This window comes from Corvus hawaiiensis, chromosome 6 (genome assembly GCF_020740725.1).
Source record: "Corvus hawaiiensis isolate bCorHaw1 chromosome 6, bCorHaw1.pri.cur, whole genome shotgun sequence".
NCBI classification, from domain to species: Eukaryota; Metazoa; Chordata; class Aves; order Passeriformes; family Corvidae; genus Corvus; species Corvus hawaiiensis.
Window position 1 is genome coordinate 5,616,699 of NC_063218.1, and position 285,773 is coordinate 5,902,471.

Below are 285,773 nucleotides of genomic sequence, written 5' to 3' on the forward strand. Positions count from 1 at the left end.
TTGACTGTTTTCCATATGGGTGTCTTCTGGATGTAAAATTTACAAACAGATACAAATACTGCCACACACGAGAAGGATCCAATGTTGATTAAAATGTGTTATTCACAGAGTTTATGGGCACACTGGGACACTCCACGGATAATGCATTTTAATCTTAGATGTTTAAGGCTGCAGGTGAAAGGTTTAACTAGCTGGAGAAGACCCCAATAGCACTGAAAGAAATAGAGAGGATTTCAAAGGAAAGGAGATATTCCCCTAATTGATCTTCAGTCTCTACCCTCACTCTCCTGAAAGACTCCCGTTTCTGTGTCTTATCTCAGAAGGGCATTTCCACATTGAATTGCCAGCAAAGTGAGCATGGGACTGCAGGTGTCCCAGTCCATGCTGAGTGCAGAGCACAGCAGAGCCTGAGGGTGGCCTTGGCGGCACAGAGGAACAGACATGATGGTGAGCAAGGTGTGGAGGAGCCTTTGCCTGGCATCTGTACCCTGACAGACCCTGTAGCACAGTCAGATGTGTTTGCACCCCTCTTTTCATCCACAGTCCTCTGGGAGCCCCTCTGAGTGTGTCCAGGGGAAGAGGCTGGCACAGCCCCCCACACTTGTGCAGCAGATATCAGATCCCAAAGACAAGTGTACCATTTCCCCACTGACATGAGCAGGTCCCCTGGTGCTACTGCTGGGGCAAAAATGGGTAAATTCAGGCTGAGGAGAGGAGATTCTGCTGGAACACACAAAAACCAGCCCCTGAGGACCATACTTTTGCCTTTTGGGAAGGGGCAGCAGCCTGGATTAGGGCTAAACGGATTTGTGCTTGCAGGACCCTGGGTCTCTAATTGGGTTTTTTTTTAATTCCTGTAATCCTGGATGATTTGGAGCAGATGCTTCGAGATTACTTCCAGGGCCCAAAGGTGACTGCAGGAAAAAACACTCAGAGCCTGGCTGAGCAGTGCAGTGGGCTGGGGGTGCTGCTGTCCTCTGGGGGCTTCTCTCCTGCTTAGAGGGGCTGCAGCACCAGCAGGTGTTGGCCTGAGCTGGGTTTTGGCCTTGCAGCAGGATTTGGGGTTACTGGAAGTTGCTTTTGCTCTCCCAGCAGCCTGCAGGTGGGGGAGGATGGAGCCCATTTCCCAGGAGATGGCTGATGGGAAAGACAAAACCATACGGACTTGCCAGAGAGAGTTCATTTTTCCTGCCTGCTCCTGGGCATGTGTGAAAATCCCCTGGGTGTTGGCAGCAGCCCTCACACCTGAAACCCCAACATGAAGCTGTGAAGGTGCCCTACCAGCCTGCCATGGCTTCAGCTGATCCCATGAGCCAGATCTTCCTGTACAACCCATCAAAGGATGGGCATTCAGCTGCTGTTGAGTTTAACACATCAAATACTGACAGACTTTTAAAAAGGCAATAGGACAAGGGGTAATGGTTTTAAACTAATGGGGGATAGATTCAGTCTGGATATGAGGAAGACATTTTTTATGATGAGGATGGTGAGGTGCTGGCACAGGATGCTCAGAGTTGGTGGATATCCCATCCCTGGAAACATTCAAGGCCAGGTTGGAGAGGTCTCTGAGCAACCTGGTCTAGTGAAAAGTACACCTGCTCACTGCAGGAGTTGGCTAGATGGTCTTTAAATGTCACTTCCAACCCAAACTATTCTGTGATTCTATGAAAGCCTGCTAAACACAGACTTGGTCTTGGCTTGGCACCATCCTGCAGCTCTTCTCCAGGCTGCTAATGGAGCTGAGCAGCCCCTGTGTGGCTTTCTCTGGAGACACCAAGGGACTGCATTGACCAGAGACACATCAAGAGGCAGGGGACAGGAGGGCAAGGAGTTTGGTCCAGGGGATAAGTCAAGGGGTTGTTCAGCCTGGAGAAAAGGAGGCTCAGGGGGGACCTTTTCACTCTCCACAACTCCCTGACAGGAGGGTGCAGCCAGCTGGGGGTCAGGCTCTTCTCCTGGGTAACAAGTGACAGGACAAGAGGGAATGGCCTCAAGTTGCACCAGGGTAGGTTTAGATTTAATATTAGGAAAAATTTCTTCACTGAGAGGGTGGTCAGGCATTGGAACAGGTGGAGTCACCATCCCTGGAGTGTTCAAAATGTGTTGTGGATGTGGCACTTTGGGACATGGTTTAGTGATGAACATGCCAGTGCTGGGTTATCAGTTGGACTTCATGGTCTTAAGGGTCTTTTCCACACTTAAACCATTCTATGGCTCTATGAAAATGAACTTTCCTCTACACCAGCTCAGGGAATTCTGAGGATATTTCAAAAAACTCCAGTCTATAAACACCTCCTGCACAATGTAAAAATTCATTCAGAATGATGCCCAAGAACACTTGGGTTTTCTTGGCCCAACAGGATTCCTCTGTCCATTCATTATCTTTTCCTTCCTTTCTCTCTTCACAGCTCTAGGTAGGATGAGCTGTAACTGTACTTGATCTTTGGGAAACAGCTGCCTAACCTATACAAAATGTTAAGAGACTGGATCCAAAAGCAAACCTGTGTTTGTGGGTTCCAGCAATAATTTTGCAAGTCTCTAATGCTGCAACTTCAAGCAGCCATTTCAGCTGAAGTCCCTTCCCCGATCTTAATTATTTAACAAATACCATACAAAGACATGTAATATCTGCAATATTCATAGCCTTGGCAGCAGACTGAAAACACTTGGATTTGCACAGGGTTATTCAAGGTTTTCCTTTGAAGACCAGTAGATTTCCATTGCTCCTCTGTCACTGAGCATTGCCATACAACATTAATAGCACAGAACTGATTATTCATAGGCCATTTGTGAGGAAATGATGGCTCAGAGGTGGTTGCAGTAAACAAAAGCGCATCTTAAAAAGCTTAAACAAGCTGTGTGTGCAGGCTGACTTGTATGAGGCAGAGATTAACTACGATTATTAGTAAATACAAGCCCCAAGCCAGGGAAGCACTTAAGCACAATCTTCTACCCCATTGGCTTGCCAGAGCAGCCTCTCAAAAAATGCCTGGGATACTTCAGGGTGTTCCCAGGCTCAGTGCTGGCCTATGGTGCGCAGGATCTGGGACTGTGATGCCAGGGCTGTAGTGACCCTTTCACATGAAAGCTGCTGTGCAGGAGGATGGCAGCGGTGTCTTCCTTGTGGGACAGGTATTGTCTTCCTCCATTGCTTAGAAAGGAAGAGTTTATCTGGTAATGTTTATGTTAAATGTTTGGATAGAAAAGCTTATAGCCAGGCAGTTTTTTCGCTGCTTGGCAGAGCCAGCTGCTTAGAGAGGCTTTGGGTCAGGCTATTTAAAGGCACCATTGATCCCCAGCCTACTCCCTGCAGCTTAGAAGCTGTGGCTGGAGAGGAGTGAGACCTCAGACCTGCTGAGGGTGGCAGAGAGAAAAGGGGTCCAGAACACTCCTGCTCCAGGAAAACATGCAGGATGAGAACGGAATATGTGTGTAACAAAGGATGAGCAGAGCTGTGTCTGTGTCCCACACACCATGTCAGGCTCTGGAACTGTCTCGGTGTCAAGGCAGGGCTCACCTGGCTGGCACCAATCATCACTGCATGGATCAGCCACACAAACACTCCCCGTACCCCATCCTGAGCTCAAGGGCTGGGCCAGCTGAGGTGGCAGCAGGGACAGCCAGCAGGAGCAGGGGGTCCCTGTGCTCAGGGAGGGGAGCCCATGGCCATGGGGAGGGCTGGAGGAGCAGCTGGAACTGTTGGGATTTCTATAATTTTCTTTTTCCCTAGATAGTAATAACTTATTTTTTCCTAGCTGGTAATAGAATTATCAGGGAATGGTAGTCACTTGGGTTGGAAGGGACATTAAAGACCACTTTGTTCCAATTCCCCTGCCACGGACACCTTCCACTAGACCATGTTGCTCCAAGTCCTGTCCAACCTGGCCTTGAACATTTCCAGGGATGGGGCATCCAGAGCTTCTGTGAAAAACCTGTGCCAGTGCATCACCACCCTCACAGGGAAGAATTTCTTCCTAATATCGGATCTAAATATCTTTTAGTTATAATTCTCTTTTAATTTAAAACAGCTCCCCCTTGTCCTGTCACTACCTGCTTGTGTAGAAAATCATTCTCCCACTTTATTATAAGCCCACTTTCTGTATTAGGAGGCTGCAACAAGGTGTCTCCTTCCCTTCTCCAGGCCGAACATCCCCAGGTCTCTCAGACTGTCCCCACATGAGAGCTGCTCCAGCTCTCTGAGCATCTTCAGGTCCTCTCTGGACTCACTCCAACAGGTCCGAGTATACCTGAGGCAAAGTTCTGGGTAAGGATCTGACCCCCAGTTCCTACTTTAACCCCCCTCTACCTGATTAAAGCCGCTCCCGCTGACTCAGCCCCTGGCTCCAAAAAAACCCTTAAATTTGAGTGGGGGGTTGGGTACACCCGTGCTCGCTGCCGTGCCCCACAGCCAAATTCCGAGTCTTTGAGAGAAAAGTAAACTCCTGGCTGTCCGGGTGGGCTCGGGGCGGGGCTCGGGGCGGTGCCAGCGGAGCCCCCGCGGCCCCTGCGCTGCCGCGGAGCAACAGCTCCACCGTGTGAGAGCCGGGAGCGGCCGGGAGCCGTGGGCACCGTCCGGTCAGCTCCCACGGCCTCAGCTATGCCTTTATTCACTGATTCATTTTTATTTTATTTTATTTTATTTTATTTTATTTTATTTTATTTTATTTTATTTTATTTTATTTTATGTCTACAAGTATTTTTAAAATCAAACCAAGACAGCCCCGGCACCACCACCCCTCCCACTGATCCACAGCGCAGCTTCTTCCAGGCTCTCACAGAAGGACAAACTGATTATGGCAGGAGTGGACAACATATTGTTCAGTACTGCCCGAAGTGCAGCCTGCTGCACTGCATCTCCTCAGAGCCCGCAGTAATTCTGCGTGGGCTCCGCTGTTTGCTTTAGCCCGTGTCTGGCTGATTGCCGTGGGACGCGGCCTCCCGCTGATTCCCCTTTCCTGCTTCTGCCGAAAGGACGAGGTCACAGATTTGTCATTTTTTTGGTTTGACTTGTAATCTCAGTGAGGGCTGCAATGGTTTAATAGTCCCGCTGGAGTTTGCCTCTTGCCAAAACAGTCAGAACAAAACAAACCACAGAGCCGTGTTTTGTGCTTACTCAAATGCGCTTACTCAGGGTCCGATCCCATCCTGATGCGCTTCTCTTCTCAGGCCAAGCCCAGCCAGGGTTCACCCACGGCCACCCCAGAGTGGTGAAGAACTCGGTGTCACCTCCAAAAAGCTTAGCAGGAGCTCGGGCACACCCCAGAGATTATATTTGTGGGATAAGGGCTGGCAAACCTCATCTTCCAGCCTCGCAAATAAAACCATGGGGTTGTGCTAGAGCTGTGTGAAAAGAAGGACCTCTGGGGCCACATAAGTTGTATTTGGTGCTTCTCCCTGGGGTTTCTCTCTGACTTTGCTGCCCTGTAAAAAAAAAACCTGCCTCTTCTGGATACACCAATACTGGTTCAAGCTGGGAGGTTATTCTTTCCTAGGGTTTTTGGTACCTGCTGCCATTCCCCATTGCTCACTACCCCTTTTTCCTCGCCACCAATCCCCTTGCTGCAGATTTTTTGCAGGGAGGGGAGCACATTGATTTCTTTAGTGATCCCCCCAGGTGTTTGCTGTCCATGCCTGCCCTTCCCTGATGAGATTTGGTGGACAAACACCCCTGCAGCCCCCAGGAAGGCGGCGGTGTGTGTCAGAGTCGGCTGACCCTTCGGGGACAAATCCCACAGCTTGCCCTCTTCCCTCTCCCGAGAGAGGGCTCTGGCCGCAGTGGATGCCGAGCCATCCATCCCACGGCAGCCCTAAATCCTGTGGGATCTGAGCTTTGGGAGAGGAAGCCCAGGTCTTTTGATGCCACCTTGTGGAAATCTCGCTATCCTGCCGGCACCAGTGCCAGCGTCACCTGAGGGACGGCATTGTGGGCTGCGGGCTGGAGTGCAGGAGACTGGGAAGTATTTCGGGCTGAGGTTGGGTGCAGCTGATCTCATTGAGGCTCAGGCACGCCCAGAAAAGCCTCTCTGGAGGGAAGAGGATCCTCCCATGTGAGGGCAGCCCAGGCAGTCCCCTGGCAGTCGGTGTCACTTGTGTTGTCACCACAGTGGTGGCAAGAGGTGACGCGAGGATCATGAGCCTTGTGTCATATCAAATGATACACTCAGGGGAAAACAGATCAGCTGTTGGGCATGTGAGTGCCTGCCCTGGCTTGTGCTCCTCGTGCTCCTCCATCCTCCTGTGGCAAGAGGCGCAGCTGCTCTCAAAGGGATGGTGAGAGCTGGAGCGAGCCTCGGACAGCTTTGGGTATAAACCCAAAACTGCAGGGCAAACTCATGTCAGCTCAGCAGCCAGCCAGCCAGCCAGCAAGGTCCAAATTCCTGCCCACACTGCCTGGGACAGAAAATCCTCCATGCTTGCACTGCTGGCCAAGCCTGCACTGGCCGAGTCCTCTATCGTGGAGAAGGGTAACCGGGTAATTCTCGTGTCTCCAGGTATGCCCTTGGCATTTTAATACATGAACAGGATCAAGGTCCTTATTAAATGGACTTACAGGCATTTTGTGTTCATAAAAAACACCCCAAAAAGGGGATCTGTGCATGTCCCATCCACTGCAGCTGTAAGAACTCCAAATGCACCCATCCCAGGAGAGCACCCTTGCCAGCAGGCTACAAGCTGCAGGATTATGAATTTACTGGAGGATGCCAGAGGGAACTCCTTCCTCATGTTGAATCTGGACAACAGCAAAGTCAAGAATTTTCCTCTACTCTTTGTTTACCAGGCTCGTGCCTCACTGTCTTCAGCATGAGAAGCTTTTGGCTAATCTGGCAGAAAAATTAATGCCTGAGTGGTACTTCTCTGAAAGACAGGCACAGCCCTTCCCAGACATCACACAGAATCAGACATCCCACAGATTACAGAATTTGCACAATCTGTGCCTTAAATCATTATGAACATCTTGCTTTAAGTGTATATACCCTGATTTCAGCCCCTATCGTTATCTTCTGATACCAAATCCAAGCACCTTTATGTTGTTTTAATTTGGAAAGTGTGGGCAATGACCAAGTACCTATAAAATCTGAAAATAAATAGGAAGATGATGTATCTTGGTGTGTTACTCTGTATTTAAATTTGTCTTCCTCTTGTGTTGGCATGGTCTATCTTATAGTTTAGAAATCCCAATAACTTCTAGAACAGCAAAAGCTGAAAATTAAATGACCCTAAATCAGGTACCCACACGGAATACATTCAGTGGGACCTGGCTGATTCACATCCAAGATGTATTTCAGGATATTGGCACTTTCAAGGTACTCTTGCAAACTTGTATTACCACCTGGGGTACTTTGGAGGAGTAAAACCCACAGAGGAGGTCAGCAGCAAAATAATGGTTATTTTCCAGATGCAGAACTGGAAAGCCCACAGGCCCATCACTGTTTTGGGAGGGGAGTCCCAGGGATGCTGCTCTGCCATTTGCATGGTTGAGAAAGGGATTTATTGAGAGAATGAGGAAATATTCACTAAATTGTGTCCTGTACCATGAAACTTCTGTTTGGATACCAACAAGTGTGAAATCCCAGGGAAGGAGTCATAACCAACGCCAAGCCAAAAGCTGTGAAAATGTGACCCTCTGAAAAGTCAGGTTAGGAATTCTTTCCTAGCAGCGGTTTTCAGCTTGATATAGATGTTATCACTTGAACATTCCTTGGTTTGTACCACTGGGATTGTCCTTGAAAAGGCACGGCATGATCTCATGTTTTCCTTTCCTTTAAAAACCTTTAGGATTGAACCACAAGAGGTATTTTCCCATTAAACCCAGCTCCTCTGCCCAAGAGGCCGCAGAGATGGGCAGCAATACAACATTCCTTCCCAGGTCTGATGGAAATGCATCTGCATTCATAAATTTAAACATCTGGCTCCACTGCAAAGTAGGTCAGAGCTCATCTGTCAGAGAAGGATTTGTCAGAGATACAGGGAATAGTATTTTGTCCTGTGTCATTTATACAGCAGCAAAAGCGGAGCAGCCGTTCCCTCCATAGGTGCTGGAACGTGATGGCTGGGCTCCCAGGATGTGAATGTTCCCCTGCAGGGGAATTAAATGGGGTTTTTTTCTGGGTTTTCGATTCTACAGGCAGAGCTGATGTTTTGTAGCTCACTTGCTGCTTGGGGTGAAAGCAAGTGTTGGAAAACCACGGGAAACATTTCATTCATGTTTGAACGTGGGGAAATTTGGGTCATTTATACAGCAGCAAAAGCGGAGCAGCCGTTCCCTCCATAGGTGCTGGAACGTGATGGCTGGGCTCCCAGGATGTGAATGTTCCCCTGCAGGGGAATTAAAGTGTGACTGATCCCTTTCCTGTGTCCTGTACAGGGGAGATGTGGCAGATTGTGATGCCACACCAGTGTGCACCAGTCTGTCCCTGAACCTTGGCAGGCCGATGGGAACAAGAAAATGTGGGAGAAAATCTGTATTTCAGCCAGTGCTGTGGTTGTTGCTGGGTGTTTGCAAATGTGCTACAGGCAAAGCTGTCGCCCCAAGGTTTAGGCAGCATCAGGCATGACCATGGCCAGCTCTGTGCTGACCATCTCCAGGACTCCTCTCTCTTTAACCTGACCACCATTCCAGCCTGGGAAAAAAGGCTTTCCAAAAATGTGTATATCTACAGAAAGGGACAAGAACAGTTTCTTGAAACAGCATCTGCTGGAAAGTCTCTCTGACAGGCTGCTCTGAGGGCAAAACCCTCTGGTCTGGGTGTCACCTCCACATCTCCTCGGTGTGGTCCCTGGAACCTGATCAGCACCGTGGCACCAGCCTGGCCACATCCAGCCCCACCAGCACCTGCCCTTCCCCTGCTGTCAGCAGATCCCACCCTCCCCGAGGCACAGCCCTTGGGTTCTCCTGCCCAGAAAGCCGCAGAGGGAATGTTTCAGGCCGTGATATGGGATGGGTCAGCCTCACTGCAGTGCCCAGCCCAGGCAGCTTCCAGCTGCCTGTCCTGCCCTGCTCCTTTGTACCCGTGCCCTGTGCTGAGAACAGCTCCCAGCAGCGCTCCGGACACGTCCCAGCCTAAGGAAATGCCCGAAGCACATGCTCCAGCCCGGAGGTAGCACAGCGGGTCCACTGCTGCCTCCCGGGCTTGCCAAAACCTCCGGTAATTAAAATCCTTTCCCCGCAGTCAGCAAAGGACGCTGCGGTTCCCAGTGCTGGCAGGGGGAGCTGCCTCAGGGGGAGGTGAGAGCGCTGGGATGTGCTTTTAGGGCCTGAACCCCACAGTGGTGGGTTGGAAATCAGAAGAGGATAAGATTAGAATAAAAAACATAAGAAGACTTCTGAGAGATGCTCCTGTGCAGGTGTGGCCATATCTTGGCTGCCCTCAGCTGCTCTGAGTGACGGCAGTAGAGGCTTTCCCACCAGGGGATGAGGGAAAATTCAGGTCCCTGGGATGCACATCTGCATGTGCACGTGTGCCCTTATGCCATGGAGTCAAAAGGAATGGCAGAGAAACCAGGAATCAGACAAATGAGACTTTTTTATCCTGAGGAACAGGAGGAAAGGGTGTCGGTGAGCATGTTGCAGGAGATGTCCTGCACTGCATGAGATTTCCTGGAGGAGGCTTTTTCTGAATGCAAAAAGCCCAAATTTCCCCACGTTCAAACATGAATGAAATGTTTCCCGTGGTTTTCCAACACTTGCTTTCACCCCAAGCAGCAAGTGAGCTACAAAACATCAGCTCTGCCTGTAGAATCGAAAACCCAGAAAAAAACCCCATGCGTGCAGAAAGCTCAGATTTATTGCCAAGTTTTGACGCAGGAGGGACAGGACTCAGTGCCTGTAGTGTAGTGAAACATTTACATTTCTTCTGCTGAATCAAATTCAGACTGCATGTGACCCTCAGGACCCCCAGCCCTTGGGGACAGACCCACTGGGAAGGACCCTGCCCCTGCCAGCTCTCGGATGGGGCTCCCAGCCCTGTGCATCATCCAAGGGCAGCTGCTCAGAGTGCACAGAGATGGACCTGGAGTTGGCTCCAGCTCAGGCCAGGAGCTGATGTCCACAGCACCCAGACTCCACCTCTCATGAAGCCCTGTAGGCTTTGGCCTCCAGCTGTTCAAAAATTGCCATGTTTTGGTTCATTTCAGCCAACTGAGAGCTGTTCATTTTGATTTCTCCCCCTCAACTCCTGCCCAAAAGCTGAAAGATCCTGACAGCTTGGGCCATTGTGTCAGCTGACTTTTCCTTCCAAAAATAATACTGTTTTTGATGCAAAATCCTCAGCCTGCTCTGTTTTAACTCTCTCCAGAGCCCTGTAACTCTGTGTGTGCAGGGATGCCTGTGTGTCCTCTGGCACGCTTTTCACATGGAAAGAAAGAACTTTCCCTACCTGAACGCTCGTTCCCGTTATTGAACCTCTTTGAAGTCGAGCAATAAAAAGTCCCCGTGCCCACGTGCAGAACTCCAGACCAGCCTTTTAATGTCTCAGATGCAAATCTCACTATAACAGTACCAAAAATGTGGGAGGCTGCTCCAGATTATTGCACTGATCTCATGACTGAGTTGTTCTTCAAATAAATACCTACAGATTAGACAATGCCCTCATTCCATCCACGAGGTGTGAGCATCTCCCTGCTGGGAGCTTCCTTGCCCCATGGCTGTGTGGCTCTGGGCACCTCACTATCAGAAAGGCTGTAAGATGGGAAGAGGAACTTGGGTGATCACCAAAAGAATGAAATACATAAAAATCTGTGCCCTTGCACTGGAATAAATAATTTAACAAGGGAAGCCAGGACATTTCTGGCAGCAAATGCAGCATGTACTGTGTTTATCTGCAATCCAGCAGCCATGGTGGTAGATGTGAGATGTTTTGGGGTCCAATAAAACACTCAGAGCCACCATGGCTCTTTGATCTGAGATATTGCAGTGCCTTTTTCGCACTGCATCGCTTTTCCTCCCAGTTAGACAGAAAATAAAGCAAAAGCCAGAGGTGGAGGGATTATTGTAACCGTGCTGGCAGTAGTGAGGGCAAAGCCTCATTTCCCATAAGGAATGTGCAGTTAGCACCCACCTGTCTGCCCAAAAGCACCCTCCAGTCCATGCTCCCAAATGGGGGCCAATGATAGACCTCAGTAACTGATGTGTTCTTAGCCTGTAGGCCCATGAAGAAACCTCCTTCCACCTGCCCCATGGGGATGTGTCTCAGCTGGAGTCCAATAAAAGCTTGAAAATCACTCCTGGATGAGCAGAGAGAAGGTGCACAGAAACATCCATGTATGGGAGAGTGCTGAGCATGGAAGAAACAGAGACAGATTTGGGTGCATTTATCCTCAAAAGGAAAACTTTTTGAGTTTTAGCAGGCAGAGGCACTGGCTGGCCCAGCCTGGTTTTCAAGACACCTGAAGGCACAACCACGCTAGCAACCAGGTGATGTGGAGACGTGGGTAAGGCAGCTCCTGGGTGACCTTGGGTACATCACTACTGTCCCCTGGAGTCCCTCAGACATGGTCTAACTCCTTTTTCCCCCACTTCCATCACCCTGCTGCCAGCTCTTCTGTTACAGGAATTCCACATTGCTATACCAGCCACATTCCTGCTTGGAGCAAGCACAGTGCCCAAGGCTTCTCCCCTCCTGGACCAGGCTGGTGTCTCCAGATGATGGTCTGGTCCCAACCCAGCTACATGAGAGCCCTTGCCCAGTCCAAACACAGACCTCTGCCCAGCTACAACCAGGAGGCACCTCGGGAAAGTAGAAAAACAAGCAGTGAGAATAAACATCCGGATGAGGGCTGAGGAGGGAAACCAAAACACTGAGGGAAGCCAGGAATAATAAGAACCAAAAACAAATAGAAAAGAGCTAACAGGAGCAACTGATCTAAAAATAAAATGAAAGAACAGCAGCAGGGTGGAGGGGCTAGGATATTTTGGGGTCTGGCAAAGCATGTAGGGTTTGTGGGGCTCAGTTTTGCTGTGGTGGAGCTCAGCCCTGGGGCAGAGCCAGGTTCTCCTCTCACTGCCTTCTCTCACTGAAGTGGGGGAGGATGGAGGGTGTAAGCTGGGACTCCCAGGAGCTGTTTGGATGGCAGTGATGACAGCAGGCTGCTCTTCAACCCCGCCACATCTCCCCTGGGGGCAAATGTGTTTGCTGCAGATGCTGTCCCAGGAGCAGATGTCCCATCCAAAACCCTTCTCAGCCCCCAGCAGAGGTTGCTCATCCCTCCAACCTGCCCCCGTGCTGGCCCATGGCTCTCTGTGAGGCAGGGGCCATGTCTGCTCAAGGACTGGGGGGAGAAGATGTGTCTCCTGGACACCCCAAATCAGGGATGTCCTTCCACAAAGTGAACCCTGGTTATCCCAGGAGTTGCCCAGATATGGCTCTGCAAATCCTGTCAACACAGAGCCATTCACTTGCTCCAAAATTTATATCCAGAGGTGAAACCACTGAAAATCAAACCACTAAAAACCCGTTTGTTGGTTCCCTGAAGCCCCTCAGGCCCAGATCATACAAAATCAGTAGGGGAAAAAAATATTCTTTTTTCATTTTTCCCCAAAGAATTAGCTTGCAGCGAGAAGGCTGTGCAGGACAGACTCTGCACCTGGCTGTCCCAGGTGGACAGGGAGCATGGAGTGCACAAACCCTCAGCAGCTTGGAGACAGGCATGGGGCTATTAGGGTCTAAATCTCCCCCTGGGAAGACACAGCTGGGCAAGGACTGACCTCCACTTTCTCCAAGCTGACCACAGGGCTCCTCTGCATAAGCACCTTCTTTTACCTTTCAGACATTCATTTTTCCTTTGTGGTTGCCCCCATTATTCCTGTTTTTAGGGCTGGGAACTTGCCCCCATCTTCCTTCTCTGCCACCAACACTCCCCTCACCCTGGCACCAGTGCTGGCTCCGTGAGGTGGCATTTCTGTGGTGGGACCCAGGAGCTGCAGGCAGTCTGGCAGCATGCTGGAATAAGAGAAAACGCCCTGGCCACCTCTTGGCCCCTGACTCAGAGCAGTTCCCCTCTCTCAAAAGCAAGATAAGCTGGGTTGAGGCACTGCTGCCACTGGACCCACCACGTCAGACCTCCCCTTTCCTGTTCTTGGAAGCCCGAGGGCTGCAAGTCCACAGCCACCTAATCAAAACCAATGGTGAATTTTAAGGATGGGGGAAAATAAAACCATAAAATTCAAAGAAATCAGTCTGGATGGAAAGCCAAGGAGGCCACGTGCCAGGAAAGTGAGCTGCCTGCCAGTTTGGCACGAAGTGAATGCTTGGCCTGTTGAGACGGAATGCCGGAGCTGGGCACGCTGAAGAGGCACTTACCATCTTCATGGGGAAAGGAGAGGCGGGGAAGAGGACAGCCATGAGGACCAGACAGAGCCTGAATGACAGATGAGTCCCAAACACACACTTGAGTGTGAGGATGGGTGTGGGGGAGGATCAAGACATGTCACCACCAGGGACTTGTCTGGTGTTTGTCAGCACAGCCTCATAAATGACAATGGTGCAGCTGCTGTGGACAGGCTCCCACTGAAGCCAGAGCTGGAGATGCACAGAGCAAGGGACATTCCCCAGCAGGAGTGATGAGGGCACTGGGCTGTGGAGCAGCAGGAAAGGGCTCCCAGCAACTCAGGGAGCAGAGCAACTGGACAAGGAAGAGAAGGATGCGGCCAAGAGCAGCATGTAATGCACCAGCCCCAAGAGTCAGATGTTCAACAGGCATTGAAGGCCCCAGATATCTTTCCCTGTGCAGGAACAAGACACCCAAATCATCACTGAGTGCTGAAATGGGGGTGCAGGTCATACCCCAGCAGGGCGGCAATGCCCAGGCTCCTCCCAGGCCACCCCTCACCAGCGGCAGAGGAGGTGGGGAGCCAATGCATGACTTTCCCTGCTTCCCACCTCTGGCAGCATGTGCTGGCACAGGGCACGGGCTGCTTTCCAGGATCCGGTCTCTCCCTGGCTGCTTTCCCCGGCTCCCCAGGACACGGCACAGCAGACAGCAAACCAGCCCCTCTCTGTGGGCTTCTTAAGACCCAGCGCAAGGAGCCTGTGAAAGGAGTAGCCGCAGCCAAGTTTCCCCTTGTTTTTACTTTCCCCGTTTCATTTTGTCTGGGTCCAAGTGGTGGGTTTCGAGTGCAGCCTCTCCCTCTCGCGGCTCTCCCCCGCTGGTCCCAGCAGCGCAGCAAGAAAACGTCGAGTCCCCGGCAGTCGGCACCTCCCTGGCTCTGAAAGCTGCACCCGGCAGATTCCCGGCTGGATCCTGGGATGGGATTGCAGGGACTGGTGGGAATGAGCTGCTGCTTTGTGTCTTTGCTGAGAAAAAAAAGAAACTGGATCTTTTGAGTGTGAGTCTAATCTTCCAAAAATGAGGGGTTTGCTCTCAAAAGTCTCATGTTTTTGTTCACATGTTTCTGGACACCGAGGCTGGACCTGCTGAGCTTTTCCAGCAGGTTTCTCCTAAAATCCCCAGCAGGCTCCTCCACTGGCCCCTGCACATCCCAACCCCTGGCCATACCCTGCTGCAGCTGCTCCCTGCTCAGGACCAGGCCCTTGCAGCCCTGCTTCCCAAAACCGGGTTGCCTGTGAGAAATTAATGCATTTCATGCACTAACCCACACAGGTAGAAGATTAAAAGGCAAACATGGGCTCAGTGCTCTCTCCCAGATCTGCTGGGTCCTCTGGGAATTGCCTGCCCAGCTGCACAGCATCCCTGCTCAGGAGCTGACAGGACAAGTGACGGGTAAACAGAGCTTTTCCATGGAAACATTTGTTCAACAAAGAATTGCAAATTTTCATGGTGAGTATCTGGTTTCCTCCAAACTTAATTGTTGTTGTTTCTGAAAGCTGCCTGGCCGGTCTGGATCTGGCTTTCGTGAGCCTTTTTTTTCCTCTAATGCTTAATTTTCAGCAATTAGGATATCCCTACTTTTTTTTTTTCTTTTTTCTTTAGGTTTCTATCCTTTTTTACAACATAAATGGAGGCAATGGCAGCTCTTTTGGGCTTTTCTGCAGGGCACGAACTCTCTTTCTCACTGACAGGTTAATGGTAATGATCATAGAATCACAGAAGGGTTTGGGTTGGGAGGGACCTTAAAGAATATCCAGCTCAAACCCCCCTACCATGGGCAGGGACACCTTCCACTATCCCAGGTTGCTCCAAGCTCCTTCCAACCTGGCCTGGAACGTTTCCAGGAGTGGGACATGGACAGCTTCTTTGGGCAACCTGTGCCAGGCCCTCACCACCCTCCCAGTAAAGAATTTCTTTCTAATATCCAATCTAAATCTCCCCCTTTTTGGTGATGGGGGACTTAGATTTTTAGGCTAATTGGAGAGAATTGGAGAGGTGGAACTGAGCAGCTGCTCTGAGCCACCTCAGCACACAGATGCCAGGGAAAATCCAGGCTATTCACAGAGCCAAAGAGAAGTGGGGATAATTCGAGGTAAAGCTCCTGAAGGACACACATGAGCACAGAAGGAAGCAAAAGATCACGTCCAACTATCCAGAAGGAGATAAGAGATGATCCCTGCAGGGTGCTTTGGTCCCCCTGGGGTGCTGGGACATCGGGATGTCCCTGTGTCCACGGAGCCCCGCGGGCTCATCTCTCCCCACCCCTGTGACCCAGCGCTGCCTTTTTCCCCCTGGCGTTTTCTTGCTTAACTTCATTTTCTCAAGGAGTGGGGAGGCAGAGGCACGGCGTGCTCCCGGCGGGTCGCTGCCAGGGATGCGCCCGCGGAGCCGGCGGGGTCCCGGCGCAGGGCGGTGACAGCAGGTGGCACTGCAGCCCCAGGAACCAGCCCCGCACGGCCCCTCCGCTCCCGCTCCCGCTCCTGCGCTGCCAGTCCCGCTCCCATTCCGACATCCACACACACGACGCACACTCCCACTTCCATACTCTCACACTCACACGCCTATATCCCCACTTCCACGCTCCCACTCCGACTCCCACACTCCCAGATCAGCACTCGGGCGCAGAAGCCTCCCTGCGCTCCACAGAGCATCCCCCTCCTGGGACACCACCAACCCTCATGATTTCAGCCACCATCAAGCAGGAGAGTTTGGGGTATTATTCCTAACCCACGCCAGAGCAGAGTGTCCAGGGAAATCCTGTGCACAGTGAGGGTGTGGTGCAAGGATAAGACCTGGAGCAGAGAAGCCTCATCCTCACTCCAGCAGCAATGGGACTTGCCACTGCCTTTTTGGGATGCAGGAGGCTGAACGTGCCTGTTGCTTGTGCACAGCAAAAGCAGCTGGAGGAGGGAAGCAGTCCATGAAATCAAGGTAGCCTGGACAAAGTGCAATCACCAGCCACTGCAAACCTGGGGGATTTAGGGAGGAACGCAAGTTGCCGTAAAACGGTGAATGTGAACACAGCATTTAAAGAAAATCCAACATCCTTCCATGAACTGTACTGATTTATGCCAGTAAATTTACACCCATCTCTCCAGTTGTGCCTGCTAAGAATAAAATCAGGGATGCACCATAGCCTCTGTTCCCATCCTGTAACTCCTCTGTGAGCTCAGGCTTTATTTTTAGCCCAGCTTCCTCGGGGCTCTGTCTGATCTAATTTCTCCAGAGAGATTTTTTCTGCTAGATGCCACCCTCCTGCTGGAAACCCCCATTTCTCCCCAGCACTGCTGAAGGGCTTGACTTTTTCAAGCAAATTGGAAAGATAATTCAGTCAAATTTGGGGGGAAAAAAAGGCAGCCAAATAGAGCAAGACCTAAAAGAGCGTCTTGGGGTGAGATAGACAAGTGGGATGCAGACATTGGAGTAGCTGGTCAGTGGCTTTAGGAAAGGCAGGGTTACTGGAGGAGGAAGGAAAAGGGGATATTTTCCTACTTTCTTGCTTTGATTTGGCTGGTGTATCATTGCCAAGCTCTTGGTGATAGACTCTCAGGCAGTTTTCTGCGAGGGCTCAGTGCTGGTTCCTGGTGTTTGGTCCTGTGATGTTGTTTCTGGCCGGCAGCGGGTTGAGCTCATGTCTTGTAATTAGTGGGTGGGCTTGAGGAGACCACTGCGGCTTCCGATCTCTCGGGGAAAGAGAGAAAATAAGCAGGATTAAGGAATTTCAGAAAATTATAGGCATTTTCATTCCACATAACTTTGCCAGGAACACCAAACCCTGGAGAAGGACAGCCACGGCAGGACACGTTACCCATGGGCAGGACTAAAGGACTTTGTTTCTCATCAGTCACCCAAAAAACTCTGAGTGTGTATTTTTGTGTGTGTGTGCGCACATGCAGCCTTCCCTGGGCTGGCAGCGGCCCTGGGAACACGGCACCTCTGCAAGATTAAAGGGATATATTCCATCTGCAAGCACAGATTTCTCTTTTATAGCCAGATTGCTGTAGGTGGAGGGACCTGAGGGATGAGGAGGGATGTCAGAGCAAGGGGAGAATTGGCTCTTGTTCATTTTTAGCCAAGTCTATCTGTTGAGGTGATAATGCCACATGTGCAGCCCAGCCCACCCTGGCTGTTGGACCCCACTTGAGCTAATCCCCTCCTAGCTCACATGGTTTTCCTGCAGCAGGGAGAGACAGAAATCCAGCCACAAATTCCCCAGGAAAATGTCAATTGTGAAGCTGCAGCAACTGAGCAGGAGTTGTAGGAGTACACGTAGCACTTGGAACTGCTTTCACTAGGATCTTCGTCCTTGGTGTAGGAACCTGGCAAGGGGTTGGGAGCCCAACTCCCCAGCCTGGCTCATCCAGCACCTCAGTGGACATTTCTGCTATGCATATTCACTCAGCAGCATTTAAAACTCATGAACAGTCAGGTTTTTGGTGCTAAATGCATAAAATAAACACAAATGCTGTTTCAGGTGGTCATGTATCGTCCTGCTTCTGCTTCAAGGTACAGAATCCAAGCATCCCACTCCCATCTGAGTGAAAGGAGGTTCCATCTCCAGCATCCCTTGCTGCCATTTTTCCCAAATAACAACTTTTGTCTTGAGAAAAGGACTGACATTCAGAGCAAGTGGGATCTGATCAGCCAGATGATGAGGCACATGCCCAAAACATGGCTTTTAGAATTACAATAGAGACAAAAAACTCCACTATCTCTTTTATAACTGCAAACGAGATCTAATCCTGCACCTCCTGGGAATGGCTTATCAGGTGAGTTGTTCTACAGGGTGACTCTATCAGGTGCATTTATCTCTCCATGTACATGTACATGTACAGGAGATGTTTATGTATTCGGTCTCCCACTCAGTGTAGACATTAATCATGTGCTGCTCCACCCAAAAAAACATAAAAGTTGCAATGGCTGCTTCCACTGTCACTCATGTGACTCTTATTTGAGGGTTTATTGCACCAGAGCTGCCAATTGCAAGTCTGTAGACCCTAAAAAAAACCAAAGCTCTTCTCACTAAAAAGCAGCGAGGTTTGGAAAAGAGCCCACTGCTTTTTCTGCAATTGCTTCAGGCAACAATTGCCATGCCATGGGGACATCTCATCCCTGGGATGGTGGCCTTTGCTGGCATCCCTGCCATGCTGCACACATCCAGCACCCACCTCCAAACCAGCCAAGAACCTTTCTCTCCCCCCTCTCCTTATTTCAGCTAAATAACCGTGCGATTATTTTTCCACATGAAAGTGCCCCGGTGTTCAGGTGGACAATCTGACTCCGGCTGAGCCGCCTGGAATCCCTGCGGTTTTGATTTTCAACAGGGAACAATCTTATCAGCCCAGATTGTACACAGAGATAGGGAGCCCTCGGGTAGGGTTGCATAAGCACAGATTGCCTCAGCCGGGATGGGGAAGGCTCTGCTCGCTGTATTTATTTATTTTCCCCACCGCGGGTTTCAGGTTCTCCTGGTGACCATCATTTCAGCTTTCCTTCCCCGCTCATTGTTTGAGCACCCGAGTCTTCCTCATGCATCACTGGGCAGGAGGTTCAATGTAAATCTGGCCTCAGCCCCTTGCATGTTGCTTTGAGGGATTTCTTGCAAATAGGGCTTTTTTTATCTCACCATGGTCCTTCTCTGTTCGAGGATGGGATGGGCCCCAGTTTGGGATGGATGTGATTCCTCCCTCCCTCGGCACACCCATTTTGGCCTCTTCCCCTCCTGCCAGCTCCTCTTTCAAATCTGGCAGCTGCGTGGGCACCTGGTCTCCGATTGCACAGGCAGGATATACCGTTTCCGTGGAGGCCACCAGCAAATAGCTGTGGCTACGTAACCCTGGCAGAGGAGAGGGATGAGGAGAGGGAGGCATCCTGAGCAAAGCAAAAGCCCCCAAAACGTCATCCAGAGGAGCACAGGAGGGTGCAGACCCAGATACCCGGGCATCCGAGGACAGCACATCCTGCAGTCCCATCCCATGCCATACAATGCTCTGCTGCCAGGGCAGTCCCCTCTTGTGCTGCCCAAGGGCACGGAGTGGCAGGGCCTGAATGCACCCATGAGACATCCATGCTGGGTTTCTGGGAGGTCGCTGGGACATGGCACGAAAAATCACCATGCAAGTCAGAGTTTGTCGTTTAGAAAATGTTCTAGGTTTGAAGTTAACCCTGCAGCTGTTGGGGAGCCATCGTGGTGTGCACCTTGAATTCTCCTTTGCTGGGAGAAAATGTTATGTCTCGGTCTTATTCACAGCTTTGGCTCCTTTTGCCTCTTTTCCTTTTGGTTTAGAGGATTTTAATAGATCCCCCTTGCACCGGTGCCTTCGGATCATGCAACATCACCTCCTTTTCTTATCTAGCATAGATTACCAAATTTGACACATCCGTGAACTAGAAGGGACCACTGGGATGAGCTGGTTGAACATTTGGTGTGTCACGAGCCTGGACCAAGCCTGCTAAACACCTCCCTGAAAGTCATCACCATGGTAGGGGATTCATTCTCCTCCCTGCTAAAATTTCCCTGCTAGTGTTGAATTCAGCCCTGAGTGGGACCAGACTGGAGTGGTGTGGTGGGGGTGACCGGCTGCTGACTGTCCTCACCATGACCATCACAGGCTTTGGCCACGCCGCTGTCCCCCACCACCCCAGTACCAAGTTCCCATGGGGTGGTGCAGGTCACAGAGTCTGCAGCAGAGCCCCAAAGCCCCTCACCTGAAGGTCTCCTGCATCCCAGCCCTGCCTGTTGGGGAACTGAGGCAGAGCAGAGGTGGGGGTCTCTGAGCAAGCTGCCTGCAACTCCCCATGCCCAAGCCCTGCTTTGCCTTTGCCCTCTGAGGGCTTTTTGAACCCAGTCCAAGTCACCTCTGGGACCTGGAGGGCTCAGAAGCAGATTCTGCAATAGATGGGGCTGGTACAGCCGCAGGTGGCATCAGCCTCTTGGCTGACTTGTTGCACTGGGTACGTCTGTCTGCTTCAGTAGGCACCGTGTCCCCTGGGAACAGCACAGCTCCTGTGTCCCTACATCCATCTGCCTGTGCTGTTCCCTCCAAGAAATAATCCCACCTCCCTGTCAAGCACCTCCTCAGCCTTTGAGGATGTTGCCTTGAGGGGCACTTCTGAAAACAGAAATTCATAGAAGTTCATAGAATTACAGAATCATAGAATGGTTTGGTTTGGAAGGGACGTTAAAGTTTGGTTTGGAAGGGACCCCATCCCACGAGCAGGGACACCTTCCACTAGACCAGGTTGCTCAGAGCTTCATCCAGCCTGACCCTGAACACTTCCAGGGATGGGGGATTCCTACAGGCTCAAGATTCAGCCTCTCCCCCTTCCCAGGGCAGCAGTGACACGTGTCCCAGCCTGAGATGTCCCCTCACTGTCACACCGTGTGCTTCCTCCACTGTTCACCCAACAGACGCCAAACACCTGAGGGAGGTTGGAATAGGCCAGAGCATCCCCGTCCCAGATCCAGGGAGAAGGGCACATGGTGTAAAGCACCAGGGGTCCTGTTTGCCCACAGGGCTGGAAGCCACCACGACAGGGGACAGAAGTGTCCCCTGCCACGAGCATTGCTGAGCCTTCACAGCACTCCCAGCTCCTGCTCACTTTGGTCCTGCTCCTGCAGCAAAGTCCTGCTGGGTGGGCAGAGGGCAGCCGCTGGCTCTGGAAGAGCTGAGCAGCTCCTGGCAGGATTCTGAGCCAAGTTCTGCGGTTCCTTTGTGCCAGTGCCTCTGCCCAGCCCCTGGGAGCCCCTGAGGGCTCCCAGGAAGGGAACAGCAGTTTATAAACTGGAGTTCCTTCCCTCTTGAACTCTTTCTCTTCGCGTTACCCTGCCAGCTCCAGAACACTGGGCGTACAAAGATCTTAATTCCCTAAATACATCTCTGATTTGCTCTAGGGTGATGCTGCCCTTGTGTTGAATGAAGCACACGCCAAGGCTATGCCTGCCAGCAGCCCTGGGACTGCCACAAAATCCCTCCTGTGCCCTCATGGACAGAGCTGCAGGTCCCTGTGACACCCACCACCTCATACAGGGTAGTGGGAGCAGGGGTGGGGGGACACAGGCTCCCGTTGGGGCTCAGGAGAAGCGCCCTGATAGTTTGCAGATGTGATTTCATTTTTCAATTGTTTCTAATTTGCTTGAGGTTTTTTTATTTTTTTTTTCAGTTCTAGAAAAGAGACAATTTCTTCAGGGAGTGTTAGCCACAAGCTTCATTTGGCATTGTTTTTTAGTCAATTGGTTTTTCTCATACTATTAGGAATATTGTGTTACATAATGATAAGCTGCAGTGACTTACAGGGACTATAAAGGGAGGCAGTGTGGGAGTGCAGAGCACCAGCCGCCCTCCCCACCCCATCACCTGCCCTTGCTCTGACCTTCAGCAGGTCTATCATCTCCCCAGGTCTCGGTTTCCCCTCCTGTTAAACAGGGTTGATCCATGCTCCAGCTATTATCTTAAAAGCTTTTCCATCCTTAAGTCAGGGAAAAAAAAAAAAATTTTCCCTTTTCTTCCATCCTGAGATGAAGGCATGAGGATTTTCCATACCTTTTCTACCACAGCTGAAATTCATCTGAATCTGAGCAGGTATGACATCATGCCAAAGCATCTCTCTCCCTGCAGAGCTAAGCTGTGGATGAGAAGCTAAAACAGGGATGAGAAGGAGTCGCTCTGCCCACAGAGGCATTTTCCAAAAGCACTGGACAAGTGAAAACAGGAAACCGTAATTGAACTAAATCTGCCTCTTTAACCTCATTATTAGGATTGGGATTATATGCTTCAGAGAAAGTTCAACCTCTGTTTAAAATCTGAGGAGATGTGGATGAATACTGTAAACCACAGGGAGAGAGGGAATGTTCCTGCACTTTGTGAAAAGTCCAACTGGAAGGAAAGACAGGGTGGCATGGAATGGCAGTTCAGCCTGGTGCCCTCCTTCCAGACAGCATGAGGCTGTTGTTGGAGTGAGCACTAAAAATCTCTGGGGAGCCTGGTAATTTGCTCTCTCTGCCTGAAAATTAAAGCAAATTTTCCTTCATTTACATATTTAAAACTGTGTCCACATCCAGTTGGGAAAGATGACGGCGTCTCAGGTTACTTCGTACACTGCAGCCAAGCTCCTGCAGATCCGGCCTCTGCCACCTCTGCTCCCCCCACACAGCACCTGGTGCCCTCAGAAAACCTGACGGCTTCAGCTGCAACAGGAACAGCAAAATCCATCCTTGGGCATGGATTGCCCCGGCCAGGATGTGCAAGCACTGTGTCCTGCTGCTGTTCGTGACATGGGGCAGCTTGCAGCACCTGCCCTGAAGGTGGAGTTTGTACAGAGACCAATCTCCAGCAGCGTCACCCTGCAGTGAGCTCTTCCTCAGGTGCAAAATTGCTGACAGCAAAGCACACTGGGTCGGCAGACAGAGAGATTTTCCACCTGTGCAGTGTTCATGAGCTGAACTCTGGAGAAAAGCAGGAGCAAGGCAGAAGCTCAGAGGTGAAGAGTTATCTCAGGGGCATGTGCTGTTTCTTTTACAGACTCTGCTGATCCTGAAGCACTTCAAGAATAGTTAAACAATTGTTAAATAGTACTTTATCTTCAGGCTGGATAACAGCACAAGCAGCCACTGGCTGCCTAGTGACAGGCAGCTCCATAAAAACACCCACTCAGGAGAGAGGGAGTTGGGATGCCTTGGCCTAATCCTGACGGTACCGCACACCTGGACTCATTCCAGCTGCTGACATTCCCAAACCTGTGAGCTTAAAATGAAACTCTGACTTTCTGGCTGTTCAGGCCTAGTTTGCAAAGACACAGAGCACAAATGTGCCACATCTTGGCTCTGGGCTCCTGGAATTGCAGCTTGGGATGTCAGGGACCCAGGCCTGGAAATGTTGGACTTAAATCTGTGGGCTGAGCAAGCATCCACTCCTCACCAGCAGTTTCTCTGGAGGATCTGCCAGCATGTGGCCCAGGACTGTGGGGGCTGAGAGTGGGACTCTACCAGAGTCCCTGAGACTCTACTGAGAGTGGGACTGCCCTTCGGGGGAGCTGGTGGGGAAGAGGAGTGGGGAGGAGCTGGCAGCAGGACAGGGGCAGAGCAGGAGCGTGGCTTGTGCACAGGACGCCGCTGGCTCAGCGTGACCCAGGAAATTAAATGAGGAGAGAGAAGGGGGCTGGCTTTCTCCTTGGGTGTTTGTTTTTATACACTGAATTTCCTGCTTGGGGAATCTAAGGGCACCCCACAGCCCTCCCCAGGCTGTCCCAAAGGTGGAGGTGGGCTGTGGAGCAGTGGGCTGCCCGTCTGACTCCGATGGAGGAAGAAGCGTTTACGGTAGAGGTGACCTTTCTAAATCCCTGCTTTGGACAGACATTTCCAATAAGTGCTGAAGAAAAGCCTGCCAGTTCCAGCTTTCTCAGCCTGCTCTCCATTTTCCTTCCATCCTCTCCAGGCTGAATTTAATCCGAGAAGGTTCCTTTGAGCTTTAGTGTGTTGCTGGGGGAGATGTGGGCGCACAAGGGATCGCGTTACAACTTTCATTTCCTGAAATGTTTGAGGGAACATCCAGGGTTTTATCCACACATCAGGCAAAGTTGAGGGCTCGGATTTCAGGTCTTGTCACTCAGCTGTCACCAAACAAATGAGCCTCTCAGAGCTGGAGACGGAGAGAGCTACCTGCTATTCATGACCCCGAAAGCAGGTGATCACTCATGGGAAAAGCAGGTAGAATTAATCATTCTGCTGTTCTCCATTTCCTCCCCCTTTTTTGGCTGACCTGGACACAGTGTGAAATCTGTCCTGGGGGGTGAACGGAAGTGGGGGGGAGGGGGGGGGGAATTAACTCCTTCCTGCCGGTAGAAATACAAAGCAGAGCGAGGTGAGAAAGAGCTCCAGGCTGCCTCCCCCGGCTGGCTCTGCTGTGAAAAGCTTGCTGCGAGGTCAAGCCTAATCGAGGAGAGCTCAGCAACCTGTGCCTGGCTCAGCTCCAGGGCCTCCCTGCTCCTACCTGACTACTGGCCAGGGAGTTATTTCCAGGGGGATGCCCTCAGCACCCTCCATCCCTCCTTTCCACCATCCGCCTGTTGCCAACCTCATCCGTCTCCCTTTTGGGGAAATACAGAGCCGGGGGGTGGGTAGGGGTCTGAAGCCGGAGGCCTGAAACTACCCCCAGTCTAGGCAGGTGTGTGCTGGAAAGGGGGATTTGGGCAAGGGGAGCATCCCATGGCATCTTCCCCAACCCTTTGACAGCCAACCCCTTCCCTGCCTGCAAGCGGGAAGCGCCTCTGCGCTGTTTGCTGTGAAAGTAACTCCTGGTTTGCGAGTCCTTGCTTGGCTTTCCCGCCGTGCAGGGCTGGAGCCCCGGGCAATATTTATCCTTCCTCTTCACCGAGCCCGTGGTTTGGGAAAAAAACGGAGCTGGAGCTTATCCATCCTCGAGGCGTAGAGCCCGCAGCTGCTCTCCCTAGAAACCTCCTTCATTTCCCCGGGGGTTCCCCCTTTTCTGCCCGAGGGGATGGGAGCGGCTGCGCTGCTTTGTGACGGATCACGGTGGAGCTGGGTGAGAGCCCCGGGAAGGGGGAAGAGGGCGAGCCTGGACCGGAGGGCACGGACCGACCCGTCCCATCCCCTAAGGTCCCGGCGGGTGGCACAGCGGGACCGGTCCCCTTCCCCAGCCGGACAGCCGAGGTCGGGGTCGCCGCACACCGAGAGAGGGGGGTCCATGCTCCCCCCGCAGCGCTGGCTCTTTCCCCGGCTCCTTCCGCGGCCGCAGATGAACTCAAGCAGCTGCGCGGCCCCCGCGCGGTTTGCGCGTCCATGAGCGGGATTTGCGCCTTCCGCCCTTGCCCCCACGAGCCAGGCGCTGTCCCGGCCGGCCGGGAGGTCCCCCCCTGCCCCGGCCATACCCCCCCAAAAGGGTCGTGGGAGCAGGAAGCCTGGCGGGATCTGCGCCGGGTCCCCCGAGGGGGCGGCCGGGGCCCGTCCGGAGGGAGGAGAGAAACTATCCCAGAATCCCGGGCCCCGGCTCCCGGCTCCCCCGCAGCCGGAGCCGAGGAGGGCGAGGGGTGGGCACGGATCCGCTGCCCCGTCCGGCCACGGGTGGGGGGTTCCGCGAGGGGCTCTGGAGCGGGGCCGGGGGCCGGGGCCCGCTGAGGATCGAGCGGGAGGGACGCGCAGCGCTCTGGCCGGGCAAGACCCTCCTGCAGAGGGTGACATTTCTCCACGGCCCAAGACCCCGAGCACAAACAAAGCAGAGACATAAATAAACACGCACTTAATGATGCAAAACGCTAACAGGGAGGACCGGCAGCAACGAGGCCCCGACGGGGCGAGCGGCGAGGCCAGGCGCTCCCTCCCGGCCGGGCACCGGGCTATCTCGGGGCGACCGCACGCAAAACGGGTCCTCCGGCCGCGTCCTTGCTCCCTTACGAAGCCACCGCCTTCCCCGCAGCCCCGAACCTCCGCTGAAGCCCGTGGGGAGGGGGTGAGGGTGGGCAGAGGGGCACGGGCTCGCCCCTGCAAAGAAAAGCGCAGCCTGGGTGTTCTGCCATCAGCATTGTTTAATTTAGACTGTTTAGGTACAATAGAAAATAAACCCGAAAGCACATGCGATTTTTGGTAACAAATACTCGAGACAGGCAGCGTCATCCGCGGGCTCTCTGCAAGCCGGAGGAGGAAGGCGGCGAGCGGGCACAGACGGGAGAAGGCAACGGGGAACTGGCGGGGCAGTTTAGGAGAAAATGGCTGTCGACTTTTATTATTACTATTATTATCCTAATTTTTAGCCACATTGATGCATTTCACCACCGAAGAGGAGAAAGGTGGGGGACGTGGGTCCACGGGAGCCCACTCAGTATCTGCCTCGCACGGCCGCGGTCAGACACAGGCACTTCGTAAAACTCTAATACTGCAGCTTTTGATTTTTTTTTTCCCACTCTTTCTTCTTTCTTTCTTTCTTTTTTTTTTTTTTTTAATTTAAACTATATCGAAATCTCTTTGGTAAGGCTAAATATGAAAAATGTAAACGTAACTTCCCCTCCCGCCTCCCACTCTGACACAGGGCTCAGTACAGCGGTTCTCTCCCTCTGTCCCCGTCCCAGCTCCTCGAGGACCGGGCCAGGAAAGAGCAGGGATGCGCCGGCAGACCCTGCCCCACCGCGCCCGCGGTGCTGGGATTTATTTGGGTGGAATCGGATCCAGCTGGGGTTGGGGTTTTTATTTTCTTTCCCACCCCCCCTTTTTTTTTTTTCTTTTCCTTTTTTTTTTTTTTTTTTGTAATTCCCGTTGGGACTTCATTTGAACTCGAAGGGCTGGTGAGGGTTATTGCTGCTCTCTGCGTTTGGCTACGTGGAAAAAAAAATAATTAAAAAATCGTGGTGATGGTGGGAAGCGCTGGGGGGGAACTGGAGCAAGAGCCGATGTGGGGTTGTGTGAAAAGAGCCGATAGTCCCGTTAAGAATCAGCGGGTGAGCTGTAAAACCGGGTGCTGTCCTCTATGTACAACCCAGAGCCTCTGTCCCCGAGCAGAACCTCCTCTCCGGATACTCCGGCCGCCCGCCGAGGCCCTTTAGGATCCCAGATCCACCAGGCTGGACGTGAGGGGTCCCAGCAGCGAGTCCTGGAGCTGGTGGCCTTGGAGGCTGTGAGGGGTCTGGGATGCGGCTAAGCCGCTCAGGGAATAGCCGGAGCTCCTGGCGTGGTTGAGGTTCCCCTGCAAGAGCAGGACCGAGTTCTGATCCGGGCTTTGGGGAGGAGAAAACTCTTCCTCGGAGCTCGACATGAGGGGTTTGCTCCCATCCAGAGGCGAGAGTTGGTTCGGTTTGTTGGTGGCCGCGTTGTTGTTTTCCGTGTTCTCTCTGCGGAAAGGCAAAAAAAATATATATATATATAATCCCACAACGGGGATGTTAGGGCTGGCATGAGGCGGCGGGGATGGGCATTGTGCTAATGTCCCCCGTAAACCCTTCGCGTTTAGTTCCAGTGTGGGAGCAGATGCTTCTCAAGGGGGGAAAATAAGCCTTATAATTTCATAACGGATGGTCCCTATTTCTTTTACACCTCCTACAAATAGGTACACTGAACAGACCGGTAATTTAGGTGAGGAGGGAAAATTGGAGGAAGGGATTTTTTTGAGGGGCGGCTTTTCTTTCTTTTTAATTGAAAATGAAAGTGCGGCCCGGGACGAGCAGGGTGGGGGATTTTGTCTAGGAGGCTCAGTGTGGAGGTTGCTGAAGGAGATGCCCTCCGTGGCTCTCTGCCTCGCCGGGCCGAGCGGCCACCTCGCACCGAGGCCACCGCGTCGCCTGCCGGGGTGGCCTCGGCCCGGGGCGGCGGCCCGGCCCGGCCAGCGCGTCCTCATCCCGGTCTCCCTCTGGTTCCCCCCACCTCTCCGTCCCGGAGCTGCATCTCTCTCCTCCGGGCTTCAGAGCTACCCTGCCCGACCCCCGACAACACACGACCCGGCATTCCGACCGCTTCCCGGAGGCTCCGGGTCCGCATCGCTCCCGGTTTCCTCGGGGAGGCAGGCAGCAAACAAAGGCGGCGGAGCGGCCTGGAAGAGGACGGTGAGCGGCTCGTTGTTCCCCCAGGGCAGGTGAGGTGGAGTGGATCTCGGGTGAAAAACCCATTTGGGTTTCCACGGAAGGGGAAAACACAACGCGGTTTACGAAAAAAAAAAAAAAAAAAAAAAAAAAAAGGGGGGGATTTGGAGGGAACCGTGTGTTTTCGTCGCTCCCATCCGGCTCCGGGAACTCGCCGCGCTCTCGGAGCAGCTCCCGGGGTTCCCAAACGCCCTCCGCACGGCGAAGCAAGGAAAAAATCGGGGGACGGAGGGGTGGCACGTACCTTTCCTTCGCCTCCGCCGCTCGGTCCCGTTGCCTCCTGTTCTTGAACCAGTTGCTGACCTGGGTAGTGGTGAGACCGGTGGCTTCCGCCAACTCCCGCTTCTCCCGGGGGGACGGGTAGGGGTTGTGGGCGTACCATTCCCGCAGCACGCCCCGGGATTTCTCCTTGAAGCAGTAGCTGGTTTCCTCGCCATCCCAGATGGTGCGGGGCAAAGGGAATTTTCGGCGGACGCGGTATTTGCCGACGGCGCCCAAGGGTCTGCCCCGCAGCTTCTCGGCTTCCACGTAGTGCGCCTTCAGCCAGAGCTGCTGCAGCTTGGGGTGGTTGTGGGGGGAGAACTGGTGGCTCTCCAGGATCTTGTAGAGCTCGCGGAAGTTGCCGCGGTGGAAGGCCACCACCGCCTTGGCCTTGAGGACGCTCTCGTTCTTGTGCAGGTGGTCGCAGGCCGGCAGCGACCAGAGGAACCGGCCCAGCCTCTCCAGGTTCCCCCCTTGCTGCAGCACCTCGCAGACGCAGGCGACCTGCTCCTGCGTGAAGCCAAACGACGGCAGCATCGACATGGCCGAGCGCGGCGGCGGCCGCAGGAGGACGAGGAGAAGGAGGAGGACGAGGACGAGGAGGAGGCGACGGGCACCCCGCGGGAGCGCAGCGGCGGAGGGGCGCGGAGTAGGCGCCCGCCGGGCCCGGTCCCGGTGCTGATCCCGATCCCGGTGCCGGCCCCAGAGCGGGGAGGCGCTGCGGCAGCCGGGGGCGGTGTGTCGGGCGAGCGGGGATGCTCGTCGCGGTGCCGGGGGGACTTTGTCCCCGCTCCGCCGCCGCCGCGCTTAAAGCGCCCGAGCCCCCGCGCCGCGCTGATTGGGCACCCCCGGCCCGGCCCGGCCCAGCCCGGCTAGCCCAGCCCAGCCCAGCCCAGCCCGGCCCGGCGGGCAGAGCCTCGGCACGGGCGGGCGGGGCCTGGCGGCGGGGACACGGCCCCGGCCGCGGCTGCGCGTCCCGCCGCCGCCTCTGCGCGGGTGCGGCCCCGGCGGCTGCGGGGGGAGCCCCGCCGCCCGCGCCCCCGGGCGCATCTCCGGGGAAGCCGCTGCCGGCGGGCTCTTGTCTTTCTTTCTTCCATCTTTTTTCCGCCCCAAAACTCCTGCCCCCCGCCCGCTCGCCGTCCCCTGCCAAGGCAGCCCGTGTTTAATTACCTTAGAGCTGGGGATGAATAAATACTGCTTTAGTGAAGAGCTGAATAACGCGCGGGGCCCGTGCGCCCCTTCCTGCCCCTCGCTCTGCCCCGTTCGCCGCGGGGGGGGCCCGGCGGGTCGGGGCAACCCCGTGCAGACCGCGGGCAGCAGCGCTGCACCCACCGGCGGCGCTTTAATTAGCCTAATCCTCATTTGCACACCCCCGCTCAAAAGCAATTATTTAAAAAATTAGAAAACAATTAGGCTCCCTAAGCAAAGATAATCTATTGTCAGCAGGGAGGTGAGGACAATGCGGTGAGATAAGGGCAGGGCGCGGGGGGCCGGGGGTGTCTTTATGGCTGTATTTATCTTTGATTAGATAAGTCGAAGCCCGTACTTTAAGCACACTCCAGAACGCTTTGGATTCAGGAATGAGTTCGTTCTGCGGGTGCTAAGAGCCATCGCGGGGCTCTTTAAAACCTGTTTGTCCTCACTAAGACAGTCGGATTTATTTGACCTACCAAGTCGGATTTATTTGAGTTTACTGCTGCAAGGGAAGAGGAGCCCGTTCTCGGCTGAGGAGGAGCCGCAGGGCTCGGAGCCGGGGCCGGCGGCGCTCCCGCTGCCCGCTCCCTGCCCGCAGCCTCTGCCCGCGCTACGACGTGGGAAAGGCCGATATTTTCCTAAATCCGGATTGTTGTTTTTCCCACGTACTTCGCGTCTCGGGTCTGTTTAAATTAAGCCCCTGCCACCCAGTCTGTACAGCGACTGTACTATGTCCGCTGGAGTCAGGGCGCTTCCATATCCCATGACCATGTGTCTGGTAATTTTCCCTTGCCATTTTATTTTAGTACTTATGATGTTGCAGATGAAGTCTTAAAGAGCTGCAATGTCCTCCCAGAAGGAATGTCTACTTGGAACAGATCCTTATTGACAAGGCAGCTGTGTGGGGACCGGAACGAAGCCTTAAACCCGGCTCTAAAATCAACTAATACCCTAAAGTCTGGAGCAAGTGCGCAGATTTATAAGGCATGGACTCTCCCGCGGCCGCGTCCTGGAGGAGCAGCGCCCTGCCCAGCCTGGGGGTGGGTTCCTCCATCCCTCATTTCTATTGTTATTAATTTAAAATTTTATTTTCTTCTTTCTAATGAGGGGCTCAGCTCGGGAAGAGCACGGACCTGAGGGTTTGTGACTTCTGGATGAGGAGGAGAGAAACGCAACGCGGGACTGGGGGAAGACCCTGGGCACTATAACGAGAGCGGGCTTCTCTTGCCCTCACATTTCTCCTTTTTTTGTTGTTCTCTTTTTCTTTTTTTTTTTTTTTTCCCTGCTGTAAAAGGCCGACCAAAACAAACACCGCTCTTGCTGGGAATAAGCAAATTATCCCGATGCGGCCGGCGGAAGAGCTGACAGACACGGGCGAGGGCTGAGCCGAGGCTTCCTCGCGATTCTTGAGCGGGACTTTATTCTTCCGTCTCATCAAAATTCCAATAAGGAGGGGACAGACCCGCCGGGGTCTACCTGGGAGTTGCTACAGGCAAGGACCACTGAGCATCAATGTTTGTTAAGGCTCCGGGGTTGGTTTTCCTAAAAATTTGGAACCTTTCATTTTAAACCACAGAAAGAGGCAAATGTATTTCCAGAACACCCCATCCCATTTAGCCCTTGAAAAATCACAAAAGCAACAACAAAAAAGAGAGTTTCGAGCCGCTCAAAAAATAAAATATAAACTAGGGCAGACGCAAATAAGCAAAAAAAGCTACCGCACAACACAACGGCGTTGGGGCTGCCGCCGGCCCCTCTCGGTCCTTCCTTTGCCGGCGGAGCAGGAGCAGCCCGGCAGCATCGCCCCGCTGGACCTCCCCGGGGCTGCCCCCCGCAGCCGGGGCCTGGCCCCTCCGCGCCCGCGGAGAGGCGGCGGCAGAACGAGGGGGCCTCCGCTCCTCGCCCCCATTGCCCGGGCACCCATGGGCTCTGCTTGTGCGGGAAATTCATTCATTCCCTTATTTATTCGATGTATTTATACAACGCAGGGCGGGGATGAAGATGGAGCCCACGCAATGCGCTGCGGGTTTTTCCTCGATTTCGCCAGAAAATCAAAACAAAGCAGAAAAAAAATAAACCGAATACATCCCCCATCTCCTCCCGAGCTTAGAAATAAAGCTCTTCCCCAAGCAAAAGTAAAATTTATTTTTTTTTCTTTAAGTGTGAGGGTCTGAAGGAAACAAATAGAGCAACAAAATAAAACCAGCGGCGGTTTTTTGGGAGCCGCTTCTCGTCGGGATGAGAGCCGGGACTGGAGGCTGGGAGCCGGCGGGGCAGAAACACAACGCTGCCGTTCGCCGAACCTTTCGAAGGCGAAATCCAAAACCGACCCATTAAGTCAATGAGGTTTGTGTTGTAGAGGCTCCTTTCCCATCCACTTGCTGTTCTGAAAAATAGATCGCATTTCGTTATCTCGAGTGAGGATCTGCAACGTGATACCGGATCCGCGCCGCCTTCCCTGCCGAATGCGAGGCGCAGGGAGACAGCCAGCTTCCCGGCTTATTCCCCAACAATAAAGGATTTGTATTTTCTTTCCCCCCCCTCTCTCCCCCCTCCTTTATTATTCTATTTTTTAATGAGGAAGAACAAACCCCTCTCCATATGCACCGCTCTTGTCTTGCAGGAGCCTCTGGCCCGGCTCGCCTGCAAACCGGTGCGACCTTTAATTACTTGTTAGTAAATTGCCCTCCCGACACCTGTAAAAACAAAGCCGGTGTCCGCGGGGCGGGGGCCGTGTCCCTGCCCGGGCCCCCGCGCCCCGGGGGTGCCCGGCGAGGGGGTCCCCCCGCACCCAGCGGGGTCAGGCCGGGCCGGGGCTGTCGGAGGAGGGCCGGGCCGGGATGGTGGGGCAGGATAAGGATGAGGATGAGGATAAGGCCTTCCCGATGTGGCCGATCCCCAGGGCACAAAGGGCTCTTTCTTCGCGCACTTACCGGGACATTTTTCAAAGCATTAGAGGTGATCACGCGTTGTTTTTTTCTCTCCGAGGGCCGATACGTCTTTCTGTCCCTGTCCCCCCCCATTCATCCTTATTTCCTCCTGCTTTTGCCATGGGACCCCCAGATCCCCCCTACCCTACCCTACCCTACCCTACCCCCCCCTACCCCCCCCCCCCCCCCTTTGCTCTTTGCTAATGTACCTTCTGAATGCTGATTCTTTTAAGCTACGAAGAATTTCCTTTTGGGAGGTGAAACCCTCCAGCTCCTCCTGTTCAGAGGAAAGTGCTATTGATGGTAATACGGGGTGACACTAAATAAACAGTTAAAGCAGGGCTGGAAAGATGGAGTTAATTATCCAGTGAGCTACATTTAAACTGAGACCAGGAGGGGCTGATTTGTTTTGGCGCAGGGAACTGAGAAGGAGACGAGCCACCGAGGTCTCCTTGCTCCTCTTTGGTGGCTCTTTAACTTGTCCTTGCTGTCGCCAGCCCGGGGACTGCCGTCCTTTGGCCCGGGTGGGGGAGCGCCTGGCTGGGACCCCCTAACTACGGCCCGCCCGGCCCCGGAGTCGCAGCGCTGGGAGTCTCTGTGCGAGCCGTGCATGGGAGCGGGCGTTTTCAGGGGGTCCAGAGGTGATTTTTTTCCATGTTTGTTTGCTTTTGTTTCCCAGAAGTTAGATCAATTCTCGTCCATGCGGCTTGCCGGTGCCTGTGCTCTCAGGTAAGTCTGCATCCGAGCAGCAGCCCCGCGATGTGCTTTTGTTTTTTAAATTTTCCCTCCTGCTCCTTCCCTCTTTTCCTCTGTTTTTTCCTCCCTCTGTTTTTTTCTTTTCTTTTTTTTTTTTTTTTTCTTTGAGAAGTCTGATATTAATAATCCCCGTATGCTCCGCTTTCCGGGTCATTACGGTACTGCTGGTCTCTAATCAATCCTAATGCGATGGCAATTGGAGTCTCTGATGAATGCATCTCAGGTTTCTTGTAATGGCTCTACCACATTTTCCTGGACCTCCTTCTTTAACCTGAGATGCCAGGGGGACGTCTCCGTTCTCAGCTGCTGATTACTTCAAGATGTTTGGGCTGGTGTGGGGAGAGAGGGAGCGAGCGAGGCAGCCTGCCCCTGAATAATCTGGAACTGAATTGGATGAGCCATTTCCTAAATCAAAGGACAACGGCGGGCTTTAACTCCTTTTCTGCACGGAAGCCTGCCGGCTCTCCTTCCAGCCGGCTCTGGCTCTGCTGCCTCTCCCCCGCGTGTTCGTGTTCGTGGCACGGCCCTCGAGTACGCGACGTGCGCAGCTCCCCCCACCAGTTGCAGTCCCCCCAGGCCAAGGGGGAGACCCCCACCCCCTCCATCCCCAGCTGCTCACGCCGCCCCAAAGCCCCTCGGTGACGCCGGGCGGGCTTGCAGCCCCACCACGGGGGTGGGATCCCCACGCCGAGGGCAGAAGAGGTGGTGAGATGCCCCCGCGGGCGCGCAGGGACGCGCGCAGCGGCCGCGCGGTATTAGCGCGGCGATTCGCGTTTTCGCGACGTTGTTTTTCTCCCTTTTCTCAGCAAAATAGCATTTGCCGTAACACGAGGCAATGTTAACTGCAACTTCTGCCTCTTTCTTAATTTATTTTATTTTTTTTTTAAAAATAAGATACTGCAGCAGGAATGAGGCTGCGGCCAAACCAGGCACGGAGCTGCCGCGGGTTCGAGTGCTGCTTCCCTGCAGCCGGCAGGATGTTCCCTCTGAACGCGAGTCCTCCGTGGGAGAAAAACACGCCCCAGCTGCCCCTCTGCAGCCACTGCTCGGTCGGCTGCGGCATATGTCCCAGCGCCACCCAACACGCGTGGGCAGCTTCGTCTGCGCCCCTATAAGATGAGGGTGTGTTGAGGGCGAGGGGCGGAATAATATTTGAAACGAATAATTGAGTCTCTCTGCGCCGGATGCGATGTAAAAATGAATCCCCGGCAGAGGAGCAGCGAGGGGCAAATCCAGCCCCTTCCCCGCCGGGTCTGGCCCTGCGTGGGGAGGCAGCAGCACGGTCGCGGGTGGGGTATTTGTACTGAGGGCGTGGGTGGGTCCGCGCTGCACCTCAGCGGTGCCACATCTGCCAGGAATGAGTCACTCGCAGAACCGAAACAAACCACGGGCGCCTTCTCCGCGCCGTGCGCTCGATGAGGCGGCTCCGGCCCGGCCGATCCCCCCGGGGTGCCGGGGCTGAACAGGGGCTGGGGGGCACCGCAGCCCCCGCCCGCACCCAGGCCGTGCCCGCGCTGTGACACCCACCCGTGTGTCACCCCACACACCCTGCATGTGCGCTCCCACCGACAGGCACACACCCCCCACCTGTGCCCCTCCGTGTGCCCACACCCCAAAATCCACTCGTGGGCACTCCCCACCCGTGTGTGGGACACTCCCCCTCCCGAATGCACACCCCCGTGCAGCTCCCCACGTGTCACAGGCACCCGTGCCCGCGCTCCCCTGGGCACACACCCACTCACCTGTGGGATGACCCCCGTGTGCTCACACCGAGCCATGTGAACGCTCCCGTAGCCCTGTGTGCACGTACCCACTCACGTGTCCGCCCCCACCCACGCGTGCACCCCCACCCGCATCTGTGACACCCACCCACACTCACACGGACTGTCCCCACACGTGTCTGGGGCAAGGAGTTCAGGAGTGGCGTGCGGGCAGGTCCCATCCGTCCCTGCCATAGGTGATGACGGGGACAGGGGGGCGCTGGACACCGGGAAAACTGCAAAATGACCCCAAGCTCCCTTATTTTAAAAAAGGAACAACAACAGCAAAAAATAAAACGCAGCGAGGGTGACGGTTGAATTTTTTTTCTGCAATACATCATTGTAATGATTTTAGTGCAAAATGCTTGGAAAAAAATATAAACTACATTTGGGGTCCTCCCCGGGTCGAGGCAGGGACTTCAGGAGTTCTCCTCCCTCTGTGCCATCCCCCAGCACAAATCCTGCTCCCCACCTGCCAATGCATGATCCACGCTGGGAGCAAGGTGCTGCCTGGGGGCTGCAAGGGTGGCAGCTGGACCGGGGACAGGATTTACATCCCAATCTCTGTTTGCCTATGTGCTTTGCATTTGGGTACTGAACAAATATTTCCATTGATGGGGGATTGTGCCAGTTTCGGCTGGGCCAAGGGAGGAGGCACCATACCCTTTTAGATGGGTGTGCATCCCTGTGGCGGGTCAGGGGGCACCCACATGTGGGAATATGGGCTTGGGGGGCAGTGATCGCCTTCAGCGATCCAGTGTTGAGGGGCCCATCCCACACCCGCTGTGCCGGTGCGTTTCCAAGCTGGCTGCAAGGAGAGGACCTTTCACCTCTCATTAGTGATGCCATCAGTGGCTTGGCAGAGCAGAGCTGAGGTCATGTTACATATGGCACACAGTCTGTTCAGCGCCGGCAACGCCAGCTTTGAAATTTTAGAGAGGGGAAAGGTCACCTTGCGTAAGCCGAGGTCTGGGGGTCCTCTACTCTGTCTGCACCCTGGGTGGGTCTCCATATGCCTCTGTCGTCGCCAGCCTTGCTCTGTCTGGCCCTGAGAGATGCTCAGCCCCTCTTCTCTTCCACCTCTTGAATTTGCAGGGAATGCTTTCACACTGCTTTTCCTTCTCCCTTAAACAAAGTCTCTGCCAGCGCTGTTTTTTTTCTCCTTTCTCTTCCCAGCATAAACCTGTCTCTAACAATTGATTATTTTTTCAAACAACATATAATGCAGCTTTCCAGGAGAAAATGAGTTTTCTCTGTTTATCAGCAGATCTGCCCAGACGGATAAGTTTACCTTTCTCAGACCTGGGTGTATAATTTCATAGACCTTCAAAAGTGTCATGCTTCCATGGTGATTAAAACTAGCTCCTGAATCTTGCTGGGGCATTTCAGGTTTCATGCCGCTGGATCTTAGAAAAGCACATCTGTACAGCCGTATTTCTTTCATTTGAAGAGCTGAAAAAAAAAAGCAAACCGAATATATTTTGTGTTTGGAAAAATATGACACACTGCAATAAATTAATTCCTGGTGTAATTCACTATGTTGAATTTCAGCAGGATCCTGTTGGAGCTTTATCTGGAATGATTCTGGAGGTGGTGACTGCAGGGAAGAAGTTACCAGTTTCCCACGTATCATGACTGGCAGGTAAGTTCATGCTCCTTCTCAGCTCCACTGCAGAATCTTATTTTACACTTTATTTTTTTAAATACGTGGGGCCTGATCCTTAAGCTCTTCAAGTAACTTGGCCGGGAGTCTCTGGCATGCAGCTGTTGCAGGGAGATCTTCAAAAGGACATTTGCTTCTTCACAGGTCATAACTAAAAAGGCTCTAAATGAAATAGATGCTTATCTTGAGAATCAGGGAGAAGCTGGAGCTGAACCAACACGCAGAGGATTCAGGATATACCTTCCTGTCTGCTTCAGTGAGACATCCAAACAGCCAAATTAAAGGGAGCTTGGTCTCATTTCCTACAAATAGGGTTACTTGCGTGGATTTTAATTTTTAAGTAGGAATATTCCGCCTGCCAGAGAGAGAATTTGGGAGCAGAGGTACAAGGTTTATTTTCAGAAATGAAGATGCCGCAATGTGTTTATGGTTTTTTTCATAAACGATGTTTTCCTAGTATGGGGCTAAACTGTGCCCTTGGTTATTGAATGCAAATCTGCTGATTTAATGGACTTCATTGCAAGTGGGAACAGGATTTAGCCATCATTTTCCTCTGCTGTCTAATCACTGTAGGCTGAAGAAAAGCAACATATGTATAATGGTAGCTGAGATGCAGGAGGGGTGGAAGCTTTCTACCAATGAGAACCACATTAAATAATTAATTCCCAATTGCCTTTCTACATTAGTGCTTTCAGCTATAAAAGCTGGTCAGCTTTGTAAGGCCCCAGGCAATGAAACATTTGGTGCATTGTCAGTCCAAAAGTGGAGGTAATTGATATCCAGCGTGGCTGGAAAAGTGCTACTCTCCATCCTGCCATTTACATATTCCAGCTGCACAGCCTCATTCCTCATCCCCTCCTTTGCCTTAGTGAAGTTTGACAGGACAGCATCTCTTCCAACGTGGCTGCTGAAGAAGCCAAAAGTGTATTTGTTTTATCAAAAAAGAGAGGATCTTAATATTTGAGTCTAAAAATGGAATGTACAAAATTGGTCTCATTGGCAGAAAAACCTGATGGGTTAAAAAGGAAAAGACTGAACATCCCCCTCCTTTCCCATTTGCCCCCTTTGCCCCATCTGCTGGTGCCCCAAGCCCAGCCTGTCACCTCAGGTCACGATGGGATCTTTTGGGCTTGTACGTCATTTGCAAGAAAGGTCTTGCCATGAGAAATGACTTCACAAAGCCTTTTGATGTGCGAGTCATCAGAGGCTGCTCCGCTCACCCTCTGAGATAAAGATACCTGTGCTTGTGTGTGTGAAGCCAAAGAAGAAAAGGAAGTGTTGGAATAAATTGCCTGGGGAGGTGGGAGATTCTCTGTTTAAAAACAGGTCTAGACAAACATCTGTCAGAAAATACCGACGTCTATTTGATCTTGTCTTGGAGCTGGGGGAAAGTCTGAATGGTGCTGTCAAGCCCTTTTCAGCCCTAAGAGAACACAGTTATACACATATTTTTATATATGTTCAGGTGTGTGTGTGTATAAATGTATCTATTTCCACGTTTTCAGGAACAAACTCTTGGTCCCTGTGATAACTTGTGTCCATGAATCTTGTAGGTTAATTACACCCAGGTTTGTTCTCTCTTGGCTTCATCAAATTTGAGTTTCAGCTCCATTTAATGTCCTTTGTGCCCCGAGTGGATCAGATCAGTGCCTAATCTACTGACTGTGTTTTTCTCCCCTCCCCTTTTTCTCATGTTCAAGTGAAGTTCCTTCAGTTCTGGGAGACTTTCAACAGTTCCACTCACTCCCAAAGCACATCTGTGAATGCACTTGGGGTTGCACTTCTTGAGGTAAGGTCGTGGTAGTAGAAATTTACCTTTATTATCAATTGTAACAGATGGGCACTTGGAGTTGTTAGGCTGAGCATGAGGATGGCATGAAAAATTTGGGGTTTTTTACAATTATTTTTGTACACAGTCACTTTCCAAAGCATTCCTCTGCTTTAAATACAACGTGGTCATGGCCGTTGCTGGCACCCCTATAATTTCTTCCCAAGCATGCAGATCTCAGTGGGACCTCTGAGCAGCAGGATGCAGCTTTGAGGAGCGTGTTGGCAGCTCATTTGTGTCTGTGCATGGAGGACTGGGAGACACCAAGGGCCAGGATTTGTGATCCTTTACACAGCAGCCAAAATTAATTATAAATAGTTCTATTAAAATTCATTTGAAAGGGAGTTTTATCACCATGAGGCTTCCCTAAAGATGGGGTCCTGTGCAACTCAGCTTTGGAGATAGAGGAGAGTGATAGAAAACTTACATTCCAGGTAGGCAAAAAAGGGTTTTGCAGGGTTGATGTGGAGGAAGCTGTATAGAAATTGTTCTGTCACTGCCTCCAGAGCACAATCACACCAGGCAATGCCAGTATTCCCTTAACATCCTAGTGTGTGGAAGCAGGAGATGCTACAGCAATTTGCAGGAATAAAACACTACAATTTTGTAGCAGAAATTGAACTCTGAATTTCTGAAGACAAAAGCTGGGATGAGCCAGGCTGCAAAGGCTGATTTGGATTTTAGCTTTCATGAGGTTTCAGAGGTGACTTCTTTTGCTTATCCACCTTATCCTTCCAAAAGATCTTTGTCCCCCCATAGCAAAACCCTTTGTAACCACATTTGCAACCTGATGTCCTGGCTGAAGTCACCTGCTCCTGCAGAGTGCACTGGTGCAGCAATGACCATGGAGGGGACACATGGCTACTTCTGCCAAGACCACAGAGAGGCAGAAACCTCTGTCCTGGGGACAGGCAGGGGCAGAGAGCCCAGATAGTGCCTGAGAACGAGCAACCAGCACTCGTGAGTCTGTCCTTGGGCAGGATTTAAGAGCAGCTGTGAGTTAAGTTCACATTTTGGATGTACCTTCCTGGCAAAGCTGAGCTCTCCTGCGTGTTCATTCAAGGATTGTGAGCAGCAGGGAGGAGAAGGTGAATGATGAGCTCCTTGGGTGCAGAAAACCAGAGGCGCTCTTGCAGGGTGTACTGTGTGCCAGCTGATGATGGGTGTGACACAGGTTTTGACATCAGGACGAGGAACCTTTTGCAGGCCAACCTCTGGGAGAGCTTGGTCAGGCTGTGCAGTAAAGGCAGGGTGAGAGAGGGACTGTGACTGTCCCCTGTAGCCACATCCAAGAGGAAAGAGCTCTTTCAGGGGGACAAGTGAGCGCAGGCTGACTGTGAGCACACACGAGCTGGACGTTGGGACAAGGTCTCCAGCCATGGGCTCGTGATGCTCTGCAGCAAGGGTGGTAGAAATCACACTCATTTTACAAAGGAGCCCGGTGGATGTACAAAGGGCTGAGATGGGCTGTTCCCCTGCTCTTATCTCACCCTTTAGCGTTTTAAACACCACTTTCCCTAAGGTCTGCCTGCACAAGGTGGGACGGGCAGGACACCGAAGGCAAAATTCCTGTTTGCCCTTCCCAAGTGGCACATTTGCATGCACCGGAGGCATCAGCCATGTCAGATGGTCTTCTGGGGGTAAGGCAGAGGAGGAAGGGGGGGATCTTCCCCCCATTTTGTTTTGTGTATTCCTTTTGATGGTGAACCCTTACCACCGTAGCTGGGGCGATTTGTCTGATGCCTCTTGGGTTTGTTCTGAAGCCAGCACTTCTGATTCTGTCTGGCCACATATTGTGTTTGGCTGGTTGTCTCTCTCACTCTAAAAATTCCTCTATTTTTTTTTTTTTGGTTTAATTTTTTTTTCTCTGTGGCATTTTAATATCTCACAACTGTCTGGTAAAGGTCTGTAAACAAACAGCTGTTTTACAGGCAAGCTTTAACACAGGTAACAAGTAAGAACTCCTTGTAAAAGAGAACTTGGGGAAAATTTCTTGAGTGTGGGTAATGCTTTTAAAATATTTCTTCCACAAAACTAAGGTATTAAAAACAATTCCTGAGCTAACACTCAAGTAAACCACCAGGAATTATTCAGGTAATTAAAACTTTAAAACCATTTTAGGGGAAACTAGGAGAGAGTGAAGCTGTATTGACCTTGAAAAGTTTCTACAGTGATGAGAGAAAATCCATATGGTTTTGGATAGGGAGTGGAGGCAGTTCAGCTGCAGGGAATGAAAGAGAAGAGCCACAAATCTTTTATGCTGATAACTTGTTTCACATTCTGGTAGAAAAACCATTGGAAATGTATCCAGGGTTGTGCTGGAACTGCCTTGGCACTGTAGGTCTGGCCTTTTTATTGAGGTCAGTGAAAGCACTTCAGAGCTGTGCTTGGCCCTGGGAAATGGGGAGAGCTGGATGGTGGGGATCGTGCAGCCAACAGACTCATGCAAGGAGCAGGGATCCCTTGGCAAGGAGACCAGGAGTGGGTTTGTCCTACTGTGAACTTGTGTAAATGCAGTTTTAAACCAAACCCCTTCCTTTCAATGATCTAGAGTAGATCTTTTTCCTTTCATCACCTGAGAGTTTCCGCGTTCTGTTCTCCATCAAAACTTTCCATCTGGTAAGTCTGGGGAGCTTCTTGCCTGGCAGGGCGTCTTCTTGTCCTGCATCCACCCCCTTCTGCCTGGCACACGACGTGGAATGCATTAGCAGGTGCTGGGAAGCTGCAAGGTCAGGAGTGACAGCAGCTCAGAGCCCTTCCCAAGGGCTGGTTTTGACAAATTCCGGCTGGCCCAAGGGCAAGGACCCCTCAGCCCATGGGAACAGCGTGGCCCTGGCTCTACATGGAACTGGTGTGCTGTGGGACATGCTGAGGCTGTGGAAGGTGCTCGGCTACAAGGACTTCAGGACAGTGGTGAAATGAAGCGCAAGGGACAGCAGCGTGGAGGTGGATTAGCTAATTAATGCACAGCTTGATTAGGAAGTTGGAGCCAGGTGTGAAAGCCCTGCTCTCCTCCTCTCCTGGTTCTGATCCCTCTCACTGTGACTGTGACATAGGGAGCCACTGGAGTCCACTATAAGAAAAGTAAATACTGTTGTTTCAAACAGAGCATGGTTTATTCTGTAGCAGAGCAGAGGGTGCTTTTTCTTTGAGAGTCCACACTGAGCTCGTGGGATTGTAGCCCACCCAGGAGGCTGCTCCTTCTGGCAGTCACAAGCCCAGGTGCCAGGTGTGCCACCCTAAACCCACAGGTGACAAGGGAATGTGTGTGGGGCTGCCGTGAACACAGGCAGTGGCTCCAGAGCTGGGCCATCACCTCTCCCCTGCAGGCAGGTTCTTTGCTGGTGTTTGGCCAGGGCAGGATGGAGTCACTGAGGTGCCAATGGAGCTGTGAGGGGCAGGATGCAGTGGGAGCAGGCGCAGAAGCCAGAGATGCTGGGAGAGAGGAGGGTACAAGCTCTGCCCTTCCACACTGGAGCTGTGTGATCCTTTGTATAATCCCTTTAGCTTCGATGGCACCATGGTGATTTACAGCACTAATGCTTTGATCCAGAACATGATGGACCATGGGACATGAATTAAAAGATGAGAGATGACTGCAAAGCACAAGTTTCCATATGTGGCCAGCTATTTTGTGAAGACGTGACCACAACCAGGTGTGAAGATCTTGCAGGAGATGAGGGGAAACCAAGCCAGTCCAAACAGATTTGTTAGAATGTGAATGGGAGCACAGCAGCGTAAGTGCTATTAATAGGATTTACACAGATTAGTAAACTAATCTGTGCATTTCAGATTGGATTTCATATTATGGAAAAGAAAATTAAGCCACATACCATGCAGACTTTCCAGGCAGTGATTTGCGAGTGTGATCTATTTGCTGGTAGAAGTGGCTGCTCAGAAAAGTTGTGGCAGCTCTGTGGGGTGGGTCAGTGACACCCATGGGAGCCCAGGAAGGGTGACAGTGTTGTAGGATGCAGAGCTGTGCTGGTAGATTTGGGAGACAGACAATGAAAGGAGCAGTTTGTTTTAGGAATGGCTCTTAAAATGCATTGCCAGGAGGTAAAGCAGTGTCCAGCCTTTGCTGCATCACCACTGGTGAAGAGTTGTCCTCCTGACTCAACTAAAATGGGAAGCAGTGGCTGCCCCACTCCTGGAAGGGTTCAAGGCCAGGCTGGATGGGGCTTGGAGCAGCCTGGTCTAGCAGAAGGTGTCCCTGCCCATGGGATGAGTTTTAAGGTCCCTTCCAACCCAAACCATTCTATGTTTCTCTGAAAAATTTCCCTTCTCTGTACGTGGATTGAAGAGGAGAAGAATTGGCCAAGTGTTACTCAAGTGGGGAGGTAAAGGCCTCCTCAAACAGAAGGGCAGAGTTCTACTGTCATGCCCCACTCGCTCTCCTGGTGCCAGTGTGCAGGAAGTGGGCAGGAATAGGGAGATGAGAGGCACTGGCACAGTTTAGGGAGAGATGGAGCACCCAGGACAATTCTGAGCAGTTGTGTACAGGGAAAGTTTCATAGCATCCAACAATCCATTATATACATTATGTATATATAATATAAAATACATAAAATAATATATGTTACATATGAAAACATAATATTTAATATATGTAAATATATATTATAAATTTAAATACATATTTTATATAAGTAAATATGTTTGATCATTAGGGTCTAGCCTCAGTATTTTGACTGTGCCATTCCAGATGAGTGAATCCCAGCCCAGCTGTACCTCTTGCCACAAAGAAGGAAATTACTGTTGTTGTCCTGATGGGGAGATGGAAATCCAGATGTTTAGGGACTGGAGTTTTGGTTTCAAGTGGTTAACATCAGCTAATCTTGGGATAGTTACAGTTCAAGCTGCCTCTGAGTAGGGCTTGAAATATAAAGTATAACCCATCTTTCTCTTTGTGCTTCCTCTTATTTTGCAAAAAATACAAGTATTTGGAACATTTTAACACCCATTATAGTCAGGACTGAAGGAAGACCACCATTAACCTTTCAAGTTTCTGTTTCAGGCCAAAGCTTTAAGAGGCAGAATGAGCTGAGCAGCCCAGTGATTTTTCTTCTTGCAACACCTTGTTAGGTTACAATAAATAAAAATCCCAAAATTTATTTGGTTTGTCTGGGAGAACAAACACTTTGGATTTTTCCTGGGCCAGGGCTGAGGGTGGCATCTAGTACAAGGCACATCAGGAAGGTTTCCCTCCCTTTTCTGTCTCCTTTTCCACAGCCCCTCTGGTCCTTGCTATGGGTGATAACTCAGCTGAAAACCATTTGTTACAACTGGGAGCCATTTGCTTGTGATAATTATGGGTACACCAAAATGCAATTTGTATGCAGACATGTACTGAAGTGTGGTGTGGAGTTGAGGTCTCAAGTAACCTGGCATGGAATGGTCTGTGCTGTCAGTCTTGAGAGCTGCCAGGAGCAGGATGCTCTGGAAATCCTGCCTGTGTTACACAGGGATGTAGAATAAATTTACTTGAATTCCTTAAAAACAGAACTACTTTTACAACTGCTGATTTTTAAGAAATGCATTTGTATGATTTTTTTGAGGGGTTGTTTTTAGGTCAGTGAAATGTTTCTCTAACTTGGGTTATACTGAGTTTTTTCTTTAAAAATCAGCTTTACTGATAATACTGCAGTAGTCTAGAAAATTAATGCAGAAGCCTAATTTTAAGTTTATGAAAATTTGGGTCCAGAGGCATATTCTCTTGACTTTGTAGACCATTTATTAATTTTATTTCTAAAATGGCACCTATTTTATACCCTTGTTTATTTTCCTGAAGTGTCTTGTTGCACACGGTGCTATCAGACCCAAAGGTTTGGAGAGCGTGAGGCAAGACCAGATTTGAGATAAAATGCTGATTGATAGATAGATAGATAGATAGACGTGATATACCCAAATTTATATATATTCTCGCTTGGAGACCTTCAGTATTTCCAATTTTTTTTCTCTATTTTAAAACTGGGAACTTAAGAATGAAGTTGAACAGGAAGCTGTGGCCGTAATCCTCATGCCTACTTCCCCTCTCTCACCATCTACTTAATATTGCAAAGCACATAAATTGCTAAAGTTGACAAATCAGAGCATTGCTTAAGTATAAGACTGAGACTTGGGGCCAGGAGATTTCCATCCTGTATTATCTGGAATATATCATTACTGACAGACTTGTTGGGATTCGATTTCTACCGGCTATAAAGTGGGATTCTCAAATTATGTCATGCCAGCCTCGTTGCCTTTGATGACATGATCCGCTGCTTGGAAAGGGAAGAGCCTTCAGATGTGACACAGCTTGGCATCTGCCAGCCTTTGGTGCTGTTCCATGCCCCAATGAACTGGGGAAATGTGATCTGGGCACAGTCTCCCTTGGATGGGTGGGAAATTGTTCTGAAACAGGGGTTGTCTTGTGGTTCCAGGTCAAAATACTACAATCTCTTGATCAAGTGTTTCAACTCAGCATGGCGTTGGCAGTGTTTGCAGGGACATCTTGGATGTTGGAAGAGGGTGTGCTTATTAAATACAGATAAACTGATGATTCTGCACAAATTTCACAGGGTGGAGACCTGGATCCTGAAACACAGGATCCTGTGGTGCCTGGAATGGGAGTAGAGCTTGCAGGGCAGGAGGCACTTCTTCTGCTGGGCTTGGCTCTGGTAAAACCTAAGCAGGAGTGTTGTCTAGTTTTGGGCTTAGGTATAGCTCTCCTACTGCCTTCCAGTACTATGAGTATGTTAAAAACAGCTGCTTATTTCACATTAATTTATTATGGCTTCTAAAAAGACCCTAATAACTGAGAATAGTTAAGAGATGAACAGAAATAGGTTCTACCCTGTGCTTTATTCTGAGGGTCTGGTCCTCCAGGCCACCAGCAAATGACTATTCCTTCTTTGTCATGAGCATCATTCACCTGAAACAAGTCTTGCTTTTGTAACCCAAACTGATTCAAAATGTTAGTGAAAAAGATTCAGTCTTGGTGAAGAAATCTGAAAGGAACAGGAGCACTTCTCACTAGGTACAGGTGAGCAATGCTTGCTGCCATTACTGGATAACAAAAACAAACCATGAGCAACTGGTCAAGTGGTTTCATTTGCTGGGACTGACTTTTCCAAAGGAATGGGATGAAGCTGTCCTGGCTTGAGGTTCAGGTTAACTCTGCCTTTGGTTTGCACAAGGGAAAAACCCACAACAGCTACAAGAAACTGAGGCCAGAAGGGGTTTACTGAGACCTGCTGAGTGTAGCAGGAGGTGCCAAATGTCCTCCTGGCACCCCTGTATGGGGCCAGTGAATTGTCCTGGAGCTGTGGGGGGGGCTGGCTGGTGCTGTGTGATCTCTGTCCTGGAACCAGGCATCCTGAAGCACTGCTGGTCAGTGCAAGGCCACTGTGCCTGGAATGTGCAGCATGCCCTGTGCTCCTGGGAGCGCTTCCAGGCCCTCCCTGATAAAGCCAGACCTCGAAATAGGCTGCTATCAACAGCCTGCTGCCAGGTACCACTGTTTTTGGAAGTCCTGGGTCCCACCTCATATCAAGAGGTCTTCAGGGCTGTGGGGAAGATGGCAAATGAGAGCAGTTCCTAAATTCCCCCCTTGGAATTTATCTGGGGGGTCCTGGGGAGGTCACAAGCAAAAAAAAACCATGGGAAAGATGCCATAGGGGCTCAGCTGAAGCCCCTCAGTGCTCACTGACCTGGAGGCTGGGCCTGCTGTGGTCTTGCACCCAGTCCTTGTCCTTGTGGGTGATGTGTAGAAGTGAGTCTTACTTTTCTGGCCTGGAGTTCATTGCATTCTTGGCAAACCTGGGGGACACCAAACCCTGAGGGTGGTGTAAGAAGTAAAAACACCTCGATGTTTTGAAGCTCTGGGGAGAACACCACTACACTAGTAGGAAAGAGGAGGAGAAGGGCTATAGCAGCCTGCAGAAGCTGATGTCACTCCCCACATAGGGGTGTGAGGTGCCTAAATCCCTCCAAATGCAGATGGTACCACCTTCCCAGGGTTTGCAGCTCTCTCTTACTGATACTGCTCAAGCCTGCCTCTCCTCCAAGGACAGGACTAACAGGGCAGTCAGCTCCTGCTGCCGCTGCTGCTCTTCTGCCACAGGCTCTGAGGAAATCTGAACCTGTCTGTGGTGGAGTTTTGGGACCAGGTTCTAATATATGTTGCCTGCAAGAGGGAGAAGAGGCTGCACCTCTTGCACAGCTTCATAGTGAACCTCAAAATGAAGATTATTTTTTTAGTCTTAAGCCGTCAGTGCTCACATCCACCTGCATGCATACAACACAACAGATAATGTTTTTTAATACAGACAACTTGTATATTTGTATGTGCATTGTAATTGTGCTTCGGATGGTATTGAGGGTGGCCTTTTAGAACTGCCTTCTGATCTCCTGGCCTGCCTTGGTTTGATTAAGCAGCAGTAAAGAGCAAAATCACTAGCAACTCACAAGGATGTGAATAACATCTAAATTGTCATTTGTTCTCAATGTATTCTTTTCAGAAACCACTGACTTAGGACATGGAAGAGCTTGCACAGCTCAGGCTCTGGACTAACCCTTCCTCATTACCCCGAGCATTTCTCCCTTCTTCCTCAGCTCCTTGGACTTGGTGGGAGATGAGTCAAACCTTTCTCAGACTGCCTTGATCTGGAAGCAGGTGGCTTTGGAGTCCTCCAGGGCCTGCATGTGCATCACCTTGACGCGGTGATGCGGGTGGGAGCAGTTTTTTGGAGGCTGAGTGCTTGGAGGTTCCGGGATGCTGGTCCAGGGCCAGTCTAGTTATCAACAGGGCTATTGGTCGGCATGAGGAGGTGGCTGTAAGCACAGTAAATAAATGAAAGAAGCAAGCTCAGCTCTGGTGTCAGCAGCAAGTCCTCCCGCTGCTGTCAGGGGACGTCGCATCCAAGCGGGATTGGGCTCCCGAGGAGGTGGCGTGAGCCAGTGGGCAAAGCAACAGGGGGAGTCAGAGACCTGGCTTTGCAACCTGCCTGTGCCACCCACTGCCTGCATCGCCCCGGGCACATCACCTCGCCTCCCTCCCCTCCCCTCTTCCCCTCTCCTCTCTCCTCCCAGCCTGCTTTTATTTCTGTGCATTGTAAGGGCCTCAGGGGAGGGGCTGCGTTTTCAGCTGCAGGCAGTGTAAGGGATACCACGAACACCGAAATCGCTGGCTGTCAGTGCGCAGACTAGGGAAGAAAATGATGTGGTGTAACGTTCTGGGAGCCCTTTCATAACACCAGGTCTATCACAAAGCACTTTGGCTGCCACAACAAAGCTTATTGATCAGCCTCAAGTATTCCAAATTGTGTCTTTCTGCCCGAGAAGTAGCAGGATGAAGAACTAAAGCACTTACACAGGAGAATATAGTACACGAGTTATTGAGTAACCATCAGCACTGCTTCAGGGCTGCTCTGTTCCTCTGGACTGTGCGCAACTTCTGAACATTTTATCTCTTTCCTTCAGCTTTTGCAGGCGTGTGCCAGCTTCTGTAGCATATAAACTAGGTGCTATTTTTATTGAATCTGGCTTTAATGCTGTAGATTTTTCACACGTGTGTTGGTTTTTATTGTTGGTCTCATTCCTGAACTTTCTGGCACCTCTAAGTGTGAAGTCAGTTACGTGCACGTTGCTTGGCAGATGAATTCCTATTTCTGGGAATCATTTTCCTTCTAAAATGTATTTTTGTATTAAAAATGTGATCTGTATCCATATACTGGCCTAAGATTCCAGCCCGGAGCTTTCTGCAGCCAGAGATCTCCACAACAGGGGATGCAGCCTGGAAGGAGACCTCTGCTTTCCAAGCTGTGAGTATTCATATTAAAATCTTGTTTTACTGACCCAACCTCTGCCTCTTGGAGCAGCAAAATCCCCTTCTGATCTGGCACCAGGGAAGAATCAAGACAAATATAGGGGATAATTAGTGCTGTCTTCCAACACTGTCTCCCTTCCCAGCTTGTCTCCCTGCTAGATCAAGAGAAACCACCCATCTCCCCGAGCCTTCCTACTACCAGCTCTACCCCAGCTACTGCCTTGGCAGCTCCCCATCCTCCCTCCAGCACCCCCAGGCCCTGTGTGAAAGGCGGGGGCTTGGGGAGCCAGCTGCCCATCCTTCCAAAGGTGCTGTCCCCCTTTTCTCCGTCTGTGCACAGGCTGCCAGGGAAGAAGGAACAGTGGCTGTGTGTGGTTTTCTCGCCCAGGGTGACCTGGAACACATCTGCGAAGCCCTCCGAAGTAGCAGGAATGCGCTCCGTTAGGACATGATTCATCCTGCATACCGCATGGGTGGCTGCTCAGGGAGAATTTGGACATTTGCATACGCTGCCGAGACTTTCCGCTTCTCACTTGCTCTCAAACCTCTGCACTTCATCCAGAGCGTGGGGGGCTGCACAGCCAGAATTCCCTTCCCGAGGGATTGGCTGGAGCCAGCCCAGCAGTGGTGGTCCTGGTGCTCCTTCCCCTGGCTGCATCGTGAGGGAGAAATGAGAGAAGCTACTCCCAGCCGTGTTGAAGGATGGTTTCAGATCCTCTGCTCCTGCTGCAAGCAAAGCTGGGGCAGAGCTGCTGCCTGGGGATCAATTTGGGATTTGGTATCTGCAGGACAGGAAAATATCATCACAGACCTACTGCTCAGGCAGAACCAAAGCACGGCAAAGGGAAGCGCCGCGAACAGGACTGAGTGAGCGCGCTGCTTCTGGGAAGGAAACAGGAATTGGGCAACGAGGCGGTTGGCTGTACCTTAGGGCTAATCCCGGGTAACTGGATTTACTTTGGCAGCTGCAGAGTCGGATCAGCCTCAAGCAGAGAGGGGAGATGCTCCCCTGGCTGGGAGGTGACTCCCTGTGCTTTGCCAGCTGAGCTGCATGGAGCGAGTGAGACGCGGCTGCAATGAATGGGAAAGGTGGAGGAATGGCGAAAACCACCACTAAGGTGATGTCTTAGTGAATAAGAACATCATGGATTTCATGTTTTTTAACTGTATCTATTAAAAAAACCCAAACCTCTCAGACCTCACCTTGCTTCCCATGGCCTAAACACAATTTAAGGGGTAGAAGGGTGTTTTCCTGCTGGCATGTGCAGGCTGTTAATTATCTCTAAGGTATATATAGCATCAGTGAGGGAAACTATTTCACCTGCGCTGATTAGTCTATTTGGATTTACTGTTGTTCATTTTGGCATCAAAATCGTAACCAGGCAATCCTGGTACTTGGAACACAGATCTGAAGTAATATGGTAATGTGTTTAAATCCTTTAATATCAGGGGAACATAACATTTCAAGCTGTTCTCAAAAGGCTGCCAAAACCAAGTCTGACACTATGTGAAACATCTTAAAGAAAAATTTCAACAAACAGGAATTCAGCAAATAGGAATATATCTACCCAATAAAAGCCCCTGACATGGCTTTCTAGCATGCCAATGTCATGGGAGCCACAAATAAATACTGACTAGTCCTAACTAGCAGGTGGAAATAGATTTTAATAGTATCTAACTAATTATGGTATAAATTTGGTTTGAGATACAAATAGGTTCAATACGAGGTATAAGATTTATTGGTTTTAATTTAGTATTTTAGAATTCCAACAAAACTCCCTCAAGTCAGCAGAAAGTCTCATTCTTGCTTAAATAGGGTTTAGATCAAATCCCTGGCAAGCACAGGCATTCCCAGTTGCCATCACCTTTCATGATGAATCATTAGAAGCCAAGTTTCTACTTCAGATTGCTTTTCTAACTCAAAATTCAAAGCCCTTACATGACATGCAAACAGAAATATTTACACAAGATGTGTATAAATATAAAGTTTATTCAGTATAGTGTTTAGAAAAATAAGTTCACATCATCTCAGAATACAAATAAAACACTTAATTGTCCAGGCACAAACCCCTATTACAGTACAACAAACATACATACTTTAGATCTCTTTGGTTGGGTAACTAAGCACAGATATGTTTGATGACACACTGGGGCAGCATCACCTAACAGTGCAGTAAAGTCTTCTTGATTATTCCCTCCTCTAATGCGTACATTCCACTTAAATTTCGTATTTGTTGTAAGGCACAATAAAACCCATATTGGAGAAATAACTGGTTAGTTCTGGACAAACAGTACATGCAGCAAAAGAACAAACATCCTCTGAATGTGAATCCTGAAAGCCAGAAGATTCACCCCCTCCTTGAGTTCAGAAATTTAAGAAGCAAGTTTTAAATTATATGAAACATACAACTAAGGTATAAAATATCCTTCAAGATAATAACTGCTAGGAGATAAAGGAAGACTTCAGGTATCCTTGCTTTTAAAAAGAACATTATTTTTGTTTTCAGAATGATAAAATTACTATTCTTTTTGATGATTTGACATTCTTCTCGACCACAAGCACTGGGCAGTTCATGCCCCCAGAGCCCTGCACACGTATTTCACATGATACTGGAGGGACGCACCCTCTTGTTCATCTGCCCTTGCTACAAAGTGCACAGACACTGGAAATCTATGTAGGTGAAAAGCTCCCGTGCACACAGGGCCAAATTCCACCCTGATTTATTTAACTGAAAATCGTGACTGAGGTGATGTTACAGGATTTGAAGTCGAACCTGTCCATTATTGACATCAATCTCAGGCAGAGTAATAACAACAGTTCCCAGCCTCACTTCTGGGTAAAGTCACTTTCTGAATGAGTCCTCCTGTATCCACAGGTAGGGGAAAGCAGTAAATGGGAAGAGGTATATCCTTTGATAGACTGTGACTGTTTGGTTCTACCCAAGTGTCAGCCTTGTGCTCTGGTTTGTGCTGCCACCGTGTACGGGGCCAAATCCATCCCTGACCTAATACCAGTGAAATGAATGGACCATATTCCCAGCTGGCATGAAAGGACACGAAAGTCCATGGAAACGTGCTAGTTTAGCCCAGCTGAGGACCTGGCCAATAGGTGTGTGTGATTTATGTTGCTGAAATGTCCTTGCAGGTAAGACCACAGGGCAAATGCTGCAAATTGTCCACACAGAGCATTCAATCTAATCTATTTCTGGTTTCCTACAAAACTCTGGGTGAAACAGAGGCAGCTTTAATCAAAAGTAGTAAAGAAGAGAGGGGTTTTCAACATCATGCTTTGTAAGAATTTGCTTGAACTTCAGGCATATTTTTCAAAGCTGAGTCTGGGACCAGAAAAGCAGTAGAATTTGGCAATAATTTCTGTAAGATTTTCAGTGGACTTAGAAGTTACAAACATATGTGAAGTTGAAATGATCCTTTATTCTCATCCATAACAGAGAGGGAGGGAAGAGAAGGAATGTCAGAAGAATGCCAGGTAGACATACCTTCCATTTAAACAACAGAATGTGATAATAAGGGCTGTCTGTGGGGCTTGGACACTCACTGCCTTCCCATGCATGGGAGACCAGCATCCAAATCCCCTAAACACCATGTAAAAATCCTTGGTTTGGGAATCAGTGGAACAATGCCTTATTTACAGCAGCCAAAGATCTGGCCCTGGACACTTTTCAGGGCTTTGAGTACTGTCTATTGAGAGCAGTTAGCCTGCCTGCCTGAGGGCCACAAAATAAAAACTTACCCTTGAAGGAGTAAAACGACTTATTTAAATTTCTATTTTAAACACACTGTACCGTGCAATGAGTCTTTATATTGTGCATATGTACCTGCAGAAAACATGAGATTATAACTACATTATCTGGAGGGAATGACACTTATTTTCAATGGGAGAAAGAAAGAAAGAGTAAAAGATAATAAGAAGTTACTCGATATCTGGAAGACTAGAATAGATTAATCTTACTTTGTCCCAAAACACTGCTTTTATGTACATCCTCCACTCCCACTGAAGAGTGGGAGGTCTCCTATTAGAAGTACCAGACAACTCCAAGAAACGTGACACTGTAACAACATACACAGTTTTCACATCAACTGTGCTGCAAAGCCATGGAATTCAGAGCCTCAGCAACACAACCAATGCAAAGAAGGAAAAATTAAAAGTAACAGGTACTGTTGTAACACCACAGTCTTTTCAGTTATGAGACATGACCACACCAACAACTGCTCTGAAATATTCCCTAGCTTGCCTCCAAATATAGTCTGAGCTTCACAGACCAAATGTTAATCCACCATCAACTCCTTCAGAGCCAAGTACACATTCTCCATTAAAATGACAGCGATACAGGGTATTTCTAATTTTCCAAATGGCTGAATGATTTCATGCAAAGCATATACAGCTACTGCTACTGTCATCACCATCTTAGTCACATGGGTGAAGAAGAGGTGGGAAACAGATTGCTTATGCTGGGGCCCAGCAAACAGATAAACAAGCAGAGCGGATAGGAGAACTCTGGACTATCCGATTCCCTGCACACGCGGAGCTCCCGGGAACATCAGGGAAAGTTGTGCCAGGGGAACATAGAGCTCCATGTCCTGCTTGTGATAATCTCTGCTTTAAAGCACTTGCCTCAAACACCCTGTTTGCCTGGGAGCATGTGGGGACAGCCAACTGCTGACGGGCTGCTCCTGCCTGCAGAGCATTAGCAACTCCGTACAGCTGCTAGTGCTCCCCTTGCACACTCGTTCTTCCCTTTCCCTGCACTTTTCCCTGCAGCCCTGGAGACTCTGGCTCACAGCGTGGACTCCAGTGCTCACTGACAGAGCTCAGCTTCAAGGTTCCATAGAAAGCCTTGCAAAATACGCAATATAGTGCAAAACTACGAGAATGCCAATGCCGCGCTCACGGCACACGGAAAAACCTTCATTCCCCAAAAGCTTTCCATGGAACCAGCTAAAGCCAAGACAAACACACTGGGATATGCCACCTCAATTATCTTTCCTTTCCTTTTTTTTTTTGTCCTTTACAACTGATCTTGTTTTGTCCTGAGCCTGATTCAGAGCCCACAGAAGCTTACGAGAACATTTCCTGTTGCCTTCCAAAGGCTTCGGACCAGGCCCCTGATGAGGATGAACACATGAGGATAAACACATGCTTTAGTTACTGTATATATTCACATTAGGATAAAATACAACAAAACCAAACCCACAAAGATTAACAGCAAGTCATTTTTGTACGTCTGAATTATTATTATTATTATTTTAAAGCTTAAAGGATGTGCTTTTCCATGCTACAAAAACTCCTCTGGAGGAAAGGTTAAGATCTGTTCCACCTGCCCAGTGCCCACCTGCTTCTGCTGTCCCCAGGGAGAAAGGTGTGGAGACCCATCCCCAGCCAGGAAGGGACCACAGCCGCTCCCAGAGCCCTTTGGGCAGCTGCAGTTCCCACCATCAGCCCCCAGGCTGCTTGTCCTGGGAGGATATATATAAATACACACTCAACTGCCCTCCTGAATGGGGACCTTGCTCTACCAGCAGCTGAAGCCCTCCCACACGGGCTGTTTGGCCAATAGGCCAGTGTAAACATGGGGTTCCCTTCCCTGGCCTGCCCATCCAACCTTTCCTGCTCATCTGCCTGAGGCCAGAGCCAAGTGCTTTCCCTCGGCACAAGGGCACTGCCCGCGGTCCCTCTGCAGAGTCCTCGTGTCCTGCTGACGTGGTGCAGGAGGACCCATCCCTGGCTCTCTGCACTGCCAGGAAATGTCACCCACGATGTCCAAAAGACTCTTAAAACTCTTCTTACTCGTGCAAGCAGGGGCACCCAAGTCAGCGGGTCTACCTGCAGAAGTAAGGCATCAGGATTTGGCCCTGAGGACGGATATTTGCAAATCAGTGTTTTTATTCCTCCTGCCACTGTGCTTTAGTAACAAAGATAAGGCCACTAGGAAGAAAGGCACATGGAATTCTGTAAAAAATACACAAAAGGGTTCAACTAATTCGCAAATTACTAACAAAACAAACAAAAAAACCCCTGAACACAAAGACAAAGGGGGTAGAAACAGTGACCTCCTGGGTTTGTGAGACTGGGAATTAATTTTCTAGTTTCAGTGTGATTAACATTTTACTTTTACAGTCTATTGCTTGAAAAAAACTACAAAAAAGTAAAACCTTGTCAGAAATAACTACGCTTACTTCCTGCTCAAACAATAAAATAAATTAAACAACCAAAAAACGTTTTCCTTTTCAATGCATTGTGTCTAAAGTGAAAGGGAATATAAACCATAAATAAAATCCATTGTACTAATTAAAAAAAAAGTCTCCTTTATAGGAACTGAAACAATATTTACATTCATACTGGATAGAAAGCTTCTGAATTGCATAATTAGAGTTTCAAATGATGCTTTTTCTGGTGCACTGACAAAATGCTAGCTGTAGCATTTAGAAACCTGTACATGATTGATGTGAGATTTTTGGTTTGAATGCAAGTCTGTTGGAAAAAAAGCAAACATACCAGTAACAATATTATGGTTTCATTTTGTTTCTTAACCTCAAACAACATAAAAGTAGCCGGAGAGGTATCGTCTAGAGTTCCTTAGAAATCTTTCAATGCCCGTGGACTGGAAGTAAACAGAAAAAAAATGACTGCATTGTTTTTATGATTTTGGAGTGAGATTTTTGTTTTCTGTCTGAAGTTAAGAGTGTATACTTACTGTTAAGAGTATGTTGTACTATGGAGAGTCTAGTTACATTTTCAGGGTAGTATCTGGTAGCCAAACCTGTACCCATTCCTCAGTACTTGCCCTGGCCATTTCCTTTCTCCTTTAATCTGCTTAAAAGAGAATACTGCATGCAAACCAAGTGTAGCAACCTAATTCCATTGCCGGAGATTCCTCTGTACATCGATTCAGACCATTTAAATGTTCTTCTGGTTTCTTTAAATGAAAAAAAAAACAAACCACCAAACAAAAAAAAAAACCCTACAAACACCTCACTCAGTGTTTGTTAGGGCCTCAATAGGAGACTTATCTATTAAAAACAGAAAGCAAGAAAAAAAAGAAGTTACAAGTCTTGCATAACTTCATCCATCTGAACTGTCTGCAGTTTGGCAAGTTCTTTTTTGTCCGTTTCCAGTTCTTCACATACCGAGTCAACCATGTTACTCATAACATACTTAGATTTGGAATCCAGCATCAGTAAATTGCCAGTTGATTTACTCTCAGAATTAGGTAAGAAATTCTCTTTGACATCGGGTACGGCTTGCAGAACTAACCTGTGCTCTCTGCCAAAATCCTGGTGCACTTGTGCAGGGGGGTGGCTGACACGGTCTCCACTTGTCGAAACTATTTCTCCAAGCACGGGCTGTGCTGTGGAAATGGACAACAGATCCTGACTGGTGATGAGGGGACAGTTCTGCAGGGTTGCATAGTTAGTGTTGCTGATAGATATCACTGTAGAGGTACTGGTCACGGACGATGACATGGACTGGCTCTCCGAGATACCAGAGCTCAGTTCTGCAGCATTTAAAAGAGTTGGTGGTGTGAGGGAAAAATTATGTGAGGGCGTTACATTCACTAATGAGGAGGCCAGGGACTGGAGTCCTGCGCTGGATATATTTTCAGAAGACATGTTGACGTTCAGTTGCATGTTCTGACTGACTGGCATCAACTGAGAAAACACCAGGCTTCTTTCCAGTCCTTCTTGCTTGACAGATCCTACTGCCTGGCCTGAATTGGGAACTGTATAAACCACTGCACTCGGAGCGAGGGGGCTGAAGAAAACCTTTCCTTGCTGCACTGTTGAAGATTCAGTTGTAAAAGTTCCTCCATCAGATGTGCTGGGATTTTCTGAAACATTACCTAGGCAAAGGGAAGCAAGAGAAAGGAAAACAGAGATTACAGTTGGTAGAGTGTTATGCAGTCCTGGTCTTTTTACCTTTGCAGTATACACACACACACTAATATTCCATGCAACACTGAACATTTTTGTAGCAGGTGAGAGAAAACTTGGTGTAAAGAAATCAATGCTGGTAATAGAAATTACTTTTAGAAAGTTTAAAAAAAAAAGTTTCTGGTCTATTAGAGTACCTATCTTTCAGACTCTCATTAAGGGGCAAACAGTCCCCAGCCATGTGACTAAAATGAATGTGCTTTGGCCTTCACTAGTTGCCACCACTCAATTTCTATCTAAGAATAGAAGCATGAGAAGCTATTAAAGATAGTTCAGTGACAGACTACAGCTTGTGTGTGGGAACTGGAGACACGTCACATGAAATCCACTACTGCTGGGCAGAACCTGCCCGAGCCGACCTGCACAGAAAACACGAAAAACCGGTAATTTCTATTGGTTTAACTAGGTAATCCTCAAGCACTCAGCTCTATTCCCTTTCACCTGCTTTATCATGTTTTTCTCAAATCCTAACCCTACTGCATCTACCATGCTGTGAAAAGTCACCAGCACTGCCTGCCCTTGCTGAAAGCCATGGCACTGCTCGTGTGATGTTGTAGTGAGCCAAAGAAAGACGAGGTGGCCAGAGATGACCTGAAGTTGTTTCCACTGGACATGCTATGTCAGTTGTCATTATGGTAATTCCTAAAATAAGAAATACTGTCTCTTGGGACTGAGTCCCACTTGGAACACCTCTCTTTCTCAAAAGCAGTTATTAATTATAAGACACTACAGTTGGACACAGCTGAATTTTTTAGAACAGCACTGAAGATTAATTTCTCACATGAGGAATATTTTAGCTCCCTATTAATTTCAGGTAATCAATGATGATTTTTTTGGGAAGATGTTATGCATAAGGGTAAACTAGAATAATAAAGCCAGGCAACTTGAAGTTACCTGTCAGTATTATTTACTGGGGCTTACTCAAAATAGCCTGCAGCATGCTTCACTTGGAATAGGCAGCCAGCTATCCATCCAAGAAAACCAGAACTTCTCTCTGCACCAGAGATATGGTGGATCGCTCTCCAGTGGGCAACCAGTATTTTTAACAATGGGGAAAATGGTCAGAGAAGAGCTTATTACAAATCTTAGGACTTTTAAATACAATAGTCCTACAATACTTAAAAGACAGAACTCTCTTTCTCACCTTTGCTGGCTGTTTATGCCTTGGAGCATGTGGATTAAGTGGCTTTAGTAATTACAGGTGGCATTTAGACTAAATGTCTTCTCTCTTTAATCTTGGTTAAACCATGTACCAACAGTGCCTGTGAGTGCCACATTTTAGGACCTTATAATTGTGCACCCATTTGAAATGTGGTTGCACAGCTTCAGTGTTCCTCCCCGTGCTTCAGCAAGAATAATTCACACCCTATACACATTAAATTCAAAGAAGCACACGAGCACAATTTGAATTTCATCATAGTATTCACAGCTCCTGAAACTAGAGAGAATCATTCCAATTTAATCATTTTCATAATCAAAGATACAGTGGCCAATGAGTAACAAAGATGTTCAATTGTGCTTTTTAACTGACCTGCTTCAAAAAAGCGATCCAGAACTAGGTTTGTGCTCCCTGGGATTCTTCCTGACCAGCTGCAAGATTCAGACTATGGTATGTTAAGACCAACTCTAAAGCAAACTTGGGGAGGAGCCTGCACACTTGGCACATGAACCTGTGATGACATATTTCCTTTGGACTGAGGGCAGTTTTATCCAAATAGCCTCACATTTTATATCTACGAGCTAGTGCTTACTTCTATTGTTTCCCTCAAGTTTAATCTTTCTTAATTATGGAACAGAAAATGTACAAGCAACTGCTTGGTCTTGTTGTGTCTACAGTAATTCAAAATGTATTTTTGAGAAATGCCTTCATTAAGAAAACAAAAAACCAAAACAACCACCACAAGAACAACAACGGTAACAATTTCCAGCTGCCATAATTTTCATTTTTATGAACCTTCTCATTAAAAGAATTTAGTGGCAAATGGGGAATATTTTGAATTACTGAAACATGTAAAATTTACAGATATTTGTGAAGACTCATATCACAGACTTCTGTGAACAGCATGAGATGAAAGGGGTGTAAATTACCAGACATCCTTCCATGCTCTTAACAGAGCAGCTCAGCCTCATCTAACAGTCTGCCTGTGAGCATAACCCACTATAAAGGGAGGAAAACGGTATTATTTGATGTTCTGTGTGTGGCCATGGCTGAGATACAATGTTGATACCTGGGAAGAAAAGGACCACAGCTTCTAAAATGCTAAGTGTGCCTGATTCCAACTTTTTCTCATACCTCTTACTGCAAGAGGCAAAGTTTTTACCTTGTGAAGCTGCCACAGAAACAGGAGGCAGCTGCAGAGAAGAAAAACCAATGCTTCCGTTCAGCAGCTGGCCATTTGTTCCTGAATTGGGGATCTGGACAATGCCATACTGGTTTATTTGGACAGGAGCAGTAAAAGTAACTACAGAGCCTCCATCCTGGGAAGCAGCAGTTTCTACGCCTTCCCTTTTCACCTCCGAGCTCGGTATCAATCCTGGGAAAGTGACTGGGATGTTGCTAGGGCTGAAGGCTGCTGTGGCATTGGGGACTGAAGCCTGAAGGAGTTTGAAGTCTTTAACATCTTCTGACGATGATGACGACAGTATGTCAGTGATGGACACCCCATTGCTCACGACACTCGATGCAGTTTTGGGAGAATTTAAGGTAACAGTTTGTGAAGTGCCCACGCTGAGTCCATTGAGTATGACGCCATTGGGTCCCTGAAGAAACGAGCTACCATTGAGGAAGACAGGAGAGGTACTGGCAGGCATGAGGTTCCCATTCAACAAGACACCAGATGAGCTCAAGGCTATTTTAGTGTTTCCAAGCTGCTGCATGTAGACAGGCTCCATGTGGCTGGGAAGGCTGAGGCTGGTAACGCCGTCGGATGAGCTGGAGAGTGGATGGGGAGATAAATCCTCTCGCCCCTTACTGGATTCGTCTTCTGTGCTAGGGTTGCCATCTGACTCGCTATGGGAAAAGACGGAGAGATGACATTGCATTACCACAGCATGCCAGGATCTCTGAACCAAGGGGGACTTCTTGCTTTGACACAAGTACGTGAGAGTTTCCACAAATAATTTTTTTCTGTGTTTTTTCTTTACAAGGCACTTTAAACGAATATTCAAGCCAAGGGAGGAGGTTTCTTAGAATAGAACACATCAAACCAAACACTCGCCGAGGAGAAACTTTACAGACTGGGTTACGGAGTTGTAAATAAATTCCTCCACCCCGGCGACCGAAGGGGACTGCCTGGGCCCCCCTCCGCCGGCCCGGGGTGTCCACACGTGTGAGACCGGCCGCGGCCATTTGGCAAAGCGCTGGGAGGTGAGGCAAGGCCGGGAAGCGCCGCCGGACTCTCCGGGCTCTGCCTGCCGCCCCCGGCCCGGGGGAAGGGGAAGACCCCGGCCCGCGCTGCCCCGGTGCCGGCGGAGGCACCTCCGGCAGTGCCCGGCGGCCGGGGGGAGGGACGGAGGGATGGGGGGCGGCCTTTGTGCCTCCGCCCGGGGCTGCGCCGGGTTTTTTTCGCTGACTGGTCCGCCCTCGGCTGCATTTTTCGGTCGCTCTCCCCTCCCTCCCCCCTCGCCCTTTGATGTATCCCGCGGAGAGGGGCCGCGGCGGCACAATCGCGCCCTTGGTTGAGAAATGCCTTGGGGCCCCCTCCGCCGGCCGCTTTCCCTCCTTCTCTCCCCGCTCCCTTCCTCCCCCTCCTCCCCGCGCTTTCTCCCCCCTTCCCGTCCCTTCCCGGAGGAAGGCGGGGGGCGGGAGCAGGGAGGTCACCTCCACCTGCCCGCGCCCCCACCGCCAGGCGGGGGGAGCCGAGCCCGAGCCGCGGGCGGAGCGGGGCCGGGGCCGCTCTCCCGCCCCGCAGCGCGGCCGGGAGCCCCGGGAACCGGCCCCGCTCCCCCGCTGAAACCCGAGCCCGGCCCGCTCCCGAGTCAGGTTTCAAAACAGAGGGAGCGCCGGGACCCCGCGCGTCCTCCGGCCGTCAATGATTAACTCTGTCAGGCGCGACAATTGAATAAAAACAAGGAGCGGGGGGAACAAACACCCCCGTCCCGTCCCTTCCCGGGAGTCCGCCCAGCGGCTCCCCCGTGCCCGGAGCTCCCCCGGGAGCGCGGGGCGGCGGGTCCGGGAAGTTTCCCTGCGCCGCCTCGCCCGCCCGGGCCGGGTGGGTGTGTTGGGAGCGAGGGAGCGGGGAGGAGGAAGGAGGGGAGGACGAGGCGCACCGAAGGTAAGCGCCATGTTTGCAGGGGAAGAAAGAGCCGGGAGAGGGAAAGGCAGGCGGGAGAGGGGGCGGGGAGGAAAAGTTTTCCCTCACCTTTTGGACTGGGTCTCGGAAGGGTTGCGGTCCCGCTGCCTGCGGTTCTTGAACCAGTTGCTGACCTGGGTGAGGGACAGCCCGGTGATCTTGGCCAGGTTGCGCTTCTCGGCGGGCGAGGGGTATCGGTTCTGCTTGTAGAGCTCCTTCAGCGCGTTGCGGGACTTCTCCTTGAAGCAGTAGACCGTCTCCTCGCCGTCCCAGATGGTCCTGGGCAGGGGGTATTTCCTTCGCAACCTGTACTTGTCCACCGCCCCCAAGGGTCTGCCCCGGGCTCGCTCCGCCTCGGTGTAGCGAGCCTTGTACCAGAGCTCCTGCAGCAGCGGGTGGTTGGAGGAGTCGAAGTTGTGGCTCTCCAGGATGCTATAGAGCTCGGCGTAGATGCCCTGGTGGAAAGCCACCAGCGCCCGGGCTTTCATCAGGCTCTCGTTGCCACGTAGCAGATCGCTCGGGGGCAAAGACCACAGGAACCTGGCCAGGCGGTCCAGGTTCCCACCTTGCTGCAGCGCCTCGCACACGCAGGCGACGTGATCCGGGGAGAAAGCCAGGGGGGTCTGCGAGGAGGAGGAGGAGGAGGAAGAAGATGATGAAGAGGAGGGAGAGGAGGCAGCGTGGTGATTCCTGGCCAGGAGTTCCGTATGGAGCAGTACCTGTTCCGCGGCTCCCTCCTCGCCAGCGGCGGCGGAGCCTGCGTGCTCCATGGGGAACGGGGCAGCGGCGGGAGGGGGCGGCGGCGCGGGCCCGTCGGGGGCTTCGGAGAGCATTTCCATCACATTTTCCTCCTTGATCTCTACGGCGATCACGATGTCGTCCGCGGCGGGGGAGGCAGAAGACATGTTTCGGTTTGTTTTTCTTTTTTTTTTTTTCTTTTTTTTCTCGTGTTTTTTTTTTTTTTTTCTTCCTTCCCCCCCACCCCCCCGCGTTCCCTTCTCCTCCTCTCCCCCCTTCCTATCTCTCTCCTCCTCCTGCTCTAGCCGATCAGGTTTCCCCCGGCCCCGCAGTGACCATCCGGGATCGCTGCTGTATCCCGGCCGCGCTCCGCCGCTCCCCCCGCCGCGACTCCCGCACCCGCCGCAAGACTATGTAGCCCCGCCCACCGCTGCCCCGGCCGCGCCCGCCCATTGGCTGCGCCGCGCCGGGAGGGCGGGGCTACAGCGTCTCCAAGGCAACCGTCAATCAAGCGGCCGCGCTCCTCTCTCCGCTCCCCCCCCCCCCCCTCCACCTGGAGCCCCCGGGAGGCGGCGGCTCCCGTCACCTGCGGCTTTTCCTGGAAGGGGAAGGGTTAAAACGCTCCCGGTGCTGTCGTTACTGGGGGTGGGGGAGTTTTGTTGTGTTCGCTTCTGGGCCCCTCACTTCAAGAAAGTCCTTGAAGTGCTGGAGCGAATCCAGAGAAGGGTAGCGGAGCTGGGAAAGGATCTGGAGTAGAAGTCCTATGGGGAGCGGTTGAGAGAGCTGGGGGTGTTTCGCCTGGAGAGGAGACTCAGGGGTGACTTTATCACTGTCTGCAATTCCCTGAAAGGAGTCTGTAGTCAGGTGGGGGTCGGGCTCTGCTCCTGGGCTACCAGCGACAGGATGAGAGGGCATAACCTTAAGCTGCGCCAGTGGAGGTCTAGGTTGGACATTAGGAGGAATGTCTTCACAGAAAGGGTGATTAAACATTGGAGTGGCCTCTCCAGGGAGGCGGTGGAGTTACCATCCCTGGAGGTGTTTAAGGAAAGACTGGACGTGGCACTTAGTGCCATGGTCTTGTGGTCAAGGTGGTCTTTCCCAAAGTGATTGATTCTGTGATTCCTGTTGGTTAGCCATGGGTGAGTGTCTCCCCTCTCCCCCTGTTACAGCCTGAGCTCTGCGGCCGGCTCACCCCCCAGCTCCGCCGCCGGGCAGGCGCTGCCGCCCCGGCTCGTTCCCGCTCGGGCCGGCGGTGCCGGGCGGTGTCGGGGCCGGGTCGCGTGCGGAACGCGCGGGGTGGCGCTGGGCGGCGGCGGGGCCTTTTGGCGGCGGCACAGGAAGGCGGAAGGCGCGGCGGGAGGAGGAGGAGGGAGAGCGGGAGGCGGCCATGGACGACCTGGGCTGCCCGCGGTGTAAGACCACCAAGTACCGCAACCCGTCCCTGAAGCTGATGGTGAACGTCTGCGGGCACACGCTGTGAGTGGCGCCGGGCCCCGGGGGGGAGCGGGCGCGGTGCGGAGTCCCGGCTGCCCTGCGGGGCGCCGGGTGGCGGGGCCTGGGGGAGGGGGTCGCTGCCGCGGCCGGCCCGGGGGTGGGGGCGACAGCGGCTCCGCCAAACCCGAGCAGCGTTTGCGAGGCGGCTCCGGGCTGCTCGTGCCGCCGTTTCCTCCCCCGGAGGGTCCGTGTCAGCCCGGGCTGGGTCCGGTGTGGGTTTGACGCGCTGCCCTCGCTGCCTTTTCTGCAGTGAAATTCCCGGGAGGGGAAGCGGAGAGGAACCCACGGGACACGGCGTGAGTTCGGGGCAGGCTCCTGTCCCACAGGGCCGCGAGGCTTCGTGGTGCCAAGCGGGTTACGCAGGGGAAAAATATATTTCCCGTGGAGTTACACATTTCTTATTTGTATTTAAAACTGTACTCGGGTAGTAAAGAAAAAAAAAAGAAGTTTTTTGTTGTATCCTTTTAATGTGTTCATTCTGCTGAATGAAGAATGCTTTGCTGAAGTTTTGATGCTGGTTTAAATGCTGGGAAATCCTCTTGGGAACCTGTGCTGATGGTAGTCTTAAGTCATTCGTGGTTTTTTTCTTTTTTTTTTCCCCCCAAGTAAAGTCATGACTTTTTTTTTTTCCTTTTTTCTCCCAAAATGCAACACTTAGGTAGTACCCAGCACTGGCTCTTGCTGATTTAAGTCACAAATAGTCTGAACTCATTCCCTGTCAGATGTGGAGATCTTCCACACTAACCATCCTTAGTGGAAGTTTAAAGAGCTGTACTTTAAATTCTTTCTGGATGTATGCCATAAAAGTCCAATACTGCAATATTTTTTAACTTTTATTTTTTGTATTTTATTGTATTTTTATTTTAAATTTTTGTTTGTTGTGGCATTTTGTGTCTTTTCGTCTTTCCTGTGATATGTGTATTTTTTAAGCTACATGTGGATTGCATTCAAAAGATGCAGCCTAAGAGCTTTTGCTTGCCTTGCTACATTGCTGTAAGGGAACAGGATGAAGGAAGTGAATTACAAGAAAGGATTTATCTTATTGTCTTAGGAAAAAAGTGTTACTTTTCATTCTGCTCCCTGCTTCTGTTCTCTGGTCATGCAAGCACTTCTGTTGCCATGAAGATGTGGTGGTGTGGGAGAGGTGGCCTCAGGAGTGTCCCTGTGGTGGACAGCAGTGCTGTCTGTACAAGGGCAGCGTTAGCTGGAGTTCAAAAGGCAACAGCCCCGTTTAGGCAAAGCTGTGCGGGTTTAAAATGATGCCTCGATCTTGTATTCACCAAAGATCAAAGGACTTGATCAAAGTGGTCCCGATGCGCTTTCAGGCTCCTCCAGAGCCACTTCCAGCAGAGGACAGCATGTCTCAGTTTGCTCTCCTGCTTTGGTTCTCAGTTGTTTTGGTGTGGTTTTTTTGTTTTTTGTTTTTTTTTTTGTAAGTGAGCTTTGCTTGAGAAAATTGTGTTTTCTGCTTTACTGGGTGCAGTTGCTGACACCGTGTCTGGGGTTGATGTTCTTGTCTTGCTTCTTGCATCTGCACAAGGGCTGCCTCTGCTTCCCCCAGCTCTTACTGTTTGCATCTCTGTTGCAGAGTAGAATCTCTGGGTTTCTTTGGTTTTGTTGTAATTAAGGACTCCCCATCTCGATGTGGTTTAAGTGTGCCACTTTTCCTCTGTATTTTCCTTCCAAGCGCTCCTTCAGGGTTGTATATTTATTATTGTTTCCACACATTGTTACAAAACCTTCATGCTGGAAGTTGTTTCTTAGTAATGGTTAATAAATTGCCATAATGACTCATCTGGAAGGTGGAAGCTCAGATGACCCACCTGTGAATGAGGGGAAGTAATTGACACTTGTTCTCTCATAAATTCACCATATTTCAGTCACAAGGAAGGAATGTTTAATTAGCTCCCAAAGCAAATGAGCTAACATAAGTTTCTGATGGAGATCTATCCTTAGGCAATCTGTTCTGATATTTTGCAGTTCTTACCATTGAAAATACTACTCCTAATTTCCAATCTAAATTTCTTTGCTATAATTGAAGCATTTAAGAATTCTACCATGAATTGTATACACTTGTGAGCTCTTTGTTACTTCTCTTCTGTAAGAAATGTGTCGAATATTTTGAGGGCTTTTTCTTTGGTGTATTTCACTCTGAAGAAATCCCATTGCTTCAGTCTCCTCTCTTCAGTGATTTTTAAAAATTTATTTATTACATTTGGGGGCTATTCTCATTGGGGTTTTTTTAGGCCTTTTCCACTTGGTTTGCATTTTATTGGAGCTGGATGTGGTGTTCCATCTGAGTCCTTAGTACAACAGCCAGAGTAAAATGATTTCATGTTCTTTTCATACCTGCATTTCATCCAGGCAGCATGATGAGTCTTAATGTATTTATTTTTTTGCAGTGATACGTTTGATTTGAGCATAAGCCCCAGATATTTAGCACTTTACCACTCAGCATATCTGTGGGCAGAACAGAGTTTAAGCTTGCTTTCCATGTCGTGTTGTGCAGATGATTGTTATTATCTCTTTGCTCTGTTAAACAACTTGTTACTTCGGGTGACTTTTGCACTTGCTTCAAGTGACTTTGGATTCTGAGACCCTCCATCCAAGTGTTTGAAACTGTCTGAGAATATTCTCTGTTAACATCCTGATATTTTCCATTGTGTAGTTTGTGGACAAAATGTTGTCTGGGAGATGCTGGAAATTGTTGCTTGTGACACTTAGAAATCCAACTGAGGCAGAGCAAAATGTGAAGTTGCCTGCAGTAAGTTCATTGCTAAATAACCCTCTTCCCCTGGTTACTTTCTGTAACAGTGGAGAATGCGAAAAGATTAGAGCCATGTGAATGGGCTTGCTACCAATTTTCTCTGTGACTGAAATGAAATCTTATCTCTGGGTGTGGTTTTCTAATCATCTCTGACTACTTCAGTATGTTCTGCTTTTGTTTAGATTATATGACTGTCAGTTTAAGAGTGTCAAAAGTCCAGTTAAACCAAAACTGTATTGCCTGTAGTTGCTGTTTTACTACCTATATTGTCAATGTGTCATTGAAGGGAATTATATTTCTTTGATACAATTTCTTTCTAAGAAATTGTGTGTTGAATCTCGTCTGTTCTGTTATCTGGAATATGCCGGAGGTGGGCTTTTTTCTCAGATTATTTTGGCATCTTCCCAGGATCTGATGGTAAGCCTAAGTCTGGTCTGCCTTTCCCTGTGTATTTGTTTCCTGCTCTTAAGAGGCAGATGCTTTAGTCCTTCTTTAGGTTGCTGGAACTTAATGCAGACAGCAGAGATGATGCAAAATTGCTTTTGTCAGTTTTCAAAGGGTAAATATTACATCTACCAGATTTGAAAACCTTGAAGTACTCCTAATGCTGTAACCCCTGGATATAGTCCACGAGTTTATGGACTACACGTCCATTGTTTTATGGAAGCTCATCAAGCTGTCTGCAGAAGCACATTGCCTTTATGGTGCTTTTCGTTTGAAGTGTGCCGATAAATCTGCATGGAAAATTCAGAGCTGTGGCTTTGCTGGCTCGGGAGGTTTGGAGCAGTTGCTATAATGCGTTTCCCAGTTCTAGCTTGGGCTCCTGCTCCTTCTGCTGTGCTATGAGTTACATTAGCCAGCTAATCCATCTTACTGAGTGGAGATTGATGCAGAAAATGCCCCAAGTGCTTTGGCATCATCTGTTAGAGATTTTCCTTCTCATTGAATAGTAGGTTAATGTGCTCCTGCTTCAGCTGTGCTTTCCTCCATTGCAGCCATTCTGAAGCAATATTTTCATTTTACCTTCAGTGTTGCCTCCTGCTAGTTTCTTTCCTAAAGCCCTGACCTTTCCTATTCTGTCAGGTGTGCTGTTCTCTTAATGAAGTGACCTCAGTGATGTAATTTGCACTTGTGCAAAATACCTTGAATTTTAAAATATTGAAGAGCCTGTACTTAGCTGAGATGATTTGTCAGTAAGCTTCAGATCTTTGTTTCATCTGGGTTTCAGAAAGCTTGTGGTTTTACCATGGGTTCATTTCATTCATTTTGTGACTCTGTTTTCCCTTCTGAAAGAACTGTGAGAGTTATCTTATGCCTTCTGTCAGCCAGACTGTTTCCACTTTCATGTTCTTAGGCAGTTCTTCCCTTCTCATTAGAAGGAAATTAGAAGAGCCGTTCCTTTTATCATGGTTTATTCCTCCCCCCCCCCCTCTTTTTTTTTCTTCTTCTCACCTCTTATATAAAAAAACCACCTCAGATCTGAGAACTTGTTGGGCAAAAGATGTCCTGTTTTTTCTTTCTTTTTCGACAGATGGCTGCAGTGACGGTTCCTCTTGCTATGAAATCCTGTGCTTTGGAGGTTTGGCTGTTCATTCTTCTCTTCCTCACTTCATTAATTTATATCCCATCTGAGGTGGATGCTACATGTGAGAGTCCCTATGTTGGCCTCCCATCTCTTTCTTACTGTGACCTTGACCGTGCCATCAGATTGGTTCTGGATTTTGGCAGTAGCATTTCTCCTTCCTCATCCTTTGCATCTCTTCCTGTGTCAGTGGCTTTGACCCTATGTTAGAAAACTCACAGTGCTTTTCTCCTAATGCTGCATGTTTGGCACAGTCAGTTCTCCCATGGTCAGTGGGGCTCTGGAATGTGCTGGTGGCAGAGTGGGATCAGAGTGCTGATAAGCACAACGGTACTGCAGTGGAGATAAGGGATAGGCAGGTGGCTACAAGAGGATGTAATTGGACATTTGGTCTTTTGTAAACAACCTTCAAGTTGGAATTCCACTGCAGTTTATTCCAATAGAACCATGCCAAGCCTTACAATTGTGGAAATAGGTTTTTCTTGGGGTTGTTTCTTAGTAGTTTGTTTTTCTTGGTTATTGCTTCTTGACCAGTATCGCCAAAAGTGTAATACCATGTGTTTTTGGCATCAGAGTAATGTTAAATAAGTCTTTTCCACTATAAATCTTCTCTGTCACTGGGAGGGAGGATGATAAATTAGCAGTTAAAAGTTGTTCTAGGATGGGACTTAGTAAGGAAATGCTTAGTTCAAGAATAATGAATGTCTTTTAAAGTTTATTTTCTTAAGTATAACAGTGGTTCAAGGCATCAGATACTTGGCTGTAAAGAAACTTTTGTGCAGGGAAAAGTGTGTCTAATTATGGAGCAATGCTTGATTAAAGTCCTTTAATGCATTAGTTTCTAAGGTGCACTGATGGCTTTGCTTTCTTTTAGAAGTTCACTCAAGAATTATATTCAAAATCCGTTGTGCATGCCTGACAATTTTTGGTTATTCAGACAATTCCTAGAGTCTTTTCTAAGCATACAGATGCTGGGTGCGTGCTTGCCAATGGAGTTGTAATCCACCTGGCTTCACTTGAGACCATGAATTATCTTTTACTCTGCCTGCTTGGACTTCATGGCCTGTGTTGAGTTTTAGGAGGCAGGTTAAGCATATCCCACTGATTTACTTATATAGAGAGGAAAGGAAATGCATCCACCTGAACCTGCATTAAAAGAGCGTTAAGGTTGTTACTGCAAACAGGAGTGGGTAAAGAGATTTAGTCTTGGCTGTAAACTTGGGCCATATGCTCTCCAACAAGGAGACACAAAAATGTTAGGTAAAAAAGGTAGTTAATTGGGACTGCTGGTTCACCTTTGTTATCCCAGTGCCTTTTACAGGGAGGAGGAAGGAAACTGGTATCTAAAGCTCTTCCTTAGGAGTCAGTCCTGGTGCTTGTAGAGAGAGGAAATGGGTGTTTGCAGACCAGCAAAAGCAAAGAAACTCCTTTTTTCCTCCAGTGTCATGCCAGCTGTTGTGCTGTCTTGACAAAGTGTCTTTTCCAAGCTTGACATCTCTGGGAAACAAGGGCTGAGGGACCAGAGCAAGCTCCACAGAAAAGTGGGAAGCTTGATTTCAGCTGCTGCCAGTGTGGTGGTTTTGGGTTTGTTCATGTACTGCCACAGTCTTAGATGGTAGATAATGGTTTTAAGCTTTTCTGGTTTCTTTCCTGTCTGCAAGAGACTTATGGAAAGGTGTCTGGGCTCTTTATTAAAATGCCTTTTTTTTTCTCCCGTTCCCAGAGAGAGATGTATTTATTTCTCATTTAATTTGTTAATAAGGCTTCAAAATGAAGACAGTGTAAAAAAGCTTACTGTCTCTAGGCCCAGCTTTGTGTTGCTCATGGGAGACATCAATTCACCAAGTTGAGTTGTGGGGATTCTCTAATCTGCCCTGCACCCTGTTAGGGTGTTTCCGGGGATTCATTAGGGGGGAAGTGCATCCTTGGAGAGCTCTAATTGCAGTGTTAACAGCTGCGAAGATAAAGAAACAGAGGTTTCATTATTTGTGTATTTATTTTAATGTCAGACGCTTCTGGAGTTTTGTGGCTGTCAAATTCCCTGGGAGGTAGAAGTAGGAACATCCCTGGTGGATTCAGGGGAATGGGGTCTCATGCCAGTGCGTGGGGCTGGAGTTGTTGGAAAAAGGTTTGGAATCTTCTTGTTTAAACCCCTTCCAAGTGAAAGGATGGCTTGGCTTCCTGCTGCATTCTTCTCTGCTGTGTGGTTCAAGAAAATGCCTTTCTTCTAGGATGGGGGGGAAGCCCTGGAGACTGTGGAAAATAACATAGAACTGTATTTCAGCCAAGTGAGTTTGAGTGCAGAAGTCTAAACTAGAGGTAGGCAGTGAAGATCTGTCAGACCTGTAACTTTTAACTTGACCATGTGGGAATTAGGGGGGCTTAAATATCCATTTGAATTTTGTTTGGCAAGCTTTTTTTCTGAAGAAAATACCTTGAGTGCAAGATATACAAGGACAGTGATTCAGGGCTGTCATTTGTGAACATGAAGGTTGGCTGTGATATATATGATTTTTAGGCCAAAAAAAGTGGTGTATGGGCTTTGGAGTGCAAACAGTATGAGTGTGCTGGTTCAGCCGTGGAAGTGTGGATTCAGGATTTGTGAACAGGCAGCAGGCACAAGGAAAAGAGCCACCAGACTCTGGTACTTCCTGAACCCTTGCAGGAGCTGATCTAGTTTGCTAACCTGGCAGAAAATGAGCTGTTTTTGGTCAGCTAATGCTGTTTGTACAGAACTAGCCAGTTGAAGTGGCTGGTGAATGGCTGGTCAGACATCAGAGGTGGTGCAAGGTCATCTGTAGGAATCTGCATCTACAAGTAAAGTAGGAATAGAGTGGAAGGAAGGACCTTCCTATGGCACAATGTTAATTTAGCTTTTTTTACCATTTTGTGAAGCTGCATGCATTAAAAGTTGGCTTGTGTGGGAGGGCAAGTGCTCTGTTTAGTCTCTTAGGCTTGGTTTTTTTGCTGTTATTACCGTATCACACCTCAAATGAGATTCCTGGATGGTAAATACTTGCTTGTATGAAAAGCATGAATAGTCTTGGTGGATAAAGCAGATTGGGACTACATGCAGGTGAAAATCTCAACCGGAACAGGAGCTTGGTGTGGTCCTGAAAATGCCTACTTTGCTTTGGGGAGATAAGTAATGAAAGCTATGTAATGTATTTCATTCCCAACAGTTTCCACCTCTGAGAGAATTAGTTTCTTCTGTGTGACTTGGGAGACACATAAGGCAGGTTTTTAGTAATTTTGCCAGATCTACTATGAGATGTTAACTGATGCTTGATTGAAGTAATTGCACAATTAAAGCCTGTCTTCTTCCTCTGAGGAAGAAGCAAAAAAAATTTTTTTTGTTAAGTGGGATGTATTCCCTCAGAAAGAAAGCTTTCTCCTGACTTCTTAGGGAATAAAAATCTAGCTCATCTTTCTTCTTTGTCTTTTTGGAGTTATTCCTGGTTTTATTAATTGGGATTAGATGCTCTTTGGATCCTGTTCCATCCCATTAGTCTTCCAAAGTCTCTGCAAGTTAGTCATGGGAGGTGATTAAATCATTGCTGAAATACCCAAGAGGTTATTTCCTTCTGCCATCCAGTTTTGACAGTGAATATTTGCTTTTACATTTGGCTCTGAGTCATGGTCTTGATACTTCTGTTGAAGTGGTGTTAATACCTCAGTTTAATTCTTTTGTCTTAAACTGGCGTATTTAGAAAATCTTCTCTTTTCTCTGTTGAGCTATCAATTGCTATGTCTGCTTGGTAATACTTCTTGTCTGCTTAGCACAGCTCACAGAGCTCTACTCGTCATTCCCTGTAAGCACTTTCTGGAAATTTAAGTTATGGTTCTGCTCCTTGTGACCTTGGCAGAAGGAAAGCTGTTGTTTATATCCTGTCTCTCAGTCAGTAAATGGAAAAGTAAATTCTTTTTCCTTGGTTCTGAAAATTCAGTCTGCTTAAATCTGCAGCCTGGATTGGAGACTTTACAAGAGCATGCAGTGACAGGACAGGGAGAACGGCTTCACACTGAAAGAGAGCAGGTTTAGATTAGTTATTGGAAAAAACTTCTTTACTGTGGGGGTGGTGAGGCTCTGGCATAGGTTGCTCAGAGAAGCTGTGGCTGCCCCATCCCTGGGACTGTTCAAGAACAGACTGGATGGAGCTCTGAGCGATCTGTTCCAGTGGAAGGTGTCTCTGCCCACAGCAGGGGATTGGAATGAGAAGATCTTTAAGGTCCCTTCCAACCCAAACCATTCTGTGGTCCTAGAAATGGGTTTGGGTGCTCAGGTTGAGGAGACTTCCAACATGTTTGGCCCATTCTGGGTTGGGTAAATGCTTACCCTATTAGGGTTGAATATGGTAATGGTTTGACACAGGTGTGGTAAATCTTTGTGGTGAAAACAAGTGCTTCTCAAAAAGAGGGCAAACACAAGAGCTATTTAAACAATTTCATATTAGGCAGATTTTTCTTTTCTTTCTTTTAATTGCATCTACTGCATTTTAATTAAAGCCAATAATTCTGTGGGTTTGCGAGGAAAAAGGACAATGGGCTTGCTTCTGTGTGGTTGCATTAGCTGTCAGATGTTAATAAGCCATATACATAGGTTTAATATTTATGAAACTAGGCAAATAGATTCCTGAGTCATTTTAGAAAGCACGTATGTCTTGGTATTTGTAAATTCACTGCAGGGCAAATCCAAAAGTGCCCTCTTGGAGTGCTAAGAAGTTGCATTTGTGTGCATGCTCTTTGTTTGGGGCTTTGGTTGGTTGTTCCTTCCCCCTGGGCAACTGAAAGTGAAGTTTGAAGAAAAGCCAGATCAATCTTTTGGAAGTTGAATTGTGTACTCCACTGTTCACATCTGGTTAGGAAATAAGGAAAAAAAAATCCCTGACAGTAACAGATTGTGGGACAGGCACAAGTAGTAGTCCTAACAGTGATCTGAATTTTGTAAATACATTTACCTGGTTTCTCTTTTTTTAAAAAATATTATGCAAGAATTAATTTTGGCAAGACCAGATCTGAGAAAAGATCTTAGCAGGAACTGCTGCTATAGATGACAAAATTAAACTTTGTCATAGCTAAAAACATTTTTTGATGCTCTGAAAATGATATTAAGTTGTTCTTGTTTTGAATATAATGTGTGTGGGGAGAGAACGTATGAGGAAATTCTTGCAGTTTTTTTTTGTGTGGAATGTGGGTAAGTTCAGCTTAGTGAGAACAAGATGGCTCTGCCACAAAGGAACAATGAGGAAGTCATCTGGTTTGATAAATATTTTGGCTTTGAATTGAGAAACATGAGGTAGTGATTTTTTGCTGTGCCCACACAGTCCTGCCTCAATGACTAGCACTAAGGTTACATTATGTCTAAGCATTTGCAGAATCCTGGGCTTAATATGATAATGACAACTTCTTTAACGTTATAGAGAAGACGAGTGGCTCTTCGAGAGTTAGGAAATAGTGGGATGGGACAGAGTGAGAGAAAAAAAGGTATTTTGTTGGTTTTCTTTTAAGAAGGAGTATTGAGGTGAAAGTTCCCAAGAATGTTGTGCTCTTCAGTTTTTAATTAGTTCCAAGAAGTGTGGCCAGACTGCCAGGGTGGCAAAGAGGGACTGATGTTCCTAGACAGCAAAAGGCAAGGGAGTGGTTTGGCCAATGTTGACACCTTCAGACTGCTGAGCCAGAATGGGAAGTGTTGGGTCTAACTGGGCAGGAAAGTCTGGCGCTGGGATTAGATGTATTGCAAGAGCTGCCCTCAGAGCCAGGGTGAAGGAGGAAGATCTCTGGTCCCAGAAAAGTACAGACAGACAAATGTTTAACTTTTTCATCCTTACTTGCATGGTTTCCTGTGTTTATCTGTAAAACAAATGGTATCTTTGTGGGGATTAAGAGTTGAACAATCTGTAGGTGTAACTAGTGGCTAGATAATCTTTACTGTGAGTATATGAATAGCCTTGTGTAAACAGAAGAGTCCAGATTGTGCTGGGAGTAGTGTCTGTAGGCTTTAAAAGACTGAAAAAATAGTCCTTATACACCCTGGATGGCATCAGGAAAGACTGTCAGTGGCAATTGTGTAGCTTGATAAGCTTGTGACTGATGTGCTGTGAACTAGAAATGGGAGGCTGCCTTAAAATCCCCAAGATCCCTTGTTCTAGGAAAAAAAAAGAAAAGTTATCTTTAGTTTTGGGGTATGGTTGTGTTCTGTAAAGGGAGAGAGGGAGGTTAACAGGTCTGAGGGCAGTGCCAGGGTGATGGGATGTTACGGAACATCATCAGCTGAGCAGGCTTGGAGGAATTCAGGAGCTGGAGATACACTTGTCTGTTGAACTTAGTCTAGAATTGGTGCATTTCTTTGAACTTTTTTGTTTCTACTCTTGCAACAAAATTCTGTAAAACAAACCCTTGATTTATATTCTATCTGCCTGGTTTTGGGCAAAGGTAATACAGGAGGTGTGTGCAGAATTTGCTGCCTTCACGTGGGCAGGATCTCAATGATCTATGGGTGAAACAGTCCCTTGGAGATTTGTTTCTTGGGATGAAGTTAGGGAACTCAAATTGCATGGGATCTGTGTGGGAACCTTTGCTGCCAGCTGTCAGGTTTTGGAAGGGAGTTTTCTTCTAGAAGGAATGTGTGACTGGGAAACACCTTGTGGCTCTGGGGAAACTGAAATGCTGTAGTGGTTGAAAGGGGAGGCTGGCTCCCAGTATGACTGTGTGGCAGTAAAGGAAGCTGCAAAGATCATGAGGGAGACTTGCTTGGAGAAAGGGACATGACTACACGAGAAGTTGAGAGAAGGAGTGATGACTGGGCTAGGGAAGGATTTAGGACACTCTTGGAAAACTGAGGAAAGGCTGGAGCTAAAGAACTGTGTAGCAAGATGAGAAGTTCTTGGAGGATGAAGGTGTGGGGAGGCCATGGCTGTGGCAATATCAGAGGTGAGAATAGTGAGTGTGTGTGTGTGCTTGAACATTGTGGTGAAGGGCTTTAGGTGTCTAAATGGAAATTAGCCGAGCCTGGATACAAAAGTCTTGGCCAGGAGAAGAAGGAAGGGTGCCGAAGGGCACTCAGATCCTGTATTCCGTCACTGGGCTGGAGCAGCACCTGGGTGTTTGAGTTGTTTTACAGAGCCCTGTGGTGGAGTTGGCCAAGTTCCTGGAGCGCAGCATTTTGCAGGGGCTCCACTGTGCCCATGGGATGCCCCTCTGGAAGTGCAGGGTGTGTGCAGGCTCCTCCTGCCCTCCCTGGGAGCTGGGCTTTGAGCAGAGGAAATCCTATAGAGCACTAATACTAATCACTCTCAAATCAGGAATGTGAAATTTGGACATGCTTCAAGCATTAATTATAGCGGCTTAATTTCCTTATCTGGTAATGTGGGGATAATACTACCTCATGGTGGTTTTGAGAAGGTCAGTTATTTAATGCTGACTGTGCCAAAAGAAAACTATGCCAAAGAAAACTGGAGAGGGGGAGAAAAACAGTAAACGTGTCGAAGCAGGATTTGAGCAGGGCAGAATAAACAAGGTCTGAGGATAAACTGGCATTGCTTGTGTGTGTTAGCTGAGCACTGCCTATGCAAAAGGCTGAAAGAGGTGGGATCCTAACAAGCTGGAAGATCAATCCCTCATCCTGGTGCCTGGCAGGCCATGCACATTAACTGTAAGGAAAACATGTAATGCTCGGGCCATACATTGTGCAGGTTGTTAGAAGAATAACATGACATTGAGGCCTCTACCCTGCTGCCTGGCTTAGTTGACATAAGGTAATGGATATTGAGGGGAGGAGCTGAGTAGCAGCCTGATTGCATAAGCCTTTTTTCCAAAGGAAACTGGCTAGCACAATGTGGAGATATAATACATTTATATGGTGGTGCATGACCACAAGAGGGATCAGACTGCTTGAATTTTCACTTTTGCGTTTTTGATTCTGCGTTCTTTCATGTAGCCTGTGTTACATGTGGAGATTTTAATTGTCTGACTTGCCAATGATAATATTAGAAATTTGGTTGGGTGGTGGGCTTGGCTGTAGTTTGCTTTCTGTCACAGGTCTGTTTCTTGGCTTCAGTCTCTGCAGTAAAAACAAAGCTGCATTACGGTATGACTTTGATAAATAGATTTACATTTCTGCTTGCACAAGAAGTTATCTCTTACCGTTTGCTAGGTAAGGCTTCATTTCCAATACTCTGGTTTTTTTAAGTGAATATTCTAAAAAGTGATACTCTAAAAGTCATTGAGTTCAGAACCCACACAAATCATTCAAACCTGATTTCTCTCTCCTGATTTCTTTCTTCTGGGGCACCAGTTGTATAATTGGCAAACGTATACAAGACAATTGCTGACCTGAAAGTAACCATCGCTTGAATATAATGGACTACAATCACTTTCTTTTACACCTAATTAGTCCAACATTTTATTTAAAAATCCATTTGTTTTCTAGGGAGAGTAGAAAGATGCAAAGTTGCTTGAAGGAGAATTGTCCCAACTTCTTTCTACTGTGTACTTCCTCCACAAATATAGAAGCAGCTCTATCATTGAAAATTTAATGAAGCTTTCATCAATATAATGCTGTGCCTCTGCATTCTCTGAAATGTATTCATTTTTAATGAGCTTCTAATTCTAATTTCAGGTAACAGGAACAACTGAATATAACCATAAATCTGATTTGTTTCTGAACAGCATGTCCCACGTAATTTACAGTTCCTTAAGTTGCCACTGATGACTTTTGGCTACTTTTGGCAGTTCGGTGAAAATATTTTGGTTCAGACCTTTTTTTTTTTTAATAAAAAAATCAGCCTCAGCAAACAGAAGCAATGACCTTAAAACAACAAGGTTGTTGTTCCAGTGTCATATTGGAGTATTTGCATTGTTTTTAAAATTTGTGGTTTTTTTTTTTTTTTTTTTTTTAATTTCTTAGCAAGCCTGGGGTTAGTTCCTTAGTTAAAAAGTACAATAGTGGGAAAATATTTTGGGTATGTGGGGGAGCTGGTAACACTGAACAAAATATAGAATTGTGGATAATTCTTACAGAAGATGGAAATAGTCTAGGAATAGCTGTGAAAATACCCGACTGCACTCTGGACAGTCTCAAACTGGAGATACCTATGAAGCATCCAGTAACGTTGCACTGCTGGAAGAAGAAACCAGGCTTGCTTGGCCTTTTCTTACTGGGAGTGAATCATAATGCTGAAAAAATGGTATTGTTTACCAAATTTTATGCAATAACGACACCTATGAGTACACAGTTACATTTTCAATTAGAATAAGAAAGCATTAACACTAAAACATTGTTTTGATCATGTGAAAATACTTTATCTGCATTATTTAATTTATGGTCCTTTTGTTTCTCATAATCATAATTGACTTTTATCCATAAATATTTAATTTGTGTTTTGGATGTTAATTGCAGGAAAAGGCCACATACAATGTGATGCCATTGAGAAGAGAAACATAAAATTTAATAACCAGAACTATTCTCTACTACACATAGTATTGCCTTTGTAATAATACAAAGAGTAATGTAGAGAGAGGGGTTGGAGTGAATACCATTCTTGGCAATGTGCAATGTTTTGTTTCATCTATTAACTTGAAAAAAATCTCAGTATAGTACCAGGAGGAAGCTGCACTTGCATGGCACATGTTTGTATCCTGGTTTCTTTTGACAGTTCTTATTTTCTTGCATCAATTTGCTTGGAGCATTACACTAGCAGGATATTTTTCTATATATATATTTTTAATCCAACTTTTTAAGCACTTTTTAGCAGCTTTGCAAATGAAAATAGTATGCTGAGCATATTATATGGATATCCTGAACTGTTTCAGGTATGTGAAGCAGCCCTACAATTTTATTCAACCTTTACTGAGACTTAGCACTTGACCTTGGTGGTCTCTTCTCGGAGCAGACCAAGAGAGGGTGTGGTAGTGGCTTTTCCTGGGAGGTGCAGCTCTGAAGCAGTGTCCTTGGTACAGGCTTGGGGGTAGTCCCTGAGAGCACAGCCAGCCAGGATGGGGTAGGGATGGTGCTGTTCCTGCTCTCAGTCAGCTCTACACTGCTACCACGGGAGCCCTTGCCCAGGGGACGGAAGCTGTGGGAAATGCAGCGCAGCCTGCAGTCCCTGTGGCACACTGGGTTGTAATCCCTGCTCTGGATTGTTCCCTACTGCATGGTCCTGCTAGAACACTGCTTTTTAAACTTTTGAACTGTTTCCTAAATGATTTTCAAGGCTTTCAGAGACTCCTTCCTTACAAGATCAGATCTGGTGTGGGCAATTAAGTCTGACACGTCCTGAAGTAGGAAGGTGAATGTTTGTGTGCTGTTCTAGGGGCTTCACCCTGGGCAGTGCCAGCTGTGTATCAGTGATAGACACTTCCACTGTGGACTGATTTCCATATTTACTGAACTTACGATGCCTAATAATAAAAAATCAGTTTTCTGCTTAGAATTCCCATTTCCTAGTTGTTTGGAATGGAGAGCAGTATAACAGAGGAATGGATGAAAGAGCTGTGTTAACAAGGCTGCTGTTTCAAAAGACTAGCTCAGTTCTTCAGGTGCTTGAGTGCCAGTGTAGCCTCAATCGTGCAACTACCCCACAGAAATAGTGAAAATCTGCACGTGATGACTACTTTTAGGATCAAACCCCTACTATTTATTTTCACTTCTAAAAAATGTACATCACTTTTTCTGACAGTTGTTTTTCTGTTAAATAGTTTACTTAACACAGACAAACAGTTTATTTAAGATAAGTTGATAGCACCAGGCTTGGGAGTTTGTCCTGATACGGTCACTTCTCATATTTGGCTTGGACTATTTACAGCAGAAGCTGAAGGTGAATGAGGAGGGGGAGAGGTGTAGGTTTGTGTCATCTCCCCCTTTAAATATGATCAGTTCAAAGGTCTTAAATGGCTGTCCCTCATCTTCTGAGTGATACCAGACCTTTCACTTGCCAGTCTTTGACTAGGTCAGCTTTTGACTAGGGATTGTAATAAATACACCAGTCCAACTTCATTTCATTTTGAGAGAGCATTTTTTGGTGTAAGTTTGGAACAACTTCATTAATAAAACTCTGTTTATTTTTCTTTCCTAATATCTGCAGAATTTTCTTTCCAGATTCTTTAAGGATAATTTGAGTACTGTTACTTCGAGTCTGTGGAGGAATGTATAGATTGCACATAAAAGCTACATTCCAAGCTTTGTTTTAGAGTTTAACACCCAGAAGTTAGAAAATTGAAAAATAAGGACTCGGACTCAGTGTGGTTCCTCTGTGTATATGGTAGAGTACTATTATTGACATAGAATGGTGTTTTTCATCTTGCAGGATATGTTTTATGCTATAATCACAATATTTTAATCAAGCATATGCAATGAATAAGAGGATCATTGATTTCTTCCTTTCCTTTAGCATTCTTGATATAAAACCTTTTATGCCTATGTATTTCTCCTGTGGTATTAAAGCAGTGCTGCCTCATCTTACTGACGAGAAAAATCATAATGGTTTTACGGGTCTCTACGTTTTTGTATGTGCTAAAAGGGGAATGTAGAAATTTTTTTCCATCTACACTTCAAATACACAGGCTGCTTCCCCAGCAAACAAAACCAGCCTTTTGAGAGCCTCATAATGTAAAGTGTTAAACTTAGAATGTGCCAATCCTGTGAGTAGCTGTTGGGCATTCCAGAAAAGGGTATTTGCATTAGTGTAGGTAATTATACTTTAGCTTTTCTCTGCAGTATAATTTTGGAATTTTTACAAGTTTTATTTTATCATAGAGTGTTAAGGAGCTGGAATGGACCTTAAAGGTCATCTAGAACCAACCCCCCCTACCATGTGCAGGGATACCTCTCACTAGACCAGGTTGTTCAAGGTCTTAAATTCTGTGTTACAACATTTACCTTTGTCAGGCATCTGTGGTCATGCCCTTTCAGTGGTATTGTTATTGCTTGTGCCCAAAATGTTACGGCTCTCCCCACACTCTGCTTCCAGCACAAATGAGCTTTGTGATGGGCCTGATTGGTGCAAAGTATTTTTATGCTTTGTACATGATCAGACATCAGTGGTGATGCCTTTTATGTATAAAGACAATAGGAAGAGAAGTGGTGTGGCTAAGAAAAAAAGTAAAAATTACCAGCTGCAGGTGTGTTTAGACTTCCACTTGAGCCTCCCTGGTTACTCCAGCTAATTAAAATCCAGGTGTTCCCTGTATCACATGCCTGTCCCATCCTTGTGTTCCAACCCTCTTTTTGGCGCTGAACTGTGAGTCAGTTCAGGGAGGCGATCCTTTTTGGGATTTTAAGCTAGTTATCAGCTGAATTAGCTCCTTGTACTACTCCTTGGCACGTGTGCTGTTGTAGAGGTTGCAGGGCAGATCTAGAAGTATGATGAGGTACTGTAGGACTAGACTTGACCTTGCACTTGTAGTAGCCACGTTTGATGCCAGTAAAAATAAATATATAAATCTGTATGAGGTACCTGCATGTGTTTATTGATAACTTCAGTGCCGTGCCAGGAGAGTGCTGTCCTGGTAACATTCCTACAGCCTAAAGTGCCCATGCAGGTGTGTGTCAGCCATGCAGAAAAAACTTTGATCTGAAATGATCCCATGTAATTTCCCCAGTACGTGCAGTGGGAGCTAAGGTGTTTTAGTTGACAACCTAAACTTGCAGAGGCTCCATTTGTCTTTTGCTCAAACACATTGTGGTTTGGGTTTGGATTTAGTTTAAACAAATTGCAACAAACTGCCTCTTCATGTTATATAAAGTTTTTTCCTGAAAATAAAAGGATCACTTGTGGATTACTGAAAGTGTTGCAATTTGAAAAGAGCTATGATGGGGAGGAGACAACTTTCTTCTTGAAGTGGGGGAAGAGTTTTCATATCTCTTCTCATTTAGATCTTTTCACGGTCCTTTAGAACTTGTGCAGGGATTTGGTTCACAGTGGACTTCTAACATTGTCACCAGTGTGAATCAAAAGCTGGTATGAGAGATTACTCAGGAAGTGCACAATATGGTCCTTGATAAGAGTTATGGGTTTTGTTTGGCTTATTGTTCTTCTCTACATAAATGAAGATGAAGGTAATACAAAGCCAAATCTATTTGAGAAGTAATAGGAATGGCAGTGAAGCAAGTTTGATATTTGATGCATCATGACTGTTGTCACCAAACTGCTATTTTGCTTCTCTCTTTTTTTTTTAAATACCGATTACATTGATAGTAGCCAGAAGACCTTTCATGAGTCCCAGCTCAAGAGTTCTCTGCAGGGAAAGGAAGAATCTTTGAATGAGCTATAGTCGAAAAAGTAAACAGATTTGAGCAGGGAAGGTGAACATATTGTGGGAACAAGAAACAATTTCCTCCTGAGTTAGTTTATACAGTGTCTCGTGCTAAAGTGGTTACTCAGTTTCATGCGTTAGTTTTCAGTGGAGCTCCTGGATGGGATGGGAAGTAACACTGGAGTTAGAACTCCATGGAGCATAAAGTATTTGTGGTTCTTAGTCTCTGTGGTGTTTTTCTTCACCCCCCCCTTGGAGCAGAGGAGGTGATCTGGTGTCAGGGGGGTGTCTTAGTGTCAGAGAGATCACATGTATGCAAGTCATCTTTGTCCTCAGCTTTCTTGTCCCCTGGCTTGGGAAGCCATCCCACAACTTCTGTCTGTGCTGGTGTGTGCAGAGGGAGGGAAGGACAGGAAAAGTCACGCTCCCGTCAGCCTCCTGAGAGTACTTTGTGTCCCCGGGAGTGTTAAACTTAGGGTCTTTTCAAAGTAATAGGTGCTGTACAGGTGAGTCAGCCTTTTGTGCTAAGGGCCAGGTGCTTGACTTATTTTCAAGCTGGCATGCTAGGGCACACTGGCATTCATCACATCTGTAAACATTCCTCAGAGCTGAGGAAGGCTTTTGTCTTGTAACCGGTTTTCCTTAATGCTCTGGGAGTGACTGGCTTGATGCATTTTCCCCAGGTGGCATCATCAGCCTGTGAAACACACAGGAAGCATTTCTGCTCTGTGACCTTTGCAGCAAGGTGATCTTCAGGGAGGACAACCAGGAGTGAGCATCTGCACTTTTGGTACTGTGCCCAAATATGTACACTTTTGACTCCAGAACAGGGAGTGAAAGGCTCCATGTCTTGGACCAGTCCTTGGGCAATGCAATTCTTGTCCTTGCTTTTCTGTTGTGTATGAATCTGATGGTTAATAAGTCATTCCTGCAGAGCACGAAGAGATACTTTTTGGTTTTGGCGGTGGAAAGATTGTTGCTGGTGTCAGGAGTGGAACAGAGCAGGTTGTGGTCTGTTATGATGAGTTTTATGTCAAGTTTAGGCTCTCACTTTTCTGGATGAGTGTTCAGGTTTCCTTTTAATAATCTAAGTAGTCTAATATTGGTTTTTATAGCATTTGTTTTTGAACAAAAACTGGGGAGTATTTGTCTGTAGGGAAGAACAAGTGAAAATAGTTCCTGGTGAGATTTCCACAATATTTGGTGTAAGTATGGCCTCGCTGCTGGGGCTGCTTGCAGAGGGGAATGTTGGGCAGTCCTGGACCCACACAGTGTTGCTAGGGAAAGCAAAAACTCCAGTTATATGGGATTTATGCAGCTCATGTAATAAGTGTTTTCTCAAGTGTCTCTATCTGGTTTTTTTTTTTCTTTTCTCCTTTCTGTGTACTGGGTTTTTTGTTTGCTTTCAGTAGGCCATTGTCTTGAGGGGCCTGGTCTTGCAAACAGTAATGAACAGGCTTTTTGTTTACTGGTGATACCTGTGAGACTGTTCAAATAAGTATATGGAGCTGAATCCAGGACCTCCTTGAAGCTCACCAAATACTGAGGGTTTGTTTCCCCTCTTCCTTGAGACCTCAATTCCCAGAGGGCCGTAAAGCCAGTTCACCTCTCCCAGTAGTAACTGACTGAAGGATTAGGCCATTTTTTAGTAGTAAAAAAGGCCTGAATGTATTCACATTTCGACACGTTATGTCTGAGAATGTGCAAACTATTGTTCAGCCACACATTTTTAGCTTATCGATGATGAAGTCTTGAGTGTTAACATGCCTGCTAAATGAGTATTTTGGGCATGTGAAAAGCGACTTAATTGTATATTGTCAAAACCAAAGAACCTCTTTTGGCTTGGCCTTTTAATAGACCCGTTTAGCCTCACTTGAATCTGGTTTTGATAAAAGCTGCCAAGCAGAAATCACGTGGGTTTGTCTTTCACTGTTCACTGCTGTGTAGGTGGGGGTACCAGGCAGGTGCTGGTGACAGTTTGAACTGTCAGACTTTGTGCCTGGAGTGACAATTGCTGCCTCTCTAGCAGAACCTAAACATACATTATCTTATTAGTGCATTCACATCTTTATGCAATTAAATCATATTACATTTAAGCTGCCTCTGCTGTGCACGTTCCCCCAGTTTTAACAGTTTGTCATTTAAAGCCTATGAGAATTTGACAGAGATTCAATTCCACCTGTACAGCCTGGGCAGCAGGGGAGTGTGATTGTATCTGTGTGCTTTAAGTGCAGCTGCCCTGAGAAGTGAGAGTGCTCCAATCAGTGTTGTCAAGGTCTTCAGCAACCAGATAAGAGGGAATGACCAGCAGGAAATACTCCTTTGTGGGGGAGAGTCTTTGTTCCATGAGAACACTTTCAGATAAAAGGTGAAAATTGATCATCTTGGCATTCTGTTGCCTTAAAATTACATAAGGGCTGGTCAGCAAGGAGGTTTCTGTCCAGTGTATAATAATACTGATTTCTGCAGAAATCCCAGTATTTCACAGGTGCCTCAGTTCTATCGCTTGAAAGTTTTGCAGACAAGTACTTGCCAGTTCTGGAAGCTGTTATATATATTGCTGTCAAGGTGATATTTTGGGGTGGAATATTTTTTTTTTGAGTAAGCATCTATGTCTTAAAACTGTCTGAGTCATGTATTCTATTCTTTAATACAAAATGGTTTTGAAGGCTCAGCACGTTGTAGTGGTCAAGATATGCCACTAAGCAGAAAGAGCCATGGAAATGCCCCCTGAAAAGAGGGAAAAGAATATTATTTATGTCCCTAGGATCACTGAATTAATTTACACATTTATTTATTCCTAATGACCTGGGCAACCCTTGTTTGTAAGGTAACTAAAGTAGGGTGATGGGGCTCCAGTTTTAGGCCTGACATCCCCCTGCTCCAGTTAACTGAGAGCAGGTGTTGGTGGCAGGGCAGCAGGTAATGATTGTGCTTCATCTGTACAGACAGGACTGGTTTCTTTCTCTCTTGGGTTCAGGCATCTTGGAAATGTGGCCTGATCTTTCTGATTTCCATGACCAACTGTAGCATGTCTTTTCACCAGGGAATTTTGTTAAACTGGTTAACTTTGTGCATTGGATTCATGTCCAGCTGCAGTGGGTGTCACCAAACTTGTTTTACAGGGTTTTCCAAGGAAAACACCCAGTACAGTGTTTTCTGCCCTGGGTAGACTGGTGGGCTGTAAATGTCTTTTTCAGTTGAGCTGTAGTTGCTTTTCAGATACCTGAGTTGCACAATGGCACCGTGACTCATGAACCACAAGCCTGTGTCCCTAACTGGATTCTTTTCAGGCTTTAATTGTTGGGTGCAATAGCCAGGCTGCATTCTTCAGTATCTACAAACACCCCATCTTTTCCTTATCTTTGGATCCCTTTGTTTTATTTTCACTAGTAAACTTGACTTATGTGCTTTGTGAGAGTAGGGAAGGTGATCACTTTTCTATAACATCCTAATGTTTCTTGGAGAAAATGCTGGTAAATGAGGGAACACCTTATATATCTATCCAAAATATTGCATGTGGTTTTAGGGGGTGGAAGCATCATGGATTGCTCTTAAAAAGCTGAAAGTTAAGGAAGTAGCTGAAGTTGATGGGAATCTGAGACCTTTAGAGAAATTAACAAGAATATGTTATAAATAGCAGGAATATAAAACAGCATTATAAAATGATGAGAGTAGATAATTCAGTCTGGTATCTCTTTAGAGATTAATTTTTGGGTAGAGAGAATGAAGTATTTTGCACATGTGCAGCTTGCTGGTGAAAAGTGGTCAGTGTTATGTGGGCACCCCAAAAATGTCAGGAATTGGAGGGGTCATTGCTTTCTGAAAAACTGATCCTTTGCTTTTTTTGTTTCTTCATTGGATCTCCCAATTGTTTGTCATGATGGAGTTGCTAGTGGCTATTGCTGTCTGGAAGGATCTGTAGAATCAAAAAAATCACATGTAAAATAGATGTGTTGATTTTTAATTTTTACTTTTTCAGTAGGTGGTTGTGAAAAAAGCCTTTTCATTACTGTGTACAAGCTTACAATTTGATTGAGACTAGGAGCATATAAAAAGCATAAAATTCTGTGTTTCAAACTTCCTAGAGTTGTGTGCTCAAGGGTGTTCTCCACTGATTTGTTTTAATTTGACTACTCTAGTGGCACTAGATAATATCAAGCATTTATTGTGTGTGATTTATATGGATAGGGAAAATACTGTTCACTGTTTCTCAGGCCAGGAACAATGTTCTTTGCACATGGCCTTTAATACAGTTGTGAGCCTAAATAAATGCTGCTTTTGAATACGTGCACAGATCCTGTATAATTATGGAGCAGTGTGGTTTACTATGAGAGAACCTGCAGCATTGTGGAATGCTCCTCAGCTGATGTTTGGATAAAACAGATCAGCTCAAATATTGTCTGGAACTGATCATCTGAATCTTGGGCCAGATTTCCTTTTCCTTATGTGTTTTCAGTGGCTCTTTAGTTAATCAGGGAGAGTAGTGGGCTGTGGTGGCACAAAGCATATGGGTGTAGCCATGGATAATGGTGGGCTTTGGTTGTCTGTGTGATATTTACCGCTGAACTAGTGAATGGAAATGGAGAACTCCTTCTTTCCCATTAACATTACACAGAGATAGGAATGAACAAAATGAGTAAGTTAGACCTGTTCCACAGAGGGTGGCAGGTGGGGTTTATGCTAGAACAGGCATTCAAAAATACTCTTCCAGGCTATTTCCACGCATAAAAACGAGCCACACACAGAATCCCAACAATCTGTACTCTGAATTTGCTGTACGTGGGAGGAACTTCCCATAATGAAGAACAGATTTGTGGATATTTATCTGACTGCAAATAATTTGACAACATTTTGATCATGATCAGCTCACCAGTGTGGGGAGGCAGCTGTGTGTCCTCCTCCTTCGTCCCAGCGCCTGCATCTGCTGCTGAGTAACTTCACTGGGGTGTTCTGCTTTGTGTGGTTTGTGGCAGAATGGGTGCTGAGGTAAGTCCTAACAAGAACAGAATGTATTTTGTTAAAACTTCTTTGCTTTCGTCTTTTTGATCCTCCGTTAATACAAGCTGTCTCACTTCTTGCTCCCTCTGTGCAACTGATTCTCCTCGTTGCTTTTCCTACTAACAAATGCTAAAAGGTTGAATATGCATCACAAATTTTCATCATGATCAATTCCTTTGAAATGTGCTGCAACTTCGAGAGAACAGCTTGTGTTACATCTTTGCAGTGGTGAGTAATGTTTGCTCACTTTGTCCTTTGTGTTTGATAACCTATGAAGCTCCCTCCAGCTTCTCTGGGGTAGGGCTGGGTTTTTATTCCCTGCAATCTGTAGGAAGTGGTTGAGATGCCAGCATAGCTAATGAAGGTCTGACATGTACTCCTTATTTTTAATACCTAAAAGTAGTTGCATTGGATATGACCTTACAATTTAGCTTCAAAAAGTTTGCATGACCTTCACCAAATGGTTTAAATGGAAGAAAAGCAGTTGGTATTTATTTTTGAGCTTGAGGAAAGAGCATTTTTTAGAATGATTAAATTTAAAATGCAAAAAAAATGTTCCCTACCATGCTTTAAGTAGGTCAGGATTTCTGCCACCCTTAGAAAGGAAATTGAAATCTGACCTGCTCAATGGCCAGGGTGGGATGGGGGAAGGAGGTTTTGGTGGTTTTTTCTTTTTTTTTCCCTTTTTTTTTTTTTTTTTTTAATGAGTCCAAAGATTTTTTTTTAAAAAAAATATTTGTTTCACTGGCCATGTATTGTATGTATATTGTAGGGTATTTCAAGACATCCCTGAAATATTTATCATGCTGTGTCCCACCAAGAATGTAATCTTAAGGTCTCCACTGTTTATGAAGCACAGTCTGTATTTTATCTCATGCTGAGAAAAGATGTGATAATGGTTGGTTGGGGATTATGTGAAAATGAAGTGAGGAATGACCCTTAAAAATTGGTAGGAAGTGGGAGATTCCCAAATGAGACCAGGGAGGCCAGGAAACGGAATTGCTACTGTGGGGCTTTTCTAATGAATATCGTCTTTGCACTTATAATGGGGAAAATTGAGATTTGGGAGAGAAAGAAGCATTTAAAGAAAGTGCAATAAAAATCTGTTGGGTTGCAGGAATTAAAGCTAAACCTGTAACTCAGGGAACTTGTCTTTGTCAGTGCTGCAGTTTCAGGGTGTGCAGGCACAGAGCCCAGGAAGAGGTGCCTGTGATGCTGAAGATCGTCAGTGGATCAGAAGTGTTGGGAAGTGATCTGATGTCAATGAGTTTCAGGCACAAGGTAGCACAGCCACTCCTAAATAAGTGGCCCATTGCAACAGGAGATGCTTGACTTGATTCTGGGTTCATTCTTTACATCTTCTTTAACTTTTTTAGGTTAAAAAAGAAAGTAGATTTGGCAAAACATTTCTTTTAAAAGCATACTTGCCTAGGCTTATTTCTTGGAAGATTAAGTCTGAATTTGGATTAAATATGGCAATAAAGTGTTATAGCATTGCATTTTTTGTTTGTTTTTCTTTCTTCTGATGAGCTTTTCTGCAACTTAATGTTCAGAATAATTTAGGCTCTGCTCTGTGAGGTATTAAAGGAGTTCATAGAGATCGTTCTTCCTTCTCTGATGTACAACTATTCAAATTGCAATAGTAAAGCCAACAGAGATTTAGCAAGTCATTCTAAATGGTGCTTTAGGGCAGGGAATAAATAATGCCCCAATCAATTGAAATTTTAGTAGGGAACTGGGGTATGATGTAAAATTACCTACATTAGTCTAGAAAACTCATGTGATTTCAACTGCAGAAATACTACTGCGTCCTTAATATTCAAAGGCTACTGGTGCTTTTGGTCCGTCTCACTGAAAAGGCAGCAGACTTGAAAAGCACTTTGTTCCCTGAGGCTGGATTGGACTGAAGAGGAGGGAATGATGATTTGTTGAGTCAAGACCACCACCTTTTGCTGCAGAAAGGATTTTTTTTCATGCTAGTAGAGTATATCTCCATGTTAAATTGCATGTCCTATCTGAAGTAGGACAAGCTGAGGATTCTTACTCCAGTTTTCTTGTGTGTTGTATCAGCTGTCAGACAAGCAGAATGGTGTGATCTTACCTTCTCTCTTTCCACAATGTAAAAAAAATTGATCCAAGTGAATCAAGTTTGGGTCTCAGACATATATGTATTATGGTTTATGCCAGATAAGATAAATGAATTGCTTTTTGATAGAAGAGTAGTAATCTGTGTTCAATTGGGGAAGACTGCTTTAGACTGATGGCTGAGTGATTACTGTTATGACCAGAAGGAGCAGATGGTTGAATACTGAAAAAAAGCATTTAAAGGAAGACAGGCATAACCCAGATGTTCTAAGATGCATGTAGTTCTAGCTTTTCTCTCTCCTTTTTTATTTTTCTTCCTAAGCTATTGTTGTTTCAGGATTTCAGTTGTTAGAGCACATAACCAGGACCATAGATAAGCCTGGAGACATCTTCTTCTTTACCAAAACTGGTTACTTGTTGAAGACAATCAGGTCATCAAATCCTCCCCTTGTTAATTTACAAAACTTTTAAAAACTAAGTAATGTTAATTTTTTTAAAACTACTTTTCATCCTGTTACTCCTGTTCATTCTGATTCCAGGCCCCCACTATTGTGTCCGGTGAGAAGTACAATTTCCAGTATACAGTTTTACTCTGTTGGTTGGATTTGTTATAATTCCAGTAGCTTTTTCTGCTGTTTCTCCTGAAAAGCCGATCTTCCTAATCTTGTGGTCATCTAGTTGCTTTTTCGTGCATTTATAGGATGAGCTTATCTGTTTTGAGTGTGATTGACCAGAACCACACTGGTCACTTCAGGTTAAACCTCACATCCTGCTGGTAGCTCTTTCAAACACCAGCAGCTCTTCTGCTGCCACCGTGGGTTCTGTGTGCCTTTTCCTGACTGCACCATATGGCAGGGGGACCACGAGGTACTATTTAAGTGGTATGGGGCTTTCTCTACTTGATGCTCTTTAAGTGATGAGCTCCCAGTGACTTTGTGACTTGTTTCAAATGCATGAATTCTTTTTTTTTTTCAGTTGTGTTGCCTTCTGTTTCTATTGTGGAAGGACTTGGCTGTAAAACAGTCTTGTGTGCTTTGTGTAAAATATTCTGCAATAATTTGTCATGGTCTTTTGGCTTTCTTATTTTTAGCAATTCGAAAAAAATAGTATTTACCCTCTGTCTACTACCCCACATGTTATTGCATTGCTTGTGTTTTAACTGCTCATTGACTCAGCTTTTTAGAGGTGTGTAGATCAAGCAACTTGTAGGGTACCCTGAGGTAATGATGGATGCTTTTTGGGTCTTTTTTCTCTCCTTGTACTTGTGGATCAAGATTAACTAGCTGGGTATGCCCCAAAAGCTTTGGAAGAGGGAAGGAGAAATTTTAATAAACAGCATTGGGTGGTGTTGATTCAGAGGCTGGGAAGAGAAGAATAGATTTTTATGCCCTCCCACCCAGTGGCTATCCCTGGGATCTTAGTTTAGGGATTTTTGTTCAAACTGTAACCTGCCTGTGTGGTGCACCCAGTGGGAGAGTTTATCTGGCTGAAAAATAACCCAAAAAATAACTGTGTGTCTGCACAAATGTTATCCTGGCCTATGGGAGATGACAGCAGGGGAAGGACAGTGCACAGCAGTGCAGGTTACAGCAGCTTCTCTGGCACTGGTGCTGATTTAACAGGTAGGGATACACTTCTGGTGTTCCCAGCTGAATATATAAACTCAGGGTTGTTTGGACTTTTGCTGCTTATCATAATGGCAGATGATGTCTTAACCTTTGAGTTTGGCCATTCATTTGTAATTACATAAAAAGAAACAGTTGATTTTATTGTATCATAAACCAAGATTTATGCAGGAGCTCCCACTTGGTCATGGCAACTTGTTCTTTCAGTCTTTGCAAACCAAGCAAGCTTAGTGGTGGGGTGGACATCACTTTGTTACCCTTTGTTTTTTGAGCACTGATAGGGGTTTCAGAGCTATCCAGGATGAGGATGATGCAGTTATTGCTCCACCAGGGTGTTTTTTCAGTTGTTGTTAATCATGTGTACATACACCCACACTGTCTCAGTGTTTGAATAGCTTGAGGAAACTGGGCTGTGTACTTTTCATGCTTCAAGTCAAACACAAGTCTGTGCTCTTGGCAGGAATTTGGCTTGGTTCCTCCCAATAGCTGGGAGAGATGAACTAACATTCGTAGATTACTCAACAGTATCTTTGCAAAAGATGGCCAAGATTTTAATTTTTGAGAGACTTTTGAAGCCTTGCATGTTTCCCTTTGAGACCCCAAACCACTGTTGTTTTTTGGAAAACCTTGGTCGTATGCCTGGCTCTCTGACAGATGTGTCTTATCAACTTTGTCTTCTTACTCTGAGATTAGACATGAAATATGGGAGTGTCTCATGACAAGCCCTCAATAATGTGGTCAGGATATCCCATCGTGCCACAAGTACCTTTTAATGTTTTTCCCCTTTTACCGTAAAGCCGCATTTCCTTGTCTTGTTCCCACGTGCTGTTGTTGCACTGTAAAATGCGTTGAAAATACAGGATAGAAAGTAGAAGTCTTGTTTCAGATCAAGCAAAAGATTTTTTGTGATTGTTTTGGGTCCCCCAAGTGTTTATTTTTTGTTGTCTATGTTTTAGTTTTTTTCCATGTGATTTCTGGTTTGTGCAGGTGTTTGGTGTGACTGAGTGCTCAGAGTACCTGAGTTAGTAAGACCTGTAAGCTCTGGGGGCAGTTCAGCCCACACCATGGTGTAGGACTTTCTCAAGAAGTAAGAAATGGATATGGATGGAGAAGGGAGCAACATATCTTGTGTGGAGTCTGGTGTGAGATCTCACACTTGTTAATAATAAGTATGTTTGCCTCGTGAGACAGTGGGTGACATTGAGCAGGATTGTGTCTAAAAAAGTGCAATTTCTGCAGTTTGGACAGACGTGGAAAATTTCATGATTGTGACTTAAGTTCAGCTGTGCTGTGGGTAGCTGTTGATCCTGATAACTACTTAATTTGATGTTTGCTGAGAACTCTGAAAACTAGCAAAGTTCTCATTGAAGGAGAATAAAGCATAATAGAAAAGGTTATTGACACAGTTGAATTATTATTTTAGTGCATGTGTTTGCCCAGTAGACCATAATGGATTTGGAGTAGTTGTTCTGGTACACTGAGTAAATTCTGGGTCGGTTTTGGTGTGCCTAGTCATTGTGAAAGCACTTATTTCTCAATGCCACACAGCTGCTCTTGAAGTGTCAAGAATTGGCCTGTCAAGTACTGGCCTGTTGTTTGACCAAACTGGCAGAATGGTGCTGTAAGACATGTTTTTGTGATTGTGTCCTTAACTGACTAGGCAGCACTATGTCAGAAAGAACCACTTTTATTTAAATACCCATAGAAATATTTTCTCTATACTATCCAGAGTTAGTAACATAGAAGCTTCTTTAATTTTTTTTTTCCCTAGGAAAAAAGAAAGGCTCATCTGTACTGGGTAAAAGTGATTTAAGTTTTAGCTTGCTGCAAACTTTCTTGTCAGGTCCAAGCCCCTTGAAACAGTTTTGTAGTAGAGATGTTGAAACATAATGGGTGGTGGAAATGTTTGTTTATTATTAATTGATTCAGCATGTCTTTTTTTTTTTTCTTTTGAGATGCCAGTCAGTCAAGGCTGTTGTTCAGCCACTACCTGATCTGCATTCTTTCTGGTGCAGTTGAGATGAACTGGTCTGTATAGCAGAGTATGTCCATGGGGTTTGGAAAATAGGGTTATCTATGGCAGAGTGTCTCTTAAATTTTTGAGATGTCTGGGCTCATTTAACCTCCTCCTTTCTGCAATACGGAGCAGAACTTGTCTGACAAAAAGAAAAAAAAAAAAGAAACAGAAGTGGTGTGCATGCATCCTTTTCCCAAAAGATATAAATAGTGTAGAAGGAGGATTGTGTTCTCAGCAGCTTGGCAGATGACGCTGAGAATTGACATAACACAGATATAGGCAGAGCACCGGAGTCTCTTTTTGCTTTTGCTTTGTTGCTTAAAGGAGGGGGTTCAGATCAGCTCTCTGGAGTCTTGATACTTTTGAAAAAAAATGAAATGTTAGTGAAGCAGTCTTTGAGATTTTGTGTCACAGTGTGTGTGACTGGGCTGAAAAGAAGGGAGCTGCAGACAACTGCAGATAGCTTATCAACAGTGTTTAAAACCCCAAAATTCTCATCTGTTGATTGATAGATTCTGATTGATAGATTGTGATTTCTGCCTGTAAGCTGAGATGTGTCCTATTGCCATGACGAGCTGTAGTCTCTGCATGGCACGTGTGCTACCTGTGAGATTTGTTTATTTACTAGTTGAACACAAGACCCACTGTAGGTTTTTTGGCCAAATAAGGTTTTTAGAACATTCTCAAAACCTTACCAAGTTGTCTGCTTACAAGGTGAGAACAGCAAAATCCCCATTGGTAGAACTTCACAGAATCTGAACAGGAATGAGAGAGAGTAATTGGTATCACCTTCCCCCAACTCCCTCTTGTACTTGACAGTCTGGGAAGAGATGGCCCAAAACACATAGGCAGCAGCTACTGCAAGTACTTGAATAAGGATTTATGGATTCCTGAAGCTGAGGTGTGAAAAGGAAAAGACTGATTTTTATCCTTAACTCCCTACTGATCTCTTGAGCTCCTTTATTCTGAGGCTCTCAGAAGCACCTGATGTCACTGGAGTCATGCTTCTTTCCTCTGCTTTTGGTCCCTGTCCTGTAACATGGGAAAAAATGTCTTTAGCTCGGTTCTTTTGACTCTTTTGGATCACAGAGGTCATGGGGGAACCTGCCTTTAGGCTGTGTCTATTAGTCCATCAGCCCAGAAAATAAAGCTGCAGTGGAAAACTGCAAATAGTTGATGAGCTCTTGGCTAGGTGGCAGAAATCACTGTGACTTGTTAAAGGTACTGAAGGTTGTGAAATAAACAGGTTTGACAGCTGCTCCCTCCAAATTGGGCTGTTCTTGTCTCAGTTCAAGAATCACTGCTTGAGAATATCAAATTGTCTAACCCAAGCTAAGCAAGAAGCCTGGGAATGTTTCTAGAAGCACCTTTGATTTAAAAATCTAGATGTCATTCTGTAAGGTTTCTCTTGTGTGTTTTCTGCTGTTTTTTAATGTTCCCTCCCCATAAATCAAGTCATTCTATTTCTCTAAGTAAATGTTCCTCCGACATCAGAATTGAGGAACAAGTGAAAACACATAAAATTTGCTGATTCTTTCCACTCCTCTTCTTGTTCAAGTCTTGGCTATGTATTGAAGACTGTATTATTATTTTTTAATCGAAACTGTTTTTTCTGTAGTAGAGAGGATCACTTGCTTTGTGAGGTACTTTAAATAACAGAAACATCTTGGTTATAAAAGCTGAAGAAAGAGGAGCTTAGAAATTCTAAGTATTTGATACTATTTAATGAGTGTATCTACTAAAAATAGGCTTTGTAAAGCAGGGTAGTAACTCATTCTGTAGTACTCCTAGTCAACAGCAAAAGCCATAAAGATTTTTTTTCTGAAATGATTAATGGCTGCATATCTAAAGTCCTGCAAATTTTTGTAATGCTCAGCAGAATCTAAAATTTTGAGCGAATATCTTGTGCTCCTGCTTGTGAAAATAGCTTTCCTTTAATCTGTTTTGTTTGCTCCCTTGCCAGCCAAGCTAAGAAAGTGAGCAGCACCATCAAGCTATGCTAATGTTGTGAGCCGTTTTCATCCTTCAGAGTCCCAGAGGGTTGATTCCTTATCTGCCATCATCCCTGCATGAAGTGTATGCGTGCATGTGTGGGGAATGCAGGATTGGGCACAAATCTTGTACCCTTTGAAGACACTCTGTCCAAAACAAACACTTAGTTCCCAGTAAGTGTAATTTAGTTGATAAATATCTTAACAGCTTTCTGGGGAGGAACCTCTGCTTGTTTTCTGCAATGTACCAAAAGCATTTTTAGTACGATCCTGAAGTCCTTGAACATGAGGGCCTGTAGTGTTGTTTGTGCATTGATGGTGCCAAACCATGTAGATGCTTGATTATTTGTTTTCCTAAAAAATGTGGTGTTGCTCTAGACTGCTCAGAGACTGGGCCTTTTGTTTAATATTTCATGGGGATGAAAGAGAAGAGCAAGAGAGATAAAATGAGTGTCCGTGAAATGAAAATGAGCTTTCTAATGTTTATTGGTGTTGAAGACCAGGAGACTTTATTGTTCCCGGTTTGCATTACTGATAGCTGTCCCTGTTGTCTGTCCATATGTAGGTCCTTGGGCATTTTCTACTGATATCTTCATTGTGATTACTTGTTCTCAAGATACAAACTCAAATCCAAAAGGTAATGAAATGTTTTAGTTAGTGTGTGAAGCAGAATACAGAGTGCAGAGGCTTTGCAACCTCAGTGTGAAGAGGAGAATCAGCGACATCACACCCCGAGTGTTTGTTTAGCTCTTATGTGAAACTGTTGTCTTCAGGCATACTCAGTATTGAACAAATGTATGGATGTGATTTTTTAAAGTATGAACACTTGTCATCATTAGTTTATACATGTAGCATATCTGCATACATAATACACATGCAAATGAAAAATTGCCTATTTAAGGCTCCTAATTTAAGACAACACCTCATTTGAAGGTGAGTTAAGCACGTGGTTTGGTGCATTGCTCATTTGGGGAAAGCCATGTATAATGTGTTGGCCAATGAAGGATGTACAGAATGATGTCCTGCTTTCACAGTCAACTGTCTTTTTACTAAGGCCAGTGGGGAAGAGTTGGTCTTGGAAAGAAATGGAAGGATCTCCTGAACTGATGTGGTCTGTGTGCCATGAGGAGCTCTCTAATACCAGTTGTGGTGTTGGGGTGTCCCTCTGTGCTGCTGAATGGGTTGGGTACCTCTGGTGAAGTCACAGAAATTGCTACGTATCTTTAATAACTAGCTAAATAATCCATATGAAAAAAATAATGTATTTTTAAATTTTACAGTGCAAGGTAATTTTTTTTCAAGTCACATTTTGAAGTCTTTATTTCAAGATGTGAAAGAATTCATTAACTCCACCTTTATAACAATCTGCCTTCCTGGAGATGACACATGCTCTGATATTAGCCGTCTGCAGTGAAACCAAAAGGAATTCCTTTGAGCAGGGTTTGGGAAATGACTTTTTTCCTTCCTCAAGAATCAGATGGAAATGTGTGACCAAACATTGTCATTGGTGGCAGAGTGGCTGCCGTTTGTGGGGGCAAAAATGACAGATCTGCTCGGAAGGAAGCTTGGGATCTAACTATGTATATTAAATCTGTCTGGAGATGGGAGAACAGGCAGGATATGGACAGAGTCCAGGTCTGCCCTTGACTTGTCCCATACAACCCCCTTTGAATTCAGAAGGAATTATCTCCAAATAAATGTAAGGGTGGATGTGCATGAGTGAGTGAGAATGCAATCACCTGATGTGGGATTCCCATAGTGAGGTGTTGACTCATCTTTTTATGTATGGAAAGCTATTTTGCAGCCTTAGAAACAGTGGTTTCAGTTTGGGAAGGCATTGAAGCACTTGCATGAAGTGCTTTTCCAAGGAGAGATTTTTTCCACAGTCAAGTCCTGTGCAAACTTGAAATGTCTTTGATTTAGGGAAGCAAGGAGTGAAGTAGCTTCAGGTGCTACTGTCTGTGAATAATATCCTGCACATGGAGCTCCTGTTCTGTTGGTCCTTAGGCAATACCATGATAAAAAAACGATACAAACACCTGCACTTGGATCCACCTGCTGAGTTCTGTCGTTTTACTCTCTTTATTCTATAACTTAGGAAAAAGGAGGCAGGGACTTTTCTGTGCTTTGGCTGCTGTGTTGAGAGAGACACAAACAGCACGAGCTGCCAAAATGAAGGAGACAGTGAAGCTGTCCTTATGTCAGGCTCCTGCATGCATGGACAGGTTGGGGGAGGAAGGAGAAACCCTTTCCCTGCCTTGCCTGCTCTCTTGCATTTACTATTGTTTCCCCTATAGTGGGGGCCTAAATTGCTTTCATTATGGGCATTACACTAATTTCTCATTTTGTTGAGTCCATGTTCCAGCAACTTCTGAATTTTAGGCCTAATGTGCTAATAAAGTTTGATCTTTCCCTACCCAGATAATTTGTATATGTAAGTACACTTTGTTTTCTAATTAAAGGAATTCTGGAGCAGGAAAATGCCCAAGTAAATTCAAGGTTTGCTCTTTAACATTGGCAGCTGCTGTGAAAGATGCAGACTGAAGCTGTAGTTCTCCATGTGTTAACAACAACAAAAAAATTTACCCTCTTTTCTTTTTTAATTGTGAGGTACAATCGTGTTTGTTTTGCACTTTCTAATCTTGAAAACAGAAGCTGGGTAAAACTGGTTGGCTCTCCTCATCTCTGCCTCTGTAAGGACTGGAACCAGTTTAGTTGGGGGTAGGTCAGCAGTGTGAAAGTTTTGTTTAAGATCTTTCTCAGCCATGTCAGTGTTGTTTCTCTTAACTTGTTTAGCTTTTGTGCTGGGTTTGTGAAGGCAAAACGTGGCTTAGCCCTTAATGTACAACTGTTTTGGCTTCAGTATAGCGAAGCTATAAATAGGCACCCCTTTGCCTCCCCAGCAAGGAAATGACTGCGGCAGGTGTTGTCCTCTGCTAGAAATTTGCACATTATTACTAACCAAGTACTTTTTTTTCTTAAAATCAGCTTTCTTGTTACGTGTTCTTCCTTTATTAAATGCCAACTGACAGGTCAGCAAGTATCTTGTTAAAATCTGAAGTCTTTATTAGGTCAAGAGAAATAAAAGCAGAAAGGTATTTTTGGTTTATTTCTGTGCAGCCTCTGTGTGAAGTTTATTTTACGTGCAATTTAAAAAGTGTTACCAGAAGGCATAGGAGAGCTGCATAAAGCTTGTTGCTGACTGAAATGGTGTTTTGATTCTTTTAGCTTTGCTGGGCTGGAGTTTAGCTCATGTTTGTTGTAGCAGTTTCTCTGTGATAGGACTGGCAGACACTTGGAAGTCTGCAGGCAAGATTTGTATCCATGCTTGGACTGAGTTCTCCTTGCACTGCATCAAGAAAATAAACAGGGCTTTTTGTGCAGCGAGGTGGTGCTTAGAGTAAATAAGGATATTGCAGTCTGGTCCATGTGAAATGGGTTTGCTGGTGTCAGTAAATAAGCTTCTCCTTGATACAGACCCCATCATTTTGTTTGGATTAATGTTTGGTCCCAGCAAAGAGCCGGAGTTGTTGGGCAGGGAGAATCAATGTGTTTGTGCTGCTGAGGCTGTGCTGTTCAGCCAGGGTGGAGAGCCGTGGCCTCCTGCCATTGATGGGTGCTGCAGAAATTGTGAAATCCAGGGGAGATGTGCTGTGCAAACAGCAAAAAAAGGGGACAGTCCTGTGTTTCACTTCCTGTTTAACATCTGCCTGCTTTTGCACCCCTTCCTTTCTCCCACAGATGCGAGAGCTGTGTGGACCTGCTGTTTGTGAGAGGGGCTGGGAACTGCCACGAGTGTGATACCCCCCTGAGGAAGAGTAACTTCAGGGTACAGCTCTTTGAGGATCCTGCTGTTGACAAGGAAGTGGAAATCCGGAAGAAAGTGCTGAAAATGTGAGTGTCACCATTCAAAAGAACAGAAAATGGATGTATTTCATGGATCACAATTTTAAAAAATTGACTTATTCAGTAGTAAAGAGGAAGTTTTTTCTTTTTTTTTTTTTTTAAAGTGACAAACCATAAGACTTGACTCCATTTATCATGGAGGGATTTCAGAGAATCTGATTTTGTGCAACAATTGGGAGCTGAATTCTCAATTTAGCCTTGTGGGATTCCTGCTTAGCATTAGAAGATATTGGGTGTTTCTGTGTGGCCTTCTTTGGCAAAGACTTGGCTCCTAAATGGAGATGATTAGATATTGAGGGGGTGAACATGGCAGTAGAGCAAGAAACAGGATCTTGATTGTTTTGTTGCCTGGGGACCTGTTCTGAGAGTTGAAGGCCAGTTCCCTTCAAAATCAAGATGGGAAAAAGAGAGTTCACATTGTTTTTTGCTTCACACAGCAATTGTTAGTGGAAATGGTTCCTTACAAGCCTGGTGTTACCAGTCTGTCATGCAGATTTGAAAGCTCTTGGAATTGAGATAAATGAGGTCTAAAATTGCATTTTGCTCCTTGTGGCCAGGAAGCAGCATTTTATAAGGAAAATAAGTGAGCCAGTTGGTGTTTTGATAGAAGAAAATCTGATAAATGTAACAACCCAGAGAGAGTTGTGTGTGCATAAGTGAACTTACAGGTAAATTGTAGGCTTGTCAGCTTTTATCTAAGTCTTGGTACAATAGTAAATGAATCATATGATGTTGCTGAGGTGTGGGGAAACTGTGCCACTGAATACCAAGATGCTGATGTGGAAAGGAGTAATAATTTCGATGTTTGATTTTAAAGTCTACTGAAGTGCACAGAAGTCAAACTGGAATAAGTCAACTGAGCTCACTAAATATGAAATAAAGTTTAGTTAGAAAATACTTGGCCCACTTGGGTTTGCCAGATTAGTTTTTAGGAGGCAGAAAAAATGCCCCCAAATTGGAATTTGGCCTGAGTTGTTGGGATGAGATTTTTATATTCGTGGGTGTCACAGTCCCCAGATCAGCCAAAATCTCAGCTTTCTGTTTTCTTGGGAAGAAAGTCTGCATGTCTTGACTTTCGAAGGCTGTCCATGTTCTAAGCCAGTTGTCCCTTCATCTTTTTACTTTCTCCAGCTCTGAAGAGGTGAACATGAGTGCTGGAATGGTTTATTGATATGAAATGAGATAATTGTGTAGCATTTTCAGTTTGCTGCTGACATATGCTTTCTGTTGCTGGCACAAAGCCAAACTCCTTTTTCCAATAGTTCTAGAAAGGCTTTTTTTCTGTGGGTGTTACTTTTGCCTCTGCCTTTGTTAAGAGGCTGGCTGGGAGTTACTCTATCTTGGCCTCTGTGCTCATGTTTACCTGTAACCCTGGAAAAGGAATTGGCAAACAATAGGCAAAGATAGCACTGATTTCTTCCAGGCTGCCTCCTTTCCTTTGGAACAGGCACTTCTGTCTTCCATTAAAGATTCTGGTCAGTTTGGGAGTCACAAAGCACATATTTGATAAAACTAGATCAATGCTTAATCAGTTTGTAGCCAAAGCCTTGTTGAATGGAAATGGCATCTTTCTATGTTGTATAAATACTTCTTTCTCTTCTCTCAAAGATACAATAAAAGAGAGGAAGACTTTCCCACTCTCGATGAATATAATGATTTCTTGGAAGAAATAGAAGAAATTGGTAAGTCTTAATGCTTGCATTTTTGATGTGCTGTGCTTATGAGACCATAGGCTTTTATCTTCTGACTCAGCTGCCTGTGAGAATGTGTAAGTTCAGTATGATTTATCATAGTATCAGATTTTTATCTAATTACTTTTTTTCTGGATTTTAATCATATTTGCTGAACTGTAGGACATTGTTAAGTAAAACATTTTATCTGCCAGGAAAAAAACCACAATCCAAAGAGGAAGCAGTGCTTTATAGCTGGAAAAGAAAGGCTTGCAGGGGACTGTCAAAGCTGCACTGGCAAAAATTAAACAAAGAAAGGAGAAATTGAAATTTTCATTATATGCCTCCATTAGCTTTATCTACCATGACAGAAGCCATATGGTGTCTTTCATCATTTTTGCTTCTGCAAGTACAGTAGTTGAAGCTGCTTTGAAGCTGATGACCTTACATACCACTGTGGTAGCATTTTATGTTGCTGTGCAGAAGGAGAAGGTTTAGGAACAGACGTTGATTTCTTTCTCTTTGGATTAGCTGAAGCAGAACTTTGCCCTGTGGGGAAGGGACAATGTTATCAACAGAGCTGATTTTCTTCTTAGGGTGACTTGTGATTTATGGTGGAGTGATGGGTTTTGCTTAGAAAAACAAGGATGTGTTCAAAGGAGTAGCTCCTAAATGGTTTCTTCTTGGTTTTTGTGAGCTTCTGAGGCTCACAAAAACCTTTTTTTTTGACCTGGAGGAAGAAGAGGTGACTTAGAGCAGGCAGGAGGGGCAGTGAATGTGATTTGGAGGAAACCATGGAGATGCCACTTTTCCTTCAATTCTCAAAGGAGCCCTTGCTCTTTTTTGCACTGTGGTGTTTTGTAGAAATGTATCCAGTACACTTACTGCCGTGAGCAATGTAGCATGTTTTTGTTGGCATCAGAAGGCTGAGGCTGGGAAGCCAAATTGTGTGGCTGGGAAACACCACTCACACTCACATGGGTCCAAATATTTGGAGGAGATGATGTGGGTGTAGCTTTGTTTGTATATTTTTTGGAATGGTATGGGGGAAGGAGGGAGTGAATAGAAAGAATGGCCAGAGGATCCTGGAAGAATCTGTGTGCATATGGAAAGCAAAACTGCATTTATTTATGTGGCATTAAATACAGTTTCCCACTTAACTGCTGTTGCAGGGCTTTTCAACATCTGTAACAAGGGAGTTGAAATTTTGCCTGAAATTGTCTGAACTTCATGAATTTTTGCAGGATGTTGTGATTCTACAGCTCTTGGGATTAGGTGGTTACATTGCAAATGGTTCCAAAGCCTGTACTGGGAACTTGGTTTAGAAGCAGCAGAAACCTGGCTGGTCTTGGTAACCTTATAAAAAAGAGTGAATTGGCCAATAGTTGTTTTGGCCCTGCAAATACATAATGAAGAAGCTTGATAGAGTTTTTAGGAATTGGAGTTAGTTATCTGAGAGGGACACCTAAAATACTAAAAGAATTGGAAGTCCAACTGCATCCCGGTTCCTTCATGTAGCTACCAGGGTGATGAGAGGAAAGAAGGGGTGCAGTCAGAAGGCTCTTAATTTTCACTGTCAATGGGTTCTTTTATGATCTACCAGCTCCAGACAGATCCCAGAAGACAGGTTATATTCAACACCACTTTAGGCAAGAGTTCAAGCTCTGTTCTCTCTCCCTGGTGACAAAGCCCATTGGACATTTCTCTCCAAGCCCATCCCTGCTGTGCTCCTGAGAAGAATTCCCCACCTGGCAGTTGTTTGGTGTGACTTTTTCCAGTGCATGTTGTGAATGGTGTGACTGAAAAATGTGTTAAAAGTGTCTTTGACTCTATGATAATCTCATATTTTACTTCTGAGAGTAGTAATTTCATTTTTGTGTGTCTCTGAATTCCTGCTTGCTTGCTCATGTGAAAAACTGGGCTACAAGATGGAGAAGAAAGGATTTGCATGGCAGTTTTGCCTTGTGAAGCCAACATTCAGCAGGTTGGCAGTAGCTGGTGGTGGTTGTTCAAGCTGTCACATTGGGAAGGTAGGGGGACAGGGAACTGGATTTCCCCTCTCTCCCCCTGCCCCAAACTTTCAGTTTTTCTGTGAGATGGTCAAAATGCAGCTTTAACTTTTTTTCCTCTTTGCTGGAAGGTTTTGTTTCTGGAGTTGTTGCGGGGGCTTAAATAAAGTAGGTGCTTAGCAGAGACAAAATGTAAACATGCTGTATAGGTGTATTTCATGTGGCCCTGGTTCTGATAGGTCTTCTAAATACTTCAGGTAGGTCAGCTCCAAAACTTGCAATGGATTGAGACAGAGCAATTGCTGACCTCACTTGAAACACATTTTCCCCCTTCGTATCAGCTGTTTAATACCTACAGACCTTTTCTGTTGAAATAGAAGAGTTGGGTGGTGCAGCAGCAGCACGTGTGTGTGGGAAGGTCAAACAAACATTAGGATAGTCACCTTTAAAGATTTCTGTTATAAAAACCACGTTTTTGAAGTGGTTTAGAGTGTAGCCAGTGAATAATGCTTTGGGCTAAAATGTGTTAAACAAGGCTTTAAATAAAAACCACATTTTAAAGCAAGTTTTCCCCAGAAGAAAAATCGGTTGGACAATTTGAGAACATTGTAAACACAGTTTGTTGTCATTAGCACAAGGAATAAAAATAAAGTGAGAGTTAAAACCTGCCTTTGGGAAAGGTGCGGACAGCATGTATCTGAGTGGGTCAGGTCTGTGCCCGTATGATGAGAGGGACATGGTTAAACCTTTGAGTGTTGATACAAGTTGCACTCTTTGGGCACAATGTGAATTCTCTTGCTCTTTCTACAAAGTTTTCTATTTCCCCCAAGTATTTCTTCTTCCCCAGAGTATCTCTGTAGCCGTTTTTTGTAAGCCCTGTGTGTGAAAGCTCTCCGGAGCAGGACCCGCCTCCCAGCCTGTGCCTGGCACCTTCTCCTGGTACCTTAGTGAGGCCCCCAGGCATTACCGCAACACAATTGTTAGCGGTAATTGCTGCTTTTAAAAACATTCACTGCATTCAGCTCCGAAGGAGGCTGCTGTTATTTGTGTGTTCCTGTATCTCCCTACTCCTCCAAGAATTTGTGCAATACCGGCTGCCTCGTGACTTGTCTTGCTCAGAACACTTATCTCACCAGTGATCCTTGGATAGAAAAGGTTTTGCTATCTGTGATCACTTGTGGGTTGTGCTGTTTATTGTTTTGTGGTTTGGTTTTTTTCCCCTCTGTGTGTGTGTTCTCGAGGATGGTGTTGCTGGTCCTGACAAAGGCAATAACTGAACTGGAAATTGGGCAGCTTTATTAGAGATCTGTTTTAGTCATCTCATGTGAACAGAGATTTCACACTTCCAGCCAAAATGGTCTGTCTTAGACTGATTCGGGCTGAGTGATTTCAATCATTCATTACCATGCAATATTTCTGGAAAAATTATTGATTCAATAAAAGACCATTGAGGATAAACAGAAACAATTATTAATACCTAACTAGACTTTTCTGGCTTAACTGTGGGTTTTCTTTTGTTTCTGATAATTATTTTGTTACAATCCCAGAAATGTTGGTTGGAAGGGACCTGTTAAATTCTCTTCCATCTTTTCTCCCCCTCATCCCTTTCCTGCCCCTTTTAAAAGTACAGGGATCAGGCATTAAAAGCACCAAGAGAAGGTGCCACAGTAGCCTGGGACATCCCAGGCAGACTGAGGATGAGGTTGTCTCCCTCTGTAGCACTCTGCCATTCCCAATCTGGGGTTTTAGAAAGATGATAATTAAGGGGTTGTTATAGTAGGATGGGAGCAATATTGTTTATAATGAACTAATGCTAATAGTTTTTAGTCTTAGTCTAAAACAGGGAGATTTGGAGGGACTGAGTCCTGTAGTGCAGTGATATTCATTCATACTGTTATGTCTCTGGACAAATTCTTGTGCCATTTAATTAAAATTTTTGTCTCATTTCCTTTTTTATAACTGGGAAAATATTTTTCCATTTGTTATAGAATTGTATAATCAGTGTTGTTTTGAAAAGCAGAGAAAGTCTCCCTGTAGAGGCTGAATTTCAGAAGTTGGAAGTTTCACCTAAATAGAATGAAATGTTTCACAAAAACACAATAGTCTTCCTGTTATACTTAACAGATGTCTCAAGGCAAGTCATTTTATAAACCAACCAATGTGAGATGGATAAGTAGATAAATAATTGTTGCATACAAAACAGCTTCTGTTTCTTTTCCCTGAAGGGCTTCAGGCCTCTTATATCGGCTTATGCTATATTTCAACATTGACAAAAATAAGTCTGTCTTCTCTTTGAAACCTTTTCAAATCAGCCATCTGCTTTGCCACTCATATTCAGATCTACACCAATATTTTTTCAGGGTAGGTGTAGCATATGAGTTGGGATTTTTAACTCTTTCTAGTTCTTCTAGTTCTAGAATTTTTTTTTTTTTTTTAAGTTAAGAATTATATTTAAAATAAATTTCTGGCAAAACTCAAAGCAGGCCAAATAAAAAAAGTGCTGCATAGTCCTAGCTATGTAAAAGTTAGTGTGTTGAGTATTAGCAACTGTGTTCTTTGGTTTTATAGTTGTTGGGTTTTAAATGCCAAGTAACTTGTGGACGGGACAAGGGACAAGAGAGGGAAATAATATCTTAATTATTTTTTGTGCCCTAGTGCCCCTTGCAAAACAGACTTGTCAGCTGTAATTGTGAGGATACAATGGCAAGAATTTGTATTCTATAAATATTGATGAAAAGACGTTTGAAGCTCATGAAAAATTTATTAGAAAATATGTTGAAAGATGTTTTGGCTGGCTGGTAACCATGCAGTGTCAAAGAGCAACTTGTTTTGCTGGTAGGTGTTTATTGTGGGAGGGGAGATGCAGTTTTCATGCACTAAAGGGCAGCTGTTGACACTGTTGCTGTAAGAGATCCAGATTACACTGTTACGCTCTCCACCGTTTTACTTTTTTTTAATACACTTTTTTGACACTGTTTCCACTCTTACAACAAAATGTAGCTCTTAAGTGTTTCCACTCTTGAAATGTGGATAACTCAGTGTTGAGGAGGAGATGCTTAGGACCAGAGCAGTGTTCCTCATCAATGACTATGTATCAGTCTTCTTTGGGACAAATTTGCTCTGGCCTTTGAGGGTGCTGGAAGTTTGAGTCTCTGATTGCTGGTGTCCTACAATAACCTTGAGTGACAAAGCAGAATAAGATGGACATCGCAGGGTCAGCGTGGTGTGAGCAGATCTGACTGCTGAGGGGGTTGTAGCTGTGGTTTGGTTCCAGCCACAGCAGGAAAACAAGGGGGGATAAACACTTCCACCTTGCCATGAGCAGAGCAGTGGGCTGTTAGGGTGACTGTGCAGGTGGCTGCTAAAAATTTCTCAAACATTGATGCAGAAATAGATTTTTTTAGATAGAAATGTTACTTCCTATGAAGTACCAAAATACACTTTTGTAAGTAGTTCTTAATAAAGGTAGGCATCTGCATGTGTTTAAAACATGCCTGCTTTTCCCCAGTATGAGTTTTAAATCTTAAGCTTCTTATTTTATAGGCCAAATTATGACTAGTTGAACCTGTTAAAGATAACTGAGAAAGAAGTTAAAAACCCAAACCCTGAAGGTTTCCAGCAGCAATAGTTGCAAAACAGAGATCACCAGCTTATTCCTGGATTTATTTTTAGCGAAATATTCACGATGTTCAGGAGCTTAAAGGCAATTTGGCATCTCCTCATGCACCTGAAGGTGGCATCTGGGCATCCTGCTAGCACAGCATGGCTCATATGCTATTTCTTTCTTGTGTCGTCATTGAAGAGTTTAGAGAGCTGCTGTGTGGATTTAAGTTGTAGGAAGTGCTGACATTCCCATGCAGCTGCTGTCGTTGCAGAGCCCTGGTCTGGTTATATGCCAGCATTTTCACATGACACTACTTCTCTCCCCTAATACTCAAATATTAAAACTTCTTGTAAGTGGGCAACTGTAGGCTGGAAATGTGGAGGTCAGATCTCCATTAAATTACTAAACATTAGGGTAAAATAATGTGCTTTATTAAGGAGAGGTTGCTATGACCAGAAAGTCACAATATGAAATAGGAAAATGTTACGCCTTTTGGAGAGGAAAAAAGCCCCAAAACATTTGGAATAGGTAGCTTGCTTCCAAAAACCAAGGAGCTGAACTTTGAATGGCTTGTTTGGGTTATGGCAGTGCCCAGAGGTTCCATCTGGGATGAGATCAAGACCACAGGGAGAAGTGCTGGCTGTAGCTATAGTATGGAGATACAGCAGGTGATGTATAAGGGGAAGGAACCTTTATTCCTCTTGTGGTTCTTGCCAGTGGGAGACCTCCAGTACAGAGACCCAGCAATCTGCCCAGGAACAGTAGCAAAGTTCCAAAATTCAACTCAGGTGTTGATTCTGAAATTCTTAAAGCACAAACTCAGCCTCCATCTTAGATCTTCTCTCTGAACTGAGGATGCTGGGGTGGGGCTGGAAGAGTTCAGCTGATTCAGGAGCCAGGCTGAATTGAAATGTCAGTCCTCTTGATATTGCTTATTATTTAAAAAAGGGGAAAAATAAATACAGCAATTTGGGTGTTTTTAACTTAAGGTTAGGAAGTTCTTCAGCTGTGTCTTGCTGAGCCCTTTTTTGTTGCAATTTGAAGAAATTGGAAATTTTTAATAACAGTAAAATGAGGTGGTGGTTTGATACTCCTGGAAAGAGAATATTCCTATTCCCATCTGTACTCTTTAATTACTTCCCTGGTACCCTCTCTGGTACTTGCCCGACCCCTGTGTTGAGCCAGTTCAGGTTACTGGGGGATTTCTGTTGGCACTGCAAAGCATCCAGGGGAGTTCTGGAGTCAGAGCAGGGGAAAGGGTGAGGCCTCTGCCTGGGGAGAGGAGCATAAGAGCAGGAATGCCTCTCTTGGCGGTGGTGAGCTGGGCTTGTAGAACTGAGCTGCATCCCACTGCTCTACCATTTTGGACCTTCCCCTTTCTTCTTATCTCCATTTGCTCCTGGCTTTGATCTCTTGATGTTTCCTTCTCTGCTCTCACCTGGTTTGCTAGTCTGGGCTACTCTTGGTTTGGTTTGCCTAGAACCCTCCTAAATGCTCATTTCACCTGTGTTACCTGTGGAGAGGAGGAAAGAAGAGATGGGATCTTCCCCAAACTGAGATGTGTGTTATCCTGATGAGTAACAACAGACTTCATGCTGCTTCCTTCTGTTCCTCCCTAGCAGCCTCGCTGGTACAAATGACTTGGCAGTGGTGCCTGTGCCCAGGATTAGTTTGGCCCTGGTTGCCTAAAAGCCTGGGAAGAGGGAACCAAACCAAAACCTCCCAAGTCCCATGCTGCTGTTTTCACAAGAACTTCCTTCCCTTCCACAGGGTCTGATGTAGCACAGTCACTGCGCGGTTGTTTCTTGTGAAGGGTTTATCAATGGCAGCACAAACTTCTCCGCTGCTCTTGTAGCCACATGACAGAGCTCTTGGAGGCTTTGAGTGCTGTGTGCTGGCACTGTTCAGTAGCTTTAAGGCCACGGGCATGAGCCCAGCATCCACTCTGGACAGGGATCGCCAAGTGACTTCCCAGTGATAACAGCGTTCAGCTGGAATTCACTTGACCCACAAGTGAACCAATGACCTAGAGGTGAAGGGCTCAGGCATTGCATCAAATTACTAATCATCCAAACCATCTACATCTTTCAAGCTGTTGATTATAGAAACTGTTCAATTTCTTGAGATATCGTCTGTGCCATGTGTAGATAATTGGGAATGTTGTGCTAAACTGTGGAGCTTGCTGGCCGACCCTGCTTGCTCATAATTACATGAGATATAGCCTGTTACCATTGAGAGACATCAAAAGAATGTCAGATGACCTGTTAATCTGCAAGCATCTGCAGATTCCTCATAATAAAGGTAATTGTACATTGGTGCCTTTTAAGTTATCAAGCAATGTGAATTTTTTTTGTGTACCTGAGAATTCAAACAGTCACTGTAGCCTTTGTGCATTAGATATTCCCTGTGAAATGGAATGACTTAATAATTTCTAACCTTGTCTTAATATGCATGTGTTTGGTCTAATTTAATTTTACAGGAATCACTGTGTTCTTAGCTATAACTGCTACTTGAAAAGGTCAATGTTTTATGAATAGTATGGTGATTATTCATGTGTATCATTACCAGTGTCACAAAATGGGATGCAAGATTCAAATTTTAATCTCCTACAGATGTGTAAACCTACAGAAACTCTGCTGGCTTTCGTTGAAGTGCAGTGACTTAGCAGATTGTCTCTGTCTTTATAGGGCTTGTTTAAATAAGTTCTGTTACTGCAATGTTTATATCTGGCTAGAAGGGATAGAGAGCATAAGAATAGTGTTTCTTTGTCATGGGCATGCATGCTGGCCTAATACTTTTGCTTTCTCTCTTTATAATATTTATGCAGTATTTAACTTGACCAACAATGTGGACTTGGAGAACACCAAAAAGAAAATGGAGCTGTATCAAAAGGATAACAAAGAAGTCATTCAGAAGAATAAGTTAAAACTGGTTAGTTAACTTCTCTCCCCTACAATTTTTATTCGTTTGTTAAAGATTTGTGGAGTACTTTCTTAAAACAATTCAAAGCTGAAAGCACTGTGCAGATTTCTTTGTATTTAAATATTGAGGTTGATAGTTGAAATGTAGTTATGCTTTGTTTTGGGAAGGGCTTGAAGAGAGGGGCAGGCAGTAGAGCCTGTGTCTAATACATCACCATGGCATGCGTGCTGGCAGTGTCGTTGGACAATATCCAGGAGAGATGAAGTTCGTTCCTACACCAGGACAATCGTTCCTTTCTCATCTGAAGGAAAAAAGGAATCCAGACTCAGACATTATGAAGCTCCCAGGAGAGAGTTGTAAAATTGAGACAAAGCACAGGCCTGCTTTATGCAAAATTCAAAATGAAAGATGTTGAAACAAACATTAAAACTTTTGTTCAAGAGCTGATAACAGTAACATCAGGGATATTGTATATATGATCTGTGTGCAAAACACAGGGCTCTTTGAAGATTCATTCATTAAATTATGTCTCACATATCATTTTGTTCTTTAAAAATAAACTTGCATGCATCTATTCCTGTAGGAAAAGTTTAATCTGGTAAATATTTTTTCAGCATAAAAATACACATTGTTATCAGTTCTTGAAGGAAAATGTCTGCCCAGAGTGTGACATGACAAGGTTTTGTGTTTTAATGCAGTTGCACTAAGGACTTGCTTTCAAATCAGTAGGGGTGAAATCCTCACTCCCCTGAAGTCTGTGGCAAAACTCTGAGTGATTTCTTTAGCTCTAGGATTTCACAGGAGGAGATTGGAATCTGAAAAATGTTTGTTTGAACCTCTTCCTTTTAAAGGCAAGGATATTTCCCTAGGGGTCCATCTCTGATCTGTTATCCTGTCTCTGACACTGTGCAATATCCTCTGCTTCAGAGCTTGAAGAGACCTGCCAAAGCTTTGGCTACATGTCTTATTTTACAATGGAGTTGCAGCCTCTGGGGTCACAGTGAGAACAGTGTGCTCTGCCTGCAGCCCACCTTCCCTTCAAGGAAGTGACTCTGACAGCCTGTGCAGGGTCTGTGTGATCCTGTCAAGCAGCTCTGTAATACCCTATACCCACTCAAGCCCCCAGGACTTCTGTTTGCTGTGCTCTGCAGTCCTGCTGTGCTGGAGGCTGGCTGCTGGAAGCTGGTCAAGCCTGCGGGAATCCACACTCACTGGAGAGCTGGAGAAATTTCTTTTTTTTTTTCTTTTTTAACATTTGAAACATTCATAATTTCTTTTTCAACAATTGAAACATAATAATAGACTTTACACAGTGGTTATTACAAAAGCTGCATGATCTTGCCTATAAATTTACCCCTTTCCTAAAAGCTGAAAGGGTGCTTTTCCTCTCTAGCTCTTCTTAGCAAGTTTTGGAATGTCTTTACTCCACCCATGGTAGAAAGGTGTCCTACTTTCTTGCCTAAACTTCTTATGGCCAGTCGTTGTCCCTACATTCTTGACTTAAATTTTTCTGTCCTCTGTAATCGGTTGCTTCTGAGGGATACAGATATCTTCTGTCCCTCTTGTTGTTTTTGTTACCCTTTGCCTGCTCCAGTTTGAATTCATGTTTGGCAAGCAGAAGGGGCCAGAATTGAATGCAGAGATCTTAATGCCTCTCATAAAGGAACTCTGTTCTCCCATCTCTGCTGGAAATACATTCTACCTCAGACTGTTCTTCTCTTTTAGTTCAGAAAAAAAGCATGAAGATCTTGGTGTTCTTGTAATTATAAAGTGTTTTTTATATATAGATATTTATATACGCTTCTTATTTATAAAACTTTGCACCCTGAGTGGACTACAACTTTTCCAGTGATTCTCCCTTAAGTATTTGCAGTTCTCCAGTCACAGGGTAACTTGTTGCCTCCTACTTTATCACTAGATGTTTGATTTCACTTGCTGCTTTGTGCAGTCTTGAAATAGTTTTGTCTGAATTCTGTGATGGGAATGTGCATGTTTTCTTGATTATCCTTTCCTGAATGTGGTGAAACATTATTTTACTTTCTTCTTACTTCTTCACTTGTAGGCTTGAGTTTACTCCAGGCTTCACTGTCATCATCTTTTCCTTCAGATATTAGGACTGTGTTTAGATTATCTTTAGTCTGGACACTTTTGCTGCCTGTTGGACTCATCTTTTCTGTTTTACTGTTCTGTTTGGTCTTCCTCTAAAGAATTTGATCTGACACATGATTATTCTTCCATTTTCCTGTAGTCTGCTCTGGTTTAGGTTTGTTTATCAGTTTACTTATTTCTGACTATAAGTTTTCTGGGCTGTTTCTTCAGACTAGGTCTGTCAGCACTTCCCTACAAGTTTTCTTCTGTTTCAGTGCAAATTCCAGGCAGTCTTTAGAGATAAATGTGGAAGAGCCTTGGAATGTCTCAAAAACCCTGAGCTCTTCAGTTCTGTTGACTGAACTAACTAAATCCCTTAATTCTCAGACATAATCTCAGTTAGCAGTTTGGGGATTTTCTTGTTTATTTTTTTCCTTTCATTAAATGCAAAGAGAGCCCAGTTCCAGGTGGTTGCTGGTTGGTGACCAGCTTTTCACCAGTTACAAAATGGAAGCAGCTTCTGTTGGCTTGGTGGCAGGTGATGAGATCTGTGAGGTGATCCAGCTCTTGCATCCAGGGGGTAGCTGAGCCTCACTGGAACCCACTGGCTTGATCTGTCTGGTAGAAGGATATTTTTTACATATTCTGGCTTATATCAGGTAGCTGGGCTTTGTGATACAGTTTTATGATTAGAACAAACTTTACTGTGCTCTTGGCCTCAGTGATCACAGAATAAACGGAGTTGGAAGGGACCCACAAGGATTATTGAGTCCAGGTCCTGGCCCTGCACTGCACCATTCCCAAGAGTCACACCCTGTGCCTGAGAGCAGTTTTTGTCCAAAAACTCCTTGAGCCCTGTCAGGCTTGGGGCTGTGATCACTGCCCTGGGGAGCCTGTTCCAGTGCCAACCACCCTCTGGGTGAAGAAACCTTTTCCTGATATCCAGCCTAAACCTCCCCTGACACAATGTCAGGCTATTCCCTTGGGTCCTGTCACTGGGTACCACAGAGAAGAGGTCAGTGTCTTCCCCTATGATGTTTTGCTGAAACTGCTTTCATCAATAAATCATCCATTTAAGTTTATAAAATTTTAATTATCTCGCCATTTTTGCTGCATCTCCCTTTGCTCTAGTATTTTTGATGGGGAAGATTTGGAAGATGTTTCCTCTGTGGTTCTCCTTATACCTTCTTGCAACCCAACTGACATTCTTTTGATCCCTCTTCTTTATTAAATTGTTTAATCCTCTTAGTTTCCCCTATCTCTGAGCCCTCTTCTGTTTTTTTTATTCTTTCACTGTGATTTTCAGATACAGATTACTTAGTAGTTTACAGGTTAAAAAAAGACTTGCCAAGAGATAGATCTGTAACAAAAACTTGTCATTTTGTACTAATAATCTTTCTTTTTCATCTCATGTCACATGACTGCAGCCCAGGTTATAGGAAAAATTCCTTATTTTCTGAAAATGTGACATTTTCACAATTCATGCTTAGATTTATAGGCTTCTCTATTAATAGTCACATTTTTGTAATTTCTCCTTTTTCTTCTACACCACTGATAAGCACAGGGTGTGCTTTGCAAAGAAGATGCAGCTGATGAATGGAACAATCAGTAATAGCACTGTGGGATTATATTTTTGTTAACCCTACTTACATCATTGAGTTTTAGGATGTGTGGGAGCCCAGAGAGGCTTCCTTTAGAGTGAAAGTGTAGGGAAAACCCATTCTCTAACATTTAAGGAGTCAGATCCAGACTGCAGCAAGTTCAAAATCTTAACTTTACACTGGACAATAAGGAGGTAGAATAATCATCCATAATCACCTTAAAATTCTGCTTGAAAAGGTAGAATTTGGCTGCTTTTCTTGCATGGCCTGCCCTGGGTCCCTTGGTGGGCAGTGGAGCTGGGGGGTGGCTGTGAGCTGATTTCTGATTTCCCTTTCAGACGCGGGAGCAGGAAGAGCTGGAGGAGGCTCTGGAGGTGGAGCGGCAGGAAAGCGAACAAAGGCGACTGTTCATGCAGAAGGAAGAACAGCTACAACAGATGATAAAAAGGAAGAATAAACAGGCACTCCTGGATGATCTGGTGAGTAACAAAACCAGAGGCTTTGAATGCTCAGTAGCATTGACATTCATCTCTATCACTGCTAACGGTGTGGAGTTAACACATCTGTCCCTGTTTCACATGTTTTGTGTTTCCATTCTCTCACCTGTTATTTATTGCAGTGCTGCAAACCACTCTGGTTTTGGTGAGCTAAGGAGTGGGTGAAGAGTGCTTCTGGGATTTGTAGACTTAATCTACCACTGGTGGCTTGTTATGCAGTTCTGAGTCGTGGCTGATAGTCTGGTGTGTAAGCAAAATGTTCATCAGGAGCTGCTTCTTGACTCGGCCACCTCTGCAGTGGAGATGGTGGAGAGCAGGGGACAGTAACCTCATGAGTTATCCAAGCATTGGTCAGCCCTTTCTCAGTCAGAGCACCTAAATGATTGGTGGTCCCTTTGTATTCAAAAACTACTACAATGAAGAGTTTTCTTGCCTTGAGTGTGTCATGTTCTCTTACTGCAACTTCTCTGGTACAAGTTGCTCCTTTTGAAGTGAGTGAAATTTGTATAGACAAATGGAGGAAAACTCAGAATACTCCTGGAAGTTGTGGTAATCTTGGTTAATTTACTGATTCTGCATCTGAAATACAGTAATGTGTGGGCATAGAGAAACTCAGTGTCTCACTTAAACAAGATTCACGTCTAAATTTTTTCAATATGAGTTTGAGTACAGACATGCATACACACACATTCACAGGTTTAACACCCATGAGCACAGTCTGTGTACACACAGTCTGTGTGTAACCTTGAAGGAAATCAGAGAAAAGAAGTATGTATGCATATGCACACGTGTTCAGCAGTGTCAGTGAGGTTAAAGCTGCTTGGCATATCTAAATCATATTTTCTCTCTTAGATCAATGCATCTCACACTAATACAGTGTTAATTCCTGCTTGTAGTCTCAGCTCTTATTCAAGATACAAATGCTTTTCTACTTTTCCTGAAAAAGTAGAGTTCCTCTTGGAGCCAGTGCAGAAGGCACTGACATGGATAGAGGATCTAAGTGTAATTTAGGAGATTCAAGACCTCCTGAAGAGATGCCTTTCTCCAAGCCAGGATTCCTGGCAACCTGTCATTGGTTTTCCTTTTGTAGACAAAAGCAAAGATGAGCAGAAAGATTCTTTAAAAAACACCCCCAAGCCTGTATCTTTACATCCAGCAATCTATTTTCACTTTAAAGGTAAATATGTTTACATTCCACACAATTAGGAACAATGGATCAATTAATAAAAACTCCACTATGAATATGAATTTAGTTTCTCAGAATATGGATTTTTAGTTTCTGACTTTTTAAAACCCTGTTCTAAAACACACTCCTAACTGACTAGAGACCAGTGGTGATGTGTGTTTGGTTGTTTTATTAATTTTTTTTTAACACAGCAATTGGTTTTATTGGAAACCTTCACCAGATGGCTTGCAGAAAATATAGTTATAAATAACCCTTAAACATGACTAAAATAGGTAGTTTCAACTGTGATTGCATATGTATTGCTATTAAAACATATCTTAATATTCTAAAAACAACATAAAGGTGATTTTTAAAGGCTGAGGGAGGAAACTGGACAGTTTCAAGTTGTGTCTCTGTTTCTGAAGGGGCAGTGTCAACTTAAATTTGAGCCAAAACTTGCTTTGTAATATTTCTAAGATTTATAAAACCAGCACTGAAGTGTTTGTGTAATGACTTACAAAGTCTCTGGAAAACCAGCGGTTGTTAAACAAATAAACATTTCCTATGGTCTCTGAAATCCCTCTAATGCTGTGCTGCAAATCTGAAAATGAAACTGATCATAACTAAAACTTAAATGAGAAATGCAGCAAAAGCCAAGCATAAGCAGCAGCAGTGTAAAGAATTAACTTAAAAAACCCAATCTTATATCTATGGTTGCTGGTTCTGTGCTAAACCAAAAAGGATTAATTTCTGCCTACAGAGATACCACTGGTTTCACCACTGACTCTGCAGAGTGAGAGCAGAGGAAGGTGGGAAGCTTACCTTGGTTTTGAATCTTCTTTGGACCTGATGTGGTCAACCTACACCCCAGACCTACTGGATCATGGTAATTTTTTTTTTTTTTTTTCAAGTTTGCCCCTGCCACTGGGTAGCAAGAAATAATCTAAGACACAGTTTTTGTGTTGTACAAGTAGAGATGTCAGGTATTTTCCTTATCAAGAAATGAATTTTATCTTTGGTGCTGAAATCTTAAGAAGCTACAAATCTCATAGAGTCATAGAAATGCTTGTGTTGGAAGGATCCTTGAAGACCATCCAGTTCCAACCCCCTGCCATGGGGACGGAAAACTTCCACTAGAGCAGATTGCTCAGAGCCCCATCCAGCCTGGCCTTGAACACTCACCGTGTTGGGGCATCCACAGCTTCTCTGGGCAACCTGTGCCCGGACCTCACCACCCTCAGTAAAGAATTTCTTTCAATGTGTAAGCTAAACCTGCCCTCTTGCCCTTGTCCTGTCACTCCAGGCTGTTGTAAGTAGTCTCTCCCCATCTTTTGTCAGCTCCCTTCAGATACTGGAAGGCCACAATGATGTTACCCCAAACCCTTCGCTTTTCCAGGCTGAACAATCCTAATGCTCTCAGCCTTTCCTCATGGGAGAGGTGCCCCTTCCCTCGCCATCGTGGTGCTCTGAGTCGTTACATGTGTTACTTGTGGTGGTTTCATATGGGGTAAAGGTCTCAGTTGTGTACAAAAGTGTTTGAGAATACTGTGCCATCTTCAAAGAGCTGAAAATTTAGATAGTCCAGAGGCACAGAAATGTTTGGTATTTAAAATGTTGTGCAGTGGGCCCTGGTTTCTGGCCAGCGTGGGGAGTGCAGGGGCTTGTGCAGAAAGGACTGGGCCTGGGGCCAAGGCTCCATGAACCCCTCCTTGGCTGGGAACAGGGAGGGGAAGGCCAGTGTGAAGTGCTGGGGAGGTGAGCAAGGCATCGGGGCAGACCCAGGCTCTGCTGGCCACTGGAAAAACAGTCTGGTCCTTTTTGCCTCCCAGTACTAAATTAGGCAATTTCTATGTTACCTTCATTGTAGGTCACCTGTTTTACAATAAAACCTCTCACTTTATTATTACACAATACCCTGTTGTAATTTAGACTTGCAGACTCAAATGCACTTTATGTATCACTGGAAGAGTTATATGAGTGGGTTTTTTTGGGTTGTTGTTTGTTTGGGTTTTTTTTTTAAACCTTCGGTAGTCTTGGATAATCCAGGCTGAGTAAAATATTAAAGCACTTTCTTTATGTGCTGTACAAACTCTCCTGTGTGTATACAGAGGATTCTAAGATGATCTCTTAGATACCTTGTGTGTTATGGGACTTGCACTCTCCTCTTCAACAGCCCATACTTCCCAGGCATGAGCACAATGGGATTGCAGCACATGGCAGAGGAGCAGGTTTTCCCTGGGCTGTGGCATAGCTTGGAGTCAGGCAAATGTGTTAAAGATGTCATATCCACACTTTTATCCACATATCCAGAACCTCAAGGGTTTTGAGACAAATCTTTCAGAAATTGTTGCGTATAACCAGCTTTGTTCATAGTGTAGACAGTTTGTTTTCCCATACAGAAAATTGCTGGTATGGATAAACACAGGGTTGGAACTTCCACGTGTGTTAATAGTTAACAGAAGGGCCCTGTGCATATTCAAAAGGAGAAACAATCAGGATGTGGTGCCTTGCTGGCACAGTGTGGGTTTCCCACAGTTGTGTAATCTGGTTACTGGTCATTGTGTGAACTCTGGAGAAGTTGGTTAAAAGTTGGCTTCCTTGAGTCACTCCATTAGAAATGCAGTGAGAGTTTAAGGAATATGAAGGATGAAATGAACAAGAGAACGCTTTCCACTCTTCCCTTCTCCTCCAACATGTTAAACCTGGTGATTGAAAGAATTCAACATCCTTAACCTCTGCTGACAGCTGGCAGCACATGCTGTTGCACGGTGGTTAGAGATGTACAACACTTGAGAGAAGCAGGCTCTAAACTAGTGCATTTGTGGTCCAAAATTTCTCCCAGTTGTACAGAAATTAGATGTCTCCACAATTTAGGTTTTCAGCATCTTCCCTCCCCTCCTCCTAGTTAATCACAGAAATGCAAGTAGGAGCCTGTGCCTTAGTTGTTGTATTTGTGATTCTGGACCAGGTCTTGTCATGTTAGATTTTTCTGCTTTTAACTTGCATTCTAGTGGTAAGACAAAGGCAGTGTAATAAAATACAGAGAGGAAAAAAGACTGGAGAGCGATGTGAAAAGTCAGTGTACAACATGACTGTTCTTCATGATCACTTCAGAAGATTTCTCCAGGTACCATGAAAACAGCAAGGCATCTCATGGCATTAGAAACATCCAACTTCCTACCTTGAACTGAATAATTAAAAAATCACAGTCCTGTTCATAAAATCTGTTTGGTTTTGTGAGTAACAAATATGGTTCATAGTTCAGTATTTGCTTGGTTCTTTGAAATAGAAGTAAATGTGATGTGTGAGGGCCTTAGGAATAAAATACCGTGGTGGAGCAGTTCAGGAAGAATCTGTCTGAACTTCTTCCCTGCTCTCAACTTCATGGTAATTCTAGCCAGGAATTCTCAAGCATTTCTGTGTGCATGTAGATAGTTGCATTAGTCTCTTAGAAAATTACTTGGCCAATAATTTCGTGACTCTCTCAAGAATGCACTTACATATATGTATGTTAATAATCATTCTGTCCTGAGAGTTTAAGTAATTCATTTGCTTAACTATTCATTTTACTACTTTATACATATATTTTTAAAAATTGGCTGGCTTCCCTAAAAATAAGTTGCTGAAGGAGAAAATAAATATGCTGTTGGTTGCACTTACAATAGTGCCATTGTGCAGAGCAGAGCAAGGATCATTTCCAAACGGCCTCAGGTGAAATCTAATGGGAAACAATTTCAAACTGGTCTGAGTTCATTGGTAGAAAGAATGTGTCTTAGATAAACATCTGATCCAAGTTATACTACTCAGTATTATTCCTTCTCTGATTAAGTTCTAATTTTTTTTTTATTTTAATAAATACAGTTGCATTGGCCAGTTGGAATAAGGAGCCTGTTATATTGTCTTTAATGTGAATTCTATAAAAATGGTTGTTTGCAGGTTACTCTGATTTATGAGGTTGCTGCAGCTTTTTCTTATTACTGAAAATGATCATTTTCTGTAAACTCTTTCTGAGGGAGAGGATACTTGGCATTCTGCTGTTCTCCTAGCAATGGCCTTGTAGTCACAGCTTGCAGTTTTGAAGAATATGCAGTGTTAATTAATATTTGTTTTGGTTTAGGACTCAAGTTTGTTCCTCATATGTTTACAGGAGAGCTCTGATCTTCCTGCCTCTCTGCTCTTAGCTCAGCATAAGGACAGATCTACTCAGCTAGAAATGCAGCTGGAAAAACCCAAACCTGTCAAACCAGTCACGTTTTCCACTGGCATCAAAATGGTAAGATTTGCTTGCTTGTTTTTTTTTAATGCCTTTCAGAAGATCAAGGATTTCCTCATATGAAATTAAGAGGTCATTTAAACCTGAGTTGCATGTTACATGAAATACTGTTCTCTTCTAATTAAAGAAGTAATTAGGAATTAATCGAAGAATTTTATCATTCTGCTAGCTGGAATATTGTGATGACCCACCCAGAAGGGTCATCACAAATATATGCGATGTTTTCATTATGTAGTTGTCAAAAAACAAGCTATACCTCTCTCCCTGTGAAGTTGTGGTGTCCTTGAATTATTTTTTAAATTTGTGTACTAATTCTGGAAGTTGAAATTTTGGAAGGTCAAGAATCGTCTGCACTTCCTTCAGATTTACTTCGCACACTGGAGTAATCTGTGAGTACTGGACTGACAATCTAGAAAACGATGCCAAGGTTAAGGGCTCTGTTTTCATTGTTATTTATTTGTATTTATTCATTGTATTTCATTGTTGTTTGGCTCTAGGAAGCAACAAGTATTTTTGCAGATGTGTCACTGTTAGGGTGGCAGCTGAAGATCTCTCAGCATTCCTGTTCTGTGTCGTGACATGGGACAAGTACACATCAGCCTGTGTACATAAATGTAAAGCTGGGGGTGGGAGCACAAGTGACTGGTCTTGTTTGCACCTTACTGGTTTTCTGGTTTGTATTGTTTTAAATCTCTGTACTTATTTTAGACTTCATATTTTACAATTGATAGTGGTAAACTGAATGTCTTGAAAATAACCAACACCCTCTATTCTCCTCAACAAACCAAGAAGTCAGCAAAGCAAAAGCCTGTGCATCAGACTAGTTTCCTATCAGTAATTGATTTATTTTTGCCATGAATGTTTGTGCTGTGTTCATTATCTGTCAAAGTGTTCACAGTATAGAAGCCTTTGCAGCTTATTTTTCCAAAAGCAGTGTCAGTTTTTGCAAAGCTGTGTGGATTGTTTTCCTGTGGTGTAAATTGATTTTCTTCCTATTTCTTTTAAAATATAAGAGTCTAGAGCAGATTGATATGCTTTGTGAGGGATTTTCTGTCTGTGTAGAAAAGCCAGTGGACAGAAAATGCCTGTAAAAAATACTCTGAATGCCTGTACTTTTTCTTGCTGTTAAAATGTATTGTCAGAATTTCTTACAGCTGTGGCCTTTCTGTGGGAAAAGGAAGAAGATAAGCTTATGTTATATGATGAGAACAGTGGAAGTATTTTCTAATTCGTTTGAAAATGAATATTAAATGCAGTATGTGGTAGTGGACATTTGAGATCTGCAGCCCTAAGTAAACTTTATCCAGGAATGGAGAAGGACTTGGATGAAGAGATATCCAGCAGCATGACATTTAAATCTTAATGTTTGGAATAATAGAGGATATGCCAGATAACTAATTGCTAATTCATCAGTGTTCATGTGAAAATCTATTTTCAGTGAAAATGTGAATAGATAAATAATTTAATTTGTTCAATCCCAGGAGACAAAAAATGCCTCACCCTGACTGATCCTAGTCGTAAATTGAAAAGGAACAATTTAACTGTTCTTATTTCTGTTAATGTTTTTTAAAAATAAAGTTAAGGATAGGAGCATTTGAAGTTAGTGTCTACTGTTTATAGAAAATGGATTGCATCAAGAATTTTACACCAATAAAATTACAGATTTTGTTTAGAAAGATGACTATTTCCTTATTTTCTTTACAGGGTGCTTGATTTCGTTATTACATGACATTATTCTAAAAAATATATGGAAATTATATCACACAATAATAACAATATTGATACTCTGCACAAGAAATGAATGAACTGTCTAACTTGTAATTTTTGAAGAAGTTGGTCCCACAGCCTGGGAATGTTTCTGTGGGTGTTCTGCTAGGAGGCAGCTCAATGCTTAGAAGCAGATGTTGAATTTCTGTGGATGACGTGCAAATTGGCAGTTTACAGGGCCGCTGTGACAAGCTGGCCTCATTTGAATGAAATGTGTTTTAATATGGCTAAATGCAAAATCAGAAATAGAAGAGTAAAGAACAGGCTCTGGGAAGAGGATTTGGAACTATAGCTAAGCAGGTAAAACAGTTTGACTCTCAGCCACAGCGTCTGTGGGAGCCTTGGGTATGTGAATAGTCCAGCAATAAATAGGAAAGGACTTCTCCTGAATGCAATATTGGGAAGAGTTGTATACTGGAGAGTTCTGCTGGCTGCATTTTGAGTGCAAAAATCAGGAAGAATGCAAAGAGGAGCCAGCAAAGTCCATTCAAAGGCAGAATTGCTTTGTGTGCTGCATTCTGCCTCTGGTTTAGGAGAAGGTCAAGGTATGACTCAATTTATTAAATACCTCCTTAGCACAGAACATGCCAAATCTGAGCAGTGCAGCATTAAATGTATCAAGATCCAGTAACCTTAGTTAAACAAATACCATCTAAATAGGAACTGAAGGAATGAATAAGACCTAAAGTTCACATAATGTTCTGCTGTTTAATTGGCCTCACTGTTAAAATTGGCTCTGGAAAGCAACGAAATCTCAAATTCTTGATGTTTTCAGATTAGGACTGGGGTGCATCTTGAGAAGTTACTGTAGTCAAATGCAAATTGCTGGGCTTGGAGCAGAGTTGGTTTTGTGGAAAGCAGTTCTGCTCATTGCACATGATGTATGAAGGCATGTTCTAGTGACAGTGTGAGGTGAATTCCCACCTGGCACTCACCTTAGGACATGCTTGTTTTCCAGGCTGAGTGTTTTTCTAAGAACCTGAGATGCTCAGTCCACTCGTTTTGCGTAGGTGTACACATGAAGTGGGTGGAGCTTTTGTTGTGCTGTTTTGTGGCTGCTTTGGCTTTGTTCCTCTCTGAACCATGGGGTTCACATCAGTCCTATTGGTGGGGGCAACTCTAAGGGAGTACTGAGAATTTCTCAAGAAATACAATTCTAATTAATGCTCTGGCACAACAGTTCTGTAAATTCAGTATATTTCTGTGAAAATCTGGTTTGTGCTCACTGTCAGAGGCTTAGCAGTGCACATTTAATGAATCACTGTGTATGTCCTTCCCCTGTGCTTTTATTTTCTCCTAGTAGTTTGGCCACTGACCTATTCTGATGGGTGTTTTCCTCTAATTTTGTTTCAGAAGAAGGGAAGCCAGATAGAGCTATCTGAGGTGCTGGCTGATCCGGAGCTGGTGTTTACACAAAGGCAGTTGTGGCAATCCACTGGGTTTTTTTTCTGCTTGAACATGAGTGTTTTTCCTGGGAAGGCTGTGGTCAGAGATGTTCTTCTGCCTGACTGCTAATCAGACATGTTTCTCGGTGTCTGAGTTAGGAGCATGTCCATTCTAGTCTCCTGGGCAATGCTCAAGGAAGTGGGCTCATTTAAGGTGTCGTATTAGTGCTGTGAGTTCCTGTGCTTGCAAAGGCAGGAGGGAATGTCTTTCACTTGTAAGCTAAGCAAGAGCATCCCCTATAGCATGAGACAGACAATTAGTTCATGGGGACAGCGTCTCCTTCACTTTTCCTTTTGTGAAATTCCTTTTTTTTCCTCCTTTCAAGTGGAAGCAGTTTTTTCTGTGTAGCCTGCTCTTTGCCTTTACCTTTTTCAGTAAGTTCTACCTCTGTTCACACAGCTTATGTTCCAAATCAATCAGTCTGATTTACCTCTGTGAGTGGGGGGAGACAGTGCTGCAGGGTTTTCTCCTAATCATGCTCATCATATTAAGAAACATACTTTCAGCACAGCTGAATATTTCAAACAGTCTTATTAAATCTAATCTCAAATCAGTGTAAAACTACAAAAGAAATTGTAGCAATCCTAACTGTTGCAGTAGTGCTAAAATGCTATTTTTTGTCAGTTGTGGTACTTCACACTTTAGTAGCTGTCTAAAAGAGCAAAGTTTGTCAGAAGTTAATGATGTCAGAAATGGAAATGTTTCCAGCATTTCTAGGGCTTGAAATTTCAGGGGGTGCAAAACAAATCTAAGGTCTGGCAAGAGAACCATTCTTCTGTTTCTTGGTGAATGTAATGACCATTTCTGGTTGTGAGGTAGCTTTAATGTGAAACTCATTTTAAGGTGCAAAAGAGATGCTCATATGTATTGCAGACAAATGGCAGTTTGCAAATGCAACAGGAATTAATTATGTTACATGAACTTAGTTTCCTTCTTATGTCTCTGATGTTTATGGAACTGTAGAAGGCTTTTCTAGGTCTGTGCTTTACCTCAGCATTGTGGTTAGAAATGCATAGAAGTGTGAATGTATTTAATTCTTCTGTAATTCATTGAAGTGGGAACAAGGAACCTTTGAGTCTGTGGCCCGGCTATTTCTATGTTTGTAGAAAATCTGGGTGCCTTAGACTGGCTCAGCTCATGCCATCTCCAGCGCATTTCAGGCTGTGTGCTTGTCCCTTTTCTGTTCCTTCCAGTTCTATAATGTTTCTTTTCTCCCTTCCCCCAGCCTCCCAGGACACTTAGCCTCTAGTGATGGTATTCTTGGAGTAATCTCATGTAGTTAAAAACTCCATTACTGCTAGTTGGATTGCCCAAAAATGTGGGAAAACAGCATAGGTGTCCCCTGGCCTGCTCCTGCTTGGAAGTTTACCATCTTGCGTTTTATACCCAAATACCTCAGAATTAATGTAATGCATCATTGACCTTCCAATTCTTATCATCATTTTTGTTTTATTACTTAATAGCAGTGGGAATATTTATTAATAGAACTATTAGTGCAGAGTGCTGTACATGCTTTGTCATTACCAAGATGGTCCTTACCCCAATGAATTTGCAGTTTAAATAGATGTGTCAGAGAGGGAGGGGAACCAGATGCCCAGAGGGGATGTTCTCACCCAGGATTAGACAGCAGAGCAGTGGAGGAAGGAGGAATAGGATCCAGCCCTACTAAATTCCTAACCTGTGGCTCTTCCGCTGAGCTGGGCTCCATCTCCTGTCAACAGCACCCCTGAATGGCAGTGAATTAAGAGTGAAATATCTGCTCCAGCTACTGTTTCCCTGTCCAAATCACAGCAGCGCTGCTAAATATAACTTTGTGGCTCTGAATATTGCCCAGATTTATTCCAGTTCTTGCAGTTTCAGGTTATTAGTAGCTTGATGTTGGGGAGAGCAGTGTGCAGCCTGGAGCAGCCAGAGCTTGCAGGAGGGAGCAGTTGTAGAACCAGTATTTCAGAGGAATGGATTTGTGTCAGACACAGGATGTCTAGGACACCTCAGGAATGTGTGTTACCACTAAGCTGCACATAACAAGTGTTAGGGAAGAGATTTTTGTGCAGTGTTATGCTTGCAGTATTATTCTGATGGGAAATAACGTTCTTATTTTACGTTATGTGGAGCTATTTCTTTTAAAACATTGACCTCATCAACTCAGGGCAAATTAACTGTTCTTTATTATTGCCTTTTCCTGCAATATTGCTTCCTGTGCAAACAACTGCTCAGCGGCTGCTCCTGTTTTTCAGTCTGTTTCTTTTATAGCTCATGGAGCAATTATCCAAAATCCTGTTCAAACTCCAAAAAGTCTGTCAAAATACCTTTTTAATCAATTGTGCTCCTTCAAAGTTGCTTAGACATATGCCAGGTACTCTTAGGTAAGTGAGGTGCATGTCACACTGTGGTTTAGGCTACAACTATTCTGCAGCTCCTGAGGGGGGCTTACTTTGCCAATTCTTACTGCTCTGGTTTGGTTGGTTGGTTTGTTGGTTTTGGTGCAGTGTGTTTTAGTGTGTGTGGGGGTTGTGGTGGGGTTTTTTTGAGTGCTTTTAGTTTTTGCCTGAAGTTAAAAAATAAATCAATCAAGGCTTCCTTCACTGTTAGCTCAGCTGGTCTGTCTTCGGACTGAAACTCTTCAGATGGAATTGATTTCTTTGAGATGAATGCCAGTTTAAGTTTAATTGGTATTTTGTTTTTAATCTTCGTTTGGCTCATACCACGCACATTTCTCTTTTACAGCTGAATGGAATATTTCCCTCTTTACAGCTCTTGGTAGTTTAGAATCACAGCAAAATCACGACACTTGTTTTCAAGAGTAACTAGTGTGTTTAGGCATATAGATCCTTTTGGAACAGACATATTTGTTTAGAGAACATGCATGTAAAGGTAAAATTTCCAGTGGCACTGAGTGTTCTCTGTGCCTGTGTGTTGTAGCTGTGTCCCAGCTCAGACGCCCTGGGCTTGGTGTCAGTGCCATGAAGCAGAGTCCCTTTCCAGAGGAAACCCAAATGCCCCAGTCAGGGGAGTCACAGCACTTTCCACCTGGTCTCTGGATGAAGGTGCTCAGGGATGCAGCGTTCCTGCCAAGCAGCTTCTCTGGAGTGGAGATTCACAGGGGGTGCACATAGCCCTGGGACAAGTGGGATTCTGCAGTTGCTAAGCACCATTTCCTGATTGCTAGTCAGAGTGTATATTGCATATTGCTTTAGCATTGAATTTTTATCATCAGTAACAGTGTCATGTTTTTAACAATGAGCATTGATTTGCTAAGAAGGATACTATTTCTGAAAAGAAGAAAGGAAAAAGAAATTGTTGCTGCTTTATCTCCACCATCTCTGACAATAAGTGGATACAGAATTCAAATACATAAACTGAGGCGCACCAAATACGCTGGATGATATGACTCAGGTTAGGACTAACATGCTGGATTTAAAAAGTGATCCACAGTCCTGTGATCCACCTACTGCTCCCTTAAATCTCATGGGTTTATAAATACAATATGATTGCAACTTCCGAGTAGCATGATGGAGAATGATTAGCAGTAGTAAATACATTTGTCATACTAAATCTCTAGCCCTCTGTTTAAATAAAGATGTTTTGTTAAGAGTCAAGCACATACATGCCGAACTGTGCTTTGAGTTTCTGAACTCTGGTTTTGAAGTGTATGCCAGATAAACGTTATTTAAGTGATCTATCATCAGAATGCTTCCTGTGCACTCCAGCTCATGGGCTGAAGTCTAAAACATTAATTGGGTTCTGGCCTTGCTAAGTTATTACTGTTATATCAAAGTGCATAAACATTCAGCATATGATGTTGACTTAATGAATTTTATTCCTTATGTTGGTAAGAAATGTTTCTGGAGGAAAAAAGGCAAAGTAAATGACAGTGTTTATTTCCCCTCCCTTCATTTACACAGCAATGGCCTTGAAAAAGGAGACTGGATTTTGAAAATGCAGTGCTATGTCTCCCCATAGCCCTCTGCAGGATTTTAGTTTGGAATGCCTTAGGAAATATGCTGTAGTTGAAATTAAGCTGTTTGGTGGACAGACATAATCAGAACTGCTTGACTTGATTCTGTTTTATGGTTGGGCTCTCTGATACTGCTCTGTTAAAATATATTTGTTCATTTGCTGTAAGACTCCTTTCCATGGCTAAAGCGGCACATGTTTATGTACACATATTAGTATAAATGCAAATTAGGCTCCTAAGTTTGCACAGCTGTAATGACTGGACTTCAGTAAATGAAATAGTGCCAACAGTGTTAATTGTACAGGAGTGAATGGCATGACCAATGTGCTTGTTAGTTAAAGTGTCTGTGGCCAGCAGTGGAGCAGATCTATGCTTTAGCTGTCACTTTTTGGAATGAAGCTGTTCTTAGGGTTAGGAGGTTTTCTAATTCTCTCTCTTTTTTTTGTTTTTTTTTTTTTTTTTGGTTGGTGTTTTTTTTTTTTGGGTTGTTTGTTTGTTGTGGTTTTTTTGTTTGGGTTGGTTTGGTTTTTATTTTTGTTTTGTTTGTGATTTTTAATGTCCTATTGGATTTTTTGAGTTGCCCAGGAGCTAATTTGCTTGCCTGACTCTTCACCATCAGTTTTCAGAGGATGTCTCTGTGCATGCAGCATGTTCTGGTCCCGTGAAAAGGCTCATAGGGAGAAGGCTGCTGGAAGAGTTCAGCCAGGTTGTCATTTGTTTCCTTGCCTGTGTGGGAGCAGGCACTGGGGCAGAACAGCAGGAATGGGTGTCAGGCTCTAATGTAGGATGCCCGAATTCCATCCCAAGCAGCAGCCAGACCTGCCACTAGCTAAGATAGCACAAAGACACGCTGTAGAGTGATCTAAGGAAAATACCATTTGAATCAGCCTGAGATCCTCCTAGTTCTGAGTCTTACAGCTCTGAATATACCTTTGCTTGAGTAGGTGTTACTGTGAGCAATAAGGAGGGATCTGACTGAAAGAAAGAAGGTGGCTGAGAGGAGAGTCCAAAAAACCAGCTGTCAGGGAAATAAAGAATAATAAAAAATTTCTCAGTCATTGTTTGTTTTGGAAAGATCGTGCTTTAAGCACATGGAAATACTTTACACATTTGAGAAGTGCTGACTTCCTACATGCCTTGTTGAAGGAACAGCAAATCATTCATATAATGTAAACACATTTATAGATTGTTCCAATGTAACTTTTTTCTGTGCTGCTGTTCTTTTTAACAAGATACAATTCAGTGCATACATGCTCTTTTGATGCTATACGCTGGCCAAGAGTTGCAAACATCATAAATGTTAAATATTAGTATTTGTGCTAAATGAACGGTGCAAAGTTGTTGAACCACACTTTTAATGCAAAAAGTTGTTAAATGGTGCTGTTTGATGCACTGTTTAAAAGTAAACATATGAGAAGGTAGTGCTGGAGTGAAACAGAAAGAAATATCTTGTCCAAAATTGTAACTAGAAGCAGTCTCATTATGTCTTGGTAGAGATGATAACAAAAAGTGGGAGTGGACAAAGTTCCTCTGTAAGGGTGGAATTTTAAATCAGGGAAGAAAAATTAATAAAAAGAGAAGCTTTGGTGCCAAAATTGCAGCAGGTACTTGTCAAATTGTATAATCATGGTGCTGGCTGGGAGTCTTGAAAGGTCATGGGGTCCTTCCCCCCGCCGTGAGGCAGAGCCAGGGGTGCTTCGTGGCAGGTACCTGTCTAACCTGTTCTTAAAGACCTCTGGAGATGGGGGCTCTGCAGTCTCCCTGGCAGCCTCTGGTAGCGCTTACTCTGCTTGCTTTTACATTTTAGGGCAATTTAGTAACTGTTTCCTTGACCTGATACAAGTTCAGCTTCTACCTAGGTAGATGCCAAAAGTAGGCTGTTCTCTGCCTCTTTGTAGGAGCTTCTTATGTCCTTGAAGATGACTATGTAAAGAGGACTCCACAGAACTAAATATTTTAGAATTTAGATGTTACAAAAAATAGTTCAGGCACCTTAATTGTCAGTTAACAATAAAAACATTGATTTCTTCTGCAAATGGTTGGTAGACTGTCTCCATTCTTACAGACTGGATGTGAAATGACATTCAGCTGAGGACTTTTTAAAGAGGAAAATTCTTTTAAAGAGAGCAGCGAGAACATTTGAAGTAAGATCAATGAAGTATTTGAAGCCATTTAGAGAAGCCATAGTACATTTGTATATGTGCATAGAAGTAGGTGTGACCTTTCTGCCATGATCCTTTTTTTCTTAGCAGTTGTCTGCATTTGTGAGAACATCACATGTTTTCTTCTAATCCTTTCTCCTGTTCCTGCTGATCAAAGCAGGTCCGTGTCATTCCTTCATCATCTCTATTGTGTACCTGGAGGAGTGCTGGTGACCTGGAATGGCAGAGCTGGGATAATGGCTTTGCAGATTCCTCTGAGTCAGCACTCAGTTGGGCCGTGTCTGTTTGCCTTGCTTTGAGAGACTTGCCTGTTAAGGCGCATGTGTGCAGCCTTACCTCACAGCCTGGTTTTACTCCTGGTTATTACATTTCTCAGTGAACTAGAATCTATTTGTTGATGTAGAGTGTGTTGAGTAATGTGTTGACCTCGCAGCAGTTAAAAGATCTCCCATATGCCTATATTTTCTTCCTTTCCCTGTTCTCAGGGCCGCCTTCAGACAAATTTTCGGTAAGCACAGCCTACATCTGGCTTCTCTGCAATTCTTGCCAGACTTGGTCATGTAAGGAGAGCCAAGAGGAGGATGAAGGATGGCCATAGTAGGAGGCAGTTGCTGGAAGAAACATGGCAGGGAAATCAGTAACGAGTGCTGGAAGCAGCGTGGGATCAGGGCTGGTGGGGATGGGAAAGCACAGGGCAGCAGAGGAGGCAGATGGAGGAGGATGAGGATGTGGGGACTTGGATGTTGGGGTGCTTTGGAGAGAACATGGGGGGGACATGAGGGGGAAGATTTGGGGCAGAATTGGCAGAAAAGTGGGAATGAGTGGGATGGGAGTTTCTAGGCAGAAGGGCTGAGTGGTTTCTGCGCAAGGTTGGGAATTAGAGGGGAGCTCTGGGACAGAAGGATTTGGGGACCTGGGGATTCTGGTACTCATCCATCACAATCAGTTCCTGTGTAAGAATCCTGTTCTCCAAGGGCAGCCAGGGTGGTGTGTGCACTTGTGTGGTTTCAAATGTGACACCCACGCACACACACGTTAACCAGGGTTCTGGCTGTAGGCAGGGGTGAACAGGCAGGACTTGTTTCCTGCATCGTCTTCTGTTTTGTCCAAGGTACACCAGACTTACTAATAAATAAATTAGTTATATATTAATTTCTTATGAAGAAAAAATCATCAGCGTATTGGTTGGGGCTGTGCTGCATGTTTGTGCATGTGCTACCTTTTCTGCACCTTAACTCCTGCATAAGTGCAAACAGCAAATAAATGAATGTTTGCTACAGGGTCTCAGAGAAGTCAAATTTTGAGCTTTCAAAGGGCACATTTATAAATCAAAAATTCATTTTAAAATTAAGATGTATTTCAAAGGAGCTCTTGGGGGCCCTAGTTTTCACTAGTCATTATTACCAAAGTGCATCTGTATCATGGTAGGGTACTTGAAGAAAGAGATATTTGGATCAAAGAGACATTGTTTCGTAAGGATACTTCAAAAGTAGTTTTCCTTAAAAATGTTTGTTCAGGTGCAGAGGGTGAGAGAAGGGAATATTGTTTGAGGCAATTGGTGTTGGACATCAAAAGGTGAATGTCCCCATATATACACAGTGATTGTCAGTCAAGGTGTCTCTGGAAAGGAGTATTAACAGCATTGACTAGTAAGGAAACAGAAATTATCTTCATGGAGAAGTGCCTTGGTCTCTGAAAGTTTGGCTTTTTATCCTCATTCTTCTTAATATTTTGGGTTTGTTGAGGTTTTTATTTTAAGGGCGAAAAACATGGATAATGGAATATATTGAAGTGGAGAATTGACTAGTTTAGGTTATTGTTTTGCTTTGCCTGAACATAGTTGCTACACAGGTAATTTCTATATTTGGGGGAAATGCAAGGCTCAGGTATAGCTTGTGACACATTACAGTTCAGCATAACGTGTGGCAAAGCAGTGAAATCCTCTGCCTCTTGCAAAGTCAGTAATAGCATGGTAATAAGTTGTGTTTTGTGCAGGCTTCTTTTGAAAAATGTAAAGTACTAAAAGAAATTGTTACTGCAGAGAAACCTGCTTTGACTCACTTAGACAAATGTGTGCCGTGGTATGGGCAGGAAATGGAAGGACAGAGAGCACATGTGGAACCATCTATCTAAATTAGCTGGATGGGGGCCAGGAGACTGGAACTTGCAACATTTGCCATGATTAGTAGAAAATGAAATGGTGGTTTTGTGTAAGAGTAATGATTCTTGTATTATTCTGGGCAAGTGAGGTAGATCCTGCAGGACACAGATGGTACATTTAAGGGTGGTGCTTGTGGAATTGGAGGGCTTTGGAAAGGTAAGTAGTTTGAAGGGAGGAACAAGTTAAAAGTGAGGGCTGTGCATAGGATGAAAGCAGCATATATATATTTAGGTCTGAGGCCCATTCTCCTGTTTCATCTCTCGAAACAGAGGCATAAATAAATAGAGCATCACTCCCTTCTCCAAGGCATAGAGAGAGATCACAGAAATGTGATCCTCTGCAAGTCAGTCAGAGGCAGTGCTCCAGTAGCCAGGAGCTGCTGGGCAGGGCTGTGGGGATGGGCTGACAGATCCAAAGGGGTGGACGTAGGCACCTTATCCTCACCATCCTGAGACGCTCCGTGGCACCGGGGCTGGCACTGCCTGTGTTTGGTACCTGTGCTGCATGGCTGCCATATAGAAAAAAGTGACATTGGTCCCAGTTTGTAATGCTTCCCTGTGATAGCCCTTTGGGTTCAGACAAGCAAAGTTTGAATAATCAATTAGTAAATATTTGAAGAATTTTCTGCCTTTTCAAAGTGGTGGCACTATCTTGGCCTTGCCTGCATACCAAGCATTCCCCTTCGTGGTTGTTTACAAGAAAACATGATTAGGATTTTCTTTTGTTATGGGGGAGAGAAAGAGGATTTGGCTTGAGAGCTAATGGGAGGATATAGAGGGGATTGCAGTGGGAGCTTCATCCTTTCCTTGACTTCACCCATTCGGTTTCACTTACGCACCTTAATCTGCCACTTGGTGGAATGATGCCACATTGAATTCCTGTTTAGGTAGAATCTGAAGCCTAGACAGGGTTAGGCCAAGAATTTATCTCATATCAGGCACTTCTAAAATCTGTTTGGAATATGGGGTAAAACCCCCCCATCCCAATCCTTAAGGTGCAGTGTATATTAAGTCTTAATGTTGTGTCAGTTTAGTTTCATTGATAGTGTTGTGTACAGCATTTGCTTTGTGCTAATTTTTAACCTGTTTTATGTCTGGTTAGTTAAATGAATTTGAAATACAGAATTAAACAGATGTGTTACTTTTAAAGTAATATAAATATTCTTGAAGGGTGTTGTACCCATTTAGCTGTTGGCTGCTTTTAAATTTTAACCAGTTTGAGCTGGGGATGCCAGGTATAACTTTGGCATTGTCTCTCTATCATCTAATTGAAAAACTTTTGGATTTTTTTATTTTTAAGAACCCTGAATAAAATATTGGTAGGATCAGGGTTATTTTATTTGTCATGAAGACCAAAGCATAAGTGTAGCTGCACTTTAATTTTTATTTGGTTTATTTATGAAGATGCAAAGTACATAGCAACTGCAGGTTTTCAAAATGTGGAATTTCTACTGTTGGAAGAAATCTCTTTTACAACTGCAGATGCTTTATCTTTGTTGTTAAATACAGCACTCTATGACCATGCTGGTTTACCTTGTATTGTTTTCAGTTCATCTCTACTCCTTCTCACTGGTAGCCTCAGGCTTAGGAATGAAGGAGTGGGCTGTGCTGGAGGCGGCAGAGTTGGACCTCCGGGGGGAAGTGAATTTAGCCAGTAAAAACCACTGCTGCATGTTCTGTTTGGAGAAACTTCTGCCTGCAGCTCTGGAGCTGTGAAAGTGCTGTCGGGACCTGAAAAAGGTGGGAGGAGACTGTGTTTTCTTCTATCTTTTGCACAGGGAAGTTTTTGCTATTGCACAGTCTGTTGTCTTTGGTTTTGCTGGCAGAAAAGGAAGCAGGAAGGCCAAGGAATGGCCAGCTGACACTTAGGAAGGGGAGAGAGAACCCCTACCTGACATGGCCTGTGGGTGACAGGGAGAGACACGCACAGCAGGTCTTTCTTTCTGCAGCAGGAGGTGTGTGTGTGTGTGCCCTGTCAATTGTCCATGACAGCTGACACTGGGGGGAGGGAGCTTTTGAGGGAACTCCGATATTTGGATCGTGGAATGTGTGCTTCAGTCAAAATGCTTCAGTTCTGGTTGATACCAAGCGACTCCAGCTGGTTGGAACATGATTTTTGGATTGGAATATCAATGCAACTTAGGTTGGGTGTTTTTGTGTTATGGTTTCCCTACCTTCCCTAACAGGGCACGTTTTGCTGAAGGATCAATTGGAAAACCTGAAGGAATGTGGATGATGTGAATGACAGGGTTACTACTCTGACCACTTTGGCAGACTCACTGAAGTTATACAATCTACCCCTTTCACTATTCTTTTATGCTTTTGTATTTTCTGATTAATGGAATCTTGAATCTTTTTTTAATTATTTGCATAAGGTCACACAAAGTATTAAGCTAAGGCCATGGAGAATAACTTTGTAAATTCCTTACTGCTCTGAAATCTAATTAAAAACCTGCAAACTTCATCATTCATCATTTTACCATAGGAGTGTATTTCTTATGGAGACAGTCTAATATCCTGCAGCAACTTCATGGCATTAAAAAAATAATTAATGGACCCTTTTAGGGCAATGTGTGTTGCTACAATATGGAATAATACTTCAGTGTTGTAAGTGAATGGTGTGCTAGGGAACACTAATCCCTTGTGTATAGTAACAGGAAGTATGAATATTACTTATTAATAATAATGTAAAACACCTTCACACACATGCTTTTTCCTGGGCATGTCTACCTTTTTGTAAACAACAGTGAATTTTAATTGCAGAAAATTGGTGAGAAGCAAGAAGGATTTGTGTAATTAAGACGATCTGTTTATTTAAAAGTCTTCAGAAGTTGTAAGAGATGGAACTTAGCTGTATGTGAGGGATGAATGTTGTGCAATAATGCCCCTTCATTCCCCTTTCATAATAAATCTCCACAGAGTATTCATCTGAAGGGCTGGATGCCAAAAAGAACAGGTTCGACTTGTCTGTGAGGATTTACACCACAGTAAAATGCACAACTGCTTTTGTGGAGGTCATTGTGAAGGTCACGGAGCCAGTACACGCTGCTGAATGGGAGCAGCCTGGAACAATGGTGTGAGAGGTTGGACTGCCTGAAATCACTGTTTAAAACCTCATCTGAAATGTCGCAATAAGCTGGAATCCTTAAAACACACGGCTTCAAAGCTTGTAGGCTGTTTTGCAAGACATAAACGGTCTCTTTTCCAGTAGGTTGCATCTTGTACCCTCTGCCGAATGTGGCTCTGAGCTCAGAAAGCAAGTGTGCCCATTTCCTGACAATTAACATTGAAATAACTGAGTGGGTCTAATATAAACACCCTCAAACTGTTAATAATTGCCTCTGTCCAGTTTTAAAAAAACCCACAACGATACTGGATTTAATTACCTGAAATTTGGCACACCTCTTTTTTACAAATAAGGTCTGAGTTTGGCCATACGGTCGCTATGTCTTTAAATAAAAGATGATGATCATTTCAAATGGCAACCGGCCATCAGTGGGGTTTAGTACAGAGATTAATTAGTAAACTTTGGAATGCGCTACAGCAAATGCAGCTGATTGGCAATAGCATGTGGAGCAGCAACTGGTGGAAAGCTGGTGCTGCTGAGCAGCAGAGGTATTTCCAAAAAGCCTTAAGGGTGCTGTGATGTGCTGTGCTTTAAATGGCACTGTGCTGATTGCATCAAACCACCAGTTCTCTGTTTATGCAGTTTGGTAAACGTGCAGATTAAAGAAATCTGGTGTGCATTTGGAAAGAAAGCAAATTTTCTTGTATTGTTTTGATGAGGTGCGCCCCATGAATAAAGTGATGCCCCTGAACATCAGTTTACAGGGATTTTGGTTTGTCTGCAGTGCATTTTACAATTTTATTTTAACTAGGAAGACAAATGCTAAATGCTAAGATAAGAATTATTCTACAAACACTGAAGTGAATATGGACGATTTAGTGGCTATTGCAGTAAGCTCTTTCTTGGAATTCTGGTCCACTTTTAGAAATGGTACAGATTTCAAAGTATGTGCGTCTGCATGATTTATAATTGCTTACTCTCTTCCTTTTAAAGTTTTAAATGCATGATTAGAGAAATTTGGAAACTTTGTCTCTAAGTTAGCTTTCTAAAGAGGTTTGATCTATTTGGTATGAGTAATGGACCCCATTAAGTACAGTCCCTAGTGGGACTATTTTCTCAACGTGTTTGGGCCATGGGATTGGGACCCAGATAATGAACTTAAGATGATTTGTATAATAAATAAGTAACTTGATATATTACTTGGAAGCCAGATGCACTTCTTAAAATCTATCTTAATATTATTGTATTAGTCTTCCGATGCCCACCTTCGTTTAGAGAGGGAGGGTCAAACATCCATTTAAATTGATAAGAAAACTCACACCAATACTGATAGGTTTTTGCTTTGGAAATGGCTCAGGCATGTGGATTAGCCTGGTAAAATTCATCTGGCTGCACGCACCTAGAGTATTGAACTAAAGTCTGCCCTTTTGAGCTAATGATATCACTGAAATAGTCACATAAATTTTTGATACAAACCTGGCGGAGGTGCTTGATCTCATAAGATATGGATCACCCTGGCTTTGACCCAGAAAACTCTTAAGCATGTGCTTTGAAATGAAGCAAGCATGTATTCCTCTTGGCTTAACTCTCAGCTCTGTGACTTGGTCCTCGTTGCAGTTCAGTCCCTAGGGCCCATCTGTGGACCCAGCAATGGCACATGTTGGTGTCTAATGCCTGGGTACAACCGGCTCGACGCCCAAGCTGTTGGAACAGTCCATGCAAGGACAAGGAGCGGAGACTGGATTTTGAGGGTGCTGGTTGTGCCTCTGGAGGCCTGTTTGTGCAAGCCTCTGCTTCCTAGAGCGTGGTGTTTATTGCCATAGGTAATTGCAGTGCAGCGGATGGGCTCAGTTTACGCCATCAGGTTTAGGCTTGCTTGGCTTTGTTGGACTGGACTTGTAGGCCACGATCCAGCCGAAGTAATCGGAATGCGACTGCTCCTTTGACTTTGTGAGGCTCTTTGTGTGCTCAAAGCTGGGTAGTTTTCTAAGCTGAATCAGTGTTGCTGAATCTAGGTCTAAGCCCCAGGTAAGTGTATGATAAAATTTTCTGATGGCAAATAAATTTGTTAGCTTGACATGCCTCTAAATAATTCCCATGTGCAAATGTGCACATGATTAGGGCATTACAGGGTTGTGCAAACATTCTATGGTAGTCTTTGTTTCAAACTGTTTAGCTCATGCCCTGGATTATTTGCGTCTGGGTGTATCTGTATGTACACACACAGAACAGAAACCTCCATGCATACAAAGAGCATCTCATTAAAAACTGCACTATTTGAGCACTGCAATCAGCTAGTTACTGAGGTGTGTTTATTTTATTCAAACTGCTGTGTGTATATACACATCCAATTGCAGAACATTATGAATAATTAAAAGGAAACTGTAGCCCTTTACAGAAGCAAATGTAGGTACATCCAGTGAAGCATTATCCTGGCCAGGCTGCTGGTTTGCTGTGACTCAACTATTGTATGAATTATAGAATGCTCTTTGTAGCACTTCAGGGTTGCCTCATAGTATTGGTCTAAATCTGAGATAGAAAAGGTTAAACAAAGTCTGAATTTGCTTGACTTGATAGCAAACAGTCACTGCAGCTCCCTACTTGTGCTAATGCCCTGGAACAGACCAGTGCAGCTGCTGGAGTAGCTGAGCTGGGGGTTAGGTGATTTCGTAAGGTGAGCTGCTTTAGGCTCTGGCAGGCTTTTGTTCCTTGTAGGTCTCTTGGTCAGTGCTCCCTGTCCTGGCAATAAATGTTTCAGCCAACACAGCAACAGCTGTGAACAGGAGATGGGGGGAAAAAAAAGTTGATGAAGTGTCATGGTTTAACTGTTCCCTGAGATTAATGAGAAACTGAAAGAGAAAATGTGGTTTTCTCAGTCAACTACCAATTGATAAACATTTATGTCCAAAGCTAGGGCCAAGGTATTTAGGCTGCTGGTGATTTAAAGGGTGATTTTAAATATGTTTGTTAAAGCTTTTTTTAAAGCTTGCCATCTTTTGCTGAAAATATAATTTTCCAGAGAGTTATGCATCTTAAACTTCATTTTCTTTTTCTTGTCAAATATTGGACCATTGAAAACAAACCCCCAAAACCCCACCCTGGATTATTAGGCCAAATGTGCTGTGAAAGCTTCTTGAACAGCTTGCCTTGGCACGCTGAAATTAATGTGGTTATAGTCCAGCTATGGTGGCGGTGGGGAAAACAACCTTCCAAACTGTCAGCACTTGGGAAAGGAAACACAAAAACCTATTATTATTCGTATGTAGTGTAGAGTTTCTGATTTGCTCCCATTGACTTGAGTGATACGGTATCAGTTACTGCGATGGCTGTAGCGCCAGGTTTGTGTTTCATGTAATGAAGTGGAGCGGCGTTGCAGATGCACAGTAGCCCAGTGTGGCTGGATGGATGGCTTCCAGGTAGATGGACACTGGGGCTGGCCGGCTTAGGAGGCAGTTTGCTGTGGTCAGCCAAAAATCAGCTCTTGCTGGTGAGTCTGGAAGTGTTTGTGCACGCTGAGTCAGTCTCTTTATATATTGGGGTGATTGTAGCACTGATTAGACTGGAAAGGCTTGGCAAATCCTCGTTGTGTGGGAAGCTCGAGTGCAAAAACTTGCCTAGTTTTCTTTATTTAAATCAGTATCGTCCTGCTTGAGGCCTTTTGGAAAGCACATCTAAGTGAACGGTGTTTTATGTTAACACAGTGTTCACAATAAATGGCAGTTTCATTGGAAAAGGGTGTGCTTAGGGTTACCTTCCACAGGCTTCTGCCGTGTTACGTGTGGAGGGACTCAATTCTCCTGCATACACTCATTGTCTTCTGTGAAATCTGTACTTGAAAGATTTAATATATTAAAATTTGTTTTATGATCAGCAATTCTTTGAACTCGCAAACAAGAAAGTGTGGATAACTTCAAATATCCATTTGAAGTCTGATTCTGAGGAATGCTTATGTTCATTTTGACCTTAGAATGTGAAGTTTGATCTCTGTCTCAAAACTGCAGTTTTCTAGCGGAAATGTAAATACAGTCTGAACTTTTTTTAGATACCTTTAAAGTGTGCTCTCTCAGGAAGACAGGGACTTTATTCCAGAGATCCTGGATATTCAAACCATGGAGACCGATTTCTCTTCATAAGATCCCAGATTCAGGACCTGATCTCTAATCAGCAAAGGTCACTTGCGTGTGCTTTTGTTCAGAAGACACCGATCTGTGGATCTTGACTTGAATGTAACATTTTTGGTAATTGTGAAGCTTCTTAGGCTAGAGAAGGGTGAAGGGTGGAAGCTGACTGAGATGATTGAGAGTTTTATGTAAGCACATAAAGCTGTAAGTTGTCTTGTTGTGTTTGGGTTTGAAAAGCACTTTTTAACTACTTTGACATCTCACTTTTATTCTCGAACATCTGCTTTAGATTGTTTGCCATAAAAGTGTAAGAATTAATCTTGCCCTCATTTTTGTTATTGCTACCAGAAACCAAACTATTTTTATTACTTCTTGTATAGGGATTTGGACCCTGAACTATTTTCAGAGTTTAGGAGAAAAGGAGTTTGTATTTTCTTTTCTTTTCCTCCCGCCTCGTGCACCCTTCCCTCGCCAAACTTACAGGTAAAGTTAATTAAATTATAGTTTTTAAGTGCACAAAGATTTTCGGCATGGCTTGTAAAACAGTATGGTAAGCTCTACTGTGCTTTATTTGGTCCAATACTAAGAGTTTTAAGGGGATTCAAATGATCAACTTATGTTGGTTTGTTTCTGGAGCAGCAGCTGCCCTGAGTCAGGGTAAAGCATTTGCATCATCTGTGGAGAGCCTGGTACATATTTTACTGCTTGGAAATAATATGTGAAATGCAAAGAGATGAAGACCTTCCTATATGATTAGTCCTTTGATTAACAAATGTTCTTAATGCTTGTTCTTGGGGCTTCCTTTCTTTGAGATTACAGCTTGTTTGTGTTGTTTCCCAAGCAGCAGCCAGTGGCCATGGCATGGGGTGTCAGTGCAATCCCTGATCTCCAGCACGCTGCCTTTGAGCGATGGCTTTCCGTGGGTTGGGTGTTATTTATTAAATGTCAGGGCACTCTGCTGATGTGGCTTCATCCAGTACTTGTGCCAGAGCATACAGGAATCTTCCCTTCTACAATGGAAGTGTTGTTTTTAAGGCAAAACTGTCTGTTGTAAGCCTATAGCAGGAAATACTCAGGCAGCTTCTCCAACTTGCTCAAAATGCGATGTTTGTGCTGCAGTTGCTTTCACAGCAGTCTCCTCTTTCAGAATCCGTGGCAACACTTGCTTTTTTTTTAATTTGAATACAAGTGTTTTAGCAAAAGGGTTCACAAAGGAACCAGTGAACAAGATAAAACAGATGAGGCATCTTTTTATTTTGCAAACAGATAAATAGGATTTTTCAGGGGCTGAGTGAAATTGCCATGTGATTTTATCACTTTTTTTGCTGCCAGCTTCTATTTTCTCTGTAGAGTACTGTAGATTTTTCATGGCAGGAACCATTCCTTTTTCTATGTGTTAAAGATGCTTTAGTTATTTCTGGTTGTGTTTTTAGGAGTTAGGAAGCTGTAGCCACTGAAACCAGGGCAATGCAGCAGGCCATGGTAGTTTGTAGGAGGACTTTTTGCAACTCTCTCAGAATCAGACAAGGCTTACAAATAGGCTTCTTGGTCCTGTGAAGCTTTGTGAATCCTGTCCAAAGGACTGATAAAATTCAGGTGCCATGGGAAGTAAGTACACAACAATTTGAAAAGCTGTCATGTGTCTATGGTTCAGATTTAAGTACTGTTTTGTTATACCCGCTTAAAACATAGATGGGAACTTGCATGAAAAGAAACTAAAACTCTCTGGAAGGACAAAAGAGTATATTTTGTGCAGATTAAAAATGCAGTTCCTTCTGCCCCAGGGAGTTTTTTGTTTTATTTGAGAGAATTAATGGGCATTTTCAAAGCAGTGCCACAAAGTGTGTGTTATGTTTGCAGTGGGTCCCGCTCCTGTCCTGGAATATTTGGTTCATGTTTGCTTGTGCGCTCTGCATGCAAATGAAAAAAGGCTAGAAATAAACTACTTCCACCTATGTTAAGTAATAATTTCTAAATATATTGCTAACAGGTTTCAGTTTTCATTTAAGCTGTTGTAGTAAATACAGTCCACAAATACTGTGAAGATGTATCACGTAATGCTAACGTCTGATACTTTCTTAGTTTTTAAACTTTAGACTTCAGTTTTTCTAAATTCCTTCTTTTTATGTTTTGGCTGTTTCTAATAATTCACCCTTCCTGTTTTTGTATTCTATTCATGCTTTTCCTTTCATCTGCCTTTATTGTCCTTTTCGTAATATTTTATTCTTTTTTTTTTGTCTCTGTTGCTATTAAAAACTTCCTTGCTTTCTCTTGCCAGACTATCATCAACCTTTAGCAGTCCCTCCTTAAAATCTAGCTATTCAAAGACTCTCACTTTATTTCTTCCCTTTATCAGGTAGGCATAAGCCATACTGAATGTGATGTTCTGCATCTTTATCAACATTTACCTGGGTCTAGGCTGGATGCTCAGTAAAACAGGGAATATGTCTCTGACTTCCATATGCACACACACAGAGGATCTTCTACAGTCTGAGATCAGCTTTCTGTTTGGCTTTGCTATTTTAAGCAGTCTTTCTTTTTAAATCATCCATCACAGTCTGTATTCCTCCAAAACGATATTGTGGAGCTGTGGCTGTTTGGATGGGGGGAAGCTGCGTAGAGGATCCCAGGAAAGAGCAGATAGTGGAGTACAGTGATGTATGATTCTTTACGAGCTGCTGTTCTTCCACCACAGCAGCCGGTTTTTACAGGTTCCACTGTTCTCCAGGAAATCCTAGATAATTTTCTTGCATAATAGAGGGATCATATCAGTGTAACACACAGGTTTACTTCAGCTAAGTAGGAGCACCAGTAGATTCACCTGTGCGGAGACTCAGGCAGCTAGTGCTGGTTGGTGAGCGATGCCTTGTGCTCTGACCTCCACTGTTGTGTCTGTCCCTCTCTGTGTTCTGCCTCGTGACACACAAAGTGGCATTTGTCATTTATTTCTGCTTCATGTCCCTTGAAAAATCAGGCCCTTAATGTGTGTATTTAAAACAATATTATATTAAAGCCTTAAATCCTGTAATTAGACTGGCTGTTGTTGATAGTTGATACTGTGCTTTGTTGATAGCCAAACCAAAATGACCAAGGCTCCAGAAGTCTCATGGTAGAGATGCAACAAAAGTTTGTTTAGTTCTGCTTAATGCTATGTTAGAGGACTGGTGAAACAAACCGAACAGAACATGGACTTTAAGTCACCTGTAATGAAATGTTTCTCTGAAAATGGGAAGAACCTGCAGCTGTACCCTGAGAAGGGCCCTGTTGCGCCCTGTGAAAGCCACTATAGGAAAAAAAAGTGTGAGCTGATAATGAGGTTTTCAAATGCAACTGGCGTTTCCAGGGTGTCCAAATGCCCCCCAGCAGCCAGCTCATGGCATGGCCCTTCAGTTGAACTGAAAGTGGCTGAACAGGCACCATGTGCAGGGTAGAGGCCCTGGGGACAGAGCAAAAGGAGCAGAAGCAGTTAAGCCGCATCTGGCACAGTGGCATGCACTGAAGTTGAGTAAGTGCTTAGGAGCTGAGACAAAGTTGGGAGCAAGATTGAGAAACCAGTGCAGAAAACCAAGAGTGTGACCTGTGAGCTTATTAGTGATCTGAAAATGTTGTGTTTTAATTCTTTATTCCCTGAAATAATGCTGTCTTGTGTACTGGGCTATCCTTTGATAGTGGCAGGGATTTTGAGGAAAGCTTGGCAGTTCCTGCCAGAACTCTGGGGTCGCCGCCGAAAACATGAGAGTGACTTCTTGCAGCAAACATCCAGACTATGCCCTGAATCCTGCCTGGGCTTCAGCAGGCAGTGCTGGGGAGGACAGTCCCAGGCAGGCGCTGTGATCCAGGGGCATGAGGAAAGGGCACCGGGCTTTTCTGTGCAGAGAGTAGGCACTAAATCCTGCTCTGGCTCTGACCCAGCAGAATTGTATTTCAGCTTGTTAGATGGACACAGGCTTTCTTCTGGGAGATTAGAGAAATGGGGCTTTTTGGCAGGAGCTTAAAGATAAGTCTGGCCAGGTAATTACTTATGTCAGAAAGTTGTAAAGGAAAATTTTGGAGGCAAGTGGAACTGATGGTGTGATTTAACCCATGTTACTCAGTGGTTAATTTCCCAGGTACCTGTTTGTGTAACAAATCACATAATATCTGACTGTCTTTGTTAATAGCTTCTTCAGTGCTGTTGCTCTCTTGGCTTATTTCTGTCATTCCTAAAGAAAGCACATATTTTAAATCTGTTTTGGCATTTGAAAATCAAATTAAGTTACTGTGGAGGGAATAAAAAAGGTCTAAATTTAGTGATACTGTTATTAGGTATCTGAAATAATCTACCACACAGAGAAGGGGTGGGGGGACAATCTTGTGTCTCTGATCTTGCTATTTGTGGTCAGATTTTGGTTTTGAGATCAACAGAAAATCTTAATGTTGGTTCTGTTGCTTTCTGTCAGATCACTTGTTCTCTTTCTGTTTAGCTTCTGAGATATCCTCATAGCACTTCTCATAATCAAGTAAATAAATTAGATTTATTGTTGATTTTTTAAGAGCAGAAGAGAGAACAGTTGGTTTCAGATGTTTAAGTCTTTGTAAAAGCTTCACTGGCACAGGAATTTTAGGCCAAGGAATAGAATTATACATTTTAGTTTGACATACTTTGTGTTTATTTTAAAAGGCTGTGGAAGACAGAGAGGGTAAAGGTTAAAATAATATTAACTGAGCCCTCCAAATCTATCAGTTCCATTCTCCTTTTCCTGAGTATTACTGTAGTCAAAGTAGTTAATCAGAATCAGAAAGCCACATTAGCATTGCTGACGTGGATTTGTCAATGGTGAATTGAGAGGATGGAAACTGGAGGGGGAAAATAAACCCACAACAATCCAGCTTCTGGCTCACACCACATTGCCAAAGATGTTTGCATTAATATCTGTAAGAAATTGTGTTAACATGACATCTTTCCAAAACCTGAATTCTGTTACAAGCTTAACAGTAAAATAGTTTCCTAAGACTGCTTATACTGAAAAATTCAAGGAATTTATAGTTTTGTTTTAATGTTTGCTTGAAAGCGTTTGGATAATTGCACGCTCAGATGATGGTGTGTTTCAGAGGGTCTTTGTTAACCTCTCTGTCCTGCCATGTACAATGGAAGCAGTGCTGGGGATGTGTTTTAGCAGCATCATGTCCTGGCATCCCACAGCCCTTGGTTCTTCCTCATCTCCTTTCGCCAGGCTCAGGAGAGTGACCTGACAGTGAAAAGGGTTAAATAAAAATAACATTGCTGCAAACCAACTTAATGAGATGTAGCGTGAATGTCGCTGTTTCTGTTCTCTGACGTGTGCTGTGGAAGTGGGGTGATAGCAGAGCTGAGTAAGTTCCTAAGCAGAGAGAAATTAAAAAAGCAAGAAGATTAGCTCCAGCAACTAGTCCAGCTGCTGCTAGTACAGAAACTTGCCTTGTCTGGACAAGTTTTACTGACCCCAGTCTCTGGCTTCTGTCTCTTGCCTGGGGATGTTTTTGTGGCATAGCCGTTTCTCCTCTTTCCCCTACTAGTGCATTTTTTGGTGTCAGTCTCCTTTCTCCTCCTCCTCAGCACTTGAAAGATTTCTGGGAAGGCTGTCAGTTGTTTCTTTTTGCTGCTGAGGGAAGGAGGTGAAGGGAGGCGGTATCATTTTGGAAGCAGGGATAGGGAGAAGAGGGCAGGATGGGAGGAAGTGTGAATGCTGCAACTTGGGCCGATATTTCTGTACTCTGCTAAAATAACCTCTTTCTGCTAGCAGGCAGATGTATATACTGATGTACCTGGCATCTGCCAAGAGTCTCTCCCCAAACCTGTGTGAAAGGTGCACTGATACACTATAATTTTGATGTTCTGATAGCCGTGATTCTTCCTGAAAGAGTGTTGTTTTTGTTTAAAGTAAGCTCCTTTTTACTCCAAGGGCAGTTCTTTGTTGTAATCCATGGCTTTTTCTTTGATTAATGCCATGTTGTATCACAATCTGAAACCAAAACTGGTCACTGCTTTTGTTTCTTTTTCAGCTGAGAGTTGTCTCAAACCGTGTATCAGCCAGTCAATTTTACTTCTCATACAAAGACATTATTCAACTTCCCTCCCAATTTAATCCTGTATGTCTCTCATCTGAACCCGTACAGCACATGAATAGAATGTCAGTTGCTCACAAATCCATTGCTGTGCAGGCTTTTATATAAACAAAGTCCTAAGGATAAGCAAATGCCTTCCTTCTAATTAGCAGCATGTTTTGTGGTTCCATACATTCCAATATGTAATAGACAGCTCCAGGGCCTAAAATAATCGTAGGGAAAACACTCGTATGCCACGAAGATTGGGATGGGAGGGAGAGGAGGCAGGAAAAAGTGTTGTCTGTGTTCTTGGAAGCCTTTTCTGTCTTCACTTGGATGCTGTCAGCTTCTTTTACACAAACATTACAGCATCCAAGGGGAATTAGAAATACTTACCCATGACCACATCAGGTTTTAGGTTTGTCAGGAGAAAGCAATGCAGAAGCAGGATCTTGGCTCCACTGCTTTCATTTTGGTTTCAGCATGCTGATAAATGCCTCCTAATGCTGGAAAGAGGTAAGGCTGACTGTCTAGGTGGAATACAGGAAATTTAAAAGTCTTACCTCATAGATTAGAAATGGGTTTTGGATCTGTAAAAGTGCTGTGTAAGTCCAAAGTAACAGTTACTGTCTGTTGTGGTGTCTCTGAAGTTACACAGCAGCTTCCCTTACCAGTCTGTTATGAAGTGGTTAGGGACCACTTGGGACAGAAAGACAAAAGTGGGAGGCTTCTGGTCAAACGGCTTTTAAGTGAGATAATAGTGGTCAAATTGAGCCTTTTAGCTTCAGCAAGGTTTTATTGTGAGTCAGCTTATCCCAACATCTGTGGAAATAGGAAGGGCAATGGTTTTGGTTTCCATCCCAGCCTTTTGCACCAGTCTGTGCCATACCCAGTTCTGGGACCTCACTAACCTGTGCGCTCATTTGGAGGTCTGTGAGCTCAGGAGCCTAAAGGCCAGACAGCTATAGGGCAGGAACAACAGCTGGTCATGGGGCTTTTTACCCACTGCTAAGTGGAATGTAATCCATGTTGCCAAAGCCCATCAGCTAAAGTTGTAATTTTGGGAAACAAAACCAAATGAGCTGTCTCATCCAGCTGCATAATCTCCTTGAGGTGCAGATCTGCTGGCTGCACACAGACCAGTGCAGTTGTTTTGCCATGCAGAAGTACATCCTGGTTCCTAATACTTGCACCTTGACCCGTGAGGGAGGTGAGAAAAACATAGGAGACAGTCAATCTGATGAACCAGAAATGAGTTGCCAGTATTTAGTGGTGCAGATAATTAACTATTGCAACAATTTACCTAGGGGTGTGCCTGGACCTTTATGATCTGAATCTGTAAGTCTAGATTGGATGGCTTTCAAAAGAAGGTGTTTTGGCTGAACTGCCTGTTCTTGGGCTTCATACATGAACACAAAATGTCCTGGCCTGTGCTGGACATGAGGTCAGACCAGCTCAAGGGTGGATGGTTTCTATAATGCAGCTCCTCTTCCAATTTTCTGCTGCTCTCCAGGCCACCACAGTGAGTTGGTGGTGCAATTCCACACCTCACAGAGAGGTCCTTCCTCATGACCCCTGTGCCCCCCCTACCCCTGGTGTGCAGAGCACTCAGCCTTCCCACCATTCATGGGCAGCTCCCTTACAGTTACTGCTCGGTCATCTGAGAGATAATGACCATCGTGATCCCCTGTGACCTCAGGCTCCTTGGGAACCCCACAAAGAGGGGAAGAAAAATGAAACATTTTCATCCCATCCTCCCAGGAGCTCCCAGAGGTGGACATTTGTAGCCCCATAAATGATGGTGGGGAAGGAGGCCGGTGATGAGCCCAGTCCATGTGTTGGGAGCCTTCCCATGTCTCTTGGCCAATGCTGGCAGAAGTTACTCTTGTTAGCAAAGTGTCAGGAAGGCACCAGTGGCAACTCTGCTGACAGTGAGCAGCTGTTCTGGTGGCGTCCTCAAGGGATGGGGTGCCTGGAATCTGAGATTCTCCCTTTTTCCACACAGAATTTACTTCCCAAAATATTTACCGTGGTTTTGATCTTTGCCCAAAACTGAAATTTCTTTTCTATGGCTGGAACAAAATTTGGGTTTGGAAAGAGTGAGACTCTTCACTCCCCAGATGAGGTTGTACACATGTAAAATGTTGGTATGATTTTCCATTTGGTTTGGTTAGAGACAAAGATGTTGCTAAAAATTCAAATCTAAGAGTCTTATTTAAGCATTAACCTTTTGCAATTGGTGTAAGAGGCCCACATAAATATAGTTACAAAGTATTATATTTTAATAAACTTGAATAGATTTTAAATTGACAACTTCTAGGAGAATAGAACCCCCTGCATTTATGTCCTAAAATATCATGAAGTGGGATTAAAGCTGAATTTTTAACCTTTCTTTTCCTACTTTTTTAAAATGTGTGGTAACCTTCTTTTAATGTTGCAGCAATAGTTTGTAGCACATAAATGAAAGTGCTGACCATGAGAGTTGGAGTGGTGCATCGCTGACTGGAGAACTTCCTTCACATCTCATCTCCAGGACACTGTCCCCATACCAGTGTTAGCAGCAGCCTCTCCAGTCCCCTAGGCAGTGCAGAAAAAGCTTAAAACTCTCTGTCTTCATCACATGCACAGGGCTGTTTCAATGGAAAACTTGAGCCGCTGATATTTCCATAGAGATCGGCTTAGATCCACGATTGCACTTCTCAAGGACTTACGTCTTCAGTTTTCTTAGCTATTTTCTGCAACTCCCTAAACAAAAATATCTCTTCTCCAAATTCAGAAAGGTCACTGTCTTCAACCACAAATTTAATTAACAGCTTTCTCCTTCTACAGACCTTTTCATTCCCCTCTTTAGTTAATTTTAACCCAGTGTCCCACATTAGGAGCCTGCATTTTCCACTTGAGGGAGTAGATGCTCACAGGAGTGGCCCCAGGGAAGCTCAGCTCAGTAAGTGATCACCAGTGGGAGCCAGGGTTATACACAGCATTACACCGTGGAAAGCTTCCCATCTCCTGTTTCAGACAAAATGTCTACAAAAACAATACTACTACTTTGCTAAATTCCTGCATTCTGCAGATGGGAAGCTCAATTTCTACAGGGAAAGCCAGGCTGTTTTGGGGCAGCTCACGATGCTCCATCTTTTTGCTGCTGCTGCTAATTTTTGTGAGCACCATAGAATACAGTAGAAAATTGAAACTGTGTGAAAGATCAACAAATCAGTGTAGAATGTCACGCAGCAACATCTGTTAACTTTGGCTCTATCTCAGATGCTCCTGACCCCCTCCTTCCCAGCCACAAGTCTCCTACTTTGTGAGAGCTCCGAGTGATAGGGACTTGGAGAGGAAGGGTGTGGAAATGTCTCACTATTTCTCAGTGGTCTGAAGGGCTTGCAAAAGTACTATCTGGAATGAAAACTTAATGTTTGTGTGTTTCTATATTTTTAATTATGAAACAAATGGGAATTTGCTGAATGAATTAATTGTATTGCTCTGTAAAAGTCTGTCTTGAGAGCCATTATGTATGGGAGCTTACAAAGCCTGTGGAGAGAAAGGAAAGTGGCTTCCCTTTCTAATTAGGGCTTTCAGGAAATCTTTGATTACAGAATCAAGTAGGGTTGCTCAGAAACATTTGTTTGGTAGTACTTCAGATAAATGAAATTTGTGCCTAATAATAATTTTGCTAGTGACACTGGAAGCAGCTGTACTTGCTAATGGTAAACTTGCCCTGAATAAATCTTCCCCCCTTCCTTCTTGTCCAAACAATTATAGCTCATGAAACATCACTTCCAATTTGTAGGTCCCAGTAAAAAAATGTAAATCATGGAGCGATACAGCGAACAGTGTGTTCTTAATGGGATGGTGTTTGTCTGGACCAAGTTAATGCTTGTTCTTATATTGCATATAAAAAAAAGTAAAAATAAAACCTTGACCCAGTATGTAGAAATTTAACTTTGTTTTTTTTTGCTTTTCAACAGGGTCAGCATATTTCATTAGCTCCCATTCAAAAGTTAGAGGAAACTTTGTATGAATATCAGCCTCTGCAAGTGGAGACATATGGACCACAAGTTCCAGAGCCTGAAATGCTGGGAAGGCTGGGGTAAGTAAATCAACACATTTTAATTCCCATTTCATGGCATTATAGCTGGGATTGTTACCATCTTCAGATTGCCAGGGATCTTTTTTTTTTTCTTCCTTTTTTTTTTTTTTTTAAGGATCTTTACAAAATATTAGACTTCCTGCCCAACCAACATTTTGTTTAGGTGGATAAGCTGAAATTTTTGGTCCTGTTGCCTTTATAGATCTATTTAGAGCTGGACTGGATTGCATTAGTGTTTTTAAGGTTGTCCTTGGCAGTCGTAGTGAAGTAGCTGTTCATTTTCAGTTGCACGGTATTAAAAAATAAATAAATAAAAATCTGGGGCTTAATTTACCCAGCTGTAAGCCAGTAAAAATATTAAAGTTGGGCTGTTTGCCATGGAAAAGGGTAGATTTACTTGTCGACTGCTGTCTACAGTCAAACTGTGTTTGTGAGAAATGAAGCACAGAGCTTAACTTTGTCAAAAAATATAATGCAGGGCTGGTCCAGCAGCTTGGCAGCATCGTGGTGTGCAGCCATGTTTGGAAGGGAGTTTGGGAACCTTCTGTGCATGGGTAAAGGAGGTTAGGAAGTCCAAAAGAGATGTGTTTCCTCTCTAGAGACGTGTTCATGGCTTAAATGGCACCTGAAAATGTGTAGCTACTGGGGTAGTGTCACCCAGCTCATCATGGCCTGACTCTCAAGGTCATCAGCACTTCCAGTGCCTGGAAAACTGCATGGCAGAATGAATGTGCAGGCTGGCAAGGCAAGAAAGAGTTTAAAAAATAACAGTTTATGTTTGGCTGTGCAGTCTGGGAAAACTGAAGCCACAAAGTACTGAACAAAGTTGAGGCAATTTAGTGTGCAGTTTCAGAGACCACTGAAATCCAAACAGGAATCCCATCTAGTTCACTGGCATGGGAGAAGTTGTGTCTCATCCAGGAAATGACAGAGGTAGATAGACTAAGTAAGGTAAATAAGCAACCTAATGGTGCTTCAGAAAACTGAAGGCTGTCTGGAATTGAGGCTGTCTCCATTTTTACTGTTTCTGTGTCCTCCTGATGCCTGTATTTTTTATTATCTGGTATCAAGCTTCTGCAACCAAGTATTAATTAGCAGCTTAAACTTGGACAGAGCCTGGTTCAGCCTTTGCCACCTGTTTGGATGGAGCACAGCTGTCAGGGACCTCCAGTGTGAGGGGAGCTTGGAGGCCCCCTCAGCCTCATCACAAACGAGAAAAAGATGACTTGTGCAGGGATGATTCCCTTTGCCTGTGCCGCATGAATGCTGGTGTCCAAATCTGTCAGGAATGCTGTCATCTATGTCCATTGCATTTAATGGCACCGGTTCTGAGGCAGTCCAACGCTTCGTGGAACAAAATCCTTTAAATTCTGCAGTTGCAATGCAGCGTCCATGTGGGAGGGTGTTCAGAGGAGGGTTTGCAAACAATGCCATAGTCTTTTCTTGGAGACACTTTTAAATGTGTCATTTTCCTCCTGTGAACAGGAGCAACCAGGCTTGTTGGGCTTGGCTGTGGAGGTGATGAAGGAGTTGAGGGGTGCGGGGTGGCTGCGGCAGCAAGGGGAGGCTCATGGGTGGGTGGGTTGGTGGTGCCCACCAGAAGAGTTCTGAGTCCTGAGGCTGTTTGCCATTCCAAAACAAATACATCATTGCTGTGGGTTCCCAGCCAGTACAGCTCTAACCCTATTCCATGGGGTGTCTGAAATACCTTAAGCCGTGCAGGGCTGTTGGTTTATATATTTGTGTTTCTGTGTTTATATGAACTCATGCGCATTTCCTGTTGATGATGAATGCTTAACTAATGTGCCTCTATCCCTGCTTTGGGGCTTTTCAGGCAGCTGCATACAGCTGCCTGGGTGAGGCAGAAGAGCTGGGCACAATGTAAACCTCTCCAGCTAAAGATTTTTAGTTTCCTATTCATTTGTGCTTATAAAAGGCCAGGCTGGATGGGGTTTTGAGCCACCTGGCCTAGTGGGTGGCATCCCTACCCATAGCAGGGGGGTTGGAACTGGATGGTCCTTAAAGTCCCTTCCAACCCAAACCATTGTACGATTCTAAATGTATTTAATTATTTCATTTTTTCAAATTTTGGGTTTTCCCTCTTTTCATTTTCCTGTTAATAACTTTGCAGTCTGGATATTTATTGCTGCTAAATAGTCCCCTCAAATGTACAGGCTGTTATCTGAGAATTATTGCAAAGACACTGTCAACCTGGTGATTTTGAATTCATTTCAGGTAGCATAATTTATTGACTTTTTAAAAAAAATACAGTTTTATATCTTCAAAACACTCAGTACATGGTTTTTTAAATATTCCTTAACCTCTTATCTTCTGCAAGACTTGCTTTAGGTTTCAGAACTTTTTTCTTTTTCTTGGTGAATTGATGTAATGAAGGACACAGGTGGCAAGAAGGTTTTAGCAAAGAGCAAGAAAAAGGGTAAATCCTTAAGGGATTGTGTAGAACATTTGTAAGGAATCTTTTATAATTTAAAAAAAATGCTTTTTAAGATGACTTGTATTATTTGCTTATTAGGCTTTTCAAAACACTTCATGAGCAGACCATAAACTTGATTTTGCATTTTTCCACTGCTCTTCTGTGTGGAGTTTGTATATTTTGGAAAAAAAGGATATTTATGTTCAAATTGTTCTTACAAATTTGTTTTCAATTTCCCCCGGGGATGTAAATTTTCTTTTTTTTTTTTCTTAAGTACTGCAGAAAAGCATTAACAATCCTTATGCACTTTTTTGTTAGGGTATTGGAAATCTGAGAATAATGAAGATTTAGGTTTTTTTTTTCCCCCCAACACAAATGATTGGTGTAATGTGTAGAGGTTTGTGTCCTTCAGCCCCCCATAAAGGTCACTTTGGTTGTTCAAACTCGAGGACCAGCTCATGCTTGTCTCAGCTGTCAGATGGAAACGTGACTTGGAAAAGGGGAGAGGATGTGTGAGAGCATCTCCCAAACATGTGGTGCTGCCCTTGGAGGAAAGTGGGGTCTTGGATCACTGGAACGTGCCCATCCTGGGGGCAGCTTCTGCAGCTGCCTGTCCCTCCACGATGATGAACAGCCCTGGGTCTGTGTGACTTTGTCACTGCTCTGAATTACTGAAGTGTTCAGGGACATGCATTCAGAAATGTTTCTGCACAGAGTTGAGGGCAACTTATTGATATGTTTGGAGAGAGAGATCTCTGTCTTATCAAGGGCTCTACTGGCACTTCTGCTGTCACCACAAACTATTAGTTTGGTATAGTTTAACTGAAGTGGGAAGTGTCACCTTTTGGTTCAAAGTGGTGCAAATCTGTTGAATTGCATTTTGGGGAGCAGAGGTGTTTGGCTGCAAGAGAATGCAAGGAGCACCCGGGTGCTTGGGCACTTGCTGCCATTACTTTTCTTAGATGGGCAAAAAAGGCCTGTCTCTCTTTATTTTATTTTTTTTTCTTTCTGATGTTTTTGCTGAGCATGCTGAATTTGTGTGGTTGGAGGTCTGCATTTTTCTTACTGGAAAGCAAAAGAAATGAAAAATATAACAAACTGACGTGCCAAGTAGCAAAAGAATAACCCTGGATGGGGATGGAAAGTGGTGTGTTGCTTTAAAAATATATGTTTGATACATAGTTTTGATTCTAAAGAAAAAGAAAACAGCAACAAAAAACCCCTGAGGACCCAAATGATGTTTTTTTGGAGGTCCTGAAAAATGTAGACTTTCTTGGCAGTAATTGTAAGTCTGTCTGTCTAACAGGAGCAGCCACCAAGTTTTACAGCTGTGAAGAGCCATACACAAGCCACTTAAAAACTGACTATAAATTGAAAATCTGCTTATGTGATTACATTTTGGGTAAAGATATGTGAACTTCATGACTCAAAGTTTAGAAACAGTCTCCTGTAATCCAAAGTGGATCATACTCAGCAGTGCCAGTCATATCTTCACCATTCTCATAAAATTGAAGTAATTTACAAGTCAGGTTAAAAATTTCTATTTGCAACAGACCTGGACCAACAAGCCTGGACTGCTTAAAATAAAATAGTGTTTGCCTACTTAGCTTTGGAGAGATCCAAGCCTAATATATATATGTGTATATAAAAAATCAGGTTTCCTCCTTTTTTCTTTAGTGAAAAATGTGACTTCCCATTGATCTAGCAACTTGTTTTCAGGTATAACCACTTTGTTAGGATCACCCCAGTCAGTGTTTTGTTTAAGTAAGATGCAGAAAATGAATTTCAATGGTGAACACTAATCTAATGAGGATAGGTAATATAATTTGATAAATTAGAAGTTAAATCTAAACAGAATGCAATTTTAAGAGTTGAGGGGGTAAGTACTGAAGCAGAGTGGGAGTGCTGTGAAAATCTGTACATACAATGAACATGTTTTAGCCCACTGTGCTTTTTCTTGTGAACAACTGTATTGATTCATTCCTTTTTTCCTAGTGTAGGACAGCTCAGGCATTTTAAATTTCACATTAAGATGAGGTTGGGTTTCATATCTGTTAGAGCTTTGTTAGTGTTTAATTTTTAACCTTCACTTCAAGTGGAAAATTTCTGCATATTTCTTTGTTGTACAGTGTTGTAGTGTAATTTGAAACACATGTAGAGTTCTGGCACTCAATCTAGAAATGATTCGTGTAACTTCTTTGCTGTCAGTCATTGTGATTTTTTTTTTTTTTAAAGTGAGGCATAAGTCAGGATAGTCTCCAAACTATTCTTACAGCATAGCTGAGCTGGTCCTTGGCTGGATTAGCTTCTGCTAGAATCCTGTCAGTGTCTGTGTAGGGTTCAAGACAGTGAAATAACTGAGAACTGATTTTGAATGGGTGACAGGACTGCTGGGCTTTAAAAGTCATAGCAGGTGATTTTTCACATCTGCTCTGTCACTGGGGTATGCAGATATTTCTTGAATCTTGGAAAAGGAGAAAAGCCACAAACGAAGGGCTGATTTGATCTGCTTTGGCCCATTGGTTTTGAACACTGAATTCATTCTGCTCCTTTTAATGGAATCTAGTCTCTCAATAAGCTCAGTAGTCAGAGTCAAAAGATTGAGTAAGATCAAGGAAAGCTTGTCTTTCTTTGGAGGGCACATAGAGGGCTACACTCCTTGCAGGAATTCTCTTGGCTACCAAGGCATATGGTCTGAATTTCCCAGTCTCCTGTTGCAAGGCCTGATCCTCAGCAGATAGATTTCTGTCTGCTGCAAAACATTTTGCATTGGGTACCTAATGAATGAGAATTGGCAGGTAAGGAGTGATTATTGCTTTAAAGACTCAGCTACATTTCCATACAGCCTTTTATTTTTTGTTCATTTTATCATGAATAATTGGATAAAAACCTGTGAATGGCAAAAAAAGTACAAGTACTGTGTGGGTACCCTTTTTGGGAATAGTGAATATGGCCAAATGTGCTGTCTCTTTCAAGACAGGAGAGAACAAGGCAACAGAACTACCTGTAAACCATCTTAATCTGGTTTGATATAGAAACTGTCTGGTATTGCTTTAGCGTTCCACAGAAATCCTACAGGCTTCATTTTAGGATTTTGGAAGGATGCAAATTTAATATAGGGGAGGTAGATTAGCACCAGTTTTTCCAGCTGAATGGAAATCAAGGAGTGCAGCCTTCAGTAAGTCTGAAATCTTACTGTTTAAGAAATCAGCTTTCTGGCAGAAAAGTCTATGAATATTTCAAACGACACCCCGTAGAATATGGTGTTTTGCATGGAGCTCTTCTGTCAAGGTCATTAGCAATTGAATATATTAAAAGTGGACTGCTTATGAAATGGAGAGATTTGCTTCCTGCCCGCCCACCTGTGGGTATAGTGTGGGTTCTGTAACTGTAAAAGGTCTCGGGAGGGTTATAAAAGCAGAGAATATGGAAAATATATAAAGAAACAAAGAAGGAAGCCTGCATATACCACGCAGTTTCTTATATGTAAAGCTGGCTGTAGCTGTGTGTGTACCACTAAATGAACCTCAAAAGCTGGCCATGACACCAGAATGTCCATGGTGGTTGTTTTTGTTGGCGTTTGGCTTCCAAATTAACTCATCAATCTAACACGAGTCTCTGTGCTCAGAATACCGGTCTGGTAATGTTTTTTTCCTTTTTCATGCAATCATGGAAAAAATATGTTTCTGCTCGAAGCAGTTGTCAAACAAGCTTCTTTCATCGACAATCAGACACAGGGCAGCTGAGTAAGGCTGTTTAGTCTAGAATAAATACTCGGGAGATTACAAGGTCGCTGTAGGAAATGTAATTATACCATTTATTCCAGAATACTCTTTCTGTAGTGTGGGCTTGTTGAATACTAAATCATACATTTATTAAAATACTTACAGTATGAAGAAGAAAAAGAATTTCAGAGCCTTAATGGAACGGAGATTTGTCTGCAAACTGTGCTGTGGGATCAAGCAGTAAATATTTAAAATTACTTTGGAAAATCAGGATGGTAATATTGGCTTTATTATTGAGAATTTGTAGGAGGCAAACCCTGAGTTGTCACTGCAGGTGTGGAGGCAGTGCTGCTAAGTGGGCAGCTGAAAGGTGTAAGGCAAAGCTGTCTGCTGATGTATTATAATGTGTCAGGAGGCATCCAGCAATTGTGTGGGCCAAATGCCCTATTTTCTGTGCTCTCTGTGTCTCAGCAAATCAAAGCCTTGTTACTACCAGCCACCTAAAAAGACCTGATTGTCTGTGACAGTTTTTATCTGTTATTGAAAGCCCTTCTTTGCTTCCATCCTTCCCCCCATCCCCTGCATTGATACTGCTATTGATGTCTTGTTCTCTTGTGACTTTTTATGTCCACAGACTTTCCTCCTTAGCTGCTGTATTTTGGTAGAAGTTAACTTTAGGACTTCTGTTGCATCTCTGAAATTCTGTGGTAAATTTGAGATCAGTGGTTTTTGTGCTGAGTTGTTTTCTTTTTTCTCTACATTTTTCCTTCCTTGTTTCTCCTGCACTCCATCAGGTTGCTCTTTTTGAGTACTTCTCTGGCTCCTCAGCCAGATGGATAATTGCACTGGGAATTATGTGGTTGCCACAAGAAAAACAATACATTTTGTACATGCAGAAGAGATCTGTCCTGATTATCTCTCATTTCAACAACAGCAGGGCCTCAGTGTCCTCCAGCTTTTGTAGTTCTTCCTGGGACAGAGCCCTCAAATGCTTTCTTTAAGCCCAGTGTTAGAGTACAGAGGCAGGAACACCTTAGTCATGGGGGGCAAAGTCTGTGTGGTAGAGAGTGGGGGAGCTCATGGAAGCCCATTGCTGAGCTCTTCTTCATCCTCCTCTTCATCAACATCTGGGCATCACCCCTGCTCTGTGCTTGGCTGTCAGGAGAGATGGCACGACAAGGACTTGCTCTGGAGCAATCTAAGAAAACCCTGGCATGTTCTCCTGAAGGGTCTATTTGGATGCACTAATCTTAAACTATTTGGTCTCAGATGTAGTTGAAGTAGAAGGATGATGAGCACCCTCTTTGAATTTGTCTTCTGAAGCATTTGCAAAAATTTGTTGCAATAAAAATTTCAAAAGGAAGTGTGGAAAGGAGGAGAGAGAGGCTTTCAGAGCCCTTCAACACTGTTGTTTTAAGAAGGGGGGGGGTATGTAAAATGAAAATATTTAGCCAGAGACAGCCAGCAAAATTGACTCCTAAATAGGAAAATAAAGCCAGAAATGGTGCATCATCTTGACTCTGACGCTGATAAATACACTTGTAAAGCAGCCTTCTGAATGAAAACTTTGTTCAGGTATCAAATGGCTGAAAAGGTAAGTTCTGAGTTTCCTTAAATGGCAGAGGGAAGCACAGGGGGGATGTCTTTCTTGAAGCTTTCTGCAGCTTTTGAAGCAGTAGTTTGTGATTCTTTAACCCCCTTCAGATGGCTTTGTTGAAGGAGTCTATAATGTTTAAAGCTTCTCCAAAGAGTGCTTAGTGGTAGGAGTGAGGGATCTCTTCCTGCAGGAGCGTGTCACTTGCCAAAGTCAGTAATTCCACTGATAAATTTCATCCTGTGTATGTAACTGCTCTCACTCCTGATAGTGATGGATGACAAGATTTTTAAGGGTTGGGCTGGTAGCCTGTTTTCATATTTTGATATTGACCTTGTGGTCCCTTAGATTAGATCACACTGGAGGGAAAAGTGGAACCGGAGAACTTTTCTTAAGAGTTAATGGTATCCCATCACATGTGTGTTCCCTTGCTTATTTTTCCCAGTTTCCTTAAAAAGAATCAAACCAGCAAACAAAAAAACCCCATCCAAGTCTTCCACACCCATAAAAGAATTGGAGTTTCTGGCTCCTTCCGTTCTAGCAGTGTGTGCATCTGTCCCAGATGGCCATCACACCTGGTGGAGCAGCAGAGATTTTAGGGGTAACTGAGACCAGAGCTGCTGCATGGAAAGAAGTCCTTGGATATGAAGGGGGGACCCTAAAAGTACCTTGACTGAAGCTCTTTGGATCTTTGAAATTGGAAGATGTCCAAGGACAGGTTAAAGGTTATTATCTCAGGTGCCTTTTGTAGTTAGAGACTCGTCTATGTTGGGTCAAGGGGGTAAAAAACACAATATGTGTTTCCTGTCATGCATTATAGCTTTTTTTTTTCTTTTTCTTTTTTTTTTTTTTCTTTTTTTTTTTTTTTTTTTTTTTTTTTGGTGTTAGTGGTGCTGCTTACAGGGATTTGAGGAAAGTACCCACAGTTAAAATGGTTGGCTGGAGATTATGTACACACACTTAGGAACCAATTTCATGGCTTCGGTTTTAAAGCCTTGCTAGTAGTCAGTTGAAAACTGTTCTAGGTAAACAAGACGTGTAGTGCCAGGCTTCCAGAAAGAATTGAGTTGTTCATTTCGCCCTCTTCCAAATTGAAGCATTTGAGTTAGGCTGTGTTTCTAATAACAAAGCAGAGGTTTGAACATAATGGGACTTCACAGCTGAGCTATTGCTCAGGCTTGAAGGTAACGCCACCATATTTTTGTTTCTTTAACTGGTATTAAATGTAAAAACATAAATCCTTTTCAGTGGGAGAGGAGAAGGGGAGATGGTTTTCATTTGGCATAATTTCCTGTGAGACGTGGTTCTAAACAAGGCCCATATTTACACAAGACAATACAGTTTTACATGTACTGGTATATCCAGCACGTTTTAAAATTGTTTAGCCAGCCCCGGGTATTAAATACCTTCACAATAAATGTGTTTAATAAAAGTAGATGAAGTTTGAAATAATTTTTTAATAATTTTACAGTAGAAACACCAGTTAAATCAACCCCACTGCAGTAATAAATGTCACAAAACCAATTAATTATAGTTGCTTGCCACTGCAAAATCAATTGTGTAACTGTTCTTCTAAAACTGACTTTTACATTACTAAATCCTAAACACTACACTTCTGTAACTTGTCAGAATCAGGTTTTGGTTAATAGATATTTTCAGTGATGTAATGGGAACTTCTGGTATGGAGTCAGAATATAATGGACTGTGATTAATGTTTTAATAAGCACTTTTCTTCTACTTATGATGCAGCAGTGAAATGGTTTCCTGCTTAGATTGATAGAAAAGCAGGTGTGTGTACATACTTTTTTCTTTCAGTAAGAATAAGTTTTTCAATGCTTCTGCTTGAAAACATTTAATGTTTTTCCTTGAGTCAAATGCTGCTGATTTGGGAGTTTCAGTTTGTTTGTTTTAAATCCAACTATTGCTGATATTTGTCAGTTGAAAGTGGAGGGTGTCATGGAAACCCTTTCAGTACTTAAAGTAATTGCTTTGCAAAAAAGGAAACTCATTAGTTTAAAAAATAGTTTTGATACATTGACATTTTCTTCAGTGAAAGGATTTGTTTAAAATAGTGTTGGAGTAATGCAAAAATGTGCCAGAACAAATACAGTGTTGAAAATATTAGCAGGTTGGATTTATTATGGAGGTTGGTGTAATACACTTGCTACATGCTTGGTTACCGTTGTCCTGGAAGTGGTTGTGTTTCGTCTGTATTTTAATTTTTTTTTTTTTTTAAAGTAATAAATAAATGAAAAGGTATTTTAATCACTGCTTTTAATGACCCATCAATCCAGACTTGTTGCAGGTATAGCTTTTTTGCTTAGGGATTCAGTCAGATCTTCTCCTGATGGTATTTCTTCTAAGATGATGGTAAAGGTGAGCAAATTCTTCATGCTGTTTAACACCCTACTGATACCTGGTGGTGCTTGTGCTCTTGGTCTCCACTATTCCTCTGCAGAGGAATATATATACATGGAAAATATATATATGTATGTATAAGCACAGAGCATGAGGACTGCCTTCTGTGGAAAACAAAGCAGTCTCTTTTCTTTCCTTCTCCTCTGTCCTTGTAGACTCGATAGGAACAATGGACATACCTGTGATGAGGAGAGAAAAGAGGGGGAAGCCTGTAGAAAGAGGAGGTCCCATGTCTTGCTGGCATCATTCCACTAGCCTGGATTCCAGGCACCTCTGCTCTCTCACTTCTGAAAGCTGGGTGAGCCTTTCTGGGAAGATGGAAAAGGTGCTGTGGTCCTGGCTCCAGTGCAGGCGCTTTTCTCTCATCTCCGGAAACTGTCGACATTATTTGAGATTCAAGATAATAGTTTCTCCATCTCTTTATTCTTTCCCCTAAACCTGGGGATCTTACTGACTCCTCTGTTCTCAGGAGCATCGACCCATGCTTTAATTTTTCCAGCAACTTTGGAAAAAATGCGGATATCAACACACTTGTGTTTTTAATATTTATGAGAATTTACCAAGCAGCCTCTATACCTTGGTTTTGTGCCAACTCTCTCTACTGGGGTAGTGTCTGCCTTGCACAGAGAAGGTTACTTATGGTTTCCTTTATTTGCTACTGCTGCATTTCTTTAGTTCTCCCTTAAAAAGATGCAGGAGGTAAGTGCTGGCTGCTATCTTTATTCCCTGACTCTCTTCCAGAATTCATGAGGAAATGCTCCTGAATAAAGCCAAAAAAATTCTACACTTCTTCTCCCCTTCCTGTCATTAGAAGGTTCTCTCTCTCTTCCCCCTCTTTTCACATCTAGGCCCTGATGGATTGGGCAGACTTCTTGCTCTGTGGTCATTGATTCTACTAATTGTCAAAAACTATTCCAGAAATGAGAGAGAAGAGATTTTGCACTCTGGGGCCGTCTCAAAACTTGGAAGCATAAAGGCTCTGCTGTTCCAGACTCTCTTCAGCACACAGTTAATTTTGGAATGAAAAGTCCCACAGATACAGAGTCTGCAAACAACCTGAAATATGGAAACTGTATCTTACCTTTTTTATTTTTTCCCTTGTTCCATGATGTAGGTGCACCCTGCTCTTTTTCTCCCCAGGAGCAAGGCAAGTATTGTTGTGAAGGTGTGAGTGCAAGTTGGAGTTTGCTTTCAGGAGTCTGCTGTGGCTCAGCAGTCCCTTGCCTTGAGCAGTCCAGGCCATAGGATCCTTCTTGATCTTTTGGCTTTTGTCTAAGGACAGTCACTGAAGTTGGTATTTTTGTATTTTGCATTTATTACCTCTCTCTCTTTCTTTTGCTCACCCAGAAATGATCTATAGATTTTTTTTAGGTCTGCTGTATTTATGCAATTTATCGAGGCCTTAAATGTGCTAGGAAAAGCTTGGACTAGCAGAAGAGCATACAAAACTGGTGGTGTCCAATTCTACAAACACCTGAACAATTGACGGTATCATAACAGACCCTGGAGATGACAGCAAGGATAGCTCAGTGCAGCTCCCTGCTCACCATTTTCCATGAGTTCTCACAGTTAACACCTCCAGACTCCTTCCCTGCCTTCTCCAAAGAGCTATAGGAAGTTCATATGTTCCCTGATTTGTTTTTTGGCTCAGGTGTCAAAACACTATTCTGAAAAATTCCCATCAAACTTGTTTGGGTGCTGAGGGTAATAGGTTTAAAAATAAATAAAAGCTCAACATAGGTCCACTTCTGCTCCCAGCCCTGGCAGAGGAATTTGTAGTGGCTTCAGTGGGAACAGGATTAAACCTTACAGAAGTGCCTTTAATGTTCCTGCCCTTGGGCAGTCTGGGTGGATGCTGCTTTCTTTTGCAACACGGTGGATGAACTGTGTGTGCTCACAGGCTCTTCCATATAATTGAAGAGTGTGCTCACATGGTTCAGGGATGTTTGCAAACGGAGCAAAGGAATGCAGTTACCCGTAGGACAGAGGGTGGGCAGTGGAGCCCTGTGCTGGTGCTGCAGGCTCTTCATCCCCGAGTTTGTAGGTATTTGGCTTTTCTGGGAGATGTTGGCTGCTGGTTGATTTTCCTGTATTTCGAAACAAATGCTGAAAACTTGCCTGGAGCTCTCTGCTCCGATCAGCTGCCCATATGTACTACAGCAGCAGGTTTTACAGGCTGTCTGCCCTGGGAATTGAAGACCAGAAAAAGCAAAGAAAATCAATGTATTTTCGTTTAATGCTATTTTTATCCCCTTAGAAAAAGACTTTATGAATGGGACTTGCCAACAGATGAGATTTCAGTGCTTGTGTATGGGTCCATTTCATGCGATCCTCATGCAGGTGTGCATTATTTCTTTTTTTTTTTTCCTTTCTCCCATAGGTGCTTCGGTTAATTATCTGAAAAATGGAAATATCTGAAAATTTGAAATATCAGTATTAGGTTCTGGGAAGCACTTGCTACTTCCAGTAGAGAGAGCCATGTAAACTGGAGTGGCTGGGTGGAGGTGACAGTACAGGCTCCTGGTGTCTGTGAAGAGCAGTGCATCCTCTATTTTGGGCTGCTTTGAAAGATGTTATTTGCAACAAATCCCAGAGTTTTTGTTGACTCATGACTTATATTTTGGTTTTATTCAGCGTTTTTTTGTCCTTTGAGGGCTTCAGCAGCTGAAACAGCATCGTCTTACCACACGGCAGTTTCAGCTGAGCCTGGTGTTTGAAATGGCAACACTGCTAAATGTGTGTAACTTGTTTTTAGAACACCATTTCAGCTGCCAGTTTCCTTGAGAAAGCAAAAACAATATGAAAAGCAAGAAATACAAATAAAGGAGAGGCTTTAAAATATTTCTGCTGTTAAAAAAAAAAACAAACCAAAAACTAAACAAAAAACATTCAGAAGACATGCTAAATTTAGCAGAATTTCTTGAATAGGAAAGCGACATCTAAATAAGCATGCATGTTCCTTGGTTGCCTTCACCTTTTCTCCTACACATAAACTCAGTGATTAAATTCTCTCTTAATGAGCTCTTTCCAAAAATTCTGCTTTTCCTTTGATAAAAAGCCTGGGTGCTCCCAGAAGAATAGCTGCCACATGGTGAGGTTAGATACAGGGGAGGATGAGAGTTCCCCAAAGCTCTGCTTCCTGCCAAAGTGGTGAAGAAACTGCAGTGGTACCATTAATTCTTCCAAGCAGAAGGTAGGATTTAGGGCACCAGGAATAACTGCTTTGAGGGCATGATCTGTGCACCCAGGAAAGCTGTCATTTCTGCTGGAATTACTTGATTGTTACATATGTTTGTGCATGCCTGAGTGTGTATGCAGATATTGTGATGGATCATTTTACATTTACAACGTGATAACTCCTTGCTGTTATTGCTGTTGTGTTATTAGGTGTTCTGTAGGTCTGGCAATGCAGTGATTTTTTTCAGCAAGTGCAGTTGAAGCTCAGTGTTTTGCCCCAGAAAAGAGAAGGTAACACTCAGAGAATTCACTGCAGAACACCAGGGTGAATTCTGAATTCCCCTGCTCAGTGCTACTTTGTGTCTGTACCCACCTCCTTACCTCCAGAAGAAGCCAGAGCTCAGGTTTTGTAAGTCAGCCACCATTTTATCTGTGTTGTTTCCAGTATTAATTAATTTGTGGTGCTGTGTTTGTGTGACCTGTTCTTAGCTCCTGGCTGTGTGACCTTTGCCATTAAGCCGTCTCTAGCTGGAAAAAGTCCACGTTAGTAAGTGCTACAGATTAGCCTGAACCATTTATCCATTTTCCCAGCCCCCTCAGATTTTTTGACAGATGTGCATTCTGCAATGGGTGAATTTAATATTTTCATTCAAATTGTAGATGAAAGTTGTTGAGTATCACTAGGATAAAATGAGATCCCTGCAGGGAAAATACCTCTTTGAATGATGAATCCCCATTTACACTTGCTTCTTAAGATCTATCAGTTTAAATCATGCTTAATTTTTTTCTTTTGCGAAGCACCCAAGAAAACTAATTTGAATATGGTACTTAAATAAATTACTGCCTGCTTTTGTTGTAAAGCTAAAGGTGAGCTTGAGCTTTTCATTGGGGTGTGTCACTGAGGGGTGTGTTAGCTCTTGGGGTGAAGCAATTTTAGTTGTCGAGGTAAAGAAATTTGAGATCAATATTGGTTAAACAAATCCATAGATCAGTGTAGAATATATTCAGTGGCAGTGCATTAAATGGACAGAGCATATAGTGGGAACTTTTGTACTCCAGGGGGATTTGAGGGATAAGAGTTCTGATGCAGAAGGATAGCTAACTCAGAAAGAAGAGCCATAGCATTCCTCTGGAAGTATTACCAGATTATTTTCCTTGAAAAAATTGAATCTTTTCTGTACGAAAAATGAGGAGTTTGCATTGATACAGATTTAACCTCCATAAAGAGTTCTAGGAAAATCATTCAAAACTCATGGTAAAGTGTGTGTGTGGCTGTGTTTGAGATGGCTTCTAGCTCACGTGTGCTCCAGCCCGTGTTGGAGTAGCACAGAGGTGGTCTGGGAAGAGCCAGCTCTGCTTCCCCTGTGGTTTTTGCTCTTCCATGGCTCCAGCTGATAGAACCTTTGTAGTACAAGAAGTTCTCACTCACAAAGGGCATCAGGTTAGCCTTTAGTAGATTTATGTGCCATAATATTATTTAAGCCTTTGAAAACCTGCACAGCACTCATGAGGCAGATAATGCAATACTTGTATGGGGCTACTTCAAAGTGAGCTCCGTGGAGTGCTGGCCCTGCTGCTGAGAGATCAATACAGTCCTGTGCTCTCTGCCCTTCAATCACATCAGCAGCCTGTCAGATGTGATGCACTGCTCCACCAGCTCAATACAAACATCAGCTTGATTCTGGTAGGAAAGAGATTTTATTGGACCAAACCCCCTTCCTCAACAGAATGTCCGAGTGCCTGTGGTGTTTTAATTCAGAATAGGGCTGTGCCCAAATAGGAGTGACTTTTTCTTCTGTGATGTGCTCTTTAGTGCTGCTCAGGGACTTAAAATCTGTGGAGTGTGGGTCCACAGAGACCCTGATGTTGTTTCCCAGTTACTCATCCAGTGAGTGCTCCCAGTCCCTTGCTGCCACCTGGGAGAGCTGCATTACTGGTCTAGCTGCTTTTAACAGTCAATTACGAGGAAAGGCGTTTCAATGGAGAAGTTCTTTCATTCCTGCATTACCCACCATGCTGCTTTGTGTTCATGTTTTAACTGGAGAACTGCGTTAAGCACGTTGTGTGTGTTACCCTTCTCTGCTGCCTTTAATCAGGAGGTGTATACATTGATGTACAGCAAACATTAAATTGGAGCTGATGGGAAATGGGTTTGAGCCTGAGTTATAATGACCATAAAATGTGGTGAGATCTGGCAATTAACTTATGATGCCAAAGAGTGGCGTGACATGTAATCTAGTGACATCACATTGAACAGTGTTTCACAGAGCACTAATATTTTATAATATTTATACCTTAAGATAAAAAGCTTGGTTATAACAGTGCATAAACATGCATATACCTGTTTATGGCAGTATGTTAAAGCAGCAGCCCACACTATTTCTTACATTTCTTGTTACAGCAAGGAGCTTATATATCTTAATAATATGAGAAATTAAGCAGTTCAAGAACACAGAGCAGGAAAAAGACCTACTTTAATTTTCTGCAGATGTCTCTAATGATTGAAGACTAAAGGAGTTTCATAATGAAATAGCAAATTGCATGAAAGAGCTTAAACTTCAGTACAAAGTTTGGCTGTATTTTAATATTCCAGGGGAGTGTACACTAATAGAATAATCACTCACCTCTTGTCTTGCAGCTTTTGACTTGACATGGCCATGGAACTTCTCTTTAAAGCACAGTAATTTCTATATAAGCTGTTTGATCCATCAAATAGGTGTAGGAGCTTGTGTCAGACTTGAAGAAAGGAGCAGATTCAGCTCTGACAGATGATACAAATACAGTGAAGTTAATTGACTTTGCCAGGGGAGAAAATTCTTCCTCCCAATTATGTCAAATGCTAGACAACTTTCCAGAGGTGTGGAGGGAAACATGCCTAAAGGACAATACTGACACTATGCTTTTCTAGTAGGCGCTTGCTCTGCTTTAACTTTTTTATTATTTAAGCTTTCAGGGATAAAATAATAAAATCAACTAGCTCAACTACCTCTTTGTTTGAGGATTCTCAGACCTCATAAATCCATTGCCCCTCTGTGGTCCTCTAGGATTTTCTGCCCAGTTTTGTGAAGATAAAAACTTCCAGGAGACCCTGTGAAGCAGGGATGTCCCGGGCTTCTTATTTTTCTGCCAGTGTTAGGTGTTCTGCTTTGGCTTCATATTGGCATAATTTAAATGCTGTCAGAGTCAACAGGTTTCTGCCACATTCTAAGATTTTAGCATTTGGAAGGCAGAGGAGAGGACCGGGCTTTTGACTTGGTTCACTGGTCCCATGTCAGACCTATAGCCTGTCTCATATGTGAACCTCTGCAGTTTTGTGTTCCAGCACCACATGATTCTTTTACAGAAATTTCCTGTCAGTGGAGAAGGAGCCAGTGAGGCTGTCATGGTAGGGGTTATTGTCTAGAGAAATAAAACTCCCCTTTTCTCCACTCTGACACCTTTTCCCCTCTCAGCCTCATTTTTGTTTTTAGTTCATGGGTTTTTCCACTGCTCCTCATGATAAGTGTTACTGCCAAGAGATGATAAATAAAATAAATAATAAAAAGGGATTGATGTAGGCAACTTTTTATTGTCTGTCACCTTCTTGTGAGGTTGTGATGGACGGCAGAGCATTGGTGGGCAGGTCATGCACAACCCTCCAGTTTTGTTTCACAGTGAAGGTAGAATCAGTTCAAATGTCCTTTTCTTTTGTGGCCCAAATCTCCTATATGTAACTGCCCTTTTTGTGTCTCACTGTTCAGTAACTCTTACTGCTTTTTCAAGAAAATGTTGGTAAATCTGGCAGTGTTTATATTTTATGTGGTTGGGTTTTTTGGTTTTTATTGCTGAGTTTTGCCTTACAAAAGTGCCTAGGAACATAATTGCAAGTCCATCCCTAGACACTGTACAACAGTTCAGAGGTGTGTGGAACAGTCCCTACCTCAAGTAGAGGATGCCATCTTTAAAAGAGAAAAGTTAAATAACATACAATGGTAGCAAACTATCTCCCTTTTATTCCTCCTGCACTTGACTTTCTTCCTGCTAAATGTGGCAATACTGTCAAAACTTCTCATTCTTTTGGCTTCTCCTTGTCAGTGTAACTGTTCCAGAACTTTTAGTAGTCAAGAACTCCATTCTGTTTGTGAGTTCCAAACTTTTACTCATCCTTGTATCTGGTTTTGTTGCCTTAAACCCCAGGTACTTTCAGATTGACACAGTATTGATCACAGTTGCATTTGTTTAAATTTGAGGTTAGTTTACATGAGTCAGTGATGAAATTGCATGTGATGCTTTTTTGGACATTGGGAATTCATTATCTTTAACATTATTTTTTGAGAAATTTTATTCAGCCACTAAATATACTTTCATTAAAACAGGCCCTTAGTATGCATAATTGAGATTTGGAATCATGGTGTTTGTTTTTTCACATTTCTTGGAGTGTGCTTCAGTTTAGCTAAACTAAACACCGTTCTATTTAGGGCATAATTTTAAGAATATTTTTTGTAATTCTGGCAGCAAATGCTGTGACATTATAATTATGCTATAAGCATTCCATGTTTATCCATCATAAACTGGCTGTAATCCCAGTTCTGGAATACAGCTTTCTTGTTGCTCTGGATTCTTCAAGTGAAGGGGTGATGTTGTCTACAGAAATGATTTCTTAAGAAAATCCACCATTTGGGTTAGTTACATACTAAAGCAGCTCAGAAAGAGAAGTCTGTCTCTCCCTCTGAAGTCATAAATGATTTTCAAAGTTTTATTGAAGGAAGTTCACTTTTAAGGACAAGTTGAACCAGCAGATACTATTCAGAAACAGACTAAATTCTTTCATGTATTTAAATATTGCACTCATTTAACCATCTAAATTTAAAAATGGCAACTGGTTAAACCAATGCAATCCAGTGTTGTTAACATACCTGTTAATTTGTGGATTTCAAAGCAAAGCAGGATGCTGTGGTACACCCCAGGGGTCAATAGAGGGACCAGCACTGCCTACCCTCTTCTTCCCTGCCTGGCTGTGGAAGGAGTGCTCCCTCAGCGGGTTTGCAGGTGATGCAAAGTCCAGAGGAGCAACTCATGCACCAGATGGTTGTGCTGCCCTTCAGAGGGACCTTGGCAGGCTGGAGAAATGGTGTCACAGCAATCTTGTGCGTTCAGCAAAGAGAAATGCAGGGTGCTGCACCTGGGCTGGGATAACTCCATGTGCCAGCACGGGCTGGGAGCTGACCTGCTGGGAAAGCAGCTCCCTGCAGAAGGGCCTGGAGCACCCCACAGCAGCCTGTCTTTGTGGGGAAGAAAAGCCACCAACTTCCTGGGCTCTGCCAGGCAGTGTCACCAGGAGGTCGAGGGAGGTGATGATGCTTCCCCTCTGCTCAGCGCTGGTGAGGGGCACCTCCTCTCCTGGCATCCCTGGTGCCAGAGACATGGACATGCTGGAGTGAGTAGGGATTGGGGTATCTGTCATGTGAGGTCAAACTGAGGGAACTTTTCCATCTGTTTGGGGAGGCTTGGAAGGATTTTGTCAATGTGTGTAAATACCTGATGGAGGGCAGGGAGAGAAGGGGACAGAGCCAGACTCTCCTCAGTGATTCCCAGTGAGAGAATAAGATGTCATGGACACAAATGGAAATCCATGGCATTCTATTAGAATGCATTTACTGCAAGGGAGGTCAAACACTGGGACAGGTTGTCCAGGTAGTTTGTGGAGTGCTTCTCCTTGGAGCTACTAAAACATGACTGGATACAGCCCTGAGCAACCTGCCTGAGCTGACCCTGCTGAGCAGGGAGGCTGGACCAAGTGGTCTCCCTATGTGCCTTCTAGCCTCAGCCTTCTCAGTGCCACTGTCCTTCTGCTCTGATTGCACAGATGAGAAAACTTCATCAAATAATCTCAGCAATAAGATATGTAAAACTGTATTTTAAAATAAAGAGATTATTTCTTTCAAATTGAAGACTTCTAGACCAGAATCCACTAGGAAGTGTCTTTTTTGTCTGCAGGCTGCCTTTGTCATCTTAGTTCCTTTTTGTAGAGGTCTCAGAGGTTGCTGCCCCAGTTTCTAAAGTGGTGTGTTGGGTGCTGAGGCTGGAGTTGCCATCGGATGTGGGCTTGGTAGCATGAAATCAGTGGAGCTGCACTGGTGTGAGAGCAATGAGTGATACAGCTGTGCCGCCCTGAGATTTCAGAGGTGATTGAGTGCTAAACTGCCTTTCTGTTCATGTCTCCCCCTGTCAATTATGTACTTTCACCACTGAGTTTAAACTTTCCAGGAAGAAACAAATACTGAAGTAAAAAGGTACATCTGCTTATAAAAGAGGAACAAATTGTCAGTGTCCTGCTGGTCCCACTGGAATGATCAGACTCCTGTGCACTCCCTTTTCTGCTCCTGGAGAGGGATGGCTGGGGTGGAGGGAGCATGAGTCTGACCCAGTCCAGCTTTCCTTAGCTGTACTGTTAAACACCTTTCTCTAGCTCTTACTCAGGGTATGATACTGAGCTTGGATAATGCCAGCCAGATAAAAATCCAATTGTCTGTAGCAAACATAGCAAATGGCATCACTTTGTTGTAGCAAAGAGCAAAGTGTTTGTTGTGCCTTTGATCTCTAAAGTGCTCTGATGTGGTGAGGTCATCTTGAGGAAGCACTAACAGGCCTTTCCTTGAATTTTGTATATAACTTGATGTAAAAGGAAGGAGGAGAAATGGAATTGAATGTGTGCTTATTGTGATAATTAATTTCAGTCAACATTTAGCTTGCTTTTCAAAGTTCCTGCACAGGACTTGGTATTGGAATGGGACATTGGCAAATGACTTTATTAGTTTTCACTGAAAATTAATATGTCTGTCAGCTGTTCACTGTGGGGCTCATTTTGCTGTCTAGATCAGTAAGACTGCCGGCTTCCCTTTCAAAACTAATTTTCTTTATTGGTATATTTCCTTATGTGTCTTTAATCCTTCCAGTTACTGCTTTAGAAGATGTGGGAAGGGGAAGAATATGTGGTCCCTGAAGGTTGCTGTGAGCCAGTCACTGCTCGTATGAATGAAATATTTTCATACACCATAAAACTTTATCTCAAAGAAAGTCTTGAGAAGTTAAAATAATGGTAAATATTCTCTAGACTCACTCTTGCACGGGCTAAATAGCCTGGCCTTGGTCCAGGAAGGCACTTAACAATGTGCTTAACTTTAAGCGCATTGAATATTCTTCCTGGCATGAGTGAAAAATCAATGAGGCTGCTCACATGCTTAAAATAAGACATGTGCTTAAGTGTCTTTCTGGACCTCAGCCAGAGCATTGAGCCTGTGAGATGGGCTGAATTCTAACTGTGGGCAAAAGCCAGTAGTGTTTCATTTTGCTTGTCTTGTGCCTTTCTGAAGAATTCATTGATATTGTCTGTGTTTATTTTAATTGGCCTCCATTTCCCATCTAAACCCTACCAACTCCAAAGCTCTGGGAGTAAAATAGATGTGCAACTTCGGGCTGTCAAACAGCTTGTCAAGGGTAGTACTTAGACTGTATATATTGCTCTAGAGCAGGAACTGAACTTCAGAAAAGCTGGGAAAAGATGAGGTGAAACATGATTGTTTTCTTTGGTAGCCAAGGTTTTAATATAGAGAGAAAATGAAGAGGAGAGAAGAGAAGGGCTGGTGACACGTCACACCTTTTCAGTTAACATAGCTGCTTCTTAGGAAACATTTAAGAATGCAGACAGATGCATTAATAATCTGCTGGCAGTGGCTGTAGCCTTGGCAAGTCAGCTTTCCTACCTACTATTGATTTTTCTGACTCTGAGGCAGCAATTTGCAATGGGTGGCATGATCCCCTACCCTCGAAATGGGCAGTGAGAGGACTTGTCACGGCCAAAATAATTTTTACTTTCTAATCAACCCCTCCTGTTTCTTCAACAGCATCTTTTCCTGCTTAGATGACAATTTCCACTGCTGACAATGGTGAATGATAAAACATACTATATTTAAACACAGCCTCTATGGCTAGAGGTGCAAAATAACCCTCCACGATGCACTGAGCTCTGTGCTGGCACCAGCTACACTTGGGGAAGCACCCCTCAAGTGCTGTAAGTCTGGGGTGTCACTGCTTAGCAAGTGCAAAGGCAGTGCAGCCACGGGCATCTCGGAGAAATCTTTGCTGTCAACTCAAACCTACATGTCTGTGGAAATAGAGTGTCATTGTCCCCCTGATGCCTTTTGTTTTTTGGCATCTAGGCAGTGCTTGGCTTTCGCTTTCCCCTCTCCGTGATTACAGCTTCCTCCTAACATCACCAGGGCAGGGGCACCTCTTTGTTTCCTTATGTATTTGATTTATAAAGGATGAGAGAGAAACTTAGAGGAGTTGAAAATAGAGTGGCCAGAATAAAGGAAAATGGAGCATAGATGTTTTTTAAAGGGTTAAGTATGTAGAACTAGAAACAGCCAGTTGAATTTTATATGTAATTACAAAAGTATTCCTGAAAATGCATCTCCACGAGGGAGCAGCTGCCATTTTAGCAGATCTTTTCCACATTGACTCTTGGGCAGTTTTGAATGAGTTTGTTTGTAGGTTGTTGATTTTCTTTCCGCTGCAGAAGTAGCAAAGAGCATTCCAGGCTGGGTTTCAAATTTGCTTCAAGGTAACTCACAGTGTATGTTTTTATTGTGTACTTGTCCTAGTGGCCATTTATTTCTTTAAACAGTGAATTTATCTTTTAATTGAGTAAAAGCTTAATAGAATCACCTGTCACATACAGAATTGAATCTGAATTGAATAAGATGTGATTGAAGGTTCAGGTTTAGAAGGTATATTCACATTCTGGGGTAGCTTAAATGGTGGAGCAATGTGCACTAGGGATATCAGAGCCAGAATTAGAACTGGAAGAGTGGGTGGAAAATGGGATCTTAGAACTGTTTTGCTTTCAACTGTTTTCCCCTTAGCTTTTCTAAAATCAAGCTCAAGTAGTTCTGTGAATATATCTGTCTGCAGGTGTCTTCAATGTGACAGAGCCTTCTGCCACCTAGTGTTGCTGGGAGCTCTCCTCAGGAGGAAAATTTATTAAATGTCATTTTTATTAGCAGTCCCTACTAATTTCTGGGCACTCTCTGTGAATATTTAAAAAGGCACTTTCTGCACCAGTTTCAGAATCAGTTCAGTCAGTAGGCACAACTTCTTTGGAGACAGATTTTGGGGATGCAGTTTGCAAGTTGAATCAAGTTGTTAACAATCCATCGAGAATTTCAGCAGTTGTGGGTGTCACTGCTCTGTAACAGCTCTGCTGGTATTTTCTCTCCCTGGTGGAACTAAGGGATTCTGCCTAACTCAACACACTCCTGTTTGATATCTGTGCTTCTGCTGTTTCAGGATATTGGATTAGATTGAAAGCAGCAGAAAATTAAAATTAATTCAACAGAAATCATATAAAGAATGATTCAATTTAGACACTTAACTCATTGTCTTTTTAGAAGAGTAAAATGAAGATCTCCTATCATCACTGCATTTTCCCCTCTAGAAATTCTACCAGGGCACAATAGAGAAGGACAATAAAATCCAGAGCATTTCACCCAGATTTCACAATAGAATTGTCAAGCTGTTAAAACAGAAAAATAGTCTTAATGATGCCTTATATTTAAGCCAAATAAAAATAGCTCCTACCATATGCTGACAGATAGGAGGAAATTGCCTAGGATTGAAGGACTGGGTTTTTTCCTTCATTCCCCTGTAAAAAATATTTTCAGGAGAACAGGGCAACTGTTTTCCCTCCTCTCCCACCTGTGGGAGCTGTGACTGCCCTGTGCCAGAGCGGGGCTATGCAATGCCTTTGCAGCCAGGGTTTGAGAGCTCAGCCCAAAGGCTGCACCTGACTGGGGCAGAGGCTTCTCATCCCTCACCCATCCATGCTTTTGAGGAGAAGCCTCACTCCGAGCTCCTGCCCTCTTTGTTCCCTCCCACCTCTCCCAGGCCTTCCTGAGGAGCAAATGCCAGCATGGCTGAGAGCTGTAAACCTGATCCTCAGCATCAGCCTGAAATGCTGACCTGACCAGCAGCAACCAGAACCTGAGGCGGCCAGGGGCTCAAGCATTAGAGCACGAGTCAGCTGCAAGAGAAGGTGACCTGGTTTTCACCTTCTTTTGACCTGAACAATCTCATCTTCCTTAAATACTGTCATTCAAACTGCAATATTTGCTTTCAACAATTACACTTTTCGTATTCTGCCTAAAGAAAATAACTCTGGGTTCTTATTATCTGAAATGAATAACTAAGAGTTCGTAATTATTCATTTGAGATAATTACTAGGTTTGGCAACTTACTTACCTGATCAGTATCAGCAGCTAAAGACCCTCTAGAAATTCTTGTGGCGTTTTGAGTCACATTAAACTGGAATTGCCATATGATGTGAATTTGTTGCTATTCAGAACAGAGGATGCTGTGTCACAGTGAAAACAACTGACTTTCTGACTGAGGAAACTGTATTTCAAAGCTGGGGTTATAACCAGCTTTTTCTCTGTTCAGGTGGTTGTTTTCCATCAGCAGTGATTTGGGGACAAAGCCTGTGTCCATGCCTAATACATGAGTCACCCAGGGGCTCTTTCCTTCCCTGCTGGGACTAAAGCAAGTCCTTCAATGCTAGAAAACCTTTAGAAGCATTCTGGTCACTTCATTTTCCAGCCTTGGGCCCAAAATCAAGGTCTTTACCAGAGCTCCTGGGGCTAAAATACCTCCTGTCTGCTTGGAGCCATCCTGGCCTCTGCAGTTGTGTCCTGAGCTGGTGGGTGGCATCCCTGTCCATGGCAAGGGGGTTGGAACTGGATGATCTTTAATATCCCTTCCATCCCAAATCATTCTATGATTCTGTGATACAATCACAACTGTCCTCGTGTTCTGTTGCCTCAGAACTGTGCATCAAGCAAAATGTGCTAAAAAAGAGGGAAAAAAATGTCTATGCATCTCCATCCTCCTTCTGTAGGTGTTCCTGACTGAGTGCTCTGTTCAGAAAGGGCTCCCTTTGCCTCATAGATGCATAATTTACATCGATGCGGGTGCTGGAGGAATCTCTTTCATGTAGCTCTCCCAAAGCCCCAGTTCATCAATATGGATCTCTGGCTGTGCGCTGGGGGGATTCATGGTGCTCAGCGGGGTGTGCGGAACACGGAGAAAAAGGCAGAGTGGGAAGAACAGGAAGGAACTTTTATCCTAAAAGAAGAGTTTGTGTGTCCAAAAGAACTGTCTTTCAGAATAAAAGTTCAGTTCTCCCTTCTTGCCTGCAGAAGGGATGCTGATTCCCAGAGTCTAGCCCAGGGGAAGTGTTCCCCCAGCTCTGGGCAAAGACGCAGTGGTGTCTTTAAAACTGAGCTTGCGCTATCCTTACATAAAAAAGATGAGCCTATGAAAATAGTCTTAGGTAGAAAATTACAAAACAGTAGTTAACTTCCTCAGTTATAGTAATTACTTATACACATCCATGTTCTTCTGGTGCCCTTTGTCCTAAACACGGTGTGTGGGAGGAAGAGTGGAGTTGGGGGACAGAGGGAAAGATGAAGAATTTGGAGATCAGTCTATGCCAAAACATTTCCACAACATGCTAAAAAGAGAGCTGCTTTGCAATTACAGAAATGGTGGCTTAATGGTTGTTTTAGCTGTTGAAAAGGAAAAAAAAATCCAATATCACAGCTGAGAAAAAGCCCTTGTGTTCAATGACATTCTTCCTGGGGTCAAGTATGAGCGGAGCCTGATTTAGTCACAGACTAAATGTAGCTGCAGTTCTGCAGTGCTCCCGAGCGTAATCCATAGCAGTCCTGCAGAGCAGCGCTGTGCCGGGCTCCAGCGGGCACTGCAGTGTCCTTGTGCGCAGCGGGGCCGCTCAGGGGTGTTAAAATGCTTCCCTTGCAGTTGTTTGAGCACTTTCTGTGGGGGCTGATTGATTTACTGTATCTGGAAGTCCAGACCTGGAAACCCGAGCGAGGGAGAATGCCTTGAGCACAGTGCTGAGGCTGGGTGTTGAGAGGACAGACAGCTGGCGGGTGACCTCAGGATGATGACAAATGGGGGACCAGGTGCCCCCGCTCATCCGAGAGCACTCCCAGCCCCTCTGGAGTTACGGAAGTCACTCACGCTGAAGGAAGGCTTCCTGTGAGCAAGGCTTCTAGAAATAAACACTAACCTCTTGTTCCAGCTACGTGCATGGGGGTGAGGGATCCAAGCAGCTCTTTGGGAAAAAGTTGAAGCAGAAATCCTTGCGGTGCAAAGGAAAAAAAAAAGTTCATCCAAACGGTAGTGCCTGTGCATATTTTGGAGCTGGCAGGAATGTGTGGTGTGGAGATGCACTGTGAGCAACAAGAAGCAAACTGTTCACACAGCACAGTCTGACATGTATGGAGCCATCCAAACAACTTAATATTTTACTGGGAGGAAAGTGAGATGTGAGGAAGCCCCCCAACAACTGAAGAAAGAGAAGTCAGCATAGAATTTGTATAAAATATCCTTTATAGAGTTGAAACACGTGACCAAAAAGAACTTGCATAGCCTTTAGTTTTCCTTTGCTTGCAAAGGATTTGTGTATTTGCAGGTTCTGCTTTCCGTTTCCTGTTTTTATTTTAAAACAGGCAGTCATGTGCTGAAATGAGGAGAACTTTCAGATAATCATTGTCTTGGATCCGCTCTGCAATGGCACAGAAACCTATAACCCATGTTGCCTTAGACCAGCTGAGGATCTGCCTCCTTTCTCCATGTGTTCCTTAGTGGGGTTGTGATGTACTTTAGCAGCTTCAGGGCTGTTTGTTTTTCTTTTCAACTGAAAAAAACCCAACAACACAAGATGATCTCTGTCATCACTTTAACTTTCGAAGCTGTGTTCAAGATTTCCACATTAGCTCAGAATCACCAAGTGCTCCAAAGACAGCAGTGGCTGTTCTCTTGCACTGGTATTTACATTTTCTAAGGTTGGAACTGTTACACCTTGTCTGAAGTGATGCTGCCTGATCAAATGCTAAGAGAAGCTGATTAAATGTAGTATTTTATTATAATCAAAAGGAATATGCAGATACCCACTATGAATTGTGGACTCATGTGGGGGGCAAAATGTATTTCTTAAACATGCACTGGATTTACACATGGGAATTCTTGTCGAATGTGAACCTCTAGCTTGGATAACTCCTCAGTGAAAAGAAGAGGTTCATTTAACTTGTTAACATTTGTAACATCTCCAGGTGTAATTGGATTTACAGTTCCTTTTGAAGATGGGAATAGGTCAGCTTGCACCATTTAAGGGGTTTATGTCCCATTTCAAAGTAGTTTTTATATCTACAGTCTGCAGGGCTTTAAATTGACGGTCTCAAAGTCTGCAGTCCATAGTACTTGGAGTTCACAGACTTCTCTACGTGAAATAGTTGTATCAAGGTGGTGCCTTCTTGGGTAGGGCCCTGCAGTGGGACTGGAGTTGTCCAAACCTAATTTTTTTGGCAGTGCCTGCAGGTCCTGCCCCAGGGCTGCATCCAGCCTGCAGCAGAGGAAATGTGCAAAATGCATATCAGGGCAGAGGAGTACAAAGCTTCCTTTATTCTATAAAACCTTTTTCATCGTTAGTTTCCTGTCTTTACACTTTAAAACATCCACTTCTTTTAAAGTTATATCAGTTTCTGGGGGGCAGAAGGCATTTCTCCTTTTCCTTTGATCTCAATTTCTCTTTCGCTTTTCATCTTACCTCAAGGCAACAGCACTGGCTTCTCAGTTACTCCAAAAGCAAATATTTATGTGTTAAATAGATGCAAGTACCTGAGTCTGGTCTCACATCTATTTAAAAACCAGGGCAGCAGTAGAATTGCAGTGCTGGAAAAATGCTGGAGAACTGGGTGCTCTCTAAAACTTCTCTTGCTTTAAAATTCTTTTTTTGCCAGTAGAAGAGTTGGGTTTTTTATGAGGAGTACTGAAGTGTATTTTGAGATAGCTGTCATTGGGAAATTTCCCCCCATTCCACTCCCCGGTATATTAGCTTTTCAGTGGAAGTGTTTGCTCTCTGGACTCTGGATTTCATCACAAAAAGAGGAAGCTTTCAGGGAAAGTAGTATGGGAAAATCTGATCCTGTTCTTTTCCCCACCCCGAGAGGGCTTCCGTGACTTTGTGTCTTTGCATTTAAAAGTTTTTCTACTCCAGGGTTCACGACTGCCCTCACCAGTTCACAGGTAATCTGTAATAAACTCACTGAGATGGGCCATTAGATATATCTTACAGGTCATGAATGTGTTTCACCATTAAAGAGGAAACAGTTTATGTGAAACATCAAATAAAAATACTTCCTTTTTTATGTTAAACCCTCAGAGATTCCTTTATTGGTCACTGCAGTAGCTGACTGGGAGGGAGCACTGAGCCCCAGGGTGCTGCTGGGTCGCTGTTGCAGCAGGTCACTGGTGGCTGTGGGCTTCCAGGATCCAAAATGTTTGCCCTTTATATAAAGGACATTTTAAGGGAGAAGAGGATGGAGGAAAAGAGGGGGGAATAACTCATCACTAATTTCTGCCTTTGGAGTCAGAGCTGGCTTTACCAGCGACAGCTGTTTCATAGCTAATATCACTTTTCAAGGCTTTTTTTTTGCCTCTTTCAGTGTCTGGTAGCAGAGCTCTGTGCTGTTCCATCCTAGCTGAGGTGTGCTGTGGCAGACCTGTTTTGTTTTAATTTTAAAGTACTTTGTTTCACCACACGCAGTTGACACACTCCTGCCCTAAGACACTCTGACAGTGTTTGAAACAAATTGCTATTTAGAAAAAGCAGATGGAGGAGGTTAAAAAGAATCACTAGGAGTCCTATATTTCTTCTATTGATTTGCTGGGCTGGGGCGTTTCCTGTCTTTTCTACTGGGAAAGTTTATTTCTGGTAGAACAGAGTTTTTCACTTAGGAAACCTAATAGGAGCTGAGACTCTCAGTTATGATTTTTCTTAATCCTTAACTGTAACAAAAAGAGATCCATTAGAGTCAGAAGGCATCTGCTTTTGCAGAATTTATTGCAAGATGAAGGCAGTAACTTTTCCTTGCTGGAAATCAGAATTGCCATGAGTAAGCGATGGTTCTGCGGCAGGTTCCTGGGGCATGGCTGAGTGAAATGGGCTGAGCAGGTTTGTGGCATGGAAAAGGGTCTGGCATTCATCTGACACCTCAGTGAGGGATTTCTGCTCACTAAGCCCTCAGAAGGCAGCACAGCTAAACAGGGTTATTAATAATAACAAACCAGCCTGGTTAGCTAAGCTGAATGTACACAGCACTTCTGTCTGCAGGTGGGATTGTTGGGGCTGCAGGGGTGGTGTCTGTGCTGGATCACTTGTCTTTGGCAGGATTTTTTAGTGGCCAAGACTTCGTTGTGGTATTTAGAGTGACTTTTCCTTGTACCCCTGCACTGTGGGCTGTGTTCCATCCATAAGGTGCCATAATCTGGGTGAAAATGTATTGTTTTTCTCTCTGCCTTGGGATCTGTCATATTTGGACCTCGTCATGCTTAGCCCTGTTTTCACATCCATACTGATTGCTGCAACTCTGTACAGAGAAGCATTGAAAAAAATCCCAAACAAATAACAGAACTCCTTCAGTGATTGCATCTATTAAATGGATTTTCTCCCATTTTGTCTGTGTGGTCTGAAGGGTGGGGGAAAGGAGTGGCTGCTGGCAGGTGCCTGGCTGCCATCAGGGCTGGCAGTGTGACCTTGGGCAAGGAGGGATTGGGTTGGGCTCGTGAGGAGCCCTTGCTGAGCTCGTGGCTGTGTTAAACTTGACTTCTGTGTTGGAACAGGCTGTGTTGGCTGGGGTTCAGCAGGAACTTCTGACACCAGTCATAGGTGGTGGGTCTGTTAACATCTGAACACAGTCATAGTGCCCAAATAGTGTCTGCTAAAATGCTTAAAAGACTGGGGGGTTTCTTGTTGTTGTTTGTTTGTTTGTTTGTTTTTTTTAATTTGAGGATCAGGTTTCTAGCTACTCTGTGGAAGGATGAATTGCTGTTCTGGATTTCTTTGAGTACCAGCTTTGTGCCTTGTGATTTTGCCCTGCCTTGGCCATATTAGACTCTGAGAGATGGAGAACCACAACATATCTGAATAACACCCAGTGAAGGCCTGTTCCCAAATGCCTTTCCTGGGGCTATTTAATGGAGAACAGCAATGAACTCGGCTCATTTTATAAACAGATTCTGTTTGGCTGCACAGACTGACTGTGGTAGAGCTGACTGGTTCAAAGGAAAACAGAGCTGAGCAGAGGAGCTCAGTTTGTACCTGCTCAGGGACTAGAGAGTAACCCAGGCCACACATTCCTCAGCAGAAGCCAGGCCAGACACAGTCCAGTTCCTTACGTGCCTCTCTCCTCTGACAAGACCCAGACTCTGCAAGCTCACTCTGGGTAATGCAGCAATAGCTCATCCTAGGGATTGGTAAATCTAATGAAAATGCTGTCTCCAGAAAGGCTCAGGAATGCAGCAGCCTATGCTACTGCCTTGCTAATGCTTCACACAGTTTTCCAGACTGGAGTATTTTGCTTGCTTTATGCAACCACTATTTATTATTTAAATGATGAATCTGGAAAATTTCCCAGATCTAATGTCTGCCCCATTACTTTCTGTCTTGGATATTGCAGATAATCAGATGAGTAGTAAATCATTCTGTGGAATAGAATTAAATGATTTCTTTTTTTTCCCTCGTCAAACAACTTGTGAATGATTTTTCTTTTCTTCACTACCATAAAATACCTAATAGGTAAAAAAAATCTGTATGCCAAATACACAGTTATTCCATATGTATCTCTAAGTGGTGCATCTGCAGAAACACCCCTGGGAGGAGTGTATTTATCTTGGGTACCAGGGAAGATTGTGTGAAATAATCCCTAGCACTGGTACTTTCAGTTGGGTGGGTGCAGGGACATACTACGGGGTGGTTTGGGCTTGTTGGTTGGATGTTTGGTTCTTTTTGTTTGGGGGATTTTCAGTTTGCATTTTGGTTGGTGTTTGGTTTAGCCAGGTTTGATTGTGCCCTTTCTCCATCATCTTTGATTGTTTCTGACATCTTTCCCGAACTTCTCTGAAGCAAGACCACCCTGCTGAGCAGTGAGGGGATGTTTGCCAGTGGCCCTGGGTGTTGCTGAGCTGCTGTTGGGTCCTCTGGCTCTCAGCAGCAGCAGTGCCAGGGGGCTGGGGCTCCTGGGCTGTGCTGGGAAGGCACAGGGGGTCACAGCCGCTGCCACGCTGAGCCCACGTTGCTCTCCACAGTCCTGGTGAAGGATTGTGTCACAGCCTTGGGAAAAGAGAAAGCATGAAGAAAACCCCCTCCCAGGAATGACCAGCTTGATTCTGAGCCTCCACACCGAGTGTGAATTACACCTCTTTCCTTGAAAACAGGAGGCTTTTTTCCCGCCCCCCCCCCCCCCCCCCCCCCCCTTTCCCTCCCACCCCCTCCACGGTGATGAGAAACTGAAGGTCAGGAATGAGCCCCCCAAGGCTCATGAAGAACAAAATACGACGTGTTTTAACTGACGTGAAAGGTTAATGGGGAAGATCAACATCCAAAGGCTGCAGCCAAGGAAAGGGGGCTTGTTTGGGCAGAGCCTGAAGCAGAGCATAGGCATTGCTGGGAATGGGAGGTGTGAAATGGTGGGGCAGGGAACACACAGCCATTTAGCCCTGCTCAAAAATAATAGTGCAGGCTTTTTTTAACTTCAGAGTTTAGTCTGCCCTCAGTAAAAACAAGTTACATTAAAAAACCGTGCACCAGAAAAAGCAAACCTCTTTTTCCTGGTTTCTGCTTATAAGATTTACAGGTACTTAAAATAAACCTATGAAAAACAGACCCAGTGTGCTGGAATTTGCTAACTAGTGAGAGCAATTACCTCCAGGTCCCAAGACCTAACGGAGCTCGGCTTTTTGGAAATAAAACTTGGCAAGCGCTTCTTCCTGCTGCTGCTGTAAAGGTGTACATGAAAAGATGTGCTGACCTCTGCCAGAAACCCCAGGAATCCAGTTCAGAGAGATTCTCCTGTGGGGGGGATGGCTGGAATCAGGCAGCACAGATGGGGACTGGTGTGGAAAAGCCGGCAAAACATTCGCTTCTCATTGTGTGGCTTCAGCGTGGCAGATTCTTTGCAATTGCCTGGTGTGCCACAGTAATTAAATGGGTCAAGAGCAGTAAGTTCAGATACTTAACAAGAAAATAAAGGCCTCACTTGACAGCCAGCAGCGGGCCGTGCTTGTTTCACAGGAGTAAGGAGAATTAGGGCAGGTTGTGCAGTAGAAGTCGATGGGAGCCTTTTTGGCAATGATTTTGTATTGCTTCAGAGATCACCTCCCAATTAACTACAAGTGCTGCAGTGACTGGAAGTCAGGTTGTCTTATGAAACTAGTGCTCCAATTTCAGATGTCCCAGGAAAAGGGAAACAATAGACTCTGTTTTTCTCCTTTCAGTGATATGTAAGTGAGAGAAGATAAGAAAAGTAATGAGAAAGACACAACCAACCTATGTTAATACTGAAATGTAAAATAATCCCGTTTTCACTGGACTGTTTCATGCATGAGGGGAAAATGAAGTTGTGCAATGAAATAAATATGATAGAAGTGAAATCCAAGATGGGAATTGATTTTTATAAGACTCTCTGGTTTGGAGGGTTGAGGTAGTTTCACACCAGCGTTTTGAAGGAAATTATTTGTTGTTGTCAGTGCCCATCGTTCCTAGCTGTGGAAAGGAGCTCCTGTTTCCCACAGCAGTTTTAAAAGTCCTTTGGGAAGGATGAGATCTTCCTCTTAAAATATTAAGGGACAAGTAGCAAGAATGTTAAAAAAAAAATTAAAACCCATAAAATGTGTTCTGCCACAAACCAGGAGCTCTCTGCAAACCACCTCCCCTTGCAAATTAAGAGATGGGACCAGCTTTCTTGCTGTGTTTGTAGATTCTTTTGGACTGAGCACTATTAAAAAGGTTTATTTTATTATTATTTTGTGCTCCCCTGCCTGTGTCTGTGCTGATGGGAACCAGTGTCTGGCAGTGAGGGCCAGACTCTCTCACAACTTGGTACAAAGCACCTCAACTCAGTCACAGGATGCAAATTCAGTCTCACCTTCAGCATCTCACCAAGAATGCCTCAGAGACATTGCTCATGTCTGTGCATTGTGGTTATTAGGTGCAAGAAATACAGTTTTTAAAACTGTAATTAATCATTTCTCAGTAATCTCTTTTTCTATGCTTTTACGGCATCAATGGGTATGACTGTTTATTATGTCTTACCTATAAAATCTGACCTGTTTTATATACTCTTTATGGAAACAGTGTACAGTCATAAATTAAAAGATGCAACTGTTTTGGATATTTTACTGGTGGTCCTGTATTTTCCTGCCAAAAGTGCAGCTGTTTTAGGTTTCTCGGGATAACATTATAAAAGGCTGTGTGCATTTTGCAAGTTTATGCTTGGATTGCCAAGCCAGAGGTGGAATGACTCAACCTTCCCAGGAGCAACATGTACCAAGTGAGGAATCAAAACAGCGGCTGAAGCGTTGCTCCTGTGGAAAGCGCTTCTTGTTTATGGGGTTGTGTCTGGTGGTCGGGATTGGAGAGGGTCGTCATGCTGGTCCTGCTGGGCTGTGGGTCCGTCTATTTGATGGGGTTTTGGTGCAAAACTAGTGGAGAATCTGTCTTGTACCTCTCTCGTGGGGTGCAAGAGCTGTAGGGTTACAGTGTGGAATGAAGCCATCCTTTAACAGGAGCTCTCAGCATGTGTGGCTGGGGTGGAGCCCTTGGAAGGAGCCATGGGGAGCCAAGAGTGGCAGTGCCAGCACAGGCAGCGGGGTTTGTGTTTCCACATCAACTCCTGCTTCCGTGTCAACTCTTGTTTCCATGTCAACTCAACGGTCTGGGAGGTTTGGGGTACTATTAGATGGCTCTGCAAATGGGTGATGATGCTTAATTAGTGGGGAAGTTTAGGGCCTTTGTTAGCCAAAGTGATGGCAGCCTCCCACAGATCTAATTCCCAGGGTCAGTGGGCTCCAGGTACAGGTAAGCCAAGGGCAGGAAGCTCAGCCCTGTGGTCCTCAGACCAACTGGCACAGTCAACTTGGGGGAGTGTCTGGCGTTAAGTGGCAGAGCTGAAACCCTCCTGTTTCTGTGGGAGTGCAGGAAAGCTTCTGGTGGTGTCCTTTTCTTGGCAGGACCGATGGGAGTGGGGAAATGAGGCATCCCCCAGAGAGAGCACAGGGAACACAAACCCCTGGGTGCCCTTAACCCTGTGCCACCTCCCGCTGTCCCAGAGCGCTGGCTGGGGCAGCCTGGTTGAAGGTGCATCATTGCTTTAACTCACAGAAGTTTTATCCTGATGTGTTCAGCGGGCAGTGGGCAGCTCCATCTCCTTGCTTTTTCCAAAAGCAGCCTCAACCTCGCTGTGCTGTGAACTACAGGGGTGTTTGGTGTGTTTGCTCTGCTCTGAAATAACGCCGCTCTTTGCTGCAGGTACCTCACCCACGTTCGAGCCGCCTCTCCACAGGACCTGGCCGGGGGCTACACGTCCTCCCTGGCTTGTCACCGCGCCCTGCAGGACGCTTTCAGCGGGCTCTTCTGGCACCCCAGTTAGCCAGGGAGCGCCGGCCTGTGACCAAGGGACACCCAGCGGGGCGAGGAGCGACCCAAGCCAGCAAAGGTGGGGCAGGGTTGCTGCCATCTGCACCAGCCGGGCTGCGCTCACTGCTCTGTGCACTCCTCTGGTGCAAAACCAGCTGTGTTTAAGTGTTAAAGGGAAAAAACAAACCCTGTCTGCACGAGAGCTTTGTAAAATGGTAGATACATTCTTGTGGAGGGGGAAACTCGTTAGTCATGTGGCACTTTGCTGAGGGAGGCTGAAGAAATAAGCCACATCTAATGGAAGATGTGAATAACTCAGCTGTGTACGTTTGAGGCTTAAAGAAATACACTTGTAAACTTTTTTAAAATAAAGCCAGACTTTATTAAAGTTTGTGGTTTTACTCTTATTGCAGAGTTTTATTTGCACAAGCATTTAAATGCCATTTTGATTATAACATTTAGTGTCAATATTCAAGCCTACATTTTCTTCCCATAAAACTCGTTTCCCCAGTTTAGGCAAGTGGGTTTTTCCTCCTGCCAGCTGGATGAGATGAGAAACTCTGGAAATACGCTGACACAACTCTTGTGTGGGATCCTTCCTCTGTGTGGCACTTGGTTCTTACCTTTGCCTGGAAAACAAATCTTTAGCTCAAGCTCTTTTGGCTGAGGTGCTCTAGAAGAAATCTAAGAAGCCTCAATACAAGGTGAACTCACTGAAGCAGTCAGAATTGTGGGGTTCCCTTTTGGGGTTTGTTTGTTTTGCTTTTGTATGTTTGTTTTCTCCTGTTTATCTCCATTTGCAACTTTTCTGTCATCAACTCAGGAGCTTCTTTAGGTGGAAACTTCCCTTGGCTTTGGGGATGATCCCTGGCACGTGATCTGCTACTTTTTGTATTCCTTCCTTGCTCCTCGTAATGGAACGTTGACCAACTGCAGTAGAGATGTGTTGGGGTCCCTCCCCCGCCGTGTAGCCCTGGGAGAGGGGCCCTGAGGGCACAGACACGGGGTTTCCATGTCCCTGCTCAGCCTCGTTCCCATTGGTTGGTTTGTGTTCCCTGCGCGGGCAGAAGGACCCTTGGTCCCGTGACTGGAACAGTTCCTGGGCAGAGCTCCGGCCATGCGGCTGGAGAAATAAACATCTCTGAAACAGCTATCAAGAATCTGTCTGTCCATATATATATTTCCTTTCCACGGGACTCCTGGTTTGATATATGCGTGTTGCAGGATCCCCACTGCAACAAATGGTGGAGATTTGTGAGCAGAACGATCCCCGATCCCTAAGCGACTGATTTGTGTGAGTAAACCCTGGAAACTTTGGATTCCTCTTCTTGGTTTTGCTTTGCTATTCCATATCTAAACTATGGAGGAACCGTGGGAAGACTCTTGGCTCTCAGAGCCGCATATGGACATTTATCTTAAACTTAAAATGATTCTTGAACAACGATTTGTGAATTTTAGCTTGATTCAAGCTCAAAAAGAACTGAAACACTTCCTGTCATGGTTGTTTAAGAACTTTTTCTATGTTTCTTGGGATTTAATTCTTACCAAGGGCTTTTGGAAAACCGTTTGGACACAGTTAATACTAGAGTCAAAATATATGCCGATGGAAGAATATTTTCGTGAATATTATTTAGTTACTGAGACTGTTGAGCAATGTCAGCTGTGTCCTGGTGAAGGGAAGCGTGGCGCAGGGACCGTGCGGCCCAGGCCACGTGCACCGAGCGCTCTGAGAGCAGCAGCGAGGCAGTTCCCGCGCGCGGGCGGAGCCACGCGAGCCGCAGTGTCGGTGGCGGAGCGAGGCGCGGCGGGAGCGGCGGGACCCGGCAGGACCCGCACGGCCGCGTGCAGCGCGTGGTGGAGCGAGCCCCGTGAACGCCCGACTGAGAGGGGCGGCGCGCGGGCGGTGGCTGGCGGCGATGGCGGTGGAACGGAGCCGCGCCCAGCCGAGACGCGCGCTGGAGCAGGGCGCGGGGGAGTCATCGCCCGGGGACCCGGCCGAGACGTGGGTGCAGCGCCCGGCAGCGGCAGCGAAGCTGCGACCAGAGGAGGCGACGCACGGAGAACTGAGCGGCGTGGCCCGGCCCGGCCCGCGCAGCCCCGAATGCGACCCCGGGAAGAGCGCGCAGGCACCAGCAGCCCCGACAATTCCAACACGGGAGCGACCGAAGGAGAGAGCAAAGACGCAGCGAGACAGAAAACAGCAGCCACTCGAAAAAAGGAAAAGATCATAGCAACTAAGACCTTAGGGATAGTAAAATGGTATAATGTTAAGCAAAATTATGGTTTTATAACAAGGTATGACAACCAGCAAGACATATTTGTGCATAGAACTGCTATTAAAAAGAATAACCCTGAAAAATGGATCCCAAGCTTGGGAGATGGAGAAGTGGTGGAATTTAATATTGTACTAGGGAGAAAAGGGTTACAAGCATCGCAGGTCACTGGGCCTGATGGTGTTCCTGTAAAAGGCAGTATATATGCAAAAAATCGTAGTCATGTTAGACAGTATCTCCATTGTAAGCCCCCCCTACAGTTTCCCTTTCCTAATCCCACCTTTCCCTTTTACCCTATGTCCTATTACCCCCAGTGTATTCCCAATCCCTTTTTTCACCCATGGTTTCCCTCACAAAACCATGCTTTTGCCAATTGTTTCCCCAAAAATCCCTTTCCAATGCCGAGTGGGGGATGAAAAGGGGGAGGGAAGAAGTTAAACCCTCTCCTGCCTCAGTTTCCCCACAAAGCATGCTCAGAGTTCTGTCTCCCTTCTGTCAGCCCTAAGATGTTCCAGAGAATCTGTTTGGACATTTAAAGACTCAGGAGGGTGGCTTGTTTTGTTTTGAAACTGTTCTTGTTATGTTTATCCAGTTGTTTTCATTCTCCTTTTATTAAAATAAAACGGGTGAGGTGTTGGGGTCCCTCCCCTGCCATGGAGCCCTGGGAGAGGGGCCCTGAGGGCACAGACACGGGGTTCCCCTGCGCCTGCTCAGCCTCGTTCCCATTGGTTGGTTTGTGTTCCCTGCGCGGGCAGAAGGACCCTTGGTCCCGTGACTGGAACAGTTCCTGGGCAGAGCTCCGGCCATGCGGCTGGAGAAATAAACATCTCTGAAACAGCTAGCAAGAATCTGTCTGTCTATATATATATTTCCTTTCCACGGGACTCCTGGTTTGATATATGCGTGTTGCAGGATCCCCACTGCAACAGAGATGGGCTTCCCATGGCAGGATGGACTTTGCCATGAGCTGTATAAACTTCAGGAGATGGGAAGCTGCTCAGGACAGTGACCTTGGACCATGTTTTATAGGCCACCTGCTCACAGCTGTTGAATCCTGCTCTGAGGAGCGCACTAGATGGATGTATTTTTTCTATGCTGTAATAAAGAGAAGAATGAGATCTACTCCAGACTTGGTGCTTTCTTACTAAAGAAAATGGGGGGACTTGGCAAAATTTCCATTGCCCTTTGAAATCCTGTTGGTTGTGCCCAGAACAGCTGCTGACAAGGAATGTTACGGAAGGCAGAGGTGAGGAAATGATCAGATCCTTCCCTTCCCTCCCTTCCTCTCCTTTCTCCCTTTTCTTCTCTCCTCTCTCCCAGGCTCACCCAGACTAGCAAAGATGCACCTCACCCATGATCTGTTTATATTCAGTTTGTAAAGCTCCAGGACATGCCCTAATGACCTAATGCATATTAACATGCAGATGCATATTAATATTTATAATTTCAATACACTTATGAACTTGTGTGTAGCTTGGCTATTATTTATTATTTCATTTCTTGTACACAGAATTAGCAACTGCACAGAAAGCTGGAAACCCCCTGGTTATGAGTGGAGTGACGTATCTGCTAAACTGGCATCTAAAGTTATGCTGCTGGAGTAACACTAGCATTCAGTCCTTAAGGGAACAAAACTTTTACCAGCTCAAATCCTTCCCTGCTCTGGGATGCTTTAGTGAAAATCAGAGTTATGTAGTTTATAGGCTTGACCAAAAAATGATGATCAAAGCTTGGTTTCTGTTGGTGCAGTGGTGCCAAGCCCTAAATCCAGGCTCTGAGGCAATGTGGAGTCACAGGGACTTGCAGTCTGTGTCAGGCAGAGATCCCAGGGTGGCTGCATCATTCCAGAGCGGTGGAGGGCCTTATTGCTCCAGCAGTGTTTGTGGAGAGCTCTGAAGAACAGGAGCCACTTTCAGATGTTTATGGAAAGCCAGAGGGCAGCAGCTGGGGAGCAGCAGTGCTGTCAGGAAACGTGAGAGGCAGCGGAGCAGCAGCGAGGCCGGGGCAGGATCCCAGCAGCAGCGCCCGGGAGCAGAGCACGCACAGGTTGGAGCCGCGGGGACTCGGTGTTAAAGGCCCGTGCAGGAACGCTCGGGCTGCAGCGCGGGCCAGGGAGGAGTCAGGATACACGGGTGAGTCATGATGGCCTCCCTGGGGATGGATAAATGTGATCCTGCAGGAGCCAGGCTGCCAGGGCTTGCTCCAAACAGCAGCTGTGCAGCCAAGGGAAGGAAAGGCCATCACATGGAGCCACGAGCAAAACAAATCCATGGCCCTTGGCGGTGTTTGGGTGAGAACCAAACATGCAGCGGGCTGCAGGCTCAGGGCTGGAGCCACAGCAGCAGGGCCAGGAGGGTGACAGACATCTGGTTGCTGGGCGTGAGCTTGGAGCTTGGGCTGAGGGAAAATATCTGAAACTCTGAGGGCGAGCCGAGTTCTCTGGCCAAATAAACTATTTGTGGTTGACATTGCCCAACAATAGTTTGGATGGGTAAGAAAAGGAAATCAAAGGCAGAGGCTTTTTAAATCCCTGCAGAATCCAAGCAGGCAGCCAGAAAGATCATCCAGGGACTGCAGCAGGGGAGCAGGCCGAGGTGGGGAGAGCCGGGGGAGGGCAGAGGCACAAAAGCCACAGGAGGACACGGTTTCAGGAGGACAGAACTGTTTTTCAGGTGCTGGTTTCAGCCTAGAACTGAAATGCAAGCATGAACTTCTTCTGTAAATGTGCAAAAGGCATTAAAGTCTTTCTGGCTCTAACCATGGACAAACACAAAGTTAGGAGTCAACTAATCCCTAACTAAATCTTGGTGTTAAAAAGCATTTTTTACTCAAAACCTCAGGATACGGGCTATTTGGCCCTTTTGGTATCTCAGGTTAAGCTTTTGAAAGGTTACCTTGCTTACACAAGAGCTGTTTGTGCATCTGCTAACCATAATCCAATATTCTGAACCCAAAACATCTGTCAGGGAGAATCCAGGGCAGGGGTTATATAAGTCACCTTTCTAGACCTGACAAGACATAAAAATCTGTTCTCCCCACAACTTGCACGTTATCAAAATGCCACAGCAGAAAACTACCCCAGGCCATGCCCCTGAATTAGCACAGGGCGTGGAACAATGGAGAGCAGGGAAGTACCAAAACACATTTATTATAAAAGAGCAGAGTTTTAATTTTTTGTAGTAACAACAATTTCAGTCGATCCCACAATGAGAAGAAAAGGAGACTGCAGGAAGCAAGGCTCCCAAAGGAAAGCTGCAACTCGATGGGAACACAGGTATGCTCCCAGTAACTCACGGGGTAAAACCTAAATATCCTTTACACAAACTCAGGTAGTCACCATAGCTCTGGTCTTCAACTCAGTAACTTCTCTTCAGAAGAATCTTGGCTGGTACACAGACGTTTCGAGGCTGGTTTTGCTGGAAAAGGTTAGAAAAAGTAAGTTATTTAATGGACAGTAAACAGACTGACCTAACCACAAGCTCTGGAACAGGGAGCTCTGTCAAGGGATTTAACAGGAAGAGATGAGAGTTAAAATAAGGATTAACAGTCACAAATGAAAATGTTACAGCAGTAATGGGGGGTCTTTATTGAATGCCAAAAAAGTCTTTCAAAAAACCTGTAGGGAGGTGTATTTTGACCTACATTTCAGTGCTACCCAACAACAGCATAAAAGTAAGTTTCATGGAATTAAAGCTTTATAAAAATCTCCTTTCCTCCAGTTCATGTAACTGCAGACTGAGAGCCTTCCTCTGCCCCCTTTGTCATGTAGTGCAAAGCCCAAGATCACTGAAACCAACCAGTTTCTACAAGTACTTCAAGAACAAATGAACAACTATAAACAAAAAAAACCCTCACAAAACAACCAAATTCAGCATTGAAGATCTCTAAGGGTATCTATGTCTCAATTATATTCACTCGGGTACAGAACCTGATTCTGCTGATGTGGTGACTCCAGACCTCACTGAGTCTGTGTCAGCATAAGGAGAAGGTCAGAGCTGGGACCAGTCCCTTGGAAGTGCACTGATCTGGGCAAAAATGCAGCTCCAGTTCTGAAGTACTGAGCTAACAGAGACAGGTACTTGGCATTAGATCACAGAGCCACTGAGTATCCTGCACTGGAGGGCCCACAGGGATCACTGAGTCCCCATCCTCCCCCAGTGCACAACCTGAGGCATAAAGATCTGGTTTATGGCCTGTGGGGTGATCCTGTCCAGTCCACCATTTTTCTGGGGAGGCTCATGCTGGGATCAGAGGATCAGGCTGCTGTTACCAAGAATGAGGAAGCCCTGCAGCTGCTGCACACGTGCAGGCGCTTGGTCCTGCCGGCCACCTCTGCGCTCAGCGCTACATCCACACCGCTGTCACACGCCTGGAGTGGCCCACGGGGTGACCAGGTGGGACCAGCCTGAGGCAGCACAAGGTGCAGCCTGAGATCCCACTTCCTCATGGGAGTCTTGTTCCTTACCTTCATCAGGGCAGGGCCTCTTGTAGAGCACATCTGCTGGGATCTGGAAACTGAGGCACAGCATCTCCTTGTTGGGCGCCACGTTCCTGACCAGGAACGTGGAACAGCGTCCAGCCAAGGAGGTTCCCAGTGAAGCTTCCGCTCGCTCCTGAATGTCTCTGGTGGGGTTGCTGTGTTTGGAGAACCCGTAGCAGTGCACAGTGGGAAGGCCAGCAGGGCTGCAGGGCTCCCCGACCAAGAGATGCCTGAAAACATCCAGAAATTCCACAGCCAGAGCTGGCAAATTCATCACTATGTGGAAAGCGGTTTTCTGTTCTTCTTTCAGGAGCGGGAGCTCTTTGCTGAGCTCCTCCCTCACCGGCCCCCGCAGGAAGTCCCTGCCGTCCATGTTGAACGCTTTTACCTCGGTGTCCACTTTGTTGAGCTTGCAGTTGTGCAGGAGCCAGGTGTAGGACTCGGGGTTGAGGTCGTTGGCGAACACGCGGCACTTTCTCCTGGCTGCTGGGATGGCGAAAGGTCCGATCCCAGCGAAGACGTCAAAGAGGACATCGCCGGGCTTCAGCAGCTCCACTATGCGGCCGTGCTCCGTGGACAGGCGCGGGTTCCAGTAGACTTTGGAAAAGTCCAGTTCATAGGCAACGTTATTTTCTTTGACCTGAAAGTCCAAAACATTTGCTTAAGCCTCTGTGTTCAAATGCCAAGCAGATTTAAGCATTATCAATAATTAAGACAACCGAAAACCAAGGTGCCTTATCTAAAGATAACATTTACATCAGCGTTGTCCCACTGGTAGCACTCATGGATCTTAAATAAACAGATCAACTAAGCAATCAAATAAACAGATCTTAAATCAACAGATCAACTTATCACAAACAGCATGTCCCCAGTGTCAATCCCAATGGCTAGCTTTATGCAGGTCTCAATCACCAGGTGGAAATAAAGCAGCAACTTAAAATGACCCTAAAAAAAACCTGAGTGTTTTCAAGAGCTTTGTGGATGGCTGACAACTCCTTTATTGAAAGCAGACCTTGGAAAGATGCCTCAAGCCCTCCTTTGCGGAGTGCACACAGTAAATAAGCGTCTGAGAATGATAGGCCCAAGAACAGGAACTGTCAGCCAAATTTAAAGCCACTGGGAGCCAGTTCTGCAGCTTGAAAAATACTGTATTTCATCTCCCAAGGTGACAGAGTCTGGAAACTGATCCAAACCCAAGCTTTGGGATGACCACTATCTTAAGAACAGACCTGAAAAGGAACAGTATTTATTCAGATGAGAATGGGATGCAAGATAATACTCTCTTTGCACCAGCACATGGAACTGTCTGATTCCAAAGTACAGTAATGTGGGATCCACACCACCACAAGCAAGGAACACCCTGAGGTGTCTCTGCACTGCTGGGTGCAGCTCCATGGCGTGCAGGTGTGTGGTGACACCATCTGCATAATATTCAATTGTCACTGCTGCCTTGACAATCCAACTGCCTTCTCTCTGCAGGAACAGGATGTTCCATCAAGCTATTCAACCTTTTTATTTGGTAATCTCATGTTTTCTCTTTTGAAAGTATAAAGCTGCTAACAGATAAGAGAAAATATTTTTGTGGAAGCAGTGGCCAAGTTTCCAGCTACAGACAAGAAACCCTATGTGAAGAACACTTGGCAGTTCCACAGTGATTACACCTGATAAATGTCGGAGCAGAGGAGACATGAGGTTTGTCTTGCTGCTGACAGGAAAGGAAAAAGGCAAAGGCAAAATGTTGCCTAAGTTGCAAAGTTGGTGAGATTGAAAACCACATTCTTGCTTTCTGTACTAGCCACTGAACAAGGCTTGGCCAAATTAGGAAACTGCATTTTCTTACATCAAATCCACATCATTAAATCTAGGCTGTGAACTTGGAAGAATACATGTCTTCCTGATCCCTATGGCTAAGTTTGCCCTTGGCAGACCAGGATCTGCCAAGGAAAGGAATTCAGAAGTAACAGCCAACCATTAGGCTCAGACAGGTGTCAGGAAGAGCACTGTGCAAAGGAATGGTCTCAGCAGCATCCCTACATCACATCTCTCCAGAAGATGCCTTTGGGTTTTAGCACATTAAATTTAAAATACCAGGGGGAAAGCCCTGTACCTTGGTTACCAGGTTGTTCTCTCCAGCAAGCACTTCCATTTCAAAATTCCTGTATGTGCTGTCAATAATACTGGTTTTATTCACTACACAGGTGATTCCTGGATTCTTGTCCATTATAACCTGGCCTGAAAGAGAGTAAGAGAAAATTCTCATTAAGGGACCAGGACCTTTTAATGTTCTACAACAACAAACCTGCTGTTTACAGCTGAATTAACAAAAGTGTGTGTGTGCTGGAACACCCTCCCTCTAACGACCCAGGGCTGCAGCTGTGACCTTTCTAAGGCACACACTTCACCCTGGCCCAGGGCTCAGTGCGGTGAGAGCACCACACTGTGAGAGAACTGTGCCCCTCAGTACATATCTCATTAACAATACACAAATGACACAAACACCTGCCTGGGAGGAGCTGTTTCACCTACCAATCAAGTGTCTGTAGGGCAGCTGGTGATCCCTGAGATTCAAATGAGCAATGTGGCCAACACGGCTGAATCCAGAGGTGACATCTTGACCTTCAGGAAGGACGGCTCGCAGGATCTCCTCTGACTTGAAATTCTCATAAGTCAGCTCCAGGTGGTACTTGGACACCTCAGGATGGACACTGAGCTGTTTCAGGACCTGTTGCTCTGACTCTCCTAATGAGAATTCTGGTATTTTATGAGGATCCAGGATAACAAACCTACTGTCCTCATCCTCTGGATCCTCCACCACCCGCTTGAGGCCGGGACGCTGCAGTACTGATTGTTTTAGGGACTTCAGCACACTACTCACAATTTCTTTCTTGACTTTAAGAGCTGGAACAACCACTGTCCTTTTGAAAGCCTCTCTGTTGAGCACTATCATCCCACGCACTCCAGGATGTGGCAAATACAGTTCTGGATTAGTTTTATCCTCCACGGTTTCAGGCATTGTGAAGAAAGTATTTTTTTTAACTACTACAAAGAGCCCAGGTATTCTGCCAGAATGTTGTGCCAATAGCATCCAAACTGCTGGAAATGATGTATTTGATGCAGCTGTCCTAAAATGATTAGTTTTCAGTAGTCTGGCACAGTATCCCAATCTCCACAAAGTCCTAGAAGAGAAATTATTCATTTTATAGACATTATGTAATCATTCCATTTAAAAGGCTGCAAATCACATGGATTTGCTGTTCTCTTTAACCAGAATTTCCATCTGTACCAAACAATCCACAATAGTTTAGTAAAGCTCTTTATTATGAAATATATACTGCAAATTTCTGTTATTTTGCAAATGTACTTTTAGACTGAAATGTTAACTGACTTCAAGTGGCGAGATAATCCCCTCCTGCCAAAAAACAATGACCTCTCTTTGTTCTAATAAATGTGATATTAATCCCAGTAAGCCAAATGGAAAGATTTCTACTGTCTTGATCCTACCGTTGGATCCCTCCTGTGTCTGGTAAAATTTGTTACCAAGCAGTCGTTGCTAGAAAACAATTATTAGCAACAGTGGTCATGATCACTCTTTGGTGATTTCTGCCTGCCATGCCCCAGTGTAAGGGGTTACAAGCTCTGTAAGATCTTTGCACCATGAGATGCATGCCAGAAAGGTCATTCATTAAATGCAATGTTCCTCAGAGGACCATTAGTAATGTCTGTTCCTGCCACTGAGCCCCGGTTCATCCATGGGATGAGAACCTGAAAAGAGGCTTTACACTTCTCTAAATGGTTTCCTCCACTAGAGACAAACCAAAAGGGCCCAATTCTCTGCCTTGCCACTGGCTGCTCCAAGGCAGGAACCAATGATGTAGCTGATGCTGGAGGCTGGCATTTCTCCTGACTTTTTGGGAAGCTTGTTTTGAGAGAGAGGATCTGAAAGGGAACTGGTTCTCTTGCCTGCCTCCCTCAGCCTTGCCCCTCTCCAGGCTAACAACAGGCTCTGTGTTCTCTCCTTCACAAACCTGCTGTGCCCAAACTCTGGCAAAGCTGCTCCTGCTCCCATCCCCTCTTCCCCCCAAATCCCAGCTCCTCGCTGAGATTCCCTACATCTCCCAGGCAGCCCACTTCCCTAAGCCAGCGTTTTGGCAGAGCACACCTCCTTCAGAAAGACACACTGCATTCCTCACGTCTGCTGCACAGGAGAAATCCCTCATCCAGAGGCCTGAGCATCCCCGTGCTTTTCCTGGAGCGTTTTCCTGGGGATGGAAACGGGTTGCGAGATTCTCAGAATCAGAGAATCGATTAGGTTGGAAAAGACCTCTGGGATGATCCAGTCGAACTGTGGCCGAATACCACCACGGCACCGGCTGCCTCGCCCAATCTTTCCTTAAACACCTCCAGGACAGTGACGTCACCACTTTCCTGGACAATGGTTCCAATGTCTGATCACGCTTTCTGTGAAGAAATTCTTCCTAATGTCCAACCTAAGCCTCCCCTGGCGTATCTTGAGGCCGTCTCCTCTCATCCTGTCGCTTCTCGGTACTGGATTAAGCCCATAAGATAAAGCCGCCCGCAGCGCTGGGTTTGGCTGGAGACCACGGCAACCGCCTTCCAAGCCGCCTACGGAGAGACACCATCCTTTTCCTCAACCCCACGATCCCCATTTATCCCGCTCTCCCCTCAGGGAATTCGCTGCCCCCGCTCAGCGCCCCCCGCCCCCGCCCTCACCTCATGCCGGGCCCCGCGCGCAGCGCGCGCGCGTCATCGCCTGCGCCGGGGGGGGCGGGCGCGGGGCGGAGGGCCCGGGGCGGAGGCCCCGCCCCCAAAGCGGCCCCGCCCCTCGGCGCTCCCCCAGCGGGGCGGGCGCGGGGCGCAATGGCTCCGCCCCCGCCGGGGCCACGCCCACAAAGCGGCCGCTCTCCCGCTGGGCCCCGCCCCCGGCGCTCCCCTCAGAGGCGCTCGGCGGGCGCGGGGGCGATGGCGGCGGCGCCGCCTTGGCGGTCCGGCCGGGTCCGGCCCCTTCCCACCCGCGGCTGCTACCTATCCGCCCGCGAGCGGCGGGAGGAGGACGAGGAGGAGGAGGAGGAGGACGACGGGGAAACCACCCCGCTGCTGCCGCCGCCGCTGGGCAGCGTGCGTGTGAGGGGCGGGGGGGAGGGAGCGCCCTGAGGGGGCTGCGCTGGGTGCTGGGAGAAGCTCGGGGAGCGCAGGCTCAAAGGTCGGGCGGGACCGGGCTGTGGGAGGCGGCTCCGGGCTGACAGCGCCGGGGCGGGGGGAGTCACCTGGAGGGGGGCGAGTGAGCCTCTGGTCCCAGCGGTGCTCCTGGTGCCTTCGATTCTGGGCTTGCTGAGCGCTTGGAAGCGCTGCCATGTGCCCTCACCCTGTTGCGAGCACGCAGGGAGAGCCTGCTCCGAGCCGTAAATCTTGCTGTGCTCGTTTGGCGCTCTGCTTTCACTGTGCTCAAAGGTTGTGGGCGTCTTGAGATGCTTACGGGGCGGCATCGCGCTGTTGTGTGTGCACAAGGGTTTGCGTGGTTTTAGAGTGAGAAACGAGATTTTAGATTAAAGGAGGAAAAGTTGTCTGTTGCCCCTCCCTTGAATATCATTCTAGGAAAGATCAAAACACCTCTTCCACTGATTGTACTTTTTTTTTTTTCTGTCCTTTTTACAGAGTTCTTCAAGTCGTGGTTCTTCCTTTGCTTTCTCAGTGTTTAACTTAATGAATGCAATCATGGGCAGTGGGATACTTGGCTTATCCTATGCCATGGCCAACACAGGGATCATGGGGTTTAGGTAAGTTTTCAGTTTTTACATGTACTCATTTTTAAAGTCGGCTTGCAGTTGTAAATGGAGCAAAACTTGATTACTAAGACTCCTGTGCAAATCTGAGGAAGAAATAAATAGCTTGTGCTTTTCAGAATTGTTGATTAAGATCTTCCCCTTTTTGATTTAGTCATGCAGATCTGACCTAACATAAATCCTGCCCAGATGTTGCATTAAATTGCCACAGGGTGGCAATTTCTTGGCCATTACTTCTGATAGATTGGTATTTTCCTTTCAAAACTGTTATCTCCTTTAGTTCCAGGAATGGGCCTTGTGGAATAGGATGGATACATGGCTGAAAACTGTACACCGGTTTGTCCTTTTGTTTGCACTTTTGCTTGTTGCAAATGCTAATCTGTGGATAATGGGGCCAAAGTCACTGGAATTGTCCCTTTGACCATTTCCTCAGCATTGTTTTCACTTCAGTGGAAGATGTGTGTTTGCGTATATGTGGACACAAACTCCTATGGTTATGTCCGTTTTGTAATCTATATGTCAGGGCAACTTGGCAAGTATTGGGAAGATCAGAGGCCACGTGAACCACAGTCAGCAGAGACAAGCCATAAAATGAGGAAATCTGCTAGCTTAGTTCTTGCAAAAGTAGCATTCCTAAAGCTTGAAAGTGCATTGTACTGTAAAAGTGCTTTAATTGTGAATATTTTGTGGTTTTTAGTATCTTGCTGCTGATTGTTGCCAGCCTTGCTTCTTACTCTGTGTTTCTTCTGCTCAGTATGTGCACTCAGACTGGTAAGTGAAAACAATTTATCTAACAGTGAGCTCTGAAATATTTCCTTAGCTTTATCAGAGAGACATGACCCAGTATAAAGACTGCAGTTAACAGTGGTGTCTGATTCACTGACCTTGAAATGTTTAATGTTTTTTACAGTTAATATCTGCCATTTAGAAACAGGATTTTGAGACTTTTTATGCAAAGCTAATGCCAAACTGACTGGTTTCTAGATTTAAAATTTTTTTTTCCCCAAATGCCTCTCTTCTCTTTCCGGAGAGATCCTGTATTTCTGCAGCAAAACTGTTTTAGTGCTGCCTGAACCTCACTACTTCAGTGTGTGCTTTTGCTTTCAGTGAATGCTTAAGAGCAATAAAATAGCAGCCTTTCATTCTCCTAGTAGTAGTCCATATATTTTTTTCCATGGTTTGAAATGGATAGCTTTCAGGTTTTTTAATCATATTGGATTATTATTATTCTTGTGGTGCTTTATAGATGCAGCTTATAGAGCTTTTTTGATGCTGAATGAGAAGTCATGTTGCAGTTCTTGGAAACTGCACTGCTTTGAGTCAGTTCAAGCTGTACCTTCTAATACCTGCAGTCAAATCTGCTCAGGTTTTAATTCCTGCTTCTTTTAATTGTTACTGAAACAACTGAGTCGTTCCTTGACTTCTCCTACACAAAGATCATGTTACAGCAGCAAGTCTCCCTGCTTATTGTTTCCCTCTCATCTGTTTTCCTCTCTTTTCAAAGGTGGTGGGAGAAAGCTTCTGCTTCTTTCCTCCTTGGCTTTGTTTTCTTTAGCTGCCTTTGGTCTCTCAGATGGTTGCTTCCTGATTCTTCTTAGATCTGCTGCTCCTGTCCCCACCTGTTGAGTGATCTTCTTCATACCTTCTTAAAAAACACCCCTCAGAGGTAGGGTTACTTTTATGGTTGGTGCTTGATGATTTGGGATTAAGTCTTTGGTAATTTTTTTCTCCTTTTAGCGTGCTTGTTATTAGAAAGGAATCAGAACCTGAAACACATAGCTAGAGAGATACATGAGAAGCAAAAAAAATGGGAGACTTGAGGTAATTTTAATGGCCTTTTAAACTTCTTACTTCAGGCTGAAAAGTTCTGTATTTTATGGGCACTAAGTGGTATTAAGCTGTTGTCTAGTAAAAATTATTAAAGAGATTCTTGCCAAAGAATTGTGATGAGGGGTAGAACTAAGGATTTAAGTTTATTGAGGTAAGAAGAGTTTGGATGTTACAAACTCAGAGGCCTGATATGCAAAAAGGCTTTAACTCCTCAGTTCTTGTCCAAAGGCAACAGTCCACCTCAAGGAAGCATTTTTGAAATGCAGACAGCTGAAGTGACAGGATGAAGAATTTCTCTTGTCTGAAACTAATAATTAGTTATCACCTAAGGCTGACAGGTAGGACTTGCACCAGAACTATGTCTGGATAAGTTTGCTGGATTTATGACCTTCTGTGTTTTGATTTTTTTAAAAATATGAATTATTTGAGATTATGTTTCCTATAATGCGTGTCAGCTATTGAAGTCATTAAATGTTAGATAGCATTCCAAGTTTTTCCTTGGAACACTGTCTTTAAAAAGTGGGAAATACAACCTGTTGTACCTTGACAAAGTAAAATCTCTGTACGTGCTTGATTCCAAAGTAGGTAATTAAACTTCTTTAAAAAAAATTATATTAATTTGTAAACAGTGTTACAGTATTAAACTTAATCCATGAAAACAAATTGGAAGGTAATCTTACCATTTTTATATTAAAAATGAGCTAGAAAAATTTAAAGGGTGGTGAAGAGGAGCTGTTGAAAGTGTTTGTAAACTCTTACTTAGGAAAGAGCTGACCTATAAAACACCTTCCGAAAAGGAAGCTCAAATACTAATTCCATTTTAAACAGAGGCCAGGATTATTAAGCACAGGCATTTTAGTTGCAGTCAAAAATCAGGAAGTATCTTCAGTTACTCAGTTGTGTTGGTCTGGGCTTTGACAAAATCAAGTGATTTGTGGAGACCAAAGGCTTAGCAAAAACAATATTCCCAAGTGTCAAGTGTTGGGCTGGTGTTAGTTTAGTCAGTGTTTCTCCGGGTGTTAATTCAGTATGACCTGTGTTGTTTTGGGCTGATAAAGGCTAAGCTTCCGCTGTAAAGCAGAGGAATTGGGAATTTAAGTGGGATGCACTTTGAAGTTCTGTGGCTGTTTTTTTCTTTTCGTGTTATGAGTTAGTCACAAATATTGCTGGTACTATATTTGCCAATTTCCCTTCACACTTAAAGGGGTAATTTCCATGGACTGTTAGTAACAGGATAAAAATTAAGATAATCAGGCAGAACTTATTTATCTTGATATAAATTTGGCTTAATGTTTTGCTCCATATATTCTTGAAATTACAGAAGCAATGTGATCAAGTAATAGGGCTTCCCAGTGTTCACAGGACTAAACTGATTACAGACACAGTTACTACAGAAATGATTTTAAGGTTTCATATTGCTCTTTTGGAATTGTGGGGAAAATTTCATTCTCTTTGCTGATAACTCCGCATACATGTGTGCTGTACATTTGTTACCATGTGGTAAAAACAACTTGCTCTTAAATATGTTTACTATTTTACTGATGGTTTTTTTGATGGCAGTGAAGATGGCTCTGTAAAATACTTTTTTTTCTCTTGTGATCAACTGCTTTATAAATAGAAATTAAGAAAAATACAGGGTAAAATCTAATAAGACATTTTTTGTTTAATTATGTCTGTTAGAGATAGTCCAGGTTTATGCTGAGCACTGACTCTGGCTCATTTAATTTTGTTATTTCATTTATATTGTCATAGTGTGCTGGTACGAGTAGTAGAGCAAAATGTGAAATTTTGCCCTTGAGAAAATGAGATAAGAAAATTAATGAAGTTCTGCTGGGTTTGGTTTTTTGTTTGGTTTTGTTTTGTTTTTCCCCCCTCTGGAGCACTGATCTGATTGTGTGCAGAACTTCAATGAAATAAAACCTCCTAAGCTTGGGCAAGTCTGAGGCTGCAGTCCTGTCATCTGATCTCTGTGAGGTGCCTGTGTCTCCCATGTCTTGTGTCATTTACTTCAGTGAATGGGGCTTCACTCAGGTGTGAAGGGCTGTCCCAGCAGCTCAACTTGCAAGGCTGGGCCCTTAATTAAGATCTGACAGGAGCAGTTTTGTACCAAACAGAACCAAGGCAGAGAAACCAAGTGTCGTGACAATAGAATTCTGTGGGTTTGAGATTAATTTTACCCTCTGAGGCATTCACAGCTGTTTTATTATATCCCAAGAAAGTGAGTGGTATTTCTCAGAAAACTTTCATCTTTTTGATGCTGCTTGAGTTTCTAATAACAAAATACAGAGTAACAATGAAAGGCTTTAATATGACTGCTTCTCTCTGAGAAGGGATTGTTTGGAGTTACTGGCAATAATAGAAGTGAGCTTCAGCTAAAACCCAGCGAAATTATACAGGAAACCACAGGCTGTTTTAATGTAATTATATAAGTCGGGTGCAGGTAAGGGCAGGATTTTTGTTTCGCTTTGGGTTTTCTTTTGGGGTTTTTTAATAATAGATTTCAACCGAAGAAGGTGTTTACCTTCTTGAAAATAGATGGGGCCTAGTTCTTAAAGGCTGGAAAGATGGTGATGTTTATATCTGTAGAAAGATGAAAATGTATCCTTCCATCATCATAATTTTAAAAAACCTGCTCTTCTAAGGAATAACATATGGAAATATCTTGTATCCAATTGTTGATGCTAATCTCATAATTCTTTACCTACAAAGAAAATCTTTGGGAGAAGATTTGCCATTAATATATTACTATTATATTTTAGATATTGCAACTGCAAATACTAAATTGAGCTTCTGAAGAGTCTCTAAATGTTTGAGCATAGAGCTGTATTTTGTAGCAGGAGTACAGGTGTATATAAAAGCTATTTTGTAAACTAAAAAATACTAAGAAACATTCTTTTAATCCTGAATTTTATTAATTTAAAAAGGGGGGAAAGGCCCAAAAATAGAGCTTTCAAGCTTTTCAAGTTAGAGATATTTTAGCTTTTTTTTTTTTTCCTCCCTTACCAACAGCTGTCACTTCTTATGAAGACCTTGGCCTGTTTGCATTTGGATCAACTGGAAAGGTGAGTATTCATTTTTACCTGGTTTTTTTCTTGGTCTCATACTTTTGATATGCAGATGTTCTTTGCATATTAAAGAGACATAAGCGAAATAAGTACTGAAACTACTGACACTCTAGTATGCTGAAAGATCTGTTACATCCTGAAGCTTTTCACTTGGTTTCAGTTCGTGTGTCTGCTCTGTGGAAGTCCAACTTCAGTTAAATTGGCACTCCTTAAATGCAAGATTTTGTGCTGCTTTCCTGTCAGAGTGTTCATGTTAAGTTGCCTGCACAAATCTGCTCACTGGCATTGTTGTCAGGTTGGCTCAAGGCTCAGATTTGATACAGTCCTACCTCTGTTGTAAAAATGTTAAGAGACAGGTAAGGGATTGATTTGGTGTTACATTGTCAGCATTTAATAGGGATCTAAGATAAGGGATGGCTTTTCATGTCATTTCCACAATAGGAACAATTAAGAGTACATTTAATGCATGTTATTTATTTCCTTTTGTTTAATAAGCTCTTCACTTGAATGTTTCTTACTTTTTTTATCTCATGATTAAAAAAAAACCCAAAAAACCAAACCCACAAACAAAAGAAACTAAAAAAAGCCACCATCAAGCTAACCATTTCTGGTATAAGAGTAATCAGAATGTTAGCTATGATTTTTTTGTAGTGTGCACTGAATCTTTTTCCTAACAGTGATGCTATGCAGTGATAGTGGGTGCACAGGAAATACTGAAACACTGTCTGTGAATACTGCACATTTAATGTTGTGAATTCTGTGTTCTGTGTTCCAGTTACACCTTATTGAAAGCAGGTTTTTACCACACACAAGTGTGATTTTAATATTTTGCTGAAACAGTGCAAATTTTTAAAAATTAGTTTGGCTTAACAAGCTAGAGACTGTTGTCTTAAGTCTTAATGTCACTGAGAATTAAACCTGAGCTATCAGGTGTTTGTAAGGCTTCCATTAGCATTAATAAGCAGATGAGTGTAGTCTGAGGATCAATATTTACTGATCAAATTAAGAAGTGATCGACCTCAAGAGATAATAAGCCTTGATAAAAACAAGGTATAAGATACAGTTACTTCTTACAGGAGCTGTTCTGTAGACATTAACCATAAGCCATTACTTGAAAAAGTAATAGAAATTTAGAGCCTAAGGTGAAACTAAAATGTGGCTTACTCTGCCTTTGTCCTGAAGCAGGGCTGAGCATTTATAAACCATTCTTGGCAGATGTTTGTCTAATCTGTTATTTAAAAGCTTAAGTGAAGGAGATTTCACAGCTTCCCATTGTAGTCAAAATGTGGTTTGTTTTTTTTCAGTTCTTCTTAATGTACTTTTTCATAATTTTCATTTTAAGTAATCTGTGCTGAAAATTATCTGGCCTTTTATTTTCAGTGTGCATGGAGAGCACTGGAATATTTCTAGGTTGGGAAGCTGTTCTTTTGATAAAAAAATCAAAGCTCACCAAGCTTTCCTGGTGAACTGATGTTTTCTGGAACAGTTGTCTTTGTCTTTTGAAGCATCTTTGATATTTATACACTTTTCTTTAAAACTTGCCTGCAAAGCAGGCTTTGCTGCTTCTGACTGTGTTATCTCAGACTGTTTTCTCTTTGCAGTCCAGTAACTCTTAAATCATGTGTTTGAGATCTGCTTCCTGAGTGCCTTGCTTTTAACTGATCTTGTTGATTTTTAGGCTTTTCTACTTCACCACAACCATTCTGAATTCTCATCTTTCCCTGAGCACTTCTCACTTCAGTCAGGCACAGATGACATTTTGTTTTTGTTTTTGCTTTTTCTCTGCAGTAGTACTTCTCCCTCACACATAGGGGATGATACAGCCAGGCTTGTGGAGAACTTTGCTTGAAATGGCAGCTTAGTTTGCCAGTAAACTATTGGTTAACTACTCTTGAAGTAATTACTCAACCTGGTGGTTTCCTTTCAAATGTATTTTTCTGAGATTTATAAGAATGGAAATTTTCTGCTGTTGGAAGATTGCTGATTCTCCCTTTCCAAAGGTGGGAACTATTTGTTTCCATCTCTGGCAAATTCCAAGATACCATATTTTTTTATTTCCTTCCCTTGGTGACTATTGAACTGACTTTGAATTAATTTAAAATCTGAAGTGATTTTTTTCAAAAAACCAAATTTGCACTTCTTTTCAGTACTGTAGCTTAATTTTTTTCCAAGTTGACTTAATGACAGCACTCATTTAGGAATGTCCTATATCAAGAAGAGCAGTGGGTAGAAAGAAAAGGGAACCTGATGATCATGGTATTTTAGAACTGAACTCAAAAGAAAACACTGGAAAAACTTTATAGCCACTTTTAGGGTTTCTTTTTTCAGTTGGAAGTCAATTTTTTTTTGATTCACACAAGTATTTTAATAGCCTGTGATTGCTTTTGCTTCTGTGTCAGTCCAGTATGAATAATCACAAGTGCTAAAGAAAAGTCTATCTGGTTTGCAAGTTTACAAAAACAATGACACTCCTGACAGTTAAAGATATTCAAGAGTAAGGAAGTACACTTGAGCTTTTACAAATCTCTGCTGTCTGTCTTTTCAGAGGTAAATTATCATTTTCATTTGTACTCACCTGATACCAGTTAGAATGCACTTATGTTTTTAGTGATTTAAAAACCTTATCTTCTGCAGAACAAATTTCATGGTATAATTACTCTTGCTTTGTCTCAGAATAAAAATGTGATATTTTCAGGCAGAATTTTTTCTCCCATATTAATTTTAGATTGTGCTGGTTTCCATGTGTTAAACTCCTCATAAGGAGAAGATCCTCTTCCTTTCAGGGCTAGTTATCACTGCTACATCTGGTGTGTTTAAGATGATACACATGTGGTTTATGCCTGCTATAGACATATGATTTTAGTTATCCTTACCCTTTCTAAAGAAGTCTATTTTTTATAGGTCCTTGTTGCAACTACAATAATTATCCAGAATATTGGAGGTAAGAGCCTTCATATGCTCAATATTAACTGTGTGACAGGCTTCAAAGCTCCACTAACACCAAAGGCAATAATTAAAGTATTTTTAAGAAACTGATTAAAAGAACAGAAAACTCAAGGGAAAGGCTTTTGTGATCATGCTAAGCAGAAGGGCTGTAGTTGTGGGATAGATGGGGGAATTCTGGGGGCTGGGTTGTCTGCCTGTTGCTGCATCCCAGGATGTGGAGCACATCCATTAGAGCTGCACTGCTCATTGGAAGGGGCTCAGGAAGCAGCATCTCCTCTCTGCTGTTCTGTACATTTGTATCTGGTAGCTGCATTTTATCAGATCATGTGTTTTGGGTTTTGCTGTTGGAACCTGCTTATGCATTTTAGTGATTTGTGTAGCAAGTGAATGTTTACTTAGCCGTGATGTTTCATATGTTCTGCATTAATGGGAGCTTTCTTTTTGTTAGCTCAATAACTTGTTTTTTGGGGGAGTTGTTTATCTTCCTGACTTACATCATATGGGTTATCCACTTACACTGTTCATATTTTGTCTTCCTTGGTGCATGGCAAAATAAAATAACACTCCCTGTCTGTGTCCTTAAAACTCTTACTCAGGTATGCTCACAGTCACTAAGTATTTAGAAATTATTTGTTTGAAAGTAGACAGAACAATTTTAAGTCTAATAGAACAATTACAATTTTTCTTTTGTCGTAGATGTTTTGGATGCTTTCTTTTAAATGAGGGAATTATCTGAAAGCTCCCTCATCTGTCCCCTACCACCAAGAACGATACCCATGTTCACATACATCAACAGAAGGAAACAGCTCCAGTGCTGTTCTTCTTTCCTTTAAGATTACCTGCCAAGTCCAGACAATTCAATGATTGCTCTTTTTTGTCCCTGTGTAGACACCTAGAACTAGACCAAGTAACTGTGCTTTCATGGTAAACTTGGAATATTTTCTTATACTAAAAGTTCCAATATAATAAAAGCTGCCCAATTGAGGTGGCTATAAAAATCCAAGCATTAATTTTAGGCAGGAGTGACCATAGCAATTCCAAGATGAAGGACTATTTATTCATACAGGTTTTAGAGGATGTTCTGTAGCAATGGACAAATCTTTTAATTTCCTTTTCCGTTTGAGTGGACCTCTAAATAAACAGTACAAGAGAAGGAGGGATACACAGAGCAGGTTGCGGAGATTCTGGGATCATGTAAAAGACTCTGTTGTCAAAGGAAATCTGACTCTCATTTCTTCCTCATCGCAGTTCATAACCTTTTCTGGGCCATTCTTAATAAAATTCAGCTCAGTAACTCTAGAGCCCCAGAGTGGTGCATGCTGGATGCTGCAGTCCAAGTCAGCCCCATGTCAGGAAGCAGCTCTGAACGTGACTGTGCTGCAGGCTGACAAGCTCTTAAAAAAAAAAGAGATGAAGAGTTCTCTTCACTTTTCACACAGCCTTGACTCTTAAAGAACTGCATGGAAAGAAAAGAATTTTTCTTGTCTTTCTGGTCCTTCTGCAGGTTTTAAATGGGAGTGGTGAAACTGTGGAGTGTAGTTTGTCCTGAATGAGATCCATGCTGGGATTAAGTGTAAAACCTGGGCTCTGCCTGTCGTGCTGGTTTGTAATGTTCCCTTCTTTTTGTTTTTCTGTCTGGCTGAAGGAACCAGTAACACGGTGCCTGTTGGGCAGACATCCAGACTCTGTCAACATCTTTGATTTCAGAGTAAGGCTAAAAATAAAATTGTTTTCTGTTACCTCTTCCATCATCAGACCTGGGCACGTTGCATCATACAGTATTTTATTTCAGAAGTGATTAGAGAGCATGAGATAATGAAAGATGGCTTGTGATTAAGCAACTTTATAACAGGCTTATTGTCACTATCTGCATCTTGTCTGGGCTTTTTTTAAAGTTTGCTCTGATCCCTTCTAAAAATAGTCTTAAGTGCTGAAGTAATTTACATTAATTTGTGGTGGAGAGAGTGTTTTAGTAATCGTTTTAATAGTTATGCTTTCCAATTTGTCATCTTTGGTTTTTTTTAAAAGAAAGCTTAATGTGCAAATTTGAATTTGACGTTCTAATTGCATACACTTAGGGATTTGTGTAGACAGGGGAATTGACTTTTTCTATTACCAAGATACCCACGGGAAAAAAAAACCAAAACATTTTTGTACAGCTGCAGGAAAGCACTGATTAGTCAAATTTGGAAATTAAAAGGCTAAAAAAAATTGATTTCAAGTACATTGTAATTTTAACATGCATCTCTAACATGAGCGTTCAACTTTTCCTGCAGATTTTTAGTCATCCCTTGGAAAGCATTGAATTAATCCAAGTAACATAAATACCAAAATCCTTTAAAGTAACGAGATTAACTAAGGATGCACCAGGATAATGAGTTAACTTTTCAATATCCAAATGTAAATTAAAGTCATTTTCATACCATAGCTCAAAAGACTTTATAGAATATCTAGAGCTTAGAGTGACTAAACTTGGAGAACATTTGCCTTGCCTTCCTTATAATCAGTATATTCTTGTTCTTGCAATATAGGTACTTGTTAATGTAGGAAAATCAAGGGTGGAGTGGGATGGCCAGTGCTATTACTTTTTACATTCCCTTTCTCAGTATTTTTACCCAGTCCAGCAGCCCTTTAAATGTAAAAAAACAGTGCTTAGTTTCACGTGAGCTGCCTTGTTCCTGAAAGGGCTGGTTGGTGTGTGTGGGTGCAAAGTGCACGTGATGAAGAAGGGAACTGTCAAATTGCACTGCCAGGCTGCTGAAGTTTCTTCATCTGCTCCTCCCAGCCCTTTCCTGTCACCCACATCTTTCCCTGGAGTGATCTTCCCGATGTCCATTTCTCACCTGCTGTGCAGAAGAGGATCTTGAAGGGTTCCAGATTGTCAGGTGCCCTCAAAGAAGGGAGAAGGTCCCTGGGGAGTTGTAGGCCTGGAGGCACACAGGGAGAGAGGGAGGCTGCTATCGGCAATGCTGAGTTCCATGGCTCTGCTGGCTCCTCATGTCATCCTTCCCAGGAGCAACTGCAGTTGGATGGAGTCCCTGCTATTGTTTAATAGTGTTGTGCTTCTAGGAAGTGATGGATGAGGCACAGCAGGCCCAATCTGTGGCTGGGAATCCCACAGCCCATCTCCCTCCCCTGCCAGGGAAGTTTTGTGAGCTTCCTAGGTGCTTTCTGAAGCAGGGGAGGAAGAAGGACGGAAGGAGTACAGCAATTTCTCCTTCTAGAATTGTCCCCTCTGTGGATGTGACTGAAAAGGACAGTCTGCAGCTGTGTGCCCAAGAGAAAATCTTTAGGACTCCTAAAGCATGCGTAATAAAGTTAGAGAAGGGCTGCTTTTTAGCAAGGCTAGTGGAAAAATGGAGACAAACACAATAAAGTATTGCACAAGAGCAGCTCTCAGCCCGTTGCCAACACTAACAAATCCCCAGCGCTGAGGTCTAGCAGGAAGCATGCGGAGCTTTCCAGCATGCTTCCCAGGGCTGGGGCTGCCATCAGCTGAAGGTCACTGCTGCCTGAGATACGGCTGAGCCCAGAGGGGCTGGTGCCTGTGACACACACAAACATCAGTCCAAGCTGCTGAGGAGTTGAATTATTTAAAATTTGTTAGCAGTGGGCTTAAGTGCTGCAGTGGAACCTGCGGTACCACCATGTAGCTTAGGTGGTCTCTGTGAGGCATTTTTGCAATACTTTTTTTTTTTTCAGTTTCTTCAGATAACCTGCCTTGGCTTGTACCCAGGTGGCCATTGCAGCTATTCGTTGGAACTCAGCTTTCCAGACAGCTATCTTAATTTTACAAAGAACTATTTGTTTTCTCATATAAATACCCTTTAATTCAGTGTAATTTCTATAACTGATGCTTCTAGTTTTTTTGTTTCTATATTCTGCAGTTAGCATGTCCTCAAAGGTACAAGTTTTTCTTCTTTGTAAGAGCAAGTAATGAGGAAAAAAGCTCCTTCCGTATCCCTGGAGTTCTGTTTTGTCCTCGGCACTGCCTGAATGTTGCAGGCAGTGACTGGAAGTGACAGGATTCGTTCCAATGGGTGATGCTGCTCTGTAATTTTATGGCCTGTTAATACAGTCAAGGTGACAATACACAGAGACCCTGCTGTGAGTGTGAGACACCCTAAATATGCATTTACAGTCTCTTGGTTCGTATTTTTTCAAGCTTCCCGAAGTCAATCGAGAGGCGTAGCCACTGTGAAAAGCAGATATTTAAAAAAAGCAGCACCACCCTCTGCTGGCCTGGCCCGGCCCCGCACACCCTGGGCCACTTTCCCGGGAGAGCTGCCGGCAGCCCGGCGCCTCGGGAACCTCCAGTCCCCTCCTCTTTGTTTTTCTGCCAGGTAAACAATGAAATATTTAACTAACCTCCTCCCTATGCAAACATATATATGTGTGCTTTCTGTGAGTGCCTGCTTAGAGATGCTGTGCAGAGACTAAAAAGACACTTTTATCAAGTTAATTGGACATTTTTAAATTGCAAATTATTTTCTTTTGTGTTTTTCTTTTTTTTTCCCACCCCCCCCCCCCCCCCCCCGCCAAGTTCATCCATTCTGCAGTTTAGTTCTAAACGTATTTGCAAAATTTGCTTCAAATTTAAATAAAGAACTATTTTTTCAGACTGAGGGGGTGGATGGGAATTACCTTTGTGTAATCAGCAACAACAGTACTCCAGAAACTTTGAAAATAAATGAATGGTGCAAGTCACGGAAGAATAAAATAAAATACAGCTTGTTACACGCTGAGACCTGCATCCTTAATACCTTAAGAAATTACTGAGGTTCCTTTAAGTATGGGAAATCTAATTCTGTTTTCAAACAAACTCAAATGTTTGTTTTCACAGCACAGTTTACTTTTGACCTGAAAGCCTAATTACCCTGACTGATTCAAAGTGAGGATTTCCAGTGCAGAGCTGCCTTAATTAAGGGCAGGTTTGTCAGCTCCTGTACTAATTCAACAATTGATGACCCATGCTCCTGTGTTTTCCTATTGCAGTGAATGGTTCTTGGAAGGTTTGCTATGGTAAAGAATATTAAGCTTGCTTTAAATAATAGAAAAAAAAAAAAAGACAGAAATCTCAACCTGCAGCTGTACTACAGAATGGAATATGTGATGAGCTGTGTAGGAAACTTTTCTATTCTTTTAATATAAATGTACAGAAATAATTAAACTAATGAAGTTTTGTCAAAATAAATCTGCTACCCGTGTGTTCCATGTAGAATAAGAAGGATTTTTTTGTTTGTTTTTTAAGCTTGCCATAGTTAAGTTCCAGACTAATTCAGGTAAAAGCTAAAGGTAGAAGGAAAAGGGAGGCAAGGGAGCAGAAATTCATCAGGATGAGTCTCCATAATAGGAAGACAAGCAAAGAAGATGACAACCTGTTTCAGTTCTTGGAATTTCTCCACATGAACGAGGATAACATCTTCAGTCACACACTCCATTCTACATCTACATTTGAAACCAGATAAATTATCCTAATGTTTATTTTTAAGCTTCCACTAAGAGGAAATATTAGAAACAGTACCTGCCCTGTCTTCTCCTGTGGGAAGTTTGGAGGGGAACTTGTTTCCATCTTTGCACAGTGCTTAAAAATGCAAGACATTTTTATAGGGCTCTAATATGCTCATCTACAGTGGTAGATGAGGAAAAACTAACCAGAAGCCTTAGTTCCTTCAATGAACTGATTTGAAGGGATTTATCCTCATGAATTCTGTGTTTATGTATAAGTTTATTGTACATTCTCTGGCATCACTGCTGTGGACTTCAGCACTTGGTCTCTTTTTGGGTAGGATAATAAGAAGTTACAGGGGTTTTTTTTGCTGTTAACCAAACAGCAACCCACATATTTTAAGATGAGGCTACCTCAGAAGAGGTATTTTGAGGACTATTTAAAAAACATAACCTTTTCTCTAGTAACTGTTTTTTTCACTTAGGGGCACATATGCTCAGTGTTAAACAATATTGTAGCACAGCAAAGACATTCTGAAAAATGTATGCATGCTCTGTGTATTTATAGAGAGTCACGGCTTATGGTGGCACTGCAGGCTGTAGTGATGGAAGTGTAAAGCAAGTACTCTATTTTATATTTTAATAAACTTCTTATTTTTTCTGTGAAAGAGCTAATACCAAGTTTTCAGAACATGGCAAAGTGATAGGTATTTTAAGAGCAGTATGTCTTGCTGCTTTCAACACAGTGCAAGTCTACTGAATAATGAACTATTAATATAATTCTGATTTCTTTTGAGTTCTGGTGTGTCAAGGCCCATTGAGAAGTTCAGAACTGCTTAGTTCTCCATCAAGTAGCTCTTGATGCGTACTGAAAATTACCTAAAAGTAACATAATACATGCAAATTCAGGACCTGAAAGTTAGGAAGTGACCATATGAAGGTTGCTCACATAGTTCTAGTTCAGCCCTTGTGGCATCCCCCTCTTGCTGCAGCCTCGGACTGCACCATCGCACGCCATTTGTTCTGCAGGAAACCGTCTCCCTCAGTGCTGGAGTAGGTGTCTCTGTCAGTATTTCCAGGTGGGGTAAATCAGAGCACAAGGGTGTGCTTTTTGTTGTGTTCACTTGTGTCACAGTTCAGTCTCGTGCCTGTGTAATCTCTTCCTTCCGTTGCACGTTAAGGCTGCCAAGGAGAGCTGACATTTCATTTGTACAACGCAGCCTGACGTGGCTTCGGTCGCAGGGGGCGGCAGGGAAGTGAGGTACAAGTTGTTATTTGGAGCAAATGATATGTGACTTTTTGTCTGTCATATTTTATGCTCTTGATTCCTCAAGTAGAAAAAGACTGTCCTATTGTTTTAGTTCTTCTTGTTTTAGTTTCATCTTTAAAAAACCAACCAACCAAACCAGGTTCTTTGCTCATTCTGTAGTGTGTTGCAGAGTTACACAGTGGTTAGTGTCTTCATGCCAAGTAAAGCTACAAGGAGTTGTTTCTCCTGAGGAGAATTAAAACTGTGTTTGCAAATGAACTAAAAGCAGGATTTGGCTTTTTAAACTGTATTAAGCATGGGCATCCTGCTCAGATTCATGTACAAGATTCAGGTCTTGTTTAAGCATCAGGATATAAATAAAATTATTTATAATTCATTATTCATCTTGTAGAGCAAACAAGAGAATATAAAAGGAGGGGGGGGGGGTGGAAATCCTACTATGTGAGGTTGTTTCCCATGTGCCCAGAGAAAGGAAGAAAGATGCACACAAATGTTCAGCATGCACAAGTTCCTTGGTGCAGGACTGGCTTCCTCCTTAGGAGTGGAATTCAGTGAAATAGGACTCCTCTCAAAAACAAAGAGTGAGTAACAAAGGATAAGTGATCAAGTGATTAGCCAGAGGCTAATAGGAATGCAAGGGCAGAGTGACAGATTGCCTATTGGAGGAAATCTGATCTGGAAATTAATTTGAAGGTTTCTGCAGTGGAGACTGCAAAAACCTAGTTTTAAAATCTTTCTGAAGGACATAAATATATGAAAATTCTGACTTGCTTGTGTATAAAGAATTGTATCATACAGGGGAGAAGGCTAATGGATAAATAAGGTTGAATTGCAGTTTAGAGGAATTTTCCTTTCCCTCCTCCCCCACTTAGTATTTAAAAAAAATTGAGTGAAATATGCATTTCAGGCCTGCAACTTAGCGTGAAAAATTGGGTTAATTATAAATTCTAGTGACTTAGAAATATGCATGCTGTAATTTTCTCTGGTTGAACCTACATTCTGTTGTAGGAGAGTAAATCAGGACAGCAGATAAATACCTCAGCACACGCAATCAACAGCTACATGTCACTAAATATACATGAATATTGGAAAAACCAGAGCATTTAGTTATGAAGAAGTGAATATTTCCTTATTTAGTGACTTACCAAATGGTTTTAATTTAACCTTGCGGTAGGTAGATGTCACTTTGTATTAATAGAATTCTCTTTCTTCATAGGGACCACCTTACCCTTTCTTCAAAATTTAACAGTAACTGCTGTGTACAGCAGTGTCTGAGTCCACACATCTTTTCTTTTAAGATTCAAAGCATTCCTTAAATAAAATACCCCCACAAACTTATTCAAATATCACCTTATGAAAGTTTGTTGCTTTACCTTTTCAAAATATATGGTTTAATTTTAAAGCATGAATAAATATACTGTGGTAAAATTTTAAAGAATTACTAAATACAGAACAGTAAAATTTGAATACAACAGATGAGTTTTTGTCAGGGATTGAATGTAACTAAGCTTTTTTATGTTACTAAAATTACTTGCTGCTTCTGGATGGAAATTAGTTTCATTTAGGCTTTGATGTTCGTTGAAACTGTCTGCAAAGCTTGATTTTTCTGAGTAATTCTCTGCTGGTTACATGAAAAAGCGACACAAACAGTATGTGAAGGTATCAGACTAGTATAAATTGGGATTTAAAAACCTCTCATTCATGCCTTTGATCACTTTATTTAGTGAAGGAGAAAAGTGGCACTGTGAAGGAGCTTTTGGATTTCTGTGTGTGCATCATTGCTTTCTGCTGAATAGAATGAAAAACACTTAATTTCAAGTCAACACTCCTGTAAGAGTAGCTAATAATTTCTCTTCTGCTTCACAGTTCCTGTACAATTCTGCACTTGATATTATTGTTGGGATCTTGTTGGTGATGGATTTATCATGAGAAGCAGGGATCTGTCACTGATAATCATCTTAGCTCTGAGGACCAAACCTTGCAGTATAAAAAATCCTTTCAAGTCCTATTCTTGTGTTTGAATTTCTGTCTTGTATTTATTTAGTGTAACAGCAATTGAACAACTATGAAAACAGAGTCTTTAAAAAACCCTACTGTATTGAGAGAAACAAATATTATTTACTCTCATCATGAATAATGTTTCGTAAAGAGAAAGGAGGAGTGCTGCAGCTGTGTAGTCTGTCTCAAGCCTGTAGGTCTGTATTCCCAGGTAGAAGGGCAGGCCTATATGTTATATTATTTTGCCCTTTAGTCCTCTGGATTATGTTTTCCTTGTTTCAAGACTCACATTGTAACAGTCTCTTTGGAGGCATTAGCTGACATCAGTGCAATACTAGCAGCTATTTTTAAAGGAAGTATATTAGAAAATAAATTCTGGTTCTGGTGCCGTGGTGTCTCACGCAGAGCTGAGATGTTCCAGGCGTAACCATGCTGGTCCAGCCGTGCTGGCTGAGATGCTGCTGTTTTTCTGCTAAATCTGTCCTGCTTCTGTTTGCAGCCATGTCATCTTATCTGTTGATTGTGAAGTCTGAACTTCCTGGGGCTGTTGCGGGGCTTTTGAGTGGAGCCGAGAGTGGGTAAGGAAAAGTGCTTTGTACATTCTGTGTTTGTCTTGAAGAAAAAAGGGGTTCAGCACTGCTGAAGGACATGGGTACTGGCACTTCTCTGAGATCACATGTGAAAATAGTCATTTACATGAGTTGTTGGAATATGAAATGTATTTGGCAAGTGCAAATCTTGCAGCACACACACGGAGCGTGATTCTTTCCTCATGGCGATTTCCCATCCGATGACCTCAAAGTCAGTGGCAAAACTCCATCTACAGGAATCTCCCTTCTGTAATATTTTAGAAGGGGAACCAGGAAGATACTGGAAGGAGAGGAGAAGAAACATTTCCAGTGCTGTCATGTTATCACTTCACTTAATTCAAAATCACAGTACAAAAAATGGCAGGCATTTATATTGAAATATTCTGTTGTCTTGCTCTAGTAATTGGACTTGTCTTGGGAAAAATGCCAGGTTTTCAGACTTGGTTTATAATTCCTAAACTTGGCTCCCAGGAAAGAGGTTATTTTTTGCAGTTTAGCTGTAAAGCTGTTTGTAAGGAGTGTGTCCCTCACATTTCCATCAGAACTGTCACAAGAAATCTGTGCCTGTGCTAAGGCAAACACTGCAGCTTCAGCACTGAGATATCTTGTTTGAGTTGTTCAAGTGCTGCTGTCATTCGTAACAGTGTATCTTGGACTGCATTACAGCTGTTTTTGCAAACTGCTATTTTCAGATGTTTTCAGCTCAAAACTTGCTCTGGATTGAAATGTGGTGAAATTGTCTCAAGGCTGCTTGATGGTTGTATTATTCCTGAATGTTGTGGGTGAATTTTAAGTGGGAAATCAGTTTGTTAAAAGGTACTTTAGTTGATTTTCTATTTTATCACAACTTCTGGATTTTATAATGAGTTTGAAAAATTAATTGTGGCTGTAATCTTGCTTTCTGTCTTTCACATTTTTAGTAAGGTTTTTTGTCAGTTTTCTTTTTTTTTTGCTAAACTGTTACATTTTGTGTATGTATGTTATTTTTAGTCTGCTAATGTATCTCTTCCAGCTGCAGTAGTCATCAGCTTTTCATTTGGGTGCTGTAACCTTCTCCTTCAAGCTCATACTTCAGCCTCACTCTCCATACACAATGGTGTTGAGCTGCTGCTGTATCTGCTGCATGTATTCCAATCTGCCAGCCCCAAATTTAGCATCTAACATCTCTTACTGCTGGTTTTAATTTTATGTCAGCTCTGTTTATGGAAAGTGACTTTTCTTTCAGCAAAGATACACTTTGAAACAAACAGCTTAAGAAAACTCCTTGTGGGTAGAACGTGGAGGTCCCGTGCGCTGCTCAGAGGGTTGTTCTGTCTGAAAAAGGCTCTGCCTGTGGGATAATGCTCCCAACAGCTTTGTCTGTCCAGGTCCTACCTCAGATCTCCTGGATGTGAACACACAGAAAGGTTGCAGTGTTGAAGCGTTTATTACAAATCCCCATAGCTGTTGTAATCCTCAGTGATCTGTCAGCTCTGCCAACACCCACGCTTCTTCCTTAGCTGAAATTACAGTCTGAGATGGGAATGAAGTTCAACTTTGCATTTAGAAAGAGCTGAGATTGTCCATAGGAATCCTAACCACAGCTCTAGTGGTTAGGTGATTGGCAGCCTGGTCTCATCCAGTTTCTGCCTCTGTTAATTGTAGTTCTTGCATCAATCAGTGTTTATTTAACACAATTTCCCTCCTCTAGTATTTGTGCAAGCAAATTGTTCGAGTGCAGTGGTCAAGCAGTATTCCAGGAACATGCACACATGCATGCCCACATGTATATTTAATTTCTTTTGCCATATTAATGGCCATGGTAGAGCATAATCTTTTGTTTCTGTGTATTTTTTTGCAGATGTTAAGTGTATGTTTTTACTAGCAGATATTTTAAATTGTAGGCAATTGTTCAACAAAAATAGGTACTCAAATACCAAGTCTAAGCAGCAACTTACTTATGCAAAGGGCATAAATATTGAATAGTTTGATTCAACTTCTTTACCTGGACCACTTGTTTCCAGATGTGGTTGCACAACTGTTCTGTTTTTGTTAAGTCATTATAGCATCTGATACTCTTTCATTTGGTGCAGAATTTATCTTAACTGTAGTTAGGATGTATCAAAAGTGTCAGTTAAACTATCTGTGAAAGTATTTTATATGCATAAACCCTCCAGAGCTGTACATTTGGGAAACCCATCTAAAGAATGTTTTGTGCATTAAATTATTTTTATAGATAAAGGTTAGCAGGTGTGTGTGTGTTTGAAAGGCTCAGAGCCAGTCTAACACATCCTATGTCTTTTTAAAAAACAAAACCATACAATATGAACATTTATTAATATTGAGTGGAGATGTTTCTGTCTGCATAACAAGAATTCCACATAGTTTTGATGACATGAAATGAGGATTGCGTTAAAAAGTTGTAATTTGTGAGCCCTCTGTTAACATTTAATGACCCTGTCAGAGGATGTGATTGATGCAATTAAGTTGTCTTGCTTGTGTGTTGTATAATTGATATGGACTGAGAGTAAGATCCTAATTTAGAACATATGAATATCTTGTTCTGTTGAATTCAGGAATGAAATTAAAGCGATTTATAAATGTCTGCTTTTACTTAAAATATGGGGGAGGGAGGAGAAACATCTGCATGCCAAAGCTTTTTCAGCAGAGTCAAGGATTTATATTCTGTATTTCATATTTTGAATGCTTTTATCATATAGGATTAAATTTACAGATCACATTGATTTTAAAGGCACTATCAAAACATTTATTCTGCCTTTGGAAAATAAGTGTATTTTTACAACAGTACTTTGAGGACAAAATGGACGCATTTTCTGATAAGCAGTCCACTATACAGTTTTTTTGAGGTCTTTTTAAGTATAAGAATTGGTATTCCAAAATGAAGCAATGTACAAAATTACTTTTTCTCCTTCATTTCCTCACTGCTGTTTTCCTCTCTGTTCCCCCCCTCGCCCACAAATGTTTCTTCATTTACCGTAAAGTAACCAAAATAATTTTCTGCCTGTTCTGCTGAGCTTGTGAACCTCAGTGGCAGCTGTGGGTTTGCTGCATGTCTAGAATCAGGAAATTTAGACAGAGGTCCCACATCTACACATAGTGCATGATCCTTATGTCCTCTGCTGTGATGCTGTTCCTCCTCATCTGAACATCCACCAGACTGGAAAGAAAGAAAAAGTTTAAAAATATATGAATGCTAAATGATAACAACGTGATGAATAAATACTACAGCAAGGAGCTGATCTGGGCAAAGTTGCTTCTTCACTGTAGCAGTAGCAGACCTAGCTAATAATACACTTTTTGAAGAATGATGTATTTTGACTTGTTTTTACTAGACACATTGTCACCTAACGGTTCCTTTGGGTTTGATACAGTAAAGATGCCCTCAACCTTGAAATTTCTCTGTTCACTTACATTACATCTTTTTTTCAAACAAGTGACACAAGTGGCTGTCCATGATGTATAGCAGTAGTTAATATACCTGTATGGTAATTCTTCTCTAGCACAGGTGTTATGGTACTTTCCTCATGATAACTTGAGGTGCTGCCTGTTTATTAGGTGCTAACCATATCCTGGACTAAATAAACTGGAAGGTCAAAAGTCAAGGTGTTTATAGGTGGTAAAGTCGGAGGCTGATGTGCAAGATGTTTATCAGTACAGGATATGGTTATTGCCAAGTCAGGGCAGCCACCCTCAAGATGTTTCTGTTACTTAACAACTTATCCATCTGTGCTTTCCTCAGTTCAGAGATGGGATTTGGATGCTTCAAATAGATTTTAAATATGTGAGGACCTCACAGCCTCTACAATGCTTTTTAATAGGTGTGGTTTTATGTATAAACATTACACCAGATTTCATCAGCATAATTTCCATCCCTTCTGTCTTTTACTTCTTTCATGGATGTATGCAAGGAAGGGAAGCTCAGCAGTGAGTGGGAATTGATGTTGCTGTTTCTTCAGGTGTGTAAATTGTAATCCACTTTTAGATACACACAGTGTGCTATGTAAGTACTTCTGCTGGAAATCTGCAGAGTATGAAACATCCTTCCCTCTGACCATTGCTGTGAATCAAGGTGGGGATTTGCATGTTGTGCTGCTGAGAAGTAAATTGGCACACCTGCATGGATCAGACCCCTGATCCATGCAGACACTTGCCTATGGAACATTGCCTGCAATGCTGGTTTCTTATGGAATGATGATCTGCTCCCTCATTATCTGGGAGCTCTGTTTCATATCAGTGTAGAAACTAGGAGTACAAATTCATGTAAATAGCATGTGACACAAGAAGTTATTTTTTTCTTTTCCTAGTGGTTGCTTTGTCTAAGATCACAGTTCTAAATTAAACATATTTTTAGGACTCCTGAGCTTTGTATCAGTCCTAAATAGATTTTCCAACAGGTCTTGGTACCTTGATGGGAAACTGCTGCTGCTGCTTACTTCAGTCTGCATTGTTTTTCCTCTGGCCCTTCTTCCTAAAATTGGTGAGTAATTAAAGGAGAGAAGTGAATATTATTCTACTTTAGTAGCAATTACAGTTGAAGACTTTAAAACCTTAATGGGTTATTTATTTATTTAAACTGGTGGGGGGCTGCTGGTGGTGGTGATTACTTAAGTTGTTGTAGTGTGTTCTGCCTTCCAGCCCTGCCTAGTTAACCTATTACTTGGGTTGCAGTAGTATTTTGTCTGCAATACTAAAATAAAATCTTTACAGCAGAACATTAAAGAGCTGCATTTACTTACAGCATGCCATTAGTGGTAAGCTAGTTCTAATTCTGCCCTACAAAACTACATAAATGATCTGTGACAGGCAGTTGGAATGTTGTTATTCTGAGTCCTAAGCCCCAGATACCAAGCACTGTAATAGAAAACATGCCTAAAATGTAAAGCTTTAGCTGTACATTCGGATCACTTTCCTTATAAATTCTCTTTTATTTTTACTGTTATTTTACAGGCTTTCTTGGCTACACAAGTAGTTTATCATTTTTCTTTACGGTGTACTTTACTCTTGTGGTAAGTTAAAAATCTCTGCACAGCTTATCTTTTTTTTTACCTTATTGTTTGAATGTTTTCATAAGTCTGTTTTGAAATTAATTTGTCTTCCCCTCCCCCTTAACTTTTTATGTGAAATTTAGAATTTTCCTTAAGTTCAGTATGTGCTTGCTTGGACAGATTACTTTTGTTTTGCTGAGGTTTGGAAATGTGTATGAACTTCCAAGCATGTGAAAAGATTTAAAATAATTATATTTTGGGCTGGTAAATATAACAATTCTTTTTTTTTTTTTTGCTGAGGGTGCAGCAAAGGGAGCTGGCACATACATTTTTGTTTCCCTACTAGCAGAGAATGGAATTCTGTTTTCTTAACTTCTAGCTATTACTTACTGCAACTAGTGCAGAAGAAAATTTAATATACTCCAAATAAATTAAATTTACATGTATAATGGAGTGACAGAGTTCAGAAAAAGGCAAAGAAAACTAGAACTTCATTAAGGCAGTTTACAAGATTCATTAATACGTCAATGACCTTATTCTCCTTTCCAGCTGAAAGGAAAAGTTCTTTTCTCTGAGCCATATGGGGGTTTTTGACCCTGATGTTCACCCTCTCAAGGCCCCTGTGAGGTAGATGTTTCCAAATACCAAAAGTGAGACCTGCTAGGCAGATCTAAGAGAGAAAATGTGCCTTTAAGTTGCACTTTTTTCTTTCTACAGGGAAAAAGTATGTTAATGCACATGTGTAATATGTGGTACAACTGAACAGCTCTCACTCTGTCATCTGTTTGAGTCTTATTTGGGAGCCTGGCAAAAATGTTCCCCCTCTGCCCTGTCATTCTGGCTTGCATTGACTTGCATTTAATACCTGTTTCACAAAGGGATAAACAGAGTTGAAGGCAAGTTGAACAAACATGCCATCCAGGAGACCAAGGCAATCCATTAGGAACTAAACCATGTGATAAAACCAAACTTCAAAGCTGTCAAAACATCTCCCTAGGGTATCCCTGGAGAGTTGCAGTGTTTGTAGGACCTTGGGAAGTATTCTTCTTAAGCTGAACATTGAGAAGCAGCCACAGCCTCTCCAGAGTTAATGGAAATTCATTTGTAATATTTATAAATTACCTTAACTTTTGACCTCTCTCCTAAAATTTATCTTTAAAAGAAAAAAGGAATTGGAAAAAAAAGGTAAGAAAAAGCACTAACTGTAACGCTGACATAGGCCTTTGACTGAAGCAAGTTGCAAGGGTTTTAAAACCAGTTCAGCTCCCTAGATTTCTAAGGGAATGCCTATGGATCTCCGAGGAAAGCTGTTGTAATGGGTGGATGCATTTGAAAACAACTTCAGTCCCTGAAAAAGCAAATGTGTAAGCATGAGTTAAACTAGATTTTAGTTTGTGATTCTCTATCAAAAAAAGTGGGTAGAGAGTGCTAATGAAGGAGTACAGACTGCTGGATTTTTTATGAAATGGTTAAATTTGTGTGCTTACTCTTTCTTGTTAAATGGCAAAGCAGCACCCTCAGTAAATCTAAGTGAGGTCAAAATTTTTAAAAGCCTTTATGGGTATTTCCAGAAAACCAATACTCTTGACAGAATATTCTGACTTGTTCAGGCCCTGAAAGTCAAAGGCATTAAATGTGGTTTAGTTTTCATATCTAATTGCTTTGAAGTGGGTGATATGTGCTGTTGAAATGGTGTTTTAGTTTGCACACTGTTAATTTCTATGTGGCAGATATGTTTTAATTTGTTCCAGAAGAGAACTGTGTTAGTCATATGGAAGTGATATAATTATATTTTGCATATACAGTAATTCTGTGCCTTTTCAAGTGCACACCATCTGTTCAGCTTTTTGCCAGCAAGCCACAACTTTACTGCAGCCTGCAGAAAAGAGACGTCTTGGTCAGTCTGGTCAGGGAGTGCACCGAGCAAAGGGCTGGAGACTTCTTTGTTCTGGGCTCTGCTCTGGGGCCTGGGCACGTCATGAATGTCCTCTGTGTGCCTCAGTATCTCTTCCTTTAAAACCAATAAACTGGTTCTAGTCTTCCCTTGCAAAAATACTGCAGACACTGAGATGAGCTGATCTAGGAGATAAACAAGTGTATATAAGTATAAATTCAAAGCCAGATTCTGTGAGGTCCTGAGCACTTTTGGTTCTGACTTTTGAATGCTTCCCCGAGTTGAATCCTCAGGGAAAAGAAATTGATTGTTAAACTGTTTTGTTATTGCCTCCCCTCTTGCTGTATTGAATATTGGTGAAGCGTAAAGACACACTTTTATTTTTTTTGTGTATGATGTGGAGACAGCATTATTGGTAGCTTGTTCAACAAAGGTGTTAATGATTGCTGATGGTATGTTTTTATAAATCTCTTATGTTCCCAGAACAAAACATGTTGCAGATTGGGAACCTGCCATATGTAATGAGTGATGTTATGCACAGACAGCCCCTTTGCTGAGTGCTGTCAGTACTGCTGGAATAAAGGGATTCCTGTTTTCCCTCTGCAGGATACAAAAAATCACTGAGATTATTAGAACACTTTGAGCCTCTAACTTTATTCTTTAGCAATGTTTTTGGTTTGGTCTTAAAATACCCTTTTCCCACAGAATCTGTCTTGATTTTTAAGGTTTTTTTCACTTAAAACCAAATGTTTGTTATACTCAAAAGAATGTTTATATGAAATAGGCTTGAAGTTCTAGAGGGGAGTTGTGGTGCCTGCATGACTGCTCAGCTAACTGGGCTGTGCTGCCAGCTTAAAAATCCTTTCCTCCTGGGGAACCTCATTAGACTACAATTGGAAACCCAAACACATTTGAATAATTAAGTAGGTGGGCAAATATAAATACAGATTTTTAAATGCACCTAGTGCATTTTATTTTGTCTTCTTTTATTTCCACTTCAGTCTATTCTTAATCTGTATTACATTTATTTTAGAAAAATGTTTTCCAGCCTTTTAGGTTTGGCTTGTCTGGTCCTCCCCTGCAATGTTTATATATATCTTTGCTCTTTAGCTTGCAGGAAAGCTTCCCCTCACCACTGCCAGGCACATTTTACTTTCCCCAAACCTTGCCCTTCAGCTCCATGCCCCTTTCCAGTGCTCAGGAAGCCTATTCCAGCTTTAGACAGAGTTCCCCCAAAGCTGACTACTTTGGAGCCTTCAAAGCCTTCCCCTGTCTGGGTGCCTTTAAACACAACACAGGCCCAAATTATATTTTAGTGCTTGGTGTTTGCAGGCTGCTGTTGATCAGACTCCCACCTAGTTCCATACCTTGAGTGAGTTGTTCTTGTGCAATTTGAAACATGTTACTGCCACAATGCACTCAGCCTGCCATGTACCCACAGTTTTCTTTCCCCACATTTTGGCCAGAGGTAACATTTGTTTGCCTCTCCTGGCACTGGTGACAAGAGGGAGCATCTAATCCTCTGGGAAACACCACTTGGCAGCAGGCAAAACACAGTTGTCTGAGCCAGGAGAAGAGCTCCCTTCCATGTTATTCTTCTCATGAATCTGAGTCCTTAATTAAGTTTTTAATTATTTGCTCTAGGCTTCCAAAAGAATTATAACCTCTAAAGCCAGGCAACTACAATAGGAAATTAATTAGGGTGAGGAGAGCAATGCAACTATCATTTTAAGCTGGGCTCCTGAAGAAGGAGGTAACATTCCTTATTTTAATTTCCCTTTGATTTTCAGCCCTGTTACTTGGCAGTCCCTAAACCAGCAGGGTGTAGCTGAAGGCCCAATGACATTCTGGGACAATAATTGCATTTATTGTTTTTCCTTTGCTTTCTAGTCCAAGCCATATGTTTCTGCCTTTTAAGATTAGCCCTAGGCTCTGCTCTATCTCTGTTAAGGGCTTGTGTGCTCGGGGCGCGAGCCTGGGATCGCTAACACAGCAGCAATTCCGGACGGGAGGCCCTTGGTGTGGAGCTCAGGGAGAGTGGCTGGGAAGTGCTGGTTGTATTTCAGCTCATGTCAGAGCCCATTGCTGTGCCCCACCTCCAGATCCGTGGGCCATAAGGCTGCCAGCTGTGCAGGGTGAGCAGCTGGATGGAGTGGCACTGACAAGCTTTTCTGTCAAGTCTCCTTCTGGTGGCCTGTCTACCAGGCAGGCCTGGTAATTTACTGGGGGTGTAGCTCCCTGCTGTGTGTTCCAACAGGCTGATACTTCAGCTGTGTGTATCTAAATTGAAAACTGATTTTTAGGATATCATTCATACATGAAATATGCTGTCTCTGCAGGTTATGATTAAGAAATGGTCGATCCCTTGTCCTCTACCTCTGAGTAGTGCCATAGAGACTTTACAGGTAAAGTCCATGCTGGTTTGAAGTCCTAATTTTACTAGTAAACTGTAATGCTTTTTTTACATTAACACTTTCAGAATGGCTTACAATTTAAATTCCTTCTTTTATTAATCATCACAGAATCTGAAAAATTTCATGTCTGTGGTTTGGGTTTATTTTTTCATTATGCCTTTTCTTTTCGTGTTTATGTTTTACAGGTTTCAAATTCTACTGGGGATTGTAAAGCAAAGCTCTTTCATCTTTCAAAAGAGGTAATCTCTATTAACAATACACAAACTTAAAGGGGGGTGGTGGTTTTTAAAAAATTGGGGTTTAAGCCTTACCCAGGGTAAGCTGTCCTTGTGTAAAACTTATTATGGGTTGCTGAAATATTTTCTGTACCTGCTGCCAAGTGTTATCCGTCTCACTTTTTTTTTTTATATGAAGGCTGACTGTCCAAGTTAGTAATTATGAAAATATTTTGGAAATATGACCAAAGAAGAAAGTATAACAGATGAAGCAGTGGTCAGCCTCATCATGCAATCAGATCAAGCCAACTTAACATGCCCTCAGCTGGAAGTTGGTGCTATTTGGCTGTGTGCTCTTAGTTACTGGCAGGGTTGAGCAGGTTTCCTGACACTGCCTGCACCTACCCTTAGTTTTTCCTTACCTGAAGCTAATTCTTCAGGCCTGATGCAATCTTGTGCATCTCTTTGGATGCCAGCTCTGGTATTTGTTAATTAATGTGGCATTTAAATCATGTCACCACCCATCAAGGCTTGCAGGAGGGGAAGCATCATGTAGAACCCTGGTCTCTGTGGGGTGAAGAGGAAGGGAAAAAGGTAAATCTGGGATAGCCCTGTAGTGGGATTTAGGAGGGATGTGGCTGCATTTCTCTGAAAAAGCAAAATCCATCCCTACCCTCCCAAGAAAACGGTAAGGGGAAGGAAAAAAAAAAAAAAGCTTGGGCAATGCAAATGTGAGCCAAATGTTATCTGTAGATCAAAGAAGAAACATCTACCATGGGATCCTGGCCTTTTGTGCTTTGAAGAATCTTGTCACTCACCTCTACTTCTTTTTAAAATTAAGTTTTATCAATAGAAAGTGGCATATCTTTTACCAGTACAGGCCTGATTATTTCAGCACAAAAGTGTTTGTTACAGTTCAGCTTATTCCACTTGGCAATTGCAGTAAGCTGTACAAGATCATTCATCTCTTTTATTACAAGTTTTTGGAATAATGCACCACTAATTGTGTGGTTGCACCTTTAATTACATAACTGTCTTAAAACTTCAGATGCCAAAGCATGTTATATTTCCTATTAATATTTTCTGTTGTATTTTATGTTTTATCCAAATTTTTCTGAAGGAGTAATAAGAAAATAGTCAGGTCAGGGTTAAGGAATCAGTAATTTGACAGGTGGCCATGGATATTAGAATTTGGAAAACTTCTTAGAGAATTTCACAAATGATACACTGGCTCTGGGACATATCCTGCTCTTTCTACATAAGTACTTGGCTTCAGTATAGTCAAAAAAGAATCTTCCAGTTTTTGGCTTATAGGCAGCATGACTTCTCCTGATGATGAAACTGAGCTATGTCCACTTGAACTTACATGACTTGAAAAGGTTGAATTTTTGTGGACTGATTTAGAGACACCATTTCTGTGTTGTGGAGATTTATCTCAAAGCATTCATCTAGAAATATTTCTACTGACTTCCAACACTTGAACTGAATTTTGAGTTCATCCAGATATTTTTTGAACAAGCGGTAATAGCAAACAAATTAAAAGATGTTTTCTTTCTATTTTAGAGTGCTTATGCAATACCAACTATGGCCTTCTCTTTTCTGTGCCATACCTCAGTCTTGCCAATCTATTGTGAGCTCCAAAGGTAATGTATGACAACACATGCAATATTAAAATATAATTATAACTTTTTTTGTAGTATTTCCCCTAAATTAATCCTGAGTAATTTTTATTTTTAAGTCAGTGCCATCAAACACTGCAAACTAAGGAGCTTTCATGCTTTTGGGAAATGTATAGTTTTAGTCTGTACTGGCTTTTTCTCTCTTACAGGAGAGAAAAGTAGTAAATATGGTTCCATCATCAATGTCAGTATATTGTCCTGCCCTGGACAATCAGGAGAAAAAAAAAGGTCATTTGCTAAGGTACTTCAATAGTTAATTTTTATGACTGTACCTGAATCTGCATTTGGCCACATCTGATCCAGTGAGGGTTTTTTGACAGAGATTCTGTTCCTGGCTCTGAATAGATATCATCCTGTGTAAATCCCAGTTTTCGTTAAAAGAGACACTAAGAGGTCTGAATTCCATACAAGATGGGGACAATGTTAATTGTCTGCTTGAAAAGTGCCCTTTTAATTACCAGATTAAAAATACTTTTAAACCCCCTAAATACCAGTGACAGCACAGACTGTCACTGAATACTGAATACTCAGTGGCCATCAATTGGGCTAGTACTTCCTTATCAAAGGCAAGGTACTATATAGATTGTGCTGTGTTTAATCATCCTCAATACAGATAAAGCAACACTAATTTCCTTTTTTTTTTTCATTTTAGTCCATCCAAAAGGAGAATGCAGAAGGTAACTGTCACAGGAATTGGTCTGAGTTTCCTAATTTACTTTCTGTCTGCTCTCTTTGGGTACCTGACATTTTATGGTAAGTGTATTCTTCAAGTAATCCTTAGAACAGGGGTTAACGATAAATGGTAAATGTTTTCTGCCTGGAATGTTTCAGGCACTGGTACACTTGAACCCTCAGATTTTAAAAATTCAAGAGGATAAGCTTTGAGTTGGGTTTTCCAGCACATGCTCCTGGTCTTACATGCAGTTCCTGAGCCAGAAGTGTGTCTGTTTGATACATGAACTGAACCAAGAAGTGCACATTTCTTAGAAATGTTGTTGACATAGTGCTTGATGAACTAAATGTACCTTTTTATTACCAATCAGAAGAGTGGGTGGGGTATCACACTTGCCCTACAGAATTCTACAGGCATCTTTCATTTGCTGTAGAGTTCAGGTGACTCTGCGTTGTAGTACCAATTTTATTACTCTACATTTGGACTTCTAAATACTTCTGGGTACAGTTTTTTAGTAGAGTTTAAACATAGATGACTTCTTCTGTCTGGTATTCTTGTATGTCCCAAGTGCACAGAAAGGTATCAGACCCCTTATCTACATAGTGGCCTTTTTGTAAAGGTCCATCACAACCTTGGCAGAAGTAGGTGAGTGTCTATTTCATAGAGCAATGGTAACACATCTGGTCTGATTGAATTGCCTCTACTTACTGATTCTGGAGTGCTTTCATACCAGTGCTGTCACATAAATGCATCACAGTCATCTATGAGGATCACTCTAATGTCTTCTGACACTAGATGATCACATGCTGATCTTTACTGATTGGAATTAATGAAAATTCTTACAGGAGACTGTTAGACAGTAAGATGAGAGTTCTGATTAGGATTTCCTCTCCTTTCAGAGTGTTTTAAAATTCTTCATTGTGGGGATGAGACTGTTTCTGACAAAGCACCAAGAATATTGATTTTCAGCATCTAATAATTCCAGATTTTTAGAGACTTTTGTACCTCTTACCCCCAAGTGTAAGCATATGTCTGAAAATATTCCCTAGATATTCAGAAACCTTGGAAAAATTATATGGGAAGTCTTGAAGGCCCTAATAGCATATTGGCCACTGTTGCTGTTTCCTGACTGTCTCTGTGGGGTTTGTTGGAAAATACACATTTAAGTGCAACTCTGAGAGGTTCAGCAGGCAGTGCAGGGTAATTATCTGTCCAGATGAAATCTCAATAAGAAAGGGAAAAAAAAAAAAAAGAGGAAAAAAGAGTAGTCCTGGAAGCCATCCCAGTTGCTGTTACCTTTACTGCCATGATTTCTTTGGGACAAGACCCTGTCTTGACCGTAGTCTTTCAGTCTGTTTCACTGGGAATGATTTTGGTTTTCTGCAGGATCGATTTCTTTTAGTAACTTTAATAAGACTCAGGAGCCTGAAATGCTGGAATCAAGAGTGGATGTCTGTAAGAGTTGTTTTGTTTGTTTGGTTTGGTTTTTTCCCCTTGCAAGCTTCTTCTCCTTTTCACTTTCTGGTTGTCTTGTTTAATTAACTTACTTCTTTAAACAGAGAAAGTCTGTTCCCTGTTCCTAAAACACCAGTCTGAGAAAATGTAAAACATTTTATTTTAAATTGAAAACAAAAGAGGAATTCCCTCTTTGAAATGAGGCATGTTTCATCTCTCTGTGGTTCAGATGGTTTCTTCTGTTTTCTGTGAATTTGAAACTTCACAGAGTGACTGGACTTTGAAAATTTCGGTCCATTCTGAAGTCCAAAAAAGCAGAGTTAAGATTTAAAAAAAAAAAAAATCAGGGTAGCAGCCCACTCTCTCAGTGCTCTGACTTTTGCTGTTAAATTTCCTCATCTTTTTTTTTTTTATGCTGTCTCCTTCACATTTGTGTCTTTTCTTTAGGCATCTTTGGCTTCAGCAGATGCTCTGCCTGGACTGCCTCCTCAAGTTTCTCATTTCTCTGAAGATTTTGCATCCTAGTGTATCAGTTATGCCAGAGTGTATCTGCATCCCCCAAGCAGATGGATCCATTTGAATGTCACCTTAATATGCCTTGCTAATTACCTTAGCTCTCCAGTGATTAACAAAGCAATTAATTTGTCTTGTTTTCAGACAAAGTGGACTCTGAATTGCTGCAAGGCTATTCCAGGTACCTGCCAAACGATACCATCATCATGACTGTGAGAGCAGCCATTCTGTTTGCTGTGCTCCTGACAGTCCCTTTAATCCATTTTCCAGTGAGTATTCCTAAGTGCTCTGGAGCTGGCAGTGAGCACTGGTCACTAATGCTTTGCAGACTGCAATTCTTGAGTCACATCTAGTCTTGTGTATCTTATTCACTTGTCAAGTGATTGATCAAAGACCACATATTTGCATATGTTCCATGAAAGCTCCAAAATAACAACTAACCACTAAGCTAATTTGTGCTCTTGAGACAGATTTCAGATTAAAAGTAGCCCACAGCATTGTTTTTAATTTAGAGAATTCAGAACTTCTAAAGTTTATTTTGATTTTTTTTTTTGGTCTTAAATTGAGTTTTGCTGACTTGGTTTTTCCTTTCTACATGCACGCACCCACACACAAGCACACTAATACTTGAAACTCAATTTAATTGTAAATTAAAAACACATATAGACCTATTTCACCAAAAAAACCTCTGCTTTAGCTTATCAGTACTGTGGTAGAACTGAAAATTCATTCAGTTAGGACCAAAAAAAATGATACAGGCAAAACTCTGTCTATGGAAGCACTGTATAGATTATGAATCAATTGGCAACATGCTGACATTTGCTACCAAGCATGTTCAAAGAGACAAAGCACTATCCCCCAGGCCTTCTTTTGTCCCTCCAAAAAAGGGAGGGGCCAGTAATTTCTTAAGACTAATGGCCATGTGATAAATCTTGCTTTAATACAGTAATAAATTACACTCTACACTACAGAGAGACAAAGCATTAAACTATTGCTAAGCTTCTGGCATTTAGATTTTTAAAATGTTCTTTCACATCTGGAATGATGTAATTCTTAAGGTTATGAAATTGAGATAAGATCAAAAAATATGTTATGTATGTATTTACCCACACAATGTTTGTCTTTGTATTGTGTAGGCAAGGAAAGCTGTGTTGATGGTGTTTTTCTCTCATCTTCCTGGGTCATGGATTTGCCATATCCTTGTCACCTTAACACTGAATACAGTTGTTGTTCTGTTTGCAATGTACGTGCCTGACATTAAAAATGTATTTGGAGTAGTTGGTAAGTTCTTGTGGTGGTTGGTTTTCTTGGTTTTTATTTTAAATTCAAGAAATTCAGTATATGATTCTGCAATGGACTTCAGTCTTCTCTAAGCAAAATCTTCCTGTTTTTTAAAGGTTCAACCACATCAACATGTTTGCTTTTCGTATATCCTGGACTATTTTATCTTAAGCTTAACAGAGAGGACTTTGTATCACCACAGAAACTAGGGGTATGTTTTCTTTTTTTCATGTGCACTAATAATATTTAAATAGGCTCATTTTAAATGCATTTTAATACAGAGTGGAGCACACAGTCCGAGGGGCAAAGCTCTTGTTTTCATTGCCGCTCACAAAATCTCTGAGCATTTTGTTTCATTCCTTACTGGTAGCTCTGGTCTTTCTGAAACTCCTTCACCAGAGATTTTTGGCAGGCATTGTGTCCGTGTGCTGGACCACTGATCTGAGTATGTGCTTTCCCCTATAGTTTTCAGATGTTGACTTTTAATCCAGTTTCTCCTCAGTTTTTACTCTGATGCTGTCTGGGCAGCTGGTACAAAGCTAAACTGCATTTAAGTGAAACAGTTTTTGTGCTTGTTTTCTATGCAAGACTTCTCAAAAACATCTTTTTTTTTTGTCCTCTTTCTTTTTTTTTTTCCCTCCTCTTTGTGGTTTCTCTTTTGGTGTAGTAGGTTAAGTTCTGGGTTGGAATTTGTGCTTTTTGCACTGTAACTGTCTGTCTTCATTTTAACCACTGCTCAGCAGAGCAGCTTCATGTCAGTGGCCAAAATGCTGACAAACTGTTTATACAGTCTTTCTGCTATTCTTATGATTTATGGGGCTGCTCTTGTATTGACAAAACAGGGAATCTGGAAGAAAATCTAATAATGATGCCCTCTGACCATTTTAAGTCATGACTAGTTCCAGCAGATTTGGGGCCTTGTGATAAATCAGCAAGCTACTGTTTCTTGAACTGTGGTTTTATTCAAAAATGTAAAAAAATCCATTGTAATTTTACTTGTATTTTGAGTAAAATACAAATTCAGTTTCTCAATTTGTTTAAAGTTGTAAAGGGCAGATTATTTTTTGTGCAGCTGGATAGTGGGAGCAGGGAAACCAGACTGCTCCAAGAGTTCCCAGTGAAACTATCCCAGGCTTGGTTTAGTTTCCCCCTAAGCAGATATTTTGTGTTTGAAGACTGGGTAATTTGAAACATTACAGATTATTTTAAAAGACACAATTTGTACCTATTCTTATGGACTTTCCTAAGCCTTGGACATGTAAAATGCTTCTTTCAGCAAAATATTAATTTTTGCTTTTCTTTCTTCACAGGCTTGTGCCTTGGTTATTTTTGGCATTTGCGTTGGCCTTCTCAGTTTGGTTCTGATAATTTCCAATTGGGTTGATCAGTAACAGCTTACTGACACTGTCTGAACTGAACTTCAGGAGCACAGCAAGAACCAGAGAGGTGCCAACACTACTGTGAGTGCTGGACATCCTAAAGAAACACTGACCAAAGCTGCCATGGAAGAAGTAATGCTCTTTTCAGCTACATTAGTGATGGTCCTTCTTTAATCTTGAGTCACTCTCTTCAGTTATTGGACAATTTGTCTTTGCCGTTCTAAAATATGAGTTTTTCATGATGTAATAATGACAGGTAAAAAGGTCTCGAGAATTTCTGCAATGCAAAAATGGTTTAGGGCACATGGTGAACAAAACAGACACTTGAAATAACTTGTCCTTTCAAGACAAGGTAAATAGACATTACATCAGTCTTTATGGGCATAATGTGATATCTGCACCTAGGATAATGCACATTGTCCTAATCCTTGAAAGACTTGTATTGCTTGAATAATTTCCAAAATTTCAACCAGTTCAGATTAAGAACTTGTTGATTCCAAGTGTTTAATTTATCCTAAGATGGATCTAGAGAGCAACTGCCTTAGCCCAGTTTAATGGGCAGATCATGATAATATTTTTTAATTTTTTTTTTGAAATACAGGTTTTCTGTGTCAGCACACTTGAATCATCCTGATGTAATTTTTAAATTAGCAGGCTTTGCCCATTAAGCATAATAGCATTTAGTAGCATTTCATTTTGTTTTTTCATTTTGCAATTAATAATAGACATTTTTCAATTAATATCTGCTTTTGAATACTTCTCAAAGTACCTCAGTATTCCTCCAAGTGAAAGACTTTTCTCTTTTTCTCTCTAATTCCCATTTTTACAAATGTTTCAGGTTTGAACTAAAGTGTTTCTGTATTTTGTGTTCTGTTGTGTGTCAGAGAATATTTGGGCTTAAAAGATGAAAATCTGCCTCTGTTGAAGACAAAGGGAAATTTTACTTTTTTAGAACCCTAATTTTACCTCATATGTCTATAAACTTCCATGTTTTATAATCACTCCTTTTTTTAGCCCCCTGAATGTGAATGCAATTTTCAACACCAACTGGGCTTTGTTGGAAATGGAATTGGGTACCCACAAGAGAAGTTCCTCATTGTAGTAGATTGAAAGCAGTGGCTGAGACTATGGTGTCTTTTTAAGATTTGCTTCTATCAGGTGCAATCTGATGGCCTTAAAGTGGCCTTATCTCTTCAGAGACTTCATGCCCTGAGGAAGCAAAGGCTGACTGAATGTGCTTGGTCCTCTCTTGTCTAATGGGAAGGAACAGCAAATAGCAGAGGTGGAATCACCTTCTCTATTCCTGAGCTGACAAACTAGGGTTTCTCATGCCAACAGATCACTTGGCTCTCTCAGGGTCCAGACGATACTTTTCATTTCTAATGGCTGGTCTGAGCCACCCAGGTGGTGCAGGTTAGTACTGCTTCAGAAATCCTTTTTGCTTGGAAGTATCCTTCTACCTAGGAGTTTAATATAGAAATAGACACATACGGTGAGGCCAGGGAACTAACTCAGGAGTTCTGGTAGGATCCCAAAGAAAAAGATCCCTGGAAAAGGCTGAAGTTATTTTTATAAAGAAGTTCCTAGCAGAGGTTTCGTGACTCCAGGTGAGCCATGTAATAGTTTGGCAGTACCAGAAACAGCACATCCACTCTTGGCCAGGAGTCCCCAGCTCCTCCTGTGGCACTGGCAGTGGCTGCTGTCAGCATGTTGAACCAGCAGAAAACCAAGGTGACCACAAGTTGTGACGTTATCTGCCTAAAAAGTGAACTTGCCTTTATTCTTCCAATTCAAATTCCTGTTAACCAGGTGTAGCTGCCTTCCTGCCTGTGGCTGTCCTCTGATAACTGTGTCTCACAGGCTTTGTCACACTGCAGGGATTCAGATGCTCATGGAATCTCTGGCACTACTGTAGAGAACTAAAAATATACCTTGTAAAAGTGTACCTTGAATAAGCACTGACAGCTGTATATCAGGAAGTGATTTTCTGTCTGACTGAACCAAAACTCCTTTGGAAAACAGGAGACCTTACACTGATGAGCATTAACTCAGGGATTTTTGTCAGACACTACAATTTAGAGAGTGTATTTATTATAAATTTTACAGAAGAACATCACTGCAGTCACTTTATTTTAAACTCTAACCAATAATGCTTAAGTCTGAATACTTAGATTATCTGTGAGGAGACAGAAACTTGGCAAAACTTTGCTAAGCTTTTGCTCTTCCCGCCTTGCTCTGAAACAGCTGAGTCTTGCCCTGCACTGTAATGCTCTGTTGCCCTCAGGCAGTTTGGTTTGTGTGCATCATCTTGAAAATGTGACTGAGAAAATACTTGAAATACAGGGTTAATTTTACAGTGGATTCCTGTAGTGCTGCAGAAGTCACTATAGTATTGTTTTTAATCCTTAGGTATTATCCTAACTAGCCTGACTATTGACTGACTATCCTGATAGGTAGACTTTGGAATGGTGAATTCCAGTGTATGAAGTTAATACTTGATGAGGATGAATGGGAGCAATTCACAGCTCTGCTGAGCTCTATTACTGTGTTTTGGCTGTGGTGCAGAAAGGAGAGCACAGGAGTTTACAGAATGCCTGTTACCTTTCATCTGAAAAAGAATTAGAAATGCTGCTACTTCTGAAATTTCTGTGGTTCATAACTTAAAATATAGAGAAAGGGAGAGAGAGGGGCAGAAAAAATATTCTGTTCCCAAATTTAGAAGGTATGAGTGTTGTCCACAATGAAAAACCAGAATAATTTATCGTTCTCATCTCCCACGGCTGTGCTGTGCATTGTGTCTCAAGGGTTTTCCCACACCTGTGCACTTCCATGAAGTTTTTGAGCAGAAGAGGCCTCCAGTCTGGAACTCTCAGTTCACTCAAATGCTGACAAATATTTTCTTCATTATTCTTGCATATAGATATTTTTTTCTTCCAAATTTCCAGATTTATAAATTTCAGTGACTCTACTTTATTGCCTGTCATCAGCGTTTTCCAACCTTCTTCTCTGAAGACAGGAATGGATGAGGGGACCCCCACAGCATTTCTGAACTCACTTGGAAAGGTTCCCTTTCCCCAGTTGAGCAGGAAGAACAATGTGAGAGATGAAAATTAATTGGTTGCCTTTGATTTATTTTCTCTTTTTCTCCTATTTCCATTCCTTGTCCATTTGGAGGCTGCTCAAGTTTCAGCTGGGCTGTGGTAAGCTGGGTGTGAAGAGTGTTTTCTGTAACCAGTGTGGCAGGAAGGAGACTGCCAAACAACAATGCTCAGACCCAGGATTATTGTAGAACTCCTTTCCTAGTTAGATTTAATTTAGCACTTTACCTGAAATTGTTGTTTTCAAGTTGATTTTGATGTTGAAACCATTCAGTGTAGCTGCTCTCCATACAAAGAAACCTTTGGACCTGTTTATTCTTACTGCCAGTGGGAGAGAATTTTCAGTATTACAAAAGGGCTGTGTAATTTCTCAGTTTGTGTTGGTGGTCTTGGTACTTGTGTGCTTCAGTAGTGTTCATCCAGCCACACTTCATGTGGAAATGGAATTCCCAAAAGAAATCAATAATGATCTGGATGTAAAAATTGCGCAGCTCATGTCAGACCTCTGTATTGTACAACAGATTTTCTGTTTTGAGTTCTCCTTGTCTCAGGTTCACTGTGGAACAGCCAAGGCATGTTCCAAAAAATGACCAGCAGAAAATAAAAAGCAGTTTACAATCTACACAAGTTGTGTGGGATCTCCACTCTGTTGTGCAGGTGATGTTTTGCATCACATCTTGAAATGTTCCCAACTGCCCCTCTCAGGCTGATCTGCTCCCAGTGATGGATTTTACTCTGGACTGTGCTCTCCAAAACACCAAGGTACAAAGAATGACTTTTCCAGTGAGAACTGCAGTTATTGTCCTCCCAGGTATTGGTTCCTGGACAGCAAACTCATCTCTTCCGTGCTGATCTGGTCCCCTCTGTGAACACAAGCCAGCAGAATTTATCTCAGAGGCTGTGGCTGCACAGCTCCGTGCCAGCACTGCCTCTGGGGTGTGGGGAAAGGGTGAGCAGCTGGCCTGGCAGTGCTTAATGGGGTGAAAAACTGCTCATGGAGACCCCTTTGGGAAGGGCCTTCTTGTGCAGCAAGGTGAGGGTCAGTCATGGGGGACAGGCCATTTCCTTAGGGGGTAGCAGCAGAGGAGCGATGGCTGGCCACGAGGGGCTCTGAAGCATGGATGTGCTTTTTGGCTGTAAATCACAGTGCTCTCCACTAGCTGTGTCCTGTGAGTGCAGCTCCAAGCACTTTGCAAGGTCTAAGGGAGTCCTGAGTATAAGCAAACATGGAAAAAACCCTCATTATTGTGCTGCTAGCTTGATTCCAGAGCTGTAGGAATACTCACACATGTGGACATAAATATCAGCAACTCTGTTTACTTAACGGTGTTAGCCCCAAGTGGAACTGGCACCAAGGAGCACAAATCCCAGCATTTTCACGTGCAGTGCAGAATTCTGTCCTGTGCTGCACTGGCTGTTTTGTTGCTGAGCATGTCCTGTACTCAGCCTTTCTCCTGCCCCCAGCATCTCTGCTCACACATCAGTGCTTTGTGCTGCAGCTATACGATGCCAGGCAGCTCCCAGCACCTGGTTTGAATTTAGAGCTCGTTTGCACATGATGTCACACTTTCATTGTCAGCCCAGCGGAGGTCAGGACAGTTCATCTTGGGAAGGTTTGCACTGAGCCTTCACATTGCTGCCATTAATGCCTTCCCCACTTGATTTACATTTCAGATTTCAGGCATCTGCGATGAACTGGGAGGTTGGTGGGGTGGCTGATCAGCCTGGGATGCAGGACTGCTTTTCTGGAGAAAGGCTGGAAATTCCTGCTCCATGCATCTGTAGCAAATCATGGATCTGGCCAAGGAGAGTTAACGAGCCCTGGAAGCTCGGGGCAGTTGTTCCAGTCTGTTGCCTTTCAGGAGCCCGTCTCACCTCTCTACAGACCAAAGTGAGACAACGTTCCTGGGAGCCCCTTCTTTCTGCCCTCCCAGGTAGCTCCACTTGATAGTGGGATTTACATGCAGGGATAGAGAAGAGATTTGGGATGTGGTTTTGATGGCACAGAACCTGTCGGGCTGGAGGTGAGGGCCTTGAAAATCTCAGGCCTTATTCTTGCCTCTAGTCACGCTTGGCTGTTTCACTGTGCTTTGGGCAGAAAGTGGGGCTTTAGTGTAGCATTTCCCCAGCTGGGTTTGTGCAGCTCGTGGCTGTGAATCTCCTGTAGGAAGGGGTTAAGAAGCCTCTGTTTTATAGCTTCCTACAGGTCTGGCACTGGGATGGCTCGGGGGACTCATGTTTAGTGTTTTGCTCCCGGTTTTGATGAACAACTTCCATCCTTGTTAAAGGGAAATATGAGTGAATGCATGGGGTTTATTCACTCTTCAGCTCACACTTCTACAGTCCACTATCTCAAATATGATAATCAATATTGATCCTTTGGGCCAAAGCAGTGAGGCAGAATCAGCTGCATGTTGATGGGTGCAGAGACAGCCTGAGCAGAAGCTGTGCTAAGGGGATCCCTGCTGACGTGTGTGTGTGTGTGTGTGGCACTGGAGCAAACTTCTGGAATAACACCAACCTCCTCCTCTTGGTCCATCTCAATTGCTGCTCACTGCGTGATCATAGGAGGCTCCTCACCCTGAGCTTTGGGTAGGGGTGCAGGGGAATTTCCACTGTTGCTCACTGACCAGGTGCTTACCGAGTCCTTCAGCACTTACAGTTCAGAGGTGCAGGGAGCTTTGGTGAAATCACATGTGGTGGGTGAGGGGTGCAGACGGAAGATCTGTCTGGAGGTGGCTTTGCTCAAACAGGGAGAGCTGAGGTCACTAGAAAGGATCTGAGACTCAACACTTCCACAGTCCCTTCCTCCTCCCAGGTCCAGCAGGGGGTTATGGCCTTCACTACCCTTTTGATATTGTCGACATGTTTGAGTACAGGGTCACTGGGCACATTTATCTCAACAGTAATGTGTGGAATTTATGCCCCCAAATTGCTTAATCTTCAGAATGTTGGTTCTTTACCCCTCCTGGATGTGTGCTTTTCTTGGGAGCAGTGCAGCACAGTGAGGTCCTGCTTGCAGACAGCAACTTGCCAGGCACTAGTGGAATGGGAAGGTGGAGTGAAGAGCTGAGCCCTTTCCTACATCAGTTGATACTTATTCATTAACCCTGTCACATGAAATTGGCCTGCTTTGAATTTGGTGGGCACAGACACCAGTGAAGTGCAAACAGAGCCATTCCCATGGCACTTTGGGGTTGCCAGCTGTTACCACAGCACTTCCCCAGGATCAGAAACAGCTTGAGGTGAGGATGAGCAAGAACAGGCTCAGCTGTTACACAACCAGTGATACCATCAAGGGCAATGAGGCCTTGTGCACAAGTGATCACCAGATGGGATTAGGAAGAAAGGCCCATGTCTCGAGGGACACCATTCCACAACAAGGTGCTCATCAGAGTGTCACTGCTGGATCCAGCTCAAAAACTGTTGTTGAAATGGTACAGTTTTCCTTTTGGTATTTGCTGGCACAGTTGCTGTTGCTATTTACAAGTTGTATCTTCTGGAATCATCTGAGCAATGGGAACATTCATCTGGTCCTTTTCCAAGGGGAGATTACTCTGATGATGGTGGAGAGACATTGTCTTGGCCTAGGTAACGAAAGACGCTTGCCTGTCTTGCCATTCCTTAATCTCACAGTTCAGTTTGGTGAGTCAGAAGCCAAAGAATAACGTTTCCCTAGGGGATGCAAAGCCTCAGGCTGAAACTGCATGGAAACCATGGACAGATTTTTTTTTTTTTCCACCCACAAATTCTGAAAGTCGATATTCCACCTTCTTGCAGCCCCTGAAGCCGTTCCTCCAGGGCCTGTGCCTCGTGTTTGCCATGGCTTGTCTAAACAAGGCCGTTCCCTTTGAGCAGAGGTGTTGCCGCACGTTCTCCAGCGTGCTGTAAAGGGGGAAACATTTGGCTTTAGCATTTCCCTGCCACCCCATGCTCCCACTGCAGGGGTGGAAAACAAACACAAAGGGTTTAGGGGTCCCAGAGGAGACCAAGCAAAATTCCTTGCTTTGAAATGAACATTAATGCTGAGAAATTAAGTCATAATGCTGAGAATAAAGAAACTCCGTGTACACTCATGTTTTGATAGCTCAGCATTATCCATTATGCTCCAGCATCTGGGATTCAGGGGACTGTGGAACAATCTATTGAATGGTGATTTTGAGTGGTTTGTGGGTTTTGTGCACATTTTAGCCCCAGATTTGACATGCATGATTTGCCTCTCCTGGCTTCAAGAAGAGCTGGATTGTCCTTTGAAGGTGTTTTCTTAAAGGAATTTTCCACTGTGAAAGTGTAGTGGAGCAGCCGTGGCTATATAAATCAATTTGGAAGTGACTTACAAAGAGCTTTATTTGCCTTCTATTAAAATCCCTTGTCATCTCTCCACTCCCTCCAGCTTGCTGTTAAATGACCTCTTGGGAAGCTGAGGATTGAAGTCCCTTTCTGCGCTGCAGAGGGAACGTGCTTAACTGAAAAGGTTGGAACAAGCAGGGTCCAGTGGATGTTACCTGGAAAAACACATGAGGTTTAGTTGGTAATTTGGTGAATTTAAAAGCTCTTTGTTGTCCTGTTCCAGGGACTTTGAGTGATGATAAAGGGTGTGAGCAGGTGAAGGTCAGTCCCCTTTACTGGGGACATTCTGTGGCTCAGAAAGTGTTTAGGAGCCCAAATACCAGAGGCTTTCAGTGATGCTGGAATCTTCAGGATCCAGGCCCTAAAGAAGGGCCAGGTTGGGCTCTGACACAACCAAGCTGGTTCTGGAGCAGCCACAGAACTGCTGTAGGTTGCCGCAGCTGCAGGGAGGCCAAGGCTAAAGATCACCAAGGCACAGAAATTCCCCAGCCCTTCCATTCCCCAGGGAAGGAGGAAGGTGGCTGAGTGGAGAGGAGGAGGGAGCAAGGTGTGGAAGGATTTGTTGGGTTGTTTTTTGAAATTGTGTTGTTTTGTCAACGTGAAGCAAAGTGTCCATTCAAAAGCATGTGGCACCATCCCTGCTGTGCAGGGCGTCTGTGGGTTGGGAGGGGGACACCAGCCCCTCTGCTCTGTCACTCTCTGTGTCCCAGCTGCCTGTGCCTCCCTGTGATTGTTGCCTGGTTTGCCCTCACCCTCCATGACCATCCCATTGTGGTGACCCATCCTGGAGCCTGGTCCTCCTCCTTCAAGGAAAGCAGAGGAGAGCCTGAGGTCACAGCCTGTCAGTCAGCCCCTTCTGAGCTGGCCATAAACACACTGTCCCCAAGGATCTGAAAAACCCACGGAGTGACTCAGTGGGTGGGAGACGCTCCCCGCGCCAGCATGGCTCCTCCCAGGCTGCATCTCTGAAATGATTCCACACGCATTAACACTGGGATTATTTAACCACTGTCACTTCTCTGGGGACCAGACAAAGTTGGCCATCACAACCCTCTGTGATGGGCACACTGCATGGGCAGAGCAGCCACGGGGCTTTTGGTGCATCCCAGCAGCTCCTGCTGGTTTGGTCTCTACTGAGCTTCACCGAGCCAAATAAACTTTGGCAAGCAGCTGTGGGAGCTGCCTCCCACCCAGCCTTGGTGTGGGGACACGTGTGGGGCTCGGGGATGGCTCTCCAGGAGGAGATCTTGGAGCAAAGCAAACCTTACTTCCAATTTCCTTTTCCATGTGGTGAGTATTTGTTGCTGCCAACAGTGATAAGCAAAACTGAGCTTCACCTGAGGCAGTTGCAGCAAATTTTTGACCTTTCCCACCTAGGCTGGTCTGGTTAAAGACTCATCTTTTCTGGTTTAATTGACACCACAGAGATACCCAGGTTGCTGGAAGGATTTCTAAAACGATCCTGGAAAGCTGCAAGTGTCATTGTCAGGAGCTGCTGAGCAAGCAGAGGTTAACTGGGTGGCATAACTGTTTTTCCTTCTATTCTCTGCAAAACAAGGTGGAATCACAAGGAGTGAAGAGAGCCATATGCTGAACCTGCATATCTATTTTTACCCCCCTGCTCCATAATGTTCCAAGAATAATTTTTTTAGTGCACAGCAGGGTAGGAAAAAACTCGTGCCGATGGCATCTCTGCTATCCCCATTGTGCTGGGAGGAAAGAGGCAGCTGCTTTGCTGACCTGTCACTTCCATGAACCCGCATTCCAGGTACAGAGGCCATTTGCTCATCAGGGTTTGTTTGGCGAAATGGCTACCAGGGTTTATATTTAGATCCTGCCTGTCCTGCCAAGTTCTCTTAAATTCTTGTAAGTTGAATGAAGTTGGAGGGGGTGGGAGAGGATCAACTTGAAAAATAGAGCCGCTAATCTGCCGCTAATCTCCCTGCTCTGGGAGAGCCTGTGGGATGCCCCGTCACCCCTGGGGCTTCAAGCATCCGCGGGCATCCCGCTGGGAGGGGGAAGCAGCTGGTGCCCCCACGCCAGCCTGGGGCTGTGGGCTGCTCTACAGAGGCTGTGACCACTGCTGGGGTGCCAAGGGATTGAGTGATGGGGGAAGGTTGGGAGGAATATTTATAGCTTGTCTCGGTGCTGGGCCTGGGGCAATCACCATCCCGAGGATGTGAAAGGCACTAGTGTTCAGGGCAGCTCCTCAAGGACAGCAGGATGCAGGGATCAGGAGCACAAATGTCCCAATGGTGAGGGCAAGGGCTCTGCAGTGCCATCTCTTGCTGGGGAGAGCCCCCAGCCCCTCCATCATTTAAAGCAGAGCAGGAAAGAACGCCCGGGGCTGGGGGGACAGCTCATACCCAGGGATGCCCAGTGGGTGACCCCAGGCCACACCAAAGCCATCCCTTGGCTTGGGCTGGGCCCATCAGGCACCCATAGAGCTCTCTGCTCCTGGCTGGCACCTCAGTCACACACTCAGCACTTGGCCTCTTCTTTATCCAAGCTGTTTTTGAGGATTGCACGGTTTCCCTTGGATTGTGCTTCTTTGGTTATGCTGGACAGCCTCACCAAAACAAAGGTTTTGAGGTAGGAAAACATTGCCCTGGCCCCTAGCACCATCATGGTGTGAAATGCCCAGAGCAGCCCCAGCCCTGCAGCCTCCCTTCCCCTGGAGATTTTGGGAAGTGACCAACAGGGACTGGATTTGATGTTAGTTCTTGTGTCTGCCTTGTCTCAATAATGTTTTTTTTCTTTCTGAAAACATTCAGAATATTTTTCACTTTTCCTTGGATAGAACAGATTATCTCCTTCAGAATTCAAGTGTCTGCTTGATACAGTTGTGTTTTTTGGTTGGTTTTCTTTTATGATCACTTGTCAGTTCCAAAATCTGACTCCAGAGTCCCAGGGTAAGCAGGAGAACTGTGCCACATTGCCAGTTTTCACCACTTCAGTAGGAATGAAAAGAATTAACAATGCCTGATCATCCTATAGAGACTGTCTGCTTTAAGGTTGTGCCAGCAGCCAGAATTTAATCTTTTAAAACAAAAAATCCTTTTGCTTCTCATGATTGTAGAGTGGATCTGGGACATGTAAGAGCACAGCCAAGGTGTACTCAATCTATTGTTGTGAAAAATCTTGTGGTGCTCAATGCTGTCTCAGGAGCGGAGTTTGGAGCTGGCTCAGGGGGTTGGATGCTTGGATTTGGTGAGGTCTTTCAGCTTCCTTTTCACATGAGTTGTGAATGATGAGCCAGTGAGAGCATGAGAGGCAGGTGGCCTCAGCCCACTGTGCAGGGCAGGGAGTTACAGCAGGTCCTTGCCTAGAGAAGGGAGCACATTCCTGGGCAGAGCTCAGCACCCACTCCTGCTGCTTGCAGGGAGCTGTGTGTGTCCTCTGACAGAGGAAAGATACCAAGGCTGTTTCCCCATGGTGATGCCAGGGGATTTGGAAGGGCTGGTTTTGGGTTTAGGGAAGATGAAGACCAGCTGACTCTCCAGAGGCTGGTTCTGCAGCACATGTGCCCTCAGCAGCCACCACCTGCCAGCCATGAGGTTTTGTTCCTCGAACTTGACCCTGTTTGCTGCACGGGGATTATTTGACTCTCCAGTGATCCATGCATTGTTTGCTTTGTTTTTTGGCCAGCTCTGCTGGCAACTCTTCTTTCCTCCCAAGGGAATGGGTACAGGAGACGTTTGGCTGACAAAATTCCCTGTCTGTCCCTGTGTGCCAGGCACCTGTCTTGCCCCAAGATACCCCCGGAGTACACGCGTCCGGAGCCACGGCTTTGTTCTTTGGGGATGTCTGGCTTTGATTTCAGCTCAAATTCCTCCCTTCCTCCTCCTCCTCAGGCTGCCAGGCCCAGCACTGGGACTGGTGGGTCTGGGACCCCTGGGCAAATATTTCTGAGCTGTCAAAATCCACACCAAGCTGTGGATCCTGTTGCATTTGCTGCTTTCTGAAGTGAAATTTATTGATATCTGTGTGCACCAATGGGCCATGTCAATGTTCCCTTGCCATAGAGGTGTAGGACCTGCTGGAGTGGGCACACAGTTCCCTTGAGTTTGGTCATGGTCCGTCTCCATCCAGGAAAAGGTAGGTTGCCACACTGTGGCACACACACCTTGCTTTTCTCCAACCTGCAGGTAGCCCAGTCTTTTCATAAACTCCGATATTGTTAAAAATGTGGGTAAAATGTTCTTTTTCTCTTTTTTCTTTTTTTTTCCCCTTTAAAACCTTATCATTTAGTCAGCTTCCTGTGGTGTTTTCAGTTATTTGTCTGTGCACTTTTCCACTTGGAAAAGTGGAATTGTGATCCAAGCTGAGCAATAGCAGACGCTTTTAAGATCTGCTTGGTGGTGGGTAGAGTCCTTTGCCATTCTGCTTGCACCCCAGGATTCAGGGAAGTGTTACCTTTCTGAAAGGTTTGGCTTCTTGTGAAGACTTGCATCAAAACATTTCAAACCCAGAAGCAAAAATTTCTCAAATATCCCAGGGAACTTAAATCTGTGGAAAATGAGGGAAGTTTATCTTGAACCAGTGCATTATCAGTCAGATATTGCTGCTCCTTCAATGCCAAGAGTAGCTGGTACTGTTGCTGGAACAGTAAGACCAGGCTGTCCTTGATATGTCTGCTTTGCTCAAAATTCCTTAGTTGTCTACACTGGTTCTGTGTCATGAATTATTTTAAGGGATTCCCAGTGAATTTCATAGAAATTGCCACTTCATTAGTTAAAATACAACTACATAATGAGCTCTCATAAGGTTGCCTCAGGTAAAACCACTGCTGCAGTTTGTTTGTCTAAGCCAATGCCTCTGCAAGAAACACCTCGGTTTACATTTCACTTTTAGTAAATTTTTTTTTCTATCAGCCAATATTGTGAGGCCAAGAGCACCAATTGCATAAGTGTCTGCTCACAGCACGAGTGAGTCGTGCTGGGAAATGGGATTTCAAGAATGACTTTGAGGCATGTTTCAGTCTTTGCTAAGCATGACTGAAGTTGTTCTCTGTCCATTGCATCCTGATGTGGCTCATGCAGAGCACAGCTCGTATCACAGAATTGTTTGGGTTGGAAGGGACGTTAAAGCTCATCTCATTCCAACCCTCTGCCATGGGCAGGGACAATTTTCACTAGACCAGGTTGCTCCAAACCCCATCCAAACTGGCCTGGAACACTCCCAGGGATGAGGCATCTACAGCTTCTCTGGGCAATGTGTGTCAGTGTCTCACCCCTCTCACAGTCAAGAATTTCTTCCCAATATCTATTCTAAGTCTCACCTTTTTTGTTTCAAATCATTCCCTCTTGTGCTATCACTATCTGCCCATGAAAAAGTTGGTCTCCCCTATCATCTCAGCTTGGCCAATTCTGCCCCTTGGCCTGGCATGGGAGGTTGGGCACTGAGACCCCTGGAAACCTGCACACCTACATCCCTTTGCACATCCAGGATGGAGTATGGCTGTGCCTTTATACTCCCATGGGTAACACAGGAATGAGAGTTGTCCGCCCTCTCACAGGGTCCCTTTGCTGGAAGGAGGTTGTGCTCTTGGTGGTCTGGAGCAGCCATCAGAGAAGAGACCCCCTCTTCAAAGTCCTCCTGCATGGAGGATGGGGAACGTTCATCACTGAGAAGCACTGCAAATGCTACTGAATGCTGCCAGTGCTTTGGTGGGGTGGTTCTGCTGCTACTTCAATGGAACCATTAGCTTTGGCTTAAAAATGCACATCCCTACCTCTGTATCTCCTGGTTCAAATATCGTTCTCTGAACTGTCCACCCAGAAAAAATCTGGTTTGTTCTTCAGTGCTCTTGCCTTATCCAGCTGTGAGCAGCAGCACATCCCATGGATCGTGCTGGGGCAGAAAGGCTGAGGTTTGCTTTTATGCCAGGTCAGGCACATTTGCCGTGTAACCTTTACAGAGGAATAGCTCCCCTGGAATCGCTGAATTTGCTAATACATGAGGCCTTTGTACACAGGTGATGTGGTGAGGTTGGTGCCCTGTGACTGCTTGTTCAGTGCAATAAAAATATATTGGGTTCTTAAGATGTTGACCAATGGGTTTGGGAAACAGATGATTGATTCTCACAGCTGAGAAACAGGGATTGTAACGTGTTTTGCCAGAGGAGACCAGTTTGACGGATGAGTTCATTTAAGGATTATGCTATAGATAGAGCTGTTGACAGAATGAATTTGTTTTTATTTTTCATCTGTAGGTATAACACAAAGCAGAACTAATTGAAAGTAGTTTCCTTGTGGCATCTGGTTGTGTTTCTTGCTTTAAATCTTTCACACACTGTAAAATTACACCAAGGACTTTTCTTCACTTGCATTCGCTTTCCAAGGTTTCCATCACTGTTGCGTGTGGATTCCCAGTGTGTCAGACACGTTGGGAAGTTGCAGATTGCACAAGAAATAGAGCTGGGCCATCATTCATTATTGCACGAATGTTCTGGTGCACATCACAAATCCTCACTGGGGTGTTCTCACCTTAGGGCTGATGGCAAAGCTGAAACATGAACGCCCTCGCGGATATTTCTGATGGCAGTTTAAACCGTGACCTGTGCTAAATATGATTCCTATGCAGAGTGATCTTGTTCTGAGTAAGGCCCAAACCTGGAAGGTGATTATGTTTATCCAAGGAGATGTCCTGAGGTTGACAGAAGGTGTTGACTTAAGTTCTGGAGAGAGCTTTTCCAATCAGCCAGAGAGAACAAATCCCAGAGTTTCTTCAGGGATTTGGCTCGCTGCATTCATTGCTCTCTTGGTTGGACTGTTATCGCCTGCTGGCTCGGGTTGGGTGATGGGAGCAGGGGCTCAGCTTCCCAAGTGCTTCCTTCGGCTGTTTGTGGTTAGGTCTGTGCTGAGATCATGCAGGCTGTCAGGGTAAAAAACTGGGCTCTGTGGTTCAAACCCATCCTACAGATTTGATCTGTGGGTTTTGGCTTGGATTTTTTTTCTCTCTTTCTTTTCCAGTTGTGGTCAAATAAGAGTTTTCCAGAACTGACTCACACGGGGCCAAAGAACAGGAATGCAGCGAGCACAGCGGCGCCTGCCAAACCAACTGACTCACCATCGCGAGGGAGAAAACACCCCCAGGTCTCTGCCACTGAGGCCAATACCTGAGGAGAGGAGCCCATGTGATTTCAGGATTACATTGCAGGCTAAATCTGAGCCTCCACTTGGCCTCAGACCTGAACTTTAAGCCCCAGCCAAAACATAATCTGAATCTGAGCACTGGCTATTGGTCTGTCTCATCTCCTGCTCCTCATATGTGCAGTCATTCAACAGAAGCTGAAATGTGTTTTCTCTGCCAAGAGCCGTTGGTTTCCAAACAACTACATCAGTGTGGTGAGTGATGGAGTTTCCATCAACTGCTGTAGGCCAAATGCAGTCATCTGAATTGAGGTCTTGGCAGGTATAGAAACTTGGAGTTGTCAATGATTTTTATATGAAATGGTACTTAATTACAGTTTCTCATCCTGTGCTTTAGTTCTGTGAAAGCTCTTGGAATTGCAGATGAATGGGAGCTTTTTTATCTCTTAGCTAGTGAGATTTTTCTGTTCTTTAATTGACCTTTGAAATAATTTAGTCTGGCTTGGATCTGGGTTAAATATAGCTGGTTATTTTCACTCTGAGTATGTAATACATGAAAGAACCTAGGTATCCTTTGAATGTGTTTTGACAAGTGCCCTGTCTGTGTGCAGGTATGTATTTATAAACATTTGTGCTGCATGCACTAAAATGACACTTCCAAAAGCGACTACTTTCTCTCCTGTAGCAAAACATTTGTCCAAAATGTAGTGTTAGGCTTCCAAAAAACGGGTAGTTCAAAGAGAGTAGGACACTTGGAGAGAAGCGAGCAAGGAAGGGATGTGGATTGAGCCCTCAGTAGTTAAGAAGTGAACATGGAGCTGTAATCCACTTTATCCCATAAAACCAGGACTAGATGGTCCCAAAGCACCTGCCTGACAGCAAAGTCAAAGGCAGAAAAGGAACTATCATAGAGTCATAGATACATCCTGGGTTGGGACACGCTCACAAGGATCATGGAGTCCAGCTCCTGGCCCTGCACGGGACGCCCCAAGAATCACACCATGTGCCTGAGGGTGTTCTCCAAACACTTCCTGAGCTCTGTCAGGCTGGTGCTGTGACCACTTCCCTGGGGAGCCTGTCCAATGCCCAACCATCCTCTGGGTGAAGAACCTTTTCCTATGATCTGACCTAAACTTCCCCTGACACAGCTCCAGCCATTCCCTTGGGTCCTGACACTGGTGACCAGAGAGAAGAGATCAGTACCTGCCCCACTGCTTTCTTATCTAAGAGGTTTCATGGCACTGCAGAACACCTCACTCGAGGTGTTGTGGTGGCTAAAGCTTTCCAAGGACAGGATTACACAGGCTCATGGAAAACAGTGCAAACAGTGCCTGTTCCCTGCAGAAGCCATTTGGATGCAGCACCTGTCTTCAGAAGGCCCTAAACTAATGGTCCCTCTCCTGCTGGGTGAGTGGGAGAACTGCTCTTCCCTTTCTGATACTTGTTTCCAAAGCATTTATTACTGTGTCCTGTTAGACATGAGGTGCTGAGCTTCTGTTCTTATTAAAGATGATAATTCTTATCTCCCTAATTTTTGTAAGTCAATGAATTCTAAGGAGCTACTACCTGCAGAACAGGAGCAAGATCCCAACAGTTTCTTGCTGCCAATCCCTTGACTGAGGCTGATTTCAGTTCAAAAAAGAAACAACAGGAAAAAAAAAGGAAGAATAAATTCAAAGTATTTGGCAGCACTTTCCTCTGTGTTTCACAGATACAAAGTCCAGGGACACCTTGCACTAGACTAGGTTGCTGAGAGCCTCACCCAGCCTGGCCTTGAACACTTCCAGGATGGGGATGAATAACCTTTTGTGCATTAAAATGGGGGGAGTAGTTACTGGGTTAGCAGGGTGTTAAAATAAAACCTGCATTTAGCTAGTGAGACTCAAGGCTCAGTCACACTTGTACAGGTTTGTAGTTCATAGGAATGGGCCAGATTCCTGTAAGCAGCTCAATCTGTTCCTGGTTTTCACCATTTCTGATGTTTTAGGAGCCACCAGGAAACCACCTGTGCAGCAGCACGTCAATACTTGGCCAGTGCATATTTGCATACTGTGTAAATGCAGTTGTTTGGAACCAATTCTTCCCTCGTGGGGCTCTCCCTGGAGAGAAGAAACACCCAACCGTTGAATCTAACACAGAAAACAGAAAACCTGTCCATGGAAACGGAGTCCTACATAGAGGAGGAGTCCTCTGGTTCCTCTGAAAGAGCCAATAGATTTGAGTGGTGGCAGTGCCAGGACAGAGTAGATACCTAGCACAGGAACTGGTCCTTGAGAGCTGGGCCACTCATCTCCTTGAGCAGGGAAAGCGCTTGAGACTCTGAGCAGGATCAGGCTGCATGGAATTTCACATACTCACATTCTTCCTTCCTGCCTTTCACCTGCCAGTCATCACATCTCATGTTTGATACAGGAACAAGGTCCCATCTTTGCTTGATTGAGGATAATGCCCGAAGCTGCAGCCTCCTGAGGAGCTGGCTCTGGTTCATCATTACCCTGCTGTTTATATAGCCATTTATACTCAGATTCATTTACAATGTGCACGTGTCTCAAATAAGTGTAAAAGAGTGTCTGGAGTAGACCAGCATCATGTCTGCTTCCTACTGCCTGCTTTTCTCCAGATTGAAAGACTTGGAAGGCATTGCTCCATGGGACTTCCACGGCTCTTACCTTTTCCCTTGCCATCACGGTGGGACAGTGCAAAAAGATCAACCCAAGTCCAGAAAGTGTGGCTGTGGCAGTGGGAGTGAAGATGGGAGCATCACATGCATTTTTGGGCGGGAAAAGATAAAAATGACCCATTCTCAGAGGGTAAAACAACCTCCGGCCCTCTGTCCTGACATCTGTGATCTGAGTCATCAAATTCCCTTCTGCTGTAGCTGCTGCCACTTTTCTGGGGGTGGAAAGCCCTGCTGGCTCAGACCTACCAGTGCCACTTGGCAGCTGTGGTAATTTACAGCAGAAAAGACTCATCTGCAGCCTGTCAAGGCACGATCTCCAACGTCATTTTAAATACTTCTGCTCCTCCAGATGATTTACTGCTCAAGCACGAGGTGGTCATTTTATCTCTCTTCTCTTCCCCCTTGGTCCATGACAGACTGGATCCCATGCACAGACTGGATCCCCCTTCCAGGGTGTTGTGGAATGAGGGAGATAAAAGCTGCTCCATTTTTCACAAGCCCTCCCGAGTGGTTCTGCTAGGAGGCGACCACGTAGCCGATGGCCATGTCCATTTTGCTGGCACCTCCAGAATTTTATGCGGTGTCTGAGTCTCAGCAGGCTCCCCACGCCTGCTAATGGCTTTGCAACCCAGCCAATCAATTGGTTATTTATGGCAGGCACGTCTCAAAACTGTTGGGTCAAGTTTTCCTACCCTGATGTATTTTGTTCAGAGGAACACATAAATCCTCTCCTGCCATTTGCAGCTTAAACCTCCTGAGTGTGAAGCCAGCGGGTTAAAGTTTCCAGCAATAGTAGCAAACTGTATTTTAAAGGGTTGTTCTCCTGACTGTTAGGGGCTTGGGCACTTTGTCTGAGTCATGAATCAGTTCACACTGCAAGATTTATAGGCATTAAACTCTCTCTTCGGTGTCCTTTATCTCTGGAGTTTGAAGTCATAACCAAGGAAATTGAGACTTCTCCACTGTTCCAGTGCTTTTCTGTTGAGGGTGCTCTTCTGAAGGGTCATGATGATGTCTTCATTAGGTGCTTTAAAGTGAGATACAGAATTCCTGCACTTTCAGAGTCTGGTGCCACTGCACCAAAATTCATAAACTCATGAATAGGAGGATGATGGGCTTGTGTAAAGTGAACTCTGGATTTCGTTATTAAGCCTCTGAAGGCCGTAACACTCCCATTACTTGGAGCTGTGTAAATCTTGGTGCCAGAGCAATACGAGTCAAAGTCAACCAGAAGATTTCCCAGTCTTCAAGACCTTCCAATCTCAAAGACTTCTCAATCTTGAAGGTTTAAACACCAGCCATCAAAGCACAACTATCTATAGCAGCAGCTACTATGGATGAAGGGCATCTCAGTCAATCAGAAAGGACAGGGCAATTCCTGGACACAGTCTTTAAGTGGATGGGACAGGATCACAGTTGACTTTCTGTTCAGCCTACACTGATGCCTCTTCAATGTCTTGGGGTGACTTTGTGATGTGTATCCCATATCGCTGCCCCATGCCCAGGAATTAATTTTTGTGCCTTTCTGTGCCTTTAAACTGAGCCTGAGAGGGGGAAGGAAAACCTGAACAAAACTTCTTCAAAGCAGTTTGCAGCTTGTTCAAGGTCACACAAAGATAGAGACTTTTTTTTCAGCTGTGGCAGCGGAGTGAGAGTGGGGAAGGCACCCAGCTTGCTTTTCGGCCAGTTTTTCAGCTCCTTTTTCTTTCTCCAGAGAGAGATGGAGAGTTGAACCTTTGTTTTTCCTGGGACTTGGGTTTTTTCTTTTTTTTCCCTCTGCTGGACTGTTTCAACATCAGAATACATCGGGAGGATTTTCCACCGAGGCCTTGGCCCTGGAGGTGGGCCTGCCACCCCATCCCAGCTCCAAGGAGGGACAGAGAGAGATCTATGGAAGGACTCTGAAAATCTCCCAGGTTTCTCTCAGCAGAGTGAGAGGTTTTATTAATTAGCATCATTATCCTTTTCCTGTGTGTTTGTACAATAAATAGTTTTTATCTCTTTCACTTTCCTTCGAGGAAAATTTATTTTTTTCCCAAACCTGGTGGGGGAGGGCTGGTTGTGCCTTCTCTCAGAGGATATATTTCTAAATTTGGTGAAACAGGAACAATCTGTATGTTTAGAAGTGAAAAAAATTGCTACTTAAAATGAAGTGAGGGAAATTATAATAAACCCAGTTTCTGAAGCCATGAACACTATGGTACATTTCAGTGATTTGGAAAATAATTTGCTTACAGAGGGAAACTAATTGTTAATGACACAAAGAGGAGGTTTTGTCTGGTCTCATGGCAGAAAATAATTTTCCCTGTCAGGATGTAAGCAGCCTTGGAACTTGTAGCATACTGCAAGCACACCTTCAGATTGCAACATTTCTACAATTTGGAAAATATTACCTTACAAATCAAAGCTCCTCATGTGGCCTTGCCCGCAACACTTAAAATTAAACCTAATTCAACAAATTTGGACTGATCCATAAAATTTCATGTAGATAAAACAAGGAGTTTCTCTCTGCCTGTGGCTGGGATCCTGTGCAAGACAGTATGGGACTCATCTTTGTTTTCCCAGAGCTCTCAGAACAACGTTGCTGCTAAACACCGATGAGCCAGTTGTAAAAGGACAAACATGAACATGAATCCAACCCTGAATGGAGGAGGAGGAGCCCTGACTTCTCTGAGCTACCTTAAAATATACTGAATTTGTGTGGGCTACCAGTTGCCACATGATGGTCTTACATGTGTTCATTTAGGTCCGTGCCTGGGAATGATGAAGGTTCATGTCCTTCTTGGCATTGATAATGACTTCTGCTGACAAGAACAATTTCCACCCAAGATGACTCAATATTTGCAAGGTTTTGTGGCATTTCTCTGTTTACAAATGGAGACCACTTAAGCTCAGCAAATTTTTAATGCATGGGCATTTGTGAGCACAAACAAAAACTAATAAGAAGATATAAACACCAAAGTGTTAACCCTTGAGTGACCTCTGAAACAGCTGCACAGGGAATATGGGGCTTAAAAAAACCTACTTTTGTGGCACTTCAGCGGGTGATTTGAGGAGTATTTTCAAAGATGAACGGGCCCTTGTCACAGGGTGGCAATGCACAATGCATGCACACATTTGAAAGTCCCTGGTGAAAGCCAAGGCAGGCACCAGGAGAGGCTGTGGAAAACAGAGGTGCCTCGGCTGTGCTGTTATCAGCCCCACGGCTGTGCAGGGAATGGCGCTGTGTGTGGTGGAAGTTTTTAGAGCTATTTTCATCAACATGATTAAATACTTATTACATGAGTCAGCCATACGGGCTTCATTAAACCAGTGAACTCAGAGGAGCCTCCTCATCTGTTTATGAAATCCATCTGGAATCACGGATGGCTCAGGAGAAGGAGGATGAATGCAGCTCAGTGTGACAGAAGCCCGTTCCCCTCCCAGGAGCCTGACTGCACCAACACACACCACACTCCTCGCCCCACACTCAGGGAAAAGGGCTTTTATTTTTCTTTCTGCACATTCCTGGGCAAAGAACCAAGGCCTGCCATGACTTTGACAGTGAGACTTTAAATATACCCTGTCAGGATGTGACACAGGCACCTTTTTCTGGTGGCAGGATATAACACAGCTTTAAAGAAAAAAAAATAGATGCAAGCTTTTGCACTGGAGGGAAGTATACCTTGAAAGGAAAGGCTTAATGAACTTTAACCAGTCTTCCAAGATCTTTATTAGTTGCCCCTTTATCAAATTAAATTCACACTGTGCTAGGCAGGTTAAGTACTGCAAGTTGATGTCATGTGCTAAGTGCCAAAGTAGGCTTTAATTGGCTGTTTAAATGAGAAAAAGGGTCCTGCTGTGCAGCACATGCACGTACACACACGAGCTCAGCTCGCTCTAAACAAGGCACCAGATTTTTCTTGAACCAGCTGGAAAGGTTTTGCTCCATGTCATCTTGAGCCTCTTCTCTACCAGGACAAATAACTGAAGGAAAAGTTGCACAAAGGCCCCTAAGCTCTGTCTCCAGGGTTTTAGGTGACACAAGGTGTCCATGGCTGATGTGCTTCAAGGTAAGCTGGATGCAGTGCTCCTTCCAGAAATGTTGTCCCATGGAGTTACTCAGGGCTGGCTCTTCCTGAGCAACATTCCTGAGGAATGCCTGCTGATTAACCTGGCAGGGTCTTAATAAAAATTTTTTGTATTGGTCACAGCTCAGTTTCATCGATCACAAATTAGTCACAGATGTCAACAAGAGCAGCCAAAACAGTAAAGACCCAGATGGAGATGAGCAGGTCACCTGTCCTGCAGAAGGGTTTTCATCTTAGAAACACTTTATAGCAGCAGCAGTGGTGACTGCAGAGTTAAGATTACAGAAAATGGGGGGTCCTTTACCTTCCCCATGGGAAGCTCTGGCCTCCCAGGAGGAGCAGTTAGTCACACATAGAGAAATCCTGCTGGCATTGCTTGTGTGGGATTGTCCAAGGGAACCACTCGCATGACTAACAGCTCTACCCCTTGTGAGAGGGATGAAAAATGAAGTGGCGGTGGCGTTTCGTACTCCTGCGGCCCAGACGGAACAAGGGTGAAAGTGCTGCTGGAACTTGCTAAATTTGAACAGTTGTTTTCTGTTAACACATGGCCTTAAAAATGTGATTTGAGAAGCTTGTTAGAGAGTTAGTGTTAACATCTAGTCCTAGCGCAATTGGGCCCAGCTGGGCGACAAGCCTCCGGAGCATCCCGCTTTCCCCATCCAGCTGCATCCTCCTGTCCCGCTCATCAGCCTTTGCTTGATCTGCCATGGTGGCAAGCTCCAGTGCTGTCTGGGAACACCCTCCCTGTTCATCCTGATGGGATGAGCAGCTGAACCCTCAGCTTGCTTTCCACAAGATGTGGGACTGGGGAGCAATGGCACTTGAGCACGCTTGGCTGCTGCTCTGCTGCTCTCCTGGGCAGCGATGCTGGTGGTGCTTGGGTGACTTTGCAGCAGCATCACAAACCACAAATCTCTTCCCCTTCCTCTGTTAAGCATGCAAAAAGCAATTTTCCACTGATAGAATGCCTTGCAGTAGGTCTGTCCTGCTCCCTTCCTCTCTCTCCTCTCCTTCCCCTGCCTTCCCTTCCAGCCCTTCTCTGGTTTCCTCCCAGCCATTCTCATGTCCCCAACCCTGAGTTTACCTTCTCCCTCTCTCTTTCCTACTGCTTCCCCCATTAAGCTGGACACTTTGGGGAACTCCTGTCTGCTCTCTGCAGCTTGCAGCTGATTTTATCTGCCCCCCAGGGACGGTTTTCATAGGGCAGCAGCCAGCGCGGAGGTGCGGAGGCTTCCGGCACTCGCACTAACCTGCATTCCAGCATTAAAGATAATGGACACAATGGAAAATCAATGGAGAATATGTAACTTTATCCCATTCATAGCTTCATATTGCATTACACCATGGCCTTCAGATACATAAAAGTGATATATGGCTGAACTTGGCAGCAGAAAAGAACACAGGAAACAAATATCTTTGGTAAGAATCACAGTCTAGGGATAACTTATACAGCAAATAGGCCTGAATATCTTCTGTTTTTCATGAAATTTTGCTTTGTAATTACTTTCCAGTAATATGCCAGAGTGTAAAAAATAAATCAAGGCTTTGTGCATATTACAGATTTCCCCTGAGTGAGATAAGAAAGAAAATGTCTGCTTGACTTTCCAACTTCAGCCATATGCCAAATCTGTCAGAAATACTGCTTTTTCTATATTGTATCAGTGGAGGAAATTATAGCTGCTGTTATCTGCCCTTTGGTCAGGAGCAAATTCTGCACCTTGGCTAATGTGCCTTTGTGGTGCAGCCACCTGCACTTTTTCGGGGAGTTCATCTAATTACGGGGTAGATGAGTCAGGCTGCATTTCCTATGGGCTGTCTACAAACATAGGAAGTTATTAATACTGATTAGCTGAAAAAGTCCAGGTCTTCTCCATGACGTTTCCTGGCTAATATTAGACACACCTTCTGTGCTTGAAGGTGTGATGGCTGATAAGAACCAGTAGTGCGGCCACCGAGGTTTTATGGCCGTGGGTGCAGCGTGGGACAGATTGTCCCAAGAGGGTTTTTTTCTTACACCTTTGAATGCATTCAAGTAGACAGGCTGGAATGAGAATAGGAAACTAAAAGCAGAGGGTACAGTCCTGAATAAAGTGATGTGAAGTCTCTTAGGAAATGATGAGGGAGTGGCACGATGCTGCCTTGTCTTGGTGCCTGGCAGCAGAAGAAAGTTACTGGGAAATTTTCCTTTCACTAGAAAGAAATATGTCCCCAAAGGAGAGCAGAAAGTGCCTAGGAGATGTTGTTGTAAGACTTGAGCTCCTTGTTTTGGAAGAAGATTAAAAGAAACTTGACTATTTAATGAGAATTAAGCAGCTATAGCCAAGCTCTAACAACGGGCACAACAGAGACCTGCTGGGGCAGAGGTCCCTGCACAATCCCTGGGATAACCAGGGTTTGGACACAGAGAGGAGGCCATGTGGCACTGAATAAAGAGATGCTGCAAGGTCTATTTTCAGCTCTTCCATCAATCTGCAAATCCCTGCTGGGCTGTTTGCTGACCCCTCTTTCACCCTGTGCAACCCACCAGGGCTGGGGGCTGGTGGTGGAGTCCCAGCTTCACACTGGGCTTGCAGGGGCTCCCCAACACTCCCACACTAAGCCATGCTCCTTGTCATCCTTCCATGTGAAGAGATGAAAAAAGGGGCTGTCCTATGTCCCAGTGGGTGGAGGGAGAGGACTGTGGTGGTGATGGGAAGATCAGCTTGTGCCTGTCCCTGTCTGAGCAGTGACTGTGGCTCAGAGACACCTGGCCTAGCTCTGAGAGGCAGCAAAGGGGTGGAAATAATGAGGTAGCACAGCTGGCCCCCCTGTTGACAATGGGGACTTCACTGGTGTCACGTGGAAGATTTTCAGATGATAAACCAGAAGGCAGAAAATGGGACAGATGAGTAGAGCTATGGAGATTTATCCAAGTCGTGCAAAGGGGAATATGGAATGCAGCCAGAAAATTCTTGAGATGTAAGTGATTATACCTTACAAAATAGGTAAAATAATAATGTCCCAGCAACCAGGACTAGGAGCCAGAAGAACAGAGATTAAATGCTTTAAACATTCACAAAACAAATCTTGTATCACAGATGTCCTGCTGTTTTATCTCTTGATTTATTTCACTTTTGTAAGCCGCAGAAAAATGGTACGTGATGGTTTTTCCTTTTCAGTTCCCACTACTGAGTTTACAAAGCCTGCCAAGTGTGGAGAACTTCACAGAAATTAAGAAGAAAAAGCTTCCTGGCTGGCTGGATTTTCCATTGCTTTCTCAGCTGTACCGCAGTGGCTCCTCTAATTTTTTCTGCAACCAGAGGGGACAACTGGGCACAGCATGGGCACATGGGATGGGAGAGAGCGTCTGGCACACAGCACCATAGCTGCTCTGGAATCTAAGGAAAATTGATTTGGGGTGGAAGGACTGTGTTCTCCCTGCTCCCTGGGTAAAGGAGGAATGTGTTTGCTGAGGACCATGGCATTGCATGGGCATAATGGTGAAAGGGGGAGAAGCAGGCTGCAAAAACCAATCCTCCCAAGGTCCCTTGGGTTTATATTCTTAGTCAGAGTACATCATACCAACAGGAAATTATGCTTCCTTTCTCCCTCACTTTCCTGGGTTTGATTTCAGCTTCTCCTGTGTAGCCCAGCTAGAACAGGTAAAGTTATTTTACAGAATTGTCAGTGCCTCTCCAAATAATTAAACTAATGTTTATAACATTATCCCCTGTAAAAGGGATAAGTGTTATCCCCATTTTACAGGTGTGAAAACCAAGACAATTTGGCCATGGTGTTGAAAGGAAATTATGTTGAGCTCGTGGCATTGAATTCATGTAACTCATCCCACTCCTTGACTGTGGATCAGAGTTCATACAGTCATGCTCTATAAATATCTGCCAGCAAGTATATGTGGGATATGAAAAGCCTACCCTTCCCTCAAAATTTGATTCAGTCTAAATGTATCCTTCTCATACCTGGTTTTACTATATTTGATCTAAAAGCCCATAAATTGAGTCACACACAGAAACTTTGGGGAGAAGATTGCCAGAAACAAGGCTTCTGCTGTTGGAGGCTGCTGCCCAGCCCTAACCTGTGCTTTTCATGTCTCAGTTGCAGATGAGATGGAAAACCTGAGCTGCTTTGGCCAGAAGCTTATCCTGGATTCAGATTGTCATTTTTTGCCCCCCTCAAACAGTATGTACAATTACTACACTACTTTGCAATACAGAAAAGCAAGATTCAGAAGCTGGGCTTTGATGATCCTTGTGGATCCCTTCTAACTCAGGGTATCCTATGATTCTATGAAGATACTCCCATATCTGATTGATGGAACTGGGATGGATCTGATTTACAAAGTAAAATGGCATGTACAGAAGTAGGCAAAAAAAGCGGGGGGGGGAAATCAGTAAGAAGCAACTTGTAGGGAATCATTAAAAAACAGAAGATAGAATTTCTTCCTTATTGAATTGTTTTTGCCCAGGAACATTCTAGTCCTAAAGCAAATCCAGAAACTGTTGTGAGTTTGTGACATATGCCTCGTATCTTGAGAGTTTACAGCAGATTGCCACAGACTGAGAAGACATTTAGGCAGCTGAAGCCACTAAGTTATGTTTCACAGGGAAAAATACCCTGCCTGGTGGGAATGTTGTGCTGTTGGGTGGCAGGATGCATTATTATTATTAGAGATGGCAAGGATCTATGTGGCCTTTGTGCTTGAAAGAAGAAATTTGCAGCTTGCAGCTTACGGGCTGGGCACTCCTTTGTTTGCTCGCTTTTGTATCACCTGGGTTTCTGCGTGTGCATATTTCTGCTAATGCAAAAATAGAGCCTCTTTTATTGCAACATTTCACAGAATTTTTCCAGCTTAAATGAGCCAGTTTCCAAATCAAAAGGATAAACCCTGATGAAAAGTTGGCTTCTAAATGTGAGATTGTTCATTGTCCGCATTCCGCTGGCTTTTAAAGGAATAGAAAAGTATTTCTATAATGAAGAGAACTCCTATTTTAAAGGGGTTGTAACCATTCTCTAGTAAATGGTAAAAAATTGTTTCAAATTGAGAAGGGTGGTTTTTTTCACCACTTTTCCACCAATTCTGGTTGCCTTATTCTTGCAGAATGTAATCAAAGACCCCCAGTGGGTAGGATGGAAATGCTCAGGAGTGAAAAATATCTTTGATTTCCAAACTTCTGCTCATCCTTGAGGAGCTGCCAGGTCCTGTGTTAGTGGTGACTTTGTGAATGTGAGCGGCACCTTGCTGATCTTCTGGAGGCAGAACCATTGCTCACACACTGATGGCTCTTGTGGGCACAGACAGCTCCCATCTCCCAGCCCTGCCCGCCCAGGGTGACATTCCTGCTGTCACAGCACAGCCACAGGGTCTGCCCTGTCCCATGAACCAGCACCAAAACCCTGCTGGAGGCCACTGGGGTTTGGGCTTCCCAGCAAAGAGCAGGGTGGTGGAGGAACCGTGGCTTCTGGGCTGTGATACCCTATGGGAATTGCCGTGTTCCCTGACTCGCTTCCATAGCCTGAGCACAGCACTGTGGCCCTGGCCCCTGTGGGAAGGCATGGAGAAGGGCTGTGCATCCCTGTGGATATCACTGATGATCATTAATAGGTGAAAGAGAGTGTTACCCCTTGGGGAAGTGGCCTGGGACGTTGTGGGGTGTCTGGAATCAGGTATGGAATGTCTGAGGTGCCAGCAGCCACACAGGGTGCCACAGAAGCATGGCAGGAGTTAAACCAGAGAGAAAAGGTGTTTAGGACCCTTCTCCCCTCCCAGTAAATTGAGGTCATGGTTATCACAGCAGATTTCAGTTTTCCAAATAAGGCTGAGAGTTTTCCAGAGTATTTCAAAGGCAGATAATACCTCTGCAGGTTTGAAAACTGATTCCTCCCAGCTTGAGCCAGGGTGACTCAGATTTTGTGAAATGGAGCCAAGAAAACTATTTAAGGGGTCTTAATTCTGAAGTGCCCATCTGCCTTTGCACTGATTTTTATATTTTTTTGATGGTTTGTAATAGGTCATCTGTGGGAGGAATAGGGAGAGCCCCAACACCCTGCAATGGTTCTACAGGGCCATTTGTTCCCAAAATGAAAACAGGAAAGTGAACAAGGCAAGCAGTGCTTGGATTGTGCCTCAAAGGAGGAAAGGACATGAAAGACTTTCAAGCAAGGTGCTCCGTGGGAAAAAATGGCTCTAACACAGAAAATCCTTAATTCTTCATGAAGAGAGGCTGAAGCCCAGCCTCTTTACCTTTACAATATCTGCTTTACCTTATTGTGGCCTTTCAGTACCCAAAGGAGCCTTACAAGAGAGCTGGAGAGGGACTTGGGATGAGGGCATGGAGTGGCAGGGCAAGGGGGAATGGCTTCAAACTGACAGAGAGCAGGATTGTATTGGATATTGGGAAGAAATTCTTGACTGTGAGGGCAGTCAAGCATTGGAAAAAGTTGCCCAGAGAAGCTGTGGAGCCTTTTCAGGCCCTTCCCTGGAAGTGTTCAAGGTCAGGCTGGATGGAGTTTGGAGCAACCTGGTCTAGTGGAAGGTGTCCCTGCCTTCCATTTCAGCTCAAGTATTTCTGGCAGCTGGGATGGAGGATGAGAGGCTGCCCTGTGCACTCACTTCCCAACCCAGACTGCATCCATCTCTTCCAACAGTGCTCCTGCTGTCAGGACTAAGCAGCAGAAGGTGAGTGAAGTTAGTTATTTAGTTATTTAGTCTAAAAATAGATTGATGTAACCTGCAAAAGGCTAAAAACAGAATCTAAAAAAAGAGTCTGGTGTTTTTTCTTATATTCCCCCAGTTACATAGTGCTGGATGATGAAGAAGATGATGATACAGCAAATTAATTCCTGATTCTGCAATTGCTTCTGGGGAGCTGAAAAATTGCTTGGCTAAGGTGACAGAAGGGTCACAGAGGACAGTGCAGTCAGCCTTCTTGATGTAGGAGCTAGAAAATTTGGCTAAACCAAGACATTTGTAGCACTTTTCTGTACCCATCAGTAACTCAGAGAGGTGTGAATAAGGGAGTTTCTTTGAGTTTTCTCTCAAATAATGCAAAATTGCACTGGGAGGGGAAGGCTCCTCAAAGGTCTTTCTGCTTAGCTCAACATTACAGTCTAAAAGGCTGACTGGGAAGGATGGACACAGGTTTTGTAAATATGGACCTGAGTAGCCCAGCTTCAATGCTGCTGCAAGATTTACTGCCAGATTGAGGAGAAGAGAAAAAAAAAAAGCTGAATTATCTAGAGTTTGTACAAGTCCTTGATAAATAGTTGGGCACCAGCCACTAACCTAAGATGTTCTGGGAAAAGTCAAAACCTGAAGTGGAGGAGAGGGAAATGCCCTACTTGAAAGGATAGAGAAGCAGAGGAAATTGACTTGAAACATTGTTCAAGCCCCATGAAATAAGAAAAATTGAACTGGCACACAAAGGATGAAAAAGAGTTCTCTTACAGCCTTTCACTTGCAATTTAAGAAAGAAAAATTAATTCTGGCTGCAAAAAAAAGCCTTTAACCATACAAAATAATCTGGAATAGAATTTCAGAAGTGCCCAATACAAGCTTCTCTCCCAACATGTGCTAGAGGAGGTGGCACAAAGCTGAAGAGTCACATCATGGAGAAAAGTGCAGCATGGTTGAGACCTGCACAGAGGTTCAAGGAATCTGGGCTTTTGTGGAGCAAGTATGGATTCCCACTCATCTACTGAGCATTTCTGATAAACAGCAGGGTATTATAAAACAAAGAATGACTAAAACATGGCTTTCAGAGATGTGTGTGTGGAGGGGCAAAGGGCTGCAGAAAAAGCAAGTTAAGTTCTCAAAATTATCCTTGGACTAGTGCCAGGACAGGGCAGTACCTCTAAATGGGGAAAACAACAGTGTAGGACAATTTCTGAAATGGAACCAGGATCTCTTTTTCAGATCTCATAGAGGCACAGGTGTTAAAACTGATCCAGGTACTGGCAGGAACAGGCTCATTAAGCAATCACGCCACTTACCAGGAACAGAAGAAGAGGCTTTATGTACTACTGAGAAAATGGATTAACTAAGCATAATTAAACCTGAAGTCACAAAATGATTTGGGTTGGAAGGGACCTTAAAGGTCAGCTAGTTCCTACCCCCCTGCCGTGGACAGGGACACCTTGAGTAAAGGTCAGTCAAGCCCTGACCTTCATCCAATTCATACTATGAAACAGGATGTCAGCACCAGTGAATGCTGGAAAATGAAATTCAATCATTTTAAATGCTAGATGTTGCTTGTATAGAGATGGTGTTAAGAATGCTGTAGTGGATTCAGGTGGGCTTTTCTTACTGGATCTGTAAAAATAGTGGTGAATACAAAAGGCAGGAAGATAAAAGCCCTGCCCATAGAGCAAGAAAAGGCTTGTACTCATTTAAAGAGATGGCTTTCAGCTTGAAAATGCACCTTCAACTGATAAAGAGGGTCTGGTGGTATGTGTCATTTGTCCAGTGTGTTGTATCTGCCTGATATCCTGATGCATCCTAAGACTTTGAAGGGGAACTCATAAAGTTTTTTAAAGTGGTTTGTGATAAGCTCAAGGCAGCCCATCTGAAATGAAAAGAAACGTGAGGAGCCCTGAAAAAAAATAAAATGTACCTCTCACACATTGTGGGGGAGAACGTCAGGGATGGGAAAGAGTTACTCAAGTTAAGGGTATAAAGTGCTCAGGAATAAAATTAAATTGGAAACTGGAAGGAGTTTCCTTTCTGGATATGTTTTTCTAGGAGAAGTGAGAAAGAGTTTATGGAAGAAACAGCAGATTCCAAAGAAAGAATAAATATTCCTCAGGGACTCTCTCAAAAGACAGATGTAACAAAAACAAGCAGGAAGATTAAAATTCCCCCAGGACGTTTGTACAGGAGAAAGCTCAGACTGAGCTTGTGGTATGAGAACATCCTGACACAAAGTAGAGGCTCCTGATTATGGTTGTGCCATTTGTAACCTGTCCAGGGGCCTTTTCCCTGCTGGGTGTGGACCCAGCAAGAGGCAGGAGAAGATGGGATGCTGTTCCCCTGGAAAACAGCCTCCCAAAGGGTGTGTTTGGTCTGAGGTTAGTGGTGGTCTCACTGCTCTCTTCCTTCTACAGTGAAACAGCTCCTTTATTTAGTGGCTGCCAAAAAGAAAAAAACAGACCGGAGCACAGGGCAAATGATTAAAAACTGAGTTGAGAGGCTAGAGGGATATGGAGATATTTCCAGGATGTTTCTATTTCCTATGATAAAGAGGTTGATGCTATTTGATAGAGCAGAGTGGGCAAGAACAGCGAGGGATAAAGCAAAGACACATCCTGAAGAAGAATAAAGAACAAAAGCTTTGGGGCAGTGTGGGGGCGAGCAAAGAATCAGCCTCCTGATGTTTGATCCCATCATATCCTGGTACACCAGGATCAGTTTGCATTTCCTAAAAATAAACAGAATGGCAGTGAAGTGGCATCTGACCACAGCTCAGCACATGTATCCTCCTCATGGAAACACCCCGAAACCATCCGGATCGAGGGAGGTGACAAGACACCCACGTGTGCACACACAGCACTTACAGCTCTCCACGTATTTATTATGAAAAAATTTACATGCTACAGAATTGTCCTGTGCTGCAGCAAAAGCAAAACCCATTTGCTTTCAGGTTCCCTCCAAAGAACTTAAAAATCCATCACCTCCTGCGTGCATGAGGTACCCCTTGCATCACTAAAAGAGTGCTAAAATAAATGGGATTTTTTATGGTACAACAGGTTCCTAGTTGAAAAGCAGGAATGTGAATTTCAGATATGCCAAAGAGCCTGCAATTCCTTTGGTTTCAGTATTTCTGCTGTCTCCTTCTTTGAACAGCCATTTCTTTTGATCCTTTTCTGTACCTCTTTGTTGCATTTCAGCTTTTGATACCAGAGGACAACTTCTTGTTAAAAGTGAATTTTAAAGAAGTCTCGGAATACACTGAATTTCTTTACCGTAAAATTCACAGGGCGTAATTCATGTCCTCAGTTCATGCTGGATCTAAGGGAATCTTCTGCATTCTGAATGTCAACTCCCCAGGAAGTATTTTGCTAACCCCCTACCCAGAAGCTTGGCCCTGAGCATGTGAGGGAAGCCTTTAGATTCTTGGTAAATTTGGGATCAGCCTATATTGAGTCTTAGCCAATATATTTCCTGGGTGTGGGAAGGATTGTAATTGTTTCTTGGGATAAACCTCAAGCACTGCACATGCAACATCAAGAAATGTGTGCATTGATCACAGACTTGTATCTGATTTTAGAAACCAATAGAGCATGTAGCATAAACAGATGACCTTATTTCACAGCATATTCCTGAATGCCAAAGCACAGAATGGTGGCATAGCTGCTTTCATTCATTCCCAGAAAATAGATTTTACTGATAATCCAAGATATAAATGACTGCTTCTCCTTAGAAGCCACTGTGACTCACAAGATTCCTACATCTTGAGAATTGCACTTGAAGAGCTGTTAAATAGCTGTAAACCTTAATGCAGTCACAATAACCCTCAAGTCAGTGGCCTGGAGAGGAAGAATTGGAGCACATTTCATGAGAGTTTGTCACTGGCTAACTAAAATCCCAGAATATTTTAAAACATCAGAGGGCAGTTGTTCAGGAGGGGGTGACTCTCACTGGCTGCCTGGCCAGCCTCAGGAAAGAATGTGTGTTTTGGTTTGGTTTTTAAATGTCTACAAAGTTTACTTGACAAATGCTCTTCTCATCTGCAAGGAAGTTCTCCACTTATTTTAAAGCCGCCATGGAGCAAGCTGCTAAAATGAACAGAATTAAGCTTTACAATGACATCAAAATTTTCCTCCTCTTTTGAAGCAACTCTAAACTGATAACTGTGGATTAAAATGTGGAATCTGGATTTTTTTTCAGCATCCAGAATTGCAGCTTAGACAGGAGCGGTGGTGGCTGCAGGATTCCCATGGCTATTCCTGGGTCAGCACCTAAGGGTTCAGACCACCTGCACAGCACCTGCAGGCAAATTATTCAAGGTAATTAGCCTGAAGATCTCCACTTGCTGTCAGCCTCCTCCCTCATTCATATCAAATGCTGAGCTGTCACAGAGGGACTGTGACAAACATTCGCCGTGAATGGGAGGGCCTCTTCTTTTCTCCAGAGCTGTGCTGGAGGATTTACCCTGTTTCCAAGATGGACAAAAGTCTTAGGAATACCACCAGCAGCTACAAATGATGTATCTCAGGTAACACCAAAGGGCAGATATTTTGAATTGATTTCTATTGTGTCCTGCAGGACAACCCCCAGTTTTGGTCTATTCCCATCTGTGAAACCATTCACACTCATGGGACATGAAGACATCAAAACCGAGGCAGAGGGGGAAAGTACTGTGGGGTCAGCAAAGGTGGGGTGGCCACGAGATCCTGGTGCAGGGCAGTGTGGCAGAACATGCTCCCTGTGTCTGACAGCTTGAATCCATCTCTCTGTCTCTGCTGCAGAAGGAACAACCAGCTCAGGGTGTTGTGTACAGCAGCAGTGCCTGGCAGGGTGCTAAACTCCCGTGAAATAAAGGGCTTTCTCATGCTGTCGGTTGAAATCCTGTGTCCTTCCCTGTGGCATATTTGTCTCCATTTGAACCCTCTCTCAAGCTCTGGCCTGGAGGGCTCTCACAGTCCCCTGGCTGTGTCAGGGGACACGTGTTAATCCTGACACAGGCACTGATGTGACAAAGCTGAGCTCAAGGACATCCCCACCTGATCCAGCCAAGGGGACCCGCACCTCTCAGGAGACCTGTGCTGGCTCGGGTGGTCTCAGCCTGTGTCAGTCCACTTGACAGGGATTGCCTCTGGTTGTGAGGCCTGGCATGGCCTGGGGCAAGGGTCTTGTGTCCTGGGCCTTATAATTCCAGAGGTGCTGAGAACAGCAGGCCAGCAGTCCTCATGATGTGGGCTGACAACTGCAGGGAGGGATCACTTTCCCCCAGACGTGTCCTCTCACATGGTTTGCAAGGAGGTGCTGGCTTCTCCTCACAGATGTTGGGTTCTTCCCACAGAGGAGTTGGGAGATGCTTTTTTCTGTCATTTACAACTGGTTTATGCATCATTTTTGGGAGCATCAGGTTTCCCCATTTTTCTGGCTTTCAGTCTTGTATTTATCAACCCCCCCCCCCATCCACACCTTTTGGAAGGGAAGGTGTGCCAAGGTAGTTTCCTGTAAGGAATCACAGCTCCAGGGTTTTTCTGCAGTGGCACCATATGATGTTTTTTCTTTTTTTCAAGAAAAAGAAATGTTTAGAAACACACCCAAGCCACAGATTTCAGATCAGGATACATATTTTTTTTAAAATACCCTAAACTTGGGAAGTGCTTGTCCTAGAGCAACAGTTGGACTGTCTTCAGCCTTCTAAAATAGCCCTGCCCAAAATCCAGACTCTGACCCCACCCTTCAGTCTCATGCCTCTTTCTTTAGCAAAAGTAGAAATAGAAATAAAATCTCATTTTATCTGAGATTTTCACTTCAAAACACTTTTTTATTTTTTTTTTTAGTTTTGCTTTCTTTCACGTCTGCTAAAAAAAATGTGTCTTTTGACCTCTTTGCCCTCTTAACCAGCAGTTTTCCAAGAATTGTCCATCAGGGGTTAAGGAAAGGAAGCCTGAGAGAAACTGCCACTAATTAACTGTGACAGCCAAAATCCTTGAAATTGCTATTGAACTTGGAACCTTGTGTGCTATTGTTCTTCTCTCCTCTGCTGGAGTCTTGCATGATGGTGGTTTGGATGGAAACATTTTTGGGCAGGTCCTTGGAAAAACAATGGGAAAAAGCCCTTTTAAACCAGCCTGTGAAAGCCAGCAATGACAACAATGACCAGAACTCACAGATTTAATTTTGTGCATCTGGAACTGAAGGGAAGCTTTCTCCCAGGTTGATGGCAAAAGTCCACCTGTCTGTCAGGGCTCAGGGACCAAACTCTTTCCAGGTATAAGGACTAACTAATGTTGTAGTACATCTTTCCAGGTGACAGGATTAAAGATAAATTTTGGGAAACCACCTTGCTGTTTTCAGCCTATCTTTCAGGCAACTGCTGCTTATAATTGTGAAAACATCACTTGTTACAAGGTGTCTTGAGACACCTCTCAAAGTGTCAAAAGTATCTTGAGATACTTCTCCACCATTTTTTCTGGTACCTGTAATGAGAACAGTAAATGTGGGAAAAGACTGCAGAACTCTGTGTGAGCACTGAACTCTTCTGCTGGATGTCTACCTGTAATTGCTCTGAAGAGGGCACAGAGAGAGAAGGAGAAGAGAAAATGAGTCAAAACTGTATTTTCCCTGGTTCTTGGCCACTGGCAAGCAATACTGGTTTACTTGTGTGGTTTTTCCCTGCTTGCATGCAGTGGGGCAGCCTATGAAACTGCTTTGCCACGTTATTTCAGCTTTGCTAAGGTATACAGCTTGTGATCCCTCAGCAGAAATCTACTCTCTTTGTCTCTGTGGAATATTTTTGAGCAAAGAGGACTTTTGGACTTGGCCCAATATTTTTCTTCTGGGCAGTTATGGTTTTCTGGCCTTTCCAAAAGAGAATACCATACTCATGTGCATACCAGTGCCACACAATCCTTGTTTTAATTAAGATGATCACCAGATTCATGTGAACTCAAGCAGAAATGTGGGACGATGTCCACAAGCTGCCCTCTGGCTTACATAGGCTGGTTTTCCATTAGCACAGAGTTGTGTGTCAGGAAACAAGCAGGATGTACCTGCCAAGAATGGTTTCTGCTGCTGAAAACACTTCTTTTTGGGCAACCTCAAAATGCTCCTGTTAGAGCTGTGCTCTAGAGAAGTTATCCCCAGCCTTGCCTGGCTGCTGCACTGTGCCATACCCTGTTCCCTATGGAGCAGCACTCCAGTCTCCAGCAGAAATTTATTACCAGGCACAGAATAGATGGAAATGATTTCCCTCCCTCTTGTATCAGCCACTGCAACAGGCACAGCTGAGCTACAGAGAACTCTGGAGTCTCAACTGACCCTGGATGAACCTTGTCATAAAATAATAACAATAAGAACAATACAGGAATATGAATCCTGTAAATCACTGACCTCTTCTAAGGGTAAACTGGATTTTTTTTAACATTTTTAAGATTCATTTAGCGCTGTCTTTATGGCCGGCTTGTATGTCATCATGGCATGGCCAGGTCTTCAGCTGAAATAAATCCCAGAACCTCCACTAAAACTGTCATTTCACTTTTGATTTACAGTCTCCTGAGTGAGACAGTCCTTGTGCTATTTCTATTCAGATAAGGAACTTGAGAAAGTTGTTATCAGAGCATATAACACTCTAATTATTCAGACTTTGGGGACAGATTAGAAAGCAGATCTTTGGAAGCCTCTTGAATTGGACAGATGCTCTTTGAATTGTAAATATCTTCTGACTTGCAACTGTGATTGCACTTGCAAATTTATCAGGCCCTTAATGTTATTTCAGCATGCCTGAGTAGCTGATTTTATTTGCTTGCTTTGTGATTAAAACTAATGGGAGCAGACCACAACTTCATGCTGTGTTTCCATATAGCAGAGTAATTACAGAACAGGCTTTGAAAATACATCTGCAATGCAGGTATTTCTCAGACAGGTTTTTACTAGGGGATATGGCTACTTTTTTTGCATGTATACTGACTTTCCATGTGTTTAGAGCATTCAGGGAGTTTGATTATCCCTTAAAGCATGGCAAGAACACCTGTCAAAATACCACTTCTGTTCTTGGAGATTAAGAAGTAATTTATTTCTTGCCATTTGCTGACTTATTCTTAGCTTGATAGCCCTGTCTTGTATTTGATATGGACATATCTGTAGCTGACAAATTCAATTTCATGATAAGCCTCACAAAAGCATTTCTGGCAGAATACAGCTCTGGCTTGATCTTGTGTCTGGACATGAGAGGAGCAGTAAGAGGGGGCAAGGCAGCAAACATAGAAGGAACCAAAGACCTGAGCTGCAGCCAGAGATGGGCTTAGAGCCCAACCTAGAGAGAATAACACAGAAAGGGACAGAGAATATGGGTGAGCAGCTGATTGCAGTAAAACCAGGTGTTGTCCTCACATGTTATTTGATTTTTGCTCTGCTCAGAGAAACTAGATTTGGTTATTAAAGAGGATTTGAGTTCATAAAGGGGTTTTGATCATTAACTTTAAAAAATAACTAAAGTGAGTTTCTTCTCTTAGTGGAAACAACCTGTGAGACCCCCAAAAACCATTGAACTGCTGGAAGACAGCACTGCAAGGACCACTCAGGGCTTCAGCAGCACGCAATGACTTCACCCCTGTTCTCTTGGACCTCTTATGGAAGAGCAGAGTGGCTGAGGGGAGGCTGAGGAAAACCAGCCACTTCCCTCTGCGTGCAGCCCCTGCCTGGAGCATCAGAGAGCACCAGATGGAATGGGGAGGTGAGCCAGAGAGCTGCTGAGCCTGCTGAGGTGTGACACAGCCCCTGGAGTGAGACGTGCCTGGCCAGGATCACCCAGGACATGTGTCTCACCACCAAACCAGTGGGGATATAAATCCTTGCACAGACTGGACAGTGAGCTGTCTGAACACATGGAAAAGGAGCATCAACCCTTGCTGCAGAGTTGTTGATAATGGCTAGAAATGCTCATTTTAGCAAATGAGGTAAGTGTAATGTTACTAGAAAGTGGAAAGCTTCCAAGCCTGATCCTGCCTCATGCCCCTGCTGCTCTTCCGTTTGAGACCAGACTTTCGGGGCAAGCTTTACCCTGCAGCAAATGTTTATTGTGATGTTGTGGTCCCTCAAGGGAAAGGAGGGTTTGTGATAGAAATGGTGATGGAGTATGAAGTGCCATTTGTGAGCAGCACAGCTACAACAACAACAACAACCCCCATACCAGTAAATAGGAAAAAGGTCCTCTATCCAGATGGGGAGGCAGGAGATACAACCCTACTGTACGTAACACCAGAGACTTTCCAAATCCTACTCCAAAGCTCTTAATCCCTTCAGTCCTTAACGGTTCAAAATTACATCATCATTTCCTCCATTTCAGACAGAGCTTTGCCCCTTCTGCTTCTTAGCTGCAGTGCAGCTTAATAGGACTCATACTTCTTCATCTTAAATGGAAAAATGTATGTCAAGGCAAAACAAAGTGCAGTTTCTAGATCTCCACAGGGGGCGAGGGGGGTGTCTCATAAATCTGTGTGTGATTAAAGGCAGCTGCAGATTGACATGGACAGTTTGAGCTTGTCAGTCCCTTGTGTGATGGATGGCTGTTGGAGCAAGCCAGCAGTGGCAAGCTCGAGACAATGAATTTCCTGCACTTCCTAATCTCATTGCTGAGGACCGGGAAATAGATGCCTAATCAGCCCTCTATTGGTAAGGGCCCTAACCCAAACCCCAGCACAAGCACTGCAAGTTTTCAGCCTGGCCATTTATTCTCAACTCTTTCAATCTCCTGTTTCAATAGCAGCGAATGTGGAGAAGTACAATGAATTCCTTTCTGGTAACCTGAGAATATCGGCTAATGGAAAAAACAAAAAGTGCTCTGCAACTATATTAAATTTTCAGGGATTTTTCCCTCCTGCCCCCAACTGGCTGATGTTAACATTTTTCCAGCGTCCTTGAGATTGCAGCAAACAGCTTGCAGGGAAAAGAAAAACCAAACAGCTTGAACCACATCCTCAGCTGGCACAAACTGATGCAGCTCTCCTTTTTACACCAGCTGAGAAGCCAGGGTACTGCTGCTTTTATTTCAGCTTCACAACAGAGTTACCATCATAAAAGTAAGATACTGAGATGAGTTTTGCTCCAAGTGACATCATAAATTAGTGGGGAGCAAGAAATGTCTTGGCAGAGCTGAATGGGCTGCTGTGCACAGAGCCCATTTGGCACCAGTAGCTAAACCCAGGATCCATGGGGATGCATCCAAGGACACAGCCTTGCATTTTGTCTCCTGATTTTATGAACATCAGACTGATCTGTGTTTTTAGAAATGGAGGTAGGAAAAATAATGATGAAAACACACATCCAATATTTTGGTTGCAATTCTGGTTATCTAGCATGTTTCACTATAAAAACTGAGAGATTTAAGAGTCACTTCACTCTCTGGTAAGTCCTATCCATGCTGATATTTCTAGGCAAACAGTTCCCCACTGATGTTAGAGACAAGTAACAGGTACATGAAGAAAGTAAAAAGATGTAGCTGATGGAAATGGTCATGTTAGACCTCCAGGGTCAGCCCAGCTCTAGTGTCCAGATATTCAACTTCTGGCTTAGACATGAACAGTTCAGATGTCTTCTGTCCCCTGTGGACATTTGAGCAGCTGAAGATTAGGATAAAATGCAAGTTGTCCCTAGCAGTGAATGTCATGGCTGAAAGCTGTCTCAGGACATCATCTTTCACCTGTCATGGAGAAATCTTCCATCTGGGCAGACTTGGCCAACTCCTGGCAACTTAAAGCCTTTACTGCAGCCTAAAGAAGAGAACATCTGGCTTACACCCATCTTTAGTTTTCCATGCCTTTGGGAAAGTCACAGTACTAGCTCACACTCCTCTATACCCTCTGCAGGATAATTCCATATCAAAGGTGTCTTAATAGAAAAATGATTTGCTTTGGTCTTTATCAACATTGTATGAATATTCAAAAGATAGGACAGAATAGAGGAGAATAGAATAGAATAGAATAGAATATTTAAGTTGGAATGTACCTAAAATGATCATCTGGTCCAACTGTCTGATCACTTCAGGGCTGACCAGCACATTAAGGACAAATATCCAAATGCCTCCTAAACACTGACAGATTTGGGGCATCAACCACCTCCCTGGGAAGTCTGTTCCAGTATCTGACCATCCTCTTGGTAGAGAAATGCTTCCTAATGTCCAGTCTAAACCTCTCCTGGTGCAGCTTTGAACAACTTCCACGTGTCCTGTCACTGGATACCAGGGAGATGAATCCACATAGAATGGTTTGAGTTGGTGACATTGGTAGTGTCCAACAGCATCTGGAAGGAGGAGGAGGCACCTAATCTGAGGCATGAATTTAGGGAACTTTGCTGCTGAGCACTAGGGATCCTACATAGTTTCAGGGTGTGAAGTTTATGAACAGGAGTTTGGGGGTTTCAAGTTTGGATTTAGATACAACTCCCATATCTCTCAAAGGTACTGTAAATACTCATATTTTGTCTGAGAGAGGAGATATTTGGAGAACTGCAAGTCTGGGGTTTAAAATGTGCAGAGATCCCAAGTTACCAGGGATGTACTGATGTAAATAAAAGCTAAAGCAAAAGAGCCAATTAAAGCAAAGAGGACTCTAATGTGTTCCAGAAGACCTTTTGGAAAGGCTGACTCCAGAATTCAGTATTTGCTAACTGGAAGACCTCACAGTTTGCTTTTGGGGGACTGAAAATCACTGCATGGAATTTGGAAGCCATGTTTTCAGAGGTGAATTTTAAAGACAAAACAAAGGTAAGGAACCTGAAGCCACTGCTGTTTTGTATAAACTGAGTAGTAAGTGCTTTTTGGGCAGTCTCTCTCTCTTCTGTATTTTAACAGAACCGCAATACATATTCCAAATGGCTGGAGTATAAAAAACTTCGTCTGGCAAAAAAATCAGGCTTGGCAGCAACTTGTTTCAGAACTTTGAAAATGAGATTAATGAGGAAGAAGGTGTTGAAAAAGGGGACCAGAGAAGATGCGGATTGATGCTATTGTAGCGTGGACATCCTTGTACCACTTATCAGCATTTCCTGCTTTTAAATTATTCTTGCATTATTCACCTGGAAAGGAAAAAACCCTTAGGTTCATGCACTTCATTGGAACACACTGGTCTCAAAGAGATATGTTTGCTGTTTTCACATGGGAATGGTTACTATTTGGCATCTATTCTAAATTCACAACGCATTGGGTCAAACTCATCTGTGTTGTAGCCTTCTCAAATTGCGGGATTTCCCGTCAGGATGCGTTTGGCCCCGTGTGCTCTGCCTGTTTTGGCTTCAATACTTTATGAGATTGTTAGTTCCATATCCCCTGAAGGATTATATTCTTCCTTGGGCACAGAGCCCACTCAGGTCTCTGTGTTTCACTAAACCAGACTATAAAGAATAGGTGGAAACCCTGAACAGGAACTTCACTCATCCTATCAATACCATTTCAAGCTGCCCTTTGAAAGAACATATTTAGTGATGGGCTTGGCGGGCTCTTCCCAGTCATAAAAGATCTGAGGATTGAGTCCTTCTACACAGCTACCCTTAATCTGGGGGTTAAAATCCTGCCAACCCCTTCAGAACAGTGCCCATTAACCAGGGTAGTTACACCACCTGCACTGTGCTGCTGTCTGGGAAACATCCTGCACGTCAGCACCTCCAGCGTGCCCGGTGTTCAGCTCCTGTTGGGAATCCTCCAAAATAAACTCCTCCATTCCCCTTTCCAGGGCCACACATTCTTTGTTCCTGAGCTGCACAGAGCTCAGGCAGTGCTCCCCTGTATCAGCATAGAGCCACTTACAGACAGATGGGCAGAAGTGAGGAACTTTGGGCAATGGGAATTTTGGGTAACGTGGTGTGGATCTCATGCGGCAGATTCAAACATCACCACAGAATTCCTTCTGTAGCACAACACTACAGATTCCTGAGGTACAGTCCTTGCTGAGGAGGAGAAGAGGACCACAAGCCTTACACTCGGTGTGCATGACTTGTCTGAGCTCAGCCTCCAGGTTTCAGCCCACAAAGTCTGAAATGACCCTCTACACTGAACTCCTCCCAAATCTCCCTCAGTCATGCAAGTCTGGAATGGCTCCAAACACTTGAGAAAGGAGAAATAATAAATAAGAGCTTTGCTGTCATATTTTGTTGCTCTTTGAATGAGAAGTCTTCATCAGGAACAGAAACTGAGCCTGCTGTGATTGGGGTTCTAGACTGGGATGCAAAAGAAGAGTGTATCAGGTCTCCAGGCATAGTTTTTCTACAGCCTTGAGTAAATCACTCATTCCTCCTTTGCAGGAAGTGTTTACAGGCCTGTTTCCATCTGTCTTACCCTGGCAGACTCGAAAGTGCTTTGTCAAGGCCATGGTATGGAAAGTGTTAAGCAAATTTGGCCAAGGCCCATGGGTGCTCCTATAACACAAGGCAGGAAGAGCAGCAACATTTAATGAGATTCTCCCTCAGGAAAGACAGAGGAAGAGGGAACCTTTCTGTAGCTGAACACTGCCATAGTCTGTATTTCCACCAAACTAAACTGAAGTTCAAGGTAAATCTGGTTTCTTTTGTTGCCTTTAATAAAGGCAAAAATCTGATAATTTCTAATAAGCATAAAATGTAAATCTAAATGACTTAAGCTTATAAAAAGATTGGTCTCCCATGTGGGAGTAGCCTGTGCAGTTTTCAGTGTAAGAAACAGGCCATAAGCCCTCCACAGGCAATACAATTAATCAAATAATACAATTATGCTAAGCCAGTGCTGACGATTATTTCAAGGGATAAGTATAGTTATTCTGGCTTGCAAATAAAAAACAAAAGTAGTTGAAAGTTAGAACACAGAGCAAATGGACGAGTCTGAATCCTCCCTCTATTGTTAAACTGTACAAATGTATTGCTTTTCTAATAAATATTCCCAGCGCAAAGCGTTTTCTTGCCAGTATTTTCAGCCGTGGAAGCCAAGCCAGAAGGTTCTGAAACCAACATATTGGCATGGGTGGTTTTTTTTCTCCTTCTTCTAATATACCATGGAATCTAGTTAAATATTTTTCCACTTCTTACTTCTCTTTGCGTCTTCTGGAGAAAATATGAGTCCTATTTCCTCATAAAAATATCTTAGCAGTTGACAGGTTGGGTGTCTTTGATCCTGAAATGTTTTTAGATGATTTTTCTCCCCCACTTTGACTTTGTAATATAACGCTCCATAAAAAGTATATGCATATATGCAACTTTAAAAGGGGATCCTTATTTGAAATTAAACTTTTACACCAATTAACCTCCTCCCAGTGCTCTATAAAGTGCAGTAAAAACAGTGCTCTTACAGAGACCCTTGCAATTCTCAGATTGATGCCTCCCTGGCTGTGGAACCCCGAACATCTGCTTTAAATTAGCTCTGATGGAAGGTCTACTTGTAAATGCATGACTTAATCAGCCTTACTAAAGTAAATGGCACATACTGTAGCAGAGGGTGCTTCAGAGTCAGATTCAAACCTGTCTTTCTTTTGAAGCAGAGAGGGGAAAAAAGGGGGGTGGGGTGCAGGGGGGGCAAACTTTAAACCAAAGGCGATTTCTTTTTTTTTTGTCTTTTATGAGCTGACATTAGCAGACGTGTGGCTGTACCATAGCCAGTCTAACTCCCAGCACCATGTGCAGCTGTGCAGGGCAAGCCTGCCTTGCTCCTTCCCACCCTCATATACCCCTGCTTTCAGGCAGGCCCCATTTAGGTGAAGGCTGCAGAGAATTCTGTGGAGGCATGCTAGGAAATCTCCTTTGCCTGAAGGCTCTGAGCATCCCTGAGAGTGCCCAGTTTGTCCTGAGGGAAGTCTAAGGGCAGCTAATCCAGCCAACTTTGCCCAAGGATGAGTCTCCCTGCATTGCTCAGTCCCTGCTAACCTTCCCTGAGCAAAAGGAGCCACAGGCTTCCTGTTGGCTTTTAACAGTGGGGATTGTGAAGGGTGAAGAGTTGCAGAGGGTCCTTATGAGGCTGAGTGACTGGGCAATAAAATGACAGATGAAATTCAGTGTATATAAACAGAAAGTGATGCATGTGGGGAAAAACAACCCCTAGATTCACTATAAAATGATGGGCTCTGAGCTGACTATTACGACTAAGAAGTGAACCTTGAATGAAAACATCAGTTCAGGGCTCAGAAGCCACCGGAAAAAAAAAAGGAAATGGAATGTTAGGAATGATTAGGAAAGGAACAGAAAGCAAAACAAAAATAATTTCATTGCTTTCTACAGCCATGGGTCATCCACACCTCAAATAATGTATGTTGTTCTGTCCCCTCATCTGAAAAAAAAGCATGTATTAAACTGGAAAAGGTTCTAAAAATGGTAAAAAGGGTGATCAAAGGCTTGGAATGACTTCCATGTAAGAAATGATTGAATCTGGAAAAGGGACAGATTGGGAGTGAGGGTATGACAGAGATCTAGAGTACCACAAGTGATACGGAAGCGTTAAGCAGGGATCAACTGTCTTTTCCCTGGAAGTGTTCAAGGCAAGGCTGGATGGGCCTTGGAGCAACCTGGTCTAGTGGAAGGTGTCCCTGCTCATCACAGGGGGGTTGGAATGAGATGATCTTTAAGGTCCCTTCCAACCCAAAATATTCTGTGTTTTTTCCAGCACAAGAACAAGTGGCCATGACACAGAGCTAATAAAATCCAGGTTAAAAACAACAGGAAGTTTTTCTTCACACAAAGGTAACAGAGCTGTGGAATCCATGCCAGGAGAGGTTATGGATGCAAGAAGTTTCGTGATTTCAGGAGAGAATAGTGAGAAATTAGAAGAGATGAATAGGGTAGGGGATCAGTAGATAGGACCTAGAGAAACTACTGACAGAGAAATTAAAACCCAGAAAAATCAGAACAAAGAGATCCCATTAGAACAATTAGAGAATAACAAAGGAAAAGGGCAAGTGAAATGAGCAAAGGCACTGGGGAGGCAGAAGAACTGATCTGGAAAGGGATTAGTCTCACTTGCAAGCTGGGTAAGAATGGTTGTAAAATACACGTGTAAGGTACAAGGACACAGACCAAAGGTGTCACGAAAAATGGGAGAAAGTCACAAAGGTACAGGCAGGTGGGAATGAAGACCATCAGAATTGGAAACTACTGCAGAGCAAAAAAAATGTAAAGTAAAACAAGAGGGAAGAATATTCAGGGAAGTAAGTTCTGCTGTTTGTCTGCCAAGGAAAGAGTTTTATGTTGTGAACAGCAGATTGTCACCACTTCAGGACAGTTCATTACTGCACACTGGCCATGCTAGGCATTATTACACATCTCATATAAAAATAAAATGGAGGAACAACATCATAGATGCAAAATGAGATCCACAAAACTCAGAAACCACCCAAACCAGGGTAGTTGTGCAATCTTTAGCTGACCCTGTTGTTCTTTACGGGCTAATTACTCAAGTATATCCTTTTCTAAAAATTAACCTACACATCTCCTTTCCTCTGCCCTTGCCCAGAGCAGTTTCATCCCCCTCACATTTGTATCAGGCTGCTCTCTGTGCTGGCTGGTTGAACATGAGGGGAGAAGCCACAGAAGAGGCAAGGACCTGTTCTCAGTGCCCATGGAACAACACATGGGAGTGACAGCACAGTAATTACAGAGACAGTCCTGACCTCCACGTGCATCCTCAATTGCCCCGTTGGCAGATCCCAGCCCAGTCTGAGCAGCATTAGGAGCTATAAGGTAGTTGAATGCTCTGTAAAGTGGGTTTTCTTTGGGGTTTTTTGTTGGTTTGGTTTTTTTTTTTAGCAGATGTATAAAGTGTGGGACATGTGAGTTCCCACAAGAACTCAGAACTGGAAGCCATGAGTTCAGAAGCTCCTTGCTTGGGCTATGTGGGGAGATTTGAATAGGCACAGCAAGTCACAGAATCATAGAGTATGTAGAGTTAGAAGAGACCTTAAAAATCACCAAGTTCCAACCTCCCTGCCATGGGCAGGGGTATCTTCCACTAAACCAGGGTGCTAAACCTGCCCCCTGCCAGTTTAAAGCCATTCCCCTTGACCTATTCAGGCACCTTCCAACAACTCACCAGCACTGAGTTCTTCACTCAGAAGGTGAGAAGCACAACAATCATTCGCAGAAAAGGCTCTAGAATTGGTTTAACATAGATAAAGCAATAGGTTTCTCCCAAACCTACTTTTTTTGAAAGAGACAACTCCTTTGTTCTGAGCAAATAAATCTAAAAATTCCCAAACATTTAACTTCTGGAATATATGAGAAATCTCAGGACATGCAAGTGCATTTTCATAAAATATGAGCAATCAAAATCAGGACATTGCAATGGCAAATGCTGAGCCATTGCAATAAAAAGCAGCACAACTGCTCCCACATGTGCCACAATGAACATCAACACCATTACAGCTTTTTATTTTTTTCCCTTATTTTGGAATCACCTGCACTTGGAAAGAGAGAAGTTTTAAAGTAACTGCAGCCTCCAAGTTTTAAAACATTATTTTTCATAAATATGAAAAAGTTTCATTTAAAAAATAAATGCATGCACTAAGAACACTGAAAAAGTGGAAAACATGGATGCTATGTAATCAGGTGTTATGCATTTCCCTTTACATGCCTATCTTTCTTTTCTACAGCGCACTTCAGGAATGTCCATTAGGGCTTGAGACTGGATCCTGGTGGATTCGGTGGAACTTTAGTGGATGCTTAAATGATCTCTTAAACTGGATTGAGGATTTTAAAATCCAGAAATCATATGCTAATACAAATCTCAATAGGCATGTTAATTTAACAATGCCTGTATCCACAGACATTGAAGGGGGTACATAGAGTTAGAGACTGAGATAATTTAGGGTCAGAGGGGACCATTAGATGATCTCATTAGCAGAGTATCCACTTACTAAGGGTAACTGTCTTCTGAGACCAGTAATTTGAATTTGGCTAAACAGGGTTTGGCTAAAACCTCTTTTCCAGAAAGGCACCATGTCCTGATCTGAACACACAAAGTGCCAGGAAGCCTCTCGCTGTCCTCGGTGATGAGTCCCTGCAGCTCTCTGTTCAATATTCCTTCCAAGCATTCAAACTCTTGTCCTTCACCTGTTTTTTTGTGACACTGTTGCTATTCACAGAGTCACAGAATTGCATCAAGTCCAGTTATCAACCCAGCACCACCACCATCTTCACCACTAAACCATGTCCTCGAGTGCTGTATCCACAATTTTTTGAACACTTCCAGGGATGATGACTCCACCACTTCCCTGGGAAGCCTGTTCCAGTGCTTGACAATCCTTTCTGTGAAGAAAATTTTCCTAATATTCAATTTCTACCTGCCCTGGCATGACTTGAGGCCTTTTCTCTCATCCTGAAAAAGCAGTTAGAGAGCCTTTAGTAATTGTCATTTAGATGGTGTCACTAAACCACTCCTCAGTCTTCTGTTTATTTGTTTTTGGACAAGCAGAACAGCCTGAGCTGTTTAAGTGTCTGTCCACAATTTCCTCCAGCCTTTGATCAGCATTTTTGGTGCACAAAAACTCAGCATCCAAAACCTGAAGTGGCTACTCCCATTCATGCGGCTTTCTGCACTATAGACCACACCTCCCACCCTACAGATGGGTTCAGAAATCCTTCTGATACACCATGCTACCAAAAGGCTTAGATTTTATTTCTTCTAAAAGGAAAACCCTGAAAGTTTAGCTTGTGCAAGTCTGGTAAAGCAGCTTTGTCTTCCCTTTCCTCTCTTGAGATTCTTTGTCTGAATTATTCTGTACATTGCAATATAAAAATATGATTTCTGTGAAAAGGCTCCTCTCCCTCTGCTGACTCCACTCAAATCAGGATTAAACCAGAGTCAAATGGGAGCTTTCAAACCCCAGCATTTCCTGGGAGCTTGTTCTCTGCTATCATCCATCATTTCTTTACAGCTCATTTTTAGATGCTGTCCTGGTTTGATTTGTTACTAGTGCAATTTGTTACAAGTTACTCTCTGGCTACACCCTTTTTTATGTCATAAATCTGTTGTCTCTGGCCTGCCTGGACACTGCCCAGTCCTCCCAGTGCCATTCCCACCAGCCCTCCAAAAATGCAGCAGACTGAGTCATACCTCAGGAAAAGGTCTGTAATTGCCCAATTTCATGTTATTTCTTTTCCATTAGAAAGCCAAAGTAGAGGTGACCATTTACATTTTTGGGGTAATACATATTCTAAATAAGGCCTTGTTGCTGTTTTATTTTCTTCCTCTTCCACTTCCTTTTTGGTTTATTCATTATATGTGATTCTAAAAACCCATTTATTTAGCATTGGTCTTTTAGTGTTAGAGAATGGGAGACATATTGATTGGTAGTTGCTCATGTGAAGTTGTTTAAATAGTACTTTAAAAGACATTAAGCAGCATTTCAAATCAAAAACCACTCAGACACATGTATTTGGAAAGATACTGACTAGACTCATATTTCCTGTATTAAAATACTTGTATAAAAATGTGTTCTTTTCTGATTTATCAAAGAAGCAAATGACCCTCTGGAGAGTTTCTGGTTCAGACATGAATACCTAAGTGAAATCTTGGTGAATCATTTGAACTTGCTAGAATTTTTCCATATGAAGACTATTATAAATGTATCAATATTATGGTGTGATCTTATGCAATACATGCCTGAAGTCTGTATCACTACAGTGCTGGCTCATGAGATTTAAAAGTAAAAATGCACACAAGAACATCAAGATGTATGGAGAATATCAATTCCTTACACAAATTTGGTTTGTTACACGCTGAAATATTGTTTAGCTGAACTTACCTCCTTGGCTCAGCACCATAAAATTTAAGCTTTAATTATAATTGAATTATAATTTCAGCTTTTTTCCATTTCACATAATTGTTTTGCACATTTAGGGACAAGAAAACGCTAGGGTGAGACCCACTGAGAAGATCTTAGCAGATAATTTGACCCATCTGTAGGATTTAGGAGTAGGTTGGGAGATGTCAAAATATTTTAAGCTATTTAAAAGTCATGTGTCTAATTCAGCCCTCAGATATAGATGCATTAAAAAACTCTACCAGATGTTGTAAGAAAGGCAGGGAATTGTGGCAGACATGGGAAAATCAGAGTAAAAAGAGAGGGGACAACACAGAGATTTTGGCTTAGACCAAGAATTCAGGTCCTGTTCTGAAACCCAAGGGGATGACAGAAAGATTCCTGTTGTTCTCAAAGGCTTTTGGATAGCATTTCCTAATATTACCTAAAAAACATTAGAGGCAGGGAGGCACTGAAATATCATGGGGGCTATAGTTACAGTGCCTGATGCAGATTAGGAGGATTTTAGCTTAAGCCTGAATAAAGCTGAGAGAGAGACATATGGATGATAAATGTGTGTTTGTGTGTGCATATATGTATATACATATTTATAACGGGTTTTATGGAATTACTGTCTTGCTCTGGAGCCAGAGGGGAGTTTGCTCCAGCCCCAGAGGTGGCCAGCCCAGAGGAAGGGTGATGAGCTGGTTGTACTTCTGGTCCCTCCTGTTGAGAAGGAGGTCAAAATGAGTCCAGTACCAACTTTACAATAAGACTGACACAGCAAGGAAAAATCCCCCAAAATATATGTTCCCTGTGCTTACATTTTTACGGTGTTAAAATATTTCCATAACCCAAGCATTTGAACACCAGTTGATTTTGGACACTTGAACAAAGTATCTCTTTTGAAAGCAATTTGTTTTAGGACAGTGAACCAGACAGCACAGGAAACAGCTCAGAGAGCAGCTGAAGCAGCTAAATTAGAGGAATTTATAGTGCTACCTCCACAGCAGAAGGAATTTCTGAATTCGGGATGCTGTGTCCCACCACAGATGGAGAGAACCTTCTGTGCGGAGGATTGAGAGATGAGATGGGAGACTGCACATGCCACTTCTGTCCTGCTCAGGGATCTGCATCATGGTCTGGGCATCCCTCTTGAAGTCAGCACTGCAAGTTCAGCTGTGTGTTGATGGGGAGAAGGGGTCTTCTTGCCAGGATTTCACAGTTTTCGCTTTCCAGGTAAAGGTTTAACATAAGGTAACGCAATTACTTTTAACAGGCACAGTGGAATCGCAGCTAACCCCACACAGAAGTCAGATGGGATCATTATTTCTCTTCCCTCAGGTTTGTGGGGCAGGCAGGTCCTCCCTTGTAGTGTCAGAGCTGCAATAAACTCAGGGCAATTTGTGGCTGTCACTATCCCCCACCATCCACAGGGGTCTCTTCCCATGGGACTCACAGCTCCAGCTTGCCCATCCCAACAGGCCCAAACACACAGATTGTTCCAGGGTGGCTTTCTGGGTAGGGACACTGTTGATGATTTTCAGGTCTCTAACTCATATATATGAGTGTCCACCTTGGGTTAGCCAGGAAAATAGTGACAGGAATCACACACATTTCTCTAGCCAGCAGTGAAAAATATTCCCTTATGGATCTTTGGATTCCTAGACCTCTGTGAAGGCAAGGCTGGTCGGCCACTTCTGGAATGACTCTTAACCACAGGATTTCACTCACACTATTCATAATGGAGAGGCATTGTAGGCTAAATATTAAATGCCTTCCTACAAAAGAGTGTCTCCAGTAATTGTTAGTGCCAGCATTTGAGAGCTTAGCTAAAATATTCTGCGGTTCTGTGTCTGACATGAGTGTTCCTTGGTGTCCCTCATCAACTGATAGCTGGTTAACCTGATCAGCACAGTGATCTTTTACTGTGTTACTGAAACATGAGCACATCTAGTCCATGTGAGTGTGTGTCTATCCATGAGCTTCTGCAAGTGCAGGAATTAACTCCATGTTTGTATTTCCCTTCATAGGAAGGGCCAATTTCCTGCACTAATTGTCCATCAGGAGTTTATCTGACTGTGCAGCATGAGAACTATGGAGTTATGAGCTGTAATTTGGGAACTTCAAGGTCTGTAAACCATCAAATATTTCACTATTGCCTTTGTTGTTCTCTATTTGCCTTCCCTCACATAACTCCTTGCTTTCTCTTGGTTAAAATCCATGCTGTGGTGGCCTGGGATAAAGTATGTCAACTGCCTCTGTGTATGGAGTGAGTGGAAGCTACTCCACAGTTCCCCTTTCAGTGAGAGGGCTTTGAGACAGGAACATAAATCTTTGAAGTATGTGTTGAGCCAGCTGCTGCATCATTTAAAAATAGTCAGGTTGGTGCCAACAAGACAGATCACTCAGCTTGGGGGCCATAAACAGAAATCAAAGGCATGCATTAGCAATGCCCCAGTGTTTGTGTGGTTCCATGGCGAGCCCTCTGCCCCTTGCAGCACGTATGTGATGGTGTTAGAGAAGAGCCTGCTGTCACTTCTACCATGGATCAATGTCACCCAGCCTGGGAAGGTGCCGTATGTTGTGGGCTGTGCAAAGGGGGAAGATATTTTCTGGCTTTTTCTATTAGATTGCAGCCAGTTTTCTCAACTTCACAATAAAAGACAGGTTTTAAGAGTTCTAATAGCCCCAGCAGCTCTGGTGATCTGCCATTTGGGTATTAAATACTTGAAAAGGGTCAAAACCTATGAAGTGGTCAAAGGGAACAGAAACAAGGTCAAAAGTTTAAGCCATGATACGCAGTAGGCAGGCAGAACTCATATTTTAAGGAGTCTAGACAGCATATTAGCAGAGAAAGCTTGCTGTGTTGTACTCTGTTTATGGGAGTTTTCCATAAACTGCAAAAATTATTAGGAATGCAGCATAACCAAAGCTTTGCCTCTCCCTGTTGAGGATAAGCTGCTGTGCAGTTTTATGTTCAAAGAGCATGGCACCTATACACACTTAATTCAAGTACAGGGGACACAGGGCCTTGGGGAAAAAGATGGAAAAAAAAGTTTATTTAAGATGGTTTTTTCCTGCTAAAAAACCCCCCAACATTAATTTATGTATCTGTCTGGAGACAGGTATAACCTAGCTGTTGGTGCTTTATAGCAGATTTAGGAGGCCACTGCAGCACTTGGGCACCTGTGTTTTTTATGTTCATGCATATATATTTCCTTGTTTTCAGAATGAAAAATACGCAGTCCTGATTCATTTACTTTGCTCGGCTTGTTTCAAGCTTCTCTCTTTTTTTCTCGCTGAATAAAAAGCAAAGTATGTGGCATTTTCAGTCCATAAATCTTGCTTGCTGTGGGCTAAGTTCTGCCCACAGCTCTTACTCAGAGTAAGTTAATGAGGCCAACATGAACCCCAGGGCAGAATTTGGACCTCTGAGGCTAGGTGGGTAAGTGGAAGGATGGATAAAGCACTGGCTTGGGACTTGGGTTCAGCTCAGGGAGCTCAGCGCTGTGGTGTGACCTCTGAGATCCTGGGGGAAGTTTCTTACAGCCTCCCAGTCTCCATGGCTGCAGTCCATGATGGTCCTGGATTAAAACACTTACACTGTTTATTTCCTTCAACTCACACCCTTACCTGCCCCTTTGCATCACTACAGAAGTGGAAATGATCATTATTTTTGTCTGACATGACTGACAGTTCTTTAGGGTAGAGAGCACTCTTGTTCCTTTCATTCATTTCTACAAGGAAGTAAAATAGTCTCAAATATTCTGCTAAAAGCAGTGGCATCAACAAATTGATTATGGTGTACCATACAATTAACTAATCAAGGAGTTCTTCCCAAAAATAATTTGAGAACTACTGTGCTTACCCTCTAGGGCTACCTGCAGATAATGAACTAAAAGGAGGTCACTGAAACAGCTGCCCACAGAGGTGCACATCTAAAACACAACTGACAAGATAGTTTTGTGCAAAACACCACCACTATTCTAGTTCTGTCTCACTTGGACAGACTGACTGTCTAAATTGTGAATTCATTGTCCTCATGAAGTGGAACCTCCTTTCTGGACTCTGGCCTAGAAACCACCAGCATCGATCACTCATTTTAAGCAGAGCAGCATTCTGTAGGAATAATTTCTGAACCTCAGATCAGGAGTTTAAGATGTTGCAGTGGGATTTTTCAGACGCCCTCTTTGGAAGATGTGCTGGGCCAGTGCAGAGCAGTTTTGTAAAGCCCAGGGTAAGTTCTGAGCCATGCTGCCCTCCTACCCGCAGGTGTTTACTGAGGTTACACTGAGCATTTTGCCTGATCTTGCATGTATGCAAACACTGTAAGGTTATCAGGTTCAGTCTGATATTGGCTGGGTATGTATTTTTGTAAAAGTGAGGCCGTGAGGAAAGAGATCATGGAGAAATACTGATTGAGAAAGAGGAAGGCAGGGAGAATAGGAAAAAACAAAGATGTGGGAGCTATGTGAAAGAGCAAAGCAAGGATAGAGAAAACCTATTAATTAACAATATTACCTATATGAAGTATAAAAGAGTCCAGCCAGCACCAGTGTAATGAGATATGCCAGATCTTATACAAATGTTATGATACAGCAAAAGAGTATTTTGTTGTAATGCAAAATATAGATTTGTATGGTATTCCTTGCGGGGGGGGGGGGGGGGGGGGGGGCCTTCAAGCATCACTGAACAAGGACCCAGCTGCTCTCTGCCAGGAAGATGGCTGGGATTTGAATCCCAAATAGAATTATGGTTTACAGTGATCATTGCAACAAAGACAAGGTGCTGCAGGTTTGGTCACAGGGATGGGCAGGCTGAGTGCCTGCCAGCTCGGAAAGAAAAGTGGATTTTCTTCCCAAGAGAGTAAGGATGTGTGAACTTCTAGCAAGGTAAGCTGAGGAAATTCACATGGAGCAGAAACCTCTCTGTGAAGATGAGATGAAGGAGGAGTTTTAGCAATGTGCACTGATGAGTCATTGCAACTTCTATTAATATCATTGGCACATATGTAAATAAATTCACATGTGCTCCTCTGGAAAGTTAGCTCATGAGATCAGTCAGCAATAATAAACCAAGAAGAAATGCAGTTTCATAGAAACAGTGACCCATGCCATTATTTTCCAGGTATTTCAGAAAGAAAAGGAACTCCTTGGTCCTTTGCAGTGGAATAAATGACCATGTATCTCAGGAATTCTCTTCTAGCTCTTCACAGGTATTTTCACGTGGCTCCATAGAAAAGTTTGCTGAAGAAACTCGTGCATTCTCTGATTTCTTAAAGACAACCTATGGTGTGTGGATACATGGCCAGATCTGGGAAAGGAAATCAGCACAGCACCCTGGAGGTCAGTGGAGCTTCAATACCCGTCAAGGACCTGCCCATGTTCACCAGGAGCTGGATGAAGCCCTTTTGTGTTCCAGGTAGTGTTAAACATCAGCACCACAGTGTAGGGCTGCCTTTCCCCCCCTCCTTGTAAAAGTCTGAAACCTGCTGCCTATTATGCCCTTAGCCACCCATTCACAGTTCAGACACCCTTGAGTCCAACATTGTACAAGAAGAAACTTGTATTTTCTGAACAAAAGGCTGCTGCTGCTCTTAGGGTGGGACTTTCCAGACTTATGGGTTATCCTAATAAAACCCAGGAATGTTTTAAAGGCAGTAGCATTAGAGACCACCAACTATTTTATTGTTGAAGCCTAAAAGAAAAATCTATTATACCTGAGATTGACCCTGTAGCTGTTTCTTTTAGCAGGCTCCTTACAAAAGTAGAAGGGCTGGATTTTTACAAGGGCATTAATGCATTATTTTAGATTGCATGAGTCTGGATATTTACACACAACCATATAGTAAGAATGTGAGAAAATCAACTGGATTTGGTTCCACCACGTCTCCTTTGAACACAGAGTGCAGAAGAAACAATATAAACAGAGAGGACCAAATCTTGCCTGTTCAGCATAGCTATTTTTACTTTTCTGGATGTTTGTCTGTCCTGTCCTCATCAGTGTAACCTGTGAACAAAACATACATAAAATACATCAAAACATGCATCCTTCCTCACAATCTTCCCATGAAACAGACCACAGTTAATAAACAAACAGGGAATTTTGCAGGTTGAAAACTGAGTCATCTAAAACTGAAAACCTGAAACATCTCAATGTGGCTCAGTGAAAATTTCCATTGACTTAAATGGACTGACTGTATCTGGTGGATCTGAGTTTCCCGTGCCCAAGGCTGTATAAGAAGGTATCAGGTAATGAGCTGAGTTCTCTTGAGAGCCAAATCACATAATTTATTTCAGCACTTGTCCTTCTGAAGGTAATCAAACAGTGATATGAAAGTAACCTGTGTTCCATGGCCGCTGGCTCTTCGTCCTAAGCATGTGGCTTTTAATTTTTGGAAACATTGGTGACAAGTTTGCAGATGATACCTCAAATTAGATTTAGTGATCCAAATGTCTCACCTGGAGTCCTAGATGGCCACATGGCTATGCAGAACCTCCTTCACTAGCCATCCCCCTTTGCCATTAAGCATAGTTTGGTAGTCACTGTGTTAACATTTCTGCCACGAAGCACTGTCTGTGGAGGATGTGAACATATAATGCAGATTTTCAGGGGCGAGGATTTAATTATCCAAGCTCCTGCCTTCTCAAAAGAGCAATGTCCACTGTCTCTCAGTGCAGGGTGAATATGCAATCGAGAAGATAAGAGCCTTGCCATAAAACTCGTGTAGCCCTGACACTTGAGATGCAGGGCCAGGTTGTCCAACTCCGAGACAAAGAACTGTTGTTCAAAATACACAGAGGGAACCTGGATCTCCACATGGAACGTCCGCCGTGGCATATGAGGTAACCTCATTTACACCTAGCAGTCCCCGTCAGTATTTGTACAGTCTGCTGATAGGGAAGGCTACAGGAACTGCTCTGAAAGAAGGCCTACAGAGCTGGCTCCTTGCCTTGCTAGTTTAGAGAAAAATTCCTGCCAATTTGGCTGGTTTTGAGTTATACTTCAAATAACAGAAAAAAAAAAATTGAAAGTGTTGAATACATTTTGGCCTTATCTTAAGTTTGACTTAAATTTAAATGCAATGCTTGACATGGGATTACCTTTTAAAATGTCCTTGCTTAATTCCACCTCTACCTAAGAGGGAAGAAAATCAGACACAAAGAAACAGTGATTGAGATCCAGAGATTTAAAAATCAGCTGGTGTGCTTAGTCCAATATATTCCCTGACCCACCAATACATTTATACTCCTGCTCACACACAGACAGAATTAATTCATCCCAAGATGCAACTCTGCATCTGTTTTATATATTTGACCAGTCACTTCAGAAATATTTTTAACTTGTGGGGAGCATTTACAAGTGTAAGAGCAGGAAAGGTGACAAATAAAGGTGAGAGCATACATTTGCCAGACAAGAATAAGGAGACATAACTATGGACAAAAATCTAGTTCTCTGTGATCCATCCTGTACATAATCCCCAGCAGGGATTCAGTGATTTCATCTGGAAAGTATTGAGAGGTTGTAAGGAAATCTTGCCTGTTACAAGGCATAGGTAGCAGTCAGGTTGTCTGCATCCACAGCTACAGTAGCACAAATTTCTGCTGCTTGGATTGAAGGTAATCTCAAGCTGTTGTGTAAATCAGGCCAGCTGCCATTAGCTGCCCATCCAAACCAGCACATGACAATATGAACCAATAGATAGGAATGTGCAAGGCAGGATAACTTCTAAATAAAGGACCCTGTCACCTTCCAGACAAACTTTTTGTTTCCCCAGGTGAACCTTTGCCTTCATTCCCACTAATGAATTCCTAATCTTCCTACTAAAAATCATAGGTGGTGTCCTCCCTCTGACAGCAATTGGGTCTTAAAAAGTTTTCTGATTTAATTTGCCCTCACACAAATGCAAGTTGAGGGTTTGTGTGTGATCTGAGCCTCTGCTCTTTCCCAGTTTCTTAAGATGACAGGGATTTCTCTTTCCTTCTAATCCGAGGATCCCTGCTGACAGGGCTGCAGGAGAGGAAAGGAGGCTGGCCACAAAATGCTGGAAAGTGAACTATCTCCAGCTTCCTCCAAATCCTTTTCCTAGTCTCAGAGGAATGCATTCAGGAGGCCAAATGTCTCAGGAAGCAGCTGCCACACTAAACACTTCTAGCTGGGGACCAGTCCTGAGATGGTGGGAAAGTTGAACCGGTTTGGAAAATGTTGGTGAAAGCCTTCAAAACCAGCTTAGCAGAGAGCTGCCCCCCAGCTCATGTTTCAGTGGCACGGAGGAGATAAGAACCCCCCTCACAGTGCAGAGGCAAGGGGCTTTTAGCACTTGATATGTCAAATCTTGTTTAGGGTAGATAAGCAAAATCACAGTGCTTCCTTGCTTTGGAACTGGGATTGTTTTTCCTCCTCCTGAAGAATGGCAGTCCATTTCATACAGTATATCTAATGGTGCAGTGTCAGGAAAAGATGTCTGCAGTCACACATTTGAGAATTGTGGAGTTACAGGGGGATTTAAAGCATGCTGCAGCCTCTGAGATTGTGTTCTGGTACTGCTGCAGGAACAAGGCTGCATCCCAACGTGGACAATGTGTGTGTTACAAGGGAAGAAAAGCTGATAGCATTAGTGGCTTGCTATTCTTAATTTTTTATGTCCTTGGTTAGTGCAAATGCAAATGTTGGGCTGAAAAAGGCAATAAAAAGCCTTGATTCAGCATATTTATACCAAAACTAGCTTATTCTCCAGTTACCAGAATTTTCTTTGGAAATAAAATTTATCCTTTGCTTTTCACATTTCTTTGGATAGTTGATATGACTTGGGAGGATCGTCATCACTTTTATTCTTTTGGAACATAAATTCTTGTAAAAACCCCCCATATCTCTGTTTTAGAGAGAAACTTCAACAAATCTTGTTTTTTGAGGAGGGGATGAAATCTTTCCAAATTCTGATTCTCCTAATCCCTGAAGTGTTTTAGGAGGAGCAGACCTGCAGTCTGCAGCGTGTTGCAGGCAAGACCGACCTCTGCAGGACAAAGTATGGCAGGTCTAAAGAAAATCAGGCTGAATGTAACTCGGAGTAGTACTGCTAAAAAGTAAGTGTTCTCCCACTTTTTTGGAGAAAGTCCTTCCTCCTTCCTATTTTCTTGAGTCAAACTCATAGTGTATGCTTACAGAAAGGGGCAGGGGAAATTTTTGTATGAGCTCCAGCCCTCCTCAAAGAGGGTTTCCTTTGCTCCCACTGATGCACAGAATGGCTGTGAAGGGTAATAAACTCTTGCCAGAAGTTCTGTTCAGGTTGAGAAGCTCCTTGCAAAGTCAGGGCCTAGGACACTTTGCTATGAATTTTAAGATTTACACAGTGGTGAAACTCAGCCTAACACTGAAAAAGGGATTAACATTTTTCCAAGCCCTCTAGGACCAAACTGAGATCAGGGGACAGGATGTGTGTGATGTGTATGGCAGATTGGGAAGTGTTTTTCCTCCTACATGTTGAAATTGAGTTTAAGTAATTTTCTTTTTTTTTTTTCCTTTTAGGTATCCTGGATGAAAAAGTTGCCTTTACTGTTTTAATGGCTCTTCTGGTTCTTTTCCTTCTAATTACTTGCCAGCACCAGAACGTGTTGTTCTTGTACAGTCATCACTGCAGATTCTTTGGAGGCCCCAAAACAGCTGAATAAAAGCTCCTAAGCCTGACAAGTTGCTCAGTGAGCAGTGGAACTTGTGAATCCAGGCTTCCTGTGCCCCTGCAGTGTGGATGCTTTGGTGGCCAATAACATCAGTGTCTCTGAAAGTGGCTGCACATGTGGGTTCTCTGATGGCTGATAAAAAGGTGAGCTCACACCGTGGCTCTCCTCCTCTGGGGAGTCTCTGACTTCGATCTCTCCCCTTTTCTGATGTCTAATGTGAGAAGCAGGAACTCAGTGTGTTTGAGTCCTCAGCCCTGCTGTAAAGTTTGGGGGATATGTCCAGAGGGATTTAGCAGTTGTACAGGGAGAGAATAGCAAAGACTGATGAATACATGTGCACACATGGAGTAGTCTGGTGGCCCTTTAATCTGTCCCCTTGAAAATCCAGCACCCCCTCACCCTCTGTCCTCCCTGCAGCAGCATTGCTCCTCTAGGTGTTGGTGGCACAGGTAATTACACAGCTGGATGGTGAACTGATCACACCTAAATATGTGTGAAGGATTGGGTTTGGGTTAATACCTTCATGGCTTATCTTTTTTTAGCCAGCCCCATTCCCTCCTCTGCTTTGCTGCACAAACCCTTCCTGCAGAGGCAGGAGTGGGGTGAGGGGGTGCAGGTATTCTGTCTTTACATTGGCAGCACCTGCTTTAAATGCACACTGAACCACAGCCACAGACACCATGAGAGCACAACTCTTCTTTTGTAAGAAAACAAACCTAAAATTGTCTATTAAAAAGAAAAAAAAGTGGTGGGTTTGATACCTAGCAAAGGAAGAATAAATATAAAACCAATGGTCAAAACATAAAGGTTTGTTTTTTCAGCAATTCTGAGATATTTCTTTTTGCAAGAATAACAAAGGGAGCAGACAGAGCAAAGAGGTTTTGCAACTACATCAAACTCTCAAATATAGATCCAGGCATGAGAATTTTAACAAAAATTTCAAATTACCATGTAAAAATAGCAGTGGGGAAGTTGTGGCAAGGATACAGCAGCCCTGAGGAGATAATCACACCAAAAGCACTGCCTAAGGATGCTTAAACCCCATCAGTTGGTATTGGATGCTGTTCCATGGAGGAGGTAGGGTTTCTAAGAACACTCAACAGCTTTATTATATGTCCAACTTGCTTTTCATTAGATTTTTGTGCCCTTCTCCCTTTTTTAAAATGACATAATAGCATAACTGAGATTCCATCTGAGATCTAGATGGATTGTATGTCATTGTTCTGGCTATGGGAGTGTCAGGGAAAAGTTCTGTGCTTGTGAAATGCAGATCTAACTTGTTTATCACAATGATTCCCTATGGCCTAAAAATAATCTGTAAATGTATCATTGCCTGGGCTTTGGATACTGAAAAAAATCCAGGTTTTTGTTGAAATGGAGCTTTTGAGACTTTTCTAAGTGCTGGAAAGTTCTTGATTTTCAGAAGTAACTCTGCACTGTGCCATGGGAGGTAGCTAAGAAAGAACTTATGAACAAAATACTACTTTGGGAAGAAGTTTTACTTCAGGTAGAACAAAAATGACGAACTCTGAGCACACATATTTCCCCTTCCATAGGCATTATTCTGGAGTTAGGAATCAGGAAAGCCAACAGCATTGTGGTTGGTGATCATCCAACACCTGCCCTGCCATAACCAATGCACTGGAAGAACACAGCAGTGCAATGTCCACCGTAACCTACATTGTTCCTCGTATTCCTGCTTTGTCCTTTTATGGAAAATTTAATTACAGTCTTAGTTACTCTTCTGTAGTCTCTGTGCTGCAGAAACACACTGGAATTGATAAAAATGCCCGTATTTTTTGACCGAGGCAAAGTACTTAAGTAATTGATTCGGAGCGGGATTTTGTTTGATTACATCCCAGTCACTGGACTCTTGAGCTGCTTCAGTTCCCTGCTTGCTTCCAGGAGGCTTTCATTTTGAATAAGATCAGCCATCTGGCTTCAAGCTCTTCAGCGTTTTCCTCCTAATCCCCTTCTTACGCAAGCCCAGAATAAAGGAGTTTCTTCCAGCTCCAGATAAGTAGTAGCTGGATTTTTCTCTCCTGGTTGCCAAAACTGCCACAGTTCATCACAGGAAACAGTCCAAGCTACACATTCTGACCTACTGGACCTTGGTTGAGGTACTTGGCCTGCAGCTCCTGCTTTGTTGAGTCATGTGCGGGGAAAATGAAAATGTGTCTGCAAAGTTGGTCACAGAAATCAAAGTTTTCTCTGCTGAAGACACAGCATTTTTGCTATTTCACCAGACAGTTTAAACCAGCACTAGTGAAATGTGCCCAGGTGGAAGTGCCTACAGTGCAGTCATCTGCACTGTGCTAATATTCTGCATTTCTTTACAGTCCATGGAGGGAAAGGCATATGGAGTTTGTGATTTATCTCATTCAAGACATCTGAAGTAATTCAGATGGACCAGACCTGGAAGTGATGGAGCTCATCTTCATTCTCTCCAGTGCTTGAAGGGAGCTTTAAGTGGTTACAAGGCAGGCCTCTAAGTGCAAAATCCATTCTAAGTCCTTAGAGAAATGAAATGTCTGAAAGTCTGAACTTTGATGATTTCAGGATTGCATTTCTTTCACCAGGTTCAGGCTGAGCTCTACTCCTTATGAGTATCTTAGGGTGATTCTAAAAATCAGGTGTTGTAGCTGTGACATTATTACCATAAGCTGTAGCTCAGAAATGCCTCCAGATCAGCTGCAATGTGCTTTCCATCAACACAAGTCTCTTTCCTGTCCTTTTTGTCTGCAGAGAGGGCAAAGGGGAGCAAACCATGTCTTCTGCAATTCAAAACTGAACAGTATCCACTTGTGTCAGTGTTCCCACATGACTTTCTTGTAGTACAGTGGGATCT

At 44.0% G+C, this 285,773-nt stretch overlaps 5 protein-coding genes and 1 long non-coding RNA gene across 11 annotated transcripts; 3 read left to right on the top strand and 3 right to left on the bottom strand.

The window, feature by feature from the left end:
* Window positions 1-25,848: 25,848 nt before the first annotated feature.
* Window positions 25,849-28,978, bottom strand: SIX1 (SIX homeobox 1). Its single transcript, XM_048308450.1, has 2 exons — window positions 28,151-28,978; window positions 25,849-27,162 (listed from the first exon to the last, which is right to left on the bottom strand). The coding sequence occupies exons 1-2, from the start codon at window positions 28,708-28,710 to the stop codon at window positions 26,874-26,876; spliced, it is 849 nt and encodes a 282-aa protein (XP_048164407.1). The 5' UTR covers window positions 28,711-28,978; the 3' UTR covers window positions 25,849-26,873.
* A 3,906-nt stretch (window positions 28,979-32,884) lies between these two features.
* Window positions 32,885-49,094, top strand: LOC125326987. The gene is made up of 5 exons (XR_007204101.1): window positions 32,885-33,020; window positions 36,362-36,449; window positions 38,171-38,259; window positions 48,021-48,101; window positions 48,495-49,094. It is a non-coding gene; the product is annotated as an uncharacterized LOC125326987 (long non-coding RNA).
* A 984-nt stretch (window positions 49,095-50,078) lies between these two features.
* LOC125326984 (homeobox protein SIX4-like) lies at window positions 50,079-61,289 on the bottom strand. Of its 2 annotated transcripts, XR_007204099.1 has the most exons (4): window positions 60,418-61,289; window positions 58,378-59,066; window positions 54,820-55,965; window positions 50,079-54,726 (listed from the first exon to the last, which is right to left on the bottom strand). XR_007204099.1 is itself a non-coding variant. In XM_048305764.1 (3 exons), exons 1-3 carry the CDS (start codon window positions 61,251-61,253, stop codon window positions 55,169-55,171), a joined length of 2,322 nt encoding a protein of 773 aa, XP_048161721.1. In that variant the 5' UTR covers window positions 61,254-61,289; the 3' UTR covers window positions 50,079-55,168. The 2 variants fall into 2 exon arrangements, 1 of the variants encoding a protein (XP_048161721.1); XM_048305764.1 differs by having other exon boundaries at window positions 50,079-55,965.
* MNAT1 (MNAT1 component of CDK activating kinase) lies at window positions 61,188-180,289 on the top strand. Of its 3 annotated transcripts, XR_007204100.1 has the most exons (9): window positions 62,435-62,562; window positions 96,641-96,793; window positions 98,414-98,487; window positions 106,916-107,019; window positions 111,038-111,178; window positions 116,509-116,634; window positions 145,350-145,471; window positions 179,242-179,428; window positions 180,173-180,289. XR_007204100.1 is itself a non-coding variant. In XM_048305770.1 (8 exons), exons 1-8 carry the CDS (start codon window positions 61,222-61,224, stop codon window positions 179,360-179,362), a joined length of 879 nt encoding a protein of 292 aa, XP_048161727.1. In that variant the 5' UTR covers window positions 61,188-61,221; the 3' UTR covers window positions 179,363-179,737. The 3 variants fall into 3 exon arrangements, 2 of the variants coding, with proteins under 2 accessions (XP_048161727.1, XP_048161726.1); XM_048305770.1 differs by lacking the exons at window positions 62,435-62,562; window positions 180,173-180,289 and adding an exon at window positions 61,188-61,259 and having other exon boundaries at window positions 179,242-179,737; XM_048305769.1 differs by lacking the exon at window positions 180,173-180,289 and having other exon boundaries at window positions 179,242-179,737.
* A 4,456-nt stretch (window positions 180,290-184,745) lies between these two features.
* On the bottom strand, window positions 184,746-190,880 carry TRMT5 (tRNA methyltransferase 5). Of its 3 annotated transcripts, XM_048305768.1 has the most exons (6): window positions 190,834-190,855; window positions 190,262-190,725; window positions 188,629-189,278; window positions 188,210-188,334; window positions 186,088-186,742; window positions 184,746-185,038 (listed from the first exon to the last, which is right to left on the bottom strand). In XM_048305768.1, the coding sequence occupies exons 3-6, from the start codon at window positions 189,185-189,187 to the stop codon at window positions 184,974-184,976; spliced, it is 1,404 nt and encodes a 467-aa protein (XP_048161725.1). In that variant the 5' UTR covers window positions 189,188-189,278; window positions 190,262-190,725; window positions 190,834-190,855; the 3' UTR covers window positions 184,746-184,973. The 3 variants fall into 3 exon arrangements, with proteins under 3 accessions (XP_048161725.1, XP_048161722.1, XP_048161724.1); XM_048305765.1 differs by lacking the exon at window positions 190,262-190,725 and having other exon boundaries at window positions 190,834-190,880; XM_048305767.1 differs by lacking the exon at window positions 190,834-190,855 and having other exon boundaries at window positions 190,262-190,795.
* A 166-nt stretch (window positions 190,881-191,046) lies between these two features.
* On the top strand, window positions 191,047-229,258 carry SLC38A6 (solute carrier family 38 member 6). The gene is made up of 16 exons (XM_048307629.1): window positions 191,047-191,238; window positions 191,776-191,897; window positions 192,601-192,674; window positions 196,743-196,795; window positions 199,700-199,739; window positions 208,960-209,038; window positions 213,445-213,527; window positions 213,998-214,056; window positions 218,269-218,334; window positions 218,529-218,582; window positions 220,122-220,201; window positions 220,890-220,990; window positions 223,023-223,147; window positions 224,015-224,159; window positions 224,276-224,370; window positions 225,470-229,258. Exons 1-16 carry the CDS (start codon window positions 191,083-191,085, stop codon window positions 225,548-225,550), a joined length of 1,413 nt encoding a protein of 470 aa, XP_048163586.1. The 5' UTR covers window positions 191,047-191,082; the 3' UTR covers window positions 225,551-229,258.
* Window positions 229,259-285,773: the final 56,515 nt, after the last annotated feature.

Coding starts and splice junctions, on each gene's coding strand:
- SIX1 (XM_048308450.1), bottom strand. CDS start 28,710: ATGTCGATGCTGCCGTCGTTTGGCTTCACGCAGGAGCAGGTCGCCTGC. Junction 27,163..28,150: donor GCGGCGGAGGCGAAGGAAAG/GTACGTGCCACC, acceptor GCCTTTCCGCAG/AGAGAACACGGAAAACAACA.
- LOC125326984 (XM_048305764.1), bottom strand. CDS start 61,253: ATGTCTTCTGCCTCCCCCGCCGCGGACGACATCGTGATCGCCGTAGAG. Junction 59,067..60,417: donor TCCGAGACCCAGTCCAAAAG/GTGAGGGAAAAC, acceptor CTTTTCCCATAG/CGAGTCAGATGGCAACCCTA. Junction 55,966..58,377: donor TTCTGTGGCAGCTTCACAAG/GTAAAAACTTTG, acceptor CCCTTTGCCTAG/GTAATGTTTCAGAAAATCCC.
- MNAT1 (XM_048305769.1), top strand. CDS start 62,474: ATGGACGACCTGGGCTGCCCGCGGTGTAAGACCACCAAGTACCGCAAC. Junction 62,563..96,640: donor AACGTCTGCGGGCACACGCT/GTGAGTGGCGCC, acceptor TTTCTCCCACAG/ATGCGAGAGCTGTGTGGACC. Junction 111,179..116,508: donor AGGCACTCCTGGATGATCTG/GTGAGTAACAAA, acceptor ATATGTTTACAG/GAGAGCTCTGATCTTCCTGC.
- TRMT5 (XM_048305765.1), bottom strand. Junction 186,743..188,209: donor AGAACAACCTGGTAACCAAG/GTACAGGGCTTT, acceptor TTGGACTTTCAG/GTCAAAGAAAATAACGTTGC. Junction 185,039..186,087: donor GAGGCCCTGCCCTGATGAAG/GTAAGGAACAAG, acceptor AACCTTTTCCAG/CAAAACCAGCCTCGAAACGT.
- SLC38A6 (XM_048307629.1), top strand. CDS start 191,083: ATGGCGGCGGCGCCGCCTTGGCGGTCCGGCCGGGTCCGGCCCCTTCCC. Junction 191,898..192,600: donor ACAGGGATCATGGGGTTTAG/GTAAGTTTTCAG, acceptor TGTGGTTTTTAG/TATCTTGCTGCTGATTGTTG. Junction 196,796..199,699: donor CATTTGGATCAACTGGAAAG/GTGAGTATTCAT, acceptor TATTTTTTATAG/GTCCTTGTTGCAACTACAAT.